This window comes from Plecotus auritus, assembly GCF_963455305.1.
Source record: "Plecotus auritus genome assembly, chromosome: 4".
NCBI classification, from domain to species: Eukaryota; Metazoa; Chordata; class Mammalia; order Chiroptera; family Vespertilionidae; genus Plecotus; species Plecotus auritus.
In genome coordinates this window covers 79,155,831-79,444,188 of record NC_137775.1, presented here as the reverse complement: position 1 = coordinate 79,444,188, position 288,358 = coordinate 79,155,831, and the positions used below count along the sequence as shown (strand labels likewise).

Sequence of the window (288,358 nt, the reverse complement as noted above, 5' to 3'; positions counted from 1 at the left end):
AGGATTCCTGAACTCCTGGAATTAAATGAATAAATAACATTAAAAAGAATACAAATCAATATTTTTAAACACCAACACTCTCAGATGCATGCACACACAAATGTCTGCAAAGAACCAACATTTTCATATGCCTGCATACACAAATATCTACATTATACATTAATTATACATTAATATGTTAAAAGTAGTTTTCTCTGGTGGTTTAAATGAGATGTTTTTGTTTCTTCTTTGTCTTTTACTATATTTTCTAAATTGTCTACCACAAACATGTATTGCCTTTTAAACCAGAAAATAAGTAACACATTTGCTGTTTTAAAAAGAGTGAATATTGGATTTTTAGGTTTGGGTGTTTTTTGTTGTTGTTTTTTTTGTATCTTGGCATTTGCAGAATACCTCTTATGTGTTTAATTCCTTTCTATCTACTCTTACTGATTTGGGAATTGGATAGTGAGAAAAGAAGGGAACTTATTTTTCTACACCAAGATCTAATTCCATCTAATTTGCTCAAATCAAACATTCTTGCATCAAATTTATTTATTTTCATAAATGTTGACGATGAATTTTTATTTCCCAAGGTAGAACAGCATTTTTAGATTTATGAAAACCCAAGAGTAGATGGAAGGAATGGATATTACCTATTTTTATTATTTAAGATATGATTGCTGAGAGAATTACTCATTCGCATTTTAGAATTCCCACAGCATGACTTCTGTCATGTGTTAAAAATAATGCCAATACTGTCCAAGACATTCTGTCTTAGCCTTGGTGTGTGAATTCCAAAGTCATTCCCAGGGGAGAGATGTTTCTAAAGCCATTTCCCATGAGAAAACAAAGCATCTGACTTTTGGTGATATGAAAAATAAAATGTCTACTCAAATAGCCAACTTTTCTGTTTTAACTATTCACCATATCAACAGTGGTAACAACCTCCTTGGCGTATATGGGCTTAAGGTAAGTATTTTGAGGAGGCTTGCTCTATGGAATTAATTCCTATACACAGTTCACATGATGTATTAAGCTGAATGTGATTGACTTTGACCTTTTAGGATTGATCAAACAAGACTATAAAGGTTCTTTGGAACTTGTTGAGTGATGAGTGAATTCAAATGGACTCCCAGGAGTGTCATCATTAAGTTATTACTTGCTCACATAGTGAAAAAAAATCTCTGAAATTCTTTTATAATCAGAGAAATTTAAAATGGTTTCATGCACATGAGGTGTTCTCTAAACATGATGACATCCTAGTCTGAAGGATTAATGACTACCTCCTAAGTCCCAGAAGGTTTTGTTGTAACACTGGCCTACAATTTATTCAAGAAAGAAATAAGAACTATTTTCTCACTAGATTCTGACTGCTGTCCTTTCACTATTTTTTAAACACCATTTAAGAGTCTTGATTCATCAAAATAAATATCAGGTATGTCAATTATTTTCATGAACAGGACACCCAATGAAATTATACAAGTATCAGATACCTCTCATTCCCAAATATTTCTTTAGATCTTGAGTAATCAGATACTTCTGCTCTATCACATATACATAATCACTCAGTATGGACAACTGCTCAAATACATGGACTGAACCCATCACTTCCAGAGAATGGAGCATTCACTTTAAGAAAATTAAGGCAGCCTTGTTTTTCTGTAAGAGATTTAACTTCTTTCGGAGCAAGCGATTATTAAATGACAGAGGCCAATGACGATGGCACAACATCTGCTCACCAGCAGATATTTTCTGCAAAAGGAAATAATTGGAAATAACATTAGATATAAACAGATTAAATTTATCCCTAACACAGTTTCATAAGTTTTATTATATCTTTTATGACTTTCTCAAAGATTTGAAACTTTTAATAAACTCTAATTTCAAATAAGATTTGGAGAATAAACATAAGTGTTGTTATTTTTAAAAGACAAACGTGTTTCAAAATCAAGGTCCATAGCACAATAGCAGTAAAAGAAAAGTCTTAAATGTTGTTTTTAAATTCTTTGTAAAACATCTTAACAATAGTGCTCAACCAACAGTTAAACACAGAAATACTGCTCAGTGGACAAACACAGAAATACACGCTGATATTCATGGCTCAGTATTAAGAAACTGATTCTGCAGAAAATCACGAAGATCTTCTAATGCTTAATATAAATATCAGTGTACAAATGGGAATTAAAACTCTAAAATAAATGTCTACTCTGGCAATCCAAAATCACAAATTCTCCTTCTACTGCTGTAACAGAATATGCTAATCCTATATAATAAAAGGCTAATATGCAAACCAACCCAACAGCAGAACTACAGGTGGCTATGACACACTGCGGCGCCCAACAGGCGGGATCCGCTGATCAGTCCTTCACCCCGCCACCCCTCCCCCAATGCCTCCCCCAGGCGATGAGCATCTGCTTTCCACCCCCCACCCCCAACCTTGGTCTCTGCGGGCCGAGGCCACTCCAGCGGGTGAGCTGCACCCACATCTACAGCGTCCTGGACCAGACAGCCTGCAAGATCAACCTGGCCAAGTTCACCCACGGCCAGTGCTCCATCTCATCGTCACTGACCTGACGGCCCAGGGCCTGGACATCCGCTGCTGGACAACGTCATCAACTTCAGCTTCCCGGCCAAGAGCAAGCTCTTCTGCACCACGTGGGTCGTGTGGCCGGGCTGGCCGAAGTGGCACAGCCTACTCCTTGGTGGCCCCAGATGAGGTCCCCAACTGCTGGACCTGCACCTGTTCCTGGGCCCTGCCCTCACCCTCACCGCCCCCCGCGAGGGGCCCTCGGGTGCGGTGGGCATGGACAGCATGCTGGGCCGGGTGCCACAGAGCTTGGCGGAGGGCGTGCTGGGCCGGGTGCCACAGAGCGTGGTGTGGCGGACGGACCACGAGGACTGCAGCTTGCGGACCACCCTGGAGGCGTTGCTGCAGCTGCGGGGCCTACGCTGCGTGGCCGACAACGCCCAGCAGCAGTATGTGCTGCCCTCGCCAGAGTCTATCAAGCGGGCCAAGGAGCTGGACCTCGCAGGGCTGGGCCTGCACCCCCTCTTCAGCTCGAGCTTTGAGGAGCAGGAGCTGCGGAGGCTGAGACTGGCGGACAGCATCAAGCAGTACCGCTCGCGGGCGACCATCTTTGAAATCAGCGCCTCCAGCCGGGACCTGAGCAGCCAGGTATGCGGACCAAGCGGCAGAAGGACTAGAAGGCCATCGCCAGCTTCCAGCAGGGCGGCAGGAGCGGCAGGAGGGCCTGGGGGAGGGGAAGGGGGACGTCTTCACAGAGGCCATGGGCCTGAAACGGCAGCAGCCAGGACCTGAGCGGGGAGCCAAGAGGCAGAAGGAGGAGGCCCAGCCGCTGGACCAGGATTTCTATGTCCCCTATGGGCCCAAGGACTTCGACAGTGAACGGGGCCTGAGCGTTGGTAGGGACAGGGGCGCCTTTGAGCAGCAGGTGGCTGGCGCTGTCCTGGACCTGATGGAGGACGAGGCCCAGAACCTGACCAGAGGTGGGCAGCAGCTCACGTGGGACCATAAGAAGAAGCGGTTTGTGGGACAGTCGGGACAGGAGGACAAGAAGATCAAGACAGAAAGTGGTCGCTACATCAGCAGCTCCTACAAGCGGGACCTCTACCGGAAGTGGAAGCAGAAACAGAAAATCTCTGTAGCTCAACGCCTGAGCCCCAGCGGGCCACCAACAGTTGGCCCTGTCAGCGGAGCTGTTTCCCCGCACCCCCGCCCCTCCAATTTGGTCAGGGCATGTGCAGGAGGCAACCAATTGATGTCTTTCTCACATCCATGTTTTTCTTTGTCTCTCGCCTTCCCTTCTACTCTAAAAATCAATGAAAAATGTCCTCGGGTGAGGATTAACAACAACAACAAAAAATATATGCATACATATACACATGTGCATAAATACATGAATATTGGGGGGGGTGGGGTCCTACAGGTGCACAAATTTCATGCTCTGGACCTCTGGTTAATAATAAAATGTACAATTGTTTGGCTTTATTATAATAAACATTTTAAGATCAAGAATAGGGTGAACTAAACTAATAAGTAACTAACTGATAAGGATCTGCTAGGATTGGTATCATTCCTGAAAAGCAAACTAAACTGCCCAGGAAATGCACTCAGGAGCAATTCAAGTTAATCTGGATTTTGCACCTGGACTTATCAAATTCTATTATTTACAGTCTTCTACCCAGAAATATATTTACTGTAACTCTAGAAAAGTTTTAACTCCAGGTTCTTCTATGTGCCAGGGCCTCTTTCAAGGCCCTAGAATGAACTCTAGCAATGTTTGACATGGTGATATGTTTTCAATCATTTAGCTGTGACCTATTAAAACCCCTATTCCTTTCCGCATGGACTTCTTCTCCATCATACTGCTCCTTACACAAGGTCATGTTGAAGGGGCCATGGACATTTTGGTGATCTGGCTAAGAGATGTGCAGTTGGGGATTCCTTTAGTTTGGTTTGGTGGGATATATCCATGAAGCTTGCAGTCACTCTCACGTATAGTTAAATATTTGTTAACTATCTCAGTGTACAAAAGGTGTCCAGGAACTATCCACCTGCTACAGCTCAGCCAGCATAGAGGCACAAAGATTCAAAATACAAGGAAATGATATAAAATATCCTCGGGCATGTGGCACTGGAAATATGTGGGCAATAAAGAAGGAACAAGCCTTAATGTGGATCAAGTATCGGCCAGAGGATGGAAGGGTCATGGATTTGATTCAAGTCAAGGGCACGTACTTCGATTGGAGGCTGACCCCTGGCCCAGTTGGGGCACATGCGGGAGGCAACCAATCGATGTGTCTCTCTCACATTGATGTTTCTTTCTCTCTGTCTCTCCCTCTCCCTTCTACTCTCTCTGAAATTCAATGGAAAAAATATCCTCAGGTGAGGATTAACAATTAACAACAAAATGGAACAAAACTATTCAGTTTATCTATGATCTCACGAGTGGATTTCAGACAAATTCATGATAATAAATCTAATAAAATGGACATGTGATTTTAAATTATTCCTGAAAAAAAATCTTCAAAATATATAATCTTCATGCAAACCCAAGAGATAAGAAATAGAGAAGCTTACAGTTTTATTCTTAGCCACATTAAAAGACAAAATAATGATGATCTAATGGTATGTGCTAAGAAGCTGTTATAAATTATTTTTACCACACAAGAGGAATGATGCAATATGACTTTAGATCCTTGTCCTAAGGGTACATTGTGCCTTAAGATATTTACTAATGCCAGCAAGAAGACATTCTTCACCACAAGCAAAACATTGAAAAGCAAAGGCAAAACTCTATTTCTAAGAGCAAAAAATGCTTTGTAATATTAGTACATTTTAAAATATTTTCAATATATTATCTTCCCTGTTGGACATAGATGCAAAAGGCTTTAAAAAATATTAGCAAACCAAATCCAGCAATACATTAAAATGATCATACACTGTGATCAAGTGGGGTTTATTTATAAATGTTTATAAAGCACATAGTGTGTTAATATTTGTAGCTAACATTTACATTATACCAGGCACTGTTCTAAGTACATATGTTAATTAATCCCCAAAGCAAATCTATGAGGTAGTATTATTATCCTATTTACAGAAGAGGTAATTGAGTAACTTGCCTTAGCTAGGATCATACAGAGAGTACAAGACGAAATGGAATCTGAACACAGTTCCTTACCTTACTAGTATTCACCTTACCCCTTCCTGTCCACTCTCCTTCCACAGCACTTCTCACCTTCTGGAATAAGAAACTAATAAAAATAAGTGATAAAACAACAAGAAAGCCCACTGCATGGGAGAACATATTTGCCAATGATATCAACGATAAGCATTTCATCTCCAACATTTACAGGGAACTCATGCAGCTTAACAAAAAGAAGATAAACAACCCAATCAAAAAATGGGCAACTGATCTAAATAGACACTTTTCGAAAGAAGACAGAAGGAAGGCCAAGAGACATATGAAAACCTTCTCAAAGTCACTAATCATCAGAGAGATGCAAATCAAAACAACAATGCGGTACCATCTCACAACTGTCAGAATGGCTATTATCAACAAATCAACAAAGGACAAGTGCTGGAGAGGATGTGGAGAAAAAGGAACCCTCGTGCACTGCTGGTGGGAATGCAGACTGGTGCAGACACTGTGAAGAACAGTATGGAGTTTCCTCAAAAAACTAAAAATGGAACTCCCATTTGACCCAGTAATCCCACTTCTAGGAATATATCCCAAGAAATTAGAAACACGAATCAGAAAGGATATATGCACCCCTATGTTCATAGCAGCACAATTCACTATAGCTAAGATTTGGAAACAGCCTAAGTGCCCATCAGCAGATGAGTGGATTAAAAAACTGTAGTACATCTACACAATGGAATACTACGCTGCGGTAAAAAAGAAGGAGTTCTTACCATTTGCAAGAACATGGATGGAACTGGAGAGCATTATGCTAAGTGAAATAAGCCAAGCAGAGAAAGATAAATATCACATGATCTCACTCATTTGTGTAATATAATGAACAACATAAACTGATGAACAAAAATAGATCCAGAGACAGAGAAACATCAATCAGAACGTCAAACCTCAGGGAAGGTAGGGGACAGTGGGAGAGATCATGCATATAAGCCTAATCAATGGACACAGACCACAGGGGGGTGGGGGCATGAATGGGAGGTGGGGGGTAATGGGGGAATAAGGACACATATGTAATACCTTAATCAATAAAGAAATTATATAAAAAAGTGATAAAATCAGGAGAAAGTATTCTGACACTCAAAAGGAAATATTAAAGAAAAAAAAGTAGATCCCTTGAAGTCCAGGCTAATACAGAGGGACTTCTTTCTCACCTTCCTTCCCCAGTGGGTAAATTTCTTCTAATCTTCCAAGAGAATTGGCTTTATATTGAGATTTTAGTTGCAACTCCATAACTTACATGGCTTCTTGGAATCTGAATGAGATGCTAAAAATCTTGAGTCAAGACCAGAGAAAGCAGAGAAGTGAATCCTGACTCATTTCCAGCACCCAGCTGAATTTGAGGTCGGCTAATACAGGTAGACATGTGGATACCTCTCTTTGTTTTCTTTTAGATAAAAATGAATATAAATGCATACAGAAAACTTCTGTGTCTGACTAATATTTCTAACTAATGTTTATTGTCTGTGAATGTACATATAAGTATCTGTTCTTAATAAAAAGCAAAATGTTTAAAATTGAATTTATCTATCATAGCATTTTTATATATTACAATATATAGAATTTATTAGCTCTGAAAAATTATACTTAGGGGTAGGGAAGAGTTTTAAATTAAAGTGAAAACTGTAAATTTCTCATTTTGTTTTTCTCACATATCACTATGACATGGTAATTGTTCAAGAGGTGTGTAACATTTGACATTTGTTGATAGTTATATTTCATTCCTTTGCAAAGCTACCTTAGGTTATTTCATAACATTAGAGAATTTTCTGATTGGGAGGGATTTCCAAAATCAACATTTTAAAGATGTAGAAACAAAGGCATAGCTAAATTAAGCACCTTGCTCCAAGCCTTAGAGAGATGAAGGCAACTCTGGAAATAGAACGTAGTGTCTTGTTCCCTATTTCTCTCTTGCTCTGTACAGATTTCTCTCTTGCATTATATAGATCTTTCTATTCCAAAATAAAGCTCAACATTTTAAAATAATTTTGCAACCTACTTTTTGAAACTTATATACACATAATTTTCATTTTTGAGAGCAACTTTTCATATTCAAAACATATTTTCTACTTCTGTGATTTTCCAATTAAAAATACCAACTAATAATTCGCCTAAGGCCCAGTGGTGGGCAAACTCAGTCAACAGAGCCAAATATCAACAGTACAACGATTGAAATTTCTTTTGAGAGCCAAATTTTTTAAACTTAAACTTCTAACGCCACTTCTTCAAAATAGACTCGCCCAGGCCGTGATATTTTGTGGGAGAGCCACACTCATGGGGCCAAAGAGCCGCATGTGGCTCGCGAGCCGCAGTTTGCCAACCACGGGCCTAAACAATAAAGAAAGGAAGATGCTACAGAACAAGGAAACCTTTTGCTCATAATTGTTTCTTTTGGCCACAAAGAAAGGTAGCCTTGGGTTTAACCTAGATGCAAAATGATAACCCTGAGTGGGGACCTTCCTCACAGCTTCAAAACCCCATTGCTGTTTCACAGCTGTGAGATCCTGGGTAAATGCCTTAACTCCTCTGAGACTCAATTTCTGCATCTCAAAGTGCGGGGTGAGTCTGAGGGGTGAGGGTTTGGGGAATAGCATCAGTTCATGGGGTTTTGAAAATTCATAAGACTCAATGTTATGAGTATCATAGAGGCTCCAAAAAATACTCTTAAATACATCCTTGTAGAAAACTATGAGTATCATTTCCTAATACTAGTATAATCCAAGAATTATAAAACCTTTCATTTCAATGAAGGAGTTTCCACTATTCTTATACTTTTAATAGCAAGATTGTTATTTAATATTAGGAGAAAATGTGAGTTTCCAAATGCAATGCTCACAGCAACAAGAAACTAGCTGGATTTTTCAAGCCAGCTCATGTGGAACCTATTTTAGATGAGGGGATTTCGCATTAGAATCCTTTAAGATCACACACTCAGAAGCTGTTTAATTGCCATTGAATGTAATTTTTCTATAGTTCAACTAACTGCAAATTGTTTGGCTGCATAAAGACTTCGGTTACTTTAGTATTAAACCAACATATATTTAAATCACTTCCTAGTTTCTGTTGATGAAGCTAGCCAAGCAATGAGAATACATTTAATATTAAAGTAAAAAAATGTTTGGGGGTTTAAACTTACTATTTTGTCATTTAATTTACAACTTCAATTTAATAAATCAATTGAAAGATTTTTATCAAATTGGACTCACCTCATCTGTTGTCTCTCATCTGTTTTTGTTGCCTAATGTCCAGGATCTTGAAAACCCTTTCATTTATTTTGCCAGTATTTTTCTTGCTATTGCTTCAGCAGGGAAAGCAAATATGCTCCCTGTTACTCCTAAGCTGGAAGCAAAGTTCATGAACTGATTTTAACAAGAAAGTGTTCATGAAAAATTCTTGAAAGTGGGAAATCCTCATGCTGAGGTAATTGTAGATGATGATATGCCGGGACTTGTGGAACAGAATGGGAAGTAGCAAATGCAAATTGAACTGATTTATTATTTAACCAGACACAGACATTCTGATTTAGTCCATTCTAGAAAAAATGTGAACATTGACCATTGATCATCCTATTTATCTGTCAGTTTAGGGTCATTTTTGCTGCAGAAACAAAGAAACCTCAAAAGTCCACATATTGCTCTATCAAAGAACTCAGGCTGACAGAGGCCCCTCCATCCAAGATGTATCTAGTTTGATGGCAGAAGTAAATGAGAAAGTGCTGAAACCGGAAATGTTTTCTAGCTTCTGCTCAGATATGGCACACATGATGCTCCCCACATTTTATTGATCAAAATTACTCACATGCCTATCCCCTGTAAAAAGTGGCCCTATACGTAAGGTTCCTTAATATTTTCGACATTAGCAAAATCTACCATGTCAATAAAATTTAAACGAGTGGCTCTAAAACTCCTTGGAATTCTTATGAAGTTTTCCCAGGAAAATAGAAATATGTAACAAAAATGAATATTTTCCATATAATATCCTAAGCCTTGTGAATCCCTGTAGGCTACCCAAGGATTGGTGACCATATATTTTATAGTTTAAGAATCTTTAATTATATAACTTTGATGTTCTATAACTTTGGGGCCAGGAGAAATCTTAGTCACATTATTTTAAATTTTATAAAGTTGAAATCTCATACTAGTATTTTGAGAAAACCAGAATATATTCTAATTCTGATGACTATAAACTCTAATCAGATTGTAAAAAATATTCCATCTAGTAAATATAAGTTTATTAAACATTTGTAATACATGAGAATTAAAAATTCATTTAATCTAATATGACTTATACTTCATTTTCAGAAATATTAGTTGAGCCATCTTAACAAAAATGTTCCTTTGACTGAAGCAAGTTTGCTAAATTCTATTTGAACTTTTAACTCAGTCATTTCATAGGGCCTATGAGAATAGTAAAACACCTGTTGGTCAGTGTTACTTCTGTTTCTTTTAAGAAATCTTGCCAGATTTGTCAGACTGAAACTACACATGCTCCATTAAAAGTCAGAGAAGACCATAATAATATTGAAATAAGAAACAAAAGTACTATTGTTTCATTTCTGTTTTGAGGGATGGAAAAGCAAGTAAATCAAGAAAAAGAAATACCAAAGAAAGGCCAAAGAGTACATTATTTCTCTTTAGGGCATAATTTTATCCATTTCGTTTTGTATGTGAGCTCTGTATTTTCTGTTGTTCATACCTATAATCATGATATAGCATATGAAAATAGGTGAGAGTAATTAATGGTTTAGAAAGGAATATTATTTTCATGTTTATGGTATTTAGATTCAGATAGTTTAAAGGTTATAATATTGTATTTACAAACAATAAAAATATACACATAAATTTTCTTGTGGTATTTTTAGGACAAGGCAGGACACAGATATAATTATGATACAATAAGATGACTAAATATACATTGTAGTAATCAGAGTACCACATTCAAAATAGAAAAATCTAAGAGCACTTATTCACAAAGGAACTATTTTCAAAATCACAGGCAGAGTGTAGGGGAACCTCAGGAATACTACAGCCATTAGAAACAGCAGAGCTTCACTATGCAGGAGCTGGAAAGAGAACAGCAAATGGAGCCCAGAGTCAGAGAGTCTTAGAGAGAAATCTTCCTGGAGAAGAGCAAGGATGTTTGCTGGAAGGACACCAACATCTCAAGATGATCAGCAAGCAGGGTAAGATCAATGCACTGACCTTCTTCTCCTGCCTCCTCTGCTCTGCTGGGGCTTCCCATTGGTCAAGTTGAACTTGAAGAAGCCAGAAATTAAGAAAGCATGTGTTGTTGGAAGTGGATCTCAAGGGACAAATGGGAGGAACCTGGCTCCAACGTATAAGTAGAGAACTGGATGATTTTAAGAAAATTAAATATGCCTGGCCAGAGTAGTTCAGTGGTTGACATCAACCTATGAACCAGGAGGTCACAGTTCGATTCCTGGTCAGGGCGCATGCCCAGGTTGTGGTCTCAATCTCCAGAGTGGGGCATGCAGGAGGCAGCTGATCAATGATTCTCTCTCATCATTGATGTTTCTATCTCTCTCTCCTTCTCCCTTCCTCACTGAAATCAATAAAAATATATTTTGAAAAAAGAAAATTAAATATGATCAATGAGTGAATTATACTCCAGATATCTCTTTTACGTCCAAAATATCATTAAGTATTCTTTCATCATTATTTTCCTCAGTTTCTCCTATAAGAAGGGGGAGAAGTTAAAAGGGGGAGCAAGTTTTCTCAGAGACTTATAGTCTCAATGGTCTGTAAATTTCTTGCAACAGGATGCCACACTTACAAATTTTTCTATCCTAAGCACCTGGCATTTATTTAGCACACAATAAATATTTACTGAATTAATCAATAAAAGGAATGAATCATGTTAAAATGGGAAGAAATTGGTGTATATAAATCCCAACAGTAAAAATGGAAAGCTATACAACAGAGATTGTTAATCCTAAACGTAACTCCTCTGGTGGTGTCTCATAAATCTATGTGACATGGAGATACTTTCATTCTGTAACACCCTGGCCTAGGTCTCAAAATTATTCCTTTAGGTATTCTCACACAATTCTCTGCCTAGCTACACATACAATAGGCCCCATGTTTTCCATTCATTTTATGGTAACATGGTTCTCGAAATCTATCATTACTAATTCCTCCATTTTTCTTTGGGTGTTATATTGTAACATATTAATCTCTAAAGGAAAACAGGATGATTTGTTGGAATCAATCAGTACTCATTTAGGCCACTCCAGAGAAATAAATATCAATCCTTTCAGGAGAGCCAGTGGAGCCTTGTTCTTTTGGCCTCAACTCGGCTCACCCAGAGAGTGATCATCTTTAAATAGTATAAGTAAACAAATCAAAGTTCCTTAGAGAGCTAGAATGTGTAGCTTAATCCATTTCCAAGTCAGTTTTCACTTGACTGAAAACACTGCTCCCTATGTAATTCACACTCAGAAAGCCTATAACCTCGGGCTAATTATGAAGTCATTCTTCTCTGTCCTTTCCTTTCCTTTCTCTCTTTTCTGCTTCTATACCATGCAGCAGCTATGAAACATTCCCAGGTGACATAAACATTTATATAAAAAAGGAAGGAAGGCCACAAGTATTTGTATTTTTCTCAACTTCTTTATATATTTTTCTGATAGAAACTGAGGGTGTTTTTGTTGTTGTTGTTCAAAATGTATGAATTCTACCTGGAACATAGTTCTGACCAAAATATCACATATATCATGGTTGGTGGAGGAAGAAATTGAAGAAAAGCTGGGCGGGCAAGGGAAGAGAAAAAAGAATGGAGAAAGAGGGGGAGGAAAGAGGGAGAGAAAAAGAGAGATGGAGAAATTTTCTTCCATTTATCCATTCATAATTTCTAAATCAGACTCTTCACATCAAAGTAACAAAGAAAAAAAATGAAAATGTATAAGAGAAATGATGTGTCGCACCAAATCTTCCCGAACCTTAAATACATCACTATCATAGTTTGATGAACTCTAAACTTGAAACAGAAAAATTTTATAATATGGGAATAGTGTATGGCTTAGATGAACTGTAAGGTAAAGTCAGAAGGACTTAGGGGGATAAGATGTAAACTTTGTATGAAATAAAGACTCTGGGCTTTGGAGTGAGAATGTGCAGGTTTGAGTTGTGGCTATGACTCCCAATGTGTCTTTTTTTTTTTAATATATTTTATTGACTTTTTTACAGGAGGAAGGGAGAGGGATAAAGAGTTAGAAACATCGATGAGAGAGAAACATCGACCAGCTACCTCCTGCACATCCCCTACTGGGGATGTACCCACAACCAAGGTACATGCCCTTGACTGGAATCAAACCCGGGACCCTTCAGTCTGCAGGCTAACGCTCTATCCACTGAGTCAAACCGGTCAGGGCCCAATGTATCTTTTGACAAAGGAAAAAAAAAAAGGATTCTGATCAGTTACAAAATATGATGAAGAAAAAAATACTAAAAAATAAATAAATGAGATTGGTGTATATATGATGTACAAGGACCCCTCTAACTCCTCCAGAGTGATCCAAGACCCAGTTCTGTGCCTTCTTTAAATCAAAACATTCATCTTAGAAGGCTGCTTTCAGTAATCAACCAGCATACAGCTAACAGTCCTATAAAGCAATTCAGTGCAGTTCGCTATCAAAGGGTACGTTCTGACAACTAGTTCATCTTAGTGGTCACAATATGAAATTAAGTTGTTTAAAGCTAGACATTCTTTGGATGGTTGAGGTTTTAATGGTGGGAATTTAATGACATCATTTTTAAACTTTTTAAAAAATGTTTCCAAACCTACGCATGTCTTAGGATTTGTCAGACACTAAGATTGGTAGAGCACAGGGAAAAAGTGGGAGAAAAGATAAGAATTTCAAAGTTCAATAAATGGTGCTGGGAAAATTGAACAGGTACATGCAAAAAAAAATGAAATTAGACAACCAACTTACACCATAGACAGGAGTAAACTCAAAATGGACAAATGACTTAAATGTAAGTCACAAAACCATAAAAATCTTAGAAGAAATCATAGGCAGCAAAATTTCAGACATCTCTCATAGCAATATGTTTACCGATACATCTCCCAGGGCAAAGGAAATGAAGAAAATAAACAAATGGGACTACGATAAAGCAAAATGTCATGTTGAATAGAGTCACGTGGCAACATGTAGCCAACAGCTGGATAGGAACTGAGACCTTCAATCCGACAGTCCTTAAGAAACAGAATTCTAGCAGTTTCTGCACTTGGATTTAGGTTCTCTGTCAGTCAAGCCTTGGGAGACTCTGAAGCAGAGGACCCAGCAAAACCGTGCTGAGACTCTTGACCCATCGAAACTGTACAGTATGAATGCATGTTGCTTTACACCACTATATTTGTAGCAATTTATTATATAATAACTGATAACTAGTATTATGAGGAGGGGGTGGTCTGAGAATGTGAGTTTTCAGGAGTTATATTTGTCTAAGAGATCAGGTACTCTGGCCACACTATTAATTAATCCATAGGTAGTCTCCTCACCTAAACTGCGCCATTCAGAATGTCTCCCAAGAATTTAACAGTTAAAAAATAGAAAATGGGGTAAAGGTAAGTCACATTCCTACTGCCATTCTAGAAAAAAAAAAAAGGTTGAAAACTCATACTCCTATTGCTGAGGGTACAATTCAATAAACCATATTTCTATCAATGGCAAAGTGAGTGGATTTCAAAGAATCTCCTAAAGAATCAGACAAAAAAAAAAAAAAAACACAACAACTAGATGAAATTTATCCATGCAATCTTTTAGATCATAACTCAGATGTGAGATAATAATTTCAGAAAATATTTTATAGTAAGAGTTGAGTTGAATTCATGGGCAATGATATTTTTTTAGTCAACAATTTTCATTGGTGACAATGGAATTTGGGGATACAGAATATACAGGCCTAATTCTGGGACTGTGGTTGAAGAAAGTAATCAGTGAGAGGAGTTTAAGCTGGAAGTATAGGATGATTGAAATAATTTATAATTTTGAGAGAATAATATGAAAAATGCAGAGATACCTTCTTTTTTTCAGAAAATGAAAAATAAAGGAAGGATAAAATTTTATTTTTAAAAACCTGTTTATCTATATGTAAAATAATTAGATTAAACTGAATGTATTCCTAACCTCCCTTTAAAAAAAGAGAGAAAACCCATCTACTCAACTGCCACTCCATTCTCCTCCAGAAGAGGGCAGCACTAGGAAACAAGATGGAATACCCTTTCTACCTTATAAGTTCTTGGAAACCCAGTTACATTGAACATTATAAATAACCAAATCAAAAGAAAGAGATGCTTGGATCCAATAAAAACTCAAAAAAATTTTAGAAACCTATGTTTTGGCATAACACAAAAGTATAAACTTGAATTATTAATTATGATTTATAATTAATTTTGTATCATCCATCAACACAATTACTAACACACACAAATCACCAACACAATGGAGACTTCAATAAATATCAGTTTCCTTTCTAAAAGCAGCAGTATTTTTTGGTTCGTAGTTAGGCATAAAATGATACACAAAATGTCAATGTTAACTCAAGGCACCAGGAGGCAGCAGTCACTCTGACTGGATACTGGAATCTGATTAGCATGGCATTTCCTGCTGGGTGCTGAGAGCATGGAAATTTGAATAGCCACTTTCCTTGTCTTTAATATGTATGCATTATCACAAAAGATGGAGAAACTGACTTGTAAAGTTGAAATAAGATGCAGACAGGATTGTTTTTCTGTGTGGTCTTTTTTCTTGAAGTCTAATTCAATTTAAAAGTCTCCCAAAAACATAGCAAAGAACAATAGTGGAACTCTGAATTGATTCAACCCCTTCTTTTTTCAGCCCTCAGGCTGTACACAGACATAACCACCAAAATCTGAATTGTGCCTTTCGTTGCTTAGAGGATGCCTTACAGACAGTCTCATGTGTGAATTTATGGTAGAATTTAGCCCAATATTCTGTCTTAGTCAGATCCAGTATAGTTTGCCACATTTTTTTTGTTGTTGTTCAATAACCATTACCTTAGCTGTCATTTGTTAATGTGCCTGTTAGTATATTCTGAAAAAGAATAAAATTATGCAATCATTTTGAAAATAGGAGATATTAAAGAATTATTAAGTTCAGGAACATTTTCCTATAGTGTATAGCTGTGTGTATATTTTAATCATCAATATCTAATGTTTCTGCAAATACATTTTACCTGTAGGTAAAGGTTTTAGGATGTCCACTTATTTGAGGTATCCATTCTTAAAATAATGCAACAGCAAAATAATTCAAGTATAAAAATTGTGAGGCAGAACTGTGAAGCAGAAAAATGTAAATGGTTGGCTAACTCAATTTAGCCAACCATTCACAAAAGTAGTTTAATTTATATAAAAATTCAGAGTCTGCACTGAAATAAAATATCTAAATCATTGTATAACAATGAAAATTAGAGTAGAGTAAATATAAAGACACTGGACTAGACTTCAAGACACAAAGAATTAGGCTAGAACTGGCAAATAGCTTCAATTCAAGTATCAATTCTAAATAATAAGACCTACCTTGCACACTTTGTTGAGGATGAGTTATGAACCATAGCTAGACTCAGCAGAAAAAAAAAATACTAAGTAACAATTTCTACCATAGATATGTATGAACAGAAGTGTGTCTGGAGAACCAGATGGTAGCATAGGTAAACAATGGGACACATCATAATTAAAATGCCAAGATTTAAAGACAGAGAAAATATTAAAAGAAACAAGAGAAAAGCAGTTAGTTACCTCCAAGCGGTGTCAATACTACTGTCAGCTGATTACTCAACAGAAATTTTGCAGGCCAGAAGGGAGTGGCAAGAAATATTCAAAGTGATGAGTAGCAAGGACCTACAACCAAGATTACTCTACCCAGCAAAGCTATCATTCAGAAATGAAAGTCAGATAAAGAACTTCACAGACAAGAAAAATCTAAAGGAATTCACCACCAAACCAGTATTACATGAAATGTTGAAGGGTATTCTTTGAGAAGAGGAAGAAGAAGAAATAATGTGAACAATAAATGGCAATAAATACATATCTATCAACAATTGCATCTAAACATCAAAATAAACAAATAAGAAATCTAATGAACAAAATAAATTGATGAATAAAATAGAGTCAGAGGGGCATGGAAACATGGAGTAGACTAATGAATCTCAGAGGGAAGGGGGGTAGGGGAGTGAGAAGAGATTAGCCAAAGAACGTATAAGCATATATGCATTACCTATGGACACAGACAATAGGGTGGTGAAGGCCTGGGGTTGGGCAGGAACTGGGTGGAGAAGAACAATGGAGGGTTGGGGGGGAGGGGGCATCTGTAATACTCTCAACAATAAAGATTATTTTACAAAGGGAGAGAAGTGTGTTTGGGGGTGGAGGGGGGGAGTGGTGACCTAGCGGCATTCCTGATCTAAGCAATATTGCCAACAGCCAATTAACTAACTGATTTTCCCCAAAGTCCTTTTTTTTTTTAGCTTTATTATTTGTAAAACAACAGAGTTCAACTATAGTATATCCAACTATATTAAATTTGTGCATATTATACTAATGCATTTTAGAAATAAACTCAAAATTATTGATAACATGAAAACATTGTAAATGCATAACTTGAAGCTTTTTGTGGAACAATTGGGTGAAAAGATGTAATTCTGGATTGTCATAAAATCTGATTCAAGAGCCTACCAGGAGCTGTACTTACTAATGGGGTAACATTACAATTATACTCCACAGAAGGAGTTACTGAAACAAAATTCTCAGTGTTTGAAGAAGAAATCGTTCATTGCTTTTACACCAGCATCTAGAATAATGCCACAAAGAAGTTTTATTACATCAACCACATGAAACACTGATTAGAGATCTGCTCAAGAGAAGTCTACCCGCTCCCTCAACTATTTTTTAAAAATATATTTATTGATTTTTAGAGAGAGAGGACAGGAGAGGGAGAGAGAGAAACACTGATGAGAGAGAGAAACACCAATGGGCTGCTTTCTGCACACACTCCGACCAGGGCTTGAATCTGCAACTCAGGCATGTGCCCCAACCAGGAATCGAGCTGGCAATCCTTTGGTGCCTGGGACAATGCCCAACCAGCTGAGCCACACCAGCCAGGGCTCCCTCAACTATGAAGCTTCACATACGACATGTGGAAGGCACTATTAACAACAGATGACTTTTTTCCAGTGGTTATGATTTTATTTTTTTAATTTATCTTTATTGTTGAAAGTATTATAGATATCCCCTTTGTTTGTTTATTGTTCCCATTGATGCCCTCCATCCCACACCCATCCCTCCTAAGCAACAACAGTTGAGTTTTACAAAACAAATCCATCAATATTTTACATCCAACTATAAAAAAAAGAAACAAGATGTCATCAAGATATAAAAGATTCTGTAGTGATTATGGCAAGACTTTTTAATATAAAATGCTTTAAATCAAAACTAAGTCCTTGGTATCTACTGATCTGTCTTAACCCGAACCTGAAATTATAACTACAACTTAAGTCTAACCTGTTAAAGCCTTACTACCAGTAGAATGGGAAGGGGGGTGGATTATCTCTATTACTTTGATCTCCTTTTTTACTGGTTCTTTTATAGCTAAAAAGACTATGCGGAGGTGGAGAAACCAAGATGGCGGCATAGGTAAGCACCTAAACTGCTGCCCCGCACAACAATTTCAAAAGTACAACTAAAAGACAGAACGGACACCATCCAGAACCACAGGAAAGCTGGCTGAGTGGGAATTCTACAACTAGAAGGAAAGAGGAAAGCTCACGGAGAAGGAGCAGCAAAGAGCTGAGGTATGGAGACACATGCGCGCAGAGAGGAAGGGTGGCGGAGTGCCTGGCTGGCTTTCTCTGGCGGGCGGGGGAAAGAAACCGCCGACTGCACTGAACCCTAGTTCTGACTGCACTGAACCTCAGTTCCAGGCGAAACCCTGTGGACCCAGGCTCATACCGGGGGAGTTTGGACTGTCAGGTAGAGAGAAAGGCACCCGGAGACTCTGAAACTCGGAGACTCAGGGGAGCCACGGTGGCAGGGGTCTGGAGGTGCGAGTGTGCACAGGGACTGACTGCGGAGGTTACCACAGGCTGTCCCTGGCGGAAGGGAGTCGGGGGCTCCTGACTGCACTGAAACCCAGTTCCGACTGCACTGAACCGCAGTTCCGGGCGAGCCCCTGGGGACCCACGCTCTTACCGGGGAAGTCTGGACTGTAGGGTGGAAACTCGGGAACCGTGGAGGGCGGAGGTCTGAAGACTCGTGCAAGGGCAGGGCTAACGGAAAGCCAAGACTGTCTGCCCCGCCCTGAGACTCCACCCCTTCCAAGCTGAGAACAGAGGCTTTTGCAATCTGGCAAGGCTAATCCTATAAGGCTGTCTCCAGCACCAAAATTCTCCCAGTGTAGACACAGCTAATCCTCACAGCCAACTGGCCTGGAGGTCAATTCTTCCCAGTGATACCAACAACAATCAAGACTTAACTACAACAAGGCTGTACACACAGTCCACATAGGGTTGCACGAAGAGTGTCCACCTCAGGTTAACTGGGGAGGCCGACCCACTGGGCCATATTGGAAACCTAGCACACAAATTTACCCTACCAACTCAGGGAAGTAGTGAAAATGCGGCATCAAAGAAACAGATCACAAACGAAAGAAATGGAGGAAAACAAACGACTGGATATAGAATTCAAAACCATGTTTATAAGGCTCTTCAAGAATATCCTAGAAAAGGCCGATAAATTTAGCGAGACCCTCGAAGATATGAAAAAGGACCAACTAGAAATTAAACATAAACTGACTGAAATAAAAAAAATATTACACGGAGACCCAATAGCAGACTAGGGGAACGCAAGAATCAAGTCAAAGATTTGAAATACAAAGAAGCAAAAAACACTCAACCGGAAAAGCAAAAAAAAGAAAAAAGAATCCAAAAAGTTGAAAATAGTGTAAGAAGCCTCTGGGACAACTTCAAGCATACCAACATCAGAATTATGGGGGTGCCAGAAGAAGAGAGAGAGCAAGATACTGAAAACCTATTGGAAGAAATAATGACTGAAAACTTCCCCCACCTGGTGAAAGAAATAGACTTACATGTCCAGGAAGTGCACAGAACCCCAAACAAAAGGAATCCAAAGAGGACCACACCAAGACACATCATAATTAAAATGCCAAGAGCAAAAAACAAAGAGAGAATATTAAAAGCAGTAAGAGAAAAACAGTTAATTACCTACAAAGGCGCACCATACAATTGTCAGCCGATTTCTCAACAGAAACTATGCAGGCCAGACGGGAGTGGCAAGAAATATTCAAAGTGATGAACAGCAAGAACCTACAACCAAGACTACTCTACCCAGCAAAGCTATTATTCAGAATGGAAGGTCAGATAAAGAGCTTCACAGATAAGAAAAAGCTAAAGGAGTTCATCACCACCAAACCAGTATTATATGAAATGCTGAAAGGTATTCTTTAAGAAGAGGAAGAAGAAAAAAGTAAAGATAAAAATTATGAACAACAAATACATATTTATCAACAAGTGAACCTAAAAACCAAGTGAATTAAAAACCTGAGGAACAGAATAAACTGGTGAATATAATAGAATCAGGGGCATAGAAAGGGAGTGGACTGATAATTCTCAGGGGGAAAGGGGTATGGGGAGTGCAAGAAGAAACTGGACAAAAATCGTACACCTATGGATGAGGACAATGTGGGGGGAGGTAAGGGCAAAGGGTGGGGTGGGAACCGGGTGGAGGGGAGCTATGGGGGGAAAAAGGAGAAACAATTGTAATAATCTGAACAATAAAGACTTATTAAAAAAAAAAAAGACTATGCGGAAATAACCACATTTTTCTACCTGAAACTGTTTTATTCAAAACTTGTTTTAATATTCACAGAGAAAAGCCAAAATATTGCCCTCGCCGGTTTGGCTCAGTGGATAGAGCAGTCAGCCTGCGGAGTGAAAGGTCCCAGGTTCAATTCCAGTCAAGGGCATGTACCTTGGTTGCAGGCACATCCACAGTGGGAGGTGTAGGAGGTGTGCAGGAGGCAGCTGATTGATGTTTCTAACTCTCTATCCCTCTCCCTTCCTCTCTGTAAAAAATCAATAAAATATATTTTTTTTAAAAAAAGAAAAGAAAAGCCAAAATATTGAAAGCAAAAAAATCTGTATTGAATGCATAAACTAATTTCTAAAGTGGCTGAAACTCTGCATCACCAAACCATTGCTTTTATGGAAGCATGGGCAGGAATCAGTTCGAGAAAATAACAAACCCGCTCTTGCCAAGGTAACCTCTTCCTAATTTGGGAAAGATCTTCACAAGTTCTAACACACACAAAGAAAATACTTTCCCTTCTCTTAATTCTTTACTATGAGAAGGCAATTTGAAGGTGTATTTTAACAACAAGCCAAATAGAGAGGAGAGAGACTGGTGCAGCAGACAACTAAGTTTCCCCAAATGAAGCATTGGTAAATAATGGCAAGAGTTATAAAAGCTCTTAATGACTTCCCTCTTTAGTCTTAAATAGGTTGTTTCTCATGTAAGATCCTTGAAGCCATTAAAAGCCAAACAAGGAATATTCTCTGGAGTTATTCTGACCTGAAGATGCAGAATTTTACCTCTGAAGTCAGATTAAATGGTAACCTATCATATTTGTAGCTTTGTGAGCAGTGAAGAAAATTGTGCATAGGTACTTATGTCTTATGAAATCATTCTTTGTGCCAGTTTTCATAAAATCCTTTTGGAAAAGACTGACAGTTTTTATCAAAATCACAGCAAGCAAGTTGTAGCTGGAAGATACTTCCCAGTCACTCTTGCAGCCTAGTCTGGCCCTCAGCACCCGTTCTCTCTACTGCAAAGTGAGCAGGGATGACATGAGACACCTGGTCTCGGTCTTATCTTTTTTTTTTTTTAATTATTTTTATTTTCAATTACAGTTTACATATACCCCAGTGACCAGACATTACATAACTTAATAACTGAGCACCCCAATAAGTCCCGCACCCATCCAGCACCATGCCTAGTTATTAGAATATTACTGACTATATTCCCTATGCTGTACTTTACATCCCCATGACTATTCTGTAACAAGCAATTTGTACTTCCTAATACCTTCACCATGTTTGCCTCCCCCCACCCCCCGCCAATCCCTCTCCCATCTAGCAACCAGCAAAAAGTTCTCTGTAATCAATGAATCTGTTTCTGTTCTACATGTTTATTTTGTTTGTAGATTCAATTATTGATAGATATGTATTTATGGCCATTTTATGTTTCCTTCTTCTTCTTCTTCTTCTTCTTCTTCTTCTTCTTCTTCTTCTTCAAGACCCTTTAACATTTCATATAACACTGGTTTTTGATGAACTCCTTTAGCTTTTTCTTATCTGGGAAGCTCTTTATATGTCCATCAATTCTAAATGACAGCTTTGCTGGGTAATCTTGGTTGTAGGTCCTCAGTCTTATCTTAACCTTGGACATTTGTGATCTTTTCTCCCTTCCTGTGAGCTGGCACACACACACCTGTAAGCCAGTTTATACCATCCAGATGAGAACAACGCTTTGGGGGAAGATGGAAGAAAGAGACCTGGGTCCCTGAATGACAGTATGAAGAAGAGAAACTCCAGCAACCTGGACTATTTCTCTAAGGATGCTTCTGTGAGAGAGGAATAAAATAATTTATTTTCTTTAAGCCACATATTTGGGAAGCTCTTTGTGTAGCAGTTTTGCACTAAAAGATTTTCTGTAGGTATTTTTACATTTATTATGCAATATTTTATATATATATATATATATATATGAATATATATATATATATATATATACATATATATATATATATACATATATATATATATATATATAAAATATTCTATATATATAAAGAGCCAGGGGCCATCACATCTGAAACAACTGAACGGACGACTGAACAGGCTGCGTGGGGCGACCAGGCTGGCAGGGGGGTTAGCGAGGGATGACCAAACAACTGACCAGCAGGCTGCATGGGGTGACCAGGCTGGCAGGAAGGGGCAGTGAGGGGCAACCAGGCCAGCAGAGGGGGTCAATGAGGGGCAACCAGGCCAGCAGGGGGGGCAGTAAGGGGCGACCAGGCCAGCGGGGGGGGGCAGTTGGGGGCAACCAGGTTGGCGGGAGGGGGGCAGTTGGGGCAACTAGGCCAGCAGGGGGGGCAGTTAGGGGCAATCAGGTCAACAGACAGAGGCAGATAGGGGTGATCAGGCTGGCTGGGGGGCCAGTTAGGGGCAATCAGGCATGCAAGCAGGTGAGTAGTTAGGAGCCAGCGGTCCTGGATTGTGAGAGGGATGTCCAACTGCTGGTTTAGGCCCAATCCTGAACCAGCAGTCGGACATCCCCCAAGGGGTCCTGGATTGAAGTGGGTATAGGCTGGGCTGAGGGGGACCTCCCTTTCCCCCCGTGCATGAATTTTGTGCACCAGGCCTCTAGTATATAATAAAATAGCAACTATCCCTATACCCTTTACTCATAATATATAAAATATTACCAAAATGGTTATGCTTCCTTTGTACTCTACTAATTAAAATTCATCCTTTCTTTAACCTCCAAAGAAAATATCAGGTAATCTTCAATTTGTTATGTATTAGTCCTAAACCTGTTTTTATAATTTTACTAAATGTTTCATTAAATAATATATACATATATCTTCATTTGCATGATTTATAATATTACATAAATGGTATCTTCATCAACTAAGAATCTTAGTTACAAATGCAAAAGAATCCACTTTGTCTAGTTTAAAATCTGCAAGATTCTCAAAAAGGCAGTGTTGGAAACTGCACAGTCTGACCATATCACAAATAATCTTTTCAACACCAACTCTTCTAAGCAGGAACTGTGATGCTATGGGATACAGAAAAAATATTTTTGTGTTTCTGCACCATTTGGGCTTTCTGTATAAATTTTTCTGAAAACTTGGCCTCCTGGGATAAGATGGTGAGAGCATTTCAGAACGATTCACTGAACTCTGAAAGTATGTTTCTATTTCAAGAGAAAATGAGGCCCAGGACCTCGGAGACATCTGTAGGTTATAAAAAGCCAGAGACCCACTAGGCTGTGGCCCCTGGAGAGAGGTACATATATTCCAAACATTAGTGAGAACCCAGGATCCTTTCCATCCCTTCTCCATGGAGCAAAGGTTCTCCTCTCAGGAGGGGAAAGAGGAGACAGCTGTCTCTTTCTTCTCTATATGAGGAGAGAATCCACTTTTCTCTTTTCCTCATCAGTGGAATGTCCAGCTACTTATGTAGACTTTTCCATCTGGCTTTCATCACATCACCTCAAGGGTCAGGACTGAGGTGAGAGGGAAATTACATACTTATTAATTGTAAAGTAATAAATACAAAATCTGTCTCTGATCCAGAACACCTCATGTACACATTCAGAATAAAATTAATAAAGATGAATATTAAAATCCCAAGTGCCTGGGACTAGATGCTAGAAATTCCAACACTTCTTCCCCCCAAACACCGTACTAAACAAACGTCTTAGGTCAGGTTATTGAGGAAACAGCTCACGAGGCAGAGATTTCTATGCTTGATGTTTATTGGGAAATACTCTCAGGAACAACACCTAGAGGTGGAGGGAGAAACTGAACGGTAATGAAATTATAACAAGGACTCAGTCAAACCCCTTAGAGTGACCCAGACATGTAAAGTTGGCCCAGATTTAGATCAATAGGTTGGACCCCTAGAATTGAGCAGTCATTGTGTACAAGCTATCTCTGGGGAAAAGGTTTTCTTCAGCTGCTCTGCAAGGGCAAGTCCTCTGAGCTGAGAGCTATCAGCACCAATGTGAGCAAATTCAAAGTGAGTGCCTTAGTCTTGAAGGAGGATCTGGGCGGCACCTGCCCCCAGATCACTTCCTCCACATGTAGCCTCCGCCTTACATTGCTCACTTCTGAATCCAAAGCCTGCATGAATGGATCCGATGGGAGGAAACTTCCTGAAGCATGGTGTATCAAAACTATCAAAATCCAAGTCTATGTTCCCATAAGGACCAACAAAGCGCTTTCCTGTCCATGATAGAAGGTGTTTCCATTATACTCAAGCTGCCATCGGTTGGCTGCCAGTTCCCCACAGCGTGGATGCAACTGCACTTTGGGAGCACAGGGCGCAGAGGGGAGGGGCAGGGAAGAAGAAGGGGCAGTGATCTCAGGGTTGGGCGCTGCTAGAAACTTAGGCACTGGCAAATATTAATAGTTATTTCAGACAGATGATGATGAGACAGATATAAACATGATATAGAAAAATAAAATAACATATACATATGTAGATAAGGTTTAACTTACTTATCTGGCTAGAGGAAGAAGTTGGTGTAGTCAGAATATTGCAGAGATCGGCAACATTATTCTTGAACAGATTTTGGTATGAGTTTCCATGTTCTCCTAAAAAAAAAAGGGAGGGAATAATTGCAGGTGAAAAACCTGATTGAAAACTATGTCAAACTTTTTGGAAGCTCACATGCTACCCTTATAGCCTAATGTCATGTATTTAGACCTAGACAAGGTTTTTACACAAACTAATCTGGATATGTGCCAGACACTACTTCATGTGCGCCAGGTAAACATCGCCAACCCAGGTGCTATACAATATAAAACATGACGATGGAATACAGTAGAGCTCAATCAGAGGGTTCATGATCAAGGGTTCATGTATCACCCTTGGCCTCTCTGGTTTAAGTGTTCTCCTGAAATTAGAGCTAAGAAACTGGGTGATAACAATGATGATATCTGGGAATCATGCTAGCAGGTACTATTCCTATTGACCCTGAAGTGTACTGCCGTCTCTGCAGGGTGAAAACCATATTTCAGATCCAATTATTGAAATGTGGGGGAGGGGGATCTGCTTTCCAGTACAATAGCTTCCTATTGAGTACCAGAGCCTCTATAGATTTGTTCTGGTAAAAAAAAACTACATTTCCAGTGGAGTCACCTCTTGATTAAACTTACATTCAAAATCTTTATTCTCCAAGGCCAAGCAGGACAGATGAGGTAAATGAGCCTGCAGTATAGATAACCACACTTGCATCTTTTGAGTTTTTTATAGTGGAACTAACGTCCATGATTCCCCGCAGATGCAGTATTTTTTCAGTTTATATTTTGGGGAACTAGTTTAGGATTTGACTCTTTACCATAACAGCTTTCATGGCATTTTGGAAATTTGATAGTATCTCTAATCCAATAACATACCTAAGAAATAGGCCCAGCCAGTGTAGCTCAGCAGTTGAGCATCAACCTGTGGACCAGGAGGTCTCAGTTCAATTCTCAGTCAGGGTACATGCCTGGGTTGCAGGCTCAGTCTCCAGTAGGAGGCACTCTCTCTCATCGTTGCTGTTTCTATCTCTCTCTCTCCCCCTCTCTCTTCCTTTCTGAAATCAATAAAAATACTTAAAAAAAAAAAAAAAAAATATATATATATATATATATATATATATATATATATATATAATAGGATGAATGATAAAAGGCTGTGTTTTCACATCTGATAGGCCCACTGACATGGTTCTGAGCCAAAATCCAATTTATCACCCAACCTCAACTCCCCTTAAGCCCACTATGACTGATGAAACATAAGATATTCTGGGTATTGATATCAGTTTTCTTTTGCTGATATAATAAATTACCCTTAACACAAGGCCTATTTATCTCACAGTTTATTAGGTGAGAATTCTGATGCATCACAGGAGGCCAAAATCAAAACGTTGCTTTCAGGTTCAACCTGATTGTTGGCAGGATTTTGTTCCATACATCTGTTGGACTGAGGTCCCCTTTTCCTTCCTGGCTTTTCTCCATGGTCACTCTCAGCTCCCAGAGGCCACCTGCATTCTCTGGCTCATGATCAACTCCTCATGCTCTGAATCTGATTTCTCCTTCTGATGTATCCCTCTCTGCTTCCCTCTTGTGATGGTACTGAAGTGTACTTTCTCAAGGATGTCTGATCTTTTCTTTTATTCAAGAAACTCTGGGTTTGTGAACTATGGGCTGAAAAGTTGGTAAGATGCCAAGCCTACATTATGTGGCCAAAAAGGCATTACACTATTAGAAAAAATCATAATATAAACTTGGCTAAAACAATAGCTAATTCTAATGAAGTTTTCAAACATCAGTTTCCTGTAATAAAGTAATACTCAAGCAATGTTTTTAATTTTTAATAATTTAACTGCACCCTTTATCTTAAACAGTATGTATTATATCAAATGGAGAAATAAGGCTATATATGAGCTATTTTACATTTTTACATTTTGATGCATATATGTGTATTATATGATGTGTGTATGTGGTTTGATAATATATGAATAACAAACTATAGATGTGGCATTGGACACAGAACATGTCTTTAATGTTATATGCAAACTAAATAAAAATATTTGTATTTTAAAGTGTGCACATCTATTATTATACTTCATGTAAAAAAGTAGTATTGTTCACATAAAAGAATTAGTATTATTAGTATATTGATAAGCCAAATACTTGGATAGTTAACTTGATGTTTATTGGATAGAATATATATCTGTACTATGTAACAGATTCCTAACTAAGCTAGAAATGTATTTCTCTGTCTTATAACAGACTGGTCATGAATGATCCAGGTTGGTATGAAGAATCTGCTTCACCAAATCATCGTGTTGGTCTGACCATAGCTAGCATATTGTCCTTATCTGAATGGTCTAAGAGGATTTGCTACCATGGCCACAATCCAAGAAGCAGTATAAAGGAAGGAGACAAGAGAGGGCAGGTTCTCTCCCTTTATGAGCATAGCCTATGACTAGCCCATATCACTTCTGATTACATTCCACTGGGCAGAACTTAGTCACTGGCCATGCAGCGCTGCAAGGATAGCTTGAAATATAGTCAGCACTAAGACTGATTGTATTTTTTAAGCAACTAGTTACTGTACTAAGCCCTTGATGTAGAGTTATATTTATTTTAATTTAATCTTCAAAACTAGCATTAGACTTATTTTATATTTGACTTGTCGATAGTCACAAAATTGGAAAATTAAAACCAGAACTCAGGTTTCCTGATTCCTAGTTATTTTCTCTTCATTCGTTCATACATTAGTGACAGTATAATAATTTTTGAACCTAAGGCAGAAGGGGCATGTACACATAATATGAGGTAGTCTTAATTACTAGGAAAGCCAAAATGAAATTATGTCTTTTCCAATAAGTGCTTTGGCCAGAAAATCCTTTTGGATGTCTTTAGACTCTCCATTGAGAAGAATAATAAAAAATGGGAGGCCACCGAATCTATCAATGATGTTAAGCCTGAAGATTTTTGCAACTAAATTTCACACATGAGAATGAGCATCTCTAAATTTCATGACCAGATGTTGACTTGATAATGCCAACTGCAACTGTACCTTTTCTTTTTTTAAAATGTATTTTTATTGATTTCAGAGAGGAAAGAAGAGGGAAAGATAGATAGAAACATCAATGATGAGAGAGCATCATTGATTGGCTGCCTCCTGCACATCCCCTACTGGGGGGCTGGGGGGTCGAGCCCGCAACCCAGGCATGTGCCCTTGACTGGAATTGAACCCAGGACCCTTGAGTCCACAGGCCAACACTCTATCCACTGAGCCAAACTAGCTAGGGCCAACTGTGCCTTTTCAATCTCTGTCTGGGGTTTTCTATTCAGCACAAGTCCCTGGAGCACAAGAGATACTTCAGCAAGCTCCCTACTGAGAACATTGACCCCAGAGGTTTCCCTCCTCAGTGCAAAACAAGCTTCCACTTGATGAGCATTATTTATTACTGGTTAGTACGACATTAAACAACAAAAAATGCATTTAGTAAGCATATTATAATATAGAAAGAACTATGGTACAAAAAGACATATTATTTATGGGAAGCATAATATGTAGTTCAGGAGCTGATATGACACAGAGATGGCCATTTATAAAATGATAAAAATTTTAAATATATTTTAAAACACTGAACAACAGCAGTTTGTTAAGCTTGTATAGTTTATGAGAGCATTTAGCCAAATATCAAGGATCAAAAATTCACCCAGGAAAACTTGGCAGATGAGAAACAGAAACCTCATGGCTCTTATAGGAAGGTTGATATCAGAAACACATTCAAAAGCAAAGCATCCTGCCCAGCCAGGTGGCTCAGTGGTTGAATGTCAACCCATGAATCAGGAGGTCACAGTTCGATTCCTGGTCAGATCACATGCCCAGGCATAGCGGCCTCGGTCCCCAGTAGTCGGTGTGCAGGAGGCAGCGGATCGATGATTTTCTCTCACCATTGTTTCTATCTCCCTCTCCCTTCCTCTCTCTGAAATCAGTAAAATATATATATATATATATACATATATATATATATATATATATATATATATATATATATATATATATTCCTGTTGACACAACCTTTAGGTCTAATGTTCAAGCAAAGCATCCTGGTAATGGAGCCCTATCATCCTAAATGCCTTTAGATATAGAAATGATTCTATCTCTTCAAATGGCTCCATGTTCCACTTTTAAAAAAAGATCAGAGAAAGGAATAGCTAAGTGAGCTGGAACAAATTATTTTCCAGTGAAAGAACTGTTGCATCTCATTGCATTTTGGTGGCCACTGACTCTCATGGCAGAAGGGAACTTAACCAGAAACAAACACAGGATTTCTTCCGCTTTAACTACTTATCACTCCATTTCATGGGAACAATCCCCTTTCACAACACCTTACCCTCAAGTAGTTATTATTAAAAGTGGTAAATGGGGTTAAAAATTCATTCAGGGACACAAAGGGCTTGATCTGAGGACAAAAGCCTTCTAGAATGAAATGGGAGATGGAACATTTCATGCCCCTGGCTTCTCAGTGTTTATTGGTTTCTTGAATAAGATACAGAATTAGCTTAAAGTGTTTTTGTGGTTTCTAATATAAGGTCCTAAAGGGCTCTTAAGGGGAAAAAAAGTAGATGATTTTGTCATGAACAGAGCAAACCTTAGACACAGATGGCTATTCAAAATCCTTGCAAGTTGTGGCTTAACATTTTGGATTAAAATGTAAATTCAGAACGCATCTTCAAAGACTGACATGATCTTCATCTCATCCTTCCAAGCCAGAGGATCTTCAGTGAAGAGCAGCTATGCAGGCGAATGGTGAATGGTGAAGCCCGGATGCTGCAACCTGATCAAGATGTTTCTTGTCCCTGTGCCTTTCTTGGGAGAATATAGGAGAACCTTTCCTCTGACAATGACTAGATGGATCATTTTGTCAAAAAAGCCATTTCCCCTCCTGGATAAACGCAGATGAAAAGAGGGTGAAGGACAGTGGAGGAAATGCCCCAGGGGAAATGTTCCTGTTTAGACTGTGATTTCACCCAGGTAGGCAGGGGTTGAGTGTCCAGTAGACACCTAGGGCCAGCCAGCCCCTCTTCTCATCTCACAGACCAGGTGGCTCCTGGAAGCCTTACAAAGCTTAAGTTCTCTGTTACTTTGGAGGACATCGAGATACTTGACGATACTCGCTTACACTGAACCAGCTTAGGCCACATCCCTGGGAGCTGGCATACCTCTGTCTTCTGCTGTACGAGGTTCTACTAGCCCTATGCACAGTGCATGCACAGCCGCATGTATTTCTGGTTCAGCTTCCTGCACCTGGTCAACCTCCCACATCATCTCCTTGGGCTCCGTGAACTGGTGATCTTCTTATTTCATGTAAAGTGAAGTGAATACAGCTCTCTCTAGAAATTCTCTTTTCTTTTCTTTTTTTCTTCCTCCCTCCCTTCCTTCCTTCTTACTTTTCTTCCTTCCTTCCTTCCTTCCTTCCTTCCTTCCTTCCTTCCTTCCTTCCTTCCTTCCTTCCTTCCTTTCTTCCTCCCTTCCCTCCTTCCTTTTACTAAATCACTGTCTCCACTGCTCACCACATGAGGTTGGAATGTCTTCACTCCATCTTTGCTTTCAGGTTCATTCAGATTCCTTCTTGCAAACTGAAACACAGATTTTTGCATTTAACATTGAAGCTGCGCTTGTTGAAAAAGCTCCCTGTGGCCTCCTGCTGGTTCTTATAATAGACAGAGGAAGAGGCTGGGGTCACACCCCACAGAAAATCCTGTAGATAGTGTACCTGGCCCAGATGTCCTGCATAGACAGAGTTTCCTTTGGACATACCCATGGAGGAGTTGGTTCAGTCTAGGGTTCTATCACTGCTTCTGATGTTGTGGGGGGTAAGGGAGGCCACAGCAACACCCCAGGGATGGGGGCCTGCAGGACCTTACAGTTAATTTCTGCAGCAGTCCACAGCCCAGAGGCCCCCCGCCCCTAGGTTTTAGAGGCTGACTTGGGTCCCTAGGGGAATCAGGCTGGGCCTGGGTTAATGTGGGGAAGCAACAGCCGTGGAGGCCTCAGACCTGGCATGGTTAGGCTGCATTATCATTCTGGCTGAAGGCTGGCCAAGGCTAGCCCTCTCCAAAAGCAGAGAATTTCTCCTTTGTGTTGGTGGAGAGGTCACTGTTCCTGGAGAGAACAGGGGTGGTCTTCTCCAAGCTGGATAGGGGGCTGGCTGGCAAACTGTAAGTTCTCCTGGCCTTCTCCCCAATTCCTGGTACTCTTCAGTCCCCGCTTTCTGTGTGTTAGTATAGTGAATACTCTTAAAGTAGTAATTAAAAGTGAGAATGGCAGGCTAGCTGAAACTCTGCTGCTTGGGGTTGGCAGAGATGCTATGCTGTACCTTATAGGATGGGAAAGAATGTTGATATTGGTCAGATCAGCTGAAGGCTATGGATTCAGGGTGACAGTATAGTCCCCAGCTCAGATCTCTTATAGCCCAGGAGTAGAAAAGTAACCATCACCTCCTCGTGCTTCTGGATCCTTTCAATGTATAACCCATGGAGCTCATCAGCTAGGTCTTACCGGGGTGCTTGTACTCAGGAGTAGCTCCATGTAAGGCTTCAGCATTCATCCATGGATCTTCCACGATTTTCTCTAAAATGTCTCTCTTGCTGGAACTGAGAATGAGAAACTTATTGCGCACATTTTCTTACTGCTTAGACATGTAAAATCGAATATGGTATTTTGCAGACTCATATTGGCTCCTGCAGCTTCTTAAAATCTACCCATAAAAAGATAGGAATCTTAGGAACAGTGTACATAGGATGACCCCCAAGGTTCACACGCCTACCATCAGGGTTGCCTCCTACCTTTAGCCTTGGAAGAGTTCTGGGGAAGCCTAAGAAAGCCGGCCACAGAAGGTGTTCAGCTTCTTGTCAAAGGTGAATTTCTTGCTGAAAACAAAATCTGCAATCTTGATGTCCAGGTCAGCATCCAAGAGCAAATTTTCTGCCTTTGAGTCTGTGTGAACAATACACTTCTCATAATAATACTGCACAGTAGACCATATGGTAGATTTCATCTCAGATCTCTTTTTCTCTCCTATTGCCATGAGTCAGTAGGTGCTTAAACACCTCTCTTCCATTAGCATACTCCACAACAAAGTGGAGTGTTTCCTCAGTCTCTTTCACTTCAAGGAATTTCACTATGTTGGGGCGATTCAAAGCCTTCATTATTCTTACTTCATGAGATAGTTTCTGAAGGTTAAATTCTGTTGAGTCTTGTCAATGATCTTCACAGCTACCTGTTTCCCAGTCAGGGTTTGCTTGGTGGTGTTACTCTTGGCAGGTGCTTCAAAAAACCAGTAGCTGCCAATGTGGTGTCCTCCTCAGCAGACATGGTTGCCTGAGATGCACTATAGCATGTTGAACTGGCTGTTGGGCTTGGAGTCAAGGAAAGATCTATGTGGCTCTCTGGGGAAAACATGCCAAGCAGAAGTAGGAGCTAGTGCAGAGCCCTGAGGTGAGAGTGAGCCTATCATATTCAAGGAACAAGAAGTTCAGTAGCTGGAAAGGAATCAGCAACAGGTAAAATAGGAGTAGATAATATCACTGAGTTAACAGGCGAGAGGAGAAAATGCATGCAGGACCATATCCAACAAAGAGCTCATATCCCAAAATATATAAAGAACCTCTCCAAGCCAATAAGAAAAAAGGTAGGAAACCCAGTAGAAAAAATGGGCAAAAGACCCAGAAATCCTTGGAGGTCCACTAGCTATCTTCTTCAAATTTCTGCTCTAATTTCACCTTTTCAGTGAGGCCTCCCCTGATTTCCCTATTTGTTCTTGGATCACCTCCTACATAACCTGCATTTATAGCTTTTTAAAAATAAAATATTTGTATTAGGGAAATTTTCAAACACATAAAATTAGAAAGAATAATACAAAGACTTTTCCTTACATATCTATTGTCCAATATTAATACTTATGATTACTGTGATCCTTCTTTATTTTATCCATAAATACTTTAGTCTGCATCCTTTAAAAAGTATATTTTTTGAACCACAGATATTATTCCACCATCAAATCTAATTTACAATATTTACAGAACTAATAGTACTGTTCACAGTATCATATACCAGTCAATATTTACATTTCCCAGTTGTATCAAAGATATCTTGTTTCAGTTGATATGTTTGTATAAAGGTTCAAACAAGGTTAAAGAATTAATAAATAATTACCTTTTATTCTAGCCTCCCAGCTCTATTCACAGTATCTTTTAATTTTATTTAAAAAACTTGAGGAATTATATACAATTCAGAGGAACTGTGAATGCATGTTCTGTAAAAGCAGAAGCCGAAGTAAAATTAGTTCCAGATATGATCTTCTTTCAATGTCATGATTATTCAGAGTATTTATTGCAATACAGAAAATGTACTAAGGTTCTCATATCTTAAAAATCCAAGTAAAAAATATATTTGTAATCCCCAGAGTAGATAACTTCAAAGTTTATACAAATGGAGGACTACATTGTCAAAAATATGTCAATTAAAAAATAATCAAATATGCGTTAGTCCTCATATTAAGAACCATATAATAAAATTTGCAATTAAGAAACATTAGCCCTAGCTGGTTTTCTCAGTGGTTAGAGCCTCAGCCCTCAGACTAAAGGGTTTGATTCCAGTCAAGGGCACAAACCTCAATTGCAGTCTCAATCCCCAGTCACATCGATGATTCTCTCTCTCTGCCTCTTCTCCTCCCTTTCACTCTCTCCAAAAACCAATGGAAAAAAATATGCTCAGGTGAAGATTAACCAAAAATAGAAAAAGAAACATGATATTTAAAGAAATCAACATGCATACCAATTCATTAAAAGAAATGTATTAAATTCTTATTGTTCAAATCTAGTTTCTATCATATGTGCTGCAGCTATCCAAAGGCAATTAAAATGTTTATTGACAGTACCTTAGACTGAATATCCACAAATATTTAAGCAGGATATTTTAAGGGTATTTTGACATGGGCAGAGTGAGGCAGCAGAGTTGAAAAGAAAATTTATTGCACTGGGAATTTAGAGCTAAAAGTTCTGGCATATTCTCTAATTTTAACTAGATACTAGATATTAGGAAAGTCAGAATTTCTTTGCCTCTGCATGCTTCTCTAAAATAAAATTTAAAAAAAATATTTGTCCTATTTAGCTCATAGGGCTGTGAGCTTTCTTTCTTTTTTTTTTTTTTTAATAAATTGCTTTCACTTTTTTTTTTTAAATATATTTTATTGATATTTTACAGAGAGGAAGGGAGAGGGATAGAGAGCTAGAAACATCGATCAGCTGCCTCCTACACACCCCCTACTGGGGATGTGCCCGCAACCAAGGTACATGCCCTTGACCGGAATCAAACCCGGGACCCTTCAGTCCGCAGGCCGACGCTCTATCCACTGAGCCAAACCGGTTTCGGCAGGGCTGTGAGCTTTCTTGGTAAAGCGAGACTTCTCTAAAGATACCAATAAAATTTTCCTTCTAAACAAACCATCTTTTTGACATGCTGTTGTCAAGAAATGTGTTTTATAATGTACTCCTTTCATTTCCTTTCTAGAAACTATAGACAGACACTTTGAATTTAAAATAAAGCAATTGTATTCTAAAGCTCAAAAGATTGAGTTTTCAACACATGATGTGCTTATGGCTGTACATACTGAGGGAGCCTTGGCCTTCACAGTGGACCAAAGTCATTCTTTCCAGTCACAGCCACATCCAAGTGGGTTTCACCACTCTCTCCACACACTGATTGAAATACAGTGTTGTGGTGCTTACAGCAATTTTAGAGACACCCAATGTCCTCATTCAAAGTTCAGCCAACTCCTGTGCTCTTTAAGGAAGTCCCCAAATAAGATGATGCTTCACTTGACTTTTGACAACACTTCTATATAAATGTGACTCTCTTCACTTTTTTCTTCACAAGTAATCTTTTCTCCTCTTTTCTTTCTCTCTCCTCTATTTTTCTCAAAATAGCTATAGGAAAACAGCTGGCTGTTCTGCATTTCTCTCAGAAGTGGGCCTGAAGGTCACTGTGGAGGAAGATGACTGTATCTGACTATTCTAATGTCCCTTTCAAAATTTCAACCTTTCTTTGAAATTTTGTTTCAATTATGCACCATCATGTTGGGATAATGACTTTGGTAGGTTTATAACCTGTTATGTATGTGATTCTATGTTGTTTTTTTTTTTTTCATTCAGCTTAAAATCACCTATTTTTATATGAGATGAGCTTTGCTGGAAACAGGCAGAGTCTGTGAGAAGTGGGCATGCTGTGGTTTGGGGAGGCTGAGCCAGAGCCTGGGCTGGAGGAGAAGGCAGACTCAAGGGAAAGAGGGCATTTGAAATTCAGCATCCAGGCTGCTCATTTGGTGTGGGGCTGTCACCTGCTTATACGAGAAACCAGAGATCATTTCAGAAGCAGCTCTGAGATCTTTCCTCCACATTGTTCAAAAAGTCAGACACAAAGTGGCAACTGAGTCTCTCTGCTATTTCCTTTTTCTTTGTTCATTTTACAGACATGATCATCAAGGAGTCTTATTGGTTTTGATACCAAATTTCACATTTTGATATACATATAGGGAAAGTTTTCATGATGCTCGCAAAATTTCTTAGATTTTTCTATGTTTCTTTGACTTGGGATTGCAACAGCCTTATACTTTGTGGGTTTCTCTAGCATTTTATTAATACAATCTGTTAGTCATTTAAAGAATACGTTTTTCATTGCTTTTCTACTGCTGATTTGCTTTGTATAAGTTTTTCTTTAAGATCAACTGTGTTTGCTATATATTCAATAATATATTTTTAAACTGTAAGCTTACTGCTAGCTGTTGTATTTTTTTTCCTAACATCTACTTTCTAATTTCTCTACAGTCAAATATCTATAAAATGAATTTATTTGGTCTTTTCCTTCTTTTAAATACATTTTTAAAACAATTCATATTTGTTAAAAGATAATACATATACAGAACAAATACAGTCTTTATGACATAACCATGATATAGAAACTAGGCTTTTCTGTGGTTTAACCTAAGAGAAATTTGGACAACTCTATGTTGTAAATTCCAGAGATACTAAAAGGTATGAGCATAGCTAGTAACTCAATAATGGAAATAAAATGGAATACTAAAATATACTAAATCCATTAGAAGACAAGATAAAGAAAAAACAATAAAGAATAGATGGAACAAACTGAAAGCAGATAGAAAGATGGTAGCTAATACCCAAACCAGATTAATAATAACTGTAATTTAAATGGTCCAAACCAGGTGTCCACAAACTATAGCCTTTGGGCCAAATCCATCCGACCACCTGTTTTTGTAAATGAGCTTTATTGGAACACAGCCATCCACATGAGTTTATGCATTGTCTATGTATACTTTGACGTTATTATGATAAAGTTGAGTGGATGCAAAGAGAGACGGTGTGGCCTTCAAAGATTAAAAAATATGTACTATCTAGCTTAGTTACAGAAAAGTTTTTTCACTGTTGGTCTAAAAACTGAAATTAAAAACAGATATTCCAGGATAAAGACTGGATAAAAAGCAAGATTCAACAATGCTTGTAAATATCTTTACACTTCTGATGTAAAAATGCAGATAAGGTAAAAGTCAAAAGATGAAGAAAGTGCAGATATACCTCTGAGATACTGCAGGTTCAGCTCCAGACAGCCACAATAAAGTGAGCATTGCAACAAAGCAAGTGGCAATCATTTTGCTGGTGGACGGTCTTGCCTTCTGTTTATAAAAAACACAACAGCTGTGAAGTACAATAAACTGAAGCACAATAAAATGAGGTATGTCTGTATTATCATGCAAGTTCTTTTCAAAATAGTGCTGGGTGTCTATATTAATTTCAGACAAAGTATATTTCAGAACAAGGATTATTGTCATTGGTAAGAAAGAGTATTTATAACAAAAAGAGATCAATTCTTTGAGAAGACAACATTCTTAAATGTGTGTAACCCTTGTAAAGGAGCTACAAAATACATGAAGCAAAATTTAACAGAACTAAAAGGAAAAGCAAATCCACAATTATGGTTACAGATTTCTATACTCCTCTTTTGGCAATTGAAAGAATAAGTAGAAAGAAATCATTAAGAGTAAATATGAACAATACTATTAACCAGTATGGCTTAATTTATAGAAAACTCCACTTGATGATAGCAGAATACATTATTTTCAAGTGTGAATGGCATATTTCCATAATAGGTCTGTTCCTTAAATTAAATCTCATTCAATTGAGTTTCCTCAAAAAATTAAAAATGGAACTGCCTTATGATTCAGTGGTTCCACTTTGGGGAATATATTCAGACACCCGAAACACTGATTGGAAAGAATATATGACCCCTGTGTTCTTTGCAGCACTATTTACAATAGCCAAATATGGAATCAGCCCAAGTGCCCATCAGTAGATGAATGGATAAAAAAGCTGTGGTACATTTACACAATGGAATACTATACATCAGCAAAAAAGAAGGAAATCTTACCTTTTTGGATAGCATGGATGGACCTGGAGAGTATTATGCTAAGTGAAATAAGCCAGTCAGAGAAAGACAAATACCATATGATATCACTTATATGTGGAATCTAATGAACAAAATACTCAAAATAGAAACAGACTCATAGATACAGAAAAACAGACTTACTACTGTTAGAAGGGGGGATTAGAGAGCTGGATGAAAAAGTTAAAAGGATTAAGCAAAAAAAAAAAAAAAAAAAAAACCACAGACAAAAAGAAAGAAAACACAGTTCATAGACACAGACAACAGTATGGTGATTACCAGACAGAAAGGGGATGGGGAAGGCAGAAAAGGGTGAAAGGGGGATAAATGGTTATGGAAGGAGACTTGACTTTGGGTCATGAACACACAATACAATACACAGATGATATATTATAGAATTGTACTCTTAAAACCTATACAATACAGTTTTATTATCTAATGTCACCCCAATAAATTCAATACAAAATTTTTAAAATTTGATAGTTTTTTCCTTACAAGAAAATTAAATTAGAAATCAACAAGAAATAAATCTGAAAAGTATCCAAATGTATGGGAATTAAATAATAGTTTTAAATAATGCATCTATCAAAAAGGAATCAGAAGAGGAATTAGAAAATATTTTGAACTTAATTAAAATTAAAATCAGAATACCAGAGTTTTAAGATGCAGCTAAAGCAATGCTTGGAAGGAAATTGATAGCTTTAAATGTTTATATTAGAAAATAAGAAAGGTCTAAAGTCAATGTTTACCTTAAAAACTAGAAAACAAAGAACAAATTAAATCCAAAGTAGGTCAGAGAAGGAAAAAATAAAGATAAAAGCAGAAATTAGTCGAATAGAAAATGAAAAGGAAATTTATGTAACCTATATCTGGTTCTTTGAAATTCTAACAAAACTACCAAAAAAATCTATTTGAATTAATAATAAGTATATTTAGCAAGGTCCCAGCATAAAAGATCAGTATACAAAAATAAATAAGTAAATATTTAAAAAATCAGTAGTATTTCCATAAACTATTTTAGCAAGGAACAAATAAAACTTAAAGTTTAGAACATTGCATTTATAAGAATCATCCAAAAACATGAATTACTTAAGAATAAATTTTGCTAAATAATGTATACAAGACCTGTGAAAACTACAAAATATTTCTAGAAGAACCAAAATATGCCATGAAAAGAGTAAATATTTTTTAAATCTCAATTTTCCCCAAAGTAACCAATAGAGTCATTATAGTCTCAATAAAAATTTCAGCAAGCTTTTTTTGGTAGAAATGGACAAATTTTTCTAAAATTTTATGGAAATGCCCTAGCTGATTTGGCTCAGTAGATAGAGCATGGCCTGCAGACTGAAAGGTCCTGGGTTCGATTCCAGTCAAGGGCATATGCCTGGGTTGCGGGCTCGATCCATAGTAGGGGGCATGTAGGAGGCAGCCAACCAATGATTCTCATTATTGATGCTTCTATCTCTCTCTCTTGCCCTGTCCCTTCCTCTCTGAAATCAATAAAAATATATTAAAATATAAAATAAAATAAAATTTTATAGAAATGCAAAGGCATTAAAACGGGCAAAACAACTCTGGAAAAGAAAAAGTTGTAAGTCTCACTCTAAAATTAATCAAGGTGGTATGATACTGGCATAAGAATAAACATATATATCAATGGAACAAAAACTTGCTCTATATTTATGGTCAATTATTTTACCAAAGTGATTCAATGGGGAGATGATAGTTTTTTCAACAGTGTTTTATAGCCCTATTGTGGAAAAAGATAGCTTAACCCTCCGTCACACTAACACAAAACTTAACTCACAATTAGTCACTGGAAATATGGAGGAAACACTTTGTAAAAGATCAGTATCAGTCTAACCACTGTGCTGTATACCTGAAATTAATATAAAATATTATTGAATGTAAACTGAAATTGAAAAATAAAATTAAGAAATAATTTGATCACAGACCTGCCTGAACATAAAAGCTAGAAGTCTAAATACTTCTAGACCTATGTTATCCAATGCAGTCATTACTAGAAACATATGCCTATTAAAATTTAAACTTAGTTCCTCAGTTTCACTAGGCACATTTCAAATGCTCATTCGCCATATCTGAGTAGTGGCTACAGTGCAGATATAGAAGTTTTCCATCACTGCAGAAAATTTTATTAGTTCTATTCTGGCAGGAAAGAAAGGGAAAAAGTCTTCATGCTCTCAGTTAGATAAATATTTCTTAGATGGAACACAAACTATAGACAGTAAAAAATAGATAAAACTGTACTTCATAAAAATTTAAACTTCTCTTTAAAGAACTATAAGAAAATATGTATGCAAGCCACAGACTAGAAGTAAATATTTCAAAATATAACAAAGGACTGATATCCAGAAAATACGGCTGCTTACAAAGCTAAGAATACACTTAAAGCACAATCCAGTAACTCTACTCCTGATACCCAAGAGAAATGAAAACATCTCCACACAGACTTGTAGATGAGTGTTCACAGAAGTGTTGGGTTGTTTCCAGAATAGTTTCACACTGGACGCAACCCAACTTTCCACAAACAGGTAAATGAATAATCAACTTGAAATATAGTCATACAAAGGTATACTATTCAGCAACAAAAAAATAAATCATTGGTAAACACAGCATCGTGGATGAATCTCAAAAATATTACCCTGAATGAAAGAAGCCTGAAACAAAAGATTACATAAGTATGATTCCATTTATATGGGACTCTAGAAAAGAAAATTCTAATCCATAGTGACAGAAGGCAGATGGGGAGTTACCTGGCGCTGGAAGAAGGATAAATTATCTGAGGAAAGGCACAAGAAAACTTTTGGGGTATCATGGAAATCATCTGTATCTTAATTGTGGTGGCTGTTTCACGGGCACATACATTTGTTATAACCCATCAAAATATACACTTTAAAATGAACGTGTTTTATTGTAGGTTAATTATGCTTCAACAAAGTTTTTTAAGGTAACTAATTATATTTATTAAATATATACAGTAAATAAAATCAAGTTTTAGTTTGTATTTTGGGCTTTATGTAAGCAAAAAGGAAAGGAGAGATAAGAGAAAGGCAGGAGCTAGAAAAAATAAAATGCATACCAATATGGGGCTATTTTGAAATTGTGAAATGAGGAGAGCAGGAAAATATTTACCTGATTTATTTGGATACATTTTATATTTTTATTTGAGGTATCTTTTATGTAATCAGAAGTACAAAACCATAGTAATTATTCTTGCCCTCAGAATTTTCTTTCCCCTGAGTAACATTTTGTACAAATTTCATTTCATAAGCATTTAGACAGATTTTCATGTAAATACATATTCGGGAAAGAATGTTTCCCTGCCTACTTCCTTGGAAATTAGATGTTACTAAGCATAAAAAGTTATGTGGTTGAATACTTTTCTTTAATTTCCATGCCTAAAGACCAAAATCTCTAATATTCAACAAACTTGTCGAATTTCATCAACAGTTAGTCTTGTGGAATAGAGAATTTGGCACCAAAAATCCACATTATTTCACTAAAAATTAGAAAATGTGGTCATGTTTTTAGAAAGCACCAATATTAGTAGAATATTAGAAAAAATAAATGTAAATTTTGATTTCCCATAGAAATATATGCATTTTTTCTATTACTTATTTCCCCAGTTTCCCCCAAACTATCTAGTATTCTATTTAGTGTTCAGTGTTTTCAAGGCATTAAAATAGCCTGAATGCTTAAAATTATTCAAAGCCTTATTTCCCCATCTATAATAATAAAAGCGTAACGAAGCTGGGACTGCGAGGGAAGCCCGGGTCCTGGGAACCTGCCGGCTGCCTGAGGGAAGCCTGGGTCCCAGGTGCCTGCCTGCAGCCAGAGCTAAGCCCAGGTCCCAGGTGCCAGAGGGAAGCTGGTGCCAGCAGCTGGGGGAAGGAAGGCCTACTCTTGCATGAATTTCGTGCATTGGGCCTCTAGTTTACTATAAAATAATATGTGATTGGGGTATACTAACAAAGATATCACAGTGCCTTTTGTTTTTCACAAATTTTAAAATGGAAAAAAAATGTTTGCACACATCATTTGTTATATAGATACAGTAAGTTTCATTCAAATAATAAAAATCAATTTTGCAATAATCACAAAAGAAAATAAATACTTTCATTTACCTCCAAGGAGTTATTTAACAAATGTACCCTTAAAAGTACTAAAAATTCACAATAAGTTGCAATTCTTAGCAACAATGAGGCTTGATTCTACACAATCTTAGTGATCCCACAAAAGTCAAATGGATGTATTCGCATATTTTATGCAAGTAGCCCATTTATCAGGAAGCAGAGGAACTGCACAACACTTCCTATCATCTCAGCCAATCATGCCCTCAGAAGCCGCTTGCAGGCAGCCTGTTTAGTTAGTGCAAGAGGAGACGGTTCCCTAGCTGATCTTGATAACAAAGATGCTGATGGCACTCAAGTAGCAAGGTTGCACATACAGAATTCTGCTTTATTCATCTAGTTAAATAACAGCAGGATATTCTAATAAACAGGTTTCATTAGAGAAAGAGGCAGGCTAGAGAAAGAGTTAGGGTCAAAGTCTGAGATGAGATTTGATCATTGATTGTATGGGTCAAACTTGTCCCAATACTTCAGCAATTAGCCACAAGTGGCAAGATGGTGGCTAACCTGAGACCTGCATTCCACTGGCAATCATAACAGCTCACCTCTCATGGGGACCTACTATGTGATGGGCACTTGCTCTGTATTTTAAAATGAATTATCACAGTTAAAAACAATCCTCTGGGGTAGTATTGCCATTCTCTTCAGAGATGAGAATACTGGTGCTATCACAACTAAGTTCAAGGCCACACAGCTAGGAAATATTGGCATCTCTGTCCAAAACCCATGCTGCTACAGACCTTCCTGGTTTCCTTGTGTTTTTCTTCTCATCATTGGTGAAGTTTCATAGAAAAGCCAATCATCAGAAAGTTATCAAATGATAGCTAATCGTTATCGAGACTTTTTGTGTCCCTAGTACTCTGCTAAGAATTTTACTCAACTTGCCAACATCCTAGGCTTATTGGCACCACCAATACCCTCCTCCATATGATCATTAATACCAATAAATACAATTCAAAAAGAATTTCAAGTCAAGGCTGGTCAAGAGGTATACTTGAAAACGTATTTTCAAACACTGCATGAAGCTTGCCCTTAATGAGCTCACAGACGCATGAGGGAGAGTGACAAAAAACAATCGCAAAACAGGATTAAAAACAAAAAGCGCCATCATGGGTAAATGCAGAGGACGTTAGGGGAGCACTTAGCAGAGGTCCCAAACTGACCTGGGATGTTCTTTCTGAATGAAACCTGCAAATGACATTCCAGTGGACAGAAAAAAAAACAACAAAAAAAAAACAACAAAAAGCAAAAAACAACCACACGTAATGTAACATCTTTCTACTTAACTAGATAAACTGCAAGGCAGTGAAAAGTTCTGCCTGATGAACACAGATGTAGAAATATTAGATGACTTCCAGTGGCCAATTATACACTGTTTTGCAACATGGAGAGCACAATTCAGTTTCTATTAAGGCTGGAAACATGAATTTGGATTCATTACTGTCTAGACAAATGAAACTCAGTGTTTTCATTTATAAAATGAAAATAGTATGACTTAGCAGGTCCCTGTTAGTTCTTTGTTTGGCCCCTAAGATTCTAAAACCTTCCGGGGGCCATTAACATTTCAGGGGGACATACAAAAGCATTCTTCTTTTACTCCCTGTGTGTTATTTCAGACAGTAATCATTTCCTATGTGAGCTAATGCCTTTAAAATTTTTAACTAGCTTGCCTTAAACTGAACAACAAAATCATGGTATTATGTGGCATGAAACTAATCAGAACCAACTTTCTTTTCCCCCCTTTTTCCTACCTGGGTGCCACATATTCCTATGAAGGCTTAAAAAGATCTTTCCCACTTCTCCTTTCTTGACAAGCTGTAAAGAAGTGTCTGTTAGTTAAGTGAAAGCCTGATACTTAAAGAAGCTAATAAAGAAAAGTACGTTTTCTTAAATGCAGTTAAATATATTATTATCAAAGGGATCCTTGGGCAGGTACATTAGAAGTAAAGAATCTTACATGTTTCTTAAATTTTATCAGAAAATGTCTACATGGTTCTTAACATTCTTTCCTTTTGTCCTCAGCAAATACCATCTTTAACCACAGACTTCCTTTTTCTTCTGCATTACTCATTTGCATAAGCAAAATACTAATCAGCATTAACATTTTGCATCTAAAAGTAAGTTAACCCACAAAACTTGTTATAAAAGTAATTACCTGACATTACACTCTGCTTCTTACTCCTCTCTATTACCCTTTTATTAAATAATAAAAAAACTAGACCCTTTGTTTCCCTGGACTCAAAATTATAGAAGCAAAACATGAGGGGATATTAATTACATTTGATCTTTTCACTTATGTGGACATAGGTAGATTCACCTTTTAAATACATGTGATATGATAAAAATATATTCTCCACTAGAGGCCCAGTGCATGAAATTCATGCACTAAAGGGATGTCCTTCAGCCCAGCCTGCACCCTTTCCAATCTGGGACCCCTCGGGGGATGTCCAATGGCCCATTTAGTCCCAATCCCACTGGGATTGAGCCTAAACGGGCAGTCAGACATCCCTTTCACAATCCATGACTGCTGACTCCCAACCACTCATCTGCCTGCCAGCCTGATCACCCCCTAACCACTCCCCTGCCAGCCTGATCAATGCCTAACTGCTCCCCTGCCAACCCGATTGCCCACAACTACCCTCCTCTGCAGGCCTGGTTGCCCCCAACTGCCCTCCCCTGCTGGCCCAGTCCCCCCCAACTTCCCTCCCCTGCTGGCCTGGTCGCCCCCAACTGCCCTCCCCTGCCAGCCTGGTCGCCCCTAACTGCCCTCCCCTGCCGTCCTGGTTGCCCACAACTACTCTCCCCTGCCAGGCATCTTGTGGTGGCCATCTTTGACCACATGGGGGCAGCCATCTTGTGTGAGGGTGTGAGGGCAATTTGCATATTATCTCCTGATATAGGATTGTAATGCCACCCCAGCCCCAATCACTACCATTCTCTGTTCTCACTGGTTTCTTTCTGAACATTTGAAGTCTGAGTCACTTCCTGCAAGCAAGCTTCCCCCTTTCCCTTTTGCCCCTAGTTGTGAGGAATGAAACAATCCTTTCCCCCACCCCAAAGTACTGAGCAATCCTCTAAGACTCAGTTTGTCTAATGAATTCTTTATCATAGAAGAGTTAAATGAGTCTTAAGAAAAGGAAATACATTTTCAGAAAAAGTATTTCTGAAAAACCTTTAATACTTGGGATTTTCTTAGTTTCTATCTCTTCTTCACTGGTCATTTAGAGCTACTTTTAAAATATATTTCTTAATCTCTGGATCTAGAAATATTTGTTTATTATAGCACCAGAGAAGGAAATTTCTCTAGGAGCCTTGTGGGGTAAACCAATGTTAAATTAAACAAGGAGTTCCATGAGACTGAGGTGTTTTCAATGCTTTGTAACCTATATAAATGCCTCAAGATTAGAATCTATTTTTGCTCAATTTAACTATTTAGTTTTTACAAGTACATCCTGTGTACAAATTTTGGTTGTACCTTATCTCACACTATCACAGTTAACTCACCTTCCCAAAGTCACTGAGGATGGTGTGAGCACATCTGGAAATTATCCATGATTTCAGTAGTGTTAATATAAAAACATTCAAACCTGTAAAGAATTTTTGTGAGTTTATTTGAGCCAAACTGTCAACAATTGCCAGGAAGCAGAATCTCAAGGGATTGGGATAATGCTCCGGAGAATGGAGGTTTTTTGTTTTGTTTTGTTTTAATATATTTTATTGATTTTTTACAGAGAGGAAGGGAGAGGGATAGAGAGCTAGAAACATCGATGAGAGAGAAACATCGATCAGCTGCCTACTGCACACCCCCCACTGGGGATGTGCCCGCAACCAAGGTACGTGCCCTTGACCGGAATTGAACCTGGGACCTTTCAGTCCGCAGGCTGACACTCTATCCACTGAGCCAAACCGGTTTCGGCAAATGGAGGTTTTTTATCTATTTTTATACATTGCAATCAAAGGAGGAGATGGAGGTGGGTTACATGAAAGCAAAGTAGGGAAACCTCTGGGATTGGATAAAAGTAAAATGATAGACACATACCGAGGTGGGTGCAGGATAGTTAACAGTCAACAATTAACATGATAACAATAACAATGAAGGAATTTATGGTCTCCTGTCTTGGCCCCCAGGGCATTTGGTTGTGGCCTGAGGGGTCTGGAAAAAGGGAAGTTACAAGTTACCCAGACATTTCAAGAATATGTTATCATAGATACAAAAAGACAGAGAGGCTTAGTTAAGGTAAAGGTTGACCTTGTCAGGGAAGATACTGGCCTAGGAGGTGACTATCCACCATAACTGCTTTTAGTTAAAGTTTAATTGCAGACCATTGTTTCTGGTTACTTTAGGTCTTTGAGTTTGCGAGACCGAGACCGCCATGCAGGCCTTCCCTGAGCTTGTCAGGTCAGCATGTGGGTGGGCCCTTTTGTCCACAGTAGAACTAATAAAGTGATCCTCTTTTTTTCCTATCCCTTCTGCAATTTTATCCTCTTTTATCTTCACCTTCCTCCTCAGTGCTACTGCAATGGCATTTAATGAGCTTATCCACTTCCAACTGTCATTCTAATGTCCAAACCTGTACAGAATTTTTATTAGAGTTTGAGCCAAATTAACAACATGCCAGGAGCAAGATCTCAAATGCTCAGGAGGATGACAATTTTGTAGTTTCTTTTATACATTTGGAATTAAGAGGAAATGTAAGAAAGATTACATGAAAGCAAGATGGAGAAATCTTCATGATTGGGTTAACAAGATTATGTGCTCCCTTGAGGGTGATTACACCTCTGAGGGGTCTGGACTTCTGGTATTTCAAAGTCATCTTAACCTATATATGTAAGAACAATGGACAAGGCTTGCTTAAGGCAAAGATAGACCTCTTATAGGCCTGGGGCATACTAACACCATGACCTGCCTAGCTAAGAATTTATGATCAGCTCACCCTGTGAGGATACTTTTGGTCACTGAGATTGTCAAATTTATTAGAGCCCCTTTTTCGTCCAGGCAATCATCACTGGTTTCATCTACTCTTGCATCAGCCAGAAAGATCATCCTCCAGTGCAAATCTCTTCATTCTACTTCCTCCTTAAAATCCTGCAAGATTCTTTGATATCTCCTTTTCCTGCTCCATCCCTTTTCCAACCATCCCTACCCTTATCCTCAGCCACCCTCTACAACCAGCTTTCTATAAATAAGTATAGAATTACTTTCACTTCCACTGAGCGGTAATCTCTTGCTTCTGGCAGTTTCCTCTGCCTAAAAGACAAATCAATTACACCAGAACCTCTGGTGGATCCCAAGAAAGGAAATTTTTTTAAAGCTTCTTAGGTGATTCCAATGTACAGCCAGAGTTGAAAAACACAGTACCCTTTGTTTTAGAGATTAAAAATAATAAAAAAAATTCAGGGAAGTTATCTGATTCATCCAAGGTCACACATGTCACAGACCTCTCTTTACTTTTTTTTTTCTTTTTAACCTTTTTTTGTTGTTGTTAATCCTCACCAGAGGATATTCATTTTTTTCCATTGAATTTTAGAGAGAGTGGAAGGGAGTGGGAGAGAGAGAAACACCAATGTAAGAGCGACACATAGATTAGTTGTCTCCTGCATCTGCCCCTACCAGGGCTGGGGATCAAACCTGCAACCCAGGTATGTGCCTTTGATCAGAATAAAACCTGCAACCCCAAGGTCTGTGGGCCAGAGCTCTAACCACTGAGCTAAACTGGTCAGGGCTGTTTACCTTTTTTAAAAAAATCAAAATTATTTATTTCAAAATTTCACTCTGTAAGAGCTCTACACACTTTGCAAATGTCATCTGAACGGGCCATAATAGAAAAACGCACTTTTTCTCAGTTCTCTGTTGATTCAGAATAATACTCCAGTCAGTTGTTTCAAGATGTCATTCTCTTTTAAGATATCAGTTTTGGACTTTGAAATCTATTTACTCAAAATTCTTCTGTGAAAACCTACTCTGGGGAAGGCAGAACCCATAAATACTTTAGTGAGAAAAACCAATAATGTTCCTGAATATTCCTTATTTCAAATATGTTATTTGGGACAAAATAAACTTTTCTATGTAGCTTTTAAGATAAAGTTTTGTTAAAACTGTAAGGTTCAAGGCGCAGGAAACAGAGTCGGAGGCCAAGGCAAGTTAAAAGAGGAAGTTTATTCTGCACTAACGAGCACGATTCATTACGGAGGAGAGTAGAAAAACCAGGATTAGAGGAGAAGGAGGAGGACCCAGCCAGGCTGTCTAGCAGGGGGAGAGAACAGCAACACCTGCAGAGGTGAACACGCCTTTTGAGGGAAGGAACGGGAAGGGGTGGGGCCCAGGGCACTTGGCACGGGCTGATTGGTGGTTCAATGTCTCAGGAATGTCCCCGCCGCAGACGCAGATTACGTCATACTCCGCCCACCAGTTGGGGGAAGGGAGGATTTATCAAAAACATTCCAGAGAAAGCTTTGCAACTCAATTTAACTAAAGTATGGGTTGTCTTCTGGTCTTTTCCCTTAAAACTATAGACTCCTAATTTGAGTTTCCCTTCATGCTCCTCATTATGCCCCAGAGCTCTCACAGTTTAGGTTCTCAATGCTTTAGCCACAGAGCTGCTAATTTCTTGTGTTGAAATTTTATACAGTGTACTATACCAGGATTATAGGATATGTAGATTGACTATTCATTGTAATCTCTAGGTAATAAGAACAACTTTCTGCCTTCTTTAAGTACAACACAGCTGAAATACCAGCCGCCCAGCCAGTGTGGCTCAGTGGTTGAGCAATAACCTATAAACCAGGAGGTCATGGTTTGATTCCTGGTCAGGGCACATGCCTGGATTGTGAGCTCAATCCCCAGTGGGGGCTTGCAGGAGGCAGTCAATGAATGATTCTCTCTCATCATTAATGTTTCTCTCTCTCCCTCTTCCTTCCTCTCTGAAATCAATAAAAATATTTTTTTAAAAACATACAATACCAGCCAATGGACCACATTGGTAACTGAGGAATACCAGGAGTGAGCTTCAAACCTCTGTTTTGATAATAAATTTATCACTTTGAATAATTAATAAAAGCTCCTAGCCAGAGCACTTTAATTAGATAAACTGCATCATATAAAGGTTAAAGCAGAAAGTCAAGACATCAAAATATAAATGGCTTCATTAACTGGTTTCAACTCATGAAACAGTATATTTTTTTCTTCTTTGGAATAAATTTTAAGGATATAAATCTAACCATACTTAGAAAACTGAAAACAAATGTTCAGGCTAAATATGTATAGCAATAGTCCATATGATAAATATAATTAGATATATAATAAATATAATAAAACATATATTACTTTTATATATTTTGCTGCCCTCTATTGGGGAATCAAAGAATGGTTTCCAGCTCCATCTCAAGCACTTCCTTATGTGCTCAGATGGCCTAACATGTGTGCAGGCATGTTTGTGGTGTGTGTGTGTGTGTGTGTGTGTGTGTGTGTGTGTCAAGAGAGCGGGAATCTCTTCTTCTTCCTCTTATAAGGTCACTAATCCTATCAGATTAGGACCCTACTCTTATGACCTCATAACCTTAATTACCTCCTAAATGCCCTATCTGCAAATATGGTCACATGGAGGTTATGGATTCAACATTTGAATTTGGGAGGGGCACAGTTCAGTTCATTGCATCATCCTATACATTTCTACAGCATTTTCTCCTTTCTTAGAATGAATGTACAGGAATCACCTGTTTCCTTACCTCTGACATATATATATATATATATATATATATATATATATATATATATATATAACCCTAATATGCAAATAGACCAAATGGTGGAACAACCGAACAACCAGTTGCTATGACATGTGCTGACCACCAGGGGGCATGCATGGAACATGGCGGGCGTCGGCAGCAGGCAGGATGGTGGAGCAGGTGATAGGGAGCACCAGACCAAGGCGGGGCGCTGGTCGCTGTCATAAAGGTGAGCCTCTGGTGGTTACTGAAAATTCTTTGCTCCCATGTGTGCCGTGGTCCCACCCAGCGCTCGCACCCACTGCCAGCGCCCTGTGCTGGCCCCGATCGCTTGGTGCTGTCAGCAGGTGCAAGCAGGGCTGGCACTGTCAGCGCGTGGGAGCCACGGCAGTGGGAGCAGGGCTTCCAGCAGACAGGGGACTGGGGGCTTTAGTGGGAGGGGCCAGGCGGGGGTACAGAGGATGGGTTGAGACCCACCCCTGTGCCCACTGCAGCCTCGCAGCCCACAGTTCCTTTCAAGGTGCATGAATTCGTGCACTGCGCCCCTAGTTAGATATAAGTTCTCTCAGGCCGGACTCTATAATATTGCTATTGTATCTCTACCATAGTAACTGGCACCTAATGGTCCTGTGGTCAATGCTGGTTGAATGAATTAAGAAATGGTAGCAACTTCCTATTCTGCTCTTTACCAGGTCTTAGCATTAAATGCCATAATTAGCAGGGGTAGTAGGATGGTTAGACCTAAGCAGATACCTGGGGCTTTGTTGGATATAGAACATGAAAGCAAGCCTTATGTTAATTCAGCTACTAAATGTCATGGACTTCATTTTCCTCCAAGGTCCTCATTGAAGTGGTAGAATGACAGGCCAGCAAAGCTAAACCTTGACCAACAGCAGGTAAGTAGCATACCAAATGAATGTCTAAGTTCTTATTTCAGATGATCCAGTTATTTAAGAATAGCGTGCATAATTTAATACAATTATATCCACTGAATAAATAACCACTGAATATGAATAATATACTCAACAATTAGTTAAAATTATGTATTAAAAAAGACACTGCAATTCCTCAGATCCCTTGCCTTCAGAGAACTTAAGAAACACTACAGACAGAAAAAGAGGATTTCCCTCTCTCCCTGAGCACAAAATCAGCTGATTCCGTTCTGAATGGCCCAGAGGTCCTAGAGGTATGAAAATCAGGCTGTTTATCACTAATGGAAGTTGAATTCAACTCTTGTTCCTACAAGCTTCTTCTACTGTCTGGTCTCCTGAAACCCCGTGTTCATTTTTCTGGGATGTCCTTAGCAGATTCCAAAGGGGTTCATAACTCAGAAAGGGTTAGGAGCTACTGCCCATAGGGTCAGAAGTTTTATCTTGGGGAGCCATACCTGCATCTGGCTGTCAATACCGGGAGGATGGGGGGTAGTATTGGGTGGGGACAGTTGAAGGAATTGAGCAAAAAAAGGAAAAACTCATGGACACAGACAACAGTTTGGTGATTGTGAGGAGCGAGGGAAGGGATGGAGAAGAAGGGGAGGGTATGAGGGGGTAAATGTTGATGGACAGAGACTTGACTTGGAGTGGTGAACACATAATGTAGTGTACAGATGGTGTGTTGCAGAATTGTGTACCTGAAACCTGTATAACTTTGCTAACTAGTGCCACCCCAATAAATTCAATAAAAAGAAAAAGAAAATAAAAAGTAAATTATAGTACAGTGATAAAAAAAAAGACACTGCAATTAGGACTGTAAAAACTTTATTGTACTTTGAATAACAAGCATGTAACAAAATTTAAAGCATAATAAAGATAAAAGATCTCAAATTATGTTCCTTACAAAAGCATTAAGTACAGTACCCAAAGACTATTCATAATATTTTAAAGTCTACTAAAAACATCAAGACATACTAGGAACTGTGGAGTTTCCTTTCAACCACAGCATTTACTCCCATTAGTTTTGCTACAATGAACGTTAACATATATGAACGTACACATATAAGTGCAATGGAACATGAAGGCATACAACAAACATTTCAATTACCCAGCAAGTATGAAGAAGAAAGTCTTTTTATTATTTCTGAACTTCTGCACATTTTGAATATATTGACCAGGTAAAATGGCACTTTTAAAAAAATATATTTTAATGTTACATAACTTTCACCATTCCCTGTGTAATTGATACTTTCTCAGCATAGTCATTAATCAAATTTGATAATTTGCAAGTGAAATAAGAAACACATTAATCTTATTCACATGTAATACTCTGGATGTTGAGCAACCAGCAGTCCATTGCCCCATCCAATCAGCACAGACACTGGAGTAAATGACTGGTATGGCAATAAGGTCGGTCCCAGCTGAATATCAGCCCTGATCTTATTTCCAATGACCAGAAACATGGTTTTTTCTAAAGAAGAAGCATGAGTTATGAGATATGAAGCACGAAATTCACACAGACATGAAATGGAACTCAACTACTCTGCTGCATGGAGGCTGCATGTGAAGTATTTCACAGTGACTGACATGCACTGGCTACAGGCAATGGTGGTTTTTAAATTCAACTTTGCTGAAAACAAATGGACTTACAAGAAACCCTTGAGATTTGGTTAATGCTACTAATCTAAAGGCTCCAAATTACCGAGGATCCTTTAAGATCAGTATATGTGACCTTTTATATATATTTCCTTAAGGAAAAAAAAAAAATAAAAACACCGAGGTACTTTAGTTTCTTTTCAAGGGATTACTGTTGTTATCTTCCTGAGATGCAAAAGACCACAGAAGAAAAGCACCATGCCTAGGTCGCTGAATGAGGCATTAGACCTTAATAGTTTGGTCCTTTTCTAAATGGATCTCTTCCGACAATTACACTGAAACATAGTGATGGATCGCAGATGCCAGGGGGACCTGGTTGCCCTTGGATGCCAGGTTTTCCATGATCTCCATCTTTGCCAGGGAGACCGGGGTCTCCTGGAGGGCCTTCTTTGCTTATTCCAGGAGGGCCCTCTGGACCTAAGATGGGACATTAGCAGCATATGAACAGAGGAGTTTGTTTTTTCATGGTTATATATATAGCTGATCTTATATGATATTTAAACTGAAAAAAATGCCTTGAAAATTGTACATATTTGCACTAATGTGAAAAGAGGAGGTATAACTTTAACTCTACATACCTTCCACTTTAAAAAGGACCGTACAAAAGTAATCAGTAATTTTTGTAAAACTAAGCCAAGCTATCCTAATATATAAAAAGCCAGGGGCCGTCATGACTGAAACCGGACGAATGACCAAACAGCAGGCTGTGTGGGGTGACAAGGCTGGCAGGGGGGTTAGTGAGGGACAACCAAAAAACTGAATAGCAGGCTGTGTGGGGTGACCAGGCCGCAGGGGGGGGCAGTGAGGGGTGACCAGGCTGCCGGGGGGGCAGTTGGGGGTGTCCAGGCCGGCAGGGGGGGCAGTTAGGGGTGATCATGCCAGCAGGCAGAGGTGGTTAGGGGTGATCAGGCTGGCAGGGGGGGCAGTTAGAAGTGATCAGGCAGGCAGGCGAGGAGTTGGGAGCCAGCGGTCCCAGATTGTGAGAGGGATTGTCAGACATCCCCCGAGGTGTCCCGGGTTGGAGAGGGTGCAGGCTGGGCTGAGGGGACCCCCCATCCCGTGCACAAATTTTGTGCACTGGGCCTCTAGTATTAATATAACAATCATGCTACTAATTAAGACACTGAACTAACATTCTAATATTTTAATTTGTGGGTTGTCCAAACTTATTAAATTATTTGATCCACCCAAAGCCTTATGAGGTAATAACATCATCTAAAACAGTAATAACACACATTTATTGAAAACATAATTATGTCACGTACTGTTCTGCAAGCACTATATGCATTAACTCATTTAATCTTCCAATAATGTCATGATGCAGATGACATGTCATCACCATTTTACAAATGAGGAAACTGAGGCACAGCAATGTTAAATAACACAGCTAGCAGAGGGTGACTTAAGAGTCTTGGTTTCAAATTATTTGACATAGATTTGTGAAGATTTTCTTAAAGCAAAGTATGCAGCAACAACTATGAACATATACCAGTTCTTACCTGGTGGACCAGGAGGCCCTTGCTCTCCAGGGTACCCAAACCCTTGGTTCCCCTTTGCCCCATTTCTTCCTGGGAGGCCTGCAGTGTCAAAGATTGGAGTAAGCTAATTTTTCCTATAAAATCACTGCCTCCTAGATTGTTTCTTTCCAAGCTCTTGATGCACACATGGAAAGAAAAATGCTTATTTTAAAAATAGTTTGCCACCTATTTATTATTACTAACTGGAAACAGAATTTTTGAAGCAAAAATTTCTGAAACTATCAGTGGTCCAGCTATATTTAATAAGGGTTAAATATTAAAAAGAAAAATGATTTGGGATCATTTCTGTTAGTCATACTTGTTCTCTTATTATTTTAATGAAACATCTATATTGTTCATATGATATTAAATTAAAAGAGAAGAATTAGCAACACACATTTCACATAAACATTCAAAGACAAAGAGAAGTTGTGGGTTATTAGGAAGTTAGGTTGCAAAACATAATTTTTCCTATAATAGAAAAATTAGATAATCTTTGATAACAGAAATTACCAAAGTTGAAATAAAGGAAATGGCACCTTTGATTTTCTACTTAAAGACCTTATTAGATTCGAGTAAAATTTCTAAGTGCATTGTCAACATTTTCTAATTTGTTACTTTGCATGCTTCCTAACTCTGAACTATCTACCTATACTTGAAAATGTTGCTTCTAGAAAATAGAATAAGCATTCTTCCACTCAGTTGACAAATTATGGAAAGACTAAGGGATTAACATAATTTTTTTGTCATCATGGAATCAAAGATGAATTACTTTCTACTACATGAATTTAGGTATGGATACAAAAAAAAAGTACCTCTCTTATTCACTTGCTTATGCACATAAGTACCTTTTAATCCTCTGGCACCTGGGCGTCCAGGAGCGCCCATTAGTCCAGGAACACCATCTCTTCCTGGCAAACCAGGAAATCCTCGGGGACCTTCTGGGCCTACAGGACCAGGTGGCCCAGGGACACCAGGGGAACCATGTTGGGACTGGCAACGATCACAATTTTGAATTCTTCCACTCTGAAGTAAGATGGGTAGCTGGGCTTAAAAACAAAGAACCCCACCCCCGTATGCTTAAATATGAATGGTAATTAGCAATATCTCTAATAATTTTTTAAAACTTTACAGATAGCTCTTGCCCAATAATTTCACTTCTAGAAATGTATGTAATTACTCATTGCTCTGTGCAATTGTATAATTTGCTTAAAATTGGGGTGAAAGAGTGAAAGTGTCCTGAAGAAAAATTTGATAAATTATAGACATCCATATTTATAAATTAAACATGTCAAAAATTTTATTAATGGTGAAATAATAAAAATTTGCTTATTAAAAATATTACAAAATAGTATATATAGTATTTCATCTTTATTATAAAAATACTCATCTAGAATAAAAACAGACAAGGGTTTATAAATGTTATTTCTTCTTTATCCTACTTATATATTTTATAATTTCTACAAAGAATTGCTTTTACTTTTGTAATTTGAAAACAGTTATTAAAAACACTGTTTGAGACTTACCTCTTAATACATCAGTGCAAATTTGTCGAATAAACTGTTCTGAATATTCTCTCCCCTGCATCAAATTATTAGGGGTTATAACATGTATATACCAAGTAAAAAGCAATGAAAACTATGAAAGAAAGTAGAATACATACAGGCTTCCCATCCAATCCTGGAGGTCCCTGAGGGCCTGTTTCTCCAGGTTGTCCCTGGGGACCCACAGGCCCCATCAGGCCATCCATCCCAGATTCTCCTTTTGGTCCAGTGGCACCTCTGACACCAGGTACTCCCTTTTCACCTTTCTAAAAGCAAAAGAAATCCTCAAGAGTTCTATTTAAGTATTTCAGGAGGTATAATTGCATCTTGAAAATACTCAAGGATATGGATATAAATATAAAACATATATATTTTATATAGTAAGACACAGTTAATGATCAGGAGGGACATTTTATATCACATTTAATGGCCATTTATCCATCCATCCCCCCATCTACTATTTCTTCAGTATATTATGTAGGCAATAAATAGTGCCAGAGATACAATGAATGTGACACAGTCCTATTCTCAAGGAGTTTAAATTCTAGTAAGACAGACAAATACAAAAACACAAAATATTATTCATTGAAAAATATGCAGAAAAAATTTAGCAGTCTAAAAGAAGAACCAGTAATATTGTCAAATACATAACATTTCATACCTAACTGAATGAATCTACAGATCCTGAAAGTCACTATTTAGGAACCATTGAAGAACATAAAAGACATTTTCTGTTTGTGATATCAATTATTAGATTTATATCCTATATAATAAAAGAGTAATATGCAAATTAGCCATCACTCCGATACACCCACAAGCCACGCCCACCAGCCACTCAGGAGCGAGTATGCAAATTAACCCAACCAAGATGGCTGCAGCCACGGAGAGAGCAGAGGGAGGCTTGGGTTTCCCCAGTGATGGAGGAAGCCAAGTTTTCCACACACCCTGGCCAGCCCAGGCCTCCACTCCAGGCTACAAAGTTTCAATTATAGAAGATAAATAAATCCCAACAAAAATGGCTGCCACCACTGAGTGAGCAGGAAGCTTGGCTCTGCTCCAGGCTACAAAGTTTCAATTGTAGAAGATAAATCCTGGATACCAGGGCCTCTGCTTGGGTCGCCGGGGGGCATGGCCAGCCTGCAAACTACCACAGGCCCCTCGCCCAGGCCGCCCCATGCCCCAAGGGAACCGCCACCCTGATCCGGGACACCCTTCAGGGCAAACCAGCTGGCCTCCACCCATGCACCAGACCTCTATCCTATCTAATAAAAGAGTAATATGCAGATTGACCATCACTCCAACACACAAGATGGCTGCCCCCATGTGGTCAAAGATCCTGCCCCCATGTAGACACAAGATGGACACCACAAGATGGCCAGCAGGGGAGGGCAGTTGGGAGGGACCCAGGCCTGCAGGGGAGAGCAGTTGAGGGGGACCAGGCCTGCAGGGGAGGGCAGTTAGGGATGACCAGGCCTGCAGGGGAGGGCAGTTAGGGGTGACCAGGCCTGCAGGGGAAAGCAGTTAGGGGCAAACAGGCTAGCAGGGGAGCAGTTAGGCATCAATCAGGCTGGCACAGGAGTGGTTAGGGGTTGATCAGGCTGGCAGGCAGAAGTGGTTAGGGGCAATCAGGAAGGCAGGCAGGCGAGCAATTGGAAGCCAGCAGTCCTGGATTGTGAGAGGGATGTCCAACTGTCCTACCGGGATCGGGCCTAAACGGGCAGTCGGACATCCCTCAAGGGGTCCCAGATTAGAGAGGGTGCAGGCTGGGCTGAGGGACACACACGCCCCCGTACATGAATTTCGTGCACTGGGCCTCTAGTAGTAGTGAAAATCCAAGCAATAAGGACTGTAGAGGGAGCACAACAGGTGAAGAAACATACCTCTCCTTTTGCACCATGATGACCTTGAATTCCCTTTAAAAATTAACAGGGGAAAAAACTGTAATAAATGTGTAAGCTAGAGTACCAGCACCATTTACCACACAGTTAATCAAATTTAATTTTTAATTTGAAAAATATTGATACAATTAGTGACAGATTTACACATATAAGAGATCTCCTTTGCCTTTTTAAAGGAGACTAATGACTAGGCAATATGCTAACTGAATATATAAAAATGTTCATTTACATAACTGTTTCATTGTTAGATATGAATATTTTATATGCTGCAGGCCAAATATAAGGTTAGAATAGGATTCTATCTGAATTGTACTTAAATTTAAAATAACAATAATAAATTCTATGCTGAACTTAAAATATATTACTATTTTAATGAAAATGAAAATTCAAATAAAGATAAGGTATATTTATTCTTTTATTTTGCAATTTATAGAGTATTACATTTTCCTGTATATACTCTTTAAGTTATACTTTACTGATCAAAAGACAAATTAAAGCAAAGATACCAGTAAAAGTGATTAATAGGGAAGAAAATGCCTATTTGTCCTATGCCTAAGCCACTGGCTGCTAGTAAATCACTGGATATGGATACATGTAATGGTTATATTGAATTATTTTCCACTCATCTTTTTCACATATTCATTCTAATGATATTATATAGATAATAAGAACTATCAGGGAAGGCATTAAAATTTTCCATTTTTGAAATTCATCATACACTCAAGGCTCTAAAATCACCAACATCAGTTCAAAACAAGGATATGGTTTTCACAGACACAGGTAGGATTTTATTATTCAACTTTAAAATTAAAAATTGATGCTCTTCAATTCAATATAAAATGTTGTGTAGAACATTCCACACAATGAATTTTGAATTTGAGGATTTATTTTGATTTCTCAGTTTCCTAAATATGGATAATTAGGCAAAAGGAAATAAAAATTAGGTAAAATCAATGTATGGCATAGAGAAAGGTAGATTCTCAAATTAAAGAGTAATTTAAAAATATAAAAATCTTAGTGAGTAAACTCTCTCTGTAAGTCCATTCATTAAATATTGAGGATTCTGAAGAACTGTAGCAGTATTCCCTACCAGACATACTCCTACAACTGGATTCAGTGTAAGAGGAAAGATAAAATAATAAGTTCTCAGGACAAAGCTGAATTAGAGCTGAAACAGAAAACAGCTATCATCCGAGAATCACTAAGATGATTTCATGAGAGAAACATTCACTTCAATTCCATTCATAACAGGAAGGCCAAGAAATTACACATGCACAGCACTTAGTAGGATGACAGGTAACTAGGACTTGGTTGACTTGAAAGAGTTTGGGCAGAGTATCCAGCTGCTGAAAAGCAACAAGTGTTCTGGCCCCAGGGTCCTCCACATCAGCTCAGTTCCTGGGGCTGGGAAATGCAGCTTTCAGTGAAGGGCAGAAGCTGCCTAGGGAATCCAAATCCTACCTTAGGGAGCAGACTTGCTATTTTCCTTGAGAAGTGAGAGGAAAGCAAACCAGTGAGCTAGCTATGTGTGAGCTCAAACTCCGAAGAAAGTATCCTTCTGCTTAGAGAGTTATTGTGGTAACAACTTCCGGTGAAAGGCCTGGGCTAGGGAGGTTGAATGGATGAAGACCCCTTCTCCTCTGGGAAGACTGTTTATAGATAGTGAAACGGAATTTTTGGACTGGAACCCGGATTCTTTGTCCTCCAGAGTCGAAGAATGAATCCACGGACAGAAGATGGTATAGCAAAGGTGGAAATTTATTAAAGAACAAGTACAGACTCCCACATAGGGAGGAAGACCAGTCCCACAGAACAGACTCCCATGTGGGGAGGGGGAAAGGTCCCACTGAGTTATTTCTCCCTAGGGCTTATAAAGGCTGCAGATCCTGGTGCCTTGATATACACTCTGATTGGTCACTATTCCCTTAGACTGGTTACTATAGTAACTCCTAGGCTCAAAGGTCTAAACCTGGGACATGTGAGGTTCTCCCCCCCCTTCTTTCTTATTGTTTTCCTATTCCCTTGGGGCTTTCTTCCTCTCCTTCTGGATGAAGGGCTTCCTTCCCTTTATTTTGTAAATATAGACCTTTTGCTGTTCCCAGCTCCCTCATTCTATGGAAATATACCTGTTGTAGCTTTTCAGCTTCCCCATTCTATGGAAATATACCTTCTGCTGCTCTGCAGCCCTGTGCTTCCTCCATGGTCCCCTTAATTTCCAAAATTTCTCAAATTTCCTAAAACCTGTCTTTTTCACCCCCCAAAATCCTGTTTCAATAGTGTGTGATTAACTTAGTGAAACTGAGGGGGTTGGTATGTGGCCAGGGAGGGAAACAGGGACAGGTTTGGTAGTGTCATCAAGTGAATTTGAATCAAGTGGAGGATCACAAAAATTAAGAGACATTTTTCATTAACATTGTGGTTCCATGGAAAACTCAATCTATTTCTCCTCTTAGATACCTTGGTGCTTATTGTTAGCTTCTAAATTCTCAACTCTTCTTAATATTTTGCACTCACCTTCCAGCCCATATTACAGACAACTTTGGGTCCCATATGCTTTTAAACACTTTCCCCGTGGACTTTCAGATTTCTCCAAGTGAGGGACACAGAGACCCCTGTCCTTAGAAACAGCACTATACAGTTTTATCCACGTGTCTCCAGAACTGGTGTAATTACTGAATCTTTCTCCTTCCCACACGCAAAAGTGACCACCCTATGGTGATGGGGAGCATAAGACATTTTTGGGGCTGGCAGTCTGAATTTGTTCCAGTAACCTGCTTTCTACTACACTCTCTTGCTAGCCGATAATTAACTCCATTTGTGAAAAAATATAGGAGACTAGCAGCTGGACTCTGTACCTAAATTAATCAATGTCCCTAATGCACATTCCTGAAGTCACTGCCCCTTCCTTAATTCCAGATCTTAAGAGTTCCCTGAACCAGCAGTGCTGCTTTAAATAAAGCCTTTTCCTGAAACCTCAGAGTGTCCAACTGTCTCTTCCGCACCAATTCCATAAATTCCTTATTCCGTAACAATGGGAGGGCTCCTATGTACAGCTTGCCCTTTATTTTTTTTTATTTTTTTTAAAATATATTTTATTGATATTTTACAGAGAGGAAGGGAGAGGGATAGAGAGCTAGAAACATCGATGAGAGAAACATCGATCAGCTGCCTCCTGCACACCTCCCACTGGGGATGTGACTGCAACCCACGTACATGCCCTTGACCGGAATCGAACTCGAGACCCTTCAGTCTGCAGGCCGACGCTCTATCCACTGAGCCAAACCGGTTTTGGCTGTACAGCTTGCCCTTTAATTGTGGACCAAGTTGGAACTGAGCTTAAGTATAGGCGATGCAGCAGGAAATGTGCTATGTAAGTATTAATCACTTTTGTGCTCTTTTTGGTTCGATTTGGCTCCAACTGAACTTATGTGCCAGGTGGTAATCTCATTAAAACACTAATTAATGAGGAGAATTTAGTCAGGGAAGAAGCAAAACAATCTTACTATGTATCTGTTTCATAACACCGTCCCTCAAAATAAGATTTTAATAAGTCTCCGGTGTAGTAATTTATATTTCTGAACAAACTAGAGGAAAACAAGTACATTCCTCCACTACATATGGCCGCAACTGTTTATATTGCAAGAAGAAAATCAAGATTAAACAGTAGGTATGGAGATACTGTCGTTGTACAGCTGCCTTTGACCAATAAATACTCCTAAAATGGGTGGCATTGTCTACCTTCAGTCATGTATTAAGTGGCCATAAAAAAAGCATTGAAAAGAAAGTTTCAGAGCCAAACAGAAATGAGATAAGAAAGTGAACATAAAACAATTAAAAGCAAACCAATATACTACCGCCACCTAGCATTTTCATCCTTGTATGATTAGAATTCATAGTACATTGACCCTTCCCCCCTATTTTTAATGAAAGTAATCCTCACTCAGCACTGCCCAATTATATTATTCCTTATTTCATTTTCCATCAAAGAAAAAAAAATATACCTGTTGCCCTGGAATCCCTGGTCTTCCATTTTCTCCCTTTTGGCCCTTTAAAATTTAACAAATGTTATTAATTAGCTTGCACACTTATGATACAATCACATATAAAAACAAACCATGTGTTACTCTATAGTCTAGAATAAATGGCACAAAAGCAGTAATGCAACTATGTAAATGATGTTAGATATAGGGTAGTTTCTCAAAAAAAAGTGAGAGAGAAATTAACCTAATATAGTTAAAATGGATAGAGACAAGAAATAAACTTTGGGAGAACAGGTAAATAATTTTAGATAGCTGAGAATGTTTTTCCGAGTCCACATTAACAGCATGAAAGTAATTTAAAAATCCAATGGCTGTGGACATTTTATTAATTTCAATGACATAATTATGTTCAGTGTTGATTATACTCATTTGAGACAGAAGAACTCTTTTTTTAAAAAAATATATTTTATTGATTCTTTACAGAGAGGAAGGGAGAGGGATAGAGAGCCAGAAACATCGACGAGAGAGAAACATCGATCAGCTGCCTCCTGTACATTCCCCACCGGGGATGTGCCCGCAACAAGGCACATGCCCCTGACCGGAATCAAACCTGGGACCCCTCAGTCCGCAGGCCGATGCTCTATCCACCGAGCCAAACCAGTTAGGGCCAGAAGAACTCTTTAAAGGAATTTTTAAAAATTAAAAGTATACTGCAAATATATTTTGAATGAATAAAATTAAATCAGGACACACAAGAAGGGAGCAAATTGATAAAGATATAAACACACTTGTCCACTCAATAAATATTTTTGGATATCCACCATTTATAAGACATTGTACTAGACCTGGAAGCACTACTTCATTCGTATGTGGAACAAGTAATTAGCAGTTTCTAGAAAAATATATGCCTTGATAATATAATCAATTAAAAATCTAGTGACTAAAATTTTAAATCACTCTTACATAGTGATTTGTTCATTTTCTTACATAGGTGAATTCCCAATATTCATTGAGAAGCACCCATTTGTAGGACCTTGGAGACACGAAAACAAAGACAGCATTGCTGCCTTCAAATTGCTTACTGAGTGGTAGGAAAGATAATCAATTAAATCAAGGATGAAAATTTTAAAAAACAGAATACCGAAAAAACTGATAAGTGTACAATGTACAATTAAACATCTGGCTGGATACTAACTGAAACATAGAAAGGTACATTGACAGAGAGAGCAAGGAAGATGACTCAACTTTGACTGAAACCTTTTGGGATGACTAAGAGGTAGCCAATGAGAAAAGATAAGAGGGTGTTTGAGGGAGTCAACTACAGAACAAAGGCAAGTAATTTCTTTGGCTAAAGTAGTGGGCAAGAATAGATAATAGTGGGCCAAGTGGCAAGAGAGAAGACTGAAGAAAATTTCAGTCAAACCAGGAGGAATTTTATGAGACAGACCTTATCTTGAACTGTGTGGAACACCATTGATGGATTCCTAAGCAGATAGGTAATTCAGTTATTGCATGCTGGTAAAGGGGGGTGGGGGTGGGGGCAGGGAGGAAGTAGACTAGACTCAAATAGACCAGTTAGGAAAATATTACAGTAATCCAGGACCACTGATAAGAAATGATTAGGATGAGGGTGGGGGAGGGAGGGGCAGGGAACAGAGAACAGCCAAGTTCAAGACATTTAGATATAAAATTGCATGTGAAGAAAGAGATTGAGTTTTAAGATGACTTTAAGACTTTATTTCTTGGGTAACTGTGTGGTGGTACCAGTTACTATGACATAGAATCTATGGGTAGGAGATAGTTTATGGGGAAAGAGGACAAGTCCTGATTTAAACATGTTGAGGTACATGAGACCTTGGTATTCCAAAAGCAATACCAAGAAGAAAATTGGAATATATGAGTCTAGAGCTCACAGTTACTTAAAATTTACCTCACTCCTAATTTCAAAATTAACTTAGAAGAATCACAATAATACAATAATACTTGAGTATCTTCAGTAAAAATCAAAACACAAAAAAATGCTTTTTCTGGAAAAAAAAAAAACACAAAAAACAACAACTGTTAGACTGTTACCTTAGCAGATTTTGACTCTATTATTATCTATTTGAAATTTCCTTTTATGCCTCCAAAAATTCTAGAACTCTCAAAATTCTATCTGTGAAATTATGCAAAGAATTTTTCTTTACACATTAAGCTTATTCTACATAAAACTAAGCCATGATAACTGAGTTTTATAATCTTAAAAACATTATAAAAGTACTGTCTGGACATTAGATTTATAATTCGTGGTTGTGTTACAGAAAACTGGAGAAGAACCAAGCAACACTTAGAGAGATGGAGTTACATTTATTACGTGCGGGTCCTGAGGAAAATGTCTCAAATTCTGGGCCCCAACATGGAGAAATTTTCCCTATTTATATGTTTTTACCTTCTTTGTCTCCCAAATATGGGGTGTTTCCGGCCCCCTTTGCAAGTTCTTAAAGAACCCCTATGTGCTGGGGCCTTGAGGCCTCAACCAAAGGCCTGGCCTGGTGCCAGCACTGATAATTTGATCCAGGGAAGGTTTAATGGCCTCTCTGAAGTGGGAGTAGTCTTATTTTCCTTATTATTTAAGCAAGCAAGCATTTACAGAAGCCAAATAGCAGGGTGAAAATTTCAAACAGGAGTTTTTATATAGATGGATGCTTCATTTGGAAAAGTCTTCCATTTCCAAAACTTAAAAGGTTGAAAGACCAACAGATATAATTTATTCCAGATAAGCATACCATTGATCCTGGTAGTGGCATCCTATTTATGGGTCAGTGTTCAGTTAGTGAAAAAACCCTTTGAATAGCTACTTGAATTGAAGTGAAACTGTCCTTGTCTTCCCTAGTAGTAGCATGGTTCTCCTCTTTGTTTTTGTTGCTAAGACACCCAAAATGAAATGACCTTCTTAACCACTCTAGATTCCTCGGCATAGTATAATTTTCTGTTTAATTTTCCTTCTATTGATTAGTATGTTTCCTTCCATTGATTAGTATTACATTAGATAGTAATAATTTCTTATCAAATTTACTTGTGCCATAAGCCATTTCAAATCATTTTGAAACATATACACTATAAACATAAGTAAATATATATTAAAGTGTGTAATAAAATATATATCTTTATTTTGTTGAATCACTTGGTTTTAAGTTTTTTACAATGAAGTGGTGAAAAATCTTTTTATTTTATTTTATTGGTGACACTATTACAGATGCTCCCCATTTTCCCATTTTCCCTCCTCCACCCAGCACTTCCCGCAATCCTTCACCACATTATTGCCTGTGACCAAGGGCTATGTATATATGTTCTTTGATTAATCTTCCAGTCCCCCTAGCCCCACCCGTCTTGGATCTGTCAGTCTGTTCCTTGTATCCATGCCTCTGGTCCTATTTTTTTTCATCAGTTTATTTTGTTCATTAGATTCCACATGAGTGAGATCATGTGATACTTATCTTTCTCTGACTTGCTTATTTTGCTTAGCATAATATTCTCCAGGTCTATCCATACTGTCTCCAAGGGCAAGAATTCCTTCTTTTTTATAGCAATGTAGTATTCCATTGTGTAAATGTACCACGAATTTTATATACACTCATCTACTGATGGTACTTGGGCTGTTTCCAGATCTTATTTATTGTAAGTAGTGCTGCTATGAACATAGGGGTGCATACATTCTTTCTGATTGGTGTTTAGGGATCTTAACCTTAGATTTGACATGGTCTGAACAGTTTAGTAACAAAAGGAGAAAGCTGGAATTTAACAATTAGATACTGACGATAAAAGACAGAGGAACTGGAGAAGCAACAGAAGCATTAAAAGAATAAAGAACTTATTTTATAGCCAAGCAGAAAAAAAAAAGCCAACAATATACCTGAATGCCTTTTTCACCTTGATTTCCTTTGTCCCCCTGCAAAAAGGCAATTTTATATGTATCATAGTAGCATATTATGTCTCAAGCAAAGAAAAATATATGATCTCATACAAGTTCCACAAATGCCTTATATACAGAAGCTGACTCCAACACAACATTTGGGAAGAGAATAAAATCACATTCTGTCAAAATGATGTTCTAAATGAACATTTTCTTGTGCTTTTACAGTCAAAAGAAAATTTACAACTATTTCTATTTTACCAGAAGAAGAAAACTTTTCTATATTGATCATAAGCTGAAGTTAAACAAGGAAAAGAGGACTTATTTTGGCAAATGTTATTTTAAGAAATCAAACTGAAAAATCTTCCATTAAGTTCATAGTAGTCACAATGTTAGAGGTAACAATGAAATAAAACATTATGTCGAAATGATATTTTAAAAAACATATGCTTCAAAATGAAGTTTGGGGGGATTAAATTCCATAATAATAAGCTTCCTAGAATTTCTCAGTTAGAAGAGACATTAGAGACCAACTATTCAAGGTCCTTGTTCATATTGATAATTGAACCCACAGATCAGGAAAGGTGACCGCTCTCCCAAAGTTGAACTTGGACAGTTTCCAAATTTCTTTTTACTGCACCATGTTATCAGCAAACAAAATACAGTTTTTGTGTTTACAGCAAGCAGAATGCAGATTTTCTTTTATATGGCAAATTTCTGAACAAGGAAATGCTCTAAATCTAACTATGTATTCACAGTAGATTTACTTAATATTCACTAAGGATCTAACACTTAACTGCTGCGATGAAGGTCATTCCTATGTCAGCAAGTGCTGCCTACTGCTCATCAGAACCAAAAGGTCAAGGATCATACTGGGCATAATAATTTAGGGGCCAAGTAGATGATACATGAGGGATAGAAAAACAAAATGGCAGAAAAACCGAAACAGCAAAAGATATGAAGAGGAAGATCTAAGAGCTTGTATCCTTTCCAGAATAAAAGCCAGTATATCGACTTTTAACCTGAAATGCATATATTTATAGTGGCATAGACTTTTTTGACAAATGGGCAGTCACTTTTTGCTTAAAACCTTTAAACAAATGATACAGCTCAGGGTTCCTTGAAAGAAGGAGAGAGAGAACTTTATATAAGCATATACAACTTGTATTTTAAACTCCCTAAATGAATTTAATAGAATTCATTCTCTGTAGTAGAATTGTTAATAGATAGTAACTTTATGGTCAAACAACTGATTGTAATTTTTATCCTTTCAGACTTTTGCCCCAGTTTCAGTAAGAGCAATTCATATTTTGGTAAGCGTGCCTGACGTTGAGTACTTTTCCTGAAACATTCTTGACTCACCTGGATTGACTGCAAAACAGTCTAAATTTACAGAATAGTATTTAATTGTATGTTCATATTTTCTGATCTGAAAGCCTCTTCCCAGGTCCTCATCTAGAAGATAATACCCACATAGGGACATGAAAGACATCACAGCTATTAGCATGAGCTTAAACACATTATACAGGTCAGCTTATCACTAAAAGTATAATCAGTCCTACTATCCAATTTTCACCCAAGGAAAACTTACATGTTAGCAGCTCATGAAAAGTGAATTATATCTCCTAAACAATGCTTACCTTTTCCCCTTGGATTCCAGGTAAACCCAGGTATCCTGGTTCTCCCGGGGGGCCCACTGCTCCTGGCTCTCCCTAAGTAACACAGAAATTACAGGAAGATCACAGACCTAGTGCTTATGAAAAATACCGCTGTTTCTATTTCTACATATACCTCAAATTTTAAATTGCTGCTAAAAACATTGGTTGACATTTAGAGTTATTACTATAGGAATAATAAAGAATAACAAGTTTACTGGACTTCCAATAAAACCTCTTATATATTTTTCTATAGTTAATAATTTCTGATAGCATACCATAAAATTTTATGAATATTTTGGTACTTTTATTATATTTCATAACATTAAAAAGTAAATAATAAAATAGTGAAAATAATAAACATAGGTATCTTATTTTCCATTTACTAACCACTTTTTCTTCCTCCTTGAAACTTTTTCTCATATTGCTACTTTAAAAAATTTACCTTATTGCCCTAACCAGTTTGGCTCAGTGGATAGAGCATCGACCTGCAGACTCAAGAGTCCCAGGTTCGATTCCAGTCAAGGGCATGTACCTTAGTTGCGGGCACATTCCCAGTAGTGGGTGTGCAGGAGGCAGCTGATTGATGTTTCTCGCTTATTGATGTTTCTAACTCTCTCTTCCTCTCCCTTCCTCTCTGTAAAAAGTCAATAAAATATATTTTAAAAAAATTTACCTTATTGTTTCAAAACTGGTAAGTAAACAGAAGTAATAAAAAGTATTGAAAATCTCATTACCCACCATTTTTGTTATCTATTTTCTCTCTACCTTTCACAAACACACATACATATATTTTATTGACTAAAACTCCCATAGTGTTAAACTTTTCAAAATTTTATTTTTATAAACAATATTGAGGTGAACATCTTTGTAGTTAAATTGTGTGCACATTTGTAGTGTTTCTTTATACATATGGAATATTATTTCTTAGAAGCAAATTCTTGAGCTGTTTCAGAATAAAGAATATCCCTGAGTTATCTTAACTCAAATTGTCTACTCTTCATCATCTCATAGGGGTTATTTTCTTTTTTTGAGTGCTGAGAATCACTTTATTGCACGTGTTTAGGGGTTTGGAGTGCTGGGGAGTCTGGAGAGGGAACACACAGCAGGCTCCTTCCAAGCGAGAGGCTCAGAGACTGGTGCTGGGGCACGACCCCCAGTGGGGGAGGCTCAGGTGGTGGCAGCAGCTGCTGCCTCTGCTGTCACTCCTGTGGGAGCCTGGATCTGTTGGCCCTGCTCCAGCAAGTGTCATTGTAGATGACTGCGATGATCCAATCCTTTGCATCCACGAAGCTCTGTTGCATCTGCTCCAGCATCCAGAGGCAGTACAGTGAGGACCCTGCCTGCCAGCATGACCCGGAGGCAGAATCCCAGCACCTGCTGGTGTGTCTGTGCTGCTGCTGCTGCTGCTTCTACTCTGGTCCCTGAGGCCTCACATAATGAAACTGGACCCAGTATCTTAAAAATTTTAAATAAGGAGGTTCTCAGAAAGCATAGAGTGAAGATGTATCAACAATCTTTGGGTTAAAACTGTAAGAAATAGGACACGATCCTGAATGCTTCATGGTTTTTTGTGTTTTGTTTTGTGTTTAACCATCAGTCCAAAACTCTATCCTAAAACTCTTCTGTAGAAACTAAGTTTTATTCTCTTTGCTCATTGGGCCTGCTCCTGAGCTGCTCAATATTACGCTAGATTTTTAAAAGCTGAAGGGAACTGAAAATCTCATGAAATAAACATAAGCATGGTTTGAGGAAAACTGGTAACAGTGGCCTTTCGTCCCCACTCTGAAAATAAAGTCCCATCCATCAGCAAACAAAGGAACAGCACAACTTATGGGAGCCACCCACTCTTGTTCCCACCCATGTGAGAGAGTGATATTCTCTAGACCAGAAAGAACGTTCATATTAGCACATGACTTTTACCATTTCCAGAAAAATCAAGTCAAAGCACATTTCATGCATTTATTACCCAAACTATGAGAAAGTGTCCAAAAAACAGAAGTGAATTGGTCCATGTTGGTTATTTCATGTACCTTAATTTTGTGACAAAGGAAATCCTAATTTCATATAACTTAAGAGATACAAATGTTAATATTATCAAATAAAGAGGGCAACTTATAATTCTTTGAAAATATTTCCAAGTGCATCAAATCACAGTTACCTTGAGCCCAGAAACCCCAGGCATCCCTTGAAGTCCAGGTTCACCTTTACTTCCCTGTCAATGCATCAAAACATTTGAATTAAAAAAAAAATGAGGCATAATTTATCTGATATAGACGTATATTTAAAATTTATCTGATATAGACGTATATTTAAAATAATTTTATAGAAGTATATTTAAAATAATTTTTAGCCCTAGCCAGTTTTGCTCAGTGGATAGAGCATCAGCCTGCAGACTTCAGGGTCCAGGATTCAATTCTGGTCAAGGACACATATTTTGGTTGCAATCTCAATGCCTGGCCCTGGTAGGGGCTCATGTAGGAGGCCACCAATCGATGTGTCTCTCTCACATCGATCTCTCTCTCTCTCTCTCCTCCTCTCTTCCACTCTTTCTAAAAATCAATGGAGCAATATCACTACCCACCAGAGTGAGAATGAACAAAATAAAATAATTTCTGTATTTTCAGCTTTCCAATTGTTTAAAACATGGACTCTATACATTGAGCCTACTTATGAAGAAAAACTCTTTTACGCAAGAGAGTTCTCACATTTATAAAAGCTCTCTAAAAGTATGTTTTTTATACCAGCAGGTCCAAGTATAAGGGGAGAGATTAAAATATTTAGGTCTCCACACCGCAGAGACTGAAGCTACATATTTTCATAGCATCCTCTGGGTTGAAGATCTTTACTTTGCTGTTTTACTTTCTCACTATGGCTCATCTTCAGGATGCACCTGAAGGAAAGAAACCTAGCTTCCAACGTACAGTGGCTTTTTTGAAGAAATACAGATCAGAAAATGTTTAGTTTGTGCTCTTTTTCAAGATTCCAGCACAGTCCTTTCTAACAGAAACTTGGTGAGCAAGACTGAATTGACAGCAAAGAATGTAAGACGGGACAAGATGATTGGATATAAAAGAGAGAAAAGGCCTGCTGGCTAATGAGAAATTGTCAACGGTTGTTCTGGTTTGCAAATACACAATAATACCTGAAATCACAACCCAGTCAGCATCTGGCAAAAGCCCTAACTAAACAGGTCCGTGTGACACCTGAAAGGAGCAGGTGATGATCATCCATAGCCAAGTTGGGTTCACTCATAAGGGAACCAGTTTCATTTTCAGCTTTGGAAAAGTGCTCATGTTGAGAAACATGTGAACCTGATATATGGATTTAATTAAAGCATGTAGCACATAACAGCAGTGTTGAGCCATAGAACAATAGCTCCTTAACATTTCTAATGTTGCAAGTGATTAAGCTGGAAATCAAGGATGTCAGAAGCCTTGCCAAAAGTTACATGGCTTGATTATGTTAATATGTCCTAATATCAGTCAAGTAATGTCTTTGAAAACTAGAATGTAGTGTGGTAAAGTAGACTTCTAATGGTTAAACAGCTATTTAAAAAAGAGGTATTATAATCTAAATTAGAAGTGTTCTGGAGATCTCCCACAGGGTTTCAGCCTCACTCCTGCCCTTCTAAGATAGCTTTTTGTCCCACTCAAGCCAATGATACTGAAGGCATAGTCCACATACATATACTTGACAAAACTGGCAGAAATAAGCTAATAGAGAGGTCAGTAAACTATGACCCGTGGGTTAAACCTAGCCCAAAGCATGTTCTTTTTTGTGTTTTTCTGATTATGTTTGTTTGTTTGTTTTTTAATATGGAACGCTTCACGAATTTGCGTGTCATCCTTGGGCAGGGGCCACACTAATCTTCTCTGTATCGTTCCAATTTTAGTGTATGTGCTGCCGAAGCGAGCACCAAAGCATGTTTTTGTAAATGAAGTTTTAGGGGAACACAAGCATATCCCACATGGTTTGTGTTTGCCCGTGGGTGTTTCTGCAATAAAATAGAAGAGTTGAGTAGTTGCAGCAAAGACTATGTGGTTCTCAAAGACTAAAGTACTATCTGGCCCTTTGCAGAAAAGGGTTTCAAAACTTGAGCTAATTAATATACTGCATGAAAATAACTTAAAATGTTTAATTGAAAAGATTGCATTAATATATATAATTTTAACATCCTGCATCTATTTTTAACAAAATTATTGCTCAAGTGCAAGATGAGGGAAATTAAACTTTACAGTAGTTCATGTAAAAATAACAAACTTTGTTATACTGGAAACAACCACTTTCCTTTCCAGCCAAATCAACAAATGCCACAAATACCTTTTAGGAAAAAGCCAGAAGATTTAATTGACCTCCAGCTAAACAGGAGCCAGTAATGTGAAGTGTCTAATTTTAAAAAGCTGATGAATGGGAGACATCTGTAGTAGTATCAACAATAAAAAATAAAAATCTGATGAAATCTTAGATTGTATTCTCAAAATTTAGAGAATCCAGATAGGAGAGTCATTGTTTCTCAGATACTTAAAGAGGATACAACTACTCCACATCTTCTTTAAAAAATGACCTTGAGAAGGTATGGCAAGCCAAGTCACTCAGTTTTACAGCAACTCTGCACACCTATTGCTGCTTGGACCCACGATACGCCAAGAATTCACATGGGTCCACACTGGTGAAAGGGCAGCTACTTTTCCCTAATCACTAGGTTCCCATGATATTTTATCCTCTCTTTTTTAATGCTTCAGAAACTCAAAGTACATTAGGTCATCTACTCATTTAGTATGCCAGGTTCTATTCCCCTGGGGCGGGGGGGGGGGGGGAGGGAAAGTCTAGTTAAATGTTGAATACCTCCAAAACAACAATTATATAACTTCCTTTTGAAAGATTTTCCTAGAATATGCTCATTAAATAGTTGAGAATAGCTTCCTGAGTCTAGCCAGGATATATTTAGTTCCATCCTCTAAAAAAAAAAAAAAAAAAAAAGTAACAACAAAAAATAATTTTCTCAGCACAGGATTCTATACACTAGCAAATGGTCATAGCGTGGTATTACAAGAATTTCATTTCTACCATGAGAATACCTAACCTGACATCCTAAATATATTCATCAAGCTTGCCTTACTTTTTTAAATTCCAAAAGTAAAGATAATATACTATCTTACCCATAGTCCTTAAGGAAGAAATATCTAATAAAACTCACTACAAGGCATTTCACATTTCACGAATAAAAATTCCATATACATTCCACTAAATAAAAATACCACAGAGAGGACTGGAAAACTGGTGACCATTAATGCTTTAGGTCAGTGCGTTTGGCACTAAACTTCATAAAACTCTACGTGTTCCTCAGTGCCCTCTGAGATGCCAATAAAGGAGGAGGGAGCTGAATAGTGAGGGAGTCTAGAACCTTCCCAGCTTAAACCAGACCTGCTTTACTTTAGTCTGTTCTATAGTAACAGACTGCATCTGCATAGTTTTTGCCTAATATTTTATTCCTACAAGTGATTGTTCCTAGAACTAAAACCACATTCAAAATAAAATCAATGCAGTTAAAACTTTTACTGAAGTACATAAATGGCCATTTGACACAAAGTTCTCAATCTTATTAACTGTCCTATATTTACCTTAGATCCTGGAGTTCCAGGCTGACCTGGTGAGCCATCGCTTCCCATCAAACCCTACATTTTTAAGTGGGAATTCAAGAAAAATATAGAGAAAAACATTTTAAAAATTTAAATTCATTTCCAAGCCACACATTCTCATAACAATTGATCCACTTATTTGGAAAATTTCCTTACATACATCCAAATAAAGGCTGATAAAGTAAATAAGCAACCTATACAAGATAGAATGAATGCTAGCAGAGCCCTTGTAAATTTTTGCTCAAATAATCTACAATAGCACAAGTTACTGAAAGGCCGGTAAAAGACAGATGTAAGGAAAAGTTTATTTTTTTCTATACTCATTCTTCCTTTTATCATGAGGGCGAAGAATTAGGTTTCTGCATAGATGTTACCTTGGTCAGCATTACTTACAATTTCTATTTTCTGAACAATATTTTGAAAGAGTTACAATCTAATAAATTCTTTGAATATAATAATCTCTCTTCAAGTTACAAAATGGCCATATATTTAACTAACCATATAATTCATAATAAGACAATGATAACCAGTCTAGCAAAAGGACCCGATTTAGTTTTTGTTGTACTTTAAATACCACCATGTATACTAAAAATATCTGCTTTCTCTTAAATATGGCAAAGGAAATGTGATGAGCAAAATAAAAATTCAATTAATATCATCAGAAAATATAACCTCAACATGACCATATTAAAAATACCATGTCATCAATACTATGCTTTGCTATCAATTTAGGATGTGATTGCAATTATAAAATGTAAAATATACTAGCACAGTATATGAAATATTAGAAATTTATTTTCTGGTCTATAGTAAGGTTTCTGATCTTTATTTGGGTGGTCAAATTTTTGAGAACCTGAAGAAATCTAGACTTTTCTTAAAAAATGGACATAAACATTATCTCTTTCATACAAATGCATGGAATTGGTGAACCCCAAGTATCTTATTGCTGGACCCCATCCAGTTTTGTGAACTCCAGAATACAAACTCCTGGTACATAGTAACAATATTACAAACACTTGATAATAATGACATTAACATACAGGTATCCCTGGAGCTCCTTTTTTTCCTAATGGTCCTGGAGGCCCAATTTCTCCCTAAAAATCAAATACAGATCAAATTTAAAATTGGAAATTATCAACTCATTTCCAGAAATTTCCAACCCAAGCACTACAGAATGAAAATTCAATACCAATCAGCCCAGTGTGGTCTGTTTTCCCTTCCTATACTATAAGAAAGGAGCAAGGCAAGGCTGAAAACTCAGGAATTGAACACCTTAAAGACGTGGGCCTGGGGTCTGTGGACTTACAAAGTCAAATATTTTCATTAGTAAATCAGGTATGACACTTGCCAGTCTTTCAAAGAAGACCAAGCAGTTCACAAAAAGATGAGACAACAGGGGGAAATAATAAAGAAAAAAATATTTTTACTTATCAGGGTTTAAGATCTATGATAGTAAAAACAAACTAATAAAAAAAACTGAATACAGAATAACAGCATTCAGATTCAAACTTCTGGGATTGTGGCTCACTGGGTGCTCCAAGGGATTCTCTGAATCCAGAACAAAAACAAACAAAAACAAAAAACAGAAAGAACATCCTCTGTGAGAAAATGCCAGTCTTATCAGAAGTAGGGGAGGTCTTCAAACATCCCTCGTTTTAATAAAATATACTCTGGGTTGAGGCTATGATTATGAGGATTTGGAGCTGTGCAGGAGTCAGATTGGGGTTGTCTGAGAGTACATGCTGAGCTCACGAAACTGACTGCTGGACCAGCCATCTATAGAGTCAGAACTTTCAAAGGGGGTTGAAATGGTGTCCATGCTACCAATAGGAGGCAGCCCTCCATCTCCAATTAAGCTGACAGGACTCCTACCAACTAAGATAAGCAATGAGCTCACAATCAACAAGAAAGAAAGAGGCAGCAAGCCACAGACTGAGACTCAACAGGAATATCCACAAACTACAGAAGCAGAATTTAAAACTGTATATGAAATATTTACAAATTAAAAAATGAAACCAGGAGGACTAGTAGGTAGGACTGAAAACAGAATAAGAAAATTTATTACGAATAAAAAGACGTTATTAAAAATTAGAACTTGCCCTGGCCAGTGTGGCTCAGTAGTTGGAGTGTTGGCCTGCACACCTAAGGGTCTTGGATCCAAATCCTGGTCAAGGGCACATATGTGGGCACCAGTTGGGGCCGGTGCAGGAGGCAACCAATCCATGTATCTCTCTCACATTGATCTCTCTTCCCCCATCCCACCATCCCAACTCTACCTCCCTTCCACTCTCTACAAATCAATGGAAAAGATATCTTCAGGTGAGGATTAAAAAAAAAACAAAAACAAGAAAAAAAAATTGACTTAAATAGATTAGACACAGTAAAGGAAAAATAAGTACACTGGAAAATATATCCAAGAAATTTAACCAGAATGTAAGACAGAATAAAGAATATGAAAATAAAAAACTATTTAGGGATACAGAGGACAAAATTAGAAGGGATAAATATATCTCACAAGAATTCCAAAAAGATGCAACAGAGAGAATGAAATAGTAGTAATATGGAGGTAAAGGTTGATGTTTTATAGAGTTAATAGAAATGATTCCACAGAGCCGGGAAGCAAATTGAATTCCCACCAGGGTGGATAAAGAGAAATCTTTATCTAGATACACCACAGTGAGTTTCAACAACACTAAAAACAAGAGAATAACTTAAAAGAATCCCAAAGAAAGGGACAGACACAAATCAATGGTCATTAGAATCAAAACAGATTTTTCATAGTAACAACAGAAGCTAGGAGACAATAGAAGAAATTTCTCAATGTGTTAAGAGAAAATAATCATCAATCTTGAATTGATGCTCTACAAAATTATGTCTCAAATACAAGAGTGAAATAAAGATATTTTTAGTTAAATAAAAACTGGAAGTTTATTATCAAGATATCTGTACTAAAAGAACTTCTAAAGGTATAGTCTAGGAAGTAGTAAAATTACTACTAAGAGCACAAGATAGAAAAGTAACCTAGTAAAATAGAAAGCAAGTATGTAAATGCAAGTTAATATTACCTGGATAAAATAACAATAAAAACTAATTTGTAAAATAATAGCTTCTGAAATTATATCTTATTTGAAAAATTGACTTGCCATGAACATAGTAAAAAAGTATTCTTGGTGAAGACACATTGCCCTTTTAATAAGCTGATCCAGGCCCAAATCTTTCAATTTTCATCAATACTCACCTTTTGTCCCATTAATCCTTGGTTTCCAGGAAATCCTGGGATTCCCTAAAAATATATATATATATATTTTAAATAAAATGTTTGATGACTGTATCATTAGAGAATAGGTCATAATTGCATTGTTAACTTATAAATAATGCATAATTTCAAATATATCCATTTACAGTACAACACTTCCACTTATTATAATCCAATTTGGAAAACAGGAAATTTATGAGAGTTGATACTATATGAACATCTACTGATACTAAAAGTTTAAAATAAAAGCTTTCAAAAATCTCTGAGGATATTAACCTTGGTTCTTCCTTCAGACCAACCTAAGTGATAAAATAAGGACATTTCATCTAAACACATTCCTGTGTTACTTATCAAGAATAATGCAAATAAAAATTGTCAAATCAGAGTTCAGATTCAACATTAACAGTTCCAAAGGCCCTCACAATATCACAACTATAATTAAAAACTGATGAAACTAAATAATTTCCTCCGAACTGAGCCTTGAAATACCCAGAAACCTAATTCCTTGTGTAAAATATGGTAATCATTCTCCTAATGATCCCCTTGCTAATAAAATCATAAAGAATATGCAAGCCACAGCTTGTGGAGAGACAGGAAAACAGAGAGGTCTTTCACATGGCTCATCCTGAATGTACAAGTTTTCTAGCAAGAGTCAGAGGAAATTAATGTTAATTTTATAAATTTGAGAATAATGTTAGTACATTTATTAATAAGAAAGTAATTCTACTCAGTCTTTCAATACATTTATCAAAATGATTTCTCACCCAAACAGTGATGGTGCTAATCACATTAATCAATTTTCATTTTTTTATTGTTTTTCTTAGCTCCTTTCTCAATGACACTTAAGATGGAATAATTAAAGTAAGTGTGTGTGTGTGTGCGTGTGTGTTCGCAATCTGGCAGGAAAGGGAATATGAAAGAGAAAGAAATTGGTCCCCATCAGTATTTCTTTGAAAGCCCTCTGCATCATTAGGATAATGATATAAAGCATAAACAGTGCTCTCCTCAGTAAATCAGGGCAAGTGGTAGAGATGCCACTATCAGTGAAATCAAATATCTTCTATTACAGGGACAGTCTGCCATAATTTTGCCTCTCACATTTTGATTTTATTAATACAACTAGAGGCCCAATGCACAAAATTCATGCACTGTGGGAGAGGGGGGTGCCTCAGCCTGGCCTGCACCCTCTTGCAGTCTGTGATTCCTCGGGGGATATCCACCTGCCGGCTTAGGCCCGATCCCCCCCCCCCCTGCAATCTGGGATCCCTTGTTCCTTATCTCCAGCCTGCTCACTCCTTAGCGCTCGGCCTTCTGCTCCTTAACACTGCCATGGAGGCGGGAGAGGCTCCTGCCACTACCGCTGCGCTTGCCAGCCATGAGCCTGGCTTCTGGCTGAGCGGCCGCTCCCCCTGTGGGAGCGTACTGATCACCAGGGGGCAGCTCCTGCATTGAGCGTCTGCCCCTGGTGGTCAGTGCGCATCACAGCGACCGGTCATTCCACCATAACGGTTGCTTAGGCTTTTATTATATAGATTCTGTGCAGTACAGGACAGGAGCATATAGTTCTAGTTTAAAAATCCACTTGAATTATAAATTGCAATTCAATTTTATTCTACTTGGCTCAATTCAGCTTGCCAGGGCTCTATGCCCTTTGCAGAGAAAAAAATGCATGTAAGCAATGGCTATCTACAGGTGTTTGAAGTCTACTTGAAAACACAAGCCTTTATAAATGTACTATCTAGATATAATATAAAATAATATTAAATTTCAATGTAACAATATAAAACATAAACACAGGACATTCTATAAGCACTCTAAAACATAAAGCAAAAGTAAACTGAGTTTTAAGTGTAATGAGCATAGAATAATATAAACTGTATCCTTATATACAGAAAATTTATATTCTCAAAGAAATCAAGATCAATATTGTTCAGAATAAAGGCTCCATTTAAATAGATAGCACCTGCAACCAAATCTCACTCAAACACACACACACAATCAGTTTAGATCAAGTTCTGAATTTAAATAAAATCTCCTTATAAAATTGTATCAAGATGGCCACACATTATTCTATGCTGATACAGTTGTGCAACTGTCCCTTGGCCCCAAGAATCCCTAATGGGGTCATGTGATTGCCTATGATACAAGCAAACCTGAAAAGCTGAATTTTGCTGCACAGAGTAGTCCTTTATTATTTAGGGTTTCATCACTACTCAAGTCTCTATGCCCTTCATAATCTATGATAATACTAGGAAATAGTTACAGATATCCTGACTCTAGTCTTGTTTCTAAAGCCAAATCTGAATTCAGCAAGTCTGATTTGACACCCTTCTATCTGAGTAATTCTAAGACTCAGCTTCGTTTACATTAGGACATAGCCACAAAACTTATATTATCTCAACATATCAGATATTGAGAATATTTGGGGAGAATTTCAGGTTGGAAAAAAAAGGTTGTTTTTCAACTACTGTGTTTCTTCTAAAATTAGTGAACATTAAAATACACTTCATAGATGTGAAAAGAAGTCATATCCTCTATTCCACTTATACAAATAATTATTAAATACTTATTTTGAAAGTAACAAGCAAACATATATAAAACTATGTAATATTAAAAACAAAATGTAAAATTAATTTATAAAAGCAATTTTTGGCCAAACTAATATAATATCATGAGCGTGCATGAAATAAAAGACTATTGAGAGAGAGATTAACCAGAAGAGCTGAAATCATTCAGAGCTTTATTAGTTAATAAAATTCTCCTAGATAATATTTTCCTGGGCTCCCAATGCATTTATTGAAACAGACTAAACTTTGCCAATTTTACATTAGCAGAAATATCATTCAAAACCATTTGAAAGTTACCAGTTTGTTGATCCAAAAGTATTTAGTAACAACTACTTTATTTTTTTAAAATATATTTTATTGATTTTAGAGAGGAAGGGAGAGGGAGCGATAGAAACATCAATGATGAAAGAGAATCATTGATCGGCTGCCTCCTGCATGCCCCATACTGGGGATCAAGCCCGCAACCCAGGCATGTGCCCTTGGCCAGAATCCGCAGGCTGACACTCTATCCATTGAGCCAAACCAGCTAGGGCAGTGGTCGGCAAACCGTGGCTCGTGAGCCACATGCGGCTCTTTGGCCCCTTGAGTGTGGCTCTTCCACAAAATATCACATGCGGGCGCGCACGTACAGTGCGATTGAAACTTCGTGTCCCATGCGCAGAAGTTGGTTTTCGGCTCTCAAAAGAAATTTCAATCGTTGTACTGTTGATATTTGGCTCTGTTGACTAATGAGTTTGCTGACCACTGAGCTAGGGCAATAACAACTACTTTACAGAGCAAATGTTTTTCCAAGCTAAATCTTTATATTTCTCTTTCAGCCTGTGTGGTTTGGGTTCAGACAACTGTGAAATGTATAAGTAAAGACAGAAACAAGGCTTCTATTTTGTAAAAGTAAAGAGACCTATTTCTTCCACTTATGTGATTTCATTTTGGGTTTTGAGGAAGAGGAGAGAGTCAGCTAGAAATTCCTGTATGATGTTGTGGTGAAAATGTGGGTATAAAAATAAATGTTCTAGAAGCTTCTCTGTAACCATTAAACCATTAACAAACAGTCATTAAAATAGGAATTTAGAATAAAGTGTTTGGTCCCTATTTCCTAGAGACCACTTTATAATGAAGAAGATGTATTCATGGTATATTACTTAGAAAAGACAAAATATCACTTTATACTTTCCCACATATAATGAATACATCTCCCCTGAAATTAGAGCATCTTGAATCAAATCTGCTTTTAAGTAATGCAGTATTTTCAATGTACTGAAAACAAATGCAACCCATTAATGGTATTTGAAAATCAAAATTTTCAGTGTTTCTATGTAGTGGTAAAGATACTTAATATTATACAGCTTTCAAAATATTAGAAGCATATTATGTCTTCTTTTTTATATAAAGAAATTATTTATTCCCAGAGATTCAATGAAAGAAGAACTCATGTTGAAAATATTATTATTAGTTACAAAGATTACAATTATTATTTAAAAAGAACATAGAAGTACTATGAAACAGTTAAAAATTTACACCCTGGAGCCAGCCAGGCCAGTTATTTAAACTGTGTAATCTCAGTATCACTATATCACACATGGGGAAAATAATAGAACCTACTTTATTGAGTTAGTACATTATATCAATGAACTTTTTCACAAGTGCTTAGCTCAATGCTGGCATGATAATGATTGGATTTTCATGACTGTCTTTTCACAGCGCCCCCTGACCTTTTAAAGTTACAAAATAAATGAGTCCACTCTTTTCAGTATCTCAAAATTTGTCTTTTTTGTCTATTTTGAGGAAGTCTGTTTTGTCTTTCCACCTTGCCTTTTTCTATGCTCATTTCCAACAGTTTCCATTATTTCCAAGATGACTCTGGCAATCTATGGCTTCCCACTAGGGGGCAGCAACATGCTGGCATTGCCCTCATTCATTACCTTTGCCTTTTCATGTTTGGCTGACTGATTATATAGAAAAACACTACAGCGACTTCTCTCTTTTTTTAAAGCAGAACTATAAATACATTTACATTTCATCACTATTAAAAACATTTATATTTCAACACACTTTTCCCCCCAGAAAAATATGACCAAAAGTTTCAAATATATTTACAGGTGAACTCCACAACGTTTTTCAATCCAGAGTTTTTAAATTCCAGACTGACAGATCATTATGAATGATGTACAAAAGATTGCTCTGTGGTAAGATAACTCTGAAGAGAGGTAAGTCACAGTCATAGCTGCCAGACCTTAAAGAAACCAATATACAAGTACTTGCAATGAACTCCTAATACGGAAATTACTGGTTTTACTACCCTCTTTAATACTTCAATACAGTTTTACTACTCCATTTGATCTTTAAGGGGAGAAACAGCAATCTAAGTAACAATGGATGAATTTTTTTCTCCCTAGCCTACAAACCAGGACTCACATGGGACTGGATCCAAATTACCCAAATAATTTCAATAGACTATTCTTTGGTAAATACTTGTGGGCTCCTCATACTTATGTACAACAGATAATGTCACCCATCTGTCATAATAAGTTACATAAAGAGACAAGAGATACCACAGAAAGGAACAGCTATCGGCGAGCCCTTTGCAAAGTTGCTTCATGTTACTGGCATTTCTCACCCTAACCTAAAGGCATTTATACAGTTTTAAAGCCAAGAAGATATGCTACATGATTTGCAAATGTATTACTTTTTTAGGACAAGATTTAAAAAGGCAAATATTTATTAAATTAAAATTACATACCTGAAAACCCAGAGGAGGTGGAGGAGGACCAGAATGAAATACCTGAGAACCGTCTGCACTGCCACATCACAGAAACGTCATAGAACCACCCTGACCCCTCCCCTCAACTACAGAAAAATAACCTACCCCTGGACATCAGCAAGTGAAACCATGCATGTGAAACACATTAGTGAGTAAAAAGGAACATATACATATACACATATGTAAACCTGAAAACCAATTCCATTTCAAAGAAAAGTTCTAAAGTAATACCAGAGTTGTTCTAAACTAAGCTCTGATCCTCTGAAAACCTAAAAAGTGCAGCTCATACTATTTTGGGCACATGGAATGTCACTGTATAACTCAAGACAAATTGTGGTGAACTTCTCATTAAGGAGAAAATGGATTTTTCAAAGACCTTTATAGCTGACTCAGTAAAGCAGTATACCACTTCCCAGAGAAATCTGAAAATTATAATAAATATTTTTAAAAAGTAATACAAATGCAGACTGGTGCAGCCATTATGGAAAAACAGTATGGAGTTTCCTCAAAAAACTAAATATGGAACTGTCATTTGACCCAGTGATCTCACTTCTAGGAATATATGCTAAGAATCCCGAAACACCAATCAGAAAGAATGTATGCAATCCTATGTTCATAGCAGCACAACTTACAATAGCTAAGATCTGGAAACAGCCCAAGCGGCCATCAATAAATGAGAGGATAAAAAAGCCGTGGTACATTTCACAATGGAATACTATACGGCAGTCAAAAAGAAGGATCTCTTACCCTTTGGGACAGCATAGAGGGACCTGGACAGTATTATGCTAAGTGAAATAAGCCAGTCAGAGAAAGACAAGTATCACATGATCTCATTCATATGTGGAATCTAATGAACAAAATAAACTTGAACAAAATAGATCCAGAGATAGAGAAGCATGGAAGAGACTGTCAAATCTCAAGAGGGAAGGCCTGATTAGGTGGTTGAGTGGTAAGAGATTAACCAAAGAACTTGTATGCATATGTATAACCCGTGGACTCAGACAATAGGGTGGTGAAGCCCTGGGGCAGGGGGCAGGGGTATGGACAAGAAAGGGTCAATGGTGGAAAATGGGGACATATGTAATACTTTCAACAATACAGATTTTTAATTTTTAAAAAAGTAATATATAAGTCAACAAATAAAAATATTTTAAAACATCAAATCAAAGGTTGAAGGTAATTTGAAGAAAATGAATTACTTTTAACCTTAATTCATTTATATGATAAAAAGCAAATAACTATTTGAAAATTATATCTATAACTTCCTAAGTATCTTCTATTGATAACCTCATTTTTGAAATATTACATATATAATTTTACACCTAAATTATTGTACTTATTGTGTAACTCAGCCCATTGTGAGTTTTGCTGTTCCTACAATGTACTAGTATATCCCCCATTTTTTTCTATTGAAAATAATGAGATGATACACTAATAAACATTTACTAAAAGAAAAAATTAAAGGAAATTGTATTAGCTTTCTCTTGACCTATGACAAATTACCACAGTGACTTAACACAATAAATTTTATTCATTCACAGTCATATAGGCAGAAGGCCAGCATGGGTTTCACTGAGGTCAATCCAAGGAGTTGGCAAGGAGCTGACTCCTTTCTGAAGTCTCTAGGGGGGAATCCTTTTCCTACTCATTCAGGTTATTGGGAAAACTGAATTCCTTGCTATTGTAGGACCCAGGTTTCCGTTTTCTTGCTGGCTGTAAACTGAGTACCATTCCCAGTTTCTAGATGAAATCACATTCCTTGGCTCATGGATCCCTTCCTTTATCTTTAACATCAGCAGTGGGCAATCAGATCCTTCTCCAGTTGAATATTTTTACCCATCTTCTTTCACATTTAATTATTTTTTTATTAGATTGGGCCCACCCAGATAATCCACAATAATCTCAAGGTCATTAACCTCAATCCTATCTGTAAAACCTCTTTACCATGAAAATTAACTTATTCCCAGGTTCTGGGGATTAGGATGCAGGCATCTTTCTGGGGTTGGGGGAGTCATTATTTTGTCTACCTCAGAAATATACCTATTATCCCAGGACTAGATAGTTTCTATGTTACTTAAACTTCCCTAGGGCATTAAAAAGATGGAGATTGTCTAAATTTAAGTAAGCCTAATAACAAAACCAGTCAAGAATAATTCCTAAAAAAGAAATCTACAAACTGATCTATATCATTACTACAAATGCAAGTGACTTCACTATTATGTTAGGGAATCAAATATATCAGTGCATAGAACAAGTTGAGCATGACTAAGTAGGGCTTGTTTCAGGATGCAATGAGTGTTCGACATTAAGAAATATACCCATATAATGTGTTATTTTTATGTAAATTACTATATTAATAGAGGAAAAACAATACAAAATCACTTCAAAAGATACTAAAAATACATTTTGTAAAACTTATCATGCATTATTTATTTAAACCTTTTAATAACCCAGGACTAGAACTTGGTAAAACTGGATCTGAATCCATGGGAAACCAATTAATAAACACCAGACTTGGTGAAACACTAAACATTTCTATTTAAAATTAGGGATAAAACATAGGTGGCTTGGAAGTAGTAATTTCTCTTACAGTAATACATCCTTTCTGAAAAATAGTTTATAAGTATGTGTGAATATAAGCAACTTCAATAGGAGAGATTAAATGAAATACATCCATGCTATAAATAGATTCTATATTCTCTCTTATAACCTGATCTGGTAAAACATTCATATTATAAAGGTAAAGTTTCAATGGACATAATTTTTTATTGTAAAAATATGTATATGTATTATTTATGTATTTGAATATGAAAAGAAAAAGTTTAAAAAGGATCTCATTGAATGAATAGCAGCTATTATCTCAGAGGTGGGAATGGGATTTGGCTAACAGACTTTAAAATTAATCACATATGTTCTATATATTTTGCCTATTTAAAAGAATTAAATAATATAAATGTGTAATAAGAAATATAAACAATGAATAGAATAAATATAAATAATAAAACATAATTAAAATGTTCAATAAAAATTTGGTCCATGAAGTTTTTTCATTTAAAAAAATTCTCAGAAAAATAATCTAAGATTTTTTTCTTTACATTTACATCATTAAAGAAACTACTGTTAAACATTGGTTGGCCATAATAAAAAGGTGGCTATCAATGGATTAAAGAAAAAAAGCTAAAACAAGAGAATGCAAAGATCAATTCTGGAAGAATCTTAACATGACTCATCATTGTGACCTCAGATAATAATGCATTGGCTCAGTTTTCATGACTTGGTAGATTATTCCTATAGATAATTTTTTACATGTTGCTAAGGATAAACTTAGACAGGGCGTCTATATCTCCGAGGGAAGGACAATGCTGTGTTTCTAACTCTTTTGACAAAAGAGCTAGAATTTTGGCATTGGATAAGATTAGCCTAACTAGGGAGCATTTCCCCACTTCTCCACAGTAACAGAAATTAACTTTTCTAAAATAAAAATGCTAATACAGCATATCTAGAATTAAAAATTGTTTTATTATTAAATACTATAATAATTTATAGCACTCAAATTTTTAAACTTCTAGGAAAATTAATCACCTAAATATTTCATGTAAAATTGAAAATAGAATAAATTTAAATGATCAAATTCCTATCTTTGTGAGGATTTACCTCTTTCATAAACAAGTTTAGTCTTATTCAATTGCATCTACTAGTAGTATACTAGTATGTATCTTTGTCTTACAAGATAGATTTGTTTCTGTGATTGTGACAAAAATAATAAAGTATTTTAAATATTCAAGGGAACTGAATCCCTTTGGAAATATAATTTCACATTATCATTCATGACAATACTGAAGCTTATTTAGGCAGAGGAAGCTATTAAAACACATACAGCTTAAAAGGATAAGGTCATAATTCCATTTTCCCTTTAATTTTTCACTAAAATTGTTTTCCTCAGTTGGGTACCATCTTTCTACTTTCATATTCCTCTGTTTTGAGCAACCTGTTCCATAGCCTCTATATCACTAGCTGTCAAACTTTACATCAGATTCACATAAAGCATTGATTAAAAAAAAAACATTTCGCCCCACCAGCATGGCTCAGTGGTTGAGGGTTGACCTACGAACCAGGAGGTTATGGTTCGATTCCCAGTCAGGGCACCTTCCCAGGTTGTAGGCTCGATCCCCTGTCTGGAGCATGCAGGTGGCAGCCGATCAATGATTCTCTCTCATCACTTGGGTTTCTATCTCTCTCTCCCTCTCCCTTCCTCTCTGAAATCAATAAAGAAATATATTTTTTTAAAATACCGTTTCTTGGGCCCTGGCCAGGTCACTCATTTGGTTAGAGCATCTTTCCCGTATGCCAAGACTGGGGTTCCATCCCTGGTCAGGGCATATACAAGAACCAACTAATGAATGCGTAAGTGGAACTACAAATCATTGTCTCTCTCTCTCTCTCTCTCTCTCTCTCTCTCTCTCTCTCTCTCTCTCTCTCTCTTTCTTAAAATAAACAAACAAATAAATAATTCTTTAAATACTATTTCTTGGGCTTCAGCTCCTGGTTCTGATTTATTAGGATGGTGTCGGGCCCAGAAAACTGAATTTTAAATGGTACCTCTGATGATTCCAATTAAGGGAATTGGTGGATCACAGTTGGAAAAAGTGTTCTTCATAAAATAAAATAAAAAAACACTCTCTTAAAAACTATCTGTATTTGGGATGATTAACTAAGAAAGTCATCAAGGAGTTTTTAATTTTGATTTATTATCTGCCAATTAAATTTTCATACCATCCATTTTATGTCTCTCTGCTTAAAAACTATTATATATCTTATTTTCCCACCAATCTTTGACTCCTGGATCAATATTTTTAATTTCTTGCCTTTCATGATTAACTTCATTTTTCTTTAATGTCTTATAATAATCTTAACCTGCCACAAGATTTTTATGTATCTTGAGTGAATTTTCTCTTTCCCTCACTGAAGAGCAAGTGTTCCATCTGAAACCACCAGGTGCAATGTTGTACATTCTATAACTGCTCAGCAAATATTAGCACCTGACTATGCATCTCAGTAAGATTCTGCAACAATTCTAAGGCTCTCTAGTGGAGGTTTCCCATTTTGTATGATTAACATTGAATTTTTAAAAGATATTTTCAGAAATTCTTTGTTTTGCCTAATCCATCAATTAGGTGCCTTTTTTTTTTTTTTATGTAGACAGCAGAAGAAAATTTTATCACACAAAAAAATTATTCATAGTTTTTAGAACCAAGAAATCATCACAGGACTCCTTGGCCCTGCTTTAATTTTAATATTAGTTTATCAAATTATTCTTCATACTTTATTAACAAGAAAGAGATTTTCATTGAAAAAGCCTAGTCCCTAAGTGTTAATAAAATGAAAAGAAATTTACATTCTAATATCCTGTGTTGATATTTTTCATCAGATTAAATTAATGGTGAACCATTAGAGTAGCACATGACTTCTGGAATATATTTATAAATACTAGTCTCTTTAGTTAACAACACACCTTGGTTTTTTACACAACAACAAAGCATTTATCCATTCCAAAAGCATTTCAAAGCCACAATCTTTTAAAGAACTGAAATTAAAACAGAGTATAAACAGATAACTATGACTTAACTAGGCATGTCTATTGGAACACTCTTGTTCAGTATTCAAAATTACAAAAAAAAAGTATATTACAAATCATTTCAGTACCTACAACTACTGGCAATCGATTAACTAATTAGGTGCTTACCTCATTACCAAAAATAAAAATGAACATTAATATAAACAAAAAGAATATTTTCAAGTGTTCTTTCTCAGCTATCCCCCCTCGGTTTTAACATCCCTTAAACACATCCAGAACATAAATCATTTTCTGATGTTAATTATCAGAGGCATCATACATTGGACTAGTGTTCGAAGTGGTAACCACACTCAAGCACTTTGAATATATTTATTAAAACATAAAACACAATAAAAAGATCTTTAGAATGAAATGATCTAGTTACCAAAGTGTGCACTATGGATTACATAAAAAATACAGATGTTTCCAGTCATTGAAAGTAGAGTGAATGTAAAACATTATCATTTCATCTGCTCAAATGGCAGACTATATGGGTCATGAAACCAGTATTAAAATAAATATGCCTTGTCTTGAGCAACACTGTTTTGTTAATTCTGTATTTTCCATGTTTTGAAAATGGAGAATGCATTTGAACTATTCAAGAATATCATATGAGTACCTCTTAGATATCAAAGGTTTTTAATACAAAAATGCCTCTGGTCCTCATATGACTAAAGGACATATTTACTCAGAGGATATGTTACCCATTTGGAGACTAAATCACACATTATTTCTTATGTTCAATTGCACTTATTCCTCTTGTCATTTCAGGGTTCAATAAAGCCTCTTCAATTACAAAGAAATGGACAAAGAAGAGGAGGACTCAAGTAAGTATATTTTAATATTTATCAGTGATCTTACAATGACCAGGTTATAAAAGATTTCTTCAAAACAACACCAACGAAAATGATCAATACGATAGGCACAGATTTTCTAAACTTAAAATCCGCAATGTTACTTTATGAAGTTGGTTGATAGTGGTCTGGTTTTACTATGCCAATTAAGTCATTTATAATTGGAAAGAATCAAACAGATCTATGATTATACCTGGTGGGACTTTATTAGTAAATTTATACAGATAATTAGCCAATATTTGCTTTGTAAGGTTAAAGAAAAGATATTATATTTTCAGTCATTACAATGCCAAATGCCATATTTTGGGAGACCGAAAAAAATGTAGATGTTAGTTATAAATTTAGTCACTCCTGTAGATACTCAGACATTTACATTTTTTAAATTTAGATAAAACATACTTCAACATTCATTCAAAGAGTTATTCTCAATTAAGTTTTAAAACCTAAACTTGGAATTAGGAGGAAATTATCACAATAATAAAGACTACTGAATTTTCTAAACTGTTCAATGTGGGTCTCCTTCACCCTAAAAGTGCCATTTGAAATTTTTAGCAGATACCAGGCTGAGGTGGTTCCACTCAACACATACCAAGGATGTGCCACTCCTGGTGCCTGCAAGAGGAGTGGAGGGGAAAGTGTTACAAATTAGACAAAAGACTTTTAAAAGCTTGCCCTACAATTGCAAATCAAATCAGAACAAGGACAGAACTAGTGAGGTTTTTCCCCTCTTACCTTCTCAATCTAAATAAGAAATACAGTCAAGTGGGCAATTAAAGACACCTCCACTTTTCTAGTATAATAAAGTAGATTATTCCACACAGGAAACCACCATAGCAGTTCAACATGAACTTTTCCCAGGAATTTCATGCTTGTTTTTGGTATTTATGCATAACAATGACACCTCAAGTAATCACACCACAGAAAAGGTGATTAAACAAAAGGCCTACTTGTCTCTTAAGTAAATGATGACTTGGCAGGGATCAGCAGTTAACATTACACCATTAACACAAGCATAACATGTGGTTTAGCAAGAATTTAAAAGGCATGAGGAAAGGAAACAACAAACGCCTCCAGAGCCAATGTCCGCAAATACAGTACAATGACCTCCACGTCTTTATTCCTGGAAAAATGATAAAGCAAACATTTCCCTCCTGCCCCCACAAAAAAGATGTAAGACATCCTTAACTGAGAAATATGTGCTCATCTCCATAGATTCAGAAAATGTGGCATTTTCTCTCCTCTTCAGTCATGGAGCTCCAGGGATCTTGGCTCAAACAGTGGAACCCTAGTCCTGCCTACACGTCATCATGAACCATAGGCTCCCTGTGCTCTAACAAGCAAAAGGCTCAGAGTGCCTGAGGAAAACGTTACCCTAAACAGGAGATGTTATCAGGACTGAGGGTCAGGACAAGAATAGCCATGACACAGAGGCAATGGAAACACTGCTACTACAGTAATCTGGTCAACAACAACTGGTCAACGCAGAAGACTGACCAACGTGATAATTGGGCTTAAAAGGTGATTTGACCAAAAGTTAGTATTTCCAGTTATCATTTTATAACTGCTGCTAAATTCAGTGCGCTGCTGCCCTGGACAGCCCTGTCCCTCCACCCACCCTAGGTAAAATCAGAGTAAATTTGTGAGAAGTTAGGAAAACCTAGATCCAACAATTGAGGAGTCTTCAAAATAATCTGTTTTATTCTTTATCCCCTGGCATGAAAATGTAACCTGACAAACTAAACATCTTTTAAAGAGAAAGACAGTGTAAATCACTCAAAATCCAGGCCTTATTTTTTTCAGAATCTATTTCAAAAGCATGCTCACAGGGGGAAATAAAAGCCAGACAAGCAAAAATAGAACATAACAAACATCAGAAACCCAACCTGGGGGAAGACATAGGCAAAGTAACTGAAGTGTGATTATACCATGTTTGCCATGCAGATTCTTTCTTATGCATACACTAGCAGCCTGGTGCACAAAATTCATGCATGGGGGTTGGAGGGAGTCCCTCAGCCCAGCCTGCACCCTCTCGCAATCCGGGACCACTGGCTCCTAACCATTCGCCTGCCCGCCGGCCTGATCACCCCTAACCTTTCTGCCTGCCTGCCTGCCTGCCTGCCTGATCGCCTCTAACTGCTCTCCTCTGCCAGCCTGATCCCCCTAACTGCTCTCCCCTGCTGGCCTGATCGCCCCTAACTACCTCTGCCTTGGCCCCACCACCATGGCTTTGTCTGGAAGGACGTCTGGAAGATGTCCAGTCTAATTAGCATATTACCCTTTTATAAGTATAGATATTCATATTGTATTATATTTTTAAACTGTGGTTTATACACATTATACATTATGCACCAGACATTTCAATCTTTCCAACTTTGTAATAAAGACATGTGGGCTCAAAGTAAAAAAACAGAATGCAAAAATGTAGAAAAAATGCAAAGTGGATAAAAATAAGTTTTTAGAAACAAATGAGAGTTTAACAAAATTGAATATACAGAAAATATTGGTGACTGAGGAGCCCTGCTTTTAACCAAATTGTTGTTGAGACCTATTTATCTATTTTAAGTCCAAATGTTTTTGATTAATACATGAACTATCAAGAGTTTGAGATATGTAGCAGTGTGTAATCACATGCCTTTTTACATAGGTTCATTACATAAATAATTGTTAAGGATTAGAGTAGATGAAAAGCCCCAGTGTACTGGTTTCCTTTGGCTGCTATAAAAAATTACCACAAACTTAGCTTAAAACAACAGGACTTTATTCTCACATAGTTCTAGAGGCCAGAAGTCTGAATGTCCTCTATAGGGGATTGAGCTGCAACCCTGGCCAATTAAGTCATTTATAATTGGAAAGAATCAAACAGATCTATGATTATACCTGGTGGGACTTTATTAGTAAATTTATACAGATAATTAGCCAATATTTGCTTTGTAAGGTTAAAGAAAAGATATTATATTTTCAGTCATTACAATGCCTGAACCAATGTCTGAAGTCAAGGTCTAGACAGGGTTGTACTACCACAGAGGCTCTAGGGGAGAATCCATTCCTCACCACTTCCATCTTTTGGTAACTGCCAACATTTCTTGATTTGTGGCCTCATCATCCCAATCTCAACTACTATGATCTCTTTGCCTCCTCTGAGAAACTTCAGTTTGCTCTTTTTGTCTTTCAACTGATTGGATCAGGCCCACCCAGGTAATCCAGGATAATTTCCCCTTCCCAGATCTTTAATTATATTTGCAAAGACCCTTTATTCAAAGAAGACAACATTTATAGATTTCCAAATTATAACAGGATCCGATATCTTTCTGGGGAAGCAAAGCATTTTGCAATCTATTACACTTAGTATTCACAGTAATTCTTTCAAATTTTCCTTGAATCTGACTCACTATTTCTTACTGGAATGATAGTAGTCCCCATTTTTACATGTCTATTTTAACCACCCAAAGCTTAGTTCTCCTGTTTAAATGCCCTCATTGTTATCTAGATATCTTTCATTTAAAAACATACTAGGATCACCTCTCCTAGCCAAAATTGATTCTGCTTGCTCTATTTCCAGTTTGTTGCTTGGTCTTGTGCCTCCATCTATGTGATAAGATTCTGAGAGTCATCCTTTTACATCTTACCCACATGCAATTGATCCTTGAACACTATTGGTACCATTTAGTTCATTTCAATAATCCCAAGCTCCCCATCCCAACTCTGAATGTTCTGTAGTTGACACTGGAGGTGACAGAGCTCAGCTCGTAGGCTCTGTCCTCGATCTCGGCTCACCTTCTATGCTTTCTCTATTCTGTTGTCAGTGTGATCTTTCTAAAACTTCCTAAATCTGATCACCTTACTCCTCTACCTAAAACCTCTGTATGGCCCCCACCACTGTCAGATTTAAATTCAAATAGCACATGCATATAAGGCCCATCTTGATTTGTAGTCTACCTAACCCCTACAACCTCATCTTGTATTTTTATCCCACCCCCTCCATGTATCCTTAGCAGTTTTCCCAAAGTATCATGATATCTTTTACTTCTATGTTTTGGAACATGCTACAGATACCTGCCTTGCCAGACCAAAGAACCAGCCAACTCCCATCTATATTCGAGAATTCTGCCAAGAAAGCATCTTGTTTAAGAATGAATCTCTAGCCCAGCAGTGTGGCTCAGTGGTTGAGTGTCGACCTATGAACCAGGAGATCACGGTTTGATTCGCTGTCACATGCCAGGGTTGCAGCTCAATCCCCTATAGAGGACATTCAGAAGGCAGCCTATCAATGATTCTCTCTCATCATTAATGTTTTAATCTCTCCCTTTCACTCTGAAATCGATAAAAATGTATATTTCTAAAAATGCATCCCTATACTCTTTAAATAAATGAATTGTATAGTATATGAACTATATCTCCATAATGCTGTTATTTAGAAAATAATGCATTTCTTTCAGTAGCATCCCCAACTTCATTTAGTGTTATACATGTCTTTTACAAATTTGCAAGACCCCTGTTCCCACCTCCATAACATTTATACTATATTGTGACCTAGTGGCTCATCTGACTGCTTAAGGGCAGGGCTGTCACATTAATATTCCCATTCTCCTCCACCGGTATGATGTCTGGCACAAAGCAGACACTCAGCAAATGCTTATTGGATGAATGACTGAAACGCTATAATCCTTTGATGGTTGAAACCAATTATAATAAATCCAGCAGAAGTTAAGTGGGTATAATATGCTACTTAGAAAGCAAGTTACTTTTAGGACTGAATTACTATTAGGACCGACAATACTAGCCTTTAAAATGCAAAGCATAGGCATGTGAATGTAATTGTACTTTAAAATGGTATAATCATTTTCCAGTAAAATACAGCCTTTGTCCTCAAGTTGAATTCAAGGAGTTAGTTCATATTTACCAATCTGCTTACATGGATGAATCATCATCCCACTGCTATAAGCTGTGTTTAATCAGCTTTAAAGCATTTTTTCTAAGAGCTCCTGTCCTTTCAACTTAAGCTCCATTAATTTTCTTGGCTTCCACATTACAGAACAAATAATAGTGTGAACATGTCCTTTTTAGTGGGGTTAAATCTTTCATTATAAATACTTAAGACCAGCACCCACATGCAACAGAAGAGTCTTAAATTTCTTGGTGTCACCAAAATATATAAACTTTCATTTTTCCTCATTTTCAAAGCTTCTCCACAAAGGGTAAAGATCAATCATCACAGGATGATATTTCTAACCATATTTTCATTCATTGTCAAAATAACAGAATAGTTTGTAATGTTAATTGTTTTTAACTGGAAGAGAATAAAGACCAGAAGAATTGTATCCAAGTAATATGAGCAAATTTTAGAGGCTAATCTATTCATTGTTTTTCTAACAGAGTAGGTCTCCTGGCATAGGAGGCCTGACTGTTGCCCCACCATTTACCAGGAAAGAGAGAGAAGTGGGAGAAAAGGGATAAGGAATCCTTTCTTGCCTCTCCTAATCCGGTGGGAAATGAATAAGAGTCTCACTTGGTCACTCCCAGTTTTCTATCTGGTTGGTTAAGGAGGAGAGATTACATCTAAATAACTTCCACTAGCCCACTGCCATCATTCCCTGACCCAATTCCTTGCTTATCAATTTTTTAGAACTTTATAATTTAGGTTTTGTTATCCTTTTACTGTCTATCTCCACGATGAGGTTGTGAGTTTCCATGGGGCAGTCCTGTGTTTCTCTCCTCATTAAACCCAATGCCGTACACATTCCAGGAATGCACTAAATGTTGGGTTGAAATCTGAAGGATCATGCTGCCTGGTATAAAAAATGTATGCTAGGGCAAAAGCTCCAAGTGGGGCAAGTCTTGAACAAAGCAGGACCAGGCAGGGCAGGAGAAAATATAAATTGGTGCCTGCTCCTGGCTGACAGTAAGGAACAGCAAGCAGCCTTAGAAGTGGAAAACATCCCCTCAAGAGCTCCTCATTTTCTACTAGTTTTCTTCTTAGTTTGGTTTTATTAACAGGAACACAGCAGTGCTAATTTCAAAGTAAATATATTCTGTTCGCATGGCATTTTGGTTTACATAGACTCGCTGACCATCTGCGCTGTCACGCTGCTTCTTTGGAAAATGAATCACTAAGGCTTATAAATAACTGACACAAACATTTAGAACACTATTGATGATAATGATAATCTGTCTCTGATATCCACTGTCTCTTCTCTCTTCCCTTTCACCTTCTCACTCACCTGTCTTCCCTTCCCCAACTCCCTTTTTATCTTCACTCACACAAGCATGACATACACACACACACACACACACCCCTTATATTTTTTTCTGAAAACAAAAATATAAATATAGCTAGTCTCATATCCAGTTATCAGTCCTAGAGTTATACTTTAATAATAATGATGGGTCAGACATACTAAACTCACACTATCCCTACTGAATCCTATCCATTTCATTAAAAGCCTAGTTGAGGCCTTATTTGCCTATGACTGGTCTGTCAAAATAGCCAGGTTATTACTATCCTGATTCCTTTTGTTCATTCTGCATATACCAGTATCTCATAACTGCCTCTAAAGCATTACTTTTTATCATGTTATTCTTTTTTTCTTACACCATTTTCAAGGGAAGTGAATAAAGTTTGCTTCCCAGGATCTCCATACTATGATCCTAATCACCTTCCTAACTTTACTTCCCACCACCCAATAAGGACCCTTCACAGGACCTCTTTAAGATCATTTCATTATTGCATAGGGACACCCTTAACCAACCTACCTGTGTGTCTTCACTCGTATTAGTTTTCCCTCTTGTCTTCCTTTCTTTCCCAGTCACCCGTTTGTGACTAAATCTAGCCCTAAATCTAATTTTCAATCACTTCATGAATCAAGATTCCCTTCCTTTACTCCTTCAGCATCTTGAATGAACCCATGCATTTGTGCAGTGGTTTCACAAATTTTTTCACATTTCCTATGTAAGCCTCACAAGAAATCTATAAATCAGGCCATATGAGAAAGCATACTTTTTGAGGAGGAGAAAGGTTTGCAGTGATGTGAAGTGATTTATCCAAACTCACAAAGCTGGAAGGTGGCAGAGACTATCTTCAAGCCCTGGCCTTCATATGCCATGTTAAATCCATATTTGGAATTTACTATAATCTGCCTCAGGTTGGTAATTATTTGCATCCCATTTTTTGCTATTCTCCACAGTAGATTATAAGCTCCTGCTATGTAGAGAAACTTGCCCAGTGCATCAAAATACACAATATGAGAATTCAAGGAATATTTGATTGAATGATTCTAAGAGTAGTTCAATCCCTCACCCCATTGAAGAAGCTTCAGTGATCCCTCTTTCAATCTGATGTCCAATATTAGATTCTGAACCCTTGACTGAACCCTGTGATAAACTACAATAGATAGCCTATTATTTCATTTCTTGAATCAACTCCTCCCAAAACTAAGTGCAAATTCCCTGAAGATCAGTAATTTTGACAAATAAAAGGAAATCAGCTGATATTTAAATGTTGGCCAAGTTGGCCTGGAGCTGTAGGAATAAAAAGTGGAAAAAACTGTATTTCTAAAACTCATCTGAAATTGAGTCATATGGCACACTTGCTACACGTACATGTATCTAGGATTCAGGATCAGTACTTTTTCAATCCTATGTTTCTTAACCTTGATTTTTATTGAATATACGATCCCAGAGAGCATACTACAAGACAATGAGCAAGTGGCAAAGTGACATTGACTAACGGCTCACCAACAAACCATGCTGTTGTGCTAAACACTCTGTGTGGGCACAACTGCTTGTGATTCATACTGCACATAAATTTCCTGCTGGCAAAATTCTCCCTAGTGTGTGAAAGAGGATTAAATATTTCCCTGTTTAAAAGTGTTCCACAAAGAGCTTTGACAGCTTCCAAATCTGGAAGTCACTAAAGAAGGATAGGGCACCTGGGAGGAGAATTTAAATAGTTGATAGACTTCATGGCAGGGAAAGAGCCTCATCCCTTAGAACTGAGTTGAAAAGGTACTCACAGGCTCTCCCCGTGGTCCATCCTGCCCTGGAGCACCTGGAGGGCCTGCTTCTCCCTGTTAGCAGTAAGAGGAAATAAAGAATTCCATTTTCATCATGCTTACAAAATAACTGTATGTATATTACATATTAAAGCATATTAGACACAAACAAAAAAAGAAAAATTACTTCTAGATGATTGATATTAACTTTTCCTGGAATCAAATAACTCATTCTGCGATTCATAAAGTGACTATATAAATAGCAAATCTATATATGACAGTGGGTGGTTAAGTTATAAAATAATTATGTACTGTGTACTCATGAGGCTAGGATAGTATTCTTATCTTCCAAGTAAATGTGATCAAAGTTTACATCAATCCTTTTAATAATTATTTTTATTTTCACTTTAAAATTGATTATCCTATTGGATTTAATTTCACCTTGGCTCCCAAGAGTTGCATTCTTTATAATCTACAGCAGCGATTCTCAAATTTTAGCTTCATCAGAACCACCTGGAGGGTTTGTTAGTCTGCAGATCCGAGAGTTTCTGATTCTATAGGTCTGTAGTGGATCCCAATAACTTACATTTCTAACAGGTTTCCAGGAGGTGTTGTTACTGCTGGTCTTGGGACCACACTTTGAGAACCACTGCCCTAGCCTAGATCTCAAGACAGAGACTTACACACACTTTCTGCTCTTACAAGTCACTCTATCTGTGATCTACAATGACATTACACAGCTTTACACTTGGCACTGAATTTACAATGGCCCGGTTGTTGAACAGGTGTCTTGTTTATGTAGGTGTTATTTTCCTGACTTGCACATTCTTTAAAGGCAGAAAACACATGAGATTTCCTTAATTACCCACAATATTTAGAATAGTGTTGAACAGAATGTAAGGCTATATATGAGACTGTATGTCCCCTTCTTTACAAATACTGAGGCATCTCAAGGAAGAGGGAATGGCCTATTTATTCTTAAATGCTCAATTTCAAACAGATAAATAAAATGGAAAAAACTTTTGTGGAGAGAGCTATAGCATTTGTAGTTGGAAGAGTATGCATGTTAGTTATGATGAGAGTCAATAATCTTTACCTAGGAGTGTTCTCTTCATTCTCTTAATGATGTTTCATTGGGAGATGAAATGATGATTTCTGACTGGCCATTTTCCTTAACATAATCAAATGCAGTACACAACTAACCTGTAAAATTCAGTTTTGTAACCAGAAGTTAGCCTGATCACTTCATTACTTTCATGACCTGGAGAACTGGATACATGCACACCAATTTGTTTGGCTGGTGGAAAATGGCATAGAGCATGCCTTTACCTCTAAGTTATCATTTCCCTATCTTATTAACTTCTTTCTTGATAAAAATAAATAAATAAATAAATGAGAAAATGTCACATTAAACATTATTCCTCAACCCAATTTCTACAGCTAATGTCAAAGATGATTTATTCCACAACAAACCAGCTATTTTTAAGAAGGCAATTTAACCAAGAACAGACATATGAAACATGCATTACATGGGTATCACCTTTCATGCCGTGGTCCTTTCCCACACAAAAATAAAAGGATGGAGAGTAATTTAGTTTGTGACCATGGCAAGCTTCAAAATCAGGTGAAAGATGTGTGACCATTATGATATAATTTAATTTTGAGGGATATCCTTACTTTGCTATTAAACTTTATTTTGACTTTGATCTTGCTGCATGGTTTATTCTTCATATGTAAACAAATCTCTAGTGTGCCAGAGGTTATTCTGAAGCTATAAGGCTGGGAAGCATCTCCTGGCTGACCAAACAAACAGACATGAAGTTCAGACAGCATAATGTATGGACAGGATCACACAAACTAGCCCTGGAATTCTAGTTCTGCCATGTAACTGGCTGCACTTTCCAGACAATTCTTTAAGCTCTCTTAATCTGATCTTAATAATGTCTAAATGACATTAACATTCCCAATTTCATAGGTCTTTTCTTTAAATAAAAAATTAGAGTCTTGCCCTGGTTGGTGTTGCTCAATTGTTTGGGCATTGTCCTGGGCACCGAGAGGTCATTGGCTCGATTCCCAGTCAGGGCACATGCCTGGTTGCAGGCTTGATTCCCAGTGGGGGGCGTGTAGGAGGTGGCTCTCTCATAGATGTTTCTCTCTCTCTTCCCGCCCTCTCTCTAAAAATCAATAAAAACATATGGTAAAAAAAATAAGAATTTTTGTGAAAGTGGCTTGCATAGATCTAAGCACAGAAGGAAAGGTCCATAAAAGTTAGCTACTCCACTGAGACCAAAATGGTTGGGGTTTTCACAGTCCATTACTTTTATGATTCATTTTAGGATTTAAATGTTTTATATTTGTACTCCTGTGGTTTGGCAATATAATTTAGGCAAAATGAGTATTTTAAAAATAAGGTTGGCATTTTAATCTAGCTTAAAATGCATAAAAAATGGTAAAATCAATAATTTAATCATTCCCTATATTTGGAAAATATTTGGCTATAATTTTTTAAAACAATTTGGTAAAAGAAATTTTCATTAGTTATTAAATTATGGCTATAAAACAATGTACAAATTATCTCATTTCTCCATTCTTTAGTTTCCTCAACTGTAAAAGGGTAAAATTTTTTCACTTACAATTCATAATGATTTCTGATATTAATGAGTAAATGCATATAAAGTGCTGGGGAAAGAGCCAGTCATGTAGTAAGTATCCAATAAACTATGTCCTTTATTATAATCTGTCCTTTTCTGTGTTTGCGTCTTTTCAAATCAATATTAAATGCCATGTTTCAGTATTTCAATTGCTCCCTAATTAAATTCTTACCCCTTTACCTCACTGTTCATATGCTTCACTTGCTTATGCAAACCCCAGGCCTGACCGAAATCAAACTGAAAGCCTCTTCAGACCCATGATTGGGCTTCTAATTATAGACATGGGAGGGAAGAAATAGTACAATAGTCACACAGATTGTAACTTCCAGCTTCAACTAGACTTCAATGCAGCTTCTATATTTATTTCCTTGATCTCCTCTCTGCCATAGTTTCCACACAAATATATAAAAAGTTATCCAATCAACAAAAATTGCCTTTCTGTCCCATCTTTCAATAGGTGATAACTCCCACTTTTTTTTTAAGAAAACAAGTCAAACATCTTGCCACCAAACCAATACACTTACCTGCCTTTGCATTTTTTACAGTGAAATCATTGTCCCTAATACATCTAAGATAATCTTCCAACTCTGTTCAATATCCCATTCACTTCCCATTCTGAATAAGATGGAGTTCTAACCTAGATCTAACTACTTGCTGGCCTTCTACTCTTGGATGTGCCACAAGACTCTTAAATGAACACATTATACTTCAAACCTCTCCACCCCCTCAACAGAAGATACAGTAAACACTTTCCAGTAAACAATTCCATTGTTTAATGTAATTTGTAACTTCACTATACATAAAAAAGGAGATACTCTAAGAAGCCTAGCAAGCCACTCAAACTTTTACATCCTGCCTACTATTGCAAGTCTAAATATATATGACATTTCAAATTGCAAAGAATTGGCAGACAATACCCAAACAAAACTACTGAAAGAGAAAATATAAAATGAAAATCAAAACTTTTCAGTAAGTTTCCCTCACATAAAAATAAACACAAAGCAGAAGAAAATTGTAAAAAAGTGCTGCAGCCTAGATTAACATTATACAAGCATTTTCAGATGTTAAAAAAAGGAATATACAAAATAAGAATTAAATTAATTCAAGAAATAAATTGAAAAGACAAAATCATCTTGGATATATATGATTACTAGAAACCAAAGGGAAATAGATTTAATTTTAAATTTGAAAAGGCACTGAGGAGAGTCCCAGCTGGGTAGCTCAGTTGGTTGGAGCATCGTTCCATACACCAAAAAGGTTGTGGTTTTGATTCCAGGTCAGGGCACATACCCAGGTTGAAGGTTGATCCCAGATCAGGGCATGTACAGGAGGCAACTGATTGATGTTTCTCTCGCTCTCCTCCCACTTCCTCTCTCTCTAAAATCAATAGAAACATAACTTCAGGTGAGAATTTTTTTTAAAAAAGGCATCAAGGGGAAACTAAACATAGCCCATAAAAATAAAAATTTTAAAAAGATAAAAATGATGAGAAACTGAGAAAGACAGAAGACAGCCAAAGAAGTCTCAACACACCTATAAACCAAAGCAATGTAAAAAAAAAAAAAAAAAAATGTTCTATTTAAAACTAAAATGCAAGAGAACATTCCAGAATGAAAAGAAACACTGAATCTACTTATTAAAAGTATTTTGGAATACCTGAAATTCTTAATTCTGATACATAAATTATGCTATTGGACTTTGAACATTAAGTTAAAAATTACAAAATAAAAAACTCTCTGAGCTTCCATACAAAAACACAAAGCCACTTACAAAGGGAAGACATTTAGGCTGGCATCAGTAATCTACATGACAGTAGTGGAGCAACATTTCCAAGAAATCCAAGGAAAAAAGGTGAGATAAGGGTTTTATAATAGCTAGCCAAGTTGTCATTCAAGTAATAAGAATATAGAAGAATATGTTACAATATAAGAATTTAGATAATACTGTATTTGCAAGCCCTATATAAGGAATACAGTCATAGAGGAGAATTTTCATCAGACTTAAGTTATGACGATGAAATAATGGTCAAGGAACTGGTGATGAACACTAAATATATTTAACTGCTGATCTAAAAGAAAGGTGAGCAAAGACTAGAAAATAGTTTCTAAGTATTATATGATGTGAGAAAGTAGAAGTGATATAATTAAACAAATAAGGAGAATGGAAAGGGGAAAGTAGAGTAAGTTCATTAATTGTAACATAGATAACATGGTTATCATTTAAAGTTAACAAAACAAAGATTAGATGGCTAAGTAAGGTAAAGGGGGACTAAGGGAATTCTGAAGTGTTTATATACTACAAAGGCATTAGTATAAAGACCATTCGTAGTTAATACTGCTATATGATATATCTGAAAGTTATTAAGACAATAAATCCTAAAAGTTCTCATCACAAGAAAAAAATTTTTTCTTTATCTTTTTTATATCTATATGATAGATATTAACTAGCCTTACTGTGGTGATCATTCACAATCCTATCTAATAAAAGAGTAATATGCAAATTGACTGCACCTCTGCTACACCCACAAGCCATGCCCATCAGCCAATCAGGAGCAAGTAGGCAAATTAACCCAACCAAGATGGTTGTGGCCACGGAGAGAACATGAGGCTTGGGTTTCCTCAGCGATGGAGGAAGCCAAGCTTTCCACCTGCCATCGCCTGCCTTGGCCTCCACTTAAGGCTACAAAGTTTCAATTATAGAAGATAAATAAATCCCAACAAAAATGGCTGTGGCCACGGAGCAAGCTCAAGGCTACAAAGTTTTAATTATAGAAGATAAATAAATCCCAGATACCAGGGCCTCTGCTTGGGTCGCTGGGGGGTGTGGCTGGCCTGCAAACCACCACAGGCCCCTCGCCCAGGCCGCCCCATGCCCCAAGGGAACCCCCACCCTGATCTGGGACACCCTTCAGGGCAAACCAGCCAGCCCCCACCCATGCACAAGGCCTCTATCCTATCTAATCCTATATAATAAAAGAATAATATGCAAATTGACCATCACTCCAACATACAAGATGGCTGCCCCCATGTGGTCAAAGATCCTGCCCCCATGTGGACACAAGATGGCCACCACAAGATGGCCAGCAGGGGAGGGCAGTTGGGAGGGACCAGGCCTGCAAGGGAGGGCAGTTGGGGGTGATCAAGCCTGCAGGGGAGGGCAGTTAGGGGTGACCAGGATGGCAGAAGAGGGAATTTGGTGGCGACCGGGCCTGCAGGGAAGGGCAGTTGGGGGGACCCAGGCCTGCAGGGGAGGGCAGTTAGGGGCAAACAGGCTGGCAGGGGAGCAGTTAGGTATAAATCAGGCTGGCACGGGAGTGGTTAGGGGGTGATCAGGCTGGCAGGCAGAAGTGGTTAGGGGCAATCAGGAAGGCAGGCTGGTGAGCAGTTGGGAGTCAGCAGTCCTGGATTATGAGAGGGATGTCCAACTGCCCTAAAGCAGAGCAGTAGTTGCCTAGTGCCAAAGGGTAGGGTTAGTAATTAACTGCAAAGGAGAATAAGAGAACTCTTTGGGGTTACAAAAATTCTAAAACTTGAATTTGGTGGTAGTTATACAAAATGAGTAAATTTTATTTCTACATAAATTTTACTTCAATAAAGCTATAAAAATGACACTATTTACAATAGCATCAACAATATTATACACTTGAGAAAACTAAAAAAATACATGCTACACCTTTATAAAGGAAACTATTAAAAATTTTAGAAACATTTAAATAGGAACTAGATAAATTAGAAATATACCATAGATAAAATAAACACAAACACATACATGGCTATTTTCCCTTTTCTAACCATGTGATCAAATTTAGTATTACCAATAACAGGACAGATATTATGTGCCTCCTACTGGAATGTAATAGAAAGCATAAATTATCACATATTGTATTGTCAAAACGTTTATCCTGAATGCAATCATAAATATAACATTCAGACAATTTCTTTAATATTGATATAATAATGAAAATGGGTCACCTTTAGATTAAAAGAGTAAAAAGTCATGTCATCTGTGATAGGTAATTTTATGTGTCAACAAAATAAGGTTATGTATTAATATTATGTGACTAGGCAATAGTGCCCAGATATTTGGTCAAATACCAGTCTAGATAGTTCTCTGAAGGAGTTTTTAAAGATAGGATTAATGTTTAATCAGTAAACTCTGAGTAAAACAGATAACCCTTCATAATGTGGGTGGGACTTATCCAATGGGCTGAAGGACTTCAGTATAGGCAAATCCAGAGAGACAGAAAGTAGGTTAGAGGTTGTATAGGCCTGGAAATGGAGGAATAACAGCTTGGGTAGAAATAGGGAGTGACTGCTAATGGGTATAGGATTTCTTTTTGAGGTGATGAAAATGTTTCAAAATTAGACTCTAGTGATGATTGCATAACTGAAAATATACTAAAAAACATTCAATTGTTCTGAAACCTGAAACTATTAGGAGACAGAGCTAAGAACTTAAGCCTCTAACCAACCAACCAAACCCATCAAAATGGCTTTTCAAAGATATCAACCTTTTAATATCCTAAAATTTTATTTCTAACAATAAGAATTCACTAGAGTCAAAAGTAATGTAGTATCATTTTTAAATTACAGTAAAATAACTTTTAGCTCATTAAGTTTACACCAGTGTCATATGAGAAGTCAAATATTGGTACATTTTTCTAATGTACATTCATAAATTACGTAAGTTGTTTTGTTCTTTATGTAAATACCTTATAACCAGGACTACCCATTAATCCATCCTTTCCATGTCGTCCTGGTTCTCCCTGAAAAATACATTTATTTTAATATATTTTGCAACAATTTTTAAGGAAATATACTATCAAATAATTTTTATTCAAAGCAAAATATGCAAGAACTTTTTCTTTCACACTCACAGCACGTCCAGGAAGGCCAGGAAAACCAGCATTTCCCTTTTCACCTTTTGCACCCTGCATTAAAAAGAGAACACTTAAAAAACAATCCTAACAATACTCTCTTAAACTTCCAACTCAAACTTAAGTAGGAAAGTAAGTTCACCTCATTATGGAATGACAGAATTCATGGAACTACCGTTTGTGCTGGCTTTGCAGCTTATTGGTGGAGTATTATTTTATCAGGCCAGTGGACAAAACATAAGACATTGAAAATATTGATGGATGCAGAATTATTACAAGCATCGAAACACAGAAGCCACATCTTGGAAAAATTAAAAAGGCGATGAGTATTTTATTTTTTTATTTTTAAATATATTTTTATTGATTTCAGAGAGGAAGGGAGAGGGAGAGAGAGATAGAAACATCAATAATGAGAGAGAATCATTGATTGGCTGCCTCCTGCAGGACCCACACTGGGGAATGAGCCTGCAACCGGGGAATGTGCCCTGACCGGGAACCAAACCATGACTTCCTGGTTCATAGGTCAACGCTCAACCACTGAGCCACACCGGTAGGGCAGCAATGAGTATTTTAAATATACAAAGAATATAATCTTCCTTCAATGTAAAGAAATAGGAAGGCCCATAAATCAATTGTCAATGGACATGCAGCTACCACTCCCAAGGAATCTCTCCCTGTAATTATTTTAAAAGTTCAAAATGATGAGTAAGACAATGTATTCTCATAGAATATCATGCAAAATAATCACCAGTTATTATTTCATTTACTCATTGTTTTTAATAAATCCCCTGAGAAATATGAATAAAACTAATTGCTATAATGGTGGGCTGGGACCAAATTCAAGTTTTCTATTTCCATTATGTTGAAAGTTCAAAATGGATACTTTGTTTTGTGATCCATACTTCCCTTTTTGCCATAAAATCCAGGTGATCCTTTATCTCCTTTGGGGCCCATTTCACCCTAGAAGACAAAATACAAATATTGAATTTTAGAGATATATGAATATTTTCCTCAGAGATTAAAGAAAAAGCAATACCAATCATAAACAAAAGAATTTAATATGCCAACATCAAAATAAAATAGAAATAAAATATTTTAAACTTTGCTTACAAATGTTGTAGTCTCCAGGCTTTATAAAGAAAAACAAGGAGAAATAAGGACAGTTCATACTATAACAGGGCCTACAGTGTAGGACTTACAGTTAACAAAATTTCTATATAGTAAAGCTCATAAATTTTAAACACTTCAATATTTATGACTGGAAATTTTAAAGAATGTTGGAAAATCCTTATGTGAACTATATTAATCTTAACTTAATCATTTATTTTAACATGATAAATAAATGCTTTATATATGAGCATTTATTTATAACGCATTTGTGATATAAAGCTTGAAATCTGAAACAATATATGGCATTGCTGAATTTAAAAAGACCAGATTCCTTCACCTTTGATCCTGGCATTCCATGAAGCCCAGGAAAACCAGGAAGTCCACGGTCACCCTGAAAATAAAACTGAAATTAATGAAAGAAAATACATTTCAGCCTAAAAAATAACAGCATATATTTTTCAACATTATTCTTTTCAAAATCCATTGAAAATAAAACTGTGAATAGTTAAATGTATATCTACATTAAAGCCCTCTATCTTTGAAAGATTAATGTTCATTTATCCTGTAATCCAATCCCCACCTTGATTTCTCCCACTTGCATGCAATCTTCCTTATGTTCCCTTCTTAATTTCAAATGCATAAAAGAAGCTGCAAAACTGTTACAGTAGGAGCATTTGAGATCTTGTTCTCTGGCATGTGTCATCAGTTTGGCTCAAATAAACTATTATAAAAATTTGCTACAGGATTGGATGTTTCTTAAATTAACAAATCTATTCACCTTTTACCATCCTATATAATAAAAGGCTAATATTCAAATTGTCCCCTTGACTGGGAGTTCGATCAGAGGGCAGGGCTGGCCACCCAACTGCCTGCAGCCCCTCCCCCTGGCGGGCCTCATCCTCGATCGGTCCCCCCACCTCGATTGGGGTGGGCCAGCCAGACCCCACCCATGCATGAATTCATGCAGCAGGCCTCTATAAAATATATTTGTATCTGGGCACATAGCTGCCCAACTAAAGACTATAATTCCTAATCTCCTTTACAGTTAGTCACAGCCATGTGACTAAATTCTTGCTAATAGAATGTGTATAGCACTATGATATGCAACTTCCACATCATTGATTAAAAGGAAACTATTGCTATGACTTTTCTTTCATTCTTCCCATCAGATTAGAATGCATATATGATAGTGACTAGTGATATAGTGACTAGTGATATTCATTCAGGGGCTCATGTTTTTCCCTCTTTTTGTTCTAATCTCTCTTAGCATGTTTTCTTGACTATGTAGAAGAAAACATGCTAAGAGAGATTAGAACAAAAAGAGGGAAAAACATGAGCCCCTGAATGAATTCTTAGACAATGAAATACATAAAAAATATTTTTCTCATTTATGCCACTGCATTTTGAAATTTGGAGAGGGATCTATTTTTTTCAGTATAAACAGGAATAGAATTTTTTTAAAAATCTATTTTATTATTATTTATTTATTTATTTTAGAGAGAGAAAGAGAGTTTACCCTTGACTAATTTTTCACTAGAGATTAAAAACAATCTGGAGTATGTGTGTGTGCGTATATGTGTTTGTGTGTCAGAGGGAGAAAAGACCCACTAAAAGCCCATACATTCTAGAGTTTGTCAACATAAGAAATATTTTTTATGAGTTTATTTAAGCCAAGCTGACAACACACCAGGACTCAAGATCTCAAATGCTCCAGAAAAAATGATAGTTTTGCAGTTGCTTTTGTACATTTGGAATTAGGAGGTAAAGTAAGGAAAATTGTATAAAGTTGGGAAAAAGCAAGGTACAAGTTAGTTAATAATACCATGTGTTCCCATAAGGGTGGTCATGACACCCAGGGGTCTAAAAAGGAGAGTTACTCTGGCATTTCAAAGGTATGTTAACCAGATGCACAAGAACAGTGGTCGGCAAACTGCGGCTCGTGAGCCACATGCAGCTTGCAAGCCGCGGTTTGCAGCTCTGTTGACTAATGTGTTTGCTGACCACTGCATAAGAACAATGGACAGGACTTGCTTAAGGCAAAGATAAACCTTTTAACAGGGTTGGGGCTTGATTTCCACCATGATCTACACAGTTAGGAATCTGAGATCAGATCACCCTATGAGGTTATTTTGGTCAGACTTATTACCAGACTAGAGGCCCAGTGCATGAAATTCGTGCACTTAGAGGGGGAGGTCCCTCAGCCCGGCCTGCACCCTCTCAGAGTCCAGGACCCCTCAGGGGATGTCCACCAGCTGGCTTAGGCCAGGAGATTGGGCCTAAGGCAGCTGTCAGACATCCCTCTTGCAGTCCGGGACCCCTCGCTCCTTACTGCCTGCCTACAGCAGAGGCGGGAGAGGCTCCTGCCACCACTGCTGTGCTCACCAGCCATGAGCCTGGCTTCTGGCTGAGCGGTGCGCTCTCTGTGGGAGCGCACTGACCACCAGGGGGCAGCTCCTGCATTGAGCATCTGCCCCCTGGTGGTCAGTGCGCGTCATAGCAACCGGTTGTTCCACTGGTCAGTTAATTTGCATATTAGGGTTTTATTATATACGTTTCCCTTTTTCATCCACAACCTTGTATCCCCAAAACTCAGCAACTTAGCCAAACAGGATAAAAGAAAGACAAAAGAATTTAAGGAGCCACCAAGGGACACAAGAAAACTGGATGATTTTCTTTCTCTATCATGTAGACTCCTAATACAAGAACCAAAACTACCTTTTGAATATATTTTTTCATTTTGCTTGGAACAGGGGGGAATGGTAAAAGTTGTTAGAGAAAAAGCAGACCAGTAACACTTTTAACAATAAAGATTTTTTTTAAGTCTCTAGAGAGAGAAAAGAGATTGAAGAGAACAACTGAAGGTAACTCTTCAGAGGGCTGATATGAGATAACCAGGTTAGATTAAGATCCACTTGATAAAATGGAATTTAGCTGGGCATTAAATACTTGATAAAACTACAGAAGGGGCAAACCAGGATTTCCTATTAAGACTAAACAAAGTCCCAGCTAAGCCTTCTATTCTCTGCTTAGGAGTTATAGGAGACATAATGTTCAAACTTTAATTTCCTGGAAATGTCAAACAACGCTCAGATGAAGTGAGGAGTCCAGGAGCATATTCATCAGCATTGGGACAAAAAAATATAAAATATGTACCTTCATGTACATAAGCAAGATTTTTAGTAAAATAAAAAGGCATGGCAGCCACATTAACATCCAGCATTTAAGGGGGCTGGGGAGAGAAAAGGGAGCAGAGAAACTTAATGGACAAAATGGTTGGGAATATTGAGATAGTATCTACAAAATATAAAACACGAGAAAGTGTGATCCAAACACATTATACTCAGCCAAGTTCTGGTCAAGGTTTAAAGGTAATTAGTAGCAAACGTGGTAAAGTTAAGCCAAAATTTATCCACAATGGGCATGTAATGTGAAAGACATAAATGCTCTTGTGTTGGCCACTGAGTCACTGGGTCATCTGTTACTGCAGTACAGCTTAGCCTAAATTAACTAATATAAAAAATTGGTATCGTAGAAAGAGGAGGCTGCCAAAACATCAATATTAAAAAATATATATGGCACTATTTATGGAGTTATGTAGTGAGCAGTGAAAAACAGTTATTGGAAGTTGGAAAAATATTCATGTAATGCTATGGTGAATATTTTATTTAAAATTTTCTTATAATAACTTGAAAAGGCAAATAATGCATCAAATGAACTTGTAGCTAGAGTAAAGAACTGAGAAAAAAATGTTAGTATCATGAATTGACTGATATTGGCTTAATTTAACAAGGTACTATAAGAAATGAAAAAAAATTGGCCAGTTTGCAAGTAGTAAGTAAAATAGACCACATCCAAAAGTACTGAGATTAAAAGATGCAACTTTTTCATTTCTAACAGATAAAGAAGTTCAATTAAAACGCAACCTCTGTGAAAGACCAAATCAAGTGTATGAGTATAAGTAACATTCTTAAATTTTCTATATTAATTAAGGTGGATCCACCAATAAGTCCTTTCAAGCAGGACATAATGCCTAGAAAAAGAAAAAAAAAAAAAAGAAGCTAAGGATGGTCCTAGCAGGTTTGGCTCAGCGGATTGGAGAGTAGGCCTGCAGACTGAAGGGTCCTAGGTTCGATTCCAGTCAAGGGCATATGCCCGCGTTGCAGGCTTGATCCCCAGTGTGGGGTGTGCAGAAGGCAGCCAGTCAATGATTCTCTCTCATTGGTGTTTCTGTCTCTCTCTCATATTAAAGAAGCGAAGGATGTAGGGAATGTCTGATAAATTCAAGTCTATTACTAATTATTAATAATTAATGTAGAGAGGACCACAACTAATATAGGATTGTATGTTTGTGTTGTTGTTTTTTTGTTTTTGTTTTTTAATCCTTACTGGAGGATACTTTTCCATTGGTTTTTAGAGAGAGTAGAAGGGAGGGGGGGAGAGAGTGAAACATCAATGTGAGAGGGACATATCAATTGGTTGCCTCCCCCATGCGTAAGAATTAAGCCTGCAACTGAGGCATATACCATTGACCAGAATCAAACCCAGGACCCTTCAGTCCTCAGGATGGCATTCTATCTACTGAGCCAAACCAGCTAGGGCAAAATAGGATTGTAGATGCTGGTACTGGCTGGAATAAAAAATCAAAGGTACAAAATTAAAAATATATGTATGCCGTTTAGATAGAGTTATACTACCTAAAGAGCCACAAACATGGACTAAAAGTGACTGTGACTATTTGAAAGTTAAAAAGTAAAGTTGCATAGTCTCACCACTATTTTTAATGTTTTTATAGCCAGTTTTCACTAGCCAATGAATTTTGACAAAATATAGAAAGAAGGTAAAAACTAGAAGGGAAAAAAAAAAACAAATTATCTTTATTGATGATTATACATTTATTATGTCTAATACCCTACAAAAATATAAAGAAAAAATAGTTAATTGTTTAAAAATTAATAAAAGCAATCTTTTATATATAACAATAATCAATATGAAAATATATTTAAGTAAAAATCCCATTTTTAGTAGGAAATAAAAGAAGTAAAAGTTCCTAGATATAAAACTTAGGTAATGTTGAGGACCAATACAAAAAAAACATTAATATTATTCCATTGAGATTCAAGATTAAATAAAAAGATAAATCATAATTTTGAACAGGAAAACTCAGTATTGAGATTACATCAATGTTTATAAAGTTTATTCATAAATTCAAAGGAATCCTAATTAAAATATGAATAAGAAATTCTAAAAAATTAAAGAAAAGATACTGAACTTTATCTGGAAAAATAAGCCTGCAAGAATAGCCAGGAAAATTTTAATTGTAGAAGGACTGGCCCTGCCAATATTAAATCACATTATAAAGTAACAATAATTAAAAACAACTTGGCACTAGAGAAGATATAGACAGATGAGTGAAACACAATGGAAAGCCTCAAACACCAGACCCCAATTAAAATGGAAATTCAGTGATAATGGTTTTTCAAATAAATAGAGTTAAAAAGTGATATTCCATATACATTGTTGAGACAGCTGGCTAACCATTTAGGAAAATAGAGGGGGTAAATATGAATGCTCATTAACTTTGCTGCAAATATAAAAAATTTAAAGGTAAAATATAAAATAATAAGATTCTAAATTAAAATCATGGGTAATTATGTTAAAAAATGTAAGAATGTAAAACCTTCCTATACAGAAACAAACAAGATAAATAAAAAGAAAAATAACTATACTAGTATATATGAAAACATTTAAATTTTCTGTTGGGCTAAAAATTTTAAAAACAAGTCAAAACACATAATATAAACCAGCAAAAATATTTCACACAATTTGTGAAATGCATATAAAATCTATTTCTGAAAAGATGACCAGCCCAGTAGGTGGGGGGAAGAGATATGAATAAAAAGTGAGTTACAGAGAAATAACAAAATGTCCAAAAATCACATGACACAGTACTTTACCCACTAATAAATAAATGCAAATTAAATCAGTGGCATTTTCCATTGATAGTGGTGAAATTAGAAACTTTAAGGAAACTCAGTGCTGATAAGAGTGAGACAAAAGATATTTTCACATTCTTGTTAGAAGAATACAAACTTTCTGGATACTAAATAGGCAATTGTGGCAAAGTTTAATTATGAATTTAACCTTATGATCCTATAATCAATTCATGTCTGGGAAATTTCCCTATGAATATAATCAGAAACACTTACTGAGAAATATACATAAAAGATGTTTATTACTGTCTTGTTGAAAACACACACACACACACACACACACACACATATGGGATAATTAATAAAGAACCACAGAGTCCCTACGTTAGCGATTTCTTAAATTGGATAAAACCGGTTCCTATAGTGTGTAGCTGTGATTAAATTTCTGTATACAGTTTCTTTTATTAAGTCTTTTTGAAATTTCATCTTTCCTCTAAACTGGGAAAATTTATTCAACTCCCTTCTTTGACACTTAACACTGACTGTCTTAAAACACAGTTACGTTGTATGTGTTCTGTGCTTTATAATCCCAACCTTGTTAATGATTCACTCCTATTTTTTCTTAGTAGATATGACCACCTTTTATCAATATCCAGATTCTCTCTACTCCCAAGTACAGGAAAAAAATCACACTTGCCTGACTATTGAAATTGGTGTGATTTACAAAATTTTTGCTATGGTTAATCAAAGATGAATGGGAGAGGTTTAAGAGCCACTGTATGATTCTCCATGTACCTGCTACTATACTTATAATCCAAATGGTGAAACTTCTATTACCCTGAGCCTCCATATGAGGACAATGGGGGAACCCTCACTGCTGCTAATTAATATGTAGTTTGATGAATAATGAACTTTTTTTTTGTTTTAAGCCACGGGCATTTGGGATTTATTTGTTATTGCAGCATAACCTACTCTATCCTAGCTGATACCTTGCTTGTGATTAATGGTAATTTGCTGAATATACAAAATATTTTCATTTTCTAAAGTATGGTAAACAGTCAAGTCCTCCAAGAAAATTTTAATAAAACAAGTGTTCTGAGGATTCACACTCTTATTTCCATCCAAGTTTACAAGAGATTAGAATCAAAGAGAATTCAAGATTTACAGTAAGATGGTTTCATTTCCATAGCTTTCATGACATGAAGAGGCTGTCCATCTCATACATTAATCTACAGCTATAGTTTCTAAAGTCAGGTCCAGATTATTTATTTCCGTAGTAAAAGAATATGAAAAGTAATATTTTTAAACCTCTTATTCTTTTAAGGTTTCTCAGTGTGTTTATTTATTTTTAAAGGACATAATGCTTTGTACAGTAGCATAGGCATATTACTCATACATATACCTAGGGCTACATACCCAAAAGTCTTTTACTGCAAAGAGCGTGCTATTTAAAGTCCGGTGATCTGTGGCCTAGAGTGAACTATCCCTCATCCCTTAAGAGAAATGTAGACAATGAAACTGTCTCATGGCACAATCTGCACATTGTCCAGCCCCCTCCTACTATCTACTTAGCTACTGCCAGGCATTCAGGGATTCTTCTCACAGTGCAGGCAACAGCGTGAAAGTGGAGAGAACCACACTGCTACAAACTGTTCTGGCCAAAGCAGGAAAAATGGTGAAAAGAAAGCCACCTTGAAATCAAGACATTTTATTTCAGCTCCTTGATCCTTGAATAATTTCAGACAAATGATTTAAGTTTTTCACTTCTCAGTTTTCTAGACTGTAAAATAGGAAAGACTTAACTTCACAGTTAATGTAAAAATAGGCATAGCATGACTTATTTTACTAACTGCATCTGACTTTTGTTGAGGATTTCATGTGGTAAAAAAATATGACTAAAACTGATGCAAAATATGTCTAAAAATAAAACAGAAAAATGTACATACAACAGTAAAAGCCTCTAAAAGCACCTAATACATCAAAAGCTTTACATATTTTGGTTGTTTTTTTTCTCCTCTCAGTTAAGAAGAAATGCTGTCTTACTCAGGCTCATGCAAAAATGACTTTCTGGGAACTGTTCAAATCTACTCAAATGTTCCTCTAACACAAGGATGGGCATTTCCCTGGGGTTTGGTGATCACCATTGGACTACTCAGGCCTAGAAAAAAAGTAGATTCCTGAGCTCCTACTACAGGGTCACTGCCATAGTTTATCAATGACCATAGAACAGAGTATGCCCAAAGTGAAGATGAGAAGTCAAGTTTAGAACCAAGAAAATATGAATAACGCTGTAAAAATTCAATAAAAGTTGTAAGTTTCCCAATGATGCCAATAGAGGAAAGTTAAACAGGACAGAACGAGGCATAGCAGCCAATAAAAGAGGCAGGACATGGAATTACTGGTTCTTCATAATAAACTGAGATGATGAATCCATTTTAGATCCTTAAAATCAAAGGTTTGAAAGATCAGAAAAGTACCCAAAGAAGTACTGAAAACCTGAGCACACCTAGTTCAACACCATCTGTACAGGAGGGACTCCCACCCTGACTTCAGAGACTATTTAGGGAGGCACAGCTAGCACTGCTTTGGAAGAGCCTCTGATGAAAGAATGTAGGAAAGAAGAAAATGTGGTAACACCTCTTCAATAAAGAGTAAAGAAAGTTTTTCAGAAAGTCCGGGCTGTAATAACAATTCCATGGATTCTCCATATCCAGATAAAGCATAATATTGTTTTAGAAAGCAGAGTATGTATATGTGTGTATATGTCTTTATTTAATAATATTTTGATTATTTAGCATATTAATTATAACATTAATTATATCAACACATTAATCATTACTATACTTATCACCAATAGTACATTTATATATTTGCTACATAAGTTTATATTCCTACTAGAGGCCCAGTGCACGAAATTCGTGCATGGGTCGTGGGTGTGTCAGCCCGGCCTGCACCCTCTCCAATTCCTCATCCCTTAAGAGAAATGGATCCCTCTCAGAGTCCAGAACAACTGGCTCCTAACTGCTTACCTGCCTGCCTGCCTGATGCCCCTAACTGCCTATCTGCTCTCCCCTCCTTGCCTGATCACCCTAACTGCCTTTCTGCACTCTCCTCCTTGCCTGATTACCCTAACTGCCTATCTGCACTCCCCTCCTTGCCTGATCACCCTAACTGCCTATCTGCTCTCCCTTCCTCTCTGCGCCCTTCAGACCCCTGGCCCAGGCATGCTGAGAGCTCTCCACTGCGGCCCCGCCCCCATCCTGATTGGTTGTTACATGACAGTGTCTCAGACAATTTGCATATTCCTCTATTATTAGTATAGACAAGTTTATATTTCATCACCCCAACATTTAGAGAATGGAAAATGGAAAAGATGATAAGAAATAAATTGTGAAAAAGTAACCAGTAAGGCAAGAGAAAGCATAGGAACATGTGATATTCCAGAAGTTAAGAGAAGAAATCATTCCAAGAAGAAGAAAATATTTAATTCATTCAAAGAAGAAGGAAATATTCAATATCTTGTTGTATGTCTCAAATACTGCCGATAAGCAGAGATTATTGGAAAACACTGACTAATGGATTTTAAAGATGGTAGACATTAATGATCTAAATATGCAGCAGATGATTGGAATAGAAATCCTACTGGTGTTTTAAGCAGGAAAGGAAGTGAGAAAGTGCAAGTGAGTAAAGGCATGCTTACATTGGAATGTGAATGAGAAATGTGGTAGTAAATGAAGGAGGCTATGTGATTGGTTTGAGATGGTCATTTGGGGCTATTGGGATAATTTAAGTAGAAAAGATAAAAATTAACCACACAGAAGAAGGACTAGTTAATAACACAAAGTAATAGAGAAGGATGGGATCCCGAGCATAAGAGGAAGGTTGGTATTATATATGGATGGTTCATTCATATTAACAAGAGAGAGGCAAAATATAGGTACCTATATAGGTAAGAGGATAGAATCAGAGGAAAGGAGTTTAGAAAATTTCTGTCTGCTTCAGATGGGGCACTTTAACATTTAGATAAAAGATAAAAAATAAATCAAAGGTATTTCCAAAACATTTACCTTATGTAATCAGCATGATAGTGGCTCCAATAAGCAAATTATCATTATCACATCACAAATTCATAGCATTTAATACTGACCAAGCACATGCTTGGTCTCATTTTATCTTCAAACAAGGCTATAAAATAATATCATGGCCCCCACTTTCTATATTTTGAAAACCAGATTTAGAGAGATTAAGATGTATGACTGGTGGTTAGTAGCCTAAATTCAGAGCTCAGCCTGTAACCTGTAACTGCTTTAAATCTCCCTCCCCTCTCCCCACAACACACACAAACACACAAACACACACACACACACACACACACACACACACACACACACACACACACACACACCACTGTTTGCGCTGTGATGCTTTCAGAAAACTACGCAGGTAGATTATGGGTAGATTACTCTCTCTTTTGGAGAAAGAAAAAAACAAAGTGGCAACTTTGCTAAACCAGTTCTGTTTCTCCCTCCTATGTCACTAATGGCTTTGCTTTAATATTTTAAACTTTTTTGTTTTGCTTCAGAAAATTGCAAGAAGTAAAACTACTAACATACTAAGTTCAATATATCATCCTGTAACAACCTTTTTATCTCGATCCTTTGTTACTATTCTCTCAATGTATATATTGGAGTTCTTCATCACGATAGCACCACTTAATCTTTTGACTTTGGAAGCCCAGATAATGCACATAAGGGACTTATTTAAGTGGGAAAAGTCTCACTCATCACAAGATTCTTTGGTAGTGATGCTGAAGACAATGGGAAAATGAGGTCTTGAAGGAACCATTTAAATGTTAAGTGCTCTAACAAAGAAATTAAACAAAATGTATAATTTGTTCCATAATGATACCTTAGATATAATTAGTATATTGTATATCCTAAACCTAGAAAAACCAAGTCTGTATAGGTTTAAAAAAGAAATTATTAATACTTTCTGTGTCTCCAGAACTGAATTTGCCATAAAAAGTTTCATACACTTTTCAAAAAGCCATAAATAGAGAGCAGTTAACCAATACAACCCAAAATAAATTTAAAAAATATATATATATTTTGCCACACAATTTAAATATGCTAGGTTTTCTTAAGGATGAGGAAGTGTTTTGACGTACTTAGGTTCCAGAGAATAGCTTTAAAGCGTGTTATAAAATGAGTTACCAATTGAAGACCATTTGGTGGATTAAGTGTTCCTTTTGATTTGTAAACTCAGAGGAAAAAATATCCCGCAAAATCTGTGTACATTCAATTTGTCTGATATGTGAGGAACATGTTAAAGCAAATGAGAAATACATGTAATTTTAATTACTGTAATTGAGAATTTCTGTTATGGGTGTTTTCAGAAGAAATCCACAAATGGAAATTGTTCTGGGAAATTTTCCTAATGGAGAACAGTATTGTGTGGAACAATCTCCCCAAAGCCACTGTGTAATGCCTGGAAGAAATATCTTGCCCTGCCACTAGTCAAGGCCACCTCAGAGGTATGATTTTAACAGTCCCATTTCTGAAAGTCAAGGAAATGTATTATGAAGAGAAAAAAAACACACACACAAGGAAAAGTCTTTAACTTACTAAATTACTTTAACTTGAGATAAAGAATTCTCTGAAGCCACAGGGAATGTGAGGCAGAATTTAAATGGTAGCATGAAGTGATTTTAGGCCCCAATGACCGTGTCAAATCAGATTTATGCCCAAACAATGAATTTTAGAAAACAATCAATTCTTCAATTCTGAGTGAAATCATTACTGGATTGAAAACAGAGATCTTTGCATAAACATACATCTTAGTTATCTAACTCAATAAAAAGTACAGCTTTGTAAAATCCACATCCATCTATTTTAAAGACAGCACAATAACCCTAAACTATAGAGCAGTTAGTTTGAGATGTGATTAATTGAATTACTGTTATTCCTTTTTTTAATTTTTACTTTTTTCCTTTATTTTTTTAAAAAAGGCACATCTATTCCCAAGGAAACTCACTCCAATTCTGAATATAAAGCCTCCTTTCTATATTTTGTCTCTAAAACCCAGGTAAAAGGAAAAATAAATAAATTTATTCATTCATCCATTCACAGATGCATTCATTCATACATGCATACATTTATGCATCTCCCAATGCCCAAGTCAGGCTATTTGTAAGAATGTCAAAGAAACAGCAATGATCCTGTACTGAAGTTCTTCTCAGAACAGGTATCCTCCTGACCTTTCCAGAGGAATTCCCCATTCACCTGGAGAAGCACCAGCTGTCTCTCAGGATATAGAAAGACCTGGGAAATATAAGACATCTCCTATTCCTGTGAGCCTGGCCTGCCCCCTGTCATCTCTTAAGATGCCCCTCCGTAATTTAAAATGGGCAGAGAGCCCTAGCTGGTTTGGCTCAGTGGATAGAGCATCAACCTGTGGACTGAAGGGTCCCGGGTTCGATTCCAGTCAAGGGCACATGCCTGGGTTGTGGGCTCAATCCCCAGTGAGGGAGGAGGGTGCAGGAGGCAGCTGATAAATAATTCTCTCTCATAATTGATGTTGTTATCTCTCTTCCCCTTCCCTTCCTCTCTGAAATCAATAAAAATATATTTAAAAAAAGTAAAAAACAAAAGGGGCAGAGATTGCTAAGTGGCTAAAAATATTCAGAGGCCCAAGGCCACTCAGTAGACAAGAGGATTTCATACTGCTTCTCAGGAATTATATCAATTACTGCTACTGCTCTACCTCCTGTAACTCTCCCCTTAATATAAAGCTGCCCTGATCTATTCTATCTTCTCTGTTTCTTTTGTAGTCACTAACCCTCCTATTTCCCCTGGTGACCACTCTAACCCAGGTCTGCCCATGACACGCCAGCCCACCCCATGCCACATCTCAACTGAACCAAGCTGCTTGATGAATAAAGCAGAACAACAAAACAATAACCATTTATTTAAGAAGAAACCTGTACCAGGAACCATACTAAGTATTCTTTATACATTATCTCACTTAAGTCTTCACAAAAGCCTATAAAGAAATCTCCATTGCATCAATGAAGAAAGTAAGAGTCAAAAACATTATTAAGTAACGTGCCCAAGATCAAACAGCTTGAAAGTGGCAGATCCATCAGGAGATCTGCCAAAGATCCATCCAATAAGAACAACCATAAAAACATAAAATAGATATAGTTTGCATCAGGGTTTCCCACATGTGGATGCTGTACACATTATTTTAAAAAGATACTAATTTTGCAAAGATCATAATTAGAAAATTAATGCAGGTTTTTACCAGGAGCAAACAAAGAACTTAGAAATAAAATTGTGTTTTAGGAATTAAGCTAACAAATTAACATGGGGATATGAGCAAATACAAATAGGCATCTTGGATGTGGACCAGCTACCAGAGCCAGTAGGCCTTGACTGGATCCATGGGGAGGTACTAACTTATTGAATATATTTAAAGAACACGTACTTCAAGGAAAGTTAGCAGTTCAAATGTTGTCTGTACCCACTGAAGCTTGAGAAGTTCTGTAAAGCTAAGCCAATAGGCCAGCTGCCAGACAGGTATCTATTATGGAGATGGACATGTGGATATTGAACTATCTGTGGCTAACAGGGAACACATTACATTCATATAATTTTCTCCCTTCTAAGAGAGTAGCTCGCTCCCACCCCCGCAGAGCTTAACCATAGGAGAGAATATGGAACCAGGATAATGCCAATAACTGTTCCATTTGACAGTGATCATCAAGTAAAAACCACTTTCATCTAGTAATAAAAGCTTTAAATTTTTTTAAATATAGTTTATTGATTTCAGAGAGGGAGAGAAACATCAGTAATGAGAGAGAATCATTGATCAGCTGCCTCCTGCATGGCCCCTACTGGGGATCGAGCCTGCAACCTGGGCATGTGGCCTGATTGAGAATCGAACTGTGACCTCCTGGTTCATAGGTCAATGCTCAACCACTGAGCAAAACCGGCCGGGCAGTAATAAAAGCTTCATTAGCCAATGGCCACTGACAAATTTCTGAAGCCACAAATCTTGGAATTCATCAAGGGGAACACTATTGAATGGGAGTCACCATAGGTAACAACATCCTTATCTTCTTTGAGTGACTAAAACAACTGGACACATTTGTGTGTGGATGTGTTTACCTTTTCACCATCTCTCCCTGGTTCTCCTTTGTAACCTGGTAGTCCTCGTGCTCCCTAAATTAACCACAAAATAAAGTTCTGTTAGTTATAGGTTTACGGCTCACTAGAAATAGTATTTCTAAAATATGCATAAACAGGCCACATACTTGTATTCCTGGGGATCCTGGAACACCTGGTGATCCTGAGATTCCCTGATATCCCTAAAGAAAAGTGAAGAATAAATAATTAACATTCCAGCACATTCCCAAAGAGAAGCCCTCCATTTCAGAATTCACGCCTGTCTCAAGTTTCTCACACCTAAGACTTCACTTAGTTAAGAAATCAAAATAATAAAGTGTCAATTGCTTAATAAGAAATTCATATCCTTCAGCTTTTAGGAAAAAAGGTCTTAAATATCTCAAGATTAATAAAAATACTCAGAAATGCTTCATTTAAAAGGAAGGCTTTGGGATCAGAATATAAAGCCAATGTTCACAGCCTCTAAACAAATATACTGCACATTAGAAACACATTCAACACATTCAGGAGAAAACACCTAAAATTGGAGGATTAAACAAATGTAATACATTTTTAAACTTCCTGAATTAATGGCCATCTGAGCTAATCTCTAGAATAAATTAAACTTTGGTGAATGTTATCCTTCAGAATAAGTCTATAACAGCCTTTGGAATGCTCATTTTAGAAAGCTGTTATGTTAACCCCAAGAATATGGCTGTGACATGTTGTCCCCCACCTCCCAAGGCTGAGCTGTCTGCTGAGGCCATGGTCCACTTTCATCTCTACTTCTTCTTACACATCCCTCCAGAAACTGGACCCTTTGTAAAACAGCATATCTTTTTCAGACAGGGGGAACTCCTCATTCTTCACTTAGTACATGGGGATTAAACTCCCAAACAAACTTACAGGCCCTGAACATTTATGTAGGTTCTCAGGGTCAATGTCACATTGACCTGGACCACCTGGCACCTGCAAACACATTTACCTCTCTTATTCAGATTCCAGTTGTCTCCCACTCTATTCATATTCCATCTTTCTCAGATCTTACTGTTTGGACACAGCTTTCTTTTGTCAATAGTATTAACACAGATCTCATTCATGTTTAAATCACATTTTCATTCTTAAACCCAAAAGATTTATTTTCATGTAGCTCCTCATAGATATCTGCTCTGGTCTTTGTAGTCATCCAATTACTTGTCAATACCTTTTCAGCTGCAATTTTAGAGACATCATAACTACCTGCTTTTCCAGTCCCATTTCCAAATATTTCTTTTACTACTCTTTGCTAGCTCTAACAACAACAACAATAGTGGTTGTCTCCAAAAGATCAGTCACAGATTATAGTTTTTCTCTTTTTATACACTTGCATTTCTTATTTTGTAAAATGCTCTCAGTTACTCCCTGAATGATGATGACTCCATCATTTTTATCACTAACCATCATCCTTTCCGTCATACCCCATTCAGTTTTCACAGAATATATCATTATGCTTTAGTCAGGATTTTTCTCAACTCCCTTTGCCTGATCCTTAAACATTTTACTTCACCAGTGAGTGAGAATCATAAGCAACCTTCCATACTCCATACAAAACAATCAGTGATTCTCAAACCCGCCATAGGATCTCTGTTTGGGCACTGTCTCTGTGTCCCCTTGAGAAGAGGAACCAGATCTAATTCATTGCTGTACTTCGAGCATGAAATAGAGCGTTTGGCACATTTTCTGTTTATCAAACATTGGAAGAAGTCACCTTCAAGTCATCCACACGGCACACAAGAGCGAAATATTTCTTCGCCTGAGGAACCATGTTATGTTTGTGCTCTTTCCAATAGCAAATTGAAACTTTAGTAATGCCATGTGGTTCATGTTCTCAGGATCAGTTGAAAGAAAGAAGATGTCAACCTACACAGAGTTTGCTCAGATGTATATCTGTACCACTCTGGTTATCACTGAATCTCCTTCCCTCGCCACTTTGGAATCAGAGAGGCCAGGAATTGAATTTCAATTCTATCACTGTTGGCACACACCAAAATAGAACTAGGTTACTTATGAATGCCACCACCGAGACTGTCCTTCAGATTCTCCAGAATCTTGCATGCACTCTCTGGACAGTCGACATAACTTGCAATGGGCTGTTGTAATTGGGAGAAATAATAATAGCAATTATTTACATATGACTTGTCATGTTCCAAACTAATAAATTCACTTAATCTTCACAACCACCCTTTAATGCAGCCTTATCTCCATTTTAAAATGAGGACACCAAAGCACAGCAGATTAAGTGAGTGCCCAGAGGAAAGACATATTCATAAAATTCTCTAAAAGAAAGTTACTATGGAGATTAGCTATTTATCAAAATGGCTGGTCATCTGCAAAGTTCACATTTACTGAATTATTTTCTCTTTCACATTTTTTCAAAAGTTAAGCCAAATGTCATATCTGCTTTATTACTTTTTTCAGAAAGTTAATCTTTTGGAGAAGATCAAAAACTGCCATGCTATCTCTTCTCTTCAAAGAAGTTAATGCATTTTTATAGAGAGAACACATGACATTTTAGTGGATTAAAGTAACATGAAGATGACCCAGAATGTGTTTCCAGCTCACCTCTGACTCATGATGTGACCTCAGACAGAGAAATCAAATCCTCAGATCCAGGGACAACACAATGAAGTGGAAAGACAATGAATTTTGAAATTGGAAAAGACCTTGGGTTGAATTTTTGCTCTTCCCTTTCTATGGGATTTTGGCAAAGTCACTTTGCCCAGTTAAACCTGTTTTTTTTTTAAACCAGAAATCAAGATACTAATGCCCACTTTACTTCAGAAAAGAAACATGGTGTTATGGGTGAAAATGTCTGGCAGATGTTAGGATCTCAATAAATATTTCTTTTCTTAGAATCAATGACTATTATATAATCCTATGAGAACACTTATGGAGAATATTATTCTATAGCCTTAATAGCTATCATTAATGCATGGGGAATGGCAGGTCCAGTTATCATCATGATTTAACCATTTTGCAACATTCATACGTATCTAATCCTGAACATGTGAACAAGGCCTCAGTGTATTTTACAATGGCTGTTGGTTTTGATTTTGGAAGAACTGCAATAAAGGAATAGTAACTGCTTCCCAAATAAAAGAACCAAGCTACTGTTGTTCATTTTTTCTTAACTTACAATGATACAAGGTCTTAAAAACTTAAGTTGTATAAAGAAATTCAAAGATTATTTTAGAAACTACAGGAAGCATGATTGGTAATAAAATAAAAAACAAAACCACATCCAAGGTGGGGAAATCCCAGGGCAAAACACCAGAAAAAATTAGATTAAATTCAGAAAAAAACGTTTGGACTAAAAACCAGGAAAATAAAGGTTAACAGGGAGGAATATCATAACAGAGAACAATTTCCAAGATGAGCAAGAAATAAAACGTTGACTCATAGCAGGGCACACTAAAACAAACAAACAAAAAATGCCCTGAAAGAGGAAAAACTATAAGCTTTCCATATAGTTTACTGAGTTTTTATTTTCCCAAATATACAAGTTTCTGTGTTGTACACTGTAACTTTCACACAACCTTTGACTGCTTAATACTTGTCAACATTAATTTTACCATTTTGCAATTATTAGTAGATCCAAATATCCACACTACCCCATCTGCAAGATTTCTGACAGTATTTAAGTTTTTCCCATGTTCAGAAAAAGTTTCTCTGCAGATGAGTCATTTTACAGGAAAAAAATATTCTCACTGCCAAATTGTAGGGTTGAAGTATACAAAGTCAATTTACTTTTCTTCCATGATTCATAGTTGCCATGCTCCAGGAAAGATATATAGTTTTGAAATGGAAATTGGTAATAAAATCATCAAATGTGCTAGGGTCAAAATGCCTAGTGAGCCCAATTCTAATCATACTAAAAAATATTCTGCCAAAATAAATATATAGTTTTTTAAGTAGTGAGATGGTTTCCTTTAAATACTCTAAACTTAAAAATGAGAATAAAATTCTAAGAAATTATTTGGAATATCACTCTTATTTTTAAAATGTATGAATGTAATTTAAAGTTTATTCTATTTCATAATTTTCTTCAAAGTTTTCCAAAATTCCAACAGATACTCTTAGATACACAGCCAGGGTAACCAGGTAACCAAAATCAAGTGTCTACTTTTAATGTCCACTGTGGAATCTTCTAATCATTGGTAGACTTTATAGCTCTATACAACTAAATTCAAAGAATATTCATGAATCTCTGTCTTTCCATATATAAATTATATATATATATATATATATATATATATATATATATATATATATATTACAGAAACTAGTTTACTGTCTAACCCAACTATTCATCAAATAGTTGAACTATTTAACTCGTATTACTTGGCTAACAGATCACATGAATGTATATAAAATTACACCTGAGCTAAGTTCTAAGAAAGAACTGTGATGTTATGGGAGATAAAGAGTAGACAGTCAAGCCCTAGCTGATTTGGCTCAGTGGATAGAGCATTGGCCCCCAGAATGAAGGGTCCTGGGTTCGATTCCAGTCAAGGGCATGTACCGCAGTTGCAGACTAGATCCCTGCATGCGGGAGGCAACCAATTGATGTGTCTCTCTCACATCAATGTTTCTCTTTCTCTGTTTCTCCCCCTCCTTTACACTGTCTTGTAGAATCAATGGAAAAATATCCTTGGTGAGGATTAACAACAACAACTAAAAAGTAGACAGTCAAGGGAAGCTTTCTGAAGACCTGAGCTCAAAGGAACACTAAGGAAAGCACAAAACATAAGAGGAAGCCCTTCAATGTGCTAGGTGGCATGATAGGATGAGCCATATCCCTGGAGATGAAAGAAGAGATGTATGTATGCATACTGCACACAGACTGGAATGATAGAATGGAGGTTATGTACACAGCTTGTGGGTCTTATGAAGGACTTTGACCTTAATCCAAGCCACTAAATCAGGTGTCACACAATTAGACTTGAGCTTTAAAGAGATCACTTTCTGCACTGTGGAGGACATATTGAAGGGAGCAAGAAAAAGTATGAAGAACATATGGGAGGCTCCTGAAGGGAAGAGATAATGGCAGGGAGAATCTGAATCCATTCAAGGTGTAGTCTAACCTGATGATGGGTTACAGAAGGTGAGGAATTTGGAAATGTGGAATGATGCCCAGGATTCAGGCTTGTGCAGTGGATGGCTGATTAATATCACTGATTGACAGAAGGACTCTGGGGAAAAATATAGTTTAATTGATTGCAAAATAGGAAGTAACAATTTTAAAAAATATTTTTATGGGCTAAGGCAAATGATTTATATTTGATAATTTGAAATTCTATGCTTCTGTGAGGGAAGAACAGAATTGCTACTTTAAATTAAAGCAAACTACATTTACTATAAGTGAAATTTAATCTAAATCTAATCCTCCTTCCCTTAGATAAAGGTGGATGGGTGATAAATACAAAGCAACATCAGCCACTTTTAATTAATAGTTAGCTTTGAGCTAAGCTCATGAAAGAATAACATTGTCTACCTTTGGCAAATAATCTCTGCAGATATAATTCAGTTCTTAGATTCACAGAATTTAATTAAATTTAGGTAAATTAACTTGTTCCCCAAGGAAGTTTTAAAGTTATACCAAGCTTATTTCAAAAGAAGAATACACTACTTTTTAATATAAGAGATGCCATTTTCCATAATTCTTACTTCTCAACCTAAATTTCTAGTAATTATGCTTTATATTCAAAAGGAGGTGACTAATAACTAACCCCATTTCCTCTCTTGCTGCTCTGCAATAATTTTCCCACAGTAATTACCATCATCTGATATTATTTACTTATTTTTAAGTTGTTATTGTGAATGGATTATCTGTTTCTCTCCAGTGGGCTGTGAGCTTCAATAAAGCAGGAGTTTTGTCTATTTTGTTTGCTGCTACATTTCCTTAGCCTAGAAGAGTGCCAGGAACAGTGACATACCCAACAAATATTATGTATATGACCGGATGAATGAAAGAATAAAAAAAATAAGCAAACAGACATAGAAATAATGGTGGGCAAAAGTAGGTTTATAGTGGTAATACAAATAATACAATAATTAATAAATAATAATGCAAGAATAAATTTTGTGTTTCATGTACTCATAACTATAAACCTACTTTTGCTCACTCCTGTATTTATTGATTCTAGCTGGTCACTAATACTGAGGGCTCTAAAAATAATCATAGAAACAACCCTGCATTCATAGAGATTACAATCAAAAGAAGACACACTATACACATGAATTTATCTTTAAAATCATAAATACTAGATGTGGAATCAAGCAATTCCTTGAATAATTTAATTAAATACACAAATAACATTAGTACATATATGATGTCTACGTATACATCATTATTGTCTATACTATCTATAACATATAAAATATAAGTAATCTATTTAAGAAGCATATGCGATAAATTTGGAAAGATCCACATATGAGATTTATATAAGGGGAGTGCTGGAGAACAATGACTGAGCTAGTCAACTAAGCATTGTCTAGGAAAGTTTTATGAAAGAAGTAAATAACATTACAGAAAAGGAAGATAAACTGCCCAAGTGTAGAATAGTTCATTCTAGGCAAATGGCCCATCTTTTCGTTTATGAGTGTAACTCTCATGAGGGTGTGTGTGTGTGTGCTTTATAGGAGTGGGAGACACTGAGACAATAAACACTTTTGCTAAGGAACCCAAATTGAGGTGAAGTGAGAGTCCAGATAGTAACTGCTCTTTCTAGGGGGATGTTTTTTATACACTTTATAATTAAGCTTCCTCTTGTGATTCCCCTTTCCAAGCCAAATAATAGCCATGTCTTTGGCTTTTGTCCTAATGTATTCCAGTTTCCAGGTCTTTAATCTCCATGGCTCTCAGCCTTAAACTTCCCACAGCTCTTAAACTATGGAGTCCACAATTGGCACATTTTCAGTTAAGGGCCTGGAAAGAGAAAAGCATAAAAATCTTGTCTCGTGGGTCCTGTTGTTCTACTAGTAATTATTCACCCCCTGTCAAGCATACTCTGCAAGCCTCAGTACTAGTCTCCCCTGTCCCCTTTCCTCTGATTCTCTACCATCATTCTTGAGTATTTTAAAACAGTATCTCTTGTTTGGATTACACCTGAAGTTCAGTAAATCCTCCCCCACAGCTGTTTTCTGAGTTCTGTTATCTCCCAGTTACTCTCTTCTGAATGAAATCCAGACCCTACACATCCCTAAAGTGTAGTATCCTAAGCCAAATCCAAAAGCAGGACTGTCATCTTTCTTAATATAGACATTATATGTTTACTAATGATGCCAAAAGTTACATCATCCTTTTAGGCACCCCCATCACATATGTTGATCCCTTTTCACCAAGGTTAAATTTAAATAACATCTCCCAGACAAATAAGAGCCATATGTTTACTCCAGTTGAATTTCACTGTGCTAAAATAGTCATTCTCCAAGTTTGTCAAAATTTTTTGGACCTTCATATCATCCCAAACACCAAAGCAAATTCCAAAAATAAAATCAAGAATTTAAAATTCTTAAAAACCATAAAAAAGGAAAATGAATATTAAGTATCTTGAGCTCCCCAAAACAAAAACACTGGAAGAAACTACAAGAGAAAAATATTTGTGGGAAAATATTGCATTTTTTCAAAGTAAAAACAATTATAAACCAAGGAAATATTTACGATAGATAGATAAAAGGATGAATTCTCTTTATGCATAACAAGTTCTTCTTAATTGATATATAAAATACTATAAAAATTGGTTTGAAAAAATGAAAACCACTTCACAAAATGGGAACTCACCAAATGTCAGACTTCAATATTCAACACTACTGAAAATTTCTACTTGACCATCTAACATAAAAAATTAATATGTCCAAACCAAACTCCTGATTTCTCTTGCCCAGTTTTCTCTATCCCATCCTTCTACATCTCACTGGAGTTTCCTTTGCCTTTTCTCCCAAAATTTACATCCAATACATCAGCAAATCCTGTCAGCTCTAAATTCAAAATATCCCCAGACTGTGAGTAGTAGTTCTCTTCACCTCACTACTTCCATCTGGCCCCCAACATCTCCCTCCTGGGTTTTTTCCAGAGCCTTCTGACTGATCTCATTGCTTTTTCCCTTATCACCCTAAAATTTATTCTCAACTCAAAAGTCAGAGTAATTCCTTTTTGAAGTAAGTTTTATCACATCGATCCTTGACTCAGGACCCTACAATGGCTCTTGAGTTCACCCCAACTGAAAGCCAAAGTCATCACAATGGCCCAAAGAACTGAACTCCATGTCTTCTCCTTTCTCCCTCCTATTTATACAGCTTCATCCCCTACTAGCCCCGTCCCTACCCCTATTTTTTTATTCATGGTTTGATAAAGTCATGTAACTCTGAAATTCCCCGTCTGTGCTGACTACCACTTCTGTAAGGTTTAACCTTCCATAGTAGGTTGGCCATCTTTGGAATCTATAGACCACTCAGGGGCACACTGAGGAAGGCGGGGATAAGGGGGGGAGGAGGGAGGAGCGCTGTATCTCTAAGTATGACCTACTCTTAAGTCTATTGGTCCTGAGTAACTTCTTAAGGCCAGTGATAAGAACAATCATCTCCAGAATTCTGTAGCTTTGTCAGGCTTACCTTTCTTAGCAAATATGGTGGCCTTCATGGAATCTTAGAAAATCAGTATGGAGAGAACCTGGACCTCCTCTGCGTTATGTTCCCATTTTCCAGATTAAGAAACAGGGGGCCCTCAGAAGCAAAGCAATGTTTAAAAGCAAAGCAGAGGGCAAAACAGCCGCAGATCTCTCTGCCTACCAGCTAAGGCTTTGATTTCAGTAAAGTACTTTACTTCATAAAGAGTAATTAATAATGACGGAAAACAGAAGTGAGCACTGTAAAAATATCAACTTTTACAAAATCTTAAAATAGTCCTATTATATGTTTCCACATATGGCCTCCTTTTAAAAAAAATCAGTGTTGTGTCTTTTTTTTTTTTTAATCCTCACCCGAGGATATTTTTCCACTGATCTTTTAGAGAGAGTGGAAGAGAGAGGGAAATACAGAGAGAAACATCGATGTGAGAGAAACACATGGATTGGTTGCCTCCTACATAGCCCTGACCAGGGCCAAGACTGGGGAGGAGCCTGCAACCAAGGTATGGCCCTTGACCGGAATCGAACTCGGGACCGTTTGGTACGTAGGTCGCCGCTCTACCCACTGAGCTAAACTGGCTAGGGCCAATGTTGTGTCTTTAATAGTTGTTCTACTCCGATTACCTAGCAAGTCAGATAAATATTTCCTTGCCTCTCTTTTTATAATGATAAAAAGAGTAAAATATGTTCAGATACTGTGCCGATAGAAGTTATTTAACTGATGGAGAAATGAGAAACGAGTGGAAGGATTTGAAAATAGCTCTTTAATTTTTGTTGAAGGCATTTTCCTTATGAAAATTAGTATTTCTCCAGAGTGGAATAATTTACTATTTAAAGCTTTGGTTGACTTGGCCTGGTTATAATGAGAAAAAGAGTCAAATTGCTTATTGAGGGGGGTTGCACAGAACTAAATCCAAACAAAGCAGAATTCCCTTCGAATTGTTCCATCCAAGTTTCCTTGGTCCAGATGGCTTCAATCGCCAGCCAGAGGCTCCACCCACACCTTCCCACTCCCGCTGTGCGCTGGCCCTGGACACACGCTAATGACCCTCAGCTGTTCTGGCTCCCAGGCTCACTTTCTCTTCCTGCCTGGCCACCCAATCTCCTATCTCCTGCAGAGAGAAAGAAACTGGGGGACAGTGGGGTATTTAAGAAAAAAAGTCATGCCTCTGGGTAAACAGAATTTGGGTTAGTGTATCAGTTTTCTCTTGCTGCTATACCAAATTACCCCAAACATAGTGGCTTAAAACAATACAGACTTACAGTTCTGCAGATCAGAAGTCCAAAAATGGTTCTTAGGAAGCTAAACTCATAGTGTCAGGGGATACATTCCTTCCAGAGATTCTAGGGGAGAACCTGTTCCTTTCCTTTTCCAATTTCTAGAGCTGCCTCACTTTGATCTCTGCGTCCATCAATGCATTTCCTTCTCTGACCTTGATACTCCTGCCTCCCACTTATAAGGAACCTTGTGATTACACTGGGCCACTCAGATAAACCAGGATAATGCCTGCATCTTTAGATGCTTAATTTAATCATGCATGCAAAGTCCCATATTAGCAGGTCTTTAAGATCAGAATGTTACCGTTATTCTGTATACCACAGTTGGTTAGTTCTTTCTTTAGCATCAGATATCATCTAACAGCATGTAACGTCTAATATTTCCTAACATCTAATACCAAATACTACATAGCTACATCTATATCTATAATAATAAAAGGGTAATAAGTTAATTAGGCCAGATGTCATTCCGGACGTCCTTCTGAACGAAGCTGGGGCCAGAGGGAAGCCCAGGACCCGGGTGCCAGAGGGAAGCTGGTGCCGGCAGCCGGGGGAAGGAAGCCCTACTCTTGCACGAATTTTGTGCCGGACCTCTAGTCTATACATAAAATCACATACACATACACGAAAACATGTACATGTATTGAAGGTAATGAGACAATATGTCTATGATAGCTTAAATAAGACTTAGAGCAATATCCATGATTATTGTATCAGGCTAATTGCAACAAATTTCCAGCGCTTTCCTTCATGGCAAGATATTGATAAAGAAAAAAAAAAATGAAGCAAACTAGAACCGATAGCCTGTGAAAGGCCTGCTCAGCACTCATCTCCAAATACTGCCCAGGACTTTTCACCACTAGAAAAACAAAAGCCTAAATAAGTTAGCGGTGTTGGGTTGTTGTGAGGTGCCAGCAGATGACACCTCAGCCTGGGAAGTGTATCTGCTTTGGAGTTGGCACAGCATGCAGCTTCCAGGAACAGAAAGTGCACGTCCCAGGGAAGGGGTCTACAGCCAAAGGAAGGCTCATATTTATAAAACTCATCTCATCCATTGTGATTAGGTCAGAACCCACACAGGACCTCAGGCAGTATCTTTGGTGGGATTAGGAGTTGCAGGGAGGGAATGCAACAGATTCACGTGACTCTCAGTTAAAGTGAGAAAGGGATGGATTATAAGAGACACTGCAAGGCTAATACTGGAGATGAGAGGAGTTAAGGATAAAGGTAAAAGGGACATGTTGGGTTTGGAATCTACTCATTTCATTCTATTCAAAATAGAAGCAGTCTGATACATGTCACCCTATTTTCTCTACTACACCACCTCGCTATTTCTGTACTTATTGGCTTGGTTCTCTAGCCCAGTGGTCGGCAAACTGCGGCTTGCGAGCCACATGCAGCTCTTTGGCCCCTTGAGTGTGGCTCTTCCACAAAATACCACGGCCTGAGCGAGTCTATTTTGAAGAAGTGGCGTTAGAAGAAGTTTAAGTTTAAAAAATTTGGATCTCAAAAGAAATTTCAATCGTTGTACTGTTGATATTTGGCTCTATTGACTAATGAGTTTGCCGACCACTGCTCTAGCCCATATGAAGGTTTAACTACTCATATTTTTATCCAGGATGAACTGGAACCAGTGCTTTCCAACCTACCAAAGGATTTTCTTTCTGCAGAGATCTCAAATATCCGAAATCATCATTTTTTTTCCCTTCTACCTCATTTTTTTCATCATAAAAAATGCTATAATATCTCCCATCTTTTTAAAAACCTTACTTTGGCCCTAGCTGGTTTGCTTAGTGGTTAGAGCATCAGCCCACAGACCACAGGGTTTTTGGTTCAAGTTCCAGTCAAGGGTACGTACCTTGGTTGGTTGCAGGCTGGAACCCCAGCTGGGGTTGGGCCCTGTGTGGGAGGCAATCAATCAGTGTGTCTCTCTCACCTCTCTCTCTCTCTCTCTCTCTCTCCTCCCCCCCACCCTCTTCCTCCCTCCCTTTTACTCTTTCTAAAAATCAATGAAAAATATCCTTGAGTGAGGATTAAAAAGAAAACCACACAAACCTCCCTTTTATCCCACACACTCCCCCTGCTATTACTCCATTTCTATTCCTTGTTATAGCCCTCAGAAGAAGCATCTATAGTCACTGTCACCATTTTATCTCCTATTCTCTCTTGAACCCATTTCAATCTAGCTTTTGTACTACACCTCCTCCCTGAAACTCCATTTATCAAGGTCCTTAATTACCTCCACACAGCAAATCCATCTGGGCATAGATCACATTTTTCTCAATCTCTTAACAACAATGACACAACTGATCACCCCCTTCTTGAAACTTGGCTCCTGGAATGTCACTCTCCTGGTATTCCTCCTATTTCACTGGTCATTCTTTCCCAATTCCCTTGGCTGTATCCTCTCTTTTTTTCTCTGTAAGAGAGCCCTAAGCTCAGACCACTGCCACCTTCTCTTCTCCAGTTATTTGTACTTATTCCCTAAATAATCTCATCCACTCTGGTGGCTTTAGATACATCCACATGCTAAAGTTTCCCAACTGTGTATTTTCATTCTCAAACATATCCATGAAGTCAAGATTCCTATATCTAATATTCTAGGAGACACCTTCAGCATGTCCAAAAATGCAATTTCTATTTCCTCTGCAAAACTTAACATCTCCCAAGTATTGCTCAGCTCAGTAAATGGCACCACAATGCACCCAGTTGCTCAAACTCCAATCCTCTATGTCTTCCTTGACTCTTTTTCTCATGCTTCACATATAGTTTAACAGAAATACTAATCAGTTTTACATTAAAAAACAATCTAGAATCTGACCACCTCTCTTCCCCACTACCACATCACCCTAGTCCGAGCCACTCTGACGTCTCAGAATACTGAAATAACCTCCTATCTGGTCTCCTGCTTCCACTCTTGCCCCCATATTAACAGGGTGTGGCAAAAGTAGGTTATAATTGTTCATATGGAAAATAATTCAATAATGAATAAATAATAATACAAGAATAAACTGTTTCATATACTCACAACTGTGGGTTAGTTGAGCCTCACTGCCCCATTACCCAGCTCCTCAGCCCCAAGCACCCAGCTCCTCAGCCCCAAGCACCCAGCTCCTCAGCCCCATTACCCAGCTCCTCAGCCCCAATCACCCAGCTCCTCAACCCCAAGCAACCAGCTCCTCAGCCCCAAGCACCCAGCTCCTCAGCCCCAATAACCCAGCTCCTCAGCCCCAGTCATCCAGCTCCTCGGCCCCAATCACCCAGCTCCTCAGCCCCAAGCACCCAGCTCCTCAGCCCCAAGCACCCAGCTCCTCAGCCCCAGTCACCCAGCTTTTCAGCCCCAAGCACCCAGCTCCTCAGCCCCAGTCACCCAGCTCCTCGGCCCCATTACCCAGCTCCTCAGCCCCAATCACCCAGCTCCTCAGCCCCAAGCACCCAGCTCCTCAGCCCCAATCACCCAGCTCCTCGGCCCCAGTCACCCAGCTCCTCAGCCCCAAGCACCCAGCTCCTCAGCCCCAAGCACCCAGCTCCTCAGCCCCAAGCACCCAGCTCCTCAGCCCCAATAACCCAGCTCCTCAGCCCCAGTCACCCAGCTCCTCAGCCCCAAGCACCCAGCTCCTCAGCCCCAGTCACCCAGCTCCTCAGCCCCAAGCACCCAGCTCCTCAGTCCCAAGCACCCAGTTCCTCAGCTCCCTGCAGCTCCAGTTGGCTACCATTTTGTTACCTCTTTAGAATCCCTTCTTTGACCATCTCTTTCTAGAGACACTCACCTGCATAATCAACCCCTTTCCCATGCAACACTGGTGTCAATGGCCCCAGAACATCACTGCTCTTCAAAAATTGGCTGTATTTTTTTGTATTAAATTTCTCAGCACCTCCCAGGGACATGACAAGCTTCTCTTTCATCCCAATGATGTTTAACATTAAGCCTAGAGTGCTTTAACTGCTCAAACATTATTGGCTCATAATACAAATTTCCCCATCCTTCATGACAACAGTTAATGTCTCATGATAAAGAAACTTGCCGAAACCGGTTTGGCTCAGTGGATAGAGCGTCGGCGTGCGGACTGAAGGGTTCCGGGTTCGATTCCGGTCAAAGGCATGTACCTTGGTTGCGGGCACATCCCCAGTGGGAGGTGTGCAGGAGGCAGCTGATCGATGTTTCTCTCTCATCGATGTTTCTAGCTCTCTATCCCTCTCCCTTCCTCTCTGTAAAAATATCAATAAAATATATTTTAAAAAGAAAAAGAAATTCTTAGGAGATACTTTTTTGGTGGCAACTATTTAACATCCAAAAGCTAATCCCTGATGTTTATTTACTGGTATAAACATTCTGATAGTAACTTACCTGTAAATATTTGCCAAAAATGCTTTAAAGTGGATCTGCTTTATGTTTCTTTAACTCATAAATGCCCCTTAAGTTATCTTGAACCTTAGAAGGTATTATTTTTTGGCAAATTATAAGTGTACAGAAGTGCATTCATCCTTAGGGAAATAAGATAACCTTAAAAAGAGTTTTAATGAATAAAATAAACTGATGAACTGTGGAGAGTGGCCACAGTGTATGGGCAGGTTCAAGCCTCGGACTAATTAGAGGGCACAGGCCTCTCATTGCCAAGTGCAAGTCCCAGCTTTGAGGGCAGGGCCCTCCCAGCACAATTATAGCCAACAGCTATAGTTGTAAGCTTGAACCTATGGTCTGAACACATGGCCCCACGTGCCTGAGTGATGTGGGTTTGATAGAGTTCAGGTGCATGTAATTGAGTAGGATGGGGAATGTTGTAAACATCTTGACCACACCCTTACTTTACCTCCTGGAATCTGGCTATAAAATAAAGACACGGCTTATAGTCCGTGGCGCTGTCTCTCTCCATCAGAGAGGGCAGCATACCACCAGACCCAGCTTTCATTCTCTTGTCTGTCTTTTCTCAATTCTTCACTGCCCCCACTCAGGTTCACCCTTGGCCATGCTGGTGCAGCACAATGAACAAAACAGATCCAGAGACATAGAAGCATGGAACAGATTGTTGAATCTCAGGGGGAAGGTGGAGGAGGGTGGGAGGGTGGGAACAGATCAACCAAAGAACTTGTATACATATATGCATAACCCATGGACACAGACAATAGGTGGTGAAGGCCTGGGGCAGGGGGCAGGGAAGGCTAGAAGGGGTCATTGGGGGGAGAAAGAGGACATAAGTAATAGTTTTAACAATGAAGATTTAAAGAAAAGAGTTTTAATTTGTGTGAGAAAATTTCAATCTAAAACGAAACTGGAGGATATAAAATGGAAAATCTCATGCATGTTCCCTCAGAAAAATAAAACTTAAAGGAATGAGAAACTGATTTCCCATAAATGCCTGATTTACAGAAAACTGAGAATGTTAGAACTTTCTTAAATGATAAAAACTTGATCAGGGGTTGCCTCATATCAACCTTGGAAAATTTTGCTTATGGTTCCCAGAGGCATGAACAAAAACTGGCTGGATAGAGCTTTGCTTGTATGAAGACTGGTTTTTGCCTGCTTCGGGAATTTTTAACACTAATCTCCACTAGTTCGTGATTTTAACTGAACTCTCCCCTCTTTACATTCCTTCTCCACAGATATCAAACCCTCAAGAGACTCACCTATAGTTTGGTACAGTTTTGTGTGTCCTGAACTACAATTCCTCTACTATTCCCAAATACACATGTCTTTTTGACAAGTCTGAGCTTGACACAATTTATCTCTATTTAGGTCAACCCTTGGGAATTTCCATAGATGTGAAGGGAAAATATAAAAGGATTTCTGAAAATAACTAAATATTGATACTAAGAATTCACTGCAGAACTTTTTAAATGTTGCAGAGATGTATGCAATTTTGAAGTATAATACCTAAAGAATTACTAGAATGCTAATTCTATTGACCAAGCCAGCCTGGATGCTCCCCTCAGCTTGACTAAACTTTAGACTGGCTTCTTCTTGACCCTAGGCCTGGACCTCCCTTTCCTGAGAAGATTTACTTTAGAAAATTTGTAATTGTAAATTATTTATCTGCCCCTTTGAGTTGTAAATCTTTTTAAAAACCTTCTCACTAACTTTACAACTAGCAAGGAAGATCTTTCTCAGGGACCATCCCTTTGCAATGTAGTCTTTAAAAAAGATAAGTGTCTGCATCTATCAGTCTCTGTGGGAGGGCAGTACCCTAACTTCCATGGGTGCCACTTAGCAAACACAGATGGCAAATGGCTTACTTACTGAGGAAAATGTCTGCCAAGCTCAGGATAACTCAAGTTGCTCCATCCCACTGATCAACCTCTCCCTCCCCCTCTCTCCCACCAAAGTCCTCCAGTACTTTTCCACTAGCTCACTCCAGCACTCAAAAATCCACCCTCCTTTTGTTTCAGCTAAGTGGAGTTCAATCTCTCTCCCCTATTCCAATAGTCTTAAATAGAGTCTCCCTTGCCTATTTAACTTTGCCAGGTGAAATTTTATCTTTGACACTATAATCCCAGGACTGGAGATGACTAAGCTTTCAGTACTCACAGGCTTACCATCTTGACCAGGCTGTCCAGGGTAGCCAGGGTTCCCAGGCTGTCCAGGGTCACCCTAGAGAGGAAAAAAAAAACTTCTCAATACAAAACAACCAACTATGTTGGTGCAGTCAGAGCCCATCAAGGTTCAGAGCCAATTCCACTAAAGGCAGCTATCTGTATGTTAAAAACAAACAAACAGAATTCCTAAAATGGGTGTTAGAAAAAGTGATACCATATTCTAAATGCCTAGCTTAACAAATAAAGGCTTTTTAGTATGTAAAACTTATGGTGATTTATTTGTGTGCAACTACCAGGTATAACAGGTAAAGTACATTTCACTGATGTAAAATGTTAATATTTATAACAGGGTACACTTAATAGAATTCTAAAAAAATGATTAAGTATCATAGCAAATACAGTTTCAATGAGAGTAATATTTCACTAATTGTCTACAGACTTAATTCTATTCTACATGTTATACTACAGATATCACTGACCTATGATACAGTAAGTCAATTCATAATTATTTATTAAGAAAAAACAGTACAAAGCTATGTGATCTTACACATGGGACTCACGATTAAAGCTGCACAACAGTCATTTCTTTCAATCCAGTCAATGTGTCTCTTTGCCTATATTTAAAATGTCATTGAACATGCTAAAATCCTAAAACTTGAATACTTTTATGAGAGTGAGTGAGGCCCAAGCCAAACAACCCCTTAGTCTTTTAGCACATGTAATACCTAAGAAATGAAGAAATGACCTTTGTTCTCACAAACCAGAGATCTTCAAATAACATTATTCTGTACAACATGGCAATGAGCCCAGGCACATTCTATGGAACTCTAGGCTGTTGTGCAATGGCCAGTACTGACCATTCAGAGGGTCACCACCCTTAAAACAAAACAAGGAAAGCAACATTTTTTTTTTTTTTTTTTGCGGTGAGAGTGTTTTATAATTTAACTCTAAGAAATACTTCACAAATCTATATATATAAAAGCCTAAGCGACTGAACAACCGAATGACTGAACAACCAGTTGGCTGGTTGCTATGATGTGCACTGACCACCAGGGGGCAGATGCTCAATGCAGGAGCTGCCCCCTGGTGGCCAGTGCGCTCCCACAGCCAACCTCCCGAGGCAGGCAAACCTCCCGCAGCCCCTCACCCTGGTCTGCCAGCCCCTGCCACCCCCCATCGGCCCTGATCATAGGTTGGGCCGAGGGACACCACCAGTGCATGAATTTGTGCACCAGGCCTCTAGTAATATCATATTCATTTATTACTGAGTTCATGAGGTCTACATTGGGACATCTTGCCAAAAAAACATGAAGTCTTGGCCATCAGAACCAATAAATTCCTGCACAGAGACAACTGATTTTCAACTTAATAATTCTTCACAATTTTCAGCAAGAAATCATTCACACAGAACCCCAGTGATTATATATTAACTAAGGGTACTTCCACAGAACCAGCTTTGCTGGTTGGAAATACCACTTCAGGCTACTGGCTAGGGAGATTTGTTCCTGAAACTAAACAGGAAAAATGGAAAGAACTGTGTGAACTCGATTAAGGGGCCAATGAAGAAGGGATGGGCTCTTCACTTAGGAGTCGCCCAAGAGGCTCAGCATAAGGAAAGGTTGAAAAAAGGAAAATGTCATTTTTTAAAAGAGAGAATCGCTGTAAATCTAGAGAGAAAAATAATCCTGAAACATTTAATGTCTTGCTAAGAAGGTATAATTTATAATTCGGATCCAAGGATTCTAGTGTTAGCTGGGCACTAAAGAGCAACATTCTGGCTCTCTAGGAGTGCTAGAATGTTTCTCTCCTTATTTTCAGGGGATCCCCATTAATCTCTAGCTTCCCTGCCATCCTTCTCACTGCCTTTCGATAAATTCCATCATTCTTTTCTCCCGGGAAGAAGATTTTCTTCCCTTTCTATGTAAGAGTCATTATGCCAAAATGTTCTATCACTGCACCTTCCTTGTAACTCCATTTTCTCCTGATGTCTTTTCCTATTGAAATGCTATAGCAGCCCCTGTATCACTGATCACTTATTCATAACTGGAGTTTTCTCAATTTTTTCTTGATTAGTCTTCTTCACTTATCATTTGGATTTATATTCCTTGAAACATGGTCCATATTTTCTACTTTTTTTTCAATGCTGTGTATCAAGTAGAGATTCAATAACTATTTGCTGATTGATTTATTCCAAATCAAATCTCCTGTTAATGACCTCTTTATAGGCAGAATATTAATTTTGCACAAAATCTAGGACATGGAAAGTCTCTGAGAAGGTTTAACCTCTCCTATGATGAGCCTGAAATAAAACTTTGGCACAAGAAGAAACAGAATTTGTTTCTATGCTACACAGAAGCACAAAACACACTTAATAATAACATTTTAAATGAATCAAAACCAAGTTTCCAAGGGGAAAAAAATCACCCACAAGATAAATCCAGTGTGACTTCATAAGGACCATAACACTGGTCACCAGCTCCACAAACGAAAAGTAATCTCTTTTGCAGGTTTTATTATTACTGATAGAGTTTAATGGTTATTTTGACCACTATCCTACTGGTTTATTTGCAAAAACTCAGGTAGGTTTGGTGTTGTTTCCATAAAATTGAAAGAATAAAGTAAAACCCTAACTAATTTTGGAGAGAAGGCCAACTAGAATAAAAACTCCATTTTATTACTGTAATAAAAGCTGACACCCAATCTTTATTGGTTGTTGACTATATGCTAGGGACTGCTTTTAAAGATTTACATACATTAAATGACTTCCCATAATAATACCACTTAGCAAGTAATCTTATTATCCCCATTTTATATGTAGGAAAACTGATGCCTGAGAAGGTTAGGAAACTTGCTCAAGGCCACAGAGCAGTAGTGGAGATGGAATTTGAAATCATTCAATTCTGCTCCAGAGTCCCTGTGTCTACACACTACTCTGCCTGCCTACATTAAAATTCAAAAACTAATCAGAACCAGACATGGGGACTGTTAGCAAATTGAACATGGAAAAAGATTTCCAAATGCATTAAATTAGACATTTGACTTATCGTACAATTGTGAGTAAATTCTAAATCACTTTCTCCTAATTTAGTTGAAACACTTGCATATTTTGAATTTTTAAAAATATGTATCCAGTTGAAAAGCAAAACTTACTTATGTTGAATTGAATTTGTGCCACAGGATTTTTGAGTTGTCGACAGGAGTGGAAATGTCATGGATTGAGCTAAACTATCTCTGAACGTGGCCTTTCAAACAATGTAATTATGAATAATTAAAATGAAAAATAGCTGTGCTTGCAAAAGCAAGTTAATATTTTAAGTTACTCATCTAAAACAAATGTCTTTGGAGCTGTTCACGTAGGACCAAATCCCATGTTATCAAGCCCTTTTATCAAAATCTTTGTGCCTTGATTCTAGTCTTGGTCTCCACAGGAGTATCTGACCTGAGACCTATTCCATTATCCAAAACCAGCTTCTTCCCTCCCTCAAAACTCAAACACCCGCTCTCTTTGGCGAGAAGGAATCTACTGAGCCTAGGGAAATTAACATAAAAATGTAAATGCCTAGTGGCCCCTGAAATTTTCCAAAGGCTTTTTGTATTCAGACAGAGGATACTTTGAAAGTCCAAATGAATCACTTTGATGTAGAATTATGAGGGTGAAACAAAGGACATCAGCAGGAATACAGCTGGAGAGAGAGTGGCATTTCAGAGAAAAGAACTTATTAAGAAATTGTTCCTTTCTGAAAAAGAAAAAAAAAGCTTTCTTTTCACTTCTAAACTAATACATCTAACATGTAAGTTTAGATCAAGTGTAAAGTGTCCCCCCACAAATGTTCCTATGTCTACTGAAAGTGATGGAAGAAGCTGCCATCTGCATGTTAAGGTCTTTCAAAAGGGAGTTGTTTGTCAACTGGAGATTGCTGGACTTTTCATATACAACAAAGGCATTCCAGATAAGTTAATAAGGAGGAGGGGTAAATCTTATTTTTTCAATGATTTCCTAATTCATTAAATTAAAAAATTAAAAAATATTACTATTAAACACTGGGTTAGATAGAATTACAAAGGAGAATTTAGTTGGTATTTGCCTTCATTGTGAAGTACTTGCATATAAAAATTACTCCAATAGATTCATTTATTAATTTACTCATTTCCTAGGTTTGACACTAAGGATACAAAATGAACAAGCTATGTTCAAGGCATTCACAGTCCAGTAACAGATATATTTTTCTTTGCTTATTGAAGAGTTTTAATGCCATGATAAGTCTAAGTGTATGGTATCATAGTTCATTTGACCTGTTTTTTTTTTTTTAATAGAATTGTCACATTTTTTGGAAAGTTCAAGAATTTATATCAGATGACATTATCCTAGAATAAGCACTTACCCACCTATCCATATGAGACTTTCTCTTCTGTTTTACTCACATGATTCAACTCTCACCTCCTAGAACTCTATTTCTGGCTAATAAAAAGACTAGATTTATTTTTCACAGGTAACTTTGATTGATAGACATCTGCAAAGCTTCCCAGAGAGCATCAAACAAAGACAGCCAAAAAGTCTCAATTTGATCTATAGTAAAATTGCTTCATCCCAATTAATTCCAGTTTTGTTGATCTAAATAAAACCCTATCTATTTTCCAAGGCACAAATTCTCTATAGGAAGTGCATGAAACTCAGATGGTTGCTAGGGATTCTGTTTTTCACATACAGGTCCTTGATGTGGCTAAGGAATCACTTCCAGGGGAAAGTGCCTTAAAAGGATGGAGGAGTGTGTGTGTGTTCCTCTCTTTCAGCCAGATTTTCGGAAGAAAATGGGAAGCAGATCAAGAAGGCACGCCAACCTGAAGATTGGTGGAAAACTGCAATTTCACTTAAAGTAATAGGTGGCAATGGGGTTACATTATGACTAAGAAAAGAGAATGAAAATGAGGAACACGTAAAACTTAGAAATACTGGATATCAGATAAGACAAAGGGTGCTCTAAAACTTTGCTATAGAAACATAGGTGAATAACAAACAGTGACACTACAAGATCCCTTATGAACCACTAATGAAGAATCAGAAAACATCAAAAGCATCTGATTCCTCCTCAAAAGTGGACAGCCCTTTAGAGACCCTGGTGGGACCAGAATCATTCAGAGTGAAGAAAGCACTCTGGGCTTTTAGAGAATAGGCAACATGGAACTCTGGTTTCCATATTGTATCTCTTGCAGATCAAATCATTTTTAGGTATAACATTTCAGTATTATAAATGTGTTTTAAAAAGAAGTCTGCTGGTAGGTCACAGCAAGCTATCTTATAAGTATATTCTCCTTGGAACATTTATAGGTATTTCTCATTAATGTCAAGACATCCTAAATAATGGAGTTAATTGAACTAAATAATTCTTTGATTAACTTTCTAAAAAGCAATCTAAAAATAGTTTACAATAGTAAATTAATTATAATATACTGAAGTCAAATTCCAAACCAAATAGATTCACTTTAAATGAAATATTGAATGTAAACTTTTATTTCTTAAATTTCATTTCTTTATGGATTTTAACAGCTAGGCTTGAAGTATTTCATGAGCTATTATATGAAAATGAATGGGAGAAATATGTATAAAAGAAAGGAAGAATTAAATTATCTTTGATCAGCAGTCCAGAAGCTAAAATTTTTTTAGTCATGGTGATTGAAATACTAAGAAAATTCCATCTAGCCCTAGTCGTTTGGCTCAGTGGATAGAGCACCGGCCATCAGAGGAAGGATCCGGGTTTGATTCCACTCAAGGCCTAGGTTGAGGGCTAGATCCCCAGTAAGGGGTGTGCAGGAGGCAGCCAATCAATGATTCCCTCTCATCATTGATGTTTCTAGCTCTCTCTCCCTTCCTCTCTAAAATCAATAAAAATATATTTTCAAAAAGAGAAAATTCCATCTAACTATAAATTATAATTCATATTTAAGAAAAAATTTTATGGTCATCTCAAGTAATAGGTGATCAATACACAAAACACTTTTCCCCTAGAGAGTCATACTTGCTTTCAAGTTAGACATTATTTTTATTAGGTGATTTTTAAAATAATATTAAAAATATTATAGTGAACAGACCACTTCTCAGTATCTTAGGCTGTGTCTCTGATGCTATAGTAAGTATCAACTTAACTTAAAAACTTAGTCATTCATATTTAATTAGATAGGAACATATCAAAGTATTTTGTTATGTAAAAAATAAACTGTTTATAAAATAGTATGTGCATCATGGCTCCAAACATACTTCCCCAATGTAATTATTACATGATTAAGTTAAATAAATACATATGCCTCCATTTTTAGAATTAGACATCCAACACAACGTTAAAATCAATTTTAAATTTTTTCTCCATTTTTCTATCTGAAAATCATTTTGACAAATTAAGATCTTAGACATTTAAGAATTGAGAGCATATCTTAAGGGTCCTTTCTTAATTTTTTAGCAAGTTGTAAGAATTGTTCTGGGATCTAGCAGCAGTGTTGGGGGAGCGGGACAGAGAGGGAGCAAACAGATAAACAAGCAAACTAACTAATATTGCTCCCTCACTCTACTGTGGGCTAGAGGTATCAGTTTTAGGTTCAAAGACAAATATGGACTAGAATATGCTTTTTAAAAGGTCACTAACACTCGGGTTTTAAACTGTTCTAAATCATTAGTGAAAATTTTACAACAGGGTCATTGGTGATTTGGAATTTTGTGGAAGCTCCAAATTTGGAAGCTCTTGTTTGAGTATTTTAATAAAAAAAATATATAGCATTTTTGGTATTACTCACTTTGGGGCCTTGTAGTCCTGGTTTTCCCGGAGGACAAACACAGGGAGCTGAAGTTGAACCTACATCACTGGGACCATTGAGACACTACGAAGACAAAAATTGAAATAAACATGGAAAGATACATACATATGTATATGTACGTATGTATGTGTATATTTTATTAAGCCTAACCTAATAAGAAATTCCCAATCACAAAATGGTATGAATACTAAATACACTCAAACTACATTTAAAAAGTAGGTGTAATGTATCTAAAATACTTACAGTTGATGGAAGGAAGCTAAACAGTCCCACAATGCAAATATTACCTTAAGGAAAACAATAGTATCCAGGCCTACCTCACCATTCTGAAAGAAAAACAATAACAAATGTGTTTGAAAATATGTTTTTAATTAAATTCTAAATTATCTTCTTAATTTTAAGATATTTCATGGTCCAGGTTAAAGATGACTGAAGTATGAAAACCAGCAAGAGCTAAAACATTTATTTGCAACTATCCTAAAAAATTACTTATTTCTACATGTTATTATTACATTTATAGTAGGATAAACAAAGAAAATTAACAACAATAAAGAGTAGGAGAAAATTAAAATGCCAAAGCTGCTTAATATAATGACCATGCAGAAACAAAAATACATCAATATGGAATTTACATGCTGTCTTGAACTTACTGGAAATCCTTTAAGAATGAGAGGAAAAAGCCAAAACATATCTAACCAGTCCTAAAGAGCATGAATTAAATTTCATGCACTCCAGGGGAGCTTCTCTCTAAACAGTCTATTTCTTACTGAATAAGTCACAATTTGAGACAGGTTAATAATCTTTCCAAACAATACCACATTGTATCAGAAAACGAGAAGGTGGGAATAAAGGTACAAAAAGCAAACAAGCTACACCAAGGCACAGCTAAGAGTAAGGAAGGAGACATAAACGCACACACACAAAAAAACCTGAATGTGAGAATTCAAAATCTGCCATTTATTATACAAAAGGGAAATGGTAATGGTTATTACAATGATGCAGAAATCAATAAATAAAGTATGTACAATGGACTGCCAAAATGCAATAACAATATGTTTAGTAAAGATGTATATTCTAAATTATAAGTATCTAAAAGGTATATTGCTTAAGCAATTACCTATCTAGAATACCCGTAATGAATCATTTATAAAAGGTTCCATCTTTGAGTTTATTGTAGAGCCATTAATTATGTTGCTCAATGTCCTCAAGACTTTAGAACATGTGGATTCATAAGTTATTCAGTTTAATAGGAAAAAAGGAGATTATGACAGCATGACTATATAAACTAAAAAAGCTCAAATAGGGCTCAAATATCACTGGGAATGCACATTGTCAAAAAGTTTTACAACATTCTACATTATTTGCGATAGCAGCAATACTGCATATCATTTTTTGCCTAGAGGAAAATAGATTGATTATATGCCCTTGTACATATAATCAGACTTTGTAACATTTTAGCTTATAATCTTTTCTTTCTTAACACATCAATGAAAATAGCCAAATAAATATATCCTAGAAATACAAGAAAATCTTAGGTAACAACAATAAAAATAAAACTATATGTTTTGAGAACTATACTATTGTTTGAGAAAATGTGCTGGTGATCAGGAAAATGAATCATTTCCTGCTCCAGAACTATAATGCGTAATATACTAATTATAAATTTAATTAAGAACAGAAATGTATTTCACACAAGATATTCAGACAAAATCCTATCTAATAAGGAGGGAATATGCTAATTGGCCATCACTCCTTCACAAAGATGGCTGCACCCACAGCTGAGGCCAAGTTCCCATAAGGAGCCTTAACGAGCAATCAGCAGAGACCTGAGGCTACGCCCTCCCCCGCCCCTGTGGGGCTTGACAGGGGACCTCAAGGTGCGCTTCCCGTCCTGGTGCTGGGCTAGGGGACCTCAGGCTGCTCCCCCCGCCCCAGCACCAGGCCGGGGGACCTCAGGCTGTGCCCCCCACCAGGTGGGGCTTGGGAGGGGACTTCAGGCCACACCCCCCACCTGGCGGGGCTTGACAGGGGACCTCAAGGTGCGCTTCCCGTCCTGGTGCTGGGCTAGGGGACCTCAGGCTGCTCCCCCCGCCCCAGTGCCAGGCTGGGGGACCTCAGGCCGTGCCCCCCCCACCAGGTGGGGCTTGACGGGGACCTCAGGCCTCACCCCCTGCCCCGGCACCAGGCAGGGGAACCTCAGGTCATGACCCCCGCCCCTGCACCAGACCAGGGGACCTGAGGCCATGTCCCCCACCCAGCGGGGCTTGATGGGGGACCTCAAGGTGCACTTCCCATCCTGGTACTGGACTGGGGGACCTCAGGCTGCTCTCCCCACCAGCACCGGGCCAGGGGACCTGGCTGTGCCCCCCTGCCTGGCAGGGCTTGACAGGGGACCTCAGACCATGCTCCCCACCCAGCAGGGCTTGATGGGGGTCCTCAAGGTGCACCCCCAGTGCTGGGTTGGGGGAATTCAGGCCACGACCCCCCGCCCAGCAGGGCTTGACGGGGGACCTGAGGCTGCACCCCCCTTACAGTGGGGCTTGATGGGGGACCTGAGGCTATGCCCCCCTCCTGGTGTCAGGCCAGGGGACCTGAGGCTGCGTGCCCCCCCCCCCCGGCAGGGTTTGACGGGGGACCTCAGGCCATGCCCCCCACCCAGCAGGGCTTGACAGGGGATCTCAGGCCATGTCCCCCACCCAGCAGGGCTTGACAGGGGATCTCAGGCCATGTCCCCCACCTGGTGGGGCTTGATGGAAGACCTCAAGGCACGCCCCCCCCCCAGGTCTGGGCTGGGGGACCTCAGGCCACACCCCCTGTCCTGGTGCCAAGCCAGGGGACCTGAGGCTACGTCCCCTGCCTGGCGGGGCTTGACAAGGGTGGGACTGGCTGGGTCTGGATCTAGCCCAATGGGGGGTGGGCACCGGCCGGGTCTGTGTCTCACGTGATTTTGAGGCGCATGTGGGTGGGCGGGGACTTGACTCTGGGTCCCAAAGCGCGCCCCAGACTCTGACAGGAGGAAGGTTTTCATATACATTTTACTAATTTTCTTTCATCTCTGACACTTCTATTACAGAGAAAGGGCAAATAGCAATATTAAATTATTTCCTCTAATTAATCTCCTTTTAATGTGCACGAATATTGTGCACCGGGCCACTAGTATCCTATAATTTTCTAGAGCAAGTGTAGTCATGCTTCTCATGAATATTAGGACAGTCACAACCAGACATGATGTGGGAAAAACAGTTTCTGTGGTCTTTCATTCACACTTACACAGTGAAACATTAAAATTTTATTTCAATTATGAGCTTCAAAATAGGTTTTAATCAATATTACTTTATTTGACAATTGAAAAAAATTAACTCTATACATTAAGTTCAAACTCACATATTATCTTCTTTTTATTTATGGCTTTGAAAGTACTAAAGCAACACTTGGAAAAAATAATCCATCCTACTTACAAATCCGGGAATCTCGCATGCTGTCTCCCGGTTGTTCTGTTCTGGGTCACAGTAGATTCGCAACTTTTGGACATCAAACTAGGAACATAAACCCAATCAAGTTAAAGTTGAGGCCCAAGCTAATTGTTTTATAAGAACAACTCAGATACACAGAAACAGCCAATATAGTTAGCAATCATGGAAAGTTTAAATCACAGCATTCAGCTAAAACAATGAAAATAATAAAATTTGAATACCTAGCATATAGTATTAGAGATGTAATGCAAACTTCTCTAGCACCAAAAATAAATCTCTGATTTCTTTCAAGGAACCCAGTGGAGCTTTTTAGTACCCCTGATTAAAAGCTAGTCTAGAGAGAACTTTCTAGAACAGTTAAAAAGGGTGGCTCCAAAACCATCTTTAGTCTCAGAGATTTAGTTGCTGGCATGGAATGTTGTGTGATGAGTAGGCCCAGCACCTGTTACTATTTAAATACTTACTATAAATTGACATGTAACATTAATATATAGAGACCACATGTGCAATCACACATTTAAATGTGCAGCCTTCCCTTAATAAAAAGAGTGGGGAAGCCTGACTTTTCAAATAGAGGATTTTACAAGAAATGACTTTTACATGCACACTTCTCAACCCACACATAGATAGTCCATGTTAAAGAGATATTGAAAACGTTAGTTTTGTTCATGAAAAACCCTAACATGCATTAATTTAATTTTATCTTCACAGCTGTAAAGAAATGTTTATAACGCTACTTACAACTCTAATCACATTGCCTTTTCCAAATTCATTATTTAATCTATGCCTCTCCTGGGATAGTGCATATGAAATTAATGTTTCATGAGAATGAGAATTCTACCCTGAACCCAGGGAAACATTTTTCTAAGTATTCTTATAAAATAGATTAAGTCTAATTTTGCTTTTTCATACTTACACAGAAACACACAATTTCACTGTTGAACTGACCACATTTTTTAAGTATCTTAAAGAAATTCACAATTAAGTTAAATGTGATAAATACTATCAGAAAGGACAGCAAAAGCTCCATTTTATATAATGCAAAAAGCAAGTAATTATTTATCCACCTGAACAGTTTCTTCTTTCCCAGAGTATTTTCCAATTTGGGTTTGGCCACTGATGAAGATCCCTAAAACTGGATGTAAGGGTTTGTTTTCAATTTGTTGATCATCGATATATAGAGTTACATCCTGTTCTGTTACTAAGAGACGAATTTGATGCCAGCCTTCATCAAACAATGTCTATAGGAAAAAAGTATAGAAGATTCATAAATAAAATTCCTAACAATCTTTTATTTTCTTTATGCTCATTCCTTTGCTGTCAACCATAAATCCACACCACATAAATTAGCTATAGTATATAAAAAATTCTCCCTAACCCAAGCTGGGCCTCAAATGCCACTCATCAATTATTTTATTAATCCCCAGAGTTTCTATTCCATATCCCAAAAGTAGTTGCGTCAAACAACTCGCTCAAGGTCACAAATGAGGTCCTAATCTCTGAATCCAAATGATTTCTCTCATTCCTCATCCTTTTTACTTCATTGCAACTTTGGACTTCATAACGAATCCCTCCTCTTTGATATTCTCACTCAACTTTCATGATTCAAACTACCTTGATTATCTTCATTTCTTCTCCAATTGCTCATACTACTCTTTGAGGACCACTCTTCCGCAACCTGCCCTTTAATGAGGCATTCCCCACAGGTCTGTCCTTGACATCTTTCACTCTCCTCTTTGACTATCTCATCCATTCCTACAGGTCAATTATTACTTCTATGAACTAATTCCCATACTTACATCAACATATGGTACCTATAATTCCAATACTGTTAGAATAAATTTGCCAGGATGTCTCACAATCAGCCTGACAGAGTATGTTACAAAACAAACTTGAACTATCCCCCAAACTTTCTTCTTATCCCTATTTCCCTTATATCATAGTATCTTCAATTGCTAAACCAAAACAAGTTTCTTTACCTCCTTCTTTTCCCTCAGTGTCAATAACAGATAGATGCATAGTTCTACCAAATATGTCTCCTAAACATAATTGAAATCCACTTCATGTCCATTCTCACTGCCATGAGTTAGGCTCATGAGTAGCTTGCTTCATTTGAATAATTTTCAAACATATGTCTATCTCGAACCCTTCCCTCTCCAGGCTATCCTTCATACCTCCATTAATCTTTCTCACTAGAGTTTTGTCACAGAACATGCTCCATCTTATTTTCTTATTCCAAGAATCTAACACAATTCCAAGACAGACTTGAAAGTATTGCTTATAAAAGAAAAAAAGAAAAAGAGAGGAGAGAGTTTCTTCTACCATGACACATCTATGGTCAAGACCTTTTAATGGAATCCTGTCATCCACAGAATGAAGTCCATACCCCTTTGTGTGGCTTTCCAGGTCCCCACAAGTTGAGCGCATACCTTGCTAGTCCCTTCTTTCATGCATCTTATGCTCCAAACATAAGGATACAAATTTCCATTCTCTAAATAAAAATTCTGAATTGTACAACACATGACTATTCAATACTGAACCACTGACCTAATGTGTCCTTATCTCTCTCCATCAAAATCCTCTACAAACATGCTTCAAGGTCAGTCCAAAAACCATATCATTTATGAAGACTTTCTCATATTTTGTATTAGAACCCACTTTTCCCTCCACACTCTGCTAACTATGATATACTTCTATTAGATATCAGAAGCCTTAAATTTTTCATTATAAGCAAACTCCTTGAAGGAAAGAACCATGCCTTATTTATTTTTCATTTTTCACAGAACCTAGAACATTGCCTTTAGTGAAAATGGCAGACAACAATTTTTAAAAATTTAATCTATTTACCAAATGAAGAAATTATATAAATGCATAATTTTACATATGACTTTGTACATTTCCTAAATTATATATCATCAAACTTTCATAATTATAATAAATATCAAAACTTAATTGCTTTTATCATCACATCTGTATTCAGAACACATGACTTAGAAAATACTTTTATTTTTAGTTTATTGATTTTATTAAATATATCCCTTTATGGGGAATAAAATGTCCTTACACTTAATGTGAATTCTGCATCCATTTTCTGCCTGTATTTAATGTTCTAACAAATGTCTTTATTTCAATATCCTGTGAGACAAGGCCATGTAAAACAGACCAACATGAACCTTGTAAATAACCAAACCTAAATTCAATTTCTATTGTCACCACTTAACTAGCTCTGTTACTTTGAGTAGGAACTTATTATCTCTGAACCTTGGTTCCTTGTCTGTAAAATGGGAACAACAGGTTCTTCTTTGGGTGGGTATTATAATTCAATGTGCCTGGCACCTAGTAGCAGGCATTAAAAAATCTTAGGAAAAATGGCGGCGGAGCCTTGAAAGAACAGCTGAAGGTCACACGAGGAGTGTTTGTTGGCAAGTTAAGGGACAGCTAAACTCCAGGAGAAGGTGGGTGACTGCTAGACGGGGTTCCCCTGACCGGGCAACCCCCACTGCAGCTGGGTCCCCTCCCAGAGCTGCAGGCTCAGACGCGGAGTCTGTACCATTTTGAAAGGGAAAGTGGAGCTTATCGGAAGCCTGAAAATCCACAACTGCGGCACCCACGGAACAGCTGTGAGCCCCAGAACACCGGTCCCCAGTTGGCGCAAACACGCGGATTCAGAGGAGCTCTACACTCCACCACGGAAAGGTCAGATTTCACCTGGGATAAGGTGAGGTCTCCGGTCCAGGCGGGAGAGAGGAACGCGCGTTTTGTGGGAGCTGGAGGACCAGGGAAGTCTGTGCCTAGAAAATTCCGTGGCTGTTGGGGCTGGTGTGATCCATGAATGTGGAAGGGGGTCCTCAGAGCTGCTAACAGAAGGGATCTCTAAAAAGCAACCCATTTTGATCTGACGTGCAGGGACAGCCCAAGAATTTCAAAGGTGTGCTGGCTGCTTAGACTTGTGCGCAGACCCATGGTTCGCACACTTGGGCTTTTTCCTCTTCAAATCCTTGCTTCTGATTACTAAGCCCAATACATAGGATCACCCAGTTGGGGACACCCTGGGAAACTGCAGGGGAAAGTGTTTTTCTGGAACCTGGGGATCAGAGCAGGGAGTGACCATTGGAGAGCCAGCTCTGAGCCCACTCCCACAAACCGGTATTGAGTGCCACAGGGAAAGAAGATGTAAATACAGGCTAGAGAGGCCATATATAGACCCAGAAGTCAATCCAGAAACACTGCCACCCAGGGGCTGAATCACAAATTGACTCTTGTGTAATCAAAAATAAAGGAATACGAGAAATTAAGACACACCACCTGCTTAAAAATCAGGACTGGCTTACAACACTGAGGAGCAGTGGAACGCAGGGAACTGCAATACTGTCCGGACTGAGAAACAGGCATGCCAAACAGAACAACAGAGGAAGTGAATGACCTTCACTACTGCACATTTTATTTTTTTTATTTTATTTTCATTTTTTGCATCTTTTACTCAAGAAACTAATTTTTTTCTTTTTTCCTCACTTGATTTTACCTTTTTAATTATTACATTTTTATTTTCAATCAGTATCATTACTACTACTATTTTACCTTTTTTTTTAAAGTATCATTTTATTTTCTCTTTATTTTACCTTGGGATTAGTGTTCTACATTCTAGTTTCATCTTTCCTTTAACATCCTTTTACTCTATCTCAACTCTACCTTTATGCCATCACACTCTTCCTAACCTTTCCCCTTTGGGTGTCCTGTTTATCTTACCCCTTTCCTGCTTTAGATTTTCCCTATTCTTTCTGTTTACCCCCTGATAAAATTTCACACTACTTATATACCTAATCTACAATCCTCTGCTCCAAGTCCATACACACCTCGCTCTTCACTGTCTTAACTATCCAAAAATTGTCTTTCTCTCTGTCCTTTTGTTGTTGTTTGCTTGAATGTTGATTATATCGAATTTTTATGCTTTTTTGTGAGATTGTTTTGCTTATTCTATTTTTTGTTTGTTTTTTGTTTGCTTTGTTTTTGTTTGTTTTTTTGCTTCTGTTTTCCCTTGCCTCGCTTGATATTAGTTGGTGTTGTAGTTTGTATTAATCCCCAGGTACTTGTTGCTGGCATTTACTGGGATTAGTGGTTGTTCTATTGGAGTTTTCTCCCCATATATAGTTTGTTCCCCTTTCTCTCTTAGTCTCTTCCTTATCTCTTACATTTTTTTTCCTTTTCCCAATTTCATTTTGACACTCCTTTTTTTCCTTTCTTTTTTTCTTTTTCCTCTTCTTCTTTCTCTCCTATCCCCCAATTTGCCTTTCTCTGGTGGTCACCTTTATGGGAGGTTATTAATATCGTGAATATATTTCTGTTCAGTGCCTTGTGTGTTGTACCTGGTTGTGTTGTATTTTGTGCCTTTAAATCAACGTAGGAGAGAGAGAACTACATAACCAGACACCCAGAGAAGAGAGACCATGGGGAGACAAAGACACAGCCCACATATGAAAGAAAAGCAGGCATCACCAGAAAAGGAAGTAAACGAAATGGAGGCAAGCAACCTGCCAGAGAAAGAATTCAGAGAAATGGTCATAAGGTGGCTGAAAAGAATGGAAGACAAATTTGACAATATGAGCAAGAACCAAGAGGAAATGAAGAAGAACCAAGAAGAAATGAAAAATGACATCGTTGCTGTAAAGAACTCAATAGAAAGCATCAAGAGTAGACTAGAAGAAGCAGAGGACTGCATCAGTGAGCTAGAAGACAAGGTAGGAAAAAATACCCAAGTAGAGCAACTTCTAGAAAAAAAAGTTAAAAAGCAGGAGGAGAGCCTAAGGGAACTTTGGGACAACATGAAACAAAACAACATCCGCATAACAGGGTTTCCAGAAGGAAAGGAAACTGAGCAAGGAATAGAAAACCTGTTTGAAGAAATAATGACAGAAAACTTCCCTGACATAGGGAAGAAAAAACCCACACAAATCCAAGAAGCTCACAGAGTCCCAAGCAAAATGAATCCCAAAAGACCGATGCCAAGGCACATTATAATTACATTGGCAAGCACCAATGACAAAATAAGAATCTTAAAGGTGGCAAGAGAGAGTCAGAAAGTTACATACAAAGGAACCCCCATCAGACTAGCAACTGATTTCTCAACAGAAACTCATCAGGCCAGAAGGGAATGGAATGAAATATACAAAGTCATGTAAAGGAAGGGTCTGAATCCAAGAATACTATACCCAGCAAGGCTATCAATCAAAATTGAAGGTGAAATCAGGAGCTTCACAGACAAAAAAGGACTAAGGGAATTTATTACCACCAAACCAGCAATGCAAGAAATGCTAAAGGGTTTGCTGTAAAAAAAAGAAATAGGAAGCGAAGAAGGAACACATGGGTAAAGAATAAAAATGGCAACAAATAAGTACCTATCAATAATAACTTTAAATGTAAATGGATTAAATGCCCCAAGCAAAAGACATAGGGTAACGGATTGGATAAGAAAACAAGACCCATATATCTGCTGTCTACAAGAAGCCCACCTCAGAAAAAAAGACGCACACAGACTGAGGGTGAAGGGATGGAAAAAGGTCTTCCAGGCGAATGGAAATGAAAAGAAAGCTGGGGTAGCAATACTTATATCTGACAAATTAGATCTCAAAGTGAAGGACATACCAAGAGATAAGGAAGGCCACTTCATAATTCTAAAGGGAGCAATCCAACAAAAAGAAATAACTCTGGTAAACATATATGCACCCAATACAGGAGCACCCAAATACATAAAAAATCTCCTGGAGGATATCAAGGGAGAGATTGACAGCAATACAATCATAATAGGAGACTTTAATATCACCATTGGACAAATCCTCTAAACAAAAAATCAGCAAAGAAACATCAATCCTAAATGACTCACTAGACCAGATGGAATTAATTGAAATCCTCAGAACATTTTACCCCAAAGCCACTGAATATACATTCTTCTCAAGTGCACATGGGTCATTTTCAAAGACAGACCATATGTTGGGACATAGGCAAAGTCTCTTCAAATTCAAGAAGATAGAAATCATATCAAGCATCTTCTCAGACCACAGTGGCATAAAACTGGAAATCAATTACAATAAAAACAATCCAAAGAAATCAAACACATGGAGACTAAACAGCATGCTATTAAACAATGACTGGGTTACCAGAGAGATCAAGGAAGAAAAAAAAACATCATGGCAACAAATGACAATGAAAACACAACAATCCAAAATCTATGGGACACAGCAAAAGCAGTCTTGAGAGGAAAGCTCATAGCTCTACAAGCATACTGCAAAAAACAAGAAACAATGGTAATAAATTACCTAACCCTACAACTCAAAGAGTTAGAAAAAGAGCAACAAGAAAAGCCCAGTGTAAGCAGAAGGAAGGAAATAATAAAGATCAGAGTGGAGATAAACGACATAGAGACCAAAGAAACAATACAAAAGATCAACAAAACCAAGAGCTGGTTCTTTGAAAGGATAAACAAGATTGATGAACCTCTAGCCAGGCTCACCAAGAAGCAAAGAGAGAGGACCCAAATAAACAAAATCAGAAATGAAAGAGGTGAAATATCAACAGACCCCGCCGAAATACAAAGGATTGTTAAAAAATACTACCAACAACTCTGTTCCAACAAACTGGACAACCTGGAGGAAATGGACATATTCCTAGAAAAATATAACCTTCCAAAACTCAATCAGGAAGAATCTAAACAGCTCAATATGCCAGTAACTATGGAAGAAATTGAAGCAGTCATCAAAAAGCTTCCGGTAAACAAGAGCCCGGGGCCAGACAGCTTCACAGGAGTTTTACCAAACATTCAAGGAAGAACTAAAACCTATACTCCTCAGACTATTCCAAAAAATTCAAGAGGAAGGAATACTTCCAAGCTCCTTCTATGAAGCCAGCATCACCCTAATACCAAAACCAGATAAAGACAACACAATGAAAGAGAATTACAGACCAATATCCCTCATGAACGTAGATGCCAAAATCCTCAACAAAATTTTAGCAAATCGAATCCAGCAGTACATCAGAAAGATCATACACCATGACCAAGTAGGATTTATCCCAGGAATGCAAGGATGTTACAATATCCGCAAATCAATTAACATGATACATCACATAAACAAATTGAGAGATAAAAATCACAGTCATATCAATTGATGCAGAAAAAGCATTTGACAAAATCCAACACCCTTTCTTGATAAAAACTCTCAACAAGGTGGGAATAGAAGGATCATACCTCAACATAATAAAAGCTATATATGATAAACCCACAGATAACATCATACCCAATGGGCAAAAACTAAAACCATTTCCCCTAAGAACAGGACCAAGACAGGGATGCCCACTCTCACCACTCCTATTTGACATAGTACTGGAAGTATTAGCCATTGCAATTAGACAAGAAGAAGAAATAAAAGGCATCCAAATTGGAAAAGAAGAAGTAAAGTTGTCCTTATTTGCAGATGACATGATATTGTACATAAAAAACCTGAAAGACTCCATAAAAAAACTAACAGACTTAATAAATGAATTCGGCAATGTAGCAGGATACAAAATTAATGCCAAGAAATCTATGTCATTTCTGTACACCAATAGTGAACGTACAGAAAGAGAGACTAAAAAAGCAATCCCATTTACCATCGCACCAAAAAAATTAAGATACCTAGGAATAAACTTAACCAAGGAGGTAAAAGACCCATAAGCGGAAAACTACAGGACACTGAAAAAAGAGATAGAGGAAGACGTAAACAGATGGAAGAACATACCATGTTCATGGATTGGGAGAATCAACATCATTAAAATGTCCATAGTACCCAAAGCAATTTATAGATTCAATGCACTCCCCATTAAAATACCAACGGCATATTTCACAGACCTAGAAAGAACTATCCAAAAATTAATCTGGAATAAAAAAAGACCCCATTTAGCCACAGCAATCCTGAGAAAGAAGAACAAAGTAGGTGGGATCTCAATACCAGATTTCAAGCTGTATTACAAAGCCACTGTTCTCAAAACAGCCTGGTACTGGCACAAGAACAGACATATAGACCAATGGAATAGAATAGAGAATCCAGATATTGACACACACCACTATACGCAATTAATATTTGACAAAGGAGTCATGAACATACAATGGAGTCAAGACAGTCTCTTCAATAAATGGTGTTGGGAAAATTGGACAGATACATGCAAAAAAATGAAACTAGACCACCAACTTACACCATACACAAAAATAAACTCAAAATGGATAATGGACTTAAACATAAGACGGGAAACCATAAAAATATTATAGGAATCCACAGGCAGCAAAATCTCAGACATATGCCGAAAGAACTTCTTCACTGATACTGCCCCAAGGCAATGGAAGCCAAAGAGAAAATAAAGAAATGGGACTACATCAAAATAAAAAGCTTTTGCACAGCAAATGAAACCATCAACAAAACAACAAGAAACCCCACTGTATGGGAGAACATATTTGCAAATGTTATCACTGATAAAGGTTTAATCTCCAACATCTACAGGCAGCTTATACCACTTAATAAAAGGAAGATAAACGATCCAATAAAAAAATGGGCAACGGACCTAAATAGAATCTTTTCAAAAGAAGACAGAAGGAAGGCCAAGAGACACATGAAAACATGCTCAAAGTCACTAATTATCCGAGAGATGCAAATCAAAACGACAATGAGGTATCATCTCACTCCTGTCAGAATGGCTATCATCAACAAATCAACAAACGACAAGTGTTGGCGAGGATACGGAGAAAAAGGAACCCTAGTGCACTGCTGGTGGGAATGCAGACTGGTGCAGCCACTGTGAAGAACAGTATGGAGTTTCCTCAAAAAACTGAAAATGGAACTCCCATTTGACCCAGTAATCCCACTCCTAGGAACATATCCTAAGAAACTAGAAACACCAATCAGAAAGGATATATGCACTTCTATGTTCATAGCAGCACAATTTACAATAGCTAAGATTTTGAAACAGCCTAGGTGCCCGTCAGCAGATGACTGGATCAGAAAACTATGGTACATCTACACAATGGAATACTATGCTGCCATAAAAAGAAGGAATTATTACCATTTGTAGGCACCTGGATGGAATTAGAGAACATTATGCTAAGTGAAATAAGCCAGTCAATGAAAGAAAAATACCACATGATCTCACTCATTTGTGGATAGTAAAAAACATTATAAACTGATGAACAAAAAGATACATACAGATGCAGTAAAGCATCAAACAGACTGTCAAATTACAGCGGGAAGGTTAGGGAGAGGTGGGGGAAATAAGAGATCAACCGAAGGACTTATATGCATGCATATAAGAGTAACCAATGGATGCAAAACATTGGGGGGTGAGGGCATGTATGGGAGTGGGGTGGGGGGGCAATGGTAAGATATGTACACATATAATACCTTAATAAAAAAATATATAAAAAAATATTAGTTCCCCCCACCCTAAATTCCACATGGATTAAGAAAGAATTTTCCTGCCCAGATGGCATGGCTCAGTGGATGAGCATCCACTTATGAACCAGGAGGTCACGGTTCAATTATTGGTCAGGGCACATATCCAGGTTGTGGGCTCAATCCACAGTGTGGGGTATGCAGGAGGCAGACAATCAATTATTCTCTCTCATCACTGATGTTTCTATCTTTCTCTCCCTTGCTCTCTGAAATCAATAAAAAATATTTTAAAAAAAAGAATGTCCTTCTTTTTTTTTTCAATAAAGCAACATTGAAATCTGAAGTTGATATCTTTCCAGTCATGTTAAAATTATAGCTCTCTTCCCCCAATACACATAAACCTAACAGTGTTTCCTCATGAATAGCATAATCATATTCAGGTATCATTACCTTAACTCGAGGGTCAACAAAGGTGACCACTTGTGAGCCATTAACCACGCTGGTCGTTGTAAATAGTAATGTTTTATCCACACCATTTAAGGTAACAGCTATTTGTGGCCTTCCATCAATGGTTAAAATTCTCCATAAATCCCACATTTTCTTGACCTTAAATCTCTGAGTGGAGACAAATACATATGACGGAGGAAGTCCTTCTGGAAAAACATTGCTGGAAAAAGAAGAACATGAATAAGCTTAAAGAATTCTCAACAAAGCTACAGACATATCAAAAAATATATATCAACACATAACATTTACCTTGTGAATTCTGATAAATCAACTTTTGATGTTACTTCATATCCTTTTATCTTTGTTGGTGAAAGCTGGATTCTTTTCTTAACCTTTTTCTTTACACCCAAGCCTAAAAGAATATCAAACCCCTTCTCATCTCGAGCTGCTACTGGAATTCGTGTTGGACAGACAGATTCTATAAATCAAAAGCAAAAGCAGTAAATGTTGATTAAGCATGGAATACTTTAATAAGAAAAGAAAATCAATAGAGGGATATTAGAGAATATAAGAAGTATAAAATATATATAGGTATGCATATAAAATATATATAGGTATGCAAATATATATTAATGGATGTAAGTGTATTTTTCTGAGGAAACATGAAAATTTTTTTGGCATTCAAGTGTGAGGTCTCAACTGACTTTTCTCCCATTAAAAGTTGATAAACATAAAACAGAAATGAAAGAGGAACATTTGTTAATGGATTGTTTTGAACATTATGCTGAAGTTTATAAGTTACTGTGTATTTTGAATATGGAGCAACCTAATACCTGGAGGGGTAGAAGGACACTGAAACAGGATTCATGATTCTCATCCAGGATTTACTATTAATTAGTCACATGACCTTGAATAACTCTGAAATTTCTTGGATCTAAATGAATCCTAAGATTCCTTTCTTGCATTCCTTGTGTTTGAGGGGTAAAAAAAAAAAAAAAAAAAGTGTTGTTCTTCATATCCTTTCCAGTTCTAGCAGTTTATAATTCTACAGTTTAAATATTACTGGTTCTGTCACTCTGGAAAAAACTTAATTGTGGGTCTTTTCTATTCATGAAAGTTCTAAAAATGGGCCTATTGTCTCTTCTATGATTAACTACATTATATTTTATAATAATCATTTATAAATAAGTAAAAACTATTTCTTTAACAAGAAGAATTACAGTTTGTATTATACAGTCATCTATATAAGTTATAAAATATGATATGCCTTTCACTTCTCTGGGAAACTAGTGTCTCAAATGATGTGGAAATTTTCATATGGTTGAAATGCTATTAAGCTGTTATACTGTAAAAATGTTGTAATATTTTCAGATTCTTCCAAGGCCCTCATATAATATACACATTGAGCATGACTGCTTATATTTTATAGCACAGCTAATAGAACAAAACAAGAATAAACTTCACTAAACATACCTTAAAGTAATCACTCTCTTATATAACATTAGGGAAAGAGAAAGGCATCATATTTATAACACCATAAAAAGTAATGAGATGAATTTCATTAGCCCAATATGTACAGTCATAACTTATACCACAGAATATTGGAAATAAAGGATTGATATAAATAAAATCAGATGGATGTTTCCCTGGGAAGAGAGGTATATTTTTCTCTCAGGTCTTAAGATGCAAATTTTGAAGGGACCCAATCACATCCTTCTTGCTCTGGTAAGCTTGGAGGTAACTCATGAGGAGATAGGTAAATCAGGCAAACAGAAGGTGTTGGTTAGATGTGTGATTCAGTGAGTTTCATGAGGCACTCCCTCCCAGCAATGCAAGGCTGATTTATTCCTACCCCACCTCAGGGGCAGGCTCTGCCCACTAAGATCACTTGTGGTCTACCAATTACTTTTATCAAACTCACTAATCCGAAAACTTTTTTTCTCATTCAGGGGTAAGGAGTGAAAGAAAGCACGAAGAGAGATCAAAAGAGATGGTCTAGCTAATCCCTCCATATGAAAACATGAGAAGTAGGATACTCTATTACACAGTTTAAATCATAAACCAATGCATAAAATTAAATTTTCCTGTCATAATGAGGCAATATTTAGGAGGCAGATATACAAAACAATCATTTCAAATGCATTTGATTTAGAACAGCAAAAGAAAAGAGTTCAGCTGAATAGAAAATGTGTTTAACATTACATCACAAGAATATTCAGATTTCAATTGCACCTTTGATTTGCTCTACAAATGAGAAGTTATAAGATGCTGGGCAAAGAGCTCAAACTTAATACAAGAACTTTAGATTTAGATCTTAGCCTCTCTCATAAACTCTCATGAACCTTGGATTCTAATCTGTGAAGTGAGAATATGTAATCACCTCCACAGGTGATGATTACATATTGTCTGAGGATCAAATGTGGTAATGTATGCAAAAGTGCTTTGTAACTCCTTAATTGCATGTAAGCACAGGGGATAAAGCACACATTGCATCCGTCATTTTCAATAATAAAATTCTTTGCACTGTAATCTAATTCCCCAAAATGTATAGAAAGCAGTGTGACAGTGTGTGAAATCAGGGATATAAATTAACAGCCACAATATAGCCATGTTCTCATGTTCACCTAGGCACATCTCTTCAGGGAAAATGTATTTAAATAATTTTTTGGAGGAATAACCTTCTTCCCAATTTGCTCACCTACAAGGAGAACCAGAAGTTACCCTTACAGCCCAGTCGGCGTGGCTCAGTGGTTGAATGTTGACCTATGAGCCAGAAAGTCATGGTTCGATTCCCAGTCAGGGCACATGCCCCGGTTGTGGGCTCGATCCCCAGTGTGGGGAGTGCAGGAGGCAGCCTATCAATGATTCTCTCTCATCACTGATATTTCTATATCCCTCTCCTTCTCCCTTCCTCTCTGAAATCAGTATGTAAGAGAGTGGTTACTTTAAGGTATGTTTAGTGAAGTTTATTCTTGTTTTGTTCTGTTAGCTGAGCTATAAAATATAAGCAGTCATGCTCAATGTGTATGTTTTATGAGGGCCTTGGAAGAATCTGAAAATATTACAACATTTTTACAGTATAACAGCTTAATAGCATTTCAACCATATAAAAATTTCCACATCATTTGAGACACTAGTTTCCCAGAGAAGTGAAAGGCATATCATATCAAATTCCCTTACACATGGGAACTGAAAAGAAAAATGCTATTTTGATTACCAACCAGTAATTTTTACATAAACTTAAGGGAAAAGAAAACAGGCAAATAATTAACATTCTCATTGTGTAGAAAAAAGAAATATATGTGTAAGTATGGCAACCACATTCAGAGAGGGGAATGGAAACTAAAAATAAAAACTGGAACTTGAAAGTTATAATTTTAAGTACCAGGAAAATCAAGTGCTAAGAGAAACTCAGTTGGGAACTTGCTATAACACCTACAATAGGTAGAATAATCTAGGTCCATGGTCGGCAAACTGTGGCTCGCGAGCCAACATGCGGCTCTTTGGCCCCTTGAGTGTGGCTCTTCCACAAAATACCACGGCCTGGGCGAGTCTATTTTGAGGAAGTAGTGTTAGAAGAAGTTTAAGTTTAAAAAATTTGGCTCTCAAAAGAAATTTCAATCATTGTACTGTTGATATTTGGCTCCGTTGACTAATGAGTTTGCCGACCACTGATCTAGGTAAACAAATAGTGCATTCAGGAGCAAGGGCAAAAAGGACACAGGGAAGACTTAAGGTCACAAATGGTTGACTACACAGTTATAATTTCAGTTTACGCCACAAATAAGTGCCTACACAAATAGGTGCCAAGAGAGAATGCCCTAGCTTGTGACATTTCCCTCGGGGGAGAGGTGAAGGGAGTAGAGTTTGCTTCCAATATTCCAGCTTCTCAGAAGGCTGCCCAAGAGACTGGTATCTGTCTCACCTCACTTGAAGCATAAAGGAATCAGAATCATCTGGATGCCTGTGGGCTACTGAGAACAAAGAAGAGTGAGGGGTGGACTGCTGTGGCTGCATGGCTCAGCATGAACAGAAGACACACTACTTGAGGCTTCTCTCGCACAGGAAGAGAAATGAGTGGAACACGACTCCAGTATTCCAGCTTTTCAAAGAGCTGTCTGACAAGATGATATTTGTCTTGCCTAAGAATACTGACAAGAAACCAGCATATGTGGCTGCCTGGTGGTCACTGAGAACAAGGAAAAGTGGGAAAGTTGTGGCTAAAGAACTAGAGAACTTGAAGTGTGGCAGACAGACACCAAAGGGAGTGAGAGATTATGAGCGCCTTTGGAAAAGAAACCAGCAAGCCTCCCTAATTAAGAAATTACTCACACAGGCCCAGAGAAATATCATCCCCCCAACCTCCTTAAAAAGGTTTCAGAGGCCCACAGAATCTCTAGCAGGACAGATTGGTGTCAGACTCCCCTGTACAAAGCCAGTTGATAAAGGTTGGGAGAGGTGACTCTTTTTTCAAATGTGTGGATCCCAAAACAAGACTACGAGATAGAGAAAGAAACAGGGAAACATGACCCAATCGAAAGAACAAAATAACTCTCCAGATACCAATCTTAAATGAAGGGAGGTCTATTACTGACAGAGAATTCACAATAGACATCATAAAAATGCTTTATAAATTTAAGAAAATAATGTATGAGCAAAATAAAAATATCATCAAAGAGGCAGAAAATATAAAGAGGAACCAGAAGAAATGTTGGAGCTGAAGAACACAATAACCAAATGGAAAAATTGCCTACAGGGGTTTGAAATCAGACTTATCAAAGAGAAAAAAGAACCAGCAATCTTGAAGACAGGTCAATTGAAATTATCCAGGCAGAGGAACAACATTTTTAAAGAATGAGAAAAATTTAGAAAACCCTAAAAGACTCTAGGGGACACCATCAGCTAGACAAGTATACATAGGATGGGAGTTACAGAAGAAGAGACAAAGCTTATTTTAAAAATAATAGCCAAAAATTTCTCAAGTCTGAGAAAAAAATGGACATCCAGAGACAAAGAGAGAATTTTGAAAGCATGAAGAGAAAGCAACTCCTTATGACAAGGATATCCCAATAAGACTATCAGTGGATTTCTCAGTAGAAACCTTGCAGGCCACAAGGGAATGGGATGATAAATTCAAAGTGCTGAAATGAAAAAAAAACAACTACCAACCAAAATAGTATAGCTAGCAAAAGTGTCCTTCAAAAAATGAATAAGAAATAAACACTTTCCCAGATTTAAAAAAGCTAATGAAGTTTATCACCACTAGACCTGTCTTACAAGAAATGCTGAGGAAGTCCTCCAAGTTGAACTGAAAGAACATTTAATAGCAATACAAAAGTACTGAAAAGTATTAAAATTTCTGGTAAAAGAAAACATATAGATTCAGAACACTGAAATGCTATAAAGGTGGTATGTAAGTAACTTTTAATTCTGATATAAAAGTTAAAAGATAAAAGTATAAACAATAACTATAATGGTAAAAATGTTAGTGGATACACATATAAGATGATGTAGTTTGTGACATCAATAACCAAGTGTGAGAGGGGCAGTGAGATGCAACAATGTAGAGTATTTGTATGTGATTGAAGTTAAGATATTATCAGCTTGAAATAGATTTTTATAACAGTATAATGTTTAATGTAACCCTCATGGGAACCACAAAGAAAAAAAACTATAGAAATGAAAGTGAAAAACAAATCAAACCATGTCACTACAAAAATAATCAATGAAACATAAAGGAAGATCACAAGAGAGAAAAGAACAGTAAAAAGGCTATAAGACAGCAAACAACAAAAGAGCAATATGAAATCTTTCCCTATCAGTAATTAGTTCAGATGTAAATAAATTAAACTCATGAATAAAAAGATGCGGACTGGCTAAATGGGTTTTTAAAAACACCAAAATTCAACTATATACTGTCTATAAGACATGTACTTTATAATTAAGGACACAGACAGGTAAAAAGTAAAAGGATGGGAAAAAATACTCCATGCAAATAGTAACCAAAGGAGAGCAAAGGTGTTGATACTTATATCAGATAAAACAGGCTTTGAGACAAAACAGTTGAAAGAGACTAAGAAGGACATTATATAATGATAAGAAGGTCAATTCACCAGCAAGAAGTAAAAGATATAATAACTCTAAAGATATATATACACCTGACAGAACTGAGGGGGGAAATATACAATGACATAATAATAGTGAGGGATTTAAATGCTTTACTTTCGATAATAAATAGAACATCCAGACAGAAGATCAAAAAGGAAACAAAGGATCTGAAAAACACTACAGATCAAATGAATCTAACAGACATATGCAGAACATCCCACCACACAACAGCAAGTACACATTCTCAAGCACAAACAAAACATTCTCCAAGAAAAAACACAAGTCTCAACATATTTAAAAAGATTGAAATGATACCATGTATATTTTCCAACCACAATAGAATGAAACTAGAAATTAATGTTAGGAGGAAAATTCAAAAATATGTGGAAACTAACAACACTTATTTGAATAATCACTGAGTCAAAAAAATTAAAAGAGAAATTAGAAAGTATCTTGAGTAAAACTAAAACATAGCAAAACTTATGGTATGCAGCAAAAGCAGTACTAAGAAGGAAATTTATAGCAATAAAAATCTACATTGAAAAATAAATATCTTAAGTAAACAACCCAACTTTTCACATCAAGGAACTAGAAAAAGAACAAAGCCCAAAATTAGCACAAGGAAGAAAACAATTAAGATTAGAGTGGAAATAAATAAAATAGAGAATAGTAAAACAACAGAAAAACTCAACAAAGAGTTGGTTATTTGAAAAGATCACTTGACAAAACTTTAGCTAGATTAAGGGGGAAAAAAGAAGATTCAAATAAAAAACTTAGGAATGAAAGAGGAGATATTACAACTGATACCACAAAAATGCAAAGGATCATAAGAAACTGCAATAATTACACTAACAAATTTGATAACCTAAAAGAAATAGATGAATTCCTAAAATATATAACTTAGCAAGACTGAATCATTAAAAAATCAAAAACTTTCACAAACCTGGAAATAGTAAGGAGACTGAATCAGTAATCAAAAACCTCCCAGCAAAGAAAAAACCGAGGACCAGATGTCTTCACTGGTGAATTCTAATAAATATTTAAAGAAGAATTATGCCAATCCTTCTCAAACACTTCCAAAAAACTGAAAAGGCGGGAATATTTCCAAACACTTTTTATGAGGCCATCATCACCCGGGTACCAAAATCAAAAAAAAAAGACACTACAAAAAAAGAAAACTACAGGCCAACATTCCTAATGAATATAGATACAAAAATCCTCCACATAATATTAGCAAATTGAATTCAACAGCATATCAAAAAGTATCCCACAAAGTGACCAAATAGAATTTATTCCTGGAATGCAAATATAATTCAACCTATGAAATCAATTAATATGATATACCACATTAACAGAATAAAGCATAAAAGTTAAATAATTGTCTTAATAGATGCAGAAAATGCACTTCTCAAAATCCAACATCCTTTCATGATAAAAAACACTCACCAAAATAAGCATAGAAATAATTTACCTCAACATAATAAAGGCCATATATGAAAAGCCACAGCTAACAAACATATTCAATGGTGAGAAACTGAAAGCTCTTTCTCTAAGATCAGAAACAAGATAAGAATGCTCACTCTTGCCACTTCTATTCAACATAGTATTGGAAGTGCTAGCTGGGTGACAAATACACACAACTCAATGATAAATACACACAACTCAATGAGAATTATAAGGAGCTGAATGAGAATGTCACCAACATGAAAAGGCACCAAGAGGAAATGAAGAACAACATAGGTGCAATAAAGAACACAATGGAAGGCTTAAACAGTAGACTAGTAGATGCTGAGGACTGCATCAGCAAATTAGAAGACAAGGTAGGAAAAAACACACAAATACAGCAGCAACTGGAAAGAAAATTTAAAAAGCCAGAGGAGAGCCTAAGGGACCTTTGGGACAACACAAAACAAAACAACATTTGTATAATAGGGCTGTAGGAACTCTGAATTCCCTCTTCTGGGATACCTGCCAGAAGGAGAGGAAGAGAAGCAAGGAATAGAAAACCTGCTTGAAGAAATTATGACAGAAAACTTCCCTGATATTGGCAAGAAAAAAAACTACGCAAGTCCAAGAAGCACATAGATTCCCAAACAAGATGAACCCCAAAAGACCAACACCAAGACACATCATAATTAAATTGGCAAACACCAACAACAAAGTAACAATTTTAAAGGCTGCCAGAGAAGAGAGACAGAAAGTTACCTACAAGAGATCTCCTATTAGAATATCAACTGATTTCTCAACAGAAACACACCAGGCCAGAAGGGAATGGAATGAAATATACAAAGTGATACAAAGCAAGGGACTGAATCCAAGAATACTATACCCAGCAAGGCTATCATTCAAAATTGAAGGTGGAATCAGGAGTTTCACAGACAAAAAAGGGCTAAGAGAGTTTATTACCACCAAGTCAGCAATGCAAGAAATGCTAAAGGGACTGTTGTAAAAAGAAAAAACAGAAAGGCAAGAAGAAACACAAACATTAAGAATAAAAATGACAACAAACAAGTAGTTATCAATAATAATATTAAACGTAAATAGATGAAATGCTCCAATCAAAAGACATAGGGTAGCTGAATGGTTAAGAAAACATAACCCATATATTTGCTGTCTGCAAGAGACCCACCTCAGAACAAAAGATTCACACAGACTAAGAGTGAAGGGATGGAAAAAATTTTTTCAGGCAAATGGAAATGAGAAAAAAGCTGGGGTTGTGAAACTCATATCTGACAAAATAGACCTCAAAGAAAGGCCATCACAAGAGATAAGGAAGGCCACTACATAATACTAAATAGAGCAATTCAATAAGAAGATATAACTCTGGTAAACATATATGCACCCAATACAGGAGCACCCAAATACATAAAACAACTTCTGGAAGATATCAAGGGAGAGATCGATAGCCATACAGTCATAGTAGGGGACTTTCATACACCACTGACACCACTGGATAAATCCTCTAAACAAAAAATTAGCAAAGGAACAGCAATCCTAAATGACTCACTAGATCAGATGGACTTAATTGACATCTTCAGAATATTTCACCCAAAGCTACAGAATATACATTTTTCTCCAGTGCACATGGAACATTTTTAAAGACAGACCACATATTAGGACACAGGCAAAGTCTCTTTAAATTCAAGAGGATAGAAATCACAACAAGCATTTTTCTCATCACAATGGCATAAAACTAGAAATCAACTACAATAAAAACAATGGGGGGAAAAAATCAAACATTTGGAGGCTAAATAGCATGCCATTAAACAATGATTGGGTTACCAAAGAGATCAAAGATGAAATAAAAAGCATCCTGGAAACAAGTGACAATGAAAACACAACAATCCAAAATCTATGGGACACAGTGAAAGCAGTCCTGAGAGGGAAGTTCATAGCTCTACAGGCCTACCTCAAAAAAAACAAGAAAAACTGGTAATAAATTATCTAACCTTGCAACTTAAAGAATTAGAAAGAGAGCAACAAGAAAAGCCCACAGTATCCAGAAGGAAGGAAATAATAAAGATCAGAGCAGAAATGAATGACACAGAGACCAAAAAAACAATGCAAAAAATCAATGAAACCAAGAGCTGATTCTTTGAAAGGATAAACAAGATTGATCAACCTCTAGCCAGGCTCACCAAGAAACAAAGAGAGGACCCAAATAAATAAAATCAGAAATGAAAGAGGTGAAGTAACAACTGACCCCACTGATATACAAAGGATTGTAAAAAAAAAAAAATACTATGAACAACTCTACTCCAACAAACTGGAGAACCTCGACAAAATGGACACATTCCTAGAAAAATACAAGCTTCCAAAACTCAATCAGGAAGATTCAAAAAACCTGAACAGGCCGATAACTACTGATGAAATTGAAACAGTAATCAAAAAGCTTCCAGCAAATAAAAGCCCTGGACCAGATGGCTTCACAGGGGAGTTTTACCGAACATTCAAAGAAGAACTAAAGCCAATCCTTCTCAGAGTATTCCAAAAAATTCAAGAGAAAGGCACACTTCCAAGCTCTTTCTATGAAGCCAGCATTACCCTAATCCCAAAACCAGATAAAGACACCACAAAGAAAGAGAACTACAGGCCAATATCCCTGGTGAACATAGGTGCTAAAATCCTCAACAAAATTCTAGCAAACGGATCCAGCATTACATTAGAAAGATCATACACCATGATCAAGTGAAATTTATTCCAGGGATGCAAGACTGGTATAATATCCACAAATCAATAAACGTGATACATCACATAAACAAATTGAGACAAAAATCACATAATCATATCAATTGGTGCAGAAAAGCCATTTGACAAAGTCCAACACCCTTTTCTCATAAAAACGCTCAGCGAAGTGGGACTAGAAGGATCATACCTCAACATAATAAAAGCCTTATATGACAAACCTACAGCCAACATCATACTCAATGGGCAAAAACTAAAACCATTTCCCCTAAGAACAGGAACAAGACAGGGATGCCCACTCTCACCACTCTTGTTCAACATAGTACTGGAAGTACTAGCCATAGTGATCAGACAAGAAGAAGAAATAAAAGGTATCCAAATTGGAAAAGAAGAAGTAAAACTGTCCTTATTCGCAGATGACATGATACTATATATAGAAAACCCTAAAGACTCCATCAAAAAATTATTAGACTTAATAAATGAATTCAGCAATGTAGCAGGATACAAAATTAATTTCAAGAAATCTATGGCTTTTATATACACCAATAGTGAACTTACAGAAAGAGAGATTTAAAAAAACAATCCCATTTACCATTGCACAAAAAAATTAAGATACCTAGGAATAAACTTAACTAAGGAGGTAAAAAACTTCTACTCAGAAAACTACAGGACATTGAAAAAAGAGATAGAGGAAGACATAAACAGATGGAAGAACATACTGTGTTCATGGATTGGTAGAATCAACATCTTTAAAATGTCCATACTACCCAAAGCAATCTATAGATTCAATGCACTCCCCATTAAAATACCAACAGCATATTTCACAGAAATAGAAAGAACTCTCCAAAAATTCATCTGGAATAAAAAAGACCCTGAATAGCTGCAGCGATTCTGAGAAAGAAGAACAAAATAAGAGGGATCTCAATACCAGATATCAAGATGTATTACAAAGCCACTGTTCTCAAAACTGCCTGGTACTGGCACAAGAACAGATATATAGACCAATGGAGAACCCAGAAATCGACCCAAACCACTATGCTCAATTAATATTTGACAAAGGGGACAAGAACATACAAAGAAGACAAGACAGTCTCTTCAATAAATAGTGCTGGGAAACTTGGTTAGACACATGCAAAAAAATGAAACTGGAACACCAACTTACACCATACACAAAAATAAACTAAAAATGGACAAAGGACTTAAACATAAGGCGGGAAACCATAAAAATATTAGAGGAATCCACAGGCAGCAAAATCTCAAATATATGCTGAAGCAATATCTTCACCAACACAGCTCCTAGGGCAATGGAAACAAAAGAGACAATAAACAGATGGGATTACATCAAAATAAAAAGCTTTTGTACAGCAAAAGAAACCATCAACAAAACAACAAGAAAGCCCACTGCATGGGAGAACATATTTGCCAACGATATCTCCGATAAGCGTTTATTTTTTTATTTTTTTGTGTTGGCTGTTGTAATTTTTTTTATTTGAGAACCTAAGGGAAAAGAGGTCAGTGCCCCTGACTAGTCAGGTACTGCATGTTTTAAAAATTCTTGCAACACACAGGTTGAAAATCGCTTATTTAAGCCATTGATTTGGGTGCCACTGGTACTGGAAAAATCTCTACAACAAAAAGTTATTCAGAGCTCAATTAAATTAAGTCAAAGATCTACTTTTTCTGGACAGCTCGGCCAATTCTTTCCTGATGTGCTGTATTGAAACCTCATCTCTTTTCAGCTCTGTCTGCTTCAGTGCTTCCTGGTAGATCTCTTTTGCTTGTGCATATCATTCTCTGTGCATCAGAACTGCAGCCAGGTCACTGAGCACCATGTGCAGCTCAGGATGTCCTACTTGTCTTGCCAGATCTGACGCCCTCTGCACGTAAGCACAGGCCTCATCCAAGAGGCCTTGTGCATCCAGGGTGGTAGCCAGGTCACTCATTAGCACAATGGTCTATACAAGGAAGACAAACAGGAAGCCTTTTCTGTGGGTGTCTTTCTCCTAGCATTTCTTCAGAAATATGCAAAGCTTTTTCATACATCCTTTGTGCCTGTGATGGATGCTTGGGGAACAGAAAGTAGTCAGCATAAGCATCTAAGCACATGCCGAGGAGTTGGGTGTTGGCTTTCTCTTCCACTGATAAAATGTCTTCTGCTAATTCCTTCTCTCTTTCAATTATTTCCTCTAGAGTTGAAATGCAGAGTTCATAGCCAGCAAGAGCAAATTCCTGTCAATTCTGAGCAGCATAGATACTGGCCAACTTTAGAGAGATTTCAATTATTGCTTTGTCTTCCTGTTGCATGCCCCTTCCAAGCAGGTAACTCATTGTTGCTTTAAAAAGTTTTTCTGCATTTTCAAGCTGACCCCGTAAAATGCTAAGTTGGCCATCAAATCATAAGTGTAAATGATGCCCTTCTTGTTATCACTCCGAATGGCAAGACCAAGTGCCTCATGCAAAATTAGCTCAGCCTCTTCTGGCTCATCTTTCATGATGCTCAACTTGGCTTGCTTCAGCAGCCACATGATCTCGGCCTCAGCCTCCTCCTCCTCCTCCGCATCCCGGCGGCCCCGCCTGCTCCCGGTTCCTCCGCCACGGCCTCGAGAACCACGGGAATACTGCGGGAAGTGACTCCACATCAGCCAGCGCCTAGCCCCGCGAGCCCAGACCCGCGACCTTCACCTGCCAGTAGCGGCAGCAGGCCCGGGCCCCCCCGCCCTGCGGAGTGACTAGGGAAGGCGGCACCCCCACCGCTGGCGCCCTTCCTCTCCGATAAGGGTTTAATCTCCAACATTTACAGTGAACTCATACAATTTAACAAAAGGAAGACAAACAACCCAATCAAAAAATGGGCAACGGACCTAAATAGACACTTTTTGAAAGAAGACATAAGGAAGGCCAAGAGACATATGAAAACATGCTCAAAGTCACTAACCATCGCAGAGATGCAAATCAAAACGACAATGAGGTACCATCTCACACCTGTCAGAATGGCTATCATCAACAAATCAACAAATGACAAGTGCTGAGGAGGATGTGAAGAAAAAGGAACCCTAGTGCACTGCTGATGGGAATGCAGATTGGTGCAGCCACTGTGGAGAACAGTATGGAGTTTCCTCAAAAAACTAAAAATGGAACTCCCATTTGACCCAGTGACCCCACTTCTAGGAATATACCCCAATAAACTAGAAACACCAATCAGAAAGAATATATGCACCCCTATGTTCATAGCAGCACAATTTACCATAGCTAAGATTTGGAATCAGCCTAAGTGCCCAACAGCAGATGAGTGGATTAAAAAACTTTGGCACATCTACACAATGGAATACTATGCTGCCATAAAAAGGAAGGAATTCCTACCATTTGCAACAACATGGATGGAGCTGGAGAGCATTATGCTAAGTGAAATAAGCCAGTTAGAGAAAGATAAATATTACATGATCTCACTCACTTGTGGATTATAATGAACAACATAAACGGATGAACAAAAACAGATCTAGAGACAGAGAAGCATTGATCAGATGCTCAAATCTCAGAGGGAAGGTAGGGGAGGGTGGGAGTAAGGGGAAGAGATCAACCAAAGGACTTATATGCATGCATATAAGCATAAGCAATGGACGTAAACAACAGGGGGGTGAGGGTGAGGGCAGGACTGGGGGGGTGGGGGGACAATGGGGAATAAGGACACATTTGTAATACCTTAATCAATAAAGAAAAAAAAATTAAATTAAAAAAGGAAAAAAAATAACTATACGAGTGTAAATAAACGAGCCTTGCCAAAATGTAAAAAAGTGCAATTATTGTTTCCAAATTATATTAAGGCTTACCTTCACAAAGTTTCTGCTTCATCACCTCCCTTATTTTGGATATCACAATATAGTCTTCGACATAAAACACATACGTTGATGAAGGCTTGTTGGCAATAGCTCTAAGTTCTGCATCTTCTGTTTCTGAGCCAACGCCAATGGCAAATAATGTTATTTTACTGTCTCTTGCTGCTTCTGCTGCTTCTTTGACTTCGTCTTGGGATTTACCATCCGTAAGTACTACTGCAATCTTAGTCAGAAATCGTGAGGACTTGGCAAAAAGGTAATCAAGTGCAAACTGGATGGCCTTCCCAGTCCTTGTGTTTCCTCCTAAGTAATGTATGGATTCCATTGCTGCCACCAAATTCTCTCCCGAATCATGTCTTCCAAGAGGAATCTCCAGTATGGGATAGTCACTATACTGGACCACTCCCACCTGAATAAACTTGGGTCCTATGTCAAAGCTTTTTGTGATGTTGACAAGCCATTTTTTCACTATTTCAAAGTTTTCTGGGCCAACACTGTAAGAACCATCTAAGATGAAAACTAAATCTGTTGGAGCAGTACGACAACCTAAGTGTAAAAAAAAAAAAAAAAAAAAAATCATCAGTGAGCATTTGTTATATAAAAAGCAAAAAGTGGAAAGTTTTAAAAGCATGATTTTTTAATTAACTGGATGGACTGAATTCTTTCCCAATTTATGAGTATGTCTATTCACTACAATGAATATTTTAAATATTTTACAAGTTACATGTCAATTATATCCCAATAAAGCTGATTTTTTTTTAAAGATCATAGTAACTATTTATAGCAGCTTTGTGAAGATTAAAATACACTGCTTAGCTCATGAAAAATCTTTGTGAATGAAGGCTATTGCTTTGGTTGATATTTTATTTTTAAAATTAATGATTCAGCTTTAAGGAATAAAATATGCATGTTGTATATGAACATGATATCTAGATATTTCTTTGTAGTACAAGTATTACCTGTCATAAAGCAGCATTTTATTCTATTTCCCCATTGAATAAATGAAAATAAATAAATGCCTGGTTTTCAGCTATACACCAACATTGTTTTAAGTTATCAATGAAATATGTTCTATTTAATACTACCTGAAATATTTAGCAATGTATACAAACCAATTAATAGGGAGAAAGAAATAAAAAAAAAAAACACTTTCTGCCAACTTCAGGACTCAGCAGCCACTAAAAGATCCGTATTCTTTAATATAGTTCATAAAAGTTAAATGAACCAAGATCACCAAAGCCATCACTCTTGCACTACATGCAAAATGAGTTTTTAAAGGTAGAATCTCTCATCTTCAGCAAATAATGTAGCCAAAACATTGGCTTGTGCCAAGTGACTCTATATTCAAAGTTATAAAGCTCTTTCTCCATAAAGATTCTTGTTTCCAGAAATCAGGAAAGAGTGTGATCAGCACATTTTATAGTTCTATCGGAGAAAAAGACTAACTCTGGTAGAAGTTATATCTTGATAAGTTCTAAGCACTTGTTGAAAAAAAAAAAAAAAAAAAACTTCACTCTCTTTTCCAAAGCACACAACATGCCTCTAACCCTGTCTCATTCATTTGGTATATGTATATTGAACACCTACTCTGTGTCTGATATCACGCAAGGTACTGCCTTCAAAGATACATAAGAGATCTCAAAAAAAGCTCACGGTCTAGTAAGACAGATAACTGGTTGGTTAGGGAAAGTACAAAGTGTTATGAAAACATTTAGGAAGGGGTAGTAACCTAACTGTGAAAAGTTCAGGAAGGTTGTATGGGAAAGCCGGCAGGCAACCTGAGATCTGAAAGGAGAGCTTTGGCCAGGTGAAGAGGAGGACATTCTAATCAAAGGGAACAGCAAGAGTGAAGGTCCAGAGATGAGAGGCAGACACAGCCAAAAGACAAGGTTTGTTTGGATAACTCCAATAGTTTGAAATGGCCAACAGAATTCGCAGGATGGAACTGCTATATTTGCCTTCTCCTTCTCTAACTTTTGAATTCAAAGCAGCAAAAATACTACTGCTCAGGGCCCATCTGATAAGGATCCCATGTCCCTGGATTTGATGAGTTGGAAGAATATGGGATGAGCCGAGGTAATATGATAACAAATTTTAAGTCTTGTGCTTTTACTCATATTAATGGTCTCTCTTAAGTTGTGATCAGAGGCCCAATTTAAAGTTATAACAAGGATGATTTATTTTCTGTATACTTTTCAAATAAGATGTAATTACAAAGAACGGTGTTGGCTAAAAATTGTTTAGTGACAATTAGTATTAGTATTTTTTATCTCTTTAGGAGTAAATTATCAGTCAATCTCTCTCTTCTTCTCTTCCACTTCCTCACTCCCTCCTTTCTTCTCTTTTCCTTATCTTTGCCTACTTACATATCATATCTGGGATGATGATGACAAGGTTCACATGAAGACTCCTTAATTTAACAGTTACCTCAATGTACCCATCAGAGTAACCAGCTAAATAAACACTGTGATCAGGTGAACATGTACAAGAGTCAAGACGTTACTAAAAATAAAAACATCTGCCAAAATATGGATTTGTCTCAAAAACACAAGTGTGATTATGATGTTACTCCTAAGGTAGTGGTGCAGTGCAGAAGGGCACAAGGGACACCATCCAACAACCTCTGCCATGGCGACCGCTGCCAGAGTTCAGGGCAGGGACAGCGAAGTGGAACTTGGTCCAGAGACAACTTTTCTAACCAAGGGAAATAGCTCTTCTGTTATTTTTGAACACTGGTCTCAGGTTATGCTTTTATTGAGGTTTTGAAGGACAGGAAGTTGTGTTTGCAGAGCTCTTCAATGTTGCCCTTCCTAAATACTATGAGATTCATTACTGTCTGGACCTGCCAGTGTTTGTGTGCCTCTTGATTCTGTGGTTATAAATGCTTACAGGGTTATTCTTGGCAATTCCTACCCCTTTGCAGAGCCATAAAGTATATATTTCATAACTGTAAGGTTAGCTAAGACCATGGGTACAAAAAGCAAATATCACCATTTATAAACACCAGACAAAATAGCACTCCAAGACACCTTCTCCTTAGGGAGATGAATCAGAAATGTCATAGAAAATGAATGGACTGAAGATCAAAAGCATAGTTTAACTAGTTACAGCTCTAGCAAGCTATGTGATACTAGGTAAGCCTCTTAAATTTTGTGAATCTCTTTTCCTGATCCAAAAAAAAAAAAAAAAAATAGAGAGAGAAAAGAATATCTACCAAAGTAGAGTACTTCAGTGGATTAAACTATAAAACTGTTATGCAAACATCTATCTATATATATAAAAGCCTAATATGCAAATTGTCCCCTCGGGAGTTCTACCAGGAGTTCGATCACTCGCTATGACATGACTGACCACCAGGGGCGGCGCGGAACGAAGGATCGCCTGGGCCAGTAGCTGGCAGCTGGCAGCCGGAAGCGAGGCCCCAGCCAGCAGCCTGAAGGCCCAGATCAGCCCTGATCGCCGGCCAGGCCTAGGGACCAGACCCATGCACCAATTTCATGCACCGGGCCTCTAGTTATTTTAATAAATTTTAAGCCAAGATGAGTGAAGTTGTCAAACCACCTGATTTAACTGTTCAAGAAACTGGAATTAATTTATAGTAGGGCCTTTATGTTTAGAAGTTTTAAGATACAAAAATAAGCAAACTCTTAAAAAGAAGTGTGGTATCTGCACTGGTGGCCTAGGTAGCAGAACTACATTAATAGAGCTCTCCTTCTCCAATGAAAGCTTTCCTATAGGCCATCAGAATAGTCACCATTTACTGAGATGTCACTGTGCTAATCCATTTACATGCATTATCTCACTTACATGAATTAACTCATTATCTCTATGATTTATCTTCATAGGATGGTCCTGATAACCATCCTAATACGTAGGTATTTTTTTATGTTCATATCAAGAAGCTCATGAATGGCTGAACTCAACACCAGAATGCTTATTCCAAAGTCTGATGGGTTACCAGAATAAACAATTACCATAGAATTTTCTCAGAATTACCTCTGTTAGAAGCTTTTCCTCTCAGTTAATGTGTAACATAGCAATTCATTCATTTTAGGAAATTACAACATCAAAGACACTAGGAATAAGATCCTTAAAACCATTGCTTGAACTCCTCTTACTTGATTTCTACAACTTATTGATAACAAAAAGGGGCAATGCTGGTTGTTCTTACTTGATCTTATTTCTCCATCTTCAGCTAATACAGAATTCTGAAGAAGCAGGACCAAAACTATCCAAAGAAATGTAATATGGTGAGCCATGTTTCTGTTTTTTTTCTAATATTTTGGTTTTCAGATTCCTAAGAAAAAAAGAAAAAAGAAAAGTTAAATATATTTTAAAAATAAAGACAAATACCTAGCCATTGTAAGTTTAATTTTAAAATTGTAATACCCAGTCAGAGCACAGTTAATTTTTACTGTCCTTAAAATTAATTTGTGTGTCTAAAATAGCCACAAAATGAATAGGAGCTGAGGAAGACCATGATAAATCTTTTAATTCATAATTATCTTAAAAAATTATAAACTTTTCTAAAACTTTGGGCTTTGCCCAAAATATTTACTAGAATTCTTTTAGCATATTCTGTAATGCCTTATCACATTCTTTTTATTATCTCAATGGTAGTAAACATTCTTCTTTAAATATGGATTTGAATTTTAAAAACATTCAAAGGATATGTGGTAAAATATTAATATGATAAAACTGAGTGATAAAGTTTAATTTTTTAAAAATGGGCTGTAATTATAAACCTTAAGATATATTTTATTTGATTTATAAACACTCAATTATATGACTTTAATATATCTTTTAAGTTAGTCCACAGACTTCACTTCTGATTAGAATGTGGAAAGTTGCAAGACTTTCACTCCCAACAATGAGAATATGCCAGATAAATTATAAAACTACAGTATTTTTAAACCCAGAAGAAAAGACAGGATTTAAAGAAACCTAAATTAACCAAATTCCAACAGTTATTAATCCTTTCTAAGGCGGAACAGATTCAGAGCTAGTTTTGTCCCTAGCAGAAAGGGAATCCTCCTGGAGAAGAGGAATTTGCCACTGCATGGAAGAAACCAGTCAAAGCTGGTGAGACAGATTAGCATCCTGGGGGCCCCAGCCACAGAACAAGTATGCCCCACCCAGCAATTCTTCCCCACGAGTTTTAAGTGAGTACGTGGAGGAAACAAGTAATACAAAGAAAGATGAGAGCAGTTCAAACAGCCTAGACTAGAGAGACCCTCCCCTGTTCAGATACCCAGGGTACATGTCAAATACAAATCCTTGGCCTGCTGAAGGCTGGGAGAGGCCCAGCAGAGCTTAGGGGAGTCCCTTCAGGCACCCTAGTCCTTCACTACAGTGAGAGGGAGAGAGATCTCGAATAGCAGGAAGCCAAGGAAGTCAGAAATAAAAAGCTGTAAACCATACTGAAAAGCTGAAAGAAATCTCCCAAGGGTCTTTTGATTTCTGATCAGGAGAAAAACACTCTGTATAAGCAGATCCAGAGATGATCTAAATATCAGATATGTCAAACAGGGGTTATAAATCAGCAATAATAAATTTGTTATAATATCTAATAAATAGGATAAACAACAATGTGCAAAAATATGGACAAAATTAGAACACTGAAAACTATAAAAAAGATACAAACTGTCCTTGCCGGAGAGGCTCAGTTGGTTTGGTGTTATCCCATGCACCAAAAGGTTGTGGTTCAATTCCTGGTCAGGGTGCTTGGGGAAGGCAATCAATTGATGTTTCTCACATCTCTCTCTCTCTCTCTCTCTTCCCCTCCCTCTCCCTTTCTCTCTCTAAAAAAAAAGAAAATCAATAAAAACATTATTATTTTTTAAAATATACAAACTGAGCCCTAGCTCGTTTGGCTCAGTGGATAGAGCGTTGGCCTGTGGACCAAGGGTTCCGAGTTCGATTCTGATCAAAGGCACATACCTTGGTTACAGGCTCCTCCCCAGTCCGGGCCCTGATTGGGGCTCATGCAGGAGGCAACCAATTGATGCATTTCTCTCACACCAGTGGTTGGCAAACCGCAGCTCACGAGCCACATGTGGCTCTTTGGCCCCTTAAGTGTGGCTCTTCCACAAAATACCATGGCCTGGGCGAGTCTATTTTGAAGAAGTGGCGTTAGAAGAAGTTTAAGTTTAAAAAATTTGGCTCTCAAAAGAAATTTCAATCGTTGTACTGTTGATATTTGGCTCTGTTGACTAATGAGTTTGCCGACCACTGTCTCACACCAATGTTTCTCTCTGTCTTTCCCTCTCTCTTCCACTCTCCCTAAAAGTCAATGGAAAAATATCCTTAGGTGAGGATTAAAAATATACAAACTGAAATGCTTACAATAAAAAAAAAATATCAATAAAGAATTCATGCAATGGACTTAACTGTGTACATATAAGGAAAAGACCAGTAAACTTATGGATAAGTCAATAATATAAATTAGCCCAAGTGAAACCCAAAGGAGGAGTGGGGAGCCAGTGATAAAATGAACAGAGCATCTGAAATCTATGTGAAAATATCAAGAAAGCTTGATTTTGCATACAAGTAATTCGTTTTTGAGATGGAAAAGAGAAAGTGAATGAAGAGATACTTGAAAATACAATGGTCAGAATTTTCCAAATTGACAAACATTACAAACAATCAGAGCAAACATGTTCAACAAACGCCAGCAAGATGTAAAGTAAGTCACATTTAGGTACATCATAACCAGTTGGAAATAGAAATAAAATAGAAAATTCTTAAAACTACCAGAGGAAAAAAGGCACATTACATACAGAGGACAATAATCAGAATTTTAGATGGAAATTTCATAGTAATAAAATTGGCAACAGATCAGAAAGCTAAAAAATCTTAAATGTGTAAACATCTAATAATAAAGCTTCAGAATACATGAAGCAAAACAAAATTTAAGCTAAAAAAGAAAAAGACAAACTTAAGTCACAATGTGAGATATCATCAGTTTACAGTAATTATTGAGTTAGAAAAAAATTAGTAATGATACAAAATATTTGAAAAACTGCTACTTTTCACCTAGTTGACATAAAGAACATTTCACCTAACAACAGCAGAATATCCATTATTTTGTAATACACATAAAATAGTCACCAAAATAGATCATACGGTGGGTAAAAAACAAGCTTCAAATTCCAAAGAATTCAGATTACACAGTTATGTTGTTTGGCCTAAATTATATTATCTCAGAATACTTGAAAATTTAGCAATATACTTCTAAATAATACATGAATTAAAAAGAAAAAATATTATTAAAGCTTTGAAATGTAGTTTGAAATCAGGGAGCATATACCTCCAGTTTTGTTCTTCTTTGTTAAGATTGCTTTGGCTAGTCAGAATATTTTGTGGTTCTATCTCAATTTTAGATCATTTGTTCTGGTTTTGTAAAAAATGCCGTTAGTATTAGCGATTACACTGAATCTTTAGATTGTTTTGGGTACTTTGGACATTTTAACAATATTAATCCTTCCAATTCGTGAAAATGGTATATCCTTCCATTTATTTATGTCTTCTTCAATTTCTTTAATCAATGTCTTATAGTTTTCAGAGTACAGGTTATACACTTCCTGGGTTAAATTTATTTCTAGGTATTTTATTCTTTTTGATGTACTTGGTAAATGGAATTTTCTTAATATCTCTTTCTGATAGTTTAATAGTATATAGAAATGCAACCGATTTCTGTATAATAATTTTCTATTCTGCAACTTTACTGAATTCATTTATTCATTCTAATAGTTTTTTGGTGGAGTCTTTAGTAATCAAAACAGTGTGGTAGTGGCACAAAAACAGACGCAGATCATGGAACAAAATAGAAAGACCAAAAATAAATCCACACATATGGTCAATTAGTCTATCATAATGGAGGCTAAAGTATACAGTTTTTAAAATGACAGAATATTTAATAAGTGATGTTGGGAAAATTGGACAGATACATGCAAAAAAAGTGAATCTGGATGACATTCTTATACCAGATACAAAAATAAACTCAAAATGGGTTAAAGACTTAAATATAAGACCTAAAAATCATGAAACTCTTAGGAAAAAAAAACAAAGGCAATAAACTCTTTGACATTGGTCTTAGCAGCATTTTTCTGAATATGTCTCTCTGGGCAATGGCAAAGAAAGGAAAAATAAACTAATGGGAGTACATCAAACTAAAATGTTGTGTGTTTTTTATAGTGAAGGAAACCATCAATATAACAAAAGAACAACCTACTGAATGGGAGAATATATTTGCAAATATTATATCCAATAAGGGGTTAATATCCAAAATATATAAAGAATTCAAACAGCTCAACATCAAAAAAACAAACAATCCAATTAAAAAATGGGCAGAGAACTTCAATAGACATTTCTCCGAAGAAGATATACAGATGGCCAACAGACATATGAAAAGATGCTCAGCATCACTAGTCACCAGGGAAATGCAAATCACAACCACAATGAGATATCACCTCACACTTGTCAGAATGGCTATTATTAACAAATGACAAGTATTTGCATGGATGTGCAAAAAGGGAACCCTTGTGCATTGTTGTCAGGATTGAAAATCAGTGCAGCCAGTATGAAAAATCGTATGGAGGTGCCTCAAAAAATAAAAAGTAGAACTATCACACACAGCCTAGCCATTCCACTTCTAGGTATATATCCAGAGAAAATGAAAACACTAATTCAAAAAGATATAGGCACTCCTATGTTCATTGCAGCATTACTTACAATAGCCAAGAGATAGAAGCAACCTAAATGTCCATCAATAGATGAGTGGATAAAGAAGATCTGGTGTACATATATACCCAAGGGAATATTATTCAGCAATTAAAAAAGAATAAAATCTTGCCATTTGTGATATGAATAGACCTGGAAGGTATTATGCTAAGTGAAACAGGTCAGACAAAGACAGGTAAATGCCATATGATTTCACATATATGTGGAATTTAAAAAAATAAATAACACATAAACTGACTCATGGATACAGAAAACAAACTGTTGCTTATAGGAGTGAGCATGGAGAGGAGGATACATGGAAAACATGAAGGATAATAGATACAAATTTCCAGTTATAAAATAAATAAGTCATGCAGATGTAATATACTAGTACAGCACAGGGAATATATTCAATAATATTGTTATAACTTTGTATGGTGACTTCTTGTGGTGATCATATTGTATAAATGTTAAATAACTATGTTGTACACTTGAAATTAATATAATATAGTATGTCAACTATACTTTAATAAAAATCATAGGGGATTTTAAAAATATTTCAAACTGATCAGTAATTATTTTTAAAATCAAATTATCTATGAAAATCTACAGTTAATATTGAATAATGAAAGCATAAATGCTTTCCCTCAAGAATCAATAATAAGTTAAGATATACTCTCACATCAGTTCTATTCAAAATGTACAGGGAGTCCTGGCCAGTGTCATATGCAAAATGAAAAATAAAAAATATAAAGAACTAAAACATGACTGTATCTATATAGAAAACTTTTGGAAATCTACCAAATCACTACTAGAACAAATACGTGAATTTACCAAGGTCTCAAGACACGAGGTTAATAATTTGTTTTTTAAGTGACTCTATATACCAGCAACAAAATTGGGGGCAAATGTAATATCATATTCAATAGTATCAAAAGCATCATATGTAAACCTAGCAAAAAAACTAATGAAAAAATGTGAAAGATCTTTATACTAGAACATACAATACATTATTGAGGTCAATTAAGAAAGAAAAACAAATGCAGAGACCTAATTCATGGATTAAAAGACTCAGTATTGGTTATTTCCATCCTCTTCTAATGGACCTATAGATTCAATACAATCCCAACAAAACCCCAGCAGATTTTTAAAGAAAATGACAAACTTATTCTAAAATTTATATAAAATGCAAATGATTTTAAGTAAGAAAAAAAAAATTAAATGAAAAAAAGCAATCCTATATAATAAAAGCCTAATATGCTAAGTGCTTGGTCATCTGGTTATCCGTTCAACCAATCAAAGCATGATATGCTAATAATATGCTAAGGCCGCTCAACCACTCATTATGACATGCACTGACCACCAGGGGGCAGACAGTCAACCGGTCAACCAGCCGCTATGATGTGCACTGACCACCAGGGGGCAGACACTCCAACCAGTAGGAGCATCTGCTGCTGGGGTCCAGCCGATCGGGACTGATTGATATGGTCCAGACATGCCCTGGAACCCTCCCATGATCCCTCCCCAGCTGGCATACCTCCCATGTCCCTCCCTGGCCCTATTTGTGCACTGATAGAGTCCCTGGGCCTGGCCTGCGCCCTCTCGCAATCCGCAATCCAGGACCCCTCGGGGGATGTCGGAGAGCCAGTTTCAGCCTGATCCTGCAGGCAAGGCCAAGGGACCCAACTGGTGCACGAATTTGTGCATGGGCCTCTAGTCTTTAATAAAGAACAATCTTGACTAAAAAGAGCAATGTTGTATAATTTACACTACATGATTTTGACTTACAATAAATGTACAGCAATCAAGTGTGCTATTGCTGTAAGGATAAGCATATAAAATAGAATACAATAGAGTTCAGAAATAGCCCACACTTAAATGGTTAATTAATATTCAATAACAGTGACAGAGTAATTGAATAGAAAAGGAAAGTCTTTTCAACAAATGAACCTTGACCTCATCCCATTCCATGTACAAAAATTAGATGAAGCACAGATCTAAATGTAAAAGCTAAAACTATAAAACTTCTAGAAAAACACATAAGATAATTTCTTCACAACCTTGGAATTAAGCAAATTTTCTTAGCACACAAAAACCACTAGCAATTTTAAATATGGATAAATTAGATTTCAACATTTCTATTCCTCAAAAGACACTATTAAGTGTACAAACCAATATTCAGAATAAAATACTTATGAAAAATGACTCATATCTAGAATATATATAGATATATATCTTTTTACAAATCAACAATAAAATGGAAAACCATCCCATTTTTTCAAATGGCTATAAGTCTTGAACAGACACATTACATAAGATATAGAAATGGTCAATAAACATATTAAATGGTGTTCGTCACTAGTAATCAGAAAAATGTATGTTAAATCTATAATATGATATCATTTCACATGCACTTAAATGGCTAAAACTAAAAGAGTGACAGACAATATCAAATGTTTATGAGGCTATGTGAAGAAGAAAAAATGATGTAACCATTACTGGAGAAATCAGTGGGCCAGATTTCCCAGGCACAAGTGGGCATGAGGTTCTTAGGGTACTGCTGAAATAAGCATTTTCAGAAGCCCCGATGAGAGAATGAGATGTGGTAAAAGGGTTTATTTGTGTGGAGTTACATTCCTCAGGTTGTAAAGTCTCATGCCCCTTAACTCCATCCTGAAAAAGGTGCAGCTGGGATTCCAGTAGAGCCAAAAGGAGGGCCAGGGTCCAGAGCTCCCTTTCCAGGTTGCAGCGGGGTCTCGTTCAGCATTAGTTAATTAAAGTCCATTAGTCCATTGTGTGGAGTCCGCATGGCCCATGGCAAATGCAGGGGAGTGTGCCCCCTGCAACAGGAATCTAAAGAGGGCTGAGGGCCGAGGGCCAAGGGCCAAGAGCCAAGAGCCAAACTTCTAACCTTTTGTCTAAAAGTTTAAATATTCAGGTTTCTTGCTCTTGCAGTGGCCATGCCTATCCTGGCCACTGACTCACTGCAAACAAGTAGGCACCTTCCCATGTCACTCAGACCTTACTGGGTGTGCATTTTGTTCAGTCTCTTACCCCACTGATCAGCGGGGAGCAGACTTGGAGAGTATTGAATTAGCAAAACTGTGTAAATGGCATGCCTATATTGCCTAGTCTTCCCTTTACTCCTTTCCTGTTAAATAATAACCAGATTATTACAACAGTTTCATAATCACTTTAGAGAACTGCTAGGTTCAGTTTCTCATAAACTATTACTAGTAATTCTTCTGCTATGTATACAACCTAGATAAATGAAAATATGACTCCACAAAAAAGACTTTAATGATGTTGATAGGAGTTTTGTTCATAATACAAACTAAAAACTCAAACGCAACCAACAGGAGAATAGATAAACAAGGTATGTGGTGTCTTCACATAATGGAATAATGTATAGTAACAAAAAAGTAATGAACTACTGTTATACATAACAACATAAATGGATTTTAAATATGTTCTAGTTAATGAAATAAGCTAAACACAAAAGAATATATATAAGAGTTGATTCCAGTTATATGCGGATCCAAAATACAAAACTAATCTCTGGTGTTAGAAATCAGACAAAATTTGCCTTTGATGGGAGAAGTCAACTGGAAAGTGGCACTGGTAAACTTGCTGGGTGACAGAAATATCCTACATTTGCAGTGATGATATTCAGGTACATAAATTTGTCTAAGACTATTAACATGAAGGCTTGACGACTATATCATTTGTTGTGTAAGCTATACCTTAATGCAAAACATTCCGTCCGATATCACCAATGTCATTTTTCAAATTAGGCTGGCCCCTTCGGACAAAGGGCTATAAAGGTCGAAAAATGTCAATGAGACACATTTTTGGTGAGTCATCACCAGGATGTGCTGTCTTATGGCAACAATGTGTACTAATAAATATTGACTACCTTCCTCCCCAAAGGCCTCAAAATTAAGTTATTCTGCTCCTCTACCAAAAACATCCTCTTTATTTCATTTTGTAGCTTTTGAAGTTTATCTTTTTTCAAAAATATTTTTATTGATTTTAGAGAGAAAAAGAGGAGAGATAGAAACATCAATGATGAGAGGAAATCATTGATTGGCTGCCTCCTGCACGCCCCCTACTGGGGATCAAGCCAGCAACCAGGGCCTGTGCCCTGACCAGGAATCAAACAGTGACCTCCTGGTTCATAGGTCGACAACACTCAACCATTGAGCCAAGCTGGCTGGGCACATTTTCTTTATTTCTACGTAGTTTCTAAATCCTTCAGAATTCTTGGGCTATACTTTATTATCTGAGTTAATTATATTCTAGATTGACATTCTATAAAGTAATCATATGAAAAGGGCTTCAAATACATCTTATTGCCACATTATTTAACCCTTGACATGTAACTGGTATGTTTCATAGCTATATATAAATATGTTTTGTGTGTTTATGTATAATGCATATAAACTGAGGCATATCAAGTTTTAACATTTACGTCAATCATCTGGGGAGCTTTTTAAACATATGAATGTCCTAGCTTCAGATTATAGAGCAAGGGACCAAACCTTAAAAAAAAAATAAATAAAAGCTTCCCATATGCTAATGAACACCAAAGTTCTAGAAATTCTGGTATAAGGAAATACAAAAATGATAAGAAAAAGATGCCTGTGGTTCCTATTCCCCTGGTAGATAAATAAGCTAGCAATCCCAAATAGTGCAGCTGGGGCTCACTATTAACTCAAAGAATCTTTACAAGCAAAAATTTCTAAAAGATTTGCTACTCAAAGAGTAGTCAGGGACCTTAAGTATCCCCATTTCTCAAAGGTTAACATGCATATAAACATTTCAAGATCTTGTTAAAATGCAGATTCTGATTCATAGGTGTTTTTACAGCCCAAGATTTTTCATTTCTAACAAGCTCCCAGGTGGCACTGATGCAGCATGAAGCCCATAACCACTCGCCTCACTGCTAGTGAAGGGGCCTCTAAAGAATGTAAGAATATATGCTCCTTTTAAACATTGAAAATGCTGTTTTGGGAAAAATTTAACCATTTAATGCCATAAAATAAATCTTAATGGATAATGGAAAAAGATGAAATTACTTATAGCAGAATGTAGTTACATAGAAATTTAAACTGAGCACACCAGTTAATATGGAACATATACTACGCTAAATATACAACAGGCAATCCAGACTATAGTTATAACACTCCCATTAACTATAACAATATCATTTTTCTATGGTCTAATGTTCAAAAACAAAGGAGATGAAATGGGTGATCTGTAATCTTATCTTCAACAAAGAAATAGGGATCTGTATTCTCTAACCTCACAGGATTACTGTGATAATGAAAACTTAGAGTTTACAATGCTTGAGACAACATTCTTTCTTTTAATCTTAGGAAGTGTTGAGACAAACAGGCAAATGGGTAATAAGGCTTGCCTGTCACATGCCCTCTACTAAGCAACAGACCTAAAACAAACCCGGGTTCTCTCCCTCCAGCACTCCCTCCACTACATTCATTCAACAACAAATATTTTCCAAGTGCCTATTATGTGCCAGATAGTCTCATAGGTGCTGGGAACTTGGAAGTGAACAAACTGGATAAGGAATTTGCTTTCCTGTAGTTTATGTTCGAGAAACTAAATAATTGAGTGAGATATTTTCAGATAGTGGTAAGTGATCTGAAGAAATGAAAACAGTAACGTATCACATGGGGCCAGGAGGAAGGAAGGGCTCCCTCCTTTCGATTTGGAGGTCAGAGAAGGCCTTTGAAAAGGTGCTATTTGAGCTGACACCACAGTAACATGAAAAAGCCAAGTTGGCCAGGAACTGAAGACAAACTTTCCCTTCTGGGGATAGAATAAGTTTGACTTGTTCTAGAAACAGAAGGAAATCAGGGAAGAATGAGTGTGAGAGTGAGAGAAAGAATGGGAGGACCTAAAGAATAGCAAGGACCACATGTAGCACGTTAAACTTAGATTTGTTTTCCCTAAATGAAAATTAAATCCAATGGAGGGTTTTAAGCTTGGGTGCATCACGTTTTCACATGAAGTAGATTGTCCCATTTTCAAAATTAAAGAGCTCTATAAACTTTAAGAATTTGATTCTCAGAGAAGTGGAAGAGAGATAAATTGATCCATTGTTATCCTTTTATTTTCATATCTCTTCTATTTCATTACCTTATGTGGTTATCATATTCCACTGTCATTTTCTCAAAATCAAAATAAGCACATGTGAGTAAATTTCTGAGAGTAGTGGATACAAATGAAAGCAAATTTCTCGTCTCCTTGAAATTAATGTATCTCCCAGTGGGCCATAAGAAAGGCATGGGAATTCCAGGAGGAGCCACCAAAAACATAATAAACGCTTTCAAAACGAGGGACTCTCAGGAAAGATGCTTATCAAAATTTAGTTGTTTGCTTGACTGTAAAACCTTTAAATATAATTGAAGACCAAAATAGTCCCCTCAGGAGACACTAACACTCATGCTTATTTATAGCCTGTGTCTTTGAACTAAAATGTAAAACAGGAAAAGGTGGGAAAACTGAAATTCTGATCACCACGCTTTTATGAGCATGTGCGCGCACACACACACACGCATGTATTATAGTCTATGTTTCTGGCATTAAGGTAGTAGTACTAGTAAAGGGAAACATCAATTGGGACAGATAGAATTGAGAAGAGCAAAATTCTGGCAAACTGGTAAAAGAATTAAGAATTAATTCATGTATCTATGTAGAGTTTGGTTTGTTTAGTTATCATTAAAACAACAGGTCTAGAGTTATAACTTTTGGAATTTCATAGGTCAAATCATGCCCCTCAAAATATGTAATTAATTAATGCCACCTTGATTGTTGGTTAGAGGTTGTCCTGTACACCAAAAGGTGGTGGGTTCTGTGTGGGTTTGGTTCCTGGTCAGGGCACATACACAGGTTGCGGGTTTGATCCCCAGTAGGGACACATGTGGGAGGCAGCCAATCAATGATGTTTCTCACCTCTTCTCTCTCTCTCCCCCTCTCTCTATTCCCCCTTCCTCTCTCTAAAATCAATTTTTTTAAAAAGTCTACAAATTGAAATGCAGTAACTTGATTTTCTATAGTTTGGTGTAGTGATTTAAAATCCTATCTGGCCAGAACAGCTTCTAAATATTCAAGCAATAAAAGAATATGCATGTCTGTGCAATCATTCAAAATGAGACTAATAAAAGATAGCCAAAGAACATGCAGTACAGTGTATATTATTTGCCTGTGTTAGCAAATCAATTAAAATCAGGTCATGGGATTCTGTTGGTAGTTTTAAGCTGTGCTTAAATGTAGCCTTTTTTCATCCCTAAATTCCTATATTTTTCCCAACTTAGCTCTAATTTTGATGATAATGTATCAGGAAAGTAAACTCCCCAAAGGGAAGCTAATAAAATTTTAAACACCTAACTCAGCTCAAATTGATCTCCAACCAACTAATCTTCCATTTCATCCATGATACACCAAAAAGAATGCGGATAACAAATCATGAGATGTGAGTTCAAGTCCTAAGTGCTCCTTGCTTGCCTACTTAGACAATAAAATGTAATCATGTGCAAAGTTAAATAGCAATATCAGATAATAAATACAAAATGAATGGAATAGACAAAAGAGGAGCTAGGGTAAAGGCAAATGGGAGGAAATGAGCAATTTATGCTCAAGTAATATGAATAAAATCATCAATAAACAACTTTAGCACCCTAATTGTGGTTTCTAAATATCACTTCCCATAAAACGGAACCAGAGCCTTTGGGAAAATAGCAGATCCAGATCTAGGGTACATGATATGAGACAGAGAAATCTTGTCATTCTGAAAACAAGGAAAATCTCAAAAATTACTGGGCTTAGATCAAAAGGATCCAAGAGCTAAGCTGAGGGGCTCCTACTGGCTAAAGATGAAACCATCTGATCATTAAAAATAACTACAATGGATTGAAATATAATAATTTACTAAATATATGAGTTCATAATTTGATAAACATAAAAAACACACAGTATGGGTCACTTTTGGAGGTTGCTAGAAAACAGAAAAGAGAATCAAACATTTATCCTACTTACCCTACATGGATGATATTTCAGATAATACAAGTTATTAAATGCCAAGAGATTAATAGAATTAGAAAATCATATTTCTCAACCCCTAATGAAATAATGGATCTAGGCAAGGATCACCAGAGGTGCTAATATTATTACATGAAAGATTATATAGAAATTAAGTCAGATACATTAGGATTGACTACACTTGAACCTACTCATCTACCATTAGAGTAGAATAAGATGTTCCTCCTGACATAATTTGAAGGAGCACATTTCCATCTGCAAATTATTTTTGGCCAATAAAAAGTAAAACCAGAATTTATTCAAGTCTCTATATCCACCCAATTATAAGAAATTTGGGAATTTATTAAATGACATCCAGAGGATGAAATCAGTGAAATCTAGAAAATGCAAACTTATACAATTAATAATTAAATGGCATGAAAACAAAAGGGGACTTGATCAGCATATCAATTAAATACAATTGTGAACTTCGTTGAGAATCTGATTTAAACTGTACATAGATATTTTTGAGACAGAAAACTGAACATGGACTGCACATTAGATGTTATTCACCATTTAGCATGGTGGTTGTGTTTGCTTTAGCTTATTAAGTATTCAAAGAAAAATAGGGGTAACTTAATGAAAGTACAAGCCCAAAGTAGTAAAAAATATTTGTATCACATATAATCAACAAAGAATTCGTATCCCAAACAAATTTTCTATTCTAAATTTTTTCTAAGGTTAATAGTAAATCCAAGTCTTTTTGCTTGTGTTTTTCTTACTTTAAACCTTTTTAATAGCCAGGATTTAATAAAAATTATGTCACAAAAAAAATTCCTAGGTATGGCTATTAGTAGCAGTACACTCAAAGAACATGCGTGACAGTAATAAAACACACAGCCATTTCAGTGGAGAAAGTACTATATTAAATTATTTACCTCTATTTAAAAAACCACTCATCTCGCCCTGGCTGGTGTTTCTCAGTGGTTAGAGAGTCAACACTCAAACCCACCTGGGTTACAGGTTTGATCCCTGGCCTGGTCAGGGGGGTGTGCAGGAGGCAACAAGTCCACATATCTCTCTCACATTGATGTTTTTCTCTCTCTCTTCCTCCTTCCCTCCCTCTCTCCCTTTTACTCTCTAAAAAATCAATGGAAAAAATATCCTCAGGTGAGGATTGGAAAAATAAATTTAAAAACTCATCTGGTTTGTAGTGTTTCTATTCTAGACTAATTACCAAATGTAGCTTAAATGTGTGATATATATATATATATATATATATATATATATATATCATAACATATAGCTTATAACATATAGCTTATAACATATAACATATATATAAAATAAAAATATATAAAATAATTAGTGTAATTCCCCCAAAACTTTTAAAATGGATTTTATTTCACTGGGCCATTCTCTAAACTATACTTATTTTTCTCCATCAAGATGCCCCCCTATTGCAGTTTCCAGTTTCAAATTAAACTAATTTAAAGCTGCCTAATTAATAAACTACATCAATCTATACCACTATGTTCAAAACTCTATGTTTGCCAAGAAAAGCAATTCTAAGCATTGCATTGTATGAGTAGTTATTTTTCTTATTTTTTTCTAACCAAGCTTGATGAGCTTCAAAGATTGTGAAATTGTCAAGTGGACACTAGAGAAACAGATGGCACCAATTCAAATTTCCACGGATGGTTTGAGAGACTTGGTCTAACCCAGTGGTCGGCAAACCGCGGCTCGCGAGCCACATGCGGCTCTTTGGCCCCTTGAGTGTGGCTCTTCCACAAAATACCACGCCTGGGCGAGTCTATTTTGAAGAAGTGGCGTTAGAAGAAGTTTTAAAAAGTTGGCTCTCAAAAGAAATTTCATTCGTTGTACTGTTGATATTTGGCTCTGTTGACTAATGAGTTTGCCGACCACTGGTCTAACCTGAATAAATCACTCCTAAATCATTCTTAATTCTAAAAGGGCCAATAAAATTAGAGCTAAGCATTTTATTAACATTTCTTATATTTACACTGTAGCTATGATATTCTCTAGAGGGTGTATTGGAAAGGCTTTATGATACCTTGGGGTCTCATACTATTGATATGTACTGCAAACTTAGATTCATTTTTAAACGTTTGAGTCATTATTTTTCTATTTTGACTTATCATGGGTCCATGGCTGCTGTTGAGAGATAGCCAATAGTATATTGTTTAATGTTAAATTAATTGCTAGCTCCTCCCAAAATAATAATATTCATATAGTGAATATAAACCACTTAGAAAGTCATGGATTTTATAGCATAACTAGAGGCCCGGAGCACGAATTTCATGCATGGGGGTGGGGGTGTCCCTCAGCCAAGCCTGCACCCTCTCCAATCTGGGACCCCTCAAGGGATGTCCGACTGCCCGGTGGGATCGGGCCTAAACAGGCAGTCGGACATCCCTCTCACAACCCAGGACTGCTGGCTCTCAACTGCTCGCCTGCTTGCCTTCCTGATTGCCCCTAACCGCTTCTGCCTGCCAGCCTGATCACCCCCTAACCACTCCCCTGCCAGCCTGATTGATGCCTAACTGCTCCCTGCCAGCCTATTTGCCCCTAACTGCCTTCCCCTGCAGGCCTGGTCACCCCTAACTGCCCTTCCCTGCAGGCCTGGGTTCCCCCCAACTTCCCTTCCCTACAGACCCAGTCACCCCCAACTTCCCTCCTCTGCCGGCCAGGTCACCCCTAACTGCCCTCCCCAGCAGGCTTGATCGCCCCCAACTGCCCTCCCTTGCAGGCCTGGTCCCTCCCAACTGCCCTCCCCTGCTGGCCTGATTGCCCATAACTGCCCTCCCTTGCAGGCCTGGTTCCTCCCAACTTCCCTCCCTGCTGGCCATCTTGTGGTGGCCATCTTGTGTCCACATGGGGGCAGCCATCTTGTGTGTTGGAGTGATGGTCAATCTGCATATTACTCTTTTATTAGATAGGATAGAGGCCTGGTGCATGGGTGGGGGCCAGCTGGTTTGCCCTGAAGGGTGTCCCAGATCAGGGTGGGGGTTCCCTTGGGGTGTGGGGTGGCCTGGGCAAGGGGCCTGTGGTGGTTTGCAGGCTGGTCACGCCCCCGGGCAACCCAAGCAGAGGCCCTGGGATCTGGGATTTATTTATCTTCTACAATTAAAACTTTGTAGCCTGGAGTGGAGCCAAGCTTTCTGCTCGCTTCGTGGCAGCAGCCATTTCTGTTGGGATTTATGTATCTTCTATAATTGAAACTTTGTAGCCTTAAACGGAGGCCAAAGCAGGCCAGGGCTGCAGAAGCTTGGCTTCCTCCATCGCTGCGGGCAACCCTAGCCTCCTGCTCTCTCCAGCTCCATGGCTGCCGCCATTTCTGTTGGGCTTTATTTATCTTCTATAATTGAAACTTTGTAGCATTGAGTGGAGGCCTGGGCCGACAAGGGCAGGCAGAAAGCTTGGCTTCCTCCATTGCCAGGGAAACCCAAGCCTCCCTCCTGCCCTCTATGGCTGCAGCCATCTTGGTTGGGTTTGTTTGCATATTCGCTCCTGATTGGCTGGTGGGCGTGGCTGGTGGGCATGGCTTGTGGGTGTAGCAGAGGTATGGTCAATTTGCATATTACTCTTTTATTAGATAGGCTTTTGCTACAAATACAAAAAAACAACAACAACTGTTCCTACTCTTACATATTCTAGGTTTACAGGAAAAATTTTAGGTCTGTTAGAAAAATGACACATAGATAAAAACTTAGCATTTAAGTAGAATAATGATTATGATTTTCTTTCTGAAATTATAAGTTTTCCTTCTCAAGGAAAACAACTAATCATGGAAAATAAAAAAGCATTACATTTACATGGAACACAAGAGAAGACCTAGAGAAAGACATTTGGAAACATTGTCAAAGAAACAAAACATCACCAAGGAAAAGGTACCAAAAAATAAGCAAAGCACAGATACGAAGCATTATTATGACCTAATGTAATAATGTAATTAAAATTTTCAGTAATTTCTAAGACTATTTTGTACAAGGATGTAAAATTTATGGTTTCCACAGTAAGATATTTTTATGATAGCTTATTGAGACATGAGAAAATAAATGATAGGTACTCAAAATTATTAGAATTATTTTTATCCATTAATGATGTGTACCCATCTGCTACAAATCAATGAGTGAAAACATTATGTGGCTTCAAGAACATTAGAAGACTTGGTGTTGGAAGGCTGTCTTTAGCCTGACTCTGCTGTCATATGAATGTAAGCAAGAGAGAAAGAAAACAAATCAGCTGGGACTATGCTCTGAGACTTGATTTTCTTTTCTATAAAAACAGACATTCTATGAATCTATGATAATCAGTAAAATCAATTTACATGTATTCTTTTTTATGTGTGTTTTACCCAAAAGTATAATTATACCATTGTGCAGCCTGTTTTATGAGAAAGAAAATTGTAGACATTTAAGAAACTAGTTTCAGAGTCAAGATATTTTATTCTAGTGGATAAAATATAAATATATAGTACTGATTAGATATACTGTAGAGTTCATCACTTAGTAAATGGCATTTTTATTTACATCATCCTTGAGTACTCTCATGCACATAACCTTTCTTTTTCTGAACTCCTTACAATCAGTAACATTTACTATTTCACCAACTGTTTTCTGTATAAAAGAATTGTCTCTCCATCTAGTAAGTGTACTTGCCAATGGAGATTTGGAATTCAAACCCTGGTCCACCAATCACTAGCCTGGGAAAGTTCTGGAACCTTGCCTAGCCAGTTTCTTCACCTGAAAAATTAGTATAATACCACAGCCCTTCCAGGACTATTCTAAATATTAAATGAGATAGTAAAGCTCTGGTTTATGTGAGGTGAAATAATAGCAAGCACTTACATTTCATTCTTTGTCTTCCCCAGACCCCTAATTACAAACAAGAAAATGTGTCTTTTGCATTCCACAAAGTCCTTAATTATGCTAAGCCCACAGAAAGCACTGAAATATTTGTTGCATCACTGACTCAATAAACATTTATTGAGAATCAACGTGTGTCAGGCCTTGGGAATAGGCATAGTGAGAAAATAAAAATGAAGAAGAACTTTACAATTCTTTCACTGAAGATTTCTAAACCAGCTAGACACCACGTGATAAAAATATTAGAAGTATGAAGTAATTTTAACATAACTTGGAATAATTGTGACTGGAGATTGGGGCCAAAGTATTTAAAAATACATGGCAAAAAATAACAAAAATGCATAGTTATACCTAAATAGGAAAGGTTTTATAATGTGGCCATGGTTTACCTTTCTAAATGAAAATGTCCCATGAAATTAAACTTTAATGGGCAAAATGAGAATTTTTTCTAATTGGAAACCTGTTTTCTTTTTCTTGGAGCAGGAATCACAGGAAAAACATTGCAGAGGTTCAAATTCCATGATAAAGAAGAAAAAACAAAATGGGTTTTCAGAGATGGGATGAAATCATGTTTCCATGGAAACCCTGAACTGGTTTGTTGCAGCTCAACTTAAGTTGGCAATTTTGGCTAATTTCAACTATAAAAATAAATTTGGCACCCTAAAAAAATTTGCCCATTCTATCACAAATGTAATTTTCAAATGATAGCTAAATACATGGACAGCATCTCACAAGATTAAAGACATATTTTTAAATTTCTATAATCATTACCAACTTCACCTGGCAAAGATATAATTTCAGTTGAAAACAAATCCAATGAACTAAGTTGTGCCAGAATAAATAGAATCTAGAATATGGTTGTCCTATGATTCTAATGTTGGAGCAAGAACAGGGACAAGGACTTCCTCTGTTACAGACCAACAGAGCCTGTGGGTTTAATAGCTTTTACTGAATCATGATAACCAAAATAGATTCAACATCCTATTCCAAAACAGGCAAAGCTACCTTTTTAATTTAGTTTTGTGGGGGTTTTTTTTCCACATTAGAGATCCATTTGATCACTGGCATATGGTTGTTAGGCCATAAATAAAACACAAAAATGTTTGTTTTATTAATGATCTAAAAATATTTTTGTGCCATGTTTTACATTTATTAAGGACCTCATTGTTATAATACAAGGATTGGCAACAGCCTTTAAATTTGCTTCATATGAAATTCTTTTGTGTGATCCCGTGCCTTTAGACACAAGTAAGAAGAGCCAAAGGGCAGACAAATATATACCTGAAGTTAAACTCTGAATTAAAACTGTCCAGCCATACAACCTTGATCAGCTTTTCACCACATCCAGCAACTATCTCACCATCACATTTAACTAAAGTTTAACCTTCTATGCTTTACCCATATGACAATTCCAAAAGTGAGAAACTTACACCTAATTCGTAAAGGATCATTCTTCCCTTGACTCTTTTATTTGCACTTTCCTTTCTTTCCCTTCATGGCCAAACTCCATGAGAGTTTGTCTTCTTCCATTTCCTCACCTCCCGCTAAAGCTTCATCTCTCTGAAATCCAACGTCTGCCTTTAGCACTGAAACTGCTCCTATGAAAGGCACCATGGGTCTTCCAATTACCAAATTAAGTCAACTCTTTCTGCCATCTTTCTTAACTTGCCCAAATTGGGTTCATATAGATGGCTTTTTAAAACTGAAACTTTTCCCCTAAGTCTTCCTTGACACCCTGCTCCCCAGGAGTAACTTATTTTCAGACTTCCCTAAGAGTCCCGCCTACTGTCCTTCATGTATACAGGTTCCTGGGATTTAGCCAGAGTCTCTACTTTTCTTATTCTGCAAACTTTCATTGCTCTGCATCCACTTTGGAACCACCAAACTGCAAATTTTTATCTCCAGAACATACTTAACTCTTACATTCCAGAGTCCATTTTTAAATAATTATATCTAAACATTTGCTGAACATCAACATTTAAACAACCAACACACATCTCAGTTTCAACAAATCTTAAAAAGCTTCAAAAAATCTACTCCTAAAAATTGCTATTTTCTTTCTATTCTGTATTCAAGTAATGACTCTATCATTTACATAGTTATCCTAAGTCAGAACTGTGTCTTCCAAAAGCTACTTTCTGTCTATCCTTTCTCACAACTAATAGCAAAATCCTCAAAGTTCTATGTGCTCTATATCCACTGCCGCTGTCATAGGCTGGGACTTTATCATCCCACTAGAGGCCTGGTGCACGAAATTTGTGCATGGTGGGTTGGGGGGTGGGGAGGGGAATCCCTCAGCCCAGCCTGCAATGATGCAAGCGTCCTGCACCCAGCCTGGCCAGAGGCCCTCTGCAGCCAGGCGTGGAACACTTGCCTCAACACCAGGGCAATGATGCAAGTGTCCCCCCACACCCACCAGACACTCTGTGCCCGCTGCCCAGAGGCCCTCCATGGCCAGGGTGGAACACTTGCCTCATCACCACAGTGACAAAGCAAGCATTCCACCAGGCCGCTCATGCTGCCCGCTCTCAGCGGCCACCCGCCATGGGACTGCAGGACTCTGGTGGGGCTGAGAGGACTGGGCACCGCCACCTTGTGGCTATGGGCGCCTCCATCTTTTGTGATGGAGTGACAGTCAATTTGCATATTCCCTCTTTACTTGATAGGATACCCATCCACACTACTGATATAGATGCAGAAGAACATTTGAGCACTTAAACATTCATTATTTTGAAATATGTAGCACCCACTCATGATTTCAAAATAAAAAGGCAAAGTTCTTTAAAACAATAAAACCAAAATTAGAAAACATAATAATTAGTGGTGAGATGTTAGAAGAATTCTCTTTGAATAAAGCCAGGATAATACAACAATGCCTGCAATCACCACTTCTATTTAGCACTGTAATAGACACTCTACATAAGAAAATAAGACAACACAAATAAGACATAAGATTGAGAAAGGAATAAAATTATAAATTATTTGGGACAATTATCTAGATTTTAAAATCTACATAAAATAAAATGACAGATTTCAGCAAAGTTGTTGCATATAAAACTGAGCTTTCAAACATCAAATCACATTCCCTTATTCTAGAAGTAAGAAACTTTTTAAAATGTGTTTTTGAAAATACTATTCAGGATGCCAATAAAAACAATGGCATGTCTAGGATGAATAAAACCACATTATAATTGAAGTATAAAAAAGTTATAAGTTATGAAAAATAAATGTGTTTTATGGCAAGACTTACTATCATAAGGGTAAAAGGTTTCCCCGCAAATAATGTATACAGTAAATGCAATTCTCATCTAAACCTAGTTGTTTTATATTTGAGAATAAGAATGGAATTTGTCAAGTTGATCAAAAATTTCAAATGGAAGAAATTAGCCAAGACAATTCTGAAGAAGAAAAATTAGGAGGAATAGATTTACACTACCAGATATCAAACTTTATTTTAAAGATTTAGTATTGACAAAGGTTTAGACTACAACAGTGAGTTTGTATAAAGATCCTAGAAACAAACCTACCTATATATGGAAGTGGTTGTAAGAGAGGCAACATTACAAATGAGTTGCAGAAATGGACTATTGAATGAGTGCGCTGTGGTAATTGCTCATCATATAGGAAAGGGGAAATATAGATAAAAGTGTACCCTTATTCACACCATATGCCAAAGATGGATCAAAGTTCTAAATGTATAAAGCAAAATGTTAAAACTCTTAGAATATATAGAATATCTTTTTAACATTGGGAAGGAAGATATTTATATTTCTCTAACAAAGGACATCAAAAAGTTAAAAGATAAAACTAACCTGGAATAAAATATTTTCCATGTACATTTCTACCAAAGATTGGTGACTTGAATATATAAAGAAATCCTATCTTTATTCAATAAGAAAAATATAAATATTCTTATAGGGCAATGGGTAAAGATTATGGACAAGAAACTCAAATAATAGAAATTCCAGATGTCCAATATAAAAATGTAAGCAATCTTGACAATAGGAAAATGCAAATTAAAGTAAAATGTTATTCATACCCCCAAAATATGTTAACAACAAAAGTTAAAGAGGATAAAGAAAAATAGAAATTCGTGCTTCTAAAGAGAATACACTGGTGTAGCCACTTTTAAGAGCAATTTACAATGCTCAGTAAGGCTCAAAAAAGCATATGCTACAATTTCATGATTCTATTTCAAGGAGTACACTCTGAAAAATATGTCTGTACAGGGGAGACATCAAGAAGACATATATATTACTGCAGCAGTATGTGTAACCAGAATAAAAGGAAACAGCCTAATTCTCCATCAAAAATATAAACCCTTGCTATTTCAAACAGTAAAAGTGGATATTCTAGAGCTGTGTGTAGCAATATAGTGTTAAGTGAAAACAGTAAGTTCCAGGAAGAAATGAACAGTATGATGTCATCTATATAAATTTTTATTTAATTTTTTTTTTTATTTTTTAGAGAGAGGAAGGGAGAGAAAAAGAAACATTGATCAGTTGCCTCCTGTACATGCCCAGACCTGGGATTGAACCTGCAACCTGGGTATGTGCCCTGATGGGGAATCAAACCTATATCACCTTTTGGTGTATGAGATGACTCCCCAAACAACTGAGCCACACTGGTCAGGGCTAAATAAATTTTAAAATTTACAAAATAATAATATATGTTGTATGAAAGTACATACATATTTGGTGTAGAGGGCTGCCTGGGAAGGCACATGGGCATTCTTTAAATTGTTGTCAGCTGAGCCCGAGGCGACTGGCAGAGCCGCTCTCGGTTACGCCCTCCCCAAAGAGGTGGGGGGTGTTATCAGTACTGACTTTTTACCTTTGTCCAGGTGCCAGGGAGCGGGCTTTGATATGTAAATCCAGGCAAGCACCAGGAATGCTAGGGCCTACTCAAGAATGCAAATAAGCTCCTTTGATCCTAAGTTTTGGTGATACTTCCTGGTATTTGGGGGTATAAAATAAATGTGCTGCGTGGGCTTCGGGGTCGCTGCCTCTCCATCAGAGAGGATGGCGTCCCACCTGGCTCCCAGTTTTGTTTCTATCTTTCTATCTGGTCTCTTTCTTTCTTTTATTTCTTAATCCCCAGCTCCTCCACTCAGGAACCGGACCTGTTCCTTTTCCGTGCTGGACTCGGAAAAGAGAGAACACCTCTATAATTTGGTAAAGTACAAATGTACACATTGGGATAATATATAGCAACCTTCAATGAGTGATTTATTTCTGGGATTGAAGAGATCAAGAAAGGCATGGGAGGAGATCTTTAGCTATTTATCTGCAACTTCATTACCTTTAAAAAGAAAGAACTATCTGAAGCAAATAAATATGGGTGATGAGTTCATGGGTGTTTTGTGTTCAAAATATTCTCAAATCAATTTTTTAAAATTTAAATCCTTTAATGACTTTCTAGTGCCTTCAGGACACAGCTCTAGCTCTTTCTCAAACAAGCCCTTCATGATGTGGTCCCCACCTACCATTCAAGAACCATCACTGTCCACCCTGCTAAACATCATGATCCTTGTGGTACTTTCCATAGTGATAGCTTTCCCACTCACAGAGAATTAGGATTCAGTCTCATATCAAAACTTCAAAGGACCTCTGATTCAATAATTGTTTGTATACATATCCATCCTTACCCACCAAAATGTGAGTTTCTTGAGGACAGGGATATGATCTGAATATCCCTGTGTGTTTCATAATGCTTTTATCTATGAGAAATTCAATAAATGGGGGAATGGATGAATACACACATACACACACACACACACAACCTTTGCTGAATGTCCCCTTTGTTTCCCACCAGCTTAAGGTTCTTAAGCAGAGGTTCTTTACCAGTAAATTATTGGGCATAAACACATGTCCAACCCTGAGAGTTTGGGTGGCTGCTTTATCTCCTACTTCATGCTCACTTATGTAGCTCTAGATTTCTAGTTTTCAAAGACTGTGCTACCACTGACACTGTACCTGTAGTTTTTGTCCCCCCTCTATCTGCAGAAATGTCCACCATCCTCACCTGGCAGTACAATTATCTACAGATCAAAATGGAAACATTTTTGGAGATTTGCCCAAATCTAGGCACTTCTGTATTTTCCTGCACATAACTCTAAAAACCATGGCATAGTTGAAAGAGTAGAAGCTTTCAGTTAAAACAGATTTAAATTCTTATCTACCACTTATTGTGTGACTTTAACACAAGTTTTTCAATCTCCCTGAATCTTACGGTCCTCCTCTCTACAATCAGAAATAAATCTATCCTATCTATTTTGAAGGGTTGTTGTGAATACTCATTGAAATGGCATAAAAGCACTTTATAGATTATCTCACCCATTATACAAACTCAATAAACAACATTTTTTTCTTCCCTTTTCCTTAAATTTTTTTTAACACCAGAATTTGCAAAAACTATGAGTGGAAAAACAATTGATTGCTAGAGCTGAAAAGAATCACTCTCCTGAATACACATAAAGCATTATCTGAAAATTTTAAGCAAATATCTATCACTTTTCTATAAGGTAATATACACTCATGAAGTGTATCTCCTATTTGCCTGACTAGCTGTGAGTTCCTGGAGGGCAGGATTCAAAACTACTAATTCTGTAAGCCACACTATGCTTCACAAGCGATAGGCAATCAGTTAAATATTTTGATGGCTCTCCCACCACTGGTAAGATATTTAGTTTTATGTCTTAACATCGGTGGTAGACTTCTGCTAATCCGGCTGCACTTTCAAAGATGACTTCTTTTGAAGGCACACATTAGTGGAATGATCGGCTAGGTAGGACAAAGTGTACCGAACATGGTTGTGGAATGCTGTAAAGTCAGCTGACACATGAGACCCATTGCCACATTAGTGGTCATGTTCCAACCAAACAAGCAAGCCAGTCTAGATACCATCCAACTCCACAGAAGACCAACATTATTATTTTTGGAGAAGAGTTTATTTTTAGAAGTATCATATTTTAGCTTTGAAATTTTGACCCAAGCAGAGCCAAAAGGTGGCACAATCAAATATAAAAACAGGAAAAAGATCCATCCCCTGTTCACAAACACAGGAATTCCCTTTGGGGCAAAATATGTCTTTTAAAGCTCAAGCCACACTAGGATGACTCAAAGAGGTGCTGAAAATCCCATCCTCTCTCCTTCTACTCCGTTCTCTGTTATCCAAACAATTTCCATCAGAACCATCAATGGAGCCTCCTTCCCATCAGAATCAACCGAGCCTCCTGATTATGGTCAACCTCCCACAGATGTGAGGCTCGATGGTGCATGGAGCCAATGCTAAATCAGCATTATTCACTGTCTCTGACTACAAGATGATTCCAGTTCAATTCCCACCCCTAACCACCTGCAGATATCTATATTTTCTTGACTTGTGTCTTATTATTCAGGCCCAAACTTTTTAACACATGAGGGCTAAGCTGGATTTTTCCACACCTCTTTTCATTTTTAAACAATGGAAAAAACTATCAGATCCTTTGCTTGAAAATCTTTCATATTTTAAAAATAACATAGTCATTTCTCTCTGAAAATTAAGTACAAAACAAAATAAGTTTGTATAGTTAGAAGGTGAGTCCTAATTATATATCCCAAAGCAACTTACAAATATTTCCTATATTAAGCAAACATCATATTCAGTGGTATAAATATTAATTGTGGGCTCCAAAATAAATTTATAAAAATTTAATTAGCAAAAATTGCAATAAAACATCTATTGTTTTCATGAAGCATATTTATCCTTTGTGAGATCAGCAGAATAATTCCATTTCATTACACAGTTAAGATAGCATTTTTTTCAAGCAGCTGACTTTTATTGCAAGAAAAGTTTGCTGATCTATCCACTGAATGGCACTTTGTTCAATTGGGGGCAGGGGACAAATTTTTATTGAGTGTTTGATTTACTAAATATCTGATATTTATTGTCTGATAAGAACTGAATTATTATAAAGATGTATAATCCATTTTAATTAAATCATTGTTTAGAGGAAGTTTATTACAAATATATCCTGTTTCTCCAACAAAACTAAGAGCTTTTAGGGAGTAGGATGAAGATATATTTTATATATTTTTATTTTTAATAATAACGGTATTACCCCATAATACATAGAAGTTCAATTAATGTTGCTTTTACTGTTAACATATTTGTTCATTTATTTATTCAATGAACATTTATTGCCTGCCTGGCAAATGATATAGATATAATATATGTACAGCGCACTGCAGGGTACCTGGCATACCGGGCTGCTTAATAAATGTCATGTTAGATGGAATGATAAATAGCTAGCCAGCCATGACCTTTCTAGGCAATGGGCACACAATGGATGTGCACACAACGGTCTCAAGGTCTGGGCGATTCTTTCTAAATGCTATTCTTGCTAAATGCTAAAATGGAGCACAATATTTTGCAGACTCAGCTATAACCAGATGAACTTGACCAGAATCCAAATGGATATGTTTAGCCAACTGAAAAGAAGAAATCAACATGTAATTAACCAAACAGTGTATATGAGAATGGCTAAACCTCCCTTCTAGGAGACAGAGTTTTCTATGTGAATCCCCTGTCTTCTTTACTTGCTGCAAGTAAGTAAAACTACCTAATGACAACAATGTCTCTTCTTAAATAGAACACCCCTTGATTTTGGTAACAGATGTACAAAGAAACATAGAAAATAGCCTGGGGGAATCCAAGCAAATAACCAATACTGCTTAGCAGGGAGAACTAAAGAAGTGAAAGTCAATGTCTTAGTATTAATGTCTTAATAGTACTGAATGTATCAGTGCTATCTATGCTTACTTGATGTCAAGCTTACCTAAAATTTTGTAGCTACTAAAGACTCAAGGAAAGCCATCAGCCACTTTATGATTTATTTAGGAATGGTTTTGTATAACTAAGAAAAATGGAATACCATTTAAACAATTATAGAGTTCAAAGGAACACAAGATGTTGTCCATTCTTTGCTTCAACTTATTAACAGGAAACTTAATTACCTCCCAAATAAACCATCAATCTTTAGACAGTTCTAACTGCTACAAGGTTTTTCCTGATAATACCCTGAATAATAGTTAACTTTTACTAAGATCCTATATGAACCAGGCAATGGATAAAGGAATCACATACATTATTTCATTTAGTCATACAAGCCCTTGAAGTAGCAACTATAGTACTAATTCTATTTGACAATAGCACAGTGAGATCTGAGAGATTTAAAAGACATTAGTCACAAAAGCAGAGTCAGAAATTTTAGCAAAGTCACTCTGAGGTCATATGAGCCCTGCTTTCTACCATACAATTCAATGCTGATCTTGAGGCAAAAATCTACTTCTCATTAACTGATATTCTGTAGTTCTTTATGCATTAAATGCTCTACTGTGTATTTAGTTCAAGTTTTCTCAACTATTGACATTTGGGGCCAGATAAGTATTTATCATGGGCTCTGTCCTGTGAATTTTAGAATGTTTGTGGCACTCCTGGTCTCCACCCACTAGATGCCAGTAGTACACCCTTCCAGTTGTGAGAATAAAAAATGTTCCTAGTCATGGCCAGAGGGCTAAATCAACCCCATTGAAAACCACAGAATTATCAATAGAGGTTGCCTCAAGCATTTGAACTTTGTCTTAGATTTCATAGTAGGAATCAACCACCATGTTCATAGTCCTTTGCCCAAAAAATAAAGCAATAAGATAAAAAGCATTAGTTTGTTTAAAATATTAAACAGACTTGAATTTGTTTGGTTAGCCTTTCTGTTTCAGACTTGAAATAAACTCTACTTTTCCACTATTAGTATTTCTAGGATTTTACTTCTATTTTGTAATCAAATGTTCTTAAAATAGATCAAGTCATTAAATAAATAATATAAAAGCAAATTTAAAAAACTTACCACACTCAGTTTCATGGCTTTCATTTGCTTTTTATTCTTTGGCCATGAACAACAAAGTCCTTTTAAAATTGAAAGTGTTTAAAATAAAATTAAAAGTGTTTTCTATTTTATTCTGGTTTCACAGATAATTGTAAAATATTATAATAATGTTGCCTATAAAGATTTTTATTATACTTCACTCCCTCACATAATGGTGGTTATATGTGTCATGTTTCTCGATCCACATATCTACAAAGCTCTAAGATCTCATGCATATAATGAAATTGATATATAGTCTGGGTGTTAATACACTGAAAAGAATATAATACAAAAGAGGTACAGCTTCTCTAGGGAGTAAAATTTAAGGCATGGCATCCATCTCTGTGACAAAATGCAGGTTTCCCATTGGAAGACAACTCGTTCACTTAATTCACTTGTGTAGGATAGTACTAAAAAACTTCTTCTAGTTACATTTAAAGTTCAGGGGGGATAAACATGTACAAAAATATTCTTTGGCTTTCAGCCTAGAGGATTTTCATGTGATTGTCAATTGGATCTAGTTTCATTTCGTTTAAGCACATATTCTTCAAAAAGAAGGATTCCCAGGGAGGTGCGGGGAGAATTTCAAAGTGGCTCACACAGATCAGAACTCCCAGATTCCTAAATACTAAGCCTAAATACATGATGATTTTGGCAAAAGTAAGTGAGTGGATTAATTCTGTTCTATGTCCATTACTTTTTCCATCCTTTACATCTTTGCTCTCATACCAAAGAGATAAGCGATCTCATGTAAGCGGTTCATATATTTATTTTTTACTAAATGTTTCTGAGAGGATAGATAGCTTTGAAGAGATATCCTTGGTCTGTTCAGAATAAAAATGTTTTGTAATCCCTGGCTAAAAGCTATGATTGGGCCAGTTTCTTCTGAGATAAACAGTAATCCTACCAATATTACTTTCCATGAAAATCAGTCTATATATCAGTTGTGTTTATTTGAAGAAAGGCTGTCAGTAACTGACAGCACTATCAGTAGTAGGAAGGACAGTAATGTGTGTTTTCCCTACAGCCTTTGTTTATTTATTTATTGTCTTAATGTTATCTCTCCCTTTCCAGTGAAAAGTCAAAATGTCCTGCATGAAGGCAATATGAAGGAAAAGGACATTACTTTCTTACTTCATCTTTTTATTCATGTTTTATTTGGATGCCATAAGTCATATTCTTCATTCCACAACATGCCTCGCAGAAATGCCAATTTATTTGCTTTCCCAAATAACTACATCATTCAATTTTAAAAATAAAAAATATATGAAATTCTCCTAAGAATTTAGGTAAGAGGTTCATGTCATTCTCTATATATGTTGGCAAACAAAGTGCATTAAAATCTTCTGGAAAAAAGAAAAAGAAACTAAACAAGCAATCCCATTTTTAAAAAAATCTTTTGGAAGCCACCAGTAAATGGTTTCTGGTAAGTATAGTTATTACATTGTTTTTTCACAGGTGAAGAAATCATATTACTATCAAAAACTATATAAAAACTTTAATCAGTGAAAAACTATACTTACATAATGCAGTTATGGTAAACTACTTTTAAGTCAAAGATGCTCAGGAATATGATAGCATTATTTATTGCCAGAGTAACAAAATGACAATGGTGACTAGCAAGACTCTTGAGTAAGATACCATGTAATATAAATTTTAACATTAAACAAATACTTAAATCAATATATAGGAAAAGAAAGACAAAATCCTAACCCTCCAGAAAAGAAAATCAGAAAAATTTTCCTTTTTGAAAATTAAAAAAAAAAATGATCACTCTAACCACTTAGTTTAAACACCATTGACTCTCAAAGCCACAATTTAAATTTCCCTCCACAAAACCCTTAAAATATTCCATTTTCCTTTAACATCATGTGTTAAAATAAGGCTTCCTTTAAAGCAAACATTGTTCTCTGTACTAAATAGTCATTTCATTAAATCATTTTGAGATCATGAGCTACTGAGAAACTTCTAACCACTAGATCGGCGATTTTCAACCAGTGTGCCCCAAGAATTTTTAAAACATTCAATACCTGACTATTTAGTCAGGGTTGTTGACCTCTTTTCCCTTAGGTTGTCAAATGACAACAGTGAAAACAACAATAGCCATCTGGTGTGAGTGAATCAAAATTATACCTATTTTTTGTCAGATTGGTAAAAAATATATTTTTTTTGGTGTGCAGAAGATTTTAGTAATTAGTTTATGTGTGCCATGAGATAAAAAAAAAGGTTAAAAATCGTTGCAATTGATCAACTGATCATCAATTCAGAACACCTAATTCTGATAAAATGACTCAAAATTTCTGAAACATTTTACAGAATTTCACTTTTAGTGCTTACTGCTGGTTCATCAGTAAAGAAACTTAAAAGCTTTAAGTAGCTAAGTTTTTTGCTCAAGTACAGAGAGAACCTACGGTACTTGCTAAAATGTCAGCAACCAAAACCTACTCTGACAGCAAAGACCTGGCATTGGGCTGCCTAAAGTTTGCCACTTGTGTTAGTTTTCAGCTTGTCCCAGGCCAGTGGGGGTGCTGTTTTCAGGTACTCAGTGAAAAGAAAATTAAATGCATCATAAAAATATCAGGTGAGGACTTCAGCATTTTAAAGAAAAAGACTTCAAATCACAAGGATGTGTCACTGATATGAACCATAGGCAAAATTTTGAAATTTTTAAATATGTTCATGACATTTAATTTTTAAATATATTAGTCATTTAAGAGAGCATCCTATCTTTCTAAGGTGTGTATATTTATAGTAGTTATGATGTAGGTGGCAGGAATAACACCAGGTGTTTGACCAGTGGCCTTAGACTGGACCTGGGTTCAGCAACCTCGCTACTTGAGTTCTGGCTAGGAGAGAATTCAGAGGCAAGACTCCAATTGTAAGAGAACATTTATTTGGAAAATCACTAAATTATAATCAGTATTACGCCTTCTATTTTGTAATCTTTTTTCACCTTATTTCAAATACTCTTCCTAAGAATCAACAAATACTAAACAAAACTGTTTAAAGAATCATATGTATCAAATTCTATTTTTTAAACCCAACATCAGAAATGTTTCTAATGGTTAAGTCATTCACTAATAGGAAAATACTGAAACTATCAGGCATAGATGAACCCCCAACGTGGTGGCTTTCACAGTCAATTTTATACCAAGATAAAACTCTTTGATATCCTCACCTTCAATGATAGGAATGTCATATTATTGCTTTCCAGAAACTAGAGAAAGGTAATTTTTTTAATCAAATGTCCCTCCATAATTTAATTAACATGGATCCATCTTCCAAATGATTCTACATTTCAGGAGACAAGTATCTGTCCCTCTCCTTTACAATCTTCAAAGAAAAAGATTGCTACCATGAGATATTTTAACTGCCTTCTGAATTAAAACAATATAAAATAAACCAGTTCCTCAATTATATTAATGTTACCTAGCTTTTCAGGGCAGAATTCATTGGAAAGGTTGGGAATACATACAACATACCAAACTGTCAGCCTCCGCCCTCCCATCCCCCTTAACTAGCAGGTCTGCTTTGAGTCACATTGTGGTCAGAAAAACCCATTTTCCTAACTTAATTTAACTTGGATTGTATTTGTGATGGTGTTCTTTGATTTGCTTCAATTTTATGGGACAATTTACTGCTTGGTTTCTTTAGTATTGCAGTTTTTATGAAAATCAGATGTTCCTCAATCTATGAAGAGTAGAATAAAGTGACAAAACTAAATTAGACAGGATTTTAAGTTAGTATGAGAATGAAACTTTTGATGAGACCATAAGACATAGAAAGGGGTCATTACGAAAAATTGGGAAACAATGTGTTGAATGGAAGTCAAACAATATGGAAGTCAAAGTTGGATGACTTCCATAGAAGGAGTCCACCAACAGTTGAGTGGACTTTGAATCAATTGCTTTTCCAAGCCTATAATGATGACACAGGGGGTCTTCAAAGGAACTAAGAGTAATTTTTTTTCAATAACTAAAAGCAGAGCACAGTTCCAGATTATCAAAACTCTGCAATGCTGGTTTTGTGACCTTGACTCAGAGTCACTGCGATGTCCCAGGAAACCACAATTTTTGTCAGATGCACATTTTATGTCCAAACGTTTACCAGATGTGAAGTTCATATGTTCTATGCTGTGCAATAGAAACAAAAATGAATTTGCTGTGTAATTTGACATACCAGTTCATTCTGTGAGCCAGCAGGTAACAGGACTGCTGCTCTCATGTTTAGGCAGAGCAAAGAAAACTTCTTAAGCTCTACCACTACCCTCAATTAAAACAATCCCACATGATTATTAAGCCTGAAATTCCAAGAAAGCTTTCTTTCTTTAGATTAAGAAATCTATCCCTGTTAAAATTGAAATGCCCTTGGGAGACATAAACAGTTATCAGTTATTTATACTTCAGAGTAAATGAATTTCAAATCCTGTCCTCACAGCTGGTTTTGATAAGACTACATGAAGCTTGGTTGTTTGGATTGTAAGAGAGTAGAAAAAGATGTTCCAGAGATAAAAGTTAATATACGAATAATTATTTTACCACTATTACTTGTCCATTCATTCAATAACAGTTACGACCACCTACTATTTTTCAGTGCATGTGGTAAGCATTGGGATAAAAGATGAAAGAGCTAGGTAATGGCCTTAAGAAATGCAGGGTTTGGTGGAATCTGTCAAATCCACACTTAACACAGAAGAGTGGCGATATTAAGGGAGGTGAGTGCACTTTGCGCGAAGCTCAGAGAGATGAATACCTAAATCCACCTGGCAGAGAGAAGATGGGAAAGTTTCCCAAAACAAAGCAAAGTCTGACCTGTAACTTGAAGAAAAAACAGGAATTTGTAGGTAACCTAAGGATAGGAAGATAATGTGGTACCTGATTTTGCCTGGAAACGCTAAAGAGCAGTATGTTCTCAGTGAAACAGCATTTCTGAAGTAAAGATTTCTGGAGTGAAGTAGCTGTAGGGAGTTGGGGGCAGTGTCTCAGCTAGGGCTGCCATAACAAAATACCATAGGCTGGGGGCTTAAACAACAGACATTTATTTTCTCACAGTTCTGGAGGCTGGAAGTCCAAGATTAGGGTGCCAGCATGGTTTCCAGTGAGACCTCTCTAGAGGCAGGCCACCATCTTGCTGGCTGTGTCCTCACTATGCCACTTGCGGGTGTGTGCAGAGGTGTGTGTGTGTGTGTGTGTGTGTACGTGTGTGTGTGTGTGTACGTGTGTGCGCATGTGCACATGTGTGCATGCATGCAGGTGCAGACACACACTGGGGTGAGAGGGAAAGCTCCCTGGTGTCTATTCTTATAAGAACAGCTAACCCTAATCCAATAGTATCAAAGCCCCACCCTCCTCAGGTCCTCATTTAATCTTAATTATCTCCTTACTAGAGGCCTGGTGCACAAAATTCATGCATGGGGTTGGCGGGGGTTGGGGGGAGTCCCTCAGCTCAGCCTGCACCCTCTCCAATCTGGGACCCCCTCAGGGGATGTCTAACTGCCTCTCACAATCCAGGACTGGCTCCTAACCATTTGCCTGCCTGCCGGCCTGATCACACCTAACCCCTCTGCCTGCCTGCTTGATCACACCTAATCATCTCTGCCTGCCTGCCTGATAGCCCCTAAATGCTCCCCTACTGGCCTGATCGCCCCTAACTGCTCCCCTGCTGGCCTGATCGCCTCTGCCTTGCCCCGCACCTGGGACCCAGGATTCCCTTCCTCTGGGCGGCCGCAGGCACCCAGGACCCAGTCCGGCTTCACCTGGGCCGGCCACAGCTGCAGGGGACTGTGGGTGCAGACACTGTGGGTGGGCGGCTTTGCCTGGGCCGCAGACACAGGCGCCTGGGACTGTGGGGCAGGCTGCTTTTCCCTCTCCCGAGTCAGGCCACAGGCGCAGGTGCAGCCGCTGGCACCTGGGACTGCGGGACATGCGGCTTGTCCCTCTCCTGGGCCGCAGGCACAGCCGCTGGCACCCGGGACCACGGGTGGCTCATCCCTCTCCTGGGCTGCAGCCTGGCTGGTCCCCATTCCTCTCTCCCCAGTGTTGAGTGTCTGAGCCATTAGGGCGTGATGGCATGAGAGTGTGATGACCATTTGCATATTAGATCTTTATTATATAGGATCATATAGGACTAGAGGCCCAGTGCACAAAATTTGTGCATGGGGGGGGGGTCCCCTCAGCCCAGCCTGCACCCTCTCCAATCTGGGGCCCCTTGGGGGGTGTCTGACTGCCGGTTTAGGCCAGAACCCAGGATCAAACATCCCTCTCACAATCCTGGATGGCTGTCTCCTAATCGCTCACCTGCCTGTCTGCTTGGTCGCCCCCAACTGCCCCCCTTGTGGCCCCCCCCCGCCAGCCTGATCACCCCTCACTGCCTCTGCGTGCCAACCTGATCACCCCTAACTGCCCCCCCTGCCGGCCTGGTTGCCCCCAATTGCACCCTTCCCCCACTGGCCTAGTTGCTCCTAACTGCCCCTCCCCGCTGTCCTGGTTACCCCTAACTGCCCCCCCCCGCCAGCCTCATCACCCCCAACTGCCCCCCACCAGCCTAGTCGCCCCTCACTGACCCCCCCCCCACCAGCCTAATCACCCCCAACTGCCCCCCTGCCGGCCTGGTTGCCCCCAACTGCACCACCCCCTTGCCGGCCTGCTCACCCCTAATGTCCCACCCTCCCCCCCCCCGCCGCTGGCCTGGTTGCCTCTTACTGCCCCCCCCTGCTGGCCTGGTTGCCCCCAACTGCCCCCCTCTGCCAGCCTGGTCACCCCCAACTGCCCCCCTGCTGGCCTGGTCACCCCCAAATGTCCCCCCCTGCCAGCCTGGTTGCCCCTCACAGCCCCTTCCCCCCCCCACCCCACCCCCTGCTGGCCTGGTCGCCCCACACAGCCTGCTGTTCAGTCATTTGGTCATCCCTCACTAACCCCCCTGCCAGCCTGGTCGCCCCACGCAGCCTGCTGTTCAGTCGTTTGGTCATCCCTCACTAACCCCCCTGCCAGCCTGGTCATAGGCAGCCATCTTGTGAGGGCATGAGGGTTAATTCAATATTACCGCTTTATTATATAGGATTATATAGGATAGGGCTTTAACACATTTCAGTCCAAAGCAGGCAGTCAGGGAAAAGAATGACAATGATGGGGAGGGTAGTCAGGAAAAAAAAAACAAAAAACTAACATGAAGGGCATTCTAAATCAAGTGAAGAGGAATAGATTTTCTTTTTATAGCTCATTCTAGGACTCAACATATGAACCAGAAGCAGGGAATGGCATTCCGGTTCATGGTAAAGCTCACTATGGCAGAAGTCGGGAGAATGATGCACAGGAAAGACACTAGGGATGGTGAGAGCCCGAGGTGGGAGTGAGAATAGAGTTGAGAGAGATTCAGGAGTTAGGAGAAGCCAAGTTTGACTGATTATATCTGTGTGGAGGGGAGAAATGAGAATTACCCCAGCCCTCCCTCTGACTTATACATCTAGTAGATGGCAATGACCTTTCATGAAAGGAAAAGAGAGAAAGAAATCCAATTTTGTTTGCTGGGGAATGAGGAGAGGAAATACAAAGCTTCTTAGTTTTTAGAAAATTGAGTGTAAGCTTTGCATGAGATATATGTACATATGGAATTGTTTACTTGGCCCACTCTGCTAGGAAAGGGCCAATGGGGAGATGCAGATGATGCTAAGCCGAGTCAGAGGATGTGGGTCCTCCCCTGGTTTATTATTTGCTTTTGAGCACCAAGGGCTGTGATTTCAGACCATTAAAACTATTTGCATTGAACAAAACAGACATCTAACATTACAAGCATAGCTAAGTAAGTGCTGGTTCATCTACATGCTGAAGCATCACAGAGCATGAAATCCATGTATTCCAAGGGTATTCAATGACACTAAAAAACAGTAAGAGATAAAGCAAAACACAAAACTATAAATAATTGATTAAAATATATGTTTTCATAGAAATGTCAAAAATTGTTACCTCTGAATAGCAGTGTTACAAATATATAATTCTTTTCATTATGCTTTCTCATATTTCCCAAATGTGTCTATAAGGAGCATATCTTGTTTAATAATCAGAAATAACAAACTTATTTTTAAACTTGTACATATTTTTAGGTAGAGTTAATATTCCAAAAGAAGGTTCTCTCTCCTACCACCAGCAGAACACATAATTGAACAATTCTCTACCAATCAGGAGAAACTGGAGTATGCAGAGTGGCAAATTTAAAAATTGTGCCTTATAAGAAGAGTTTCACTTTTTTAATTTATTTAAAATACATTTTTATTGATTTCGGAGAGGAAGGGAGAGGAAGATAGAAACATCAATGATGAAAGAATCATCGATCGGCTCCTGCACGCCCCACACTGGAGATCGAGCCCACAACCTGGGCATGTCCCCTGACCAGGAATCAAACTCTTCATAGTTCGATGCTCAACCATTGAGCCACTCCAGCCAGGCAAAGTTTTATTTTGTGTTCACACTCTATGTCTACTATGGGCCGGCTATGGGCTCCCCTCCACCTTCCTCTATTTGGGACCCATTTCAAGGAGCACGGCCACTTACATGGCAGAGGTAAAGAGCTTTAGAAGGTCTCAAACAGAAATTAAATGCTCCGTCCAGAAACAGACCTATGTCAATTTCCACTGAACTTATAGAACTTATGGAATCAGGAGATGTAAGCCCATCGTGTACCTGAAATGTACTTGGCAAACAGTGCTAACAGTCACATATAACTACTTCCAAAAAAAATTATGGAGGGAATTTTATGGCAGTGTTGTTCAAACCGCAAAACCATGACCCATCGGTAGATTGTAAAATCAATTTAGTGAGTCATGACCAGTGTTTTTCCATGGAAGGGGAAATGTCAGAACATAATGCAGAAAAGGTAGATATTGATCATGACACAATTAACAAATAAATACAGATGTGTCACAATGTTAACTATCTTCCTGTGGGTTTTGTAAAAAACTTTTTAAAAAATATATATTTTATTGATTTTTTACAGAGAGGAAGGGAGAGGGATAGAAAGTTAGAAACATTGATGAGAGAGAAACATCAATGAGCTGCCTCCTGCACACCCCCTACTGGGGATGTGCCTGCAACCAAGGTACATGCCCTTGACCGGAATCGAACCCGGGACACTTGAGTCTGCAGGCCGATGCTCTATCCACTGAGCCAAACTGACTAGGGCTGTAAAAAACTTTTGAAAGCAATTGTTCTATGAGAGCACCAACAAAGCCAGATATATAGAAACATAATTTTCTGTTTATACTGGCTCCTCTATTCCAGTGTCCTATAACTACCATAAAACATTTAGGAAAATATGGGCTTCCTCAGTGGTATCAATCTTAAGCACTGAGTCCAATTTTTACTCTTTATGTAATGTAATGCTCTCTTAATAACTCAATTAAGAAATATTATGAAGTGATTCATATTTTTAGCACCTTGCAAGTACTGAGTTCACTTTTTATTTATCCTAAAATACATACAAAAATTTAAGCATCAAAAGCTTTTCCTCAGTTCTACAGAGCCTCATTTTATTGGTTTGTTAGGAATATACACAAATTCTTATATTAACTTAAATGGCATCCTTGACTAAGATGAATGGTACCAAAAATTTTTTTTTATTCTGTATTCCTGTTTACATATAAAACACATTGTCATGGATGATTTCTAACTTGATGCTTTGATGTTTAAGGGAAGAATGCATATTTAAAAACTGCAAAATACCTATTGCACTTAACTTCTTGATATAGACTTAATACTCCCAGTTTTCAATTTTCTCCTTTTTATCATCTACTAAGAAAATACAAATTTAAAATATGCACATTCTATATGCTTATTCATGGGGGAAAATGCAGTATTTATCAAGTTAGTTTCATTTTTTTAAATGAATTCATCTTAACACTTACTTTCTATCATTTCTATGTGAAATGTTTATAAGTGCTTACATAAATGTGAGCATTTCAACCAATTTCAATGTTTTCTACCCTTCCCCCATGGTTTTCCCTACCTACCCTTCAGAGAAGTACCAGTTCAAAAGCCAACCTCTTGTTCCTACCCAGAAAATGCTAGCTAAACATCCAGGAAAAAACCAAAATGCTTCAAAATGGTACAATCTTCTTTTGGCTCCCAGATGGCTCCACTACCACACACTAGGTATGCCAGAGAGGTTTCCTGAGGAGAAAAGGAGTCACTGTGAATTAATGCAACCTAGCATCTTGACATTCAAGGGAACCAAATGAAACATGACTAACTGTTGAAAAGAATGGAAAATGAAAAGAACATCCTCAAAAATAAACTAGTGTGCAATTTTTTACCATCTAAAAGGAAGCTCTGGTATGGAAAAATGAACATCCTGCATTTGTTAATTAAGGAAGCATTATATTCAGTTCAGTAACAGTAACTTGTTTAAAAGTGATGAGTCACAATATTCAGTTCCTTCCTGGCCTTATTCAGGTAGGTGTGGGGGAAAGAGGATTGAACTGGCAGCTGGTCCATCTCTGTCCCAGACCCAGCTAGGCCACTGGGACACTAGGAATCCGGGCAAGAAAACAAGCCTGGCTGTACTTCAGTATCTCCTCTTTAAAACCAGGATGTGAAGAGATGAATGAGTGAGTTGTAGGATCTCTTCCATTTCAAATTGACTACAATTCTATTCTCATAAATAATTTACCTATTTAATTCATTAAAACAATCCCCCCCAAAAGGGTAATTTCTTCCCATTATTCCAAACTGAATCTACTAGATTTAATATATGATGAATTTTCTACAAATTATCATTGTGTGACCAAAATTACCATATCATTAACATTTCTGTTGCATTCAAAGAGCTCCAAAGACATGCACACTATTCTGATCATTCTCTTTACATGATAGCAGTGTTTATTTTTTATCACTAAGGTATCAGACAAAAAAATAATTCCTTGAAAATGCTCCTCCTTTTAAACAAATGACAATCACTACACAAATTCAACTGAATTCTAAAATGGAGAGCTTCTTAAACTATTTACATTGTTCTCCCCAAAACACACACACAAAAAGTTAGCAAATAAATACCACAGTCAAGTTTTGATTATCTGTCATCTGTAATGGTGAGGAGAGATATCTTAATCAGATTTTCTTAAATGGTGGAAGGGGGTGTACAATTGGGCATTGGAATGTGTTTTATTCTTACATTTGAATAAAGCTATGCCTGGCATTCTGGAAACTGACAACACTGTACTTCAAGCTAAGTAAATAATGAAACTTTCTGAGGAAAAACCAACCCAAGAGAACTAGAAAACATTTTGGTTTATATATATTTTGGTTCATACTTTAGCAAATGAGAACAGTGTGAGATGTTTAGAAAGATATTGTTAAATCCCTGCTCTGTGAGACTATTGTTATAAAAAGAAAGAATTGTCGAAGGTGACATTAAATATTTATATAATAATATTTTTAAAAATTCTTGTAAAGTAGCCATAAAAGGGATTATGATATACAAACTTGAGTTAGTGATATTATTAACAAATACATCTACAATGTAAAAAACTCAGGAGGTGGGAAACTTATGCTTCACTGCTCACTCCAAAGTTTATTGGTTACATTCTCTTATACAGATGTTCAAATTCAATGATCTCAAACAGCAACATCTGCACTGGATGGATTTCATTCATGCTGGAAAACTGACATTTCTCTAGGAAAGGTGCCAAGTGCATCCCAGAATTACAATATGTCAGACTTTATCCAAATGGAGCTGCTCTTATTTTTCTACATCATCCAATTGTGTTCAGAAGAAATTGTAAACAAGATCCCTAAAGCCACAGTACCAACAGCCCATCAAGGAGCAACTGTGATGGTCTACTACATACGGCTTGGTCCAAAATGTTCACTTCATAGTAGAATCAAGCAGGCAGCAAAATGATTCCAGTTCCTTTCTGCAATTACAGATGCTTTACAATGCTGTCAGGTTAACACTGAACGTGATCCCTTCATTAACCCTATGGCCTACGCTGCTGGGAAGATCAAGGGAATAATAGCATTACTCAGTGATGGAAGAAAAAGAGGTTCTCAGGAACCAGAGAAGGAAAAGTATCCTGACAGAGATAGATGCCTCTGGGGCTGAGCAGGAAGCAGTTTGTGCAAATGAGAAAGAACAGTGGCCTCTTGAATATTATGCAGCTTTTCCCCATTGTACCCATTGGAAGCCGTGAGTATGGGCTCTTTGACTAGTTTGGCAAAGCAGGCCTCAGGTAGGCTTCTCACTAGCAACACCCAAGAGAAACTGGAAGCAACCACGTCTAGAAAACAAGACACGAACTAGGACATTGTCCAACTCCACAAGCATTAGGAGCAAACTGTAGTAAAGAGGGAGAAAATCCAGACAGTAATAAACATGAAACTGCAAACATAAATATTCAATGAAAACCAGCATCATGGAAGAAGAACATAAACTCAACAAACATGCAATGAACATCCAGAGAAAGAGTTAATACAAACTTAAAATGTAATTAATATATTCAGAGATGTATGTGAGAATAGTTGAAGAGAAAAGTAGCTAGATGGGGGGGGGAAGGGGGAAGTTGAGGAATTCTACCAGATTACAATGGAAAAGGACACAGATTTTCCAAAATATTAAAAAAAGAATTTTTAGAAGGAAAACATGAAGAAATAATGAAAATCTTTCAGAGCTAAGTAAATACCTGAATCTTCAGCCCATCCAGAGGGGCTCAGTTGGTTAAGTATCATCCTGTGCACTGAAATGCTGCCAGTTCGATTCCAGATCAGGTATACTGGGTTGTGGGTTCCATCCCCGGTTGGGACAAGTACAAAAGGCAGCCAATAAATGTGTCTATCTCACATAGATGTTTTTCTCTCTCCCACTCTCCATCATTCCCTCTTTCCCTCTCTCTCCACCTCTCCCACCCTCCCTCCCTCTCTTTAAGCATGTCTTTGGGTGAGGATTAAAAAAAAAAAGATTTAAATCTTCAGATTGAAATGGTTTCATAAGTACCAAATTAATTACATGTGGGGGGAAAGACCTCCTTTATACACATATTGGTGAAAAATCATAATTCAAAGGATGAAGCAAAAAATCCTAAGTTTCTGTAGCGGATGGGGAGGAGGATGGGGAGAATAACTAAAAAGAAATAAATTCAGATTGTCTAGAGATTACCACAGAAGTGAGGCTAAAAAGAATGGATCAAAATCTTCAAAGTTCTGTAGGAAAATATGGACCTAACCAAAGAAACATTCATTTATGAAAATTTTGATCATCTGGACATTAAAGAACTCAAATGTTGACTATCTATTCACTCTTCAGTAAATTATCAGAAGATAAACAAATGAAGCTATTCGTGGGGTAGAGAATTATTTTCAAATGAACAAAATTTGCCTCTCTCCTCTAACCATTTCTCCAAAATAAACTTCTATCTAAAATTGTTACTTTAAAAAGTTAGTAACATTCTAGAAATAAAATACAAGTTTTCAAACAGGGAGCAGGGTGGGGAGTGGGGGATGAAGGGCAGTGAGGGTGAAATAGATTACATAAAGAGAGTAAGTACATTATCGCAGAGGTGGTGGAACGATTCCAACTGGTTATTAGAAAACCTCAAGTTGTAATTGTTATCTATACTAATGAAAAGAAATATGCAAATTGACCATCATTCCACTACACCCACCAGCCAATCAGGAGTAAGTATGCAAATTAACCCAACAGAGATGTGGCCACGGAGCTGGAGCAAGCAGGAGGCTTAGGTTGCCCCCAGTGATGGAGGAAGCCAAGCTTCCCGCCCGCCCTGGCCAGCCCTGGCCTCTGCTCAAGGCTACAAAGTTTCAATTATAGAAGATAAATAAATCCCAGATACCTGCTTCCAGCCCCTGGCCTCAGCTCAAGGAGGCACTGGAAAAAAAAAAAAAAAAAAAGGAGGGGTTGGGAGCTTGGGTCACCGGGGGGGTGTGGCCAGCCTGAGAACAGCCATCAGCCTCTCACCCAGGCTGGCCAGGCACCCCAGTGGGGACCCCCATCCTGAAGGGACTGTGACCAGACTGCAAACAGCCATCAGCCCCTCACCCAGGCTGGCCACACCCCCATGGCCCAATCCCTGTAAACGGGCAGTCGAACATCCCTCGAGGGGTCCCAGATTGGAGAGGGTGCAGGCTGGGCTGAGGGACACTCTCCCCCCCACCCCCCCACCCCCCCGTGCACAAATTTCTTGCACCGGGCCTCTAGTAGAAATATAATGGTAACCATTATTATGTAAACAGGAATATAATTTCCAGAGATTACTGGTAGGAGAAGAAAATAAAGCCAACCTAATTCCAAACAAAAATTTTTTAAAAAAACTAATAATAATCATTGTAATAAAGAACAAGAGAGCATTGTAAAAATAAAAACCCAGTAGCATGAAAAAGAAGAGTCCAAATATGTTAGCAATTATAATCAAGTTTAATGGGTTAAATTTGCTATTTAGAATTCAGAAACTTCAGATTTCTGTCTGTCTGTGTGTGTGTGTGTGTGTGTGTGTTTAAATCCATCTAAATGTTGCTTAAAACAAGAAATCTACCTAAAACACTTGTTAAGTGCCAAGAATAAATCATATCGAATTGACCTGTAGTTCTCTGATGGGAGTACTAGGCTGACATTAGAATACCACGCTCACTGAAAACAGATAGATGCAAGCTTAATATAAAACTAATTAAATGGCTCCCCAATGAAGAGTAATACCTATGCCAACCTAGCAGGAAGTTTCTAGTGACATGTTTTAGAATTCTGCCATTCTCCCTGGCCATTTAATTAGATATTTGTAATTTGGGTAAGGACAACGATGAGCTGCAAATCAATTTGCATTCAAAGCTAAGCTAAAACAGATTTCAAACTAAATGAAAGATTTTGGATTTAAAAGATCTCACCTGGATAAATAATGGACCAACTGCAAGAAGACAAGATTCAAAAGAAACACAGGAAAATCCTGGGAGCCAAAGTCTGGATTGTAGAAGGCTCAATAGGAATCAGTTGGCTTAATAGCAGGAGGTCTGAGTAGGCTGAAAGGTCTTAGCCAATGGTAAACTGAAGTCATTAGTGTGAACTGGTTGCCAACAATTCATTTGGTCTTGGGCTCTGAGGGAGAAAATGAACAGGGCTGCACCCTTTCTATTCAGCAGCCAATGGTCAGAGAGAATCAAATGCAGTGTGACCAGGGAAGGCTGACCAGATTGGAGTTGTAACTCCAGACCGCTGCAAAAGAGAAGCAGTTTTAGAATAGGATGTTTCACTTGTCTTCAGATACTCACAAGACTGCCATGTGGAAATAAATTAACTTGTCCCTGTCACTCCCAGAGTACAGAATTAGGATCAATGCCTGGAAATTCCAGAGAGGATGTTTTCAGTTTAATTCGAGTGAAGTTCTAAATAAATGGGGATGTCCCTAAAACTGACAGTGGCCCATCACTGGATGTTTCTGGTACTGGGTAATTTGCACATTAGGTATGCTAGAGAGAGCAGTTAAGGCATCAAATATTGTTGGTATAAACAATATTTGCATTGCAAACAATAATTATTTGTGGGATAATTTCCAGCCCTGTGATGTATGTTGACTAGAATGTGTATGTAAACTGAACCATTTGTTCAAACTGAAATATGCTTCAACAAGCAGGTTCAAGCTCCACCTCCTCTATGAAGCAAATCATGACAAAAACAGACCATATCCTCCACAATATCTACCTCCAGTATTAGACCATTTGAAGATCAATTGCAGAGTCTTATTTTGCTTCCTCAAAATTATATTTAAAATAGTCCATCTCCCAACTGTATGACAAGTACCTGGAGTCATGGAACCTCAATCTACTAGGCACCCTGGTAGCCACTGAATTTAAACATGCTGGCTTATCACTTCTCTTGTGTGTGTTTTTTTGTTTGTTTGTTTGTTTTGTGTGTGTGTGTGTGTTTGTGTTTGTTTTTTGTTTTTGTTTTTTTTGCATATAGCACCTATTTAATGTTTTTATAGTCACCAATAAATCCTTGCTGTGAAAGTGATGAAATACACATTACCGACTTCCTTGGGAGTTCCTGTGTCCCCTCTACCCCTTGATATATCAAAATTCCTCAATTTTCCACTTAAAACTTCCAAACTCTCTAATGAGAATAATGGTTACAGAAACTAAAATCCATTTTTGCAGATAATAAAATATGCCTTCTTCCTTTCTCTTCTTACCTTAGAACATATCAACAGTGGACCCTAAGAAAACAGAAAGATTTTGAAGGAATAAAAGCCACAATTTGGAATTCTCTAGAGTGCAGGGTAATAGTAGCAAAGTCTTGCACCCTGAAGAAGCCTGGCTACGTCTCTTCTTCAATGCAGTTTGGCAAGACTGTGGCTCTGAATAAGTGGGTTCCTTGAAAACAGAGCTTTGGATAAGTAAACAGCTTCAGATAAAATAAAGTGGCCTGGCCTAAGGATTGAAAATTCTAAAGCAATGAAAGAAACAAAAAGGAAATTTTTTTCTCCTGCTAAGTTTATAATAAATGCTCATCTTTGTGGATAAACTGGAAGAGGGTATAAACATACACACATTTATTTTAAAATTTGTCATTAGTATTCAAATCAAGTTTGAAAATGTGAAATTATAATTGCTTTTCTAGACTTACAATAGGCTACTTTAGGCCCAAAGCTCAAAAACATGGCAAGTTACTAGAAGAAAAGTTTGGAATTCAACTTGACAGCCATATCCAAGATGATGTAGAAACACTTAAAATTGCATGACTCAGGCTTAGCACTTAATAATGTAACAGGTCTGGCCAAAAATGACAAATCTGAAGTTACCACCTAAAAATTAAAAATACTTATAGCCGCAGTTATAAAAACACAAATGCACAAGTGACCCTAAGTATCTTATATTGATAACTGTCCAGACATTCATTTAATTAAATCATTTAGAAGGAGTTGGAGATCAAAAATATTCAGCCCAGCTGTCATGGCTCAGTGGTTGAGCATGGACCCATAAACAAGGAGGTCACTGATTCCTGGTCAGGGCACATGCCCAGGTTGTGGGCTTGATCCCCAATATGGGGCATGCAGCAGGCATCCAATCAATGCCTCTCTTTCATCATTGATGTTTCTCTCTCTCTATCCCTCTCCCTCACTCTGAATCAATAAAAACATATTTTTAAAAATTCATGCTTTTTTCCAGGCTTCAGATATCTGTCAGTTCGATTCATTTCATCATGGCTTTTTGACTTGTTTTGTTTTGGGCTGAGTGGAAAACATGCTTAGTCTAAATACTTTGTAAAAACTTACTGAAGTATATAATATATGTTGAAGTTAGGAGAACATAGATCTAACCACAGCCACAAATAATAATAGAGGTAATGAGACAATTAACATAGGAACAACCACAAGAACCTCCTCAAGACATTCTACCCTAAGCAGCAATGGAATAGGGTTGTGGTATGACAACCAACCCTGACATCCATAGGGAAAACTTGGAAATAGAATATTGTACTTGTGATAAAAAACAAATTTAAGCTAATTTGAGTACTTTTATCGGCCAGGCTCTATGCTCCTCGTGTTTATTTGCATTATCCCATTTAACCTTCCTGACCACACTATGAAATAGGTCCTATGGTCCTCAGTTAACAGATGGGCATATTAAGCTTTAAAAGGTTCAATGCCATGCACAAGGTCACATAGATGCTAATTGTCAGGGCCACAACTGCACAACACCCATGATTTTAGTTATTATCTTATATGGCCTCAATGTTTACAGTAGAGTACATAATATTCTTTTGGCATTCACAAGAGGTAATAAACTGATTTTTCTGCTCTTAAAATTTTTTTCTCATGTAATTTTAGCCAGATAGTACTATCTGTACTTAGTGTGTCTGATATTTAAAAAGCACATCTGGCACAATATGTGCTTTATGAATTACAGGAACATAAATTAATTACATTATTACATCATTATCTCTCATTTGTATGGGAATTCAAAATTGTAATTTCAAATGTTTCTGTCTACAAAGCATGTAGTTATGCATTCATTTTGTATTGAAGGAGTAATACATGCATATTAAAAAAAATAGCCCTAACCAGTTTGGCTCAGTGGATAGAGCATCAGCCTACAGACCAAAGGGTCCCGTGTTCGATTCTGGTTGAGGGCACATACCTTGGTTGCAGGCTCCTCCCTAGCCAGGGCCCTGATCAGGGTGCGTGCAGGAGGCAACCAATCAATGTGTTTCTCTCACATCGATATTTCTCTCTGTCTTTCCCTCTTTCTTCCACTCTCTCTAAAAGTCAATGGAAAAATATCCTTGGGTGAGGATTAAGAACAAACAAACAAACAAAAATAAACAAAAGCAAGAAGAAAATATTTATCATTCTGCCACCCAAACACAACTGTTAACATTTTGAGAAACATGTAATTTAGAGCTTTAAAATATCATTTGATTATTCATATAAACATGATTTCCCTCACAAAGTCCATACATAATTCAGAATCACACACAAAAAAAATTTCAAGTGTTGAAAAGACCAATGAACATTATTTATATAACTAGTGGCCCGGTGCACAGATTCATGTACATTGAAAGGAAATTAATTAGAAGAAATATTTTAATATCGCTATTCACCCTTTCTCTATAAAAAATATCATAGGTGAAAGAAAATTAGTAAAATGTACATGAAAATAATATATAAATTGATTAATAAATAAACAATAACAACATGATATAACAACAAAGACATGATATGAAAACAACAAAAACATGATATAAAAACAACATTGATACAAACAATGACTGATAAATTGATTAAACTTATTCTAATATCTCCCTGCATACCACATTAAGAGTAAAAACACTTTCAGGGTGTTTGACTAATTTCCCTTGTAGTGAAGTATTTACAACTTTAACTTTAACATCACACGCTCTTCGAACTCGAGAGAAAGCAACATATAACTGACCATGTCTGAAAACAGGTTCAGGTAGGAATATTCCTACTCTGTCTAGAGCAGGGGTGGGCAAACTTTTTGACTCGAGGGCCACAATGGGTTCTTAAACTGGACCGGAGGGCCGGAACAAAAGCATGGATGGAGTGTTTGTGTGAACTAATATAAATTCAAAGTAAACATCATTACATAAAAGGGTACGGTCTTTTTTTTTTATTATTTCAATAGTTTTATTCATTTCAAACATTTTAACAAGAAGAATGTAAACACTAATTATTATAATTTGAAACTTCAAAAAATGGAGGAATCATAGCACAATAACATACCTTATATTGAAGATGGCAAAGGCAAAATAAAATTGCCTAACAAAGGAAAGGTACAAAAACCTTTCAAATTAAACTTAAATATAATAAAATAATTTAAAACTAAAACAAATAGAAAAGAACAAAATGTGTAAACAGTAAATTAAACATTTTCTTTAGTGCAACTTCCAAATTATGCCCGGGACGTAGATGTAGATGGCAGTGTAGACTGGGTTGAAAGGTTTTTGGTCTTTAAAAGATCAACTTCAGTGGGAACAGTGTTGTTGGTCTTCTTTTTAGCTAATGCTCTGATACTGTGCTCTCCAGGGGCGTGTCTCCCTACATCACCACGATAACGTGTCTACGCATTCCCAGGGTGATGTTGGGGGACGCGTCTGCGGGCATTACAAGGAGCCTCTGGAAGATTGAGAGGTTGTTCCTTCTACTGAATGGGCGGATATAAATCCGCCCACTCAGAAGAAGGAGCTGCGGCAGTGTTTCCTGACGTTGCCATGTTAACACTGCTGCTGGTGAAGGAGCGGAGGGGAGAGCAAGAGAACCCTCCGCTCTTTCGGCTCCCACAGGCCGGATAGAAGAGCCGAACGGGCCGGATGCGGCCCGCGGCCGTAGTTTGCCCACGGCTGGTCTAGAGTTTGTCCTTGTGATTTATTAATAGTCATGGCAAATGCTGTCATCATGGGAAACTATCTTCGAATTAATTTAAATGGGAGGCCAGTGTCAAAAAGGGACAAATCAATTCTGGAATCAGAACAACCTCTTCTTCCTCAGATCCTGTTAATATTTCAGCCTCAATTATGTTGGGTTGCAATCTTGTGATAATAAATCTAGTACCATTACAAAGACACCATTTACTATTAAGATTTCTCAGTAGCATGATGATTGCACCCACTTTCAATTTTAATTTATGACATGGCATTCCCGAGGGAGTAATACTATTAAGAAATTTGATGGGAAAATTTTCCTTTTCAGCATCATCCATTGAATCGATGGAATTATCACTCAAGTAGGTGTGAAAATCTCCATCGAGTATATCCAAAATTTCTTCATTTAATTTATGAACATGCTCATTTTTAGGACAAAGAATTGACTTAGCTTTTTATAGATACAGAATAAACTTGCTTAATTAGACCTGCTTTCTGATTTAGCTAAACTTCTTCCAGCCCAGTGAAGCACCCCAACTTCTCTTTCAAGTAATTGTCAGCAACTCAGCAGTAAATATCAACACAAAGCAGATTATTATTGTAGATCACCCAGGGAGAACAAAGGGTAAAATATTTAACTGCAGCAGTGTTTGACTATATTCTGCACGGTGAGAAAACCTGAAATCATTTTCAAGGTCCACCATTTCCTCCTTCTCTTCAGTTGGGTCAAGTTTCTAAGCTTTCTAAATCTCTGTTTTCCAGCTAATGTAAAGAAAATAGGATTCTGCCGAGTCTCCTATCTACCTACTCCAGGACTTCTGTGAAGATCAAATGAGACGAGGCACGGGAAAACACTTCACAGACATTTGGTTAAAGTGTAAAATATTTGCACCTGGCTATAAAGCAAGTCATGTTCCTGGGCTGAAGGAACTGCAGGGAGGCTAGTCGCTAAGGAGATGAAGCTGGGCATTGCTACCTGGCACCCACAGTCATGGCTGGGCTGGGCTGTGGGCCGCATTATGCACCACGGTGTCTTGGCAGCGTCGGCTGTGATTTGGTGGGCTGTCGCTCTGGGGTGGTGGCGGGGCCTGTGTCCCACTTGGGGGAAGCCAAGTGCTGCTTTTTTGGGTGCCAGGTCCACGGTGCCGTTTCTCTATAAATGGCCAGTGCACGTCATGGCAGCTCCTGTGTTGAGCATATGCCCCTCGGTGGTCAGTGCGCGTCATAGTCGGATGGACACTTAGCATATTAACATTTCATATATATATATATATATATATATATATATAGACTAGAGGCCTAATGCACAAAATTCGTACAAGGGCCTTAGCCCTGGCCCCCGCCTGCTGCAGCTTTGTCCAGAAGGAAGGACGTCTGAAAGGACATATGGTCTAATTAGCATATTATGCTTTTATTATTATAGACTAGTGGCCCGGTGCATGAAATTTGTGCACATTAAAGGGGAATTAATTAGAGGAAATATTTTAATATTGCTATTTGCCCTTTCTTTATAACAGGCTTATTTTGGCTTCAGAGGTACATTGTGACAATAATTGGTCTTCAGACATATTCTGTTGTCAACGAAGGCCTGGGAAGGGATGGTTGGAATCAAACTCCCTCCTCCCTACTGTCAGGGTCAGGAATGGGGGGGGGGAGGGATTGGGGTAGGGCTGGGGGGGGAGGGGCCTATCAGGGCTTTCCTTCCCAAAGCTGCCAGAAGCTGACCACACCCCCAAGGCTGCCACTGCTTGCCATCTCTGCGGCACCACCCCCACTCCACCACCGGTTGCCTCCTGCAGGCAAAAGACATAGGGTGCCATCACTTGGCTGGCCTGGGCCTCCCTCTGTGGGGAGATAGCTGGCAGGCCCCACCCACCTGCCAGTGTCGCTGGCCAGTGGCCTGGGCCTCTCTCTGTGGAGCGATGGATCACCGGGCCCCCAGATCAATGCCCCACAGAGGGAGGCCCGCCCCACAGAGGGAGGCCCTTCCCACCTGGCCTGGGTTCTGCCATTCATTGCCGCCCACAGGGAGGCCCTCCTCACCTAGCCTGGGCTTCACCATTGATCCCCGCCCACATGGAGGCCCTGCTAACACTGCTGGGGCTCGGGATCAATGGCAGAGCAGAGGCAGGTGTTTCCTTCCCGGCCTGCACTCCACCATTAATCCCCGCCCACAGGGAGGCCCTGCCCACCAGGCCTGCGCTCTGCAATCAATCGCCACCCATAGGGAGGCCCTGCCTGCCCTGCTCACCCTGCCAGGGCCCTGTGATCAATGCTGTGCAGAGGGATGCCCTGTCCACCCAACTGGGGCTCTGCGATGGGCCCTCCCAGCCTTGGCGGCTCGTCTTGTCCTTCGCAGCCACAGCTTTGTCCGGAAGGACGTCCAGAAGGTCGTCCGGAAGGTCTCCCGGTCTAATTAGCATTATTACCCTTTTATTAGTATAGATTCTCACATGGAGGCTAAAGAAAAATTTGTTTAGCCATCAGTAAAATTTTCTGGAAATAAAATTTTCTGTTATTTCATTATTCCTCATGCACAGTAACAACCATCTTCAGTGCACATTCAAAAAGCATGTAAACAGGCATTCTAGGAATGCATTCTTCATTTCTCAGTAGATTGACTTCCCAAAGGATGCTACCCCACAGTGACTTAAACTGTACGGATGCTCTTAGCTGCAATACTTTACATGGTCCATGATGGTCTCAAAGGGTGCTTCTGACCAAGAAAAAGAAAAAAAATGCAAACAGCAAAATGAAAGAAGACTTTACAATCACACCTGCCCACCTCTCCCTTACCATAGGCTTTTCTAAGCTACCAACTTTTCAGTAAGTTGGTGGCAGGCTGGGATGAGAAACCAGGTTCTCCATTTTCTGATTCAGATCGTTCTTAGAAATAATGAGAGCATCTATTTATCTAGTAGTTAGCATATAAATATTAGTACTATTATTTAAATGGGGGTAGAGAAATGACATGTAACTTGGACTGTATTACTCACTACACATTCACATGTTTGCTTTCACTAAATATACAGGAATTCATAATAGGCTCCATGTGCCTCTGCTTGCCATCAAGAACTCTGAATCCCACCGGGTGTTTTCATCCCTGCTCCCTCCTCATTCCAATGGGACCCAAGAAGAGATTCTGCCTGTACCATTCTGGTTAAGACAGTTACCATGTTATCCCTGCTCCCCACAGCTTTTATTTCACTCTCATTTCAAACCTTAATCCAGAGGTGCTAGGTGACTACCGATTTGATCAGGATGAGAAAAGTAAAGGCACTGTAAAATTATGAAAAGGCGGACTGCTGAAAGAGAAGGGCGAGTTTCTACATTCTCAGGACCTAGGATGTTTACCTTCTCAATGGTGCCTCTCTGAGATAACCTCTCCACTTCTTGCTAAGATATACCTTCAAAGCACCTTCAAACCCTTTCTACAGAATGACACATGGCATTATGTCAAGTGAAAATCAAAAGTGGTTTGAGCCCTGGATGGTGTGCTCAGTGGTTAGAGCATTAGCCTGTGCACCTAAGGGCCCAGGGTTTGATTCCCAGTCAAGGGCACTTACCATGGTTTCGGGTTCATTTTCCACCCCTGGTCAGGGTATGTGCGGGAAGCAACCAGTCTAAGTGTCTTTCTCACATCATTCTCTCTCGTTCTCTCATCCACTCTCTCTCTCTCTCTCTCTTCCCTACCTCCTATCTACTCTCTCTGAAAAGCAATGGAAAAAATATCCTCAGGTGAGGATTAACAAACAAAAACGTGGTTTGAAAAGAAACAAAGTGACACATCATGCTATGCTTATAGATTTTTCTAAATTTAAATGAAAACTTTTTGTCATATACGTTTTTTCACTTAAAGATATTTATAAAATGTTATTTTTATATAATAAATTGAAGGGAATTTTCCATTTAAAAGAAATTTCCAATTGGCTATTAATAGACTAACTAAACTGAAGTTAGCAACTTCTCTAAATCCTCTGAGGATAGCTAGGCATTTGGTAGGCACTTAATCACTACCTGATGAATGGCTGAGCCCTTACAAAAAATATTTCTCCCTGTTTTATCTTTAATGCTCTATTTATTCAGGCTACTACTGGAAAACACATACCTACACAAACCCCATGAGGTGGAATCAAACTCTCTCTTCGCAATAAAATAACAAAATTCATGTACAAAAGTTTCAGAATTTTTAAAGGTATATATTTCAATAAGTTGCTTCAATCATTGAGCCTCCTATAGATTTGAAAAGTCACCATAAAAATATAATACATTATTTTCTGAATGTTTGTTTTTATTTACCCCTGTTACACAATTTTTAAAAAATTAAAAAACAATTTCCAAAGAATATTTTTAGTGGAACAAACTTTCTATAAAGTTCAAACTTCATTAGAATGTCTTTTTTTAAAATGTATTTTATTGCTTTTTTACAGAGAGGAAGGGAGAGGGATAGAGAGTTAGAAACATCGATGAGAGAGAAACATTGATTAGCTGCCTCCTGCACACCTCCTACTGGGGATGTGCCCACAACCAAGGTACATGCCCTTGACCAGAATCGAACCTGGGACCTTTCAGTCCACAGGCCAACGCTCTATCCACTGAGCCAAACTGGTTAGGGCTAGAATGTCTTTTTACTTTAAATTTTAAAAATGGCATTTTCTTGGTCCTTAATCTTTTGTTCTTAACACCAGGCACTGTAAAAACAAATAGTTAAGGGGTAACGAAACACTGCAATCATGGCTAAATTGACCTAGATCAAAACAAGACAAGTCAAAACAAAAACTAAACACTGACTCTACCACAAGCCACTGGCAGCATTCCCAGAAGGTCACCAAACTTGGACTTGAGAAAACTGTCAATGTTTCCTGAAATCTTCAACCATATCTTCTGAGTTTTTTCATTAGTGAAAACCAAAATGTCAAAAAAAAAATAAAGGGTGGTGGGGGGACTAAATTAAATCCTTGGAAAAGATAAACTAGTGGAAAAGATTATCCTTTTCACAACAGATACCTACAGATTAATTTCTTGTCATTGTGCACATTTTGTTTTCAGTGGTTTTTCATTAAGGAAATCTTTGGAATAAATAACCCTGAAATCAAACTGGGTTAAATAGGACAAGAAGACCTACAGTATTCCAAAAACACTCTCTCCTGGATTACGTGCCTCTTGTAACATGATCTGATTTTTCAGAAGGCAAGGTAGTTGAATGAAAAAAATGTCGAGTAGAAGACAGGAAACCTGAGCTGCTATCCAGGGCCACCATGAGCCCTTAGTCAAGAATGATGCCTCCAAGCCTGTTTCCTCATTTATATTATATAAAAATCTAATCTCCCTAACTGTTCTAAAAAGTTTATGAGTACATGGGAATCCCAAGGATGTAGTTAATAGGCCTCTCTTTATAAAGGACACAATTACATTATTCCTTTCCACAATAAATTAACCAAACGAATTAAAATTTTTTAATCAGGTTGAGCATCAGCATTCTAAACAACTGTTTTCAAGTGATTCCAAAGTGCAGTCAAGTTTGAGAACCATTGACTTAAAGCAGTGACTCAAAGTGTGGTCTCTGGCCAATGGCATCCATATCTGGGAATTTTTACAGATGTTCAAAATGTTGTATTATTTTCTGAGAAACTTGAAGTACTTCATCTATTCTGAAAACAAATTCCCCCACTAGCTAAAACAGAAGAAAAAAACAAAATAAAACATCAAATGAAGATCATGTAAGTGGCTACTTCTTTTTTAGGGCCCACTTTTCCATGGTAAAAACAGAAAAGAGAGCTTCAGCTTAAATCATCTATATATACGAAAGCCTAAGCAACTGTTCGACCGTTTGACCGGTAGCTATGATGCACACTGACCACCAGGGGGAAGATGCTCAACACACAGGCATGGAAACATGGAACAGACTGATGAATCTCAGAGGGAAGGGGGAGGGAGAAAGTGGGGAGAGATTAACCAAAGATCTTATATGCATACTAGAGGCCTAGTGCATGGATTTGTGTGCTGGTGGAGTCCCTCAGCCTGGCCTGTGAGGATCAGGCTGAAATCGGCAGTCCAACATCCCCTGAGGGTCCTGGATCTGTATTGTGAGAGGGTGCACGAATCCATGCACTAGGCCTCTAGTTCATTAATATCCACAGTAAAAGAATTGCAAATTCTGCCCTAGCCTGTTTGGCTCAATGGATAGAGTGTCGGCCTGCAGACTGAAGGATCCAGGGTTCAATTCCCATCAAGAGCACATGCCCAGGTTATGGGCTCCATCCCCATTAGGGGGCATGCAGGAGGCAGCCAATCAATGATTCTCTCTCATCCTTGATGTTTCTCTCTCTCCCTCTCCATTCCTCTCTGAAATCAATAAAAAATATATATTAAAAAAAGAATTGCAAATTCTTATTAAGTATTTACTATGAGCCAGACACTGTTAAAAAAATATTCATATATGTCAACTCACTCCTTTCAACAATCCTTCTGAGGTAGGTACTATGACCCCATTTTTACTAATTAGAAATCAGAAGCAAAAAAAAAAGGTTATGTAACTTGTCCAAGTTCAAACGACTACTAAGTCCCAGAGTCAGGGGCAAGGCTAGGCAGTCTGGCTGAAGAGTGTATATCTTTTTTGTTGTTAGTCCTCACCCAAGGATATTTTCCATTGATTTTTAGAGTGAAAGGGATGGGGAGAGACAAAGAGAGAGAAACATCGATGTGAGAGAGAAATGGTGATTGGTTGGCTCCTGCGCAGGCCCCGGCCAGGGCCAGGGAACAAGCCTGCAACTGATGTATGTGCCCTTGACTGGAATCTAAGCCATGACCCTTTAGTCTGACAGCCAACACTCTATTCACTGAACCAAACCAGTTAGGGTGCAGGAGCGGGCTAGAAGAGGTCAATGGGGGAAACGGGGAACATATGTAATACTTTCAACAATAAAGATTTTTTTTAAAGGATTAGGGCAGCCTTGGGCAAACTACGGCCCGCGGGCCGCATCCGGCCCGTTCGGCTCTTCTATCTGGCCTGTGGGAGCCGAAAGAGCGGAGGGTTCTCTTGCTCTCCCCTCCGCTCCTTCACCAGCAGCAGTGTTAACATGGCAATGTCGGGAAACACGGCCGCAGCTCCTTCTTCTGAGTGGGCGGATTTATATCTGCCCATTCAGTAGAAGGAACAACCTCTCAATCTTCCAGAGGCTCCATGTAATGCCCACGGACGCATCCTTCTGGGAATGCGTAGACACGTTATCGTGGTGATGTAGGGAGACACGCCCCTGGAGAGCACAGTATCAGAGCATTAGCTAAAAAGAAGACCAACAACACTGTTCCCACTGAAGTTGATCTTTTAAAGACCAAAAACCTTTCAACCCAGTCTACACTGCCATCTACATCTACGTCCCGGGCATAATTTGGAAGTTGCACTAAAGAAAATGTTTAATTTACTGTTTACACATTTTGTTCTTTTCTATTTGTTTTAGTTTTAAATTATTTTATTATATTTAAGTTTAATTTGAAAGGCTTTTGTACCTTTCCTTTGTTAGGCAATTTTATTTTGCCTTTGCCATCTTCAATATAAGGTATGTTATTGTGCTATGATTCCTCCATTTTTTGAAGTTTCAAATTATAATAATTAGTGTTTACATTCTTCTTGTTAAAATGTTTGAAATGAATAAAACTATTGAAATAATAATAAAAAAAAAGACCGTACCCTTTTATGTAATGATGTTTACTTTGAATTTATATTAGTTCACACAAACACTCCATCCATGCTTTTGTTCCGGCCCTCCGGTCCAGTTTAAGAACCCATTGTGGCCCTCGAGTCAAAAAGTTTGCCCACCACTGGACTAGGGCAAAGAATGTGTCTTTAATCATGAGGTGGAGAAAGATGAGAAGCTCAGCATCCATGGCTAATTCTCTTTGAGTGAGATTAAACCACCCGCCAGAAATAAGCATCTCAACCTTGTTTTCACAAGAATGATAATGAATCAAGCTAAAGAATTATTATTGCGTGAACAGTGTAATCTAAAGATAATAAATAACAAAATTAAAACATGTGCCCATTTTCTGTGATGTGTTTACTCACAAGACTTTCAAGATTGGATTTAATAGTAAAACAATCCACTTTAAAACAAATAGGTCTTCAAAATGAACCCAAATGAATGCCAGGTAACTCTTATCAAAACCTTTCTAAGTGAGCCAGGTTATGTAAATCAAATCAATTACACAGAGTTGTTTATGATCATCTCTGCTCCAGGACTTATGGAGAATTATAAAACTACTGCGGGGCACTGCAATATTGATTGTTCCTAATTGGCCACATCCTGTCACTGAATTGTAACATCACATACTCTCTTAGCTCTTCAGTTAAATTACTGAACACTAATTTGAGTACTGAGAGTCTGAATTTGCTTCCACAAGCCTTCATTTTTCCCATCAAGAGATGTGCCTCTGATCTTCCCTTTTCATCCCCACAGCTATTCATTTCATACACAGTGAGCCAAACAAAAAACCCTACTTACATTAAAATGTAATTACATTTAATTTAATAACATTAAATTCTAATTCTATTCAATTTAATAACATTAAATTGTAATTCAACAGTATCCTAATAAAGACCTGATTTCCTGAACGGAGGAGTCACTAAAATGTTTATATGCTGGAACTTGGATTATGTTTAGGCTTTTAGAAGTCATGCAAGTTTGGTAATAGGCAGCGTATAACCTTTTGCATTTGAAATGCAAATCAAAACTACAATGAGATACCACCTCATACCTGTCAAAATGGCTATTATCAACAAGACAAGTAATAACACGTATTGGAGAGGTTGTGGATAAACAGAAAACTTCATTCACTGATGGTGGGAATGTAAACTTGTATAGCCACTACGGAAAAACAGTATGGCAGTTCCTCAAAAAATTAAGAATAAGTTACCATATGAGCCGGCAACCCTTCTTCTGGGTGTCTACCTGAAAAATATGAAAGCCTTTATTCACAAAAAGATTTATGCACCCCTGTGATCATTGCAGCATTATTTATGGTGGCCAAGTCATAGAAACAACAGAAGTATCCTTTAATTGGTGATTAGATAAAGATGTGGTATATACACATACAATTGAATACTACTCAGCCATAAGAAAAGATGAAATACTGCCATTTAGGACAACATGGATGAATCTTCAGAATATCATACTAAGTGAAATAAGTCAGATGGAAAAAGTCAAGAACCATATGATTTCACTCATATGTAAGATATAAAACTGAAAAAAAAACAAACAAATGAACAAACAAGATGAACAAAAATTCATGGATTCTGACAACAATATAGTGGTTACCATTAGAAAAGGAGAGGGGGAAGATAGTAAAGGGTAAAGGTGGTCAAATATATGACAGAAGGAGATTTGACTTTGGGTGGTAAACACACAATGCAATATAAAGATGATGTATTATAGAATTGTACACTTGAAACCTATATAATTTTATTAACCTGTATCATCCCAATAAATTAAAAAAGGTGCAAGATGAGTCATAAGAAGGTACTCAAGTTAGAAATCTAGTAGTCATTTTATCACTGAAGTTAAAGGATAACCAATACTACTTTCATTTGGCATCCTTTTTGGAATTAATATAATAATTTTTTTCCAGTAGAACCATTTGATCCTCAGAGAATCATCTGGATCAGGTCCAATCAAATAATGTGGAAGAAAGTGCTTTTAGTATATACGATCTGATGCATTTTGAAATTACTGCAATTAAGAAGAAAAATGACCTTTAAATGACCTCAACTACCCTTTTGCCAATTTAGGCCTGTCCTTGCTGTGTGTCCTCATTTTGCTTTGTCTTATATTGTCTTGAACAAATGTTGATGTAACTGGTAAAGGTGTCATTTTATTCTCTCAAGAACCTAAGAAACATCAGACAGTACTTCCCAACTGGTTCTCTTGGAGGCCACGGTGTGCCACTTATGATGCCCTCTTCCTATATAAATTTTCTTTTATAAGGAATGATACCCTGGATAGGATGAGTTTAAGACTATTTAAAGGTGCATGTAAATAGATTATAAACTCCACCACATGCTGAAATCCTTCACCATAGACAGGAAGTGTAGATAAAAACAAGGCTGTTCATTTGAAACTAGGCTACTTTAATTTTTTTTCTAGAAAGTTCTATAAAAAACACGCAATAAAATTCTGAAGATAAATTGAGGATGTCCATGTGTTCGCATTCAGGTAAAAAGCAAAAACTTTAAATTCTAAGGGTGATGTTGGCATGTAAATAAATACAAAACCTGACCGTGTTATCAATATCTGTACGTTTTATATCAACGTGTTTGAATTAGGTTTTTGTTTTCCTTCCAGTTTGTGTGTGGTATGTGCATATTTTAAGGTAACGAATATTTAATTTATTCCGTGAGACACTTTAGAAGAATTATTTCATTTAACTCAGGCAACAATTCTGAAGTATGCATTATTCTACTACAGTCCCCATTTTGATGGGGAAAGTGAGGCTTGGAGAATTTATGCCACCATCCAAGAGCATGGAGCAGCAGACCAGCAGGTGTTGAACCTGTGGCTTGAGCCTCAGACCAAGGCCCCTGTTCCTAACCACTATCTCCATTTCCCCCAGTTTTCTCAACACAAGCTTAGTGCCTGTCCCTTAACACATTCATATACCTCAATCATAACTTGGCACAGTCAGCAGCTTGGAAAGTAAACATTCTCTGTACAGAAAGTCTTGGTACAGTTAGCACTGTGTTCACCCCAGCACAAGTGCTGGGACTGGAGTCATGCCTATTATAGCTTTTTTAGCCAATGTTAGATTTTCTAATCCACTTAAGCTTATTTGCAAAGCCATTTTTATTTCTGTACTAATGACTTAGAAAAAGCTGGATTTTTTTTTTAGCCAAAATTTTTAAATCTCAGGTCTCTATTAAAAGGGGGGGGGGGGGGGCGGGCGCCACTTCAGACATTCCAGAGACCTGTAATGCTGAATTCCCTCTCACTCTGGAGAATTGGCACGAATCCCTGAAACCTCCAATTGCTTTTTAAAACGAGACTGCATCTGAGTCCTGTAATGTGTGCTGATGACATGACTGATCTGGGATCATGTCATCGGGGGGCCAAAGATTCGTGTGATTACAGCTAGAAGACTCTCATGTATATTTCTTCTTTGGCTTCATTTCAACTCTAGGGGGGAAAAAAAGAAAATTCCTAATCTCTCCTAAAGCAAATATGCTAATTCTACTATGTAAAAATTGCTCGAGATGATGGCAAGCATCTGTCCTTTATGGGATCCTCCGAAGTCCACAGTATAACTTAGATTTTCCAAAAATGGTCGGTTTCCTCCCCATCCCACTGGGGAGGGGGCTTTGCAGGTGTTTGCCCTTACCCTCTCAGATCAAACCCAAGCTCTCAAAGTCCGCAAACTCTAGCATCACCTGAGGGCTCACTAAAACAGAGAGCTGGGCCCTGCTCCGAGTGTCCGCCCTAGATTTTGCATTTCTAAGAGTTCTCAGGTGATGCTGAAGCTGCGGGCCAGAGACCACACTTTGAGAAAGACTGCTCCAACTCACTGGTTCCCAATCTACTTCACATGGGAATCACCTGATAACAGTTTTCTAAATGTGGATGCCCAAAGTCCCGCTCCCAGATGTTCTGATTTCATTGGACTGCGATGCTGCTCAAGCACGGAATTTTATTAAGCTCCCCCAGTGAGTCTACTGTGCAGCAAGCGTGAAGAACTGCCGGTCCACCCCACGCAGCCCCCAGCCCTGCAAGCCCCGCTTCCCGTTCCCTGGGCGCACCACGTGTGGACGCAACAGCCCCTTCCAAGGAGATAAAGGCAGAGAGAGATGAGTTTAGGGAAGTAAATCCCCGCAGGTTATTTATTCTCAGAGGCCAAACACTGAGGCAGAAATCAATGCCCAGGGAACCTCTATATTCATTAACACCCAAGTCACTTTGCAAGACAAACTCTGACATCCCATCCTCCAAGCTGGGCGCGGAGTCTACCTCCCGGTTCACCGAGCATGTCAGCGCCCGGAGAAAACTGCACCCTCAGAACACCCAACATGCCAAATGCAGCCCCCAGAGGCCAGCTCTGAAGCCCCCGAATGGTCACTCTGGCCAGTTGAGAGGAGAAAGCGGTACCACCTTACCTGGCGCGGCGTCCAGGGTCGGGGTTGCGGTCGCAGGCAGCTGCGTTCTGCACCAGGGGTACCGGGTGTCCCGGGCGGTGACAAGCCCCAGCACGGAGAAAAGCTGGGCTGCAGCGGGTTTGCCGCCCGGAGCCCGGAGCCCGTGTCCCGGCAGCGCCAGTGCAGAGCGCCGCGGCTCGGGAACTCGCTCTCAGCCCCCTGGAGGCGGAGCCCTGGAGATAAGGTTCGCGCTCCCCACCCGCCCCCTTTCCGGGGCGAAGGCCAGAGGGTGGGTTTTGGATCTGGATCTCCAAGTGGGAACTGTTAGTGGAAGCCTGATAGAAACAGACTAGGACCAGAAAATGTACTCCTGGGAGGAAGCAGGACGAGGGAACGATAAGGCAACTGAGAAGTTGAAAGGACACGCACTAAGCAAGGCGGCGGCGCTGGGAGCCCTTCCTCCCTGGGCCTGTGAGAAGGGCCCCTGGGGCGCCTGGGTGAGCCACCCTAATCAGCCCAACAGCAAACTGACTGATGTACCTGCCTTTAACCTAAGGTAGTACCTGCCTTTAACCTAAGGTAGTAGCTGCCGGAAAACCTGAGAGGAGTTCACTTTCAGACAGATAGGCAGTTACCTCCGCGGATTTAGGAGATGCAGGGAAGTCCTGGAATAGCGGCACTGCCTTATGACAATAAAAGGATGCTCTGTGCTCTGCCCCTTTTAGTCCATTTACAGAGCAGTCAAGAAGTTCTTTAACATTCCTGTGCCAGCACTCCATTGCTTTCTGGCCTACAGCTGGCTCTCACCTGCCACTCCCCACTTCTCACTCTGCTTGCCCGCAGTATGGCCGGTGGACCTTCCTATCCACACCAGTGTGTTCTCCTCTCATCTGCTATTTCTTCTGTTTCCAAAGCTCTGCTCCAGGCCATATCATGATTGCCTGCTTCTCCTCATTCAAGTCTCAGGTGTCACTTCCGGAGAGTCCTTCTTGCACAACGCATCCAAATGGAAACCCCCACAATCATGCCCATCCCCTAACCCCACTTCTTCTAAATTTTATTATTTTTTTGTTACTCTTTTGTTTTGATTCCATCTCAAGGTAACTGAGGACAGAGAATTGGTCTTATACCAAGCTTTATCCTCTGCATCTGGAACACAGTAGGTGTTTAATAAATATCAGCTGAATGAATGAGTGGGTTAATATCTCCCCAAGAGAGACTCTTGACAAAGAAATGGCTTCCTTCAGTGTCTCAATCCTACTGAATTCAAGGTCAGATATAAACAACAGGAATGATAATCATTTCCTACATTTCTTCATTCATTCATTTATACATTCGTGTTATAGCCCATTGTTATGCAAATATGTTCCCTCATGGGTCATATCAATGAACATATAAAAATAATTTCCAATATGAAGATATGGATAACAATTTCAAACAATACTTTTATTAATGAAGAGAATACATTCCAAATTCTCAGCAAATGACCTCTTCTACTTTGCAGAGAAACCAAAGCCTGCCAAAACCAAACCTACACCCAACTGTTTCTGCTTTGCATCTATTAAAATAGAAAAGGACTCCCCCGATTTTCTCTGTCCCACCTCTGTCTCCTTAGAAACCACACCTTTGGTGGTTCCATCATCTTTTATGTCTTTAAACTCTTCCTCTTAAATAGCTTATTTGAATGTACTCCAGGCTCTCCTATCCCAACTCATTAGATACTGGTCTTACCACTTCCTGAAACTGCTCCAGCCAAGTTTGCTAACCATCTCCAGTATTCAATGGGCTAGTGGTACTTTATCAGATTCTGATTCAGAAGGATGATGATGGGGCCGAGTGATCTGTAGTTTGCAGAAGCTCCCCCCTAGGTTATTACAGTGCACAGTTTTTGTTAAGACTGTTGCACAGACTACCTGTCAGTTCTTTCCTTTCTGAATCCCTCAGTAGTTTTTGACCTAGTTGGTCCCTACTCTATCCATCTTGAAATATTTTCTTTCCCTGTCCTTGTTAACTTTTCACCTCCTATCTGTCTCTGCTATGGGGTCCTCTTCTTCTGTCTCTAGGTGCTCAGCCCTAAGCTTTCTCTTCTCCCAGTGAACTCTACTTCAGCCATGTTATCCATTTCCATAGCTTCTTTGATAGTGAGGGTTCTTAACATGGGATCCATGGTTAGCCAACAGGGAATTAGTTGATCCCTAAAAATTTCATCCCGTATTCTATATACATATATGTTAATTATTCTGGGGAGAGGTTTTTCATATTCTTCTAGATTATCAAAGCATGACCTTCTTATTGCTATTCCACTCACAAAAAGGTTAAGAGCCCTTCCTCTACTCATATGTCTACCAGATTTCTTTCCCTACATTTCAGCCAGTATCCCAACTGTTTGCTGGACATCTTCACTTGTATGAATGACACACACTTAAAATAAAATATGGTCAAACCTGAGTTTATCTTTCTGTCCCCCTCAGTACAAAATAAACACAAACAAACAAAAAACAACCTGCTCCTCCTCTCTACATTCCCTATCTTTGCCGAGGACCCACCATTCATCCAATTGCTCAAGATAGGACTTTGTCATAGTCTCCACTCTAAAGTAAATCTGGCCCTGTCCTGACTCGAGCACCAACAGAATTTTCTAATACTCTTAAAAGAAGCTCTGAACTCTTCAACCTTTCTCCACAGCTGTTACCTTGCTTATCTCTCCACCCTCAGGACCTGCCACTTCCTCCGCACCTCCTCACCGCCTTGTCCTCTAAACACTATCCATACTGAACTTCTGCTGCCACAGACCCTTCGTGCCCAGATTTCCTTTCTATGGAAACTGTGATAGGATCCATTTATGTTCTTTTAAACTGCAGAGTTTGTAGTAATTTGTTACACAACAATTAAAAATTAGCACAGTAAGCTTAAGTCCAGCTCTTCTAACATGTGATGGAAGATGATTTGACTTTTGGTGGTGGGCACACAGTGCAATCTACAGATCTTATAACATAGAAATCTATACCTGAAACCTATGTAATTCTAGGAATCAATGTTACCCCAATGAATGTAATAAAAATATATAAATCAATAAAAAAGACTTGAGGTATATAATTTTATTTATTTAAGTAAGACTTGCAATGTAAACCCTCAAATTTTAAAGTTAGAGAAAATATATGCCTGGCAAGTAAAAGTTCTCAATTTTTGTCTTAGAACATAATTGTACCAAAATCCACAATATTGCCTCTTCCTCATCAGCAACAGAGATCTAAGTCATAGACTTCAAGTATTAGTGCAGAAGAGACCAAAAGAATATTCATTTCCTTTACAGTCCCCTTTGTCTTATTTCAGCACCATCCAAACCTATGCAGCTGATACAGAAGCAGCTGTTACAAAAAGATTGCCTGTGACTGCCCAGCTGGTGTGACTCAGTGGACTGAGCATCGTCCCTTGCACCAAGAGGTCATGGTTCAATTCCTGGTCAGGACACATGCCTGGGTTGCGGCTCAATCCCCAATAGGGGATGTGCAGGAGGCAGCTGATCAATGATTCTCTCTCATCATTGATGTTTCTATCTCTCTCTCCCTCTCCCTTCCTCTTTCTCTAAAAATCAGTAAAAACCTATTTTTAAACAAGATTGCCTCTAAGTGACATATTTTTCCATTAGCAATGCCTTCTGCTCTGGCTTTTCAGGGTTTACTTTTTCTGCTTAGGGTAATAATTGTCTCTTCTCCAGGAGAACAAGCCTACATTATTGCTATAGTATCGCATTTTATGTATCAAATTCTCAACAACTAAAGTATATTTAATCAAGCTATCACAACTGAGATGAACAGCTACAACCAGAAGTCAGCACTAGTGAGAGTAAGTGCCATATTTGTATTGCTCACCATTACATTCTGATGGGAACAATTGACATTTATTAAATGAATGAATGAACCTAATGTGCCAAGACGAAGGGAGAATAATGTCACTGAATATATACCGAATGCACTGATAAATTCCAGGCACCAGGTTAGACATCTGGGGCATAGCTGTGAATAAAACAAGCCCCTGCTCTTCCTCATAAATAGCTCACACCACCCTGAAATACTGTGCCATTCACAAAAGCAGGCAGTTCTCAAATGCTCTTTCTAGAATTGCAGACAGGGTCACTTTTTTTTCTATGTCTCTGAAAGACTCCAATCATCTGAATCCCCAAGTCACTACATTCTAGAGCTTAACAAACTTTCCCCCTATCTTACCTAATAAAAGAGAAACATGCAAATCAACCATCATTCCACACACCCACAGCCAATCAGAGTGAGTATGCAAATTAACCCAACAAAGATGGAGGTTAATTTGCATATGCAGGCATGGAGCGAAGCGGAGTGAAGCCTGCTATAAGGGGAAAGGGGGCGGTGGAGGGAGCTACTGTAGTGGTACTTCAGACAGAAGCGAGGACTTGCGGCCCCAGGCGCCTGGGAGCGAAGAGGTGCCAGCTCCCCAGCGGCCACAGAGCAGGGACTTGCCAGCTGCCAGGCGAGCGGGGAGCGGGGACTTGCCGGCTCCCGGGTGGCTGGGAGTGAAGCCTTTTCTTGCACCAATATCGTGCAACGGGCCTCTAGTTGAATCATAATGATGGCTGACTTCTCAGCCCCAGATAGATGTCTTTTCTGTCCTCCAGCCTTCCTCGCCTAGATAATTTTGCACATTAGGCTCTGTGACTTGAAGCATCCTACCTCTGGTGCTCATTTCTTTATCAATTAGGGCTCCTTGGTTGTAAGCACAGAAATGGTTTCTAATTTACACATAAAATGAATCCTTTGAAAATATATGAGTAGCTCACAGAAGGGCTAGACAGCCACATTTAGGAAAAGAGGAACCAGGTAAAGCTGCAGAGGTAGCAGGAATTACTTAGCATTCTTAAAAGAATACCACCAGTGGTAGAAATGAGCTACGCACCGCCCCCCCACATTCATATATTAATTTATTCAGGGTATAAGGATAGTGGGTTTCATTGGCCTAGCTAATGGACAGAGGAAGGCATCTAATTGTACTGGCCTGCTAAAATTGCCCACAGTGGAGGGAAAGAAATTCTCAAAGGAAATCAGGATGCTGGTACCATAAAAAGGAGAAATGAGTGCTGGGTGGGCAAAACAAAAACAGAGCAAGCTCACACACACACAAAAAAGCTATGCCATTTCCTTAGGACATTTTTAGAACCAACTATAGGAGCCACCTCCTGCTGCTTCCAACACCTATATCCTTGGATTGTACACACACCTCCAGTTTGATGGATAAATCCAAAGGGCCTGATGTACAATAATTGTATTCTGTGCAAGAAAATATGGCACATAATAGCCATATCTTAGAAATAATTGGATTGGAAAACACCTCAGGTTATCACTACTGAGCTACAAGACCTTGAGCTAGTATTTCTAGAAACATCACAGCCCAGAAGACATCATGCACATAGACTAGCTTAGGGATGACACATGACACATGGGCTAAAGGTTTTCTAGGACTTGGGAAGGTAGGTAAAGAGGGTTCTTTGTTGGTTTGGATTTTTTTTCTTCCATTTTGAACTGAAAGGACTATGAAAGCCTAGATCTTCCCAGGAGAGACCCTGGTTGAGAATGAAGCCAATACAGATAAGAGCAGAACTACAGAAAAAGAAAACAATCTACTGACATCTTTTGAATATCTACAGGTATCCCAAAAAATGTATACACACTTGGAATAATTATAAAGGCAGTGTTTATTAAAATACATTTCATGTTCAAAAGGTAATAGAATCTACAGACATAGCGTGTATACATTTTTTGGAACACCCTATATATCCAGCCATTACTGAAATGAAGCCTATTTTTTTATTTTTCCCTTATGTGAGCCAATGGATCCTTTTTTCTTTAAGCTAATTTGAATTGGGTTTCTGTTGCTTTCAGTGAGAAGAGCTCTAACTTGAACACCCAAAAGCAATTCCAACACTGAAAGACTCTTAAAAAAATGTCAACATAAAATCCTTTTGTGTGTCAAATTCTTCTTAAATTTATAGCTTTAAATGCTAACTATCAATACTTCATATCAGAGCTTAGCACCAATAATGGACATTTTTATAAGTCCTCTTTAGTGTCCAAAAATCCAAGATAATTTGACTCATACACTAATATGGTTGGATGATCTTCAGATCTTTTTTTTGAGGGAATGTTATTTTTTTTTTTAAATTACTTTGTTGATTAAGGTATTACATATGTGTCCTTATTCCCCCATTACCCCCCACATCCCATTCATGCCCCCACCCCCCTGTTGTCTGTGTCCATTAATTAGGCTTACATGCATGCATATAAGTCCTTTGGTTGATCTCTCCGCCTTTCCCCCACCCTCCCCTACCTTCCCTGAGGTTTGACGTTCTGATGGATGTTTTGCTGTCTCTGGATCTATTTTTGTTCATCAGTTTATGTTCATTATATTCCACAAATGAGTGAGATCATGTGATATTTATCTTCCTCTGCCTGGCTTATTTCACTTAACATAATACTCTCCATTTCCATCCATGTTGTTGCAGATAGTAGGAACTCCTACTTTTTTACCACAGCGAAGTATTCCATTGTGTAGATGTACCACAGTTTTTTAATCCACTCATCTGCTGATAGGCATTTAGGCTGTTTCCAAATCTTAGCTATGGTGAATTGTGCTGCTATGAACATAGGGGTGCATATATCCTTTCTGATTCATGTTTCTAGTTTCTTGGGATATATTCCTAGAAGTGGGATCACTGGGTCAAATGGGAGTTCCATTTTTAGTTTTTTGAGGAAACTCCATACTGTTCTCCACAGTGTCTGCACCAGTCTGCATTCCCACCAGCAGTGCACGAGGGTTCCTTTTTCTCCGCATCCTCGCCAGCACTTGTCATTTGTTGATTTGTTGATGATAGCCATTCAGACAGGTGTGAGATGGTACCGCATTGTCGTTTTGATTTGAATCTCTGTGATGATTAGTGACTTTGAGCATGTTTTCATATGTCTCTTGGCCTTCCTTCTGTCTTCTTTTGAAAAGTGTCTATTTAGATCAGTTACCCATTTTCTGATTGGATCGTTTATCTTCTTTTTGATAAGCTACATGAGTTCCCTGTAAATGTTGGAGATTAAACCCTTATCGTTGATATCATTGGCAAATATGTTCTCCCATGCAGTGGGCTTTCTTGTTGTTTTATTAATGGTCTCCTTTGCTGTGAAAAAAGCTTTTTATTTTGATGTAGTCCCATTTGTTTATTTTCTCTTTAGTTTCCATTGCCCTAGGAGCAGTATCAGTGAAGAAGTTCCTTCAGCATATGTCTGAGATTTTTTCTGCCTGTGGATTCCTCTAGTATTTTTATGGTTTCCCATCTTATGTTTAAGTCCATTATCCATTTTGAGTTTATTTTTGTGTATGGTGTAAGTTTTTTTGCATGTATCTGTCCAATTTTCCCAACACAATTTATTGAAGAAACTGTCTTGACTCCATTGTATGTTCATGTCCTCTTTGTCAAATATTAATTGAGTGTAGTGATTTGGGTCAATTTCTGGGTTCTCTATTCTATTCCATTGATCTATATGTCTGTTCTTGTGCCAGTACCAGGCAGTTTTGAGAACAGTGGCTTTGTAATACAGATTGAAATCTGGTATTGAGATCCCACCTACTTTGTTCTTCTTTCTCAGGATTGCTGTGGCTATTTGGGGTCTTTTTTTATTCCAGATTAATTTTTGGAGAGTTCTTTCTAGGTCTGTGAAATATGCCGTGGGTATTTTAATGGGGAGTGCATTGAATCTATAGATTGCTTTAGGTAGTATGGACATTTTAATGATGTTGATTCTCACAATCCATGAACATGGTATGTTCTTCCATCTGTTTACGTCTTCCTCTATCTCTTTTTTCAGTGTCCTGTAGTTTTCTACGTACAGGTCTTTTACCTCCTTAGTTAAGTTTATTCCTAGGTATCTTAATTTTTTTGGTGCAATGGTAAATGGGATTGCTTTTTTAGTCTCTCTTTCTGTACGTTCACTATTGGTGTATAGAAATGCCATAGATTTCTTGGCATTAATTTTGTATCCTGCTACATTGCCGAACTTATTTATTAATTCTATTAGTTTTTTTTATGGAGACTTTCGAGTTTTTTATGTACAATATCATGTCATCTGCAAATAGGGACAGTTTTACTTCTTCTTTTCCAATTTGGATGCCTTTTATTTCTTCTTCTTGTCTAATTGCAATGGCTAATACTTCCAGTACTATGTCAAACAGGAGTGGTGAGAGTGGGCATCCCTGTCTTGTTCCTGTTCTTGGGAGAAATGATTTTAGTTTTTGCCCATTGAGTATGATGTTAGCTGTGGGTTTATCATATATGGCTTTTATTATGTTGAAGTATGATCCTTCTGTTCCTACCTTGTTGAGAGTTTTTATCAAGAAAGGGTGTTGGATTTTGTCAAATGCTTTTTCTGCATCAATTGATATGACTATGTGATTTTTATCTCTCAATTTGTTTATGTGATGTATCACATTTATTGATTTGTGGATATTATACCATCCTTGCATTCCTGGGATAAATCCTACTTGGTCATGGTGTATGATCTTTCTGATGTAGTGCTGGATCCGATTTGCTAGAATTTTGTTGAGGATATTGGCATCTACGTTCATGAGGGATATTGGCCTGTAATTCTCTTTCATTGTGTTGTCTTTATTTGGTTTTGGTATTAGGGTGATGCTGGCTTCATATCAAGAGCTTGGAAGTGTTCCTTCCTTTTGAATTTTTTGGAATAGTCTGAGGAGGATAAGTTTTAGTTCTTCCTTGAATGTTTGGTAAAACTTTCCTGTGAAGCAGTCTGGCCCCGGGCTTTTGTTTGCTGGAAGCTTTTTGATGACTGCTTCAATTTCTTCCATAGTTATTGGCCTATGGAGATGTTTAGATTCTTCCTGATTGAGTTTGGAAGGTTGTATTTTTCTAGGAATATGTCCATTTCCTTCAGGTTGTCCAGTTTGTTGGAACAGAGTTGTTCGTAGTATTTTTTAACAATCCTTTGTATTTCGGTGGGGTCTGTTGTTATTTCACCTCTTTCATTTCTGACTTTGTTTATTTGGGTCCTCTCTTTTTGCTTCTTGGTGAGCCTGGCTAGAGGTTCATCAATCTTGTTTATCCTTTCAAAGAACCAGCTCTTGGTTTTGTTGATCTTTTGTATTGTTTTTTGATCTCAATGTCGTTTATCTCCACTCTGTTCTTTATTATTTCCTTCCTTCTGCTTACACTGGGCTTTTCTTGTTGCTCTCTTTCTAACTCTTTGAGTTGTAGGGTTAGGTAATTTATTACCATTGTTTCTTGTTTTTTGCAGTATGCTTGTAGAGCTATGAACTTCCCTCTCAAGACTGCTTTCACTGTGTCCCATAGATTTTGGATTTTTGTGTTTACATTGTCATTTGTTGCCATATGTTTTTTATTTCTTCCTTTCTCTCTCTGGTAACCCAGTCATTGTTTAATAGCATGCTGTTTAGTCTCCATATGTTTGATTTTCTTTGGATTGTTTTTATTGTAGTTGATTTCCAGTTTTATGCCACTGCAATCTGAGAAGATGCTTGATATGATTTCTATCTTCTTGAATTTGAAGAGACTTTGCCTATGACCCAACATATGGTCTATCTTTGAAAATGACCCATGTGCACTTGAGAAGAATGTATATTCTGTGGCTTTGGGGTGAAATATTCTGAAGATGTCAATTAATTCCATCTGGTCTAGTGAGTCATTTAGGATTGATGTTTCTTTGCTGATTTTTTGTTTAGAGGATTTGTCCAATGGTGATAGTGGGGTATTAAAGTCTCCTACTATGATTGTATTGCTATCAATCTCTCCTTTAATATCCTCCAGGAGTTCTTTAATGTATTTGGGTGCTTCTGTATTGGGTGCGTATATGTTTACCAGAGTTATTTCCTTTTGTTGGATTGCTCCCTTTAGTATTATGAAGTGGCCTTCCTTATCTCTTGCTATGTCCTTCACTTTGAGATCTAATTTGTCAGATATAAATATTGCTATGCCTGCTTTTTTTTTCATTTCCATTCGCCTGAAAAACCTTTTTCCATCCCTTCACCCTCAGTCTGTGTGCATCTTTTTTTCTGAGGTGGGTTTCTTGTTGACAGCAGATATATGGGTCATGTTTTCTTATCCAATCCATTACCCTATGTCTTTTGATTGGGGCATTTAATCCGTTTACATTTAAAGTTATTATTGATAGGTACTTATTTTTTGCCATTTTTATTCTTTACCCCTATGTTCCTTCTTCGCTTCCTATTTCTTTTTTTTACAGCAGACCCTTTAAAATTTCTTGCATTGCTGGTTTGATGGTAATAAATTCCCTTAGTCCTTTTTTGTCTGTGAAGCTCCTGATTTCACCATCAATTTTGATTGATATCCTTGCTGGGTACAGTATTCTTGGATTCAGACCCTTCCTTTGCATGACTTTGTATATTTCATTCCATTCCCTTCTGGCCTGATGAGTTTCTGTTGAGAAATCAGTTGCTAGTCTGATGGGGGTTCCTTTGTGTGTAACTTTCTGTCTCTCGTTGACCGCTTTTAAGGTTCTTACTTTGTCATTGGTGTTTGCCAATTTAATTTTAATGTGCCTTGGCATCGGTCTTTTGGGGTTCCTTTTGCTTGGGACTCTGTGAGCTTCTTGGATTTGTGTGGGTTTTTTTCTTCCATATATCAGGGAAGTTTTCTGTCATTATTTCTTCAAACAGGTTTTCTATTCCTTGCTCAGTTTCCTCTCCTTCTGGGACCCCTATTATGCGGATGTTGTTTTGTTTCATGTTGTCCCAAAGTTCCCTTAGGCTCTCCTCCTGCTTTTTAACTTTTTTTTCTAGAAGCTGCTCTACTTGGGTATTTTTTCCTACCTTGTCTTCTAGCTCACTGATGTGGTCCTCTGCTTCTTCTAGTCTACTCTTGATGCTTTCTATTGAGTTCTTTACAGCAGCAATGTCATTTTTCATTTCTTCTTGGTTCTTCTTCATTTCCTCTTGGTTCTTGCTCATATTGTCAAATTTGTCTTCCATTCTTTTCAGCCACCTTATGACCATTTCTCTGAATTCTTTCTCTGGCAGGTTGCTTGCCTCCATTTCGTTTACTTCCTTTTCTGGTGATATCTGCTTTTCTTTCATATGCGGGCTGTGTCTTTGTCTCCCCATGGTCTCTCTTCTCTGGGTGTCTGGTTATGTAGTTCTCTTTCTCCTGCGTTGATTTAAAGGCACAAAATACAACACAACCAGGTACAACACACAAGGCACTGAACAGAAATGTATTCACGATATTAATAACCCCAAATAAAGGTGACCACCAGAGAAAGGCAAATTAGGGGAGAGGAGAGAAAGAAGTAGAGGAAAAAAAATAAAGAAGTGCCAAAATGAAATTGGGAAAAGGAAAAAAATAAGTTAAGAGAGAAAAGAAAGAGAATAAGTAAGAAAAGGGGAACAAACTATATATATGGGGAGAAAACTCCAACAGAACAGCCCCTAATCCCAGCAAATGCCAGCAACAAGTACCTGGAGATGAATACAAACTACAAACAACAATTAATATCAAGCAAGGGGAGGAAAAACAGATGCAGCAAACAAAAACAAAGCAAACAAAACAAAACAAAAGAATAAGCAAAACAATCTCACAAACAAGCTTAAAAAATCAATATAATAAATATTCAAGTAAACAATAACATAAGGACATAGAGAAAAACAATTTTTTGGATAGTGAAGACAGCAAAGAGAGAGGTGTGTATGAACTCGGAGCAGGGAATTGGAAATTAGATATATAAGTAGGGTGAAGTTTTAACAGGGGGTAAAAAGAAAGAATAGGGAAAATCTAAAGCAGAAAAAGGGTAAGAGAAACAGGACCACAAAAGGGAAAAAGTTAGGAAGAGAGTGATGGCATAAAGGTAGAGTTGAGATAGAGTAGAATGATGCTAAAGGAAAGATGAAAATAGAATGTAGAACACTAATCTCAAAGTCAAATAAAGAGAAAATAAAATGACACATTTTTTTTAAAAAAGGGTAAAATAGTAGTAGTAATAATACTGATTGAAAATAAAAATGTAATAATTAAAAAGGTAAAATCAAGTGAGGAAAAAAGAAAAAAATTAGTTTCTTAAGTAAAAGATGAAAAAGAAAAAATAAAAAAATAAAAATAAAATGTGCAGTAGTGAAGGTCAATCACTTCCTCTATTGTTCTGTTTGGCACGCCTGTTTCCCAGTCAGGACAGTATTGCAGTTCCCTGTGTTCCACTGCTCCTCAGTGTTGTAAGCCAGTCCTGATTTTTAAGCAGGCAGTGTATCTTACTTTCTTGTATTCCTTTCTTTGTGATTACACAAGAGTCAATTTGTGACTCAGCCCCTGGGTGGCAGTGTTTCTGGGTTGACCTCTGGGTCTATAGGTCCTTTCTAGCCTGTGCTTAGATCCTGCTTTCCCTGTGGCACTCAATACCGGTTTGTGGGAGTGCGCTGCCCCAGAGCTGGTTCTCTGACGGTCACTCCCCGCTCTGATCCCCAGGTTCCAGAAAAACAACTTTCCCCTGCAGTCTCCTAGGGTGTTCCCAACTGGGTGATCCTATGTACTGGGCTCAATAATCAGAAGCAAGGATTCAGAGGAGAAAGCGCAAGTGTGCGAACTCTGGGTCTGCGCGTAAGCCTGCGCAATCCCCTATTCCCCCTTGTGTCCAAGCAGCCGGCACACTCCCAAAATTTTTAGGCTGTCCTTCTGTGTCATATCAAAATGTGTTGCTTTTTAGAGATCCCCTCTGTTAGCAGCTCTGAGGACCCCCTTCCACATTCACGGATCACACCAGCCCCAACAGCCACGGATTTTTCTAGGTGCACACTTCCCCTGGTCCTCCAGTTCCCGCAGTGCATGCGTTTCTCTGTCCTGCTGGGACCAGAGACCTCACCTTATCCCAGGCGAAATCTGACCTTTCCATGGTGGAGTGTAGTTCTCCTCTGAATCTGCGTGTTTGCGCCAATTGGGGACTGGTGCTCTGGAGTTCGCAGCTGTTTGGTGGGTGCCGCAGTTGTAGATGTTCAGGCTTCAGATAACATCCACTTCCCCCTTCAAGATGGCGCGGTCTCCGCGTCCGTGCCAGTGGCTCTGGGAGGGAACCCAGCAGCAGTGAAGGCTGCCCGGTCAGGGGACCCCTATCCAGCAGTCCCTCATCTTCTCCTGGAGTATAGCTGTCCCTTAACACTCCAACAGGCACTCCCTGTACGACCCTCAGCTATTCTTTCTATCTGCTCTGGGACAAGGCTCAGGACACATCTGTCTATTCTGCTGCCATTTTTCCACCTCTGAGGGAATGTTCTTAGACCCAAATGTGACATCCCAAATTGTCAGGTAAAGATGCAAAAAATATATAGATATACAAATATACCCAAAAGTGCAGTCAGAGAGAGTTTGAAGATAATTCTCCCATTTCATAGTTTCTTTCGTCCTCAATTTCAGAATACCAAGTCCTTTTGGCCAATAGAACATTAAATGAATTAATATTCCCCAGGCTTTGGGTCATGTTTCTTATATTTTTATCTTAGGGCTACATGGAAAATTCAACCTCCTTTACAGTGAAACCACAGCATAAAAATGAGAAACTACTTCTTTCTAATTAGTTGTAGAAATGATTTCTTGTTAGCCCTCTCCCTACAGAAACTCTTCAAAGATGCTTCACTGTGGTTAGCCCCGTGCAGAGGGAAGACAAGAGGTGGTTGGCCTCAGTGTTGAAGTCATTCATATGCAGGCATCTTCAAAAGTAGAAGGAAAATACAATCTTTGTTGGTGAATTTGTTTATTATTGAAATGTTGCATCTAAAGTGAAACAACATATTCAGGACTGGCTTTCCTTTGAGTTACAGTTGAAAATTGGAAATGTCTGTTATAAATGTGTGGGTGGGTTTTCTGGTCTATTCAAAGAGGGAGTCCCCAAAGTAGTGTATCCTATATAATAAAAGAGTAATATGCAAATTTACTGTCACTCCAAGACACAAGATGGCTGCCCCCATGTGGACACAAGATGGCCGCCACAAGATGACTGGCAAGGGAGGGCATTTGGGGGGACCAGGCCTGCAGGAGAAGGCAGTTGTGGGTGATCAGGCAAGCAGAGAGAACAGTTAGGGGTGACCGGGCCGGCAGAGGAGGGTAGTTGGGGGAGACCAGGTCAGCAGGGGAGGGCAGTTGGGGGAGAAAAGGACTGCAGGGGAGGACAGTTGGGGGGCAGGCCTACAGGGGAGAGCAGTTGGGGGGGACCAGGCCTGCAAGGGAGGGCAGTTGTGGGGGACCAGGCCTGCAGGGAAGGGCAGTTGTGGGGGACCAGGCCTGCAGGGAAGAGCAGTTGGGGGGGACCAGGCCTGCAGGGGAGGACAGTTGGGGGGACCCAGGCCTGCAGGGGAGGGTAGTTGGGGGGGAGTAGGCCTTCAGGGGAGGACAGTTGGGGGGGACCAGGCCTGCAAGGGAGGGCAGTTGCGGGCGATCAGGCCAGAGGGAGGGCAGTTAGGGGTGGCTGGGCCAGCAGAGGAGGGCAGTTGGGGGAGACCAGGCCAGCAGGGGATGGCAGTTTTGGGGGACCAGGCCTACAGGGGAGGGCAGTTGGAGGGGGCCAGGCCTGCAGGGGAGGGCAGTTAGGGGTGACGAGGTCGGCAGGGGAGGGCAGTTAAGGGTAATCAGGCCGGCTGATGAGCAGTTAGGTGTCGATCAGGCTGGCAGTGGAGTGGTTAGGGGGTGATCAGGCTGGCAGGCAGAAGCAATTAGGGGCAATCAGAGGCAGGCAAGTAGTTGGGAGCCAGCAGTCCTGGTTTGTGAGAGGGATGTCTGACCACCCGTTTAGGCCCACCAGGATTGGGCCTAAACAGGCAGTGGGACATCCCTCAAGGGGTCTCAAATTGGAGAGGGTGCAGGCTGGGTTGAGGGACCTCCCCCCACCCCCACCCCGTGCATGAATTTCATTCACCGGGCCTCTAGTCTAGCCATAAAGTCCATAGCGTTTGTTTAGTAGGATATACCTCTGAAATCAACGATTGTGTCTTAATGATAATAGATAGCATTTAATGAATAGCATACACATATGTGCAAGAATTATTTTCTCCAGAAAAAACACACACACACAACAATGGAAATAGCTTCCTATCGACAAGGACTCTACAAGTCTCTGAATTCTTTATAGAAATGGTTAGTAACAGGCTGGGATAGATTTTTTAAAGAAGAGTATTCCATTGGCTTTGAAGTTAAAATATCAATATATAAAAATAATTATTTCAAGATCCAATAGGTGTGTGCAAAAATGAGAAATATTTGAAGGTATTAAAGTTACTTAATATATCCTTTCTAAAAACTGTAACAAACTAAGTTCTCTTAACTGGCCTTAAAAGTCTTTGTTTTCTTCCTCCAATAATTTTCTTAGTGCTCTTCTGAGATGTCTTCAAGTTCTGCATAGGTCTCAGAATAATAATTCATGCAAGAAATTATCAGTGATGACCTCTTGGAGAAGACATTCAGTAAGTATGCTGCTTACTTTTTAAATAATCCTATGCTGATTGGGTTCACAATTCATTTTAACAATCACCAGATTTTTTCCCCTGTCATAATAAGTCCTTTATTTTCCAATCTACAGTCCCCTCCAGGTAAATGACTCAGCACTCATTTCCTTAAATTTTAATTCTGTTTAATTCCAAATATATTTTTATAAAGGTCATTTTGACCAGATTTGAGAGATATTTCATCATAGATATAAATAATCCAGATGATGGATGAAATCATGTCTATGGTCCCTTTCCAGCTCTGACATGCATGGCCTTCTGCGGGGACAGTCAAGTCTTAGTTATAATCATACATTACAACCTTCCTTTTTATCCTAGTTCCCAAGTTCTATAAATCAAAATTAATTTAATAAACTATTTTAGATTCATCACTTTCTTTTTCAAATTCTGGGTAGAAAATCTTTTCTTTACTAACCTTCTAAATCGATCATTATTCTTGAAAGTAAGAGTATATGTCTACTTAGTGTTTGTATGGATTTTTCCACAGTCCAACTGCACAGACCCCTGTGAAGCTAATCTTTTCTTAACAATATACATACCTTTTTTTTTTTTTTAATCTGATGCTATCTTCCGAACATACCTTCATAAGTGATTCCACCAGCCTGCTTAACGTCCTGTGGTGGGGAACAGGGAGAGCATCTCCTCCTCCCGCTCTGCCAAGTTTGTTCCCTGGCTGAAAGCTTACTTGGGAAGCCTCCTGGAGCAGCAGTGGGCAGGATGAATGCCTTGGCTAGCTGCACGCAGACTTTCCAAGGTGCCAAGTTATTCATCCCTCTACTGTGCCAGAGTCCTCTGCTAGGATCTGTGTACAAGGAGATGTGGCTTCCCCTCAGCCCTTCGAGAGATTGAGTTTGATAATGGCTTCGAACATGAGTTTGAGAACACCACACTGGACCTGATAAAAAAAAAAGGGGGGGGGGCCCCAGCCCGATCTGTCACCCTACCTGGTTTCTGAGAGGCATAGAATGCACAGGAGAAACTCTCTTGGTTTCTCCCAAATGTGGACTGGACAAGCCTAGGAGGTCTACTTGGCTCAGCTGAAAGAAAGAGCCTCACCAAAGGTTCTCATCTAGTCATTGCTGGAACCTACATGAAGGTGGAAGTAAGAAAATAATTCTAGAGTCTCCCTTGGAATATTTCTAACTTTTAAAATATTTTTATTGACTTCAAAGAGGAAAAGAGAGGGAGAGAGAGATAGAAACATCAGTGATGAGAGATAATCATTTATTGGCTGCCTCCTGCACACCCCCACTGGGGATCGAGCCCACAACCCAGGCATGTGCCCTGACCAGGAATTGAACCGTGACCTCCTGGTTCAGAGGTCAACACTCAACCACTGAGCTATGCTGGCTGGGCTATTTTAGATTTTTTTTTTTTTACCCTACAGAGATAAGGAGCTCCAGAGTATTTTCAGCAGAGACTTTAACCGTTAAAGGAATAAAGGAACGAGGTTCTCTATATGACAACTAGCCTAAGATCAGGCTAAAATTAAAGGCAATCCAATAGTCTCATTACACTGTTTAGCCCTAGCTACTTTCATTCTGCTCTTCTTTAGGAGTTGGGAAAATTTACTCTGAAGATGCTCTTATAGGGCTTCAGATCCAGCCCTCTTATTTCTGGTGGATATAGGGATATGGACAGAGATGGGAAGTACTAATCTCATAAACAACATTGTATTTTCCTTCATATCCTAATAGAATGTGTTCCTGCATTTTCATTCTCAGTGAAAATTTGTTTTATGTAAAAAAAAAAAGAAGTTTTTTACCTAAAAATGTTTTCCATATGAATAGAAAAAAATTTAAAAATTTTAAATTAGTGTCAACTTACAAGTAATAACAAGTGTTTGAGAGGTTATGGAGAAAAAGGAATCCTCATTCACTGCTGCTGGGGATGTAGACTGGTACAGACTATGGAAAACAGTATGGTGGTTCCTCAAAAATTTAAGACTAGAGCTACCACATGACCCAGCAACCCCTTTCTGGGTACCTACCTAAAATTTTTTTCTTTTTATAAAATATATTTTTATTGATTTCAGAGAGGGAGAGATAGAGATAGAAACATCAACGATGAGAGAGAATCATTGATCGGCTGCCTCCTGCACATCCCCTACTGGGGATTGAGCCTGCAACCTGGGCATGTGCCTTTGACCAGAATCGAACCTGGGACCCTTCAATCCTTGGGCCGACTCTCTTCCCACTGAGCAAACCGGCTAGGGCAATTTTTGAAAACATGTATTCGCTAAGCTATGTGCACCACTATGTCCACTGCAGCATTATTCACAGTGGTGAAGACATGGAAACAATCAAAGTGTCCTTTGATAGATAATTGGATAAAGAAGATGTGGTCCATACATACAATGGAATACTACACAGCCATACGAAAAGATGAAATACTGCCATTTGTGACAATATGGATAGACCTTGAGAATATCATGCTAATTGAAATAAGTCTGACAGAAAAAGTCAAGAACCATATTTCACTCATATGTGGAATATAAAACTGAAAGCAACAAATGAACAAACAAGCAAAATAAACAAGTAAAAACTCATAGACACAGACAATTATATGGTGGTTACCAGAGGAAAGGGGGTGAGAGGGTAGTAAAAGGTAAAGGGGATCAAATATATGATGATGGAAGTTGATTTGATTTGGGTAGTGGGCACACACAATGCAATATTCAAATGATGTATCACAGAATTGTACACTTTAAACCTATATAATTTTATTAACAAGTATCACCCCAATAAATTTAATTTAAAAATTAAATAAATGAAAATCAGTGTCAAATTAGATTTTTGAAAACCTGACAAGCAAATATTCAGAATCAGGAGCCGGCATAACTTTTGTGCGGTGTCAAAAGTAAAGCTTCAAACAGAAAGAGATTCAAACTGTACCCTCTACAATAGAAATCGATTTCATATTAAGGAGGGGTAAAATCTAGACTCAAGATTTTGAAGCCGAACTACGAATTCTCCCACTGCTCCAACCAAACATTAACACAAGTGTTACTCAGTCCTTTTCATGGGCACAGCTCTATCCTTTTTAGTGCCATGTGGGAGTGAAGCTAACAATGCTTCTCTGTTCAGGAGGCAAATCTATTCTTCAGCTGGAGGAATAATGAGTGTGGGCAGGTTCAGTTAGAGAAGGTGTAATGTTCACTCTAACATCTATCATTCAAAATACAAGTAAATTCATGCAGACAGGCAAAGGAGCCCTACTCTCAGAATTGCACAGAATCAGGTACAGACTCTGATGAATCTTATATCCCCGTCATATAGCAAGACTTTCCTTTATTAAACACTCCTATTATAATGACTGAGGAGTAAGCAAGTTCTATGAGGTCTCACAACAGGATATGTAGAGAGCAGAAGCTGCATAGATTTAGGGCTGCATTAAAAAGAAAGAGAAAAATTATAAAGCATGTGGCACTCCTCCAGCAAATTCTCATTATTAGCAAGGTAGGACTTGATTAACATTGATTTATTATTAATTTTAAAGTAGTTTAAGGTAGGGTGGTATAGAGATTATATTGCCAAAAAAGAAAATCTTTGTAGCTCCCATATGCTTTCATTGGGAGTAGAATTTAGTTTGAGAACTTTCTGGAAAGAAATTTGATATTACGAATCAGGAGCCTTAAAATATCCAAACCCTTTGATATAGTAATTCTATTTTTAGGAAACTACCCAAATAGAATAATCAGAAAAATAGGCAAAGATGTATGTGCAAAGGTAACAATGAAACATCATTTATATAATAGGCAAAAGAATAAAAATCAAAGGAGATCCCAAATGATAGATTGGTTAATTCACAGGTCAGCACACATTTTCTGTAAAGGCTTGAAGAGTAAATATTTTAGGCTTTACACACAACTATTACTCTGTCATTGTGGTGGGAAAGCAACAGAGGCAATAGTAAGTCAGTGAACATGGCTAGGTTCCAATAAAACTTTATTAAGAGACTGAAATGTGAATGCATATAATTTTCAAATATTGTGAAATGTTATTCTTCTGATTCTTTTCAACAATTTAAAAATGTAAAAAACATTCTTAGGTCCTGGGTTTTACAAAAACAGGTGGCAGACCAGATTTAACAACCACTGGCTTAAATTCAAACATCATTATTAAATTTTTATGTTCATTATTTAATATGAGTCAAAATTACACAATTGAGGGAGAGGAAGGAGAGAAGGACGGAGAGGAAGAGGAGGGGAGACTGGAAGCTAATAAGCCAAATACTTATAGTAGTTATTTCTAGGTTGAGAAATTATAGATGATATGGATTTATTATTTTTTTTATACTTTTGGATTTTTCAACAAGAATGTATATATTATTTTATAATTCAAAGTGATACTTTAAGGAGAACTTTTTTGGCTCAAAGAATTCATTTCTTTCTCATTCTTTAGGCATTACTCAAACATTGGCCTTTCTGAAATTCTTGACAAAGTGCACACTGTTTTCTAGCAATAACTTTTAAACAACACCATTTTATTAAACATAAGATAACAATTCACTTACTTTTAGGGGCATATTATTTTTAAAATTAAATAACTTAGGTCTTAGCCCCAAAGTCAGAGTCTGTCTTCCTTCCTTTTTCATTTCCCTCCCAGCTGTGTGCACCCCTCAGCCTTTCCCTAGCGACTTGGCAAGTTCATGCTGCCCTAACTCCCCCGCGCTGGCATGGGAACACCTCCGACTATTTCACCCTACCTACACCCAGCAGAGTGTCTCAGATGCACCCATCTAACCTCAGATGCTCACATTCCATCATCTCTAGCTCACCTGTTATTGGCCCACAGTCAGTGGTTATATACCGGATAGTGGGCTGATTTTGTCAGACCTTCAGAAATACCTTTATATTTATTTTAACAGGAAGTTTGGAATCTGAATATCTTAACTCCATTGAAAAATTAGCTGATGGGTAAATTTCAGGCATCCAAGCCAGGATTTCCCAAGCATATTTCACAAACACTTGTCCTATGACATATTGCATGGGGGCGGAGGGAGGGTGGGAACCAAGATCTGTGTTCATATCATTTTGAGAGATGCTGCATATAGTATTTGTATGCAAAAATGCATACATTTTTGAGACTCAAAATTCATATTAGCACATGAAAGGCTTTGCAAAGTCCAAACGTAAAGATGCCAATTTAACTTTGTGCAAGTCATAGTGTTCTAAATTTATTTTTAGCCTCCTCGCCTCCCCCCCCCCCCCCCACACGCCTTTTGTTTGAAGAGGAACACTTAAACATAAAGCAGACAGCAGACGGCAGTGTTTCCAAGGACCGCTCTTGGGAATACCCTGACCTGGCCAATAAAATAGCTGAGTTGGAATGGGGTGGGTAGAATAGGCTCTAGAGTTCCTCTAATCGCTTTGCATTGAACTATGATGGTCTCAGACTCTGAATCACACCCTTCCTGGCCTGGGGTGCACTGTATTCTCCCCATGCTTCATCATTACTCTCTTTGCATTTCTACTTAACAACTGAGTTCTTTCTACTCCCTTCTTCTCCACCTGCTGCTTTTTCTTCTAACAGTCTCACGGACTCCCTGCCACAGGTGCTTTCACTCTAGTACATGGCCATTATTGCTGAATGTTCACTCAGCAATTGTGTATTTAAATTGACATTAAAATCACCATAGCTTCCCTTGGCTGCTGCCAAAAATTAGCATATGTTTTCAGTATTATGAGACACACACAGCTGACATTTTTTAAAATTACATCGTATCTATAAAAACATATGTATCCAACTGTGGTGAGATTAGATGATCCCAAATTTATTTTTCTAAGAATTGAGCACATCCAATATACTCTTCTCTGAATGCATCTCATTGTTTCTATTTTGGCAATATCTTTCAAATATCCAACCACCAGGAAGAGTTATGCATTAACCTATAATTCAATTAATAGCTTCTTAGAAAAACTTGTACTTCTCCCAAAAGCTAATTTCTATAGCTAGGCTGAAAGTAAATAGTTAGAATATTGCTGCTACTGTCACAAAACCAATTATTCCAGATTGCAAATATGTGCCTTTTATAGCTAAAGCTCAAAGAAACACATGGTCAGTTTAGCATTTGTCCATTTCCAAGCCACAACATGATATCCTGGATTTGTTCTGGTCATTTTCAAATAAGTCTTATTACCAAGGAGCAAAGACATACTTTTTCATATTAACATTTGTATTCTGACCTACTACCGCCCCACCATACACACTCAGCAGGTTTCAAATTAAACAACAGTGAGAAAGATAGAGAGTTGGAACCGAATAATGAGTCTGATTTAACGGGAGAATATTATTCATGAATGCAGGCTTAAGTTAAATTCTTTTTTCTCCTCCCTCAAGGAATGACCCTGAACCTGATTGAGGGGTTCTTCTGTAACCATGAATGTCACTCACAAGGAAGCCTCCATGAAGTTGTGAGACAGTATTATATTATTACAGACAATGTGGAAACTCCAAGGAGGATTTTTGAGAAAGTAGAAGTAGAAGGCAATTTTCTTCTCAAAGAAGAACCTTTTTGGGGTAAAATTTGCTCTAAATAGTAAAAGCAAGTTTTATGTGCCTAAATAAATTCCTCTGGCTTTGGGTTTTTTCTTGAAATGTCCTTGTCTTCATTTTTTATAGAAAATAGGAGTTAACTATAATTCCACTACAAATCCAAAGATCACTGATGGTCTTTGAAGCCTCAACCTCTCAGATCTCATCTCCCAACACTCTTCTTCCATTTACTCTGCTTTGGTCATAATATCACTCACTTGCACAAACCTAAGAATGGGTGTCTCCTTCAATTCTGCACCCTAGCTCCTGCATGCTTGCCTCACCCATAGACATGACCCTGACCCAGAAGCTAATATTGTAGTCAGGAAGCTTAATCATTGTATTAGTAAGGATGAGTTAAGTTAAGCTGCAATAACAAAGAAGTCCTATAATTCTGCTGGGCTTAACTCAAGGAAGGATTGTTTCTTGCTCTCAGTACAGGCAGGTTAGCTGGAGTCTCTGCTCCACTTAGGGAACTGAGTGATAGCAGCTCTACCATGTTGTATCCCATCCATCTGAAACATGTAGTCTCTGGTCACTGCAGTAGAAGAAGAATATAGAGTTTACAGTGACCTCAGCCCATCAGTGACACGTCACTTCCTTGATTTCAATGTCCAGAACTACAAGAGGACTGGGAGGTAGAGGAAAGAAAGTGAAATGTTTGATAAACTTTATTGTCTCTGCTGAATGCATATATACAAATAGCTGCAACTAAATATACTATCTAATAAAAGAGTAATATGCAAATTAACCATCACTCTGCTACACCCACAAGCCACGCCCACAAGCCACACCCACCAGCCAATCAGGAGCGAATATACAAATAAACCCAACCAAGATGGCTATGGCCACAGAGAGCAGGAGGGAGGCTTGGGTTTCCTGGGCAATGGAGGAAGCCAAGCTTTCTGCCTGCCCTGGCCGGCCTAGGCCTCCACTCAAGGCTACAAAGTGTCAATGATAGAAGATACATAAACCCAAACAGAAATGGCAGCAGCCTTGAAGCTGGAAAGAGCAGGAGGCTAGGGTTGCCCCCGGCGATGGAGGAAGCCAAGCTTTCCGCACACCCTGGCAGGCCCAGGCCTCGCTTAAGGCTACAAAGTTTCAATGATAGAAGATACATAAATCCCAATAGAAATGGCTGCCGCCATGGAGCAAGCAGAAGGCTTGGCTCCAATCCAGGCTACAAAGTTTCAATTGTAGAAGATAAATAAACTCCAGGTACCAGGGCCTCTGCTTGGGTCGCCAGGGGGCGTGGCCGGCCTGCAAACCACCACAGGCCCCTCGCCCAGGCCGCCCCACGCCCCAAGGGAACCCCCACCCTGATCCGGGACACCCTTCAGGGCAAACCAGCTGGCCCCCACCCATGCACCAGGCCTCTATCCTATCTAATAAAATAGTAATATGCAGATTGACCATCACTCCAACACACAAGATGGCTGCCCCATGTGGTCAAAGATCCTGCCCCCATGTGGACACAAGATGGCTGCCACAAGATGGCCAGCAGGGGAGGGCAGTTGGGAGGGACCAGGCCTGCAAGGGAGGGCAGTTGTGGGCGATCAAGCCTGCAGGGGAGGGCAGTTAGGGGTAACCAAGCCGGCAGAGGATGGAAGTTGGGGCAACCAGGCCTGCAGGGAAAGGCAGTTGGGAGGGACCCAGGCCTGCAGGGGAGAGCAGTTGGGGGGGACAAGGCCTGCAGGGGAGGGCAGTTAGGGGCAAACAGGCTGGCAGGGGAGCAGTTAGGCATCGGTCAGGCTGGCAGGGGAGTGGTTAGGGGGTGATCAGGCTGGCAGGCAGAAGCGGTTAGGGGCAATCAGGAAGGCAGGCAGGCGAGCAGTTGGGAACCAGCAGTACTGGATTGTGAGAGGGATGTCCGACTGCCCATTTAGGCCCAATCCCAGTGGGCAGTCGGACATCCCTCGAGGGGTCCCAGATTGGAGAGGGTGCAGGCTGGGCTGAGGGACACACACCCCCATGCATGAATTTCGTGCAGCAAGCCTCTAGTAACCGTTAAAAGTTTTAACTATTAATGCCTCCAATTCCTCAAATCTATGCTCTTTCTTATCCCCAGGTTTTCAAATGTAATAATGATCCTACTGTTTAGTATACTCACAAATGTACTCCACTATCAAATCCTACACTTGGCTACTCAACACTCAGGTCTTGGCTCAGACAGCATTTTTTTTTTTTTTTGAGAATCTTTAAATAATCCCCCTTAGTTCAACCTAGATCCTTCTCTTATATACTTTCCCCCACAATGATAGCTAGCATTTGTTACCTACTCTACATCAGGTACTCTCTGAGCACTTTCCATATAATTCTCACAATAGGCCAATGAAGTGGTGACTTAGCCCAAGTTTCCTAAAAAAAAACATAGTTTTACCCCAAAGCATATATGTTAGCCCTGTATTAGGTGGGTGACCCAGGGAGGCAGGAGGGTAAGAAGAGGGCAATGAAGCAGGGAAAGGCAGAACATATATTAGGGACTGGGATATATACTTGGCCATAGCTTTGTGACAAGCTGGGTGCTCATAAGAAATCAAGAGGGATTTAGAGAGAAAAAAAAAAAAAAAGGCACTAACCACTGTGTCTCTGAGAAGTCCATCCCATCTACAATTAGGCCAGGGCAGCCACTGCAGGCTCCGGGTCTGCAATAGTGGCAGCAGCCTGGACCCATGCCTAAGGGAAGAGGACGAGCTGTTATAGGACAGCTCCAGCTAGAAAGTAAGGTGAGGACATGCATCTGGGGTGGCCCACACACTGAAAACAACAATATTTCTTTCGGTAGTTGTGATTTGTCTCCAGTTTTCAGATGATGACACTCATGCACAGAAATATAAAAATTTCAACAAGATGACACAGCTAGAAATGAACATAGGCAGGATGCAAACCAAGGAAAACTGGCCCCCAAACATATGGTCTCAACCACTACAATGCCACAAAAATGCAAACCCCAGAAAATTAAAAACTACTTTGTCCCCAGCACCTATCACAAATATAAAATCTGACATAGTAAACACCCAATAAATATTTACTGAATAAATTATAAATAAGTGATGTTTCAAAAAAGGTTAAAAAATCAGGAAGAAGGCAAGATTACATTTTATGGGGTTGGTCTCAAAGGTTCCTCAGCAGAAGTCACATCTGAGCCAGATAGCCTGGAAATTTAGAGAAAAGTCTGACCCAGGGGAACAAAGACTATATTTGGAGGTTGCAGTTTTACTGAAATAGAGGATTGAAATAGGGGAGTGGTGGGAGATAAGGTTTAAAAAGTACATTGGCATCAACTTGTAGAAGCTTTGCCATCTTCAGGTTGAACAAGCTGCTTAAGTTAGAGAGAAGTTAAGAATCGTGCGCATTCCAAATGCATGTCTCACTTGTAGCAATGCCCACAGCCAGGGAAGCGAAGAGTACGCCCCAGAATACACCCAAATCATGATTCATTTAAGCCACGTTTTATTCTGTACTGCAGGAACCCACCATTGCTCATTTTGTTCTAGGAAACAACTCTATTTTGTTGTTACCCAAGTTTCTATGTCTTACTATGAAGCTGTGTTCTTGTTTTTATCAGGAGAAATAGAAAACAGCTGCCGAACATTCTCTTTATAATAAGCTTTATACAATTCAGGCAGTTATTTAAATATTTTCCTGATATTTGATCATTAACCCAGCACACAGCATAAACAATAGTGTAAGAAATCTTAGAGGAAATAACAAACGATAACTTTGGCTTTAGAAAATGAATTACACTCTCTCTCTCTCTCTCTCTCTCTCTCTCACACACACACACACACACACACACACACACACACTTTTTAAAATCTATAAAGAATGAAATTATATTCCTCTATGGGATGACTCCTCGTTTATAATGTTTTCCTTGTGAAACGTAAAGCAGTGTCTTTATGATAGATGAAGCCTCTCTGGAACTGATTACAACACACATGGGAAGCAAATTGCTGAAATAAATTTTTATTTAACATGAACCTTTCAAATAGATCCACAAGAGTTTCATTATGCTTCCATTTGCATTTCCATTTAGTTAATGCCCTCATCATAGACAAGAGCAATATAAATAGAATAATCTCAAATCACCCTTCTGCCACTTAGTTCTTATCCTACCACTTCTGTCCTACGCATCTTGTCCATCCTGGAAACCATCTCCTGGTTTTCCTTTTACCTCTATGGCTGCTTCTTCTCAGTCTCCCTTGGAATGCTTATTCCTATTCACCCAACCACTTACTGTTAGAATTCCTCAAAGATCAATCCTAGACACCCTCATCTTTCCATCCCAGACTGTCTCCCTAGAAAATCACATTCACATGACTCACAAATTTGTATATTTCAAGACCTGGCTCCTGGAGTACATGTAACTAATTGCCAATGTGACATTTCTGCCTGGATGTCTGCACCATCATCTAGAACTCAACATATCAAAAACTGAATCTGTGGTACATGATTCAACCTGACCCTACTCTGGTGTTCTCTCTCATCTCTTTCTCCTTTACTCCCTATACCTAATCTAACAATCTACTCACCACATCCTATAAATGTGATCTCCTAAATATTTCTAATCTATCCATTTCTATGCTTTATCACCACCATTAACCTAGTCCAAGATACTGAAACAGGATGTTGAGTGGGATTTCCTTGTTGCCCAGGAGTCATCAGTAGTTCTTGGTGAAGTCTTTTCCCTTCTTTACCCACAGGGATGGGTCGGTACCTATCACAGCACAGTGAGGGAGAGACTATAAAAGAATCACTCAGAGAATTGGAGATGCCTATATGAAGGGGATACTGGCATCTCATTCCATAGTGGATATCTGCTTATATAGAGGTCTTATGGATTTTGCCCACTGGGCTTATTTGAACAAGAGGAAAATACAGTTGGAGTGAGACAGCTGGACTAAAACTGGCCGGCAGTGTAACAGTTTACAAACTATTTAAAAAAAAATCAAGAATGTGTGAGTTTGCCATGGGTCAAGTGGATGCCCTACAACCCTTGATGGGGTCCCCAGGCACAAAACATTCTAGAATGGACTGCCCAGGGCAGAAGCTAAGTGGGGAGTTGGAAGATGTAATAGAATATATGCAAGTTCTTCCTGGGGAACTAGAATTTGGATGTTTTTCCACACAGGATTCACCACAGGTTAGTCAATGTTAGTCCAAATAAAACGCAGGGACCAGCAGCTCAAGGACTATAATAGAACCAACCAAGGAAGAGACACTGCCCTCTGTTCCCTCCTTCCTCCCCACCCCACCTATCAGAAGGACATGATTCAAGGGCAGACTATGATACTCCACACCCCCATAACAAGTGAGTCTAAATTCTAGTTCAAAAACATTTGTCACATAAACAAATGCTGTAGATAATTCCTTTACTTAGAGAAGGCTCTATATCCCACGGTTCACATGTGGACAGGCCTGCTTCTACCTGCATCGTTTAATTCGGTCTCTTTATGGGCTTCTGCCAGGTGCACAGGGATGCTTCATATTTTTCACTCTACTTGCTGATGACAACATTTTAGAAAAAGATCCCTCCTAGGTAGTTTGAAAACATTAAATAAAATGATTGATGCTACCCGGAGACTTACAGTGCGATCTTTTGTAGTAAGAAAATTAAATTCCATCTACCTATGAGAAGAAAAATTAAGCAAATACACACAACCAAAGTTCCATCAAAGGCTGATTTAGTAAGAAAGGCTTACAAATCCTTTTTTAGCTGTCACTGCAGCCTTTCTACCAGTGCTTTTAATGAGGCAGCTTTTCTCTGGGTAACCAACGCAGGCCTGTGATCTACCTAAATGTGCCAACACAACTAAGATTTATAGCTTCATTAGTGCTGATGACAAAAGACATAATCAGTCAATGTTATATGAGGTCATGGTCATTGTTCCCACCAAAAATCAAGGGGAAAGTAAAACTTCAAACTGTAGTGAGAAACCAGCTTCGTAAATGTCAGAAACATCTAATATCAAATTGGAAAATGTAACCTTTTCAGAAAGTACAGAACATTTCTGACCAGGAATCTGTAAACTATAGCCCATGGATCAAATCAGGGCTGCTGCTTGTGTTTGTAAATAAAGCTTTATTCAACACGGTCCTAGTGATTCATTTACATATTATCTACAGGTGCTTTCATACTGAAACAGCACAGTTGAGTAGCTGTGACAGAGACTGTGTGGCCTGCAAAGCCTAAAATATTTACTACTTGTCATTTTACAGAAAACATTTGCTAATTGCTGCCCTACCTGAAATGCAATCTCTCTAGTTAGGCACAGCCTTGGGCAAACTACGGCCCGCGGGCCGGATCCGGCTATTCTATCCGGTTCTCTTGCTCTCCCCTCCACTCCTTTACTTTGAATTTATATTAGTTCACACAAACACTCCATCCATGCTTTTGTTCCGGCCCTCCGGTCCAGTTTAAGAACCCATTGTGGCCCTCGAATCAAAAAGTTTGCCCACCCCTGGGCTAGAACGACTGCTCTCCTTTGAAAGAAAAGTACCAGAGTACTTGGACCTTTTTAGGGTATGATTCATTTAGACAATGATAGGTGGATAGGTGGATAGATAGATAGATAGATAGATAGATAGATAGATAGATGATAGATATTCTACCCACATGTAACGTTTTCATTCATACCATCTAAAACAAGCATGTCAAACTCAAAAGCTAACATGGGCCAAATAAACAAGGTTTAAGTTTATGTGGGCCACAAAAAAAACCCAAAAGATTCAATTTTCATAGAAACATAGGTTTCTTTCAATAGAGATATGTTGAATACAAAGGGCTGAAATAAATGAGTAATCATTAACATAAAATAATAGAACATTTTAATAAAAATTAATATTTTTTCTTGAACATTAACTTACCAGACACTGAATAACTACACAAATTAATAAGCATAACGCAAATAAACCTATTTTTCTTGTTCTCCGAAAGTAAAATATTTCCTGTTGCGCAACCAAACAAGTCAGTACAAGACTAATGACTCGGCAATCGGCTACTAGAATATTCACTGCTAGTATTAGCGGAGAGAAATGGTACGCCTGCGCGTAAGGCACGTCAGGAAAATGAATGCAACACAATTATAATAATCAGTCATTAACAAACGTTGTAGTTCGTTAATAATTATATTTAACAGGATATTGTAAAAATTAAGTTACAAAATTTTTATTAAAACATTTCTTACATACCGTTATGTTGTCTGGGCCGCAAAAATATTCGTTGTGGGCTGCATGCGGCTCACGGGCTGCGAGTTTGAAATGCTTGATCTAAAGGAAATGATAGAAGGACATTGGAAGTGCTTTAGTAATCTCATTTTAAGTCATTTTTATTCTTTAAAGAATGTATTTGATGAAGATTATCTACCTCAACTATGTTCAGGAAAAGGAAATAATTTCACCATTCTTTTCCTTTGCACAGTTAACTATTAACAGACTTAGTCATCTCTACACATTTTCTACTTCATATACTAGTAGCTCAGACCTGAATGTAAATAGTTTAAAAATTCCTGGCTGGGTGGCTCAGTTGGTTGAAGCATCATCCCATACACCAAAAGGTTGCAGGTTCGATTCCTGGTCAGGGCACATACTTAGGTTGTGGGTTCGATCCCTGGTGGAGATGTGTACAGGAGGCAACCAATCAATGTTTCTCTCTCACATTGATGTTTCTCTCTCTCACTCCCCTCCCCCTTCCACTCTCTCTAATCCTATATAATAAAAGGCTAATATGCAAATTTTCACCTTGACTGGGAGTTTGACCAGGAGTTTGACGTGGAGTTCAACCAAGGGGGTGAGGCTGGCCCACCAACTGCCCACACACCCCCCACTAGCCCCACCCCCGATCAGTCCCTGATCGGGGGTGGGGCTGGCCGACAAACCGCCCGCAGCCCCTCCCCCCAGCCAGCCTGGCCCAATTGGCCCTGAATTCATGCACTAGGCCAGTGGTCGGCAAACTCATTAGTCAACAGAGCCAAATATCAATAGTACAACGATTGAAATTTCTTTTGAGAGCCAAATTTTTTAAACTTAAACTTCTTCTAATGCCACTTCTTCAAAATAGACTCGCCCAGGCCGTGGTATTTTGTGGAAGAGCCACACTCAAGGGGCCAAAGAGCCGCATGTGGCTCACGAGCCGCAGTTTGCTGACCACGGCACTAGGCCTCTAGTAATCAATAAAAAACATAGCCTCAAGTGAGGATTTTTTAAACTTACACTTGACTTTAAGGAACAGACTAGGAGTATCCTCTTTAACACCTCTCCCAAATAGGGGTGTAGATTATTAACTTGGTTCTCAATATGGCACATATTCACTAAAAAATGTTTTATCCTGCACATCACCTACAATACAAAGGTGTATGCCACAGGAGTCAGGTGCGAGCAACAGAGAGAGAGTCCTCCTTTGTTCACAAGTTAAGTATCTCTGGTTTTTCATACCCTTGCAGTGGGCAGGCCTATTCTGGCCACTAACTTGCTCCCATTTGTGACTGACAGGTAAGCATCTTTCTATGTCACCCAGGCCTTACTGGGACTGTGTCCATTGTCTAGTCCCTTTCCCCAGCGATCTGCAGGGGTCAGACTTGGAAAATGTTAACTGCAGCTTTTTGGCAAAGCTGTATAAATGATATGTGTATATTATCTAGTCTCCCCTTTACACCTTTTCTGTTAACAATAACTAGTTTATTATAATGGTATCAAATGGACATAATTTGCCACTTTGAACAATATTATTATTTCATGCTCCAACAAATAAAAGATACTCCATAGGCCTTTAATATTGATGAGAATTATATAAAAACTTGTGATAATTAAATAATAATTTAAGTAGGATCTTCTGTATAATTAGTTGCCTTTGTATAATTGGTGCAAATATCATCATTTCGTTGTCATAACTATCAATCTGTGTCTTATTAACCAACCTCACATCTCATCTGAATTCATAAACCATTACTGACATTGTTATAGTTCACATGATTATGTGAAACTTTTTTAGTATTCTTTTTTTAATAAGAATATTTAATATCTGAAATGATTTACCCAAAGGTGATAAAAAAAATGTGGATTTCTAAGATAAGCGGTTTCAGGACATTTAAAAACCTTCTACACAGTTGCAAAAAAAGCTATATGAATTGATGTGTTTTTATAAATTATTATGTTTGTTGATCTCAATAGAAATGACTAGTACATATGTTAGATATTACACATGCATAGTAACCATAATAAAAATACCTCTTGATTAAATTACAATGCCTGCTAGAGTTATGGTAACTGTGATAACAAACAAATCTTCAAATGTATAATGGGTCAAGTATTATAGAAGCCTGATGCTACACCAGACCCCACTCCACCATGGACGGGAAACTCTGGACACTGCCCTACTTTTGCCTCTGCTGGAGCCCCAGCTGCATATTTTCCAGGACTGGTTTACCCAAGAAATATAATTCCACGCCAATAAAAAACATTCACTCTCCTGTGCAAGTATTAGAAAATTCATTTTCTAAAGATATCATAGGAACCCCACTCCCACGAGTGTCAGGGAAAAATGGACCTACTGATTTCTCCAGCAACACTTCATAACTGGACTTTACTTAAAAACAATTTTGGATAGTTTGTGCCACTTTCATCTTCCCTTCCACATAAGAATTCTTACCACCACTCTCCTCTCCCTTGAGCATTAGGTCTGGCTCATTCAGTTTATGTGGCTAGGCTAACAGAAATGGTGCAGTGTTCACAATACTGTGAAACAACTGCATGGGGGTTACACTTCATGATTTCAGAAAGCATTCCAGCTCACACATCCCTGTGCGAAGCCAAAAGGGAGCAGGAGGTTTGACAGCAGGGGGCTGGAGAGGGAGAGAAAACGCAGCTCATTTTGATAAGCCATTTTTTGTCTTCTCTCTCTCATTTAGTATTGCCTATTGAGAAGCCTATAAACAAGGCACCCCCACCATTTCCCACAATAACCAAACTCCTGATAATGGCCAAAGAGGCTTCCTTTCCCCTATTCCCTTTCCCCTTCCCTCCAGATATGCACAATATAAAATATACACCTTAGTGCATGCACGCAGCCCACTCACCTCCGTTCTCACTGATCTCAAGAACAGCCTGTGGCTGAGTAGAAGCAAGGTCACAATCCAAATGAAGAATTGAAACGGGACTGGCAGTGAGTCCCCACATCACTGGTGAATGGCTGAACTGCGAGAACCTTCACAGACCTTCCTAAACACTCTCCTACACACCCACACACCGCCACCTCCCTAAACACATGTGCTCTTGAAATAGTAATAAAATATTCTAACCACCTAGTCCTTTAATAAATATGCTGTGCATGAGAATGAAGCCACTTAGCACTGAACTAGGAGTTAGTGGCCATAGAATGAGGCTGGTGAAGTTTCAGTGGCTTGTCTGTAGTGGGGCTGGGGGCTGGCATCCTTGCCTGGGCCCCCACAGTTCCTAGGATCACTGACAGCAACAGCAGGGGTCAGGGGTGTCTTTCTCTTGGAAAGAAAGCAGCATGCGCTCCTTTGAGATGTAGTCCTCATGAGAATCCTTCAACTCCATTTGCCAAATTTGATAACTCCAGGCTTGTGCAGGAGAAATAATGGGAGTGCCTAAGGGTGACTCACAACCTCTGCTGCAAAATAAAAGCTGTGTTCCTTTAATTGCTTAAAATAGCAAATGAAGTTTCTTGGTTTATGCTGATGAACAATATGGTCTGCGAGCAGGTGAACTAGGAAGATGTATTAGCCTGAATGAGGTGCCATCTCTTCCTCTGTGCACCAGGATCCCACAGCTTTGCATCTCAGCTACGTGAGTCAGGTGAGAGTTTTCCCTTTGTCTCCAAGACCACCAGCCTCCCTCGGGAATGTAAATGAATGTTGAATAGCAATGACAGTGTCACCAGTGGGGAGAGGTCCTCATCCCCACCTGCTGCTCGTGGGAGTGGAATTCTTGTCATATCCCAAGAAAAAGAATTTTCTGAGACTTGCATGGGAGAACCAGTGATGTTTATTTGTGTGAAATTATATCTCTGAGTTTTCAAAGTCCCATTTCTCTCAGTCCCACCAAGGAAGACATGTAGTGTGGCTTTACTAGGGCTACAGTACGAGCCAGTGTCCCTTCCATTTCTGCACAGTCCAGTCCGCCATCAGCTTACTTAGCTTGTATTTCCTGCTCCTTCTATTAGTCCATTGCATGTGGGGTCTGCATGGCCATGGCCATATTGGCAAATGCAAGAGAGCAAACTCCTTTGTTTAGGGAATTATATATTCCCACATTTTTGCAGGCTTGCCGTGGCCACACCCACTCTGGCCACTGACTCTGTTCTCAGGTTTGATTGATGAGCACCTTCTCTAGGTCACCCCAACTTTACTGCACATGTGTCTGTCTCCCTTTCGTTGGACCCCTTCCCCCAGTGTTTTGCAGGGAACGGGCCAGTGGTGCCCTGGGGAGTGTGAAATTGCAGCTTCCTGGTGAAAGTGCCCAAATGACATGTCTATGTCTGGCCTTCCCATTACTCCTTTTCTATTCTTCATAACTAGCTAATTACAATAATATCAACAGGACACTAAGCTTGATAAATCACTCAGTTCCTCCATGGTTCATCTGAACACCCTTTCCCTCTCCTTGCCTGCCCTCACCTCCCCTTCTTCTTCTCTCTCTCTCTCTCTCTCTCTCTCTCTCTCTCTCTCTCTCTCTCACACACACACACACACACACACACACACACAGGTGACATACAAATGGTTACCACTTTACATCACATATATCACCTTGCATATAATCTGATTTACTTAACCACCATCTGTGACTTTGTTGTGTCTTCTGTTTGTTTAATCACTTTTTCATTGATTCAGTGACTATATATCCAATGTCCAGTACCTGCCAAGCACTCAGCTAGGTGACCTAATCCCAATTCCACAAGCCTTTCCTGTGCAGCTCGTTTACAAAGGTTCTTATTCATACCATTCATTCAACGGGTACTAACCAAGCCCTGAACTATCTAGAGGTAAGTGACTAGGTGGCACAGGACCAGGCTTTTCTTGCTCTATTCTGCTTCTTTCCAAATTTCTCAACTCTTCTCCAAACTTCTGACATTATTGTGGATTCCTCTGCACAACTGAATGCAGCTCAGTGTAACTGCCACTCACAGAGACTCCACTCTCCGCCCGGAACTGAACTGGTCAGTAGAGATGAAAAGTGAAGAAGAGGCAATCCCTGCCTTGAAGGACTCAGCAGTCCAGGAGGTGAGGATAACATGCTGAGTGAAGTGCCGCCGGAGAAGCTCCAAGGCTTTGGCTCTTAAGGCAGGAGGATGGAAACACCCCTGGCTTGTACGCTCTGTGACCAGGTCAGGAACTTTCAGGTTTTGATCATGAAAGATGTTCTATTATCACTGTTGTATAGGTGAGGAAACTGAGGCCTGGGAAGGTGAAATAACTTACCAAAGGCTGCCTGATCACAAGGGAAGTGTTCTTTCCACGGCACCACACTGTCTCTCCTGTGATCCTCGTGGGTTGACATGTCTGTTCTCCGTATTTCCTGCAGCTCTCATATCCAGGGGTTCCCAGGTGAAAAGACTTGGAAACGGGAGCACAGGCTGGTATGTTAGGCCTGACAAAAAGAAAGAAAATGGGAGATTTTATGTCATGGAATATAATTACGTTTTCATGAACAATAACAATATCAAATAACAGTTAGAAAGTTACAGTTTATAAAGAAGGCTCGCAGTAATGCACACATGGTAAAAACCATGGGAGGGTACTAAGAAAGATTTTATGTTTTTGTAAATAATGTGGTAATGAGAAAAAGCAAGGAAGAAACTTCACTCCTAGCCACCACCAATGACATCATCCTCAACCCAAACAAGCATTCATGGTATGTGAGATCTAGACATCAAGAATACTTCCATCATTTTGTAAAAATAAAATCTGCAATTCTGCTGATCTTCTTCCTCATCATGAACTGAGTGTTTTACTATTGCTGTATTAATTTATCCATTTCCTTCTTTATGCCAATTAACTTAATGCTGCTGATCGAGAGTGGCCGCTCCAGGGCCTGTGAGCTGAGTGGCTACCTCTAGACCTCAAAGTGAAAATTTAAGAAACAATTTAACTACCCAATTATTGTATTAATTGAGTTCATAATATGTGGGAGGCTGAGTGCAGGTATATTTCAGATGGTGCCTAGAATTGGGAGATAAAGCCCATAATTATAATTAAATAAATCCAATACCCTAAGAAAAGGTTAGGTGCCATAAGAAAGATATGGTAAAAATATTCTGAGAGTTTAACAAGGAGAAATACTGAATTCTAGAACCTCCTAGAAAAATGTCTTCAATGCTGCATAACTTCGCTGTTGTTTTGGGAGATGATGTGTCAGGCGTGGGTTTTTAGGATTGCTGTTTTCTAAGTGGTAAGTTTCCATTGTAAGTATTTTGGGAGGATTTCTAAAAGCCCTGGTGCCTTCAAATTATAGTTCTAGGCATGCCAAATAAGCAACTGTTGATTGGAGTCACACACAAAAAGTCTGTGTTCCCAGATTAAAGAAACACCTCAGAAAACCTTAGCATTGGTTACCATCAAAACTTTACTACAATTATAGGAATCAATGAGAATTTTGATGGAATCCTAAAGGAAGAAAGAAAAATGTTAAGTGGGAAAGGGTAAACAAGATCCTTGTTTCTGTTGGGGGTAGTGGTAAATTTCATTTAAAAATAAGATTTCATCTTCTTTTACATGCATGGTTTTTCCATAATAAGAAAAAATAATTTTGGAGCAAATGTTCCCGGGGGAAAAAGTAAATTACAAACAAAGGTACAAAGAAAGGCCAGTGCCATATTTCTATTGTTCTATTATTACAAAACATGTGCAGAGAGAAAAGCTCTGGATGCCAGATCCATGAATAAATGGTTCGAAGTTTGTCCAGCACAAGCTTATGATGGGAAAGCGCCTCTGTGGTCAGATGGGCATGCAGAACATGGCACAGCATGAAGACTTCTTCCAGATGCATTGCTCTGTGTTGGATTAAATAAACTAGATCCAGACCCTTGTTAGCCTCACTCAATTTCTGATATAGAAAGGCTTCCCAAGAAATGTATAGGTTGATTTTAATTATCTGATTATTCCTTGCTCGGTAAGTAAGATTCCTTGGTACACAAAACCACATTGCAAATCTATTGTAGGGCCACTGAGCTAATGAACTCTGGCTCTTAAAAATTATTTGTATCAAGCCCTAGCTGGTTTGGCTCAGTGGATAGAGCATCTGCCTGTGGACTGAAGGGTCCTGGCTTCGATTTCAGTCCAGAGCACATGCCCAGGTTGCAGGTTTGATCCCCAGTGGGGGGCATGCAGGAGGCATTCTCTCTCATCACTGATGTTTCTATATCTCCCTTCCTCTTCCTTCCTCTCTGAAATCAATAAAAATACTTTTTTTAAAAAATTGAATAAAAAATTATTTGTATCAATGATATCCTTCATGACTATAAAAAATATAAGAATATGTTGCATCCACTTACCAGGCTACATAATAATCTATTAGTGTTAACTTTTTCCCCATGGCTTTCTCAGCATGGATTTTCTTTTTTGGATTAATCCTTCTCATTAAAAAAAATGTTCAGAGTAGGTCAGAAGAAACTCCTATTATAATTAAGAAACATCGAGAGCATCACAATACATTCTAACATTCTGTAAATATGCTCAAAATTTTTGAAAAGTAACTTAACAATCTGAATGTTCTTCAAAGATAAATATGCTTTAACCCAGTAAATCTCCTCTGAAGAATCTATCCTAGGTAATCAGAACTTGCACAAAGATTTAAGTGCAGGGTTCTCAGTGTAGCATTATTTATGAAAGTAAAGTTAAAAGGTCCATCAAAAGAGCATAGTCAAAAATTATTCTGAATCCATTTATTGGAATAATATACAGTAATTAAATGTTAGTTTTTAACAAGTGTTTAATGTGGAGAAATTATCATAATCCAAGGTTAAGAGAAAAAAATAAATAAGGAGAATAATAATTTAGTGGGAAGCCATCTCCTAACTTTATAAATTAGTCTAGGCATGAACCAAAAACATACTTGAAATATACTAAGATTCTAACAGTGTGAAAGAACTCTATCATGAATAAGTCTTATTTTCTTCTTCAACTTTCCTACATGTTATAAGTATTTACAATGAACATATACTATTTTTTTTCTTCAAATTGTTCCTGTCATTGGTGCCCAGTGATTTAAAAAAAAAGGCATGATGGTTAGCCATATATGAGAGGACCACAAATAATAAAAATTACGTTGCTCAAGAAAGAAATGAGTGAAAATCACACACAGATCTGAGTAGCTATATGTGGGAGGAATCAATATTTTAAATAAACCTCGCTGGAGAGTATACCATAGCTCAAAAATTTCAATAAAAAAGAGATCCAGGAAGGCAGGGAGACACACACACACACACACACACACACACACACACACACACACACACACCCCTCTCCAACTGGAGAGAGAGAGAAATCAAACAGTAAACAGAACAAAGGTGGCTACCTAGAGCAAGCTTGCCAATTGTTTTGATTTTTTTCTATCAATAGACATTAAAACTGTACTTACCAGGATACAGATGAATGTCTGCAGTTTTTTAGTTGATGTTAAAAAGTTATCTTTGTACCTGAAAGCATGATCTGGAAATTTTAGTGTTATCTTGGGATTCTCTTTTTCTCTCATTGGCCTCAGCCAACTGGTTAGCCAGACTGTGAGTCTACTCCAGAAATGTCTGTAGAATATCACTTTTCATCTCCATCCTAGAGCCAATGACTTTATTCACCTGGACTAGTGCGATAGCTTCCTGTCAATAGTGTTTTTTCCTCCCCATTCATGAGCCCCACTCATTCCAGAATGACCATTCCGAAGTACAAATCTTATTATGTCCCTTCCTTACAATTCTTCCTTAGCTCTCAAAAACATTTGAATGGCCAAAACTGGTTTGGCTCAGTGGATAGAGCGTCGGCCTGCGGACTGAAGGGTCCCGGGTTCGATTCCGGTCAAGGGCATGTACCTGGGTTGCGGGCACATCCCCAGTGGGAGGTGTGCAGGAGGCAGCTGATCGATGTTTCTCTCTCATCGATGTTTCTAGCTCTCTATCCCTCTCCCTTCCTCTCTGTAAAATATCAATAAAATATATTTAAAAAAAAAAAAAAACATTTGAATGAATAAATGAATGAGGAAACCATCAAAAAGGTGAACTGGGTTGACTTTGCCACATCTTCTAGATAAGGTTTTTTCAACATGAACACTATTGATATTTTGGGTGAAATAATTTTTTGTTGTGGGGGACTTTCTGTGAGTTATTGGATGCTTTGTAGCATACCTGGCCTCTCCCCATTATATGCCAATAGCACCCCCTTAAGTTGTGACAATGAAAAATGTCTCCAGATATTGCCAAATGTCCCTCAAGGGGTGGGGGTAGGGGGCAAAATTGCCCCTTGGTTGGGAACCAGTGGTCTTGAACAGAGATCCTCAATTCTAGAGTCATATAAGAATCACTTAAGAACTTTAAAAAGCCAATGCTGCCCAGACAGTGTTCTCAGTGGTTGAACATTGACCCATGAACCAGGAGATCATGGACTGATTCCTGGTCAGGGCATATGCCCAAGTTGTGGGCTTGATCCCCACTAGGGGGCATGGAGGAGTCAGCCGATTGATGATTTTCATCATTGATGTCTTTCTCTCCCTCCCTCTCCCTTCTCTCTGAAATCAATAAAAACATATTTTAAAAAATATTTTTAAAAAGCCAATGCTTAGGCCACACCTCAAACTAACTAAATCAGAGTCAGTTGGGGTGGCATCTCATCACTCCCAGGCAATTCGACTGTGCTGCCAAATGTTGAGACTCACTTCTCTAGCTATTTGCTACTGAAACTGTGGTCCATGGACCAGCAGTTGGCATCACCTGGAAGCTTGTCAGAAACACAGAGTCTCGGGCCCCACCCCAGACCTACTGCATCAGTCCAGGAAAGAGACAAAAACCATGCCAGTTATTGGAAAATGAAAATGCTATATAATAAAAGGCTAATATGCAAATTGTCCCCTCGGAAGTTCAACTGACTGGGAGTTTGACCTTTCGCTATGACGTGCACTGACCACCAGGGGGCAGCACGGAACAAAGGAAGGCCCCAGCTGGCAGCCGGGGGAAGGAAGGCCCCGATCAGCCCTGATTGCCAGCCAGGCCTAGGGACCCTACCCATTCATGCATTTCATGCACTGGGCCTCTACTTTCATATAAAGAATTGTTAACTAGGTATAAAGTTATTACCTAGGTAATTGAAAGAGTGAAAATCTACCTAATAAAATCATGCTAATTGACCGTACCTTCGTGACACCCAACAGCCAATCAGGAGTGAGTATGCAAATTAACCCAACAAAGATGGCTGGTTAATTTGCATACACAGGCGCAGAGCAGCTGGCAGTGGGACGGGATGCTTGCGTCGTCGCCATGACGATGACACAGGCATTCTGCACCACCTCAGCCACTCCGGGCTCTGGGCAGCATGGGAAGGTGGAAAGGCGGCTCCAGCCAGAGCAAAGGCAGTGCCGGCAGCCAGGGGAAGGAAGGCCCATAGAAGGAAGGCACAAATCTTTGTGCATCGGGCCTCTAGTAAAACCATAATATATTATGAAGATAGCAACTGCAGAAAGTAGCTACCACTTGTAGAGTTAGAGGAATAAAGGAAAGAGGTGGCATTTCCAGTGCTGGGGTCTCCTAAGGGTATAATGAAGTTCACCCTAAGAGTGTTCAAAGCTACAAACTGGAAATTGCTGCAACATAAAGGGACTGTTGCTATAGGATTGAAGAAACATTACCTGGGTGATGCCCACAGGAGCAACAAGCAGACTGGTGCCTTCTCCCTCCTTGGGCTTTGCGGTCTCCCTCTACCACCCCCTACTGGTAAAGTCTAGTACAGAACCAGCTGGCAAAGCATAGAGGTGGTATGCTGAGTCCAGCCCCAGCAACGCAAAGCTTGGAAGGGCAGTTTTGGAGTTGAACAACAATATCTTTATGATGGGTATATCTACTGATTCAGAATCTGAATTTCAGCAAGACCCTCAGGGATTCCCACGCAGATAGAGTGTGAGAAGTCCTGCTTCAGAGGCTGTCACTTCTTTTATCTACTCTGACTTGTAAATAAGTTACCTCAAGTTAATCAAAAGCTTGGCAGCAACCCGTTTCAAAATAATCACACACCGTTCCCTGATACCAAGGATACAAACCATTACTCTATTGTGGTTTATCATCTTACCTGTAAAGACTATTTTCAAAGAGAGAAAGAAATGTATTCAGCCTCTGTGTTCTCATAAAAGCTAAATATTTCCTTGTCTTGTTTTCCCCTCCTATTTTAAGTATTACAAGCAAATCATCATCCTTTTGTTTCTTAGTCCTTCCTTAAATGGTTGAGTAAAATTCAATAACCTAAATTGTGCAGTTAATACCAACAAAACAGCTCCCCCCCTCCACCACCACCCCCATTGGCTCTGGGTCTTTTAACTCAGCAGGACTAGTATGTCTGAGAACTCAGTATTTCTTTCCCACACAGGCAACTGGGCTTCTCTGAGAGAAAACCCTTTCACCAGACAGAAGGGGTGTTTCACTCCACCAGGCATCTGCAAATGTGACTTTTTAGCCACAAGGAATACTAGGTGGGGAGCAAGGCAGCTCAGGGCTTGCACATAGCACCGCAGAGGAAAAGAGCTGGCTAGCAAATGTTCTCCTTGGTAGCATGGCCTTGGCACAGCCAGCACTTTCCCAGGGCTGGGGGTCTACTTGTGAACATTTCTGATACACTTCTGCCCCCCAGTGGATGTCCCAAACACTTAAGCTTAGACTTCAGTCATAAAGTCTAGCATTTTTAACTTAGTCAAAGCTTAAGTGTAATTGTTCCTGAACATTGCCAATCCTTTCAACATGTATTTAAAATTCATTTAAAATGGACTATATTCACGCATGGGGGTTTGTATAAACTATATATGTATACATATTCAATGTTATAATATGAAAATTTATAGTATTCTTTTATCATGAGAGCACAACTCACATGAAAGTGTGAATTTGAAAAGTGGCCTCTTTTCCAATGTGGGAGATTCTTCAGAGTTTAAAGATACACTAAGAGGATCACAGTTCCATCCATATGAACATGTTCAATTTTTAGTTTCAAACGTCAAATTCTCTTTCAACTTTTACATGAAGAAAATTAAGTAACATAAAAGTGTCAATGATTTTTTAATCAAAGGTTCACATTTGTGCAACAGGTTTGCCAAACAAGTTGATTCTATAAGACTATTTTGCTTGTGTATAGGGTGATTTTCCTCACACGTTTTATCAGCCATGATTTCTGAGATTGCACACCTTCTTTAAATCTATCCCTGATATATGACACCTAGAAATTCTTTCATTTGAGTGTGGGTGAGTAAACTGATGAGTAAATATGCTGATAAAATATTACAGGACATTCTTCAAAGAACAACCAAAAATGTATAACTTATAAAAATCATACATTTACTATGAAGAGACTAGACCAGGTGTCCTATATTAAAAGGGGGAAAATCTATATTAAACCATGTTATGAATTTATTATTAATTTTTATAATCAATAAAATAAAACATAAAATTTAGATTAAAACTCTTCTGAAATTCTGTCTCAATTGCTAACAAACATATTCTAGAAATGCTGTTCTTGATTTCAAAAAGAAAATTATCAGATAAATCTAAGAATGATTAAGAAGAATTCAAGAAGGTAGCGCAGACACATGAAAACTGATTATGTGGATTTTTTAGCTTCATCAAAATAATGGAAAAGTACATGACAATTTCAAAACAGTTGGCTAATTATACAAAACCCATTCAGGAAGGAGAAGGGGGAAAGTTTCTATTGTGTTATCTTTCAACTGAACTTGAACTCTACCAGCTGAGATGTGCTGGCTCCTTTTGGAATTTATTCTGCTTCATCGCAAAGCACATACGGTGAAAACTGCATGGTGAGTCAAACTCAATTAAAAGAAAACCACAAAATTGATTTGAAATGGCAATTTAGTTGAACCAGAACTGGACCCAAATTGTCGCATTACTCTACCAATCATAATCACTTCAAACTCCTATCTTCATTTTGTTAAATTAAATACTGAAGATATCATTATTATTATATTTTGATTGTGGTGATCATATCATGGTGTTTGCATATGTCTAAACCAGTGATTTTCAACCTTTTTCATCTCATGGCACACATAAACTAATTATTCTAATTCTACAGCCCAGCCTAAAATATAGTTTTTGCCAATATGAGGAAAAATAATTATAATTTTGATTCATTCACACCAGACACCTATTGTTGTGTTGGCTGCTGTCACTTTTTTATTTGACAATCTAAGGGGAAAGAGGTCAGTGCCATGACTAAATATTCAGGTACTGCATGTTTTAAAAATTCTTGCAGCACACCAGTGTCCCACAGCACACCAGTTGAAAATTGCTGGTCTAAACTCACCAAATTGTACACATTAAATATGTGCAGTTCTTTGTATATCAATTATATACCAATAAAGTTATTTTTTAAAGAAACTATACATAATATTATCCTATATAATAAAAGCCTAATATGCTAAGAGTCCGGTCATCCGGTCGTCCATTCAACCAATCAAAGCATAATATGCTAAGGATATGCTAAGGCCTTTCAACCACTCACTATGACATGCACTGACCACCAGGGGGCAGATAGTCGACAGGTTGACCAGTCACTCTGATGTGCACTGACCACCAGGGAGCAGAGGCTCCAACCGGTAGGTTAGCTTGCTGCTGGGGTCCAAGCAATCTGGACTGAGCGAGATGGGTCGAACATGCCCTGGAGCCCTGCCGTGGTCCCTCCCTGGCTGGCCAAACTCCCGCATCCCTCCCCAGCTCTGATTGTGCACCGATGGGATCCCTCAGCCTGGCCTGCACCCTCTCGCAATCTGGGACCCCTGGGGGGATGTCGGAGAGCCGATTTTGGCCAGATCCTGCAGGCCAGGCAAGGGACCCCACTGTTGCACAAATTCGTGCACTGGGCCTCTAGTATAATACATAATTATATAATGTGTTTTCAAATGGAAACTAATTTCACACTCTTGCTTTTTAGGTTTATAGAAAAGTACAGATTTTCCCATCTACTCCATTCTCCACCCCCTCTACACACAGTTTCCTCTATTAACATTTCACGTTAATGTGTTGCATTTGTTACAACTGATGCACTATTGATACCTCATTACTAACTAAAGTCCATAATTTACATTAGAGTTCACCCACCACCATTACCATATGATACCGATGAGTTTCACTGTCCTAAAAATCCTTTGTACTCTACCTGTTCATCCCTCCTTCCATTTTCTTGAGCCCCTAGAAATTACTGATTCTTTTACTGTCACCATAGGTTTTTCTTTTCTAGAATGTCATATAATTGGGATCACACAGTATGTAGTCTTTTTAGATTGACTTCTCTTACTTAGCAATATGCATTTAAAGTCCTTCCATGTCTTTTTGTGGCTTGACAGCTCATTTTTTAAATCACTGAATAATATTCTATTGTCTGGATGTGCAGTTCATTTATTCACTCGCTTACTGAAGGACTTTCTGGTTGCTTCCAACTTTGGCAAATTATAAATAAAGCTGCTATAGGTATCTACATGCAGGTTTTTGTGACATGAATTTTCATTTCTTTGGGGTAAATACTAAGGAGAACAATTGCTGAATCACATGACAAAAGAATGTTTAGTTTTGCAAGAAACTAACAAACTTTTTTCCGCCACCAATGAATGAGTTCTTATTGCTTCACATTCTCACCAACATGTGGTGTTATCAGTGTTTTAGATGTTGGTCCTTCTGATATGTGTATAGTGGCATCTCATTGCTGTTTTAATTTAGTAAATGACAAGTGATGTTGAGAATCTCATTTGCTTAACTTCTTTGGTGAAAAGTCTGTTCAGATCTTTTGCTCAAATTTCAAACAGATTGCTTGTTTTCTCATTGTTGAATTTCAAGACTTCTTTGTGTTTTGGATACCATCCCTTTATCACATATGTGCTTTGCAAAGATTTTCTCTGAGTTGGTGGCTTGTTTTTTCATTCTCTTGAAAATCTTCACAAAGCAGAAGTTTTTCATTTTAATAAAGTCCAACTTCTCACATTGTTTTTCATGAATCGGGCTTGGAATTGTATCTAAAAAGTCATTGCTAAAGTCACAGCTGTCTCGATGTTCTGCTGTGTTATCTTCTGGGAGTTTTATAGCTTACATCGATGATCCATTTTGAATTAATTTTTGTGAAAGGCTGTATCTAGAATCTTTTCTTTATGTAGATGTCCAGTTGTTCCAACACCACTTGTTGAAAAGACTATCCTTTCTTCATTGAATTATCTTTGCTCATTTGTCAAGATCAGTTGACTATATTTGTGTGGGTCAATTTCTGGGTTTCCTATTCTGTTTCACTTAACCTATTTGTCTGTTTGTTCACCAATACCCCACTGTCTTGATTACTGTAGTTTTATAGTAAGTCTTAAAGTTTAGTTTTGTCAGTCCTCTGACTTTGTTTTTCTCATTCAATATTCTATTGGCTATTCTTGGCCTTTGGTCTTTTCATATACTAAATATTAGGGCCAGTTTGTCAATATCCACAAAATAACATGCTGGGATTTTTGTTGGGGTTGTGCTGAATCTTCAACTGTGGGAAAACAAACATCTTAACAATATTGAATCTTCCTATGCATGTACATGGATTATCTCCCCATTTATTTAAAACTTTGATTTTGTTCAGCACAGTTTTATTGTTTTCTAATATAGATCTTAAACATATTATGTTATATTTATACCTATTTTTCTGTGGGGTTTTTTTTTTTTTGGTGCCAATATAAATGGCATTGTGTTTTCAATTTCAAATTCCAATTATTGATGCTAGTCCATAAGGATGTAATTACCTTTTGTATATTAACCTTGTATGCTGCAATCTTGCTATAATTCCTTATTAGTTCCAGAAATAATTTTGTTGATTTTCTATATAGACAGTCATGTCATATATGAACAAAGACAATTTTATTTCTTCCTTCCTAGTTGGCATACTTTTGATTTTCTTGTCTTCTGTAGATGTCCAGTTGTTCTAGCACCACTTGTTGAAAAGACTATACTTTCTTCATTGAATTATCTTTGCTCCTTTGTCAAGATCTATAGTATGATGGACTTTTAGTACGATGTTGAATAGCAGTGAGAGAGACATCCTTACCTTGTTTGTGATCATAGTGGGAAAACACTATTAAGTATGATGTTAGTATAGATTTTTTTGTAGATGTACTTTATCAGGCTGAGGAAGTTCCCTTCCATTCCTACTTTGCTGAGATCTTGATTTATTTTGATGTGAATATTAGTATGTTTCAACATTAAAATAAATAAAATCTGTCTTAAAACATGATGGGGAATATGTCATCTTTTCTTGTTTAACCTAAAACTTCTAAAGGAACAGTATATCCAACATATATCATATTTTGAAATGAAGATAACTAATCAATCCAAACAACTTCTAATGAGCATAGTTAAGTCAATAGCATTTTTTAGTCTTTGATGAAAACTATATTTAATCAAAATTACCCTTCAACCTCCTGGTCAAAATTACTTCTTTAAGCTATTGAATATACTAATTATTTTAAATTTTTGTACACATATAAAGATATTTTAAAACTATTATAATGTTTCCTCTAATTTTCTCTTGAAACATACATAGGTGCCAGAGTAATAAACATGCAAAGGCAATTTTGTAATTTATTTCCTTGGCTTTAAATTGTTGACAGATAACATTGTATGTTAAACTAAGCTTCAACCTCAGACAGTATTTAGATTGTGCTTCCATTACAGTAAACTAACATTTGGGGAGGAATATAACAACACATGGATGACCAGATTGGAAAACTTCATGCAAAATTACCATATTACTAACCTCCAAGAGTTTCTCAAGAACAAAAACTAGTTTTATATTTCATCTTCAGAAAAGTATTCATAATTGTCCACAGTATACTTGAAAAATGTTTTACCTCAGGCACTAAATATATGAAACAGATCACAGGAATGAAAATATGGCACATTGTATCAAAATGAGGATGGGTTTCCAAAATGACTTACTATCCACAGGCTCTTGGTTATCGACATGTCTAACAACCGGAGGAAGGCTCAACCTGGGCTACTACCATCCATGAAAAATCTGAAGTCCCTGTACCCACTTCTTGAATTTTCAGTCATCAGAACTCTTACTGTAGCTTTAGAATATAGCCCACTGCCATATTAAATTGTTAATCTCCCATAAAGATCCAACATGGACCCCATATATTTTCTAAATTTTAAAGGAAGGGGAGCATTAAAAATAGTCTGAACTGCCTGGTTGGTGTGGCTCAGTGGGTGAGCATCAACCTATGAACCGGGAGGGCATGGTTTGATTCCCAGTCAGGATACATGCCTGGGTTTCAGGCTTGATCCCCAGTGTGGGGTGTGCAGGAGGCAGCAGATCGATGCTTCTCTTTCATTAATGATGTTTATCTCCCTCTCTTCTTCTCCCTTCCTCTCTGAAATCAATACAAATAAATATTTTTTAAAAACAACAACAACGAAAACAAAAACAGGCTAAACTTTGATAGAACAATGACTGAATACAGATCATGTTACAATGAACTAGAGTTATGTGGAATGAATAAAACCTTGGACAAGTAAAAACTAGTTTCTGTCATTCTCTGCCCTTCCAATTCATCTCAGTAAAGCCCTCCCCAAACGAGCATATCTCAGAATTTCCTTCTTATTCTATTGTTTTGTTTATTCTCTTCGGCTTAAATCAAGTGAAACTTGAGATTACTTTTCACTGACCTTAAAATTTGATCAGTAGCCATCTGCTCTTACAAAGGTGGGCAGGTCCCTGTATGTGGGCCAACATATATATTTTTATTTTGCTTAATGTTTTGTTGTATTGTGAAATAGTTCCAAGCTGGGGGAAAAGTAGTTAAGAATAGTTAAGATATTTACAATGTTCTTTCATGGATTGCTATTTCTTTTTATTTGGCTTCACGAGCAACTGATTATGACTCTGCCCAGAGAATTGAGTTTCTTCATTTATGGCAATCCAAAAATTAAAGTCTTTTGAAAACAAGCATGGTATATGCTGATAATAAAATGAGATGTTGGAAAGCAGAAACAAGTTATACACAATGAAGTTATAGTTCTCAAAGGCCACAGCACTGTGGACTGATGGCATCTAAATGCCATTATTATGACTCAGAATTTGTTCTTCAAACAGCTGAACATTGTTACAGCTAGGGTCTAAAAGTTGAGCACCTTCTATAATTTTACCCTGTATGTCTTAATGCTGTACTGTTTCTTCTTCTTTAGACCTGAAGAAAAGGCATCTGGATGTGGGTGGAACCCTAGTAAGGAGTCAGAATATCTGGGTCTAACATGCAAGAGTTGTGTTAATGTGACAATTTTTGTTTTGTTTTGTTTTCCTAGGATTCAGTTTCTGTTAAGCAATATAGATGCTACAAGAAAAAAATACCTTGCACATGATTGTCACCATGTAGAAAAATAAATTGGGAGGCACCAAGTCTAGTGGTAAGGGAGGCTATGGCCACAGTTCATGAAAAAGATGATGCTGACTAGAACCAATATTATATCAAGAGGTTTGGAGAGCAGCAAACAGACTGAAGATATATTTATGGTAGAGATTAACAGAATTTGACTTGACTGAATCAGGTCAGGTAGAGAGGGGCCAAGTATTATTCCCAGGTTTTTGTTCTTAGCAGTTGCAAACTCAGGGTATATTTCCGTGAGACAGTGAGCACAGTACATGGAGTAGATTAGACAGTGGGATGGGAGTTAGGAGCAATTCAGTTTGCTTTGCCTATACAAAACCTACCAATGTCACCCCCAATAAATTCAATTTAAAAATGAATTAATTACCCCCCAAACCCCTACATGTGCATTTGGAAGCTGTATGTGTGGTCTGACGATGGAAGAGAACTGATCTGAAAATAGTAATAGGGAATGAGAAGGACTCCACCCCGCTCTCAGCCCTGAGTCTAGAGGGTTAGGGGAGTATATTCAAGGTAGAACAAAGTTTTAGTGAAAGCAAGGAAGTGAAGGATGTCTTCAGAGAAATAGTAGAGGGTGTGAGGAGATTGCTGTTATTAGAAGTCTTTTGCTCAGCACCGCTATAAACACACCATCACCTTCACTAATATCAACAATGACAAAAACCAGAAGCAGGTTCCTAACCCTCTCTTCTTCCCTCTATTCGTATGTGATCTTTTGGAAATATTTGGCATAGTTTTATTACATTAATATGTAAAAACTTAGTATTTGATTTTTAAAAATTCAAACCAGGATCTCACCTTATAAATTCATCATCATAAAGCTTACAAGGACCTTGAAAGTCATATACAAATATCCCCTGGATTTTTGAAAGTTCACTTTGCCATTTCACTTTTACGAAAGGCCTACATTAGTACCTATTTTTGCCAACAGAAAGAAATCCTCAGAGGAGATTTTCGCTGTTTTGAAAATAGCACTCAGGTTTGTTTTGCAGTGAACCATTCATTACAGAGGCAGCACACTGAGCAGAAGGTTGGCCAAGCTCCTTCCCTGGGAACTACATTCAGCATCTCAGCATCAAGCCGCCAGAGATTTGAACTGTGCTTTATCCTGATTTACTTTGAACACATATTAGCAAAATGTGTCATCCTAAGGTATCAGAAAAGCCTAAAAGAGTTCATGAAAGTATTACACTTAGCTTAAAATTGAACACGATTAAGCCATTTTTATCATGGTGAATGAAATGAAGACACTGTGTGTGCCTTGAACTTGCCTGCACCCACCATCCCTACTGTTTACATACAGAGAAAAAGAACCTTGAAAATGGCTGAAGTTATTATTGGTTCTACTGGTAGCAAACTGCTTTCTTTTAGTTGGCATTTACTAATGTATGAAATTGAAGGTCTATCGCTTGAGTGGACTGATGAGTGTACAAAGCATGGTGTTCTGTTAAGTAATCTTATACTTAAGGAGAAATCAAACTTTTTAATATGCTGAAATGGCAAGTACTGACAATAGTTGATGGAAGTTCTGCAAACGTGGAATTTAAAGGTAGCCATGGGTGGTTTGATCAGTTACTGAGGTGAGGGCAGCTTCATGGCTTAAAGTTTCCTGGAAAGAGTGCTTCTGCTGATACTGAAGCTACTGAAATGTTCCCAGAAGACCTGGAGAAAGTAATCATAGGTGGTTTCTATGAAGCAAGTGACTTTGGCTAAGGAAGCTGGGTTTGTGGAAATTGATGAAAATGATGTTGAGGAGGTTTTGGCATCCTGTGACCAAGACCTGACCGAAGAGCTGATTCAATTGCAAGAGCCAAAGATACAAATGGAAACCAAATACCACAGCAAACAGCCCAAAGGGAATTCATCCAGGAACTGAATATGAAGCACTTACATGAGTTTTTGCTTTGACTAACAGTGCTACAATAATTGCAGGAAAAAAAATGGCTTTTCTTTTTTTCCCCAAAAAAACTATTTTTTTCTATTTTTGAGAGGGCATGTAGGTATAGGGCAGGCTTGCAGGATGTTTTGAATGCCTACAAAAAATGTATAATAGAAAAATGTGTGAGGCTAAGCAGTCAAGCATACTGTCATCTTTCAAGGCTTCCACATGAGCTACACCAGCCACAGCAGATGGCAAAACTTGACCTTCAACATCAAGGCAGACAGACATACAAGAAGTCATACAAGACAGACATATAAGATGTCAAATTCAGATGATGGATTCTGGTGATGATATGTTCATAGATAATCCTCTTCCTCTGTCTCCTCCACCCCATTGTCCTGTACCTGCCACCAATCCAACCTCCCAACCTTAGACTAACACACCATCATCACTACCTCTCAGCCCTCCACCGTGCTTACTGTCTTCCCAATTCTGGTAAGTGAAACTATACTGTGCATACATCATTTCTACTTCATACGGCCTGTGTATTTATCATATCATTCCTGTTTTTACTATATATTAGTGTTATTTTAGGTTTTATATGTTATTTGGTATGATTTGGTAAGTTATTTTGGGGGTCTAGAAATACTCAAAATTTTTTTCATATAAATAATGGCTTCTTCACTTTATACCATTTCAGTTTATGAAATGTTTCATAGGAATGCTCTACTTTTGGATAGTGGGAGAACCCTGTAACCCCTTGAAACAAGTCTTATTCAAAGTCATATTACTTAATTAAGTATCTATTTCTATACCATCATAGTTAACAGAATCAAGTAGTTTTGTTCATTTGCCACTTGAGATAAAACCTCATCTTTTGTAATAAATGGGATGGGGGCACCAACCTGGAAGGGAAGAAAGTTGGTTTCTTGTTTCTGAACTGGCACTTTTTAGCTAGGGGACCTTTAGGAATTCATTTAATCCAGAGACCTCAGAGCCCAAATATGGAGCTGAATTAGATCATTTTATACTTCCTTTATAGCTAAAAATATTTATGAGTCTGAATAAAGGATTCAAAAACCTTTCTGCTTTCAAACAGTGGCATAACAGGGAATTTCAGCTTGATCAATTTTAGAATGGCAAATTTGGATATGAAAAATTAGAAATTGATTTTATTTGTTTCTCCAAATATTTAATTTGTATTTTTTAATAAAGCACTGAATTAATAAATTAGCTTTGGTTCTTGGTAGTTTAAGATGACAAGACAGAAATAAAAGGCAGAAAGACAGAGACAACTATAAATGATGTATGATTTTAAAATAATAAAATCATCATCCTCCTTCAGCCCAGCCAACCCTGATAATGTGCCCTTTTGTTATTATATTTAATATATTGAAGAAGGTCATTTATAAAAACTGTATATAGATGTATATGAAAAGATAGTATTTTAGTGCCCAAAAGAAACATTTCATATTTTTTAATGTTTTTTAATTGATTTTAGAGAGAGAGGAATGGGGAGGGGGAGGAAGGGAGAGAGAGAGAGAGAGAAACATTGATGTGGGAAACATCAATTGGATATCTCCTGCAAGCACCCCAACCAGCAATCAAGCTTGCAACCTGGATATGTGCCCTAACGGAGAATTGAACCCATGACCTTTGGTGCACAGAACGATGGTCAACCAATTGAGCCATACCAGCCAGGGCCATATTTTCATATTTTACAAAACTGTATTTTGCAAGGCTTCATATTTTATGATCAGACTTTCACTTTCATCAATATTTTCTTTCTCAGTTCTAGGTTGGAATTCACCTATTTCTAGAAGAAATTTTCCTTCAGAATATTCCCAATCCTGGAAGTCCTCTATGTTCCTTCTTAAACTGAATTATGTATGTTTTACCTTAAGATTATTTATTATGTGCCTAAAATAAGAAGAAATAGAGCTTGGATTTTTCACTCATATTTCCCCTGTGGTTAAGAGCTCCTCTTTCTCCCCTTGAGTAAAAATGCAAATATTGTTTTAACTTTACTTGTAATCTCATAAATTTCCACTTTGTAAGCTACTTTCTGAAATATGAATTGAAGTAATAGGAAAATTAAACAAGGCTGGCCTGTTTAGCATTTTCTATATTTAGTTCTGTTTGTCCTTCAGTACAAAATTCCACATAAGGCAAAGAAAAGACAGAAAATGTCAGAAAGATTATGAAGCCGGCAAAATGTGCAGGAAGTCCACATGAATATGAGGAAATTCATTAACAAATCTGCCCAAATGTGTTTATAAATGATTAATTTTATAGATAAAATTATGTAATTCTGGGATTTGCTTGAAAATAATCAGGGTTGGGGTGGAGATGGGGATAGAGTGGGAAGTGAATAGATTACAATAAGACAGGCCTTAGGATGATAGTTGATTAAGCTGGGTCATAGGTACATAGGGTCTGTTTCATGATTCTTTCTACTTGTGTGTATGTTTAAATTTTGTGGACTACATTATTAAATTCTTAATTTATAAATTAGTAAATTACTCATTAGACATAAATACTTAATAAAAGTAATCATATAGATTTTCATATACTAACTTCCTTCACAAATAATGCGTAAGTTCTTGACTTAATTCCTAGAGAATCATCTGCCATGGCCCATTAGTCCAAGGTACATATTTAGCTAAAATAAACAAACCAGGGCCCAATTATTCAATCTATATTTGAGTTGTGAATCTGCTCCAAAATCTGTTTAATGGTTTGCCTTATCAAGTGATTGCTGAATATTTCAATCCATGAAGATGCTCAAAATTTTTTACTGCATCAGGAACCACCTTGTTGCTTCATTCACTCAGTCAGCATCTATCAAATACTCTCTCTTCTTTAATTTACTTTAATCAACTTATTCCAACAAATGTATTTTGAATGCATATGGTGTGAAAGATACAGCTTTATCCTAGGAATTAAAATCAGTAAGACCCACTTGCACTCAGGGAGTTAGATAGAAAATCTATAAGGCAAGGCAGAATCACTACAATAGTGGGATAGGCTGAATAATGGCCCTCCAAAGGTGCCCACATCCTAATCCCCCAAACCTGTGAATATGTTATCTTACATAGTAAAAAGCACTCCAAAGATATAATTAAGGGATTTGAGATGAAAAGATTATCTGGATCATTCAGCTGGACCCAGTGAGGTCAAAAGGGTCATGATAAGTGATGGAGAGAGGGAAGGAGGAAGAGATGTGAAGATGCTATGCTACTGGCTTTAAAGATGGAGGGGGCAGCCACAAGCCAAGGGATGCAGGTGACCTTTAGAAGTTGGAAAAGACAAAGAAACAGGGTCACTATTAAAGCCCCCAGAGAGAAACAAAGCCCTCCCAACACCTTAGTTTTAGCCTAGTAAGACCCATTTTGGACGTTTGACCTTCAGGAACTCCAGACCTCCAGAATTTATGCTAATAAATTTGTGTTCTTTCAAGCTACTAAATTGGGGTAATTTGTTATAGCAGCAATAAGAAACATACAGATAGGAACAAGATTAATTCTGTCTAGACATCAGATGCAGTCTTCCAAAAGAGATTAAATGGAAATATGAAGTCACCACTTCTGTACCCTTTAGATCTGTGATGTCTAATATAGTAGCCACTAACCACGTGTGGCTATTTAAATTTAAATTTTAACTGAAAATTTAAAATTTAGTTTCTTAGTTGTATTAGTCTCATGTCAAGTGCTTGGTAGCCATGTTTGGCTAGTGTATACTCTATTGGACAGGGTAGAGGTAGAACATGTCTGTCATTACAGAAAATTTGGGGGGCAGCCTGGCTTTAGACTTACGTAAGAGTGACACTAATTTCTCTTATTCTCTGGGACATAATATGCTATAGATTAGCTATCTTGGCCAGGGTGGAGGGCAGAGGGCTGGGGCAGATGGACAGGCTTCCATCTGACCTTCAATTGCTTGTTAACCATGCTCAGCCTTTTATTCTCAGTGCTGGCTGCACACTAGGATGCACTGAAGAGTTTTTAAAAATACTAATGCCGAAGTTCTCATCCAACTCACTGCATTAGAATCTCCAAGAGAAGAGCTTGAGAATGTATCAGAATTTTTAACACTCCTCAGATGAGGCTAATATCCATCCAACATTGGGAACCACTGTCTTAAAGGCACACCAATGCCTGAAAGAAGGAAGTCCCACAGAATTGAAATAAATTCCCCACTGCTAAAACTGTGCCCCATATTTACTACTGACCAATAATTTTATGTAAATGTACATGTTGTAGTATTGGGATCATCTTTCTTTTTATGCTTATAAAAGTTACTTGGAGGCCATTTCCAAATATATAATTAGCCATAATAACTTGTCTGGCCATTAAGTATGACTTATGGCAAAAACTTTGTCTGATATCAAGGGGTATGTCCAGAACAAAGGAATATATATGTATTAATTGATATAGTAATGTGTTTACTATTTAAATATTGTTATAGAATATTTTAAATATACTATATAAGCATATTGGTATTAGTATATACATTAATATATTTTTCCTTTCTCCAAAAATCTGTTTGGCTGGCCCATGAGTACATTTGAGGAGTAGATATTTAAAACATTCAAACATTTAATCCCTGGTACAAATGTAGCAAATTAACAGAGACTTAACTCACAAAGCCAGGACTAATAAACAGTTGCAGTTTTAAAAAATATATATGACATGGATTTAGCAATGAGATGCCAATGTATTTAAAAGCACCTTTCTATAAGGAGAAAACTTCCAAAACTCCTAATGGTAGCCCCTCAAACACTAGTTCTACAGAACACAATGACTCTTTTCCTGGCCAAGATGAATACACAAAGATTGTGAGTAAAAAGATTAAGCCAAAGAATACAAGTCTTGGACTAGTGAGTAGAAACTAGTTCCAGGACATGAGTTGTTACATCAGGACATTTGTTTGAAAATATAATGATGAGAGTGGTCCAGGTCAGAGCCCCTTGGCAGGGAGTCACTTGGGCCCCTGCAGTGCTACCTTACTTATTTTAATGCCTTCTCTTGTTCCTTATCAGATAAACAATGGGAAGGAGAAAAAAACATTGAGAATAATGCTGTGGAACCTATTACAATGATAAGTAGAGAAAAATTACACTCTGTATATGCATGAGAGGATTGGACCTTGACAAAGTACATAATTTTCCTTCTAATGATCTGCAGTATAGCTCTAGATATGTATAATAGAGTTTTCCTGTACTTTTGAAGACAGCAGTTACTAAATGTGCTTACAGCTATATAAATAGATATACATATATGCATGCATATTACATGACTATATGTACATATATTAATACTAGAGGCCCAGTGGACGAAATTTGTGCATGGGTAGGGTCCCTAGGCCTGGCCAGAGATCAGGGCCGATTGGGGCCTTCTGGCTGCTGGCTGGGGCTTCCCTTCCCCAGCTGCTGGCTGCCAGCTGGGTCCTTCCTTCATTTCATGCCACCCCCTGGTGGTCAGGGCACGTCATAGTGAGTGATTGAACTCCCGGTCTCACTGTCAAACTCCCAAGGGGACAATTTGCATATTAGACTTTTATATACATAGATAACTA

The 288,358-nt window shown here is 38.0% G+C and overlaps 1 protein-coding gene and 1 pseudogene across 2 annotated transcripts; both read right to left on the bottom strand.

Moving 5' to 3' along the window:
- Positions 1 to 52,154: 52,154 nt before the first annotated feature.
- On the bottom strand, positions 52,155 to 233,358 carry COL21A1 (collagen type XXI alpha 1 chain). Its single transcript, XM_080664705.1, has 30 exons — positions 233,222 to 233,358; positions 173,834 to 173,959; positions 169,657 to 170,208; positions 155,846 to 156,014; positions 155,540 to 155,756; positions 145,751 to 145,924; positions 144,669 to 144,746; positions 141,528 to 141,536; positions 141,190 to 141,273; positions 134,399 to 134,461; positions 118,081 to 118,134; positions 117,935 to 117,988; positions 104,174 to 104,227; positions 103,633 to 103,686; positions 102,727 to 102,780; positions 102,562 to 102,615; positions 95,221 to 95,274; positions 75,398 to 75,442; positions 73,200 to 73,253; positions 72,142 to 72,195; positions 68,679 to 68,732; positions 66,503 to 66,574; positions 64,863 to 64,898; positions 60,992 to 61,036; positions 56,973 to 57,005; positions 55,212 to 55,358; positions 55,075 to 55,129; positions 54,397 to 54,597; positions 53,531 to 53,608; positions 52,155 to 52,448 (listed from the first exon to the last, which is right to left on the bottom strand). Exons 2-30 carry the CDS (start codon positions 173,919 to 173,921, stop codon positions 52,261 to 52,263), a joined length of 2,874 nt encoding a protein of 957 aa, XP_080520831.1. The 5' UTR covers positions 173,922 to 173,959; positions 233,222 to 233,358; the 3' UTR covers positions 52,155 to 52,260.
- On the bottom strand, positions 167,488 to 168,568 carry LOC308246475 (tetratricopeptide repeat protein 19, mitochondrial-like; annotated as a pseudogene). Its single transcript has 2 exons — positions 168,512 to 168,568; positions 167,488 to 168,447 (listed from the first exon to the last, which is right to left on the bottom strand). The product of its transcript is annotated as a tetratricopeptide repeat protein 19, mitochondrial-like (transcript).
- Positions 233,359 to 288,358: the final 55,000 nt, after the last annotated feature.

What these genes read in the sequence shown, in the direction of transcription:
- COL21A1 (XM_080664705.1), bottom strand. Translation starts at nt 173,921, where the DNA reads ATGGCTCACCATATTACATTTCTTTGGATAGTTTTGGTCCTGCTTCTT. An exon ending in CTGGTCAAGATGGTAAGCCT is followed by an intron (nt 118,135 to 134,398) that starts GTGAGTACTGAA and finishes ACTTTTCTTTAG; the next exon opens with GGATATCAGGGAATCTCAGG. An exon ending in ATCATGGTGCAAAAGGAGAG is followed by an intron (nt 55,359 to 56,972) that starts GTATGTTTCTTC and finishes TTTTGCTTTTAG; the next exon opens with AAAGGTGAAAAGGGAGTACC.